The 278,068-nt window shown below is 41.5% G+C and overlaps 17 protein-coding genes across 33 annotated transcripts; 6 read left to right on the top strand and 11 right to left on the bottom strand.

Annotated features, from left to right (window-relative positions):
• The first annotated feature begins 5,838 nt into the window (after positions 1-5,838).
• Positions 5,839-27,053, top strand: ppp1r9ala (protein phosphatase 1 regulatory subunit 9A-like A). Of its 6 annotated transcripts, none has more exons than XM_069702570.1 (21): positions 5,839-6,102; positions 6,565-8,504; positions 15,954-16,086; positions 16,388-16,508; positions 16,618-16,722; positions 17,096-17,231; positions 17,963-18,121; positions 18,226-18,279; positions 18,676-18,905; positions 19,480-19,576; positions 19,664-19,790; positions 19,957-20,108; positions 20,897-21,052; positions 21,538-21,880; positions 21,950-22,007; positions 22,105-22,176; positions 22,533-22,740; positions 23,291-23,335; positions 24,091-24,207; positions 25,180-25,368; positions 25,841-27,053. In XM_069702570.1, the coding sequence occupies exons 2-21, from the start codon at positions 6,750-6,752 to the stop codon at positions 25,997-25,999; spliced, it is 4,416 nt and encodes a 1,471-aa protein (XP_069558671.1). In that variant the 5' UTR covers positions 5,839-6,102; positions 6,565-6,749; the 3' UTR covers positions 26,000-27,053. The 6 variants fall into 6 exon arrangements, with proteins under 6 accessions (XP_069558671.1, XP_069558676.1, XP_069558674.1 ...); XM_069702572.1 differs by lacking the exon at positions 5,839-6,102 and adding an exon at positions 6,110-6,325; XM_069702575.1 differs by lacking the exon at positions 20,897-21,052.
• A 1,246-nt stretch (positions 27,054-28,299) lies between these two features.
• pdk1 (pyruvate dehydrogenase kinase, isozyme 1) lies at positions 28,300-32,299 on the bottom strand. 2 transcript variants are annotated; one of them, XM_069702568.1, is made up of 11 exons: positions 31,918-32,299; positions 31,285-31,426; positions 31,114-31,185; positions 30,828-31,012; positions 30,462-30,557; positions 30,273-30,350; positions 30,039-30,115; positions 29,799-29,897; positions 29,603-29,713; positions 28,647-28,760; positions 28,300-28,561 (listed from the first exon to the last, which is right to left on the bottom strand). In XM_069702568.1, the coding sequence occupies exons 1-11, from the start codon at positions 32,024-32,026 to the stop codon at positions 28,421-28,423; spliced, it is 1,224 nt and encodes a 407-aa protein (XP_069558669.1). In that variant the 5' UTR covers positions 32,027-32,299; the 3' UTR covers positions 28,300-28,420. The 2 variants fall into 2 exon arrangements, with proteins under 2 accessions (XP_069558669.1, XP_069558670.1); XM_069702569.1 differs by having other exon boundaries at positions 32,129-32,298.
• A 102-nt stretch (positions 32,300-32,401) lies between these two features.
• nup62l (nucleoporin 62 like) lies at positions 32,402-35,224 on the top strand. Its single transcript, XM_069702567.1, has 2 exons — positions 32,402-34,704; positions 34,800-35,224. The coding sequence occupies exons 1-2, from the start codon at positions 33,181-33,183 to the stop codon at positions 34,956-34,958; spliced, it is 1,683 nt and encodes a 560-aa protein (XP_069558668.1). The 5' UTR covers positions 32,402-33,180; the 3' UTR covers positions 34,959-35,224.
• A 1,053-nt stretch (positions 35,225-36,277) lies between these two features.
• Positions 36,278-52,806, bottom strand: itga6a (integrin, alpha 6a). Its single transcript, XM_069702561.1, has 26 exons — positions 52,563-52,806; positions 45,281-45,405; positions 45,080-45,159; positions 44,722-44,983; positions 44,440-44,571; positions 43,489-43,702; positions 43,056-43,249; positions 42,874-42,968; positions 42,057-42,184; positions 41,885-41,974; positions 41,738-41,799; positions 41,487-41,656; positions 40,576-40,719; positions 40,364-40,482; positions 39,778-39,940; positions 39,056-39,142; positions 38,877-38,956; positions 38,651-38,728; positions 38,460-38,562; positions 38,176-38,352; positions 37,998-38,093; positions 37,813-37,920; positions 37,633-37,731; positions 37,411-37,536; positions 36,870-36,994; positions 36,278-36,369 (listed from the first exon to the last, which is right to left on the bottom strand). The coding sequence occupies exons 1-25, from the start codon at positions 52,748-52,750 to the stop codon at positions 36,887-36,889; spliced, it is 3,228 nt and encodes a 1,075-aa protein (XP_069558662.1). The 5' UTR covers positions 52,751-52,806; the 3' UTR covers positions 36,278-36,369; positions 36,870-36,886.
• An 11,409-nt stretch (positions 52,807-64,215) lies between these two features.
• dlx2a (distal-less homeobox 2a) lies at positions 64,216-66,496 on the top strand. The gene is made up of 3 exons (XM_069702560.1): positions 64,216-64,701; positions 65,093-65,277; positions 65,419-66,496. Exons 1-3 carry the CDS (start codon positions 64,383-64,385, stop codon positions 65,743-65,745), a joined length of 831 nt encoding a protein of 276 aa, XP_069558661.1. The 5' UTR covers positions 64,216-64,382; the 3' UTR covers positions 65,746-66,496.
• Positions 66,497-70,740: 4,244 nt separating this feature from the next.
• Positions 70,741-74,943, bottom strand: dlx1a (distal-less homeobox 1a). The gene is made up of 4 exons (XM_069702559.1): positions 74,746-74,943; positions 73,164-73,756; positions 72,689-72,888; positions 70,741-72,394 (listed from the first exon to the last, which is right to left on the bottom strand). Exons 2-4 carry the CDS (start codon positions 73,471-73,473, stop codon positions 72,143-72,145), a joined length of 762 nt encoding a protein of 253 aa, XP_069558660.1. The 5' UTR covers positions 73,474-73,756; positions 74,746-74,943; the 3' UTR covers positions 70,741-72,142.
• A 22,411-nt stretch (positions 74,944-97,354) lies between these two features.
• Positions 97,355-109,701, bottom strand: hat1 (histone acetyltransferase 1). Its single transcript, XM_069702558.1, has 11 exons — positions 109,631-109,701; positions 108,448-108,519; positions 108,245-108,320; positions 106,883-107,003; positions 102,434-102,610; positions 102,189-102,310; positions 101,496-101,600; positions 101,005-101,111; positions 100,314-100,465; positions 99,898-100,014; positions 97,355-98,006 (listed from the first exon to the last, which is right to left on the bottom strand). The coding sequence occupies exons 1-11, from the start codon at positions 109,635-109,637 to the stop codon at positions 97,836-97,838; spliced, it is 1,227 nt and encodes a 408-aa protein (XP_069558659.1). The 5' UTR covers positions 109,638-109,701; the 3' UTR covers positions 97,355-97,835.
• A 2,554-nt stretch (positions 109,702-112,255) lies between these two features.
• Positions 112,256-131,168, top strand: LOC138623199 (electrogenic aspartate/glutamate antiporter SLC25A12, mitochondrial-like). The gene is made up of 18 exons (XM_069702563.1): positions 112,256-112,356; positions 112,869-112,922; positions 114,864-115,006; positions 116,225-116,340; positions 116,799-116,938; positions 118,828-118,974; positions 119,179-119,317; positions 120,246-120,339; positions 121,405-121,489; positions 122,809-122,890; positions 124,049-124,207; positions 125,218-125,270; positions 125,461-125,541; positions 128,006-128,146; positions 129,720-129,858; positions 130,142-130,300; positions 130,405-130,495; positions 130,585-131,168. The coding sequence occupies exons 1-18, from the start codon at positions 112,345-112,347 to the stop codon at positions 130,790-130,792; spliced, it is 2,043 nt and encodes a 680-aa protein (XP_069558664.1). The 5' UTR covers positions 112,256-112,344; the 3' UTR covers positions 130,793-131,168.
• A 691-nt stretch (positions 131,169-131,859) lies between these two features.
• On the bottom strand, positions 131,860-151,338 carry dync1i2a (dynein, cytoplasmic 1, intermediate chain 2a). 3 transcript variants are annotated; one of them, XM_069702564.1, is made up of 17 exons: positions 151,262-151,338; positions 149,148-149,262; positions 147,499-147,613; positions 145,919-146,006; positions 144,764-144,853; positions 144,302-144,417; positions 139,338-139,424; positions 138,965-139,127; positions 138,773-138,872; positions 137,842-137,967; positions 136,182-136,328; positions 135,984-136,097; positions 135,343-135,476; positions 134,197-134,341; positions 132,945-133,085; positions 132,289-132,414; positions 131,860-132,012 (listed from the first exon to the last, which is right to left on the bottom strand). In XM_069702564.1, exons 2-17 carry the CDS (start codon positions 149,250-149,252, stop codon positions 131,899-131,901), a joined length of 1,911 nt encoding a protein of 636 aa, XP_069558665.1. In that variant the 5' UTR covers positions 149,253-149,262; positions 151,262-151,338; the 3' UTR covers positions 131,860-131,898. The 3 variants fall into 3 exon arrangements, with proteins under 3 accessions (XP_069558665.1, XP_069558666.1, XP_069558667.1); XM_069702565.1 differs by having other exon boundaries at positions 144,794-144,853; XM_069702566.1 differs by lacking the exon at positions 144,764-144,853.
• A 219-nt stretch (positions 151,339-151,557) lies between these two features.
• On the bottom strand, positions 151,558-154,142 carry cybrd1 (cytochrome b reductase 1). Its single transcript, XM_069702415.1, has 4 exons — positions 153,884-154,142; positions 152,736-152,944; positions 152,240-152,394; positions 151,558-152,139 (listed from the first exon to the last, which is right to left on the bottom strand). The coding sequence occupies exons 1-4, from the start codon at positions 154,074-154,076 to the stop codon at positions 151,857-151,859; spliced, it is 840 nt and encodes a 279-aa protein (XP_069558516.1). The 5' UTR covers positions 154,077-154,142; the 3' UTR covers positions 151,558-151,856.
• Positions 154,143-155,056: 914 nt separating this feature from the next.
• Positions 155,057-160,699, bottom strand: dcaf17 (ddb1 and cul4 associated factor 17). 3 transcript variants are annotated; one of them, XM_069702554.1, is made up of 14 exons: positions 160,206-160,699; positions 160,025-160,128; positions 159,539-159,629; positions 159,310-159,446; positions 159,126-159,204; positions 158,485-158,574; positions 158,291-158,398; positions 157,983-158,085; positions 157,531-157,673; positions 156,302-156,411; positions 156,145-156,229; positions 155,834-155,917; positions 155,475-155,630; positions 155,057-155,387 (listed from the first exon to the last, which is right to left on the bottom strand). In XM_069702554.1, exons 1-14 carry the CDS (start codon positions 160,332-160,334, stop codon positions 155,280-155,282), a joined length of 1,527 nt encoding a protein of 508 aa, XP_069558655.1. In that variant the 5' UTR covers positions 160,335-160,699; the 3' UTR covers positions 155,057-155,279. The 3 variants fall into 3 exon arrangements, with proteins under 3 accessions (XP_069558655.1, XP_069558656.1, XP_069558657.1); XM_069702555.1 differs by having other exon boundaries at positions 156,145-156,184; XM_069702556.1 differs by having other exon boundaries at positions 160,025-160,120; positions 160,206-160,287.
• Positions 160,700-160,974: 275 nt separating this feature from the next.
• On the top strand, positions 160,975-165,445 carry mettl8 (methyltransferase 8, methylcytidine). Its single transcript, XM_069702557.1, has 9 exons — positions 160,975-161,231; positions 161,593-161,684; positions 161,796-162,136; positions 162,251-162,300; positions 162,680-162,740; positions 163,347-163,486; positions 164,167-164,273; positions 164,392-164,457; positions 164,860-165,445. The coding sequence occupies exons 1-9, from the start codon at positions 161,083-161,085 to the stop codon at positions 165,009-165,011; spliced, it is 1,158 nt and encodes a 385-aa protein (XP_069558658.1). The 5' UTR covers positions 160,975-161,082; the 3' UTR covers positions 165,012-165,445.
• A 379-nt stretch (positions 165,446-165,824) lies between these two features.
• tlk1a (tousled-like kinase 1a) lies at positions 165,825-177,675 on the top strand. Its single transcript, XM_069702549.1, is given in 24 exon segments — positions 165,825-166,083; positions 166,085-166,123; positions 166,125-166,161; positions 170,447-170,568; positions 170,700-170,771; positions 171,157-171,195; positions 171,788-171,863; positions 171,961-172,004; positions 172,215-172,310; positions 172,393-172,479; positions 172,589-172,681; positions 172,909-173,019; positions 173,101-173,237; positions 173,716-173,904; positions 174,145-174,211; positions 174,746-174,843; positions 174,983-175,064; positions 175,158-175,249; positions 175,432-175,521; positions 175,615-175,784; positions 175,869-176,004; positions 176,225-176,336; positions 176,425-176,532; positions 176,623-177,675. Coding segments are annotated over 24 exon segments (2,310 nt in total). The 5' UTR covers positions 165,825-166,041; the 3' UTR covers positions 176,794-177,675.
• Positions 177,676-177,815: 140 nt separating this feature from the next.
• LOC138623191 (Golgi reassembly-stacking protein 2-like) lies at positions 177,816-183,071 on the bottom strand. 3 transcript variants are annotated; one of them, XM_069702552.1, is made up of 10 exons: positions 182,895-183,071; positions 181,210-181,290; positions 180,930-181,133; positions 180,764-180,850; positions 180,549-180,679; positions 180,056-180,188; positions 179,843-179,975; positions 179,664-179,747; positions 179,450-179,563; positions 177,816-178,606 (listed from the first exon to the last, which is right to left on the bottom strand). In XM_069702552.1, the coding sequence occupies exons 1-10, from the start codon at positions 182,955-182,957 to the stop codon at positions 178,398-178,400; spliced, it is 1,239 nt and encodes a 412-aa protein (XP_069558653.1). In that variant the 5' UTR covers positions 182,958-183,071; the 3' UTR covers positions 177,816-178,397. The 3 variants fall into 3 exon arrangements, with proteins under 3 accessions (XP_069558653.1, XP_069558654.1, XP_069558652.1); XM_069702553.1 differs by lacking the exon at positions 182,895-183,071 and adding an exon at positions 181,564-182,394; XM_069702551.1 differs by having other exon boundaries at positions 180,549-180,850.
• Positions 183,072-188,138: 5,067 nt separating this feature from the next.
• On the bottom strand, positions 188,139-200,872 carry LOC138623188 (glutamate decarboxylase 1). Of its 5 annotated transcripts, none has more exons than XM_069702544.1 (17): positions 200,564-200,872; positions 199,573-199,745; positions 197,766-197,828; positions 196,521-196,676; positions 195,821-196,063; positions 195,614-195,704; positions 193,114-193,226; positions 192,486-192,601; positions 192,286-192,365; positions 192,150-192,204; positions 191,622-191,738; positions 191,443-191,507; positions 190,849-190,927; positions 190,571-190,720; positions 190,353-190,460; positions 189,986-190,075; positions 188,139-189,784 (listed from the first exon to the last, which is right to left on the bottom strand). In XM_069702544.1, the coding sequence occupies exons 2-17, from the start codon at positions 199,649-199,651 to the stop codon at positions 189,611-189,613; spliced, it is 1,779 nt and encodes a 592-aa protein (XP_069558645.1). In that variant the 5' UTR covers positions 199,652-199,745; positions 200,564-200,872; the 3' UTR covers positions 188,139-189,610. The 5 variants fall into 5 exon arrangements, with proteins under 5 accessions (XP_069558645.1, XP_069558647.1, XP_069558648.1 ...); XM_069702546.1 differs by having other exon boundaries at positions 199,573-199,664; XM_069702547.1 differs by lacking the exon at positions 199,573-199,745.
• Positions 200,873-207,024: 6,152 nt separating this feature from the next.
• On the bottom strand, positions 207,025-212,082 carry sp5a (Sp5 transcription factor a). Its single transcript, XM_069702543.1, has 2 exons — positions 211,750-212,082; positions 207,025-211,442 (listed from the first exon to the last, which is right to left on the bottom strand). Exons 1-2 carry the CDS (start codon positions 211,798-211,800, stop codon positions 210,366-210,368), a joined length of 1,128 nt encoding a protein of 375 aa, XP_069558644.1. The 5' UTR covers positions 211,801-212,082; the 3' UTR covers positions 207,025-210,365.
• A 3,311-nt stretch (positions 212,083-215,393) lies between these two features.
• myo3b (myosin IIIB) lies at positions 215,394-277,746 on the bottom strand. The gene is made up of 36 exons (XM_069702430.1): positions 277,664-277,746; positions 273,967-274,147; positions 271,734-271,868; positions 271,080-271,184; positions 270,732-270,831; positions 270,054-270,130; positions 269,201-269,346; positions 263,032-263,097; positions 259,712-259,867; positions 256,934-257,018; positions 256,713-256,829; positions 255,662-255,766; positions 255,297-255,380; positions 254,980-255,182; positions 254,811-254,909; positions 254,595-254,709; positions 254,387-254,513; positions 253,387-253,597; positions 252,456-252,603; positions 251,163-251,316; positions 250,915-251,003; positions 250,139-250,268; positions 243,021-243,100; positions 242,226-242,246; positions 241,001-241,078; positions 239,598-239,803; positions 237,230-237,341; positions 236,938-237,100; positions 236,328-236,408; positions 234,818-234,914; positions 233,409-233,460; positions 232,392-232,515; positions 222,922-223,022; positions 222,497-222,543; positions 221,928-222,081; positions 215,394-215,514 (listed from the first exon to the last, which is right to left on the bottom strand). The coding sequence occupies exons 1-35, from the start codon at positions 277,744-277,746 to the stop codon at positions 221,949-221,951; spliced, it is 4,011 nt and encodes a 1,336-aa protein (XP_069558531.1). The 3' UTR covers positions 215,394-215,514; positions 221,928-221,948.
• Between the last annotated feature and the right edge of the window lie 322 nt (positions 277,747-278,068).

Here is a 278,068-nt window from a genome sequence, read left to right as displayed (position 1 = left end):
TAGTTTCATTAAGATGTGAGTGATTAGTTTATTTGTGTTTTAATATATCGCTTTAACATCAAAAGTTACTTAGCCATTAATTGAGAAAATATTCTGTGTGACTTTCGAGCTCCCTGTGATCTTCCAATCCGGACCGCTTGCTACTGAGTTTGAATGTTCCTGTTGTAGGTTTTGGTTGTGACCCAATGTTGTTACTCTAATAATTAAAATGTTTGTCCTTTTGATATTAAATACAGTTATATGAACGGTAGAACTGTCTGATAGTAGATCAAGTAAAATTAGGCCTTTTATCCACTATAGAAATTCAGAATGTAATGCTCAGTGATTTGCTCAGTGATTTGCTGTCAACATGTGAGTAAGTGAAGAATGCTGCCACGAATCTTTTTCCAACTCAAGCAGTGAGCAGATCTACAGATAGATTAATGTAGTCATCATGCCTGCAATTAATCCCACGTTCATGAAGACTATAATGTTCAGTTTATGTTCAAACTGTTTTAGAGAAGTGTTATTTTAAACTTGTCATTTTCAAGGCATTGCATGAAGCTGTATTGTGTACATTTGCAAGGTGTTTCTACACTGTATATCAGCATGTTCAGCTTTAATAGAAAATAGTTCATATATTTTAGTATAAACCAATGAAGATTTATGAATGATTTACTTTTGATCTGTTGCAACGATTGCAGCAGTCTCAGTTATATTTAAATTCAATTCTTTGGTTTAATTGAATTTATAAAATAACCGTTTTTAAATAATGCAAAAGTCGCCAAGAGTAGCCCACATATTCTCGCAGCTCTCACCAACTAGTCACTTTGCTTTTGTCACCACCTAAGACCATTTCACTCCCGCATATCACTGCCCTTTAAAACGTGACTGTGAATTTGTTAAAGCCTAAAATATGTGCAAAATAAATATTCCACTGAAGCAATTTCATGATTCCTGACCAATATTAAGAAATACCATCAGATGACATTTTGCAACTTCAAACAAGTCTCAGAATAGAGTAAATTGAACTTGGAACAGGGACCAGTTACACTGATGAAGATAATAATTTTAAAAAAAATCTAAGTTGAGAAGTGATGCATTGCTGCTATAGTGGACACGAAGCAGTTGGCAGCTCCCTGCAGGACCAGGGAATCAGAGCATGTGGCTTCAATAAAGATGCCAGTCAGCACAGTGAGTGACTGGCTGATAGGTCTGCAGGATATACTGTTGCAGAGGGGAGACAGAGGGCCTGGTGGTGATCCGAGCTCATTGGGAATGAACAGTATAAAGGGGCTCAAGCATAAAATGCAGATTACCTGCATATAACCAAGGTTGATTAAATGTCTGCGTTAACTGACTGAATCTTCCTCCTGTGGCACTTTGACAGCTTGTCTTCTATCAAACATTTTTGTAATGGGCCATGAGAAAATGATGCTTTGTACTAAAAGGCAACATAATGAAAGGGTCATTGGTCTCTCGCGGTTACCTTGGCAACAAACTACCACAGAGACAGAAGACACTGGTGCAGCGATGCCGTCTGTGCTGAAGACTGTGAATAAAACCATTTGTGTGCCTCTGTCACCTTTTCTTTTTCAACACTTGATGCTTTGTTACTTCCTACCTGAGTTTTCGGGACGATATTTAAGATATTTCTCTCATTTCTCACATTGATAAACAACACAAAGCATCACAAAACAAAAAATGTAATCAGACGCACTTAACGACAAATTTGATGTCTGTTGTGGCATGTGGAGGACTTGTTGTCCACAGTAACTAAGATGACCAAATAAAAGTCAAATTTGGCCTTTGATTACTTATTTAAATGCTCAGTCATTGCTTATTTTAAAAGTATGGCCCCATTTCTCCAATGAACATACAGTAAGTCTTGAACTGCTGTTGACACTGCTGCTACGTGTGGGATCAACAGGAAGTCGTGAGGTACAGATCTGAAAAGTAACTGGCTGATAAGTCAGTAATGATAGAGGCAGACGTTTTTAACTGCACACAAACCTGCAAAGTGTCACGAAAATCTTGTAATCATTTAGGGGTTTGGTGAAATTTTAACTTCCTGTGCTCTTTTGTGCTTCAAACTTGGTTTGGGTAGTGGACACATAACTTAAATTGTATGCTTAAATGTTATTTTACATTTAGTTTTATTTTATTTTTGTGATATTGGTTAGGTGGGGTACAAGTTATAATTTGCTCTTCATGTTTTTTACTTTTTTTTTTAGACCCATATTTAAATTCAGTTCTTTTATCTGACGCAAGGTGGCAGCATTGTCTCTTTAAATATTAAGATGAGAAAGTCAGGTCACAAAGTGTCATTCCTCATGCAGAGAGAAAAAGGACAAATACCCATCCTTGTCTCGAATATTTTAAGAAAAAGGATTGGGACTTTAAGCAAGGCCTCAGTCTGCCAATCTTGCTGCACACCTGACAATAATTTTTGTTATTTTGATTGTTTTTGATTTGTTTTGGTCTGCGGACCCTAAATGTAGATTGTTTTGTCAGTACACATCTTTTCCGTCAGAATGAGCAGGACTTCCCATCTTAGTCTTGGCCTCTCTTACAATGACTTGCATGGATGCAAGGCTGAGTTCAGGCCAGGGCATGCGCAACACAAAACACACATTCCTGTAAAGCTGCATACCACCAGATCACAGCAGCAGCAGACCAACACATGACAACGAAAAAACACATTTGAGCAACAACAACAACAACAACAAGAGAGAGAGGTGCCAGGTGTAGAGATGATTTTTGTGTTTTTGAGTTATGTCTGGCTGGATGGAGTTTGAAACACTCTCTCAAAGGTTCCACTGGCTCCTCTGACCATATCACCTGTTCCTTTTTCCATTTTCGCTGATCATTTGATGTTGTTTGAGATGTTGCTATAGGGACCACTGGCCCGGCTGCAGCGTGCCATGTTGCCCCAAGCCCACTGGCTGTGTACATATGGCTTTTCCAACCTACTGTTGCTAGGAGATGCAGCTGGAAGCTGAACATGGTAAACACGTGGACACATGCAATCCTTATATGCACACACAGCATCATTTCTGGAAAGACATTTGCTGCAGCTAATATGAACTTTTATGAACTTGTGCATTGAGCAAAAAATTAAAGATTTCGAGACACAGCATTTGTTTTATTTGACACAAGTCTTATGAAAAAGAAGAAGTTAAAAGTCCTCAATCATAGGAAATGAGATTTAAAGCTCTGATCCCATTTTTCATTGCCAGTCTGAGTTTTGTCCATTGGCAGCCAAATGTGAGAGGATTTACATAAAACAAATTTGCAAATAAAAAACACCTTAGAATACCTTTTTGTTCTGCAAAAAACAAGAACTTTAATAACCTACGTGTAAGTGGTAATAAGAAGATATATAAAACATGATATATCAGATAACCATGTCTCAGATGGAATGTGAGGGGAGATAACTCAAGAGGAAATGCCTCAGGACTGGACCTCTTCCAGTGACGTCTCTGAATGTTTTGAGACACCAATTTACAACGATGGGCTAAAATATCCCTAAATGCAACACTATTCTCTTAATATTCTGTAAAGAGACTCTGATAATGGGGGGCACAGAGTAACGCTTTCAATATTTAATGTGACGTACAATTAAAAATGTAAATGGGATTACTCTTTAGGCAACTGAAAAAAATGACCACGCTCACAAAAAAAAGCCTGATTAATAGATCACCATCTGTTTAAGCCTCTTGTTGCAGTCTGGTCCCTGTTAATCAATAATTACTACCATCTTTGCATTTTGTTGCACTATGCTCCTCATATGGTTACTGAAAGCTGTGTGTTTAAAACGTATAAGGATTTGCTCAAACATCACAGTATATGTTGATAGAAAGTAAAAAAAAAGAAAGAAATTATATGAAGTTTTAAATTTGTTTTGAAAAGCTTGGATTTAAAAGCCATCCTGATTCATGATTTTGTAAAAACATTTCAAATCTTCAGTTGCATACAAAGACTATCTTCTCCCACTTGATCCGGCTTCTTATTCCTGGGTCAGTTTGACTGCTGATGATATTTTTGCAATGTAGGTTCTTAGCCACTGAGGAAATCTGACTACGCTCTCATTCAGTATCTTTGTGGCTGAGCTCAAAACACAGAATGTCTTTATTTTGTGTGCGGTGTAAGACTTAGCTTGCACAGTCGTGCTCTCTGGGGAGGGGACCTGATTTTAAACATGAATGGCAAGTAAAAACTACATGTTGGGAAAGTTTTTATCCAACTAGATTGTGTAGTCTGCTGTTCTGTGGAGTAACCTTAACAGCATAATGAATTAGAAATGTAAAATTACAAAATGTCCCAAAACACTAATCACAGCCAGAGCATGTGTAAAAAAATGTAGGATCTCTGCTGGTGACCTACTTTTATTGAGGCCATATAGGCTGCGTATACTCTCACTAGATAAATCTGACTTGTTATATGCAGGAATACTGAAGTACAATCACTGCTCAGACACACGTGACACGTCGGTGACTTCAGAAGTCCCATATCATTTAGATATGCATCACAAAACTAAAACTAACTCTGCTTTGCACCAGCATAAATTTGATTTTTCCATTTTTAATCTTTTAATTTGTGTCTTGTTTTATGCTACATGTCCTGTTTAATGTTTCTGATATATTACAAAAAGTTCTTTGACATGCTTTTATGTCATATATGGCCTAAACTTGCCTTGTTATTGGTCGCACCTTTCATCGCAGCTATGTGTTGCAATGAATTCAGGGTCCCCTGACGAGAGCATACGGTCTTGGGCACCGTACCACAGAATCAGCCTTGCTGATAAGAAACCACATTTCCCTTCAACTAAATTTGATTTATTTGCTTTACATGATTCTTTCATCTGTTCTGAGCGATAGGGCCCTTTCAGGCATTTTATATTGTCATAGGATTAAAAAAACACAAGTCTAACTAACAGTAAAGACTACTTTGCTCCAGTGTAACAGTCAGGCATTACGGTGAGCCAGTTTACACGAAACTGGGACCCTGAAATCAAAGCCATGAAACTAAATTCAGCCAGCATTCACTTTATCATTTACACATGTGCTTTTCCTGAGTGTGATGTCAAAAGGCCCAAAAGTCTGACACCAAAACCCACTGGCCTGGAGCAGCTGGGGGTCTGGGGCCCTGAGGCCTGCTTTGTCCTGTTGGTGGATCCAACCCAAGTCAAATCCACTTCCCACACCTAGTATAGCAGTCGGCCTGCTGGGTGCTCTGGCAATTCACTATTGCAGTTCCAAAGATTTGGCAGACCAAAAATGGACAGATTTAAAGAATAGTCCAAATATAAGAAGAAAGGACAGATATACAAATGTTGTTGTTTTTTTGTTTTTTTTAAAGTGCTCTCTGCATCTTCAGTGTCAGTTCCTTTCACCCCACACCTTTGCTTTATAACATGGTTTTTCAAGACAAGCCAATATAACCATGATGACATCACCTGGCCAGAGAAAGAGAAAACACTTCACACATTTTAGTGGTTCCAACGTGACAAGTAAGCAAAACCTGATAGGTAACAAATGATCATATCAATCACTGATCATATCAGGTGAGACCATTGTATAGAGGAGGGTTGGAAGGAATGGGAGCTTTCTTTGTCCTTTTGCCGCTTCGGTTGCAGATCATGCTCAGTGGAAACGATCCCCAGTGGCGAGTTTTTGTAGTCCAGGTGTGGACTTTGGTGCGTCCGGAGGTTTCGGTGAGCTCCGAGGGGAGGAACGGGTTCGGCTCCTTCCCACACCTTTCTCCCACAACTCCTCGCGTCTCTTGTGCTGTGGAGAAATAGAGGGGAGGGAGAGGAGAAGGAGAGGAGAAGGAGAGGAGCGGTGGGTGGGTTTTACAGTCCAGGAATGTGCGCGCGCTCCCGATCGCCCCGTACTGGTCGGTGGCGGCGCGCCGCGCAAACAGAGTCGTGAGCGCGCAGCCCGCCCGCGGCAGGTCTGGAAGAGCGAAGAGGAGGCAGGAAAAGCGCCGCTGGAGCGGGAATGATGGCGGTGGGCAAGAAGGACGGGACGAGTTTCATTCTTTAAAAACAAAACACAAACCAAACCAAACCGGGACGGAGAGCTATCTGTTCGGCGGCTCACGCGACGCAGCAGCGCGGAGGTGAGCGGCCGCGGACGGTGTTTACCTTCGCGTGGTGTCGCGTGCCGGGACAACATTTGAACGTTTTCAGCGACTCGGACTTGAAGTGGATTGTCGAGGCGGAGACGCTCACGTTTAGGGTTGTTGAACTGTTGGTCCGCTGAAGTTGAACTTTGTTTCGCCGGTTTTAATCTACGGTAGGCGGCACCGACAACACCGACAACGTTTATCCGCTTTAGTTACGGTACAACAGAAGTTCGTGTTTAGTTAAAGTTACTTCCGAGTTGAACATTTTGGGTTTAACGTTAGCATGCAAACGGCTGTGCGCGCTAACTACCCACGTTAACAACGTTAGACGTTACAGCTGGTTTGATTTGTCGGTAGAAAGAGCTCATCATGTGTTAACTATTAACGATTAACTAATCGTTAATAGTTGGTATTAACTGTATTAATGTGTCTTCCGTTGCGTTTCTCTCTCTTCAGATGACTTCGCTGTTTAGTTGAGACCAACTGTCCCAGAAAGCCTCCGCCGGACCGTCCGGTGGCTCCGGTTGCGTAAAGTCGTCGGGGAGGGGGGATAATAATTAATCACCAACCACCGTAACTGTCTCCAAAAAAACAACAACAAACGGCTTTTAGATTTGGGCTGCGTAAATAAACAAGCAAAAATGATCAAAGCAGAAAGCAAAGGAGGCGAGAGGACCCTGAGGAGCGCGTCCCCTCACAGAAACGCGTACAAGTCTGACTTCCACGCCATTAAGTGCTCCTTTGATGGGACAAAATCCGAAGGCGCCTCCAAAACATTTGCAAATGGATCCAGTGACACCCGGGAGGACTCCAGGGGGAGGCCTTTTGGGACCAGAGTGAATAAGATAAAGAACATATTCCTCCAGATGGATGGTCAACAACAGGAGTGCCAAGAGGTGAAAGTGACTTTAAAACCTGATGCGTCCCCACCGAAGATGCAGTTTCCTGTCAGCGCTCAGAGAGGGAACCTCGGCGGTGCTCCGAGCCCCGAATCGCTCAGTTTAGAGAAAACACCCAAGGGGGAAGATGTTGAGATCGACAAAGTGGCTTTGGCAGAGAAGTTTTCGGTGACTAGAAAACTATTTGAAAGAGGCATCAAAGAGCAGCCTGCAGCTGAAAAGCAGTCTCCGAACAGAGTAGTGAATCGTTTGTCCCTCGGAAGTGCCTCCGACGAAGGGAAGAGCACAAGGAGAGTATCGGGATGCTCGGAGGCCTCCGTCAAAACGGAGCAAACCTCCACGGTTAAAAGTCGACCAGATGAGAAGGCTGATGGCGAGAAAAGGCAAATGTCTGGAGTGTCACTGAACGCAGGGCCGACGTCGAAGAGGTTAGAAAATTACATCGTTGAAAATGACTCAACAGGGCACAGCTTACATAAACCTGCTTCTCCTCTGAAAGACACCACAGACTCTTCTACTGTAACTGATGCCACTAACAAAAATAAAGACAACAAACCAGCATCTACGGCGCTTAAACCGGCGTCTCCGGTCACTAACGCGGAATCCAAATCGAATTCTTTGACAACTGATAACGCTCACAAACCGCTCTCTCCGGAGCAAACGACCCCAGTTCACCACGGTTACAAATGCTCCCCATCACCTGGGGATGGATTTAGTAAGACATCTGCTGGTTGGGACGGAGCCGATGTGAAGCAGCCTTCTCCGTCAGCTGGCGGCTCTCAGAACGCCAACAGGGCCAAATACTCTGAAAAAGCAAAGAGTAATGACGGCGTGGTACAAAGCCCCCCCGGGCACAAGCCCCCCGGCCAGACCTCGTCAATGGACTCCAGAGGGGTGAGCGTGGTACGGGCTGAACTCGTAGTAGTACAGAATGAGTCTTCAGAAAGTGAGGACAACGCGGATGAGAGTGTTGAAGACGAGGTGTTCGAGGTGCCGAAGACGCGACGCCCCAAAGACCCGCCGCCGTCAGACCCAAAAAGAACCTTTCCACCAGAAACACGGGACTGTAAGCCTGGACATCAGGCCGTATCCGGAGAGGACACGAAAGAGGCTCAAAGGGCAGCGGAGACTTTGGGTGAAGGCAGAGTCCTGGAATTTAACAAGGAGTTTGGGCTGGAAGAAGAGAGACGGGAAGACGGTGAAGATACTCGAGAGGAAGAGGACGAGGCAGCTGAGGAGGAGGGTGAGCTGGAGGGGCAGGTGGAGCTGGACAGAGCCTCTCCAGTTGTGTACGGTATAGAGAACGCAGCTTTTGTAGATGACAAGGATGTAGACCAGGTCCTCAGGGAGGAGGAAGAGGAGGAGGAAGAAGAAGAGGAAGACGAGGATGATCAAATGTATAAGGAATATGATGTCTGCTACGAGGCCCCGGGTCTATCAGATGAAGATGAGCCTCCCCTAAAGAGGAAAATCCAGTTCTCCATAGATCCCATCATGGTAAGTATTTAATTTTGTTTATATTTGAAGTATGAGGCACCAAAAACATATCGCACAGCACCTTCATTATAAACCACTGACTCAGCACTGGTGTCTGAACAGGGTGTTTCCCTGCAGACAAATTAGCGGAGGCTGAGAATGAATGCTTTTGTCGGCCATATTGACGTCACAGCTGCTGCACCGTATCGTCAGACGAGCTTCAAAAAATCTTAACTATGGTTTATTTAATCCGGGTGATCAGGAAGACGAGCAGTTTGACAACTCCTTTGAGAGTCCGTGAGAAGTTCGGGGACAAGATGTAGTATCGCTGTTTGGGATATTTTGGGAAATGTTGACTTTGCATAAGAGCCGGTGAGAGCGGGGCCACAGCTGAGCTGCAGAGAGCCACATGTGGAACTTTACACTGTACAGTAAGAAATCAGGACCTCGATGGATGAGTGCTTCTGCTCATTAGAGATGTTCCCCTCTGATCAGGAATTATGATTTGGAGACTTTTCACTTCTGCCCAACATGGAAATGGAGAATCTAGGGGATTTAGTCACCCATATGTTTTTTCTTTTTTTTTTTTCCATACTATGGCGAAGTTATTCTATCACCACTGGGGAGTTGAGGTTTTTAGTATCCATTACAGGGTTTCCCCTCTATTATAACACAACTTTTTTCACTGCACTAAAGCCACTATAGCTTCACTATAGGTTTTGTTTTACTAATGTTTGGTGGTAATTATTTTAATGGCAGGCAGTTCCATTTAAAATACATATTGTAATGATTATAGTCCAAAATTAGGTAAAAATGCAAACGTTTTTAGACAAATAACTGCTCTGTGCCGCTACCACAGCGCCTTTAGTAAACTGGGGAAATGCTTTATTAAGTGAAGTGAAAAGCATAAAGGCTTGATCTTTTTATTTTTTATTTTATTTAATCCCTTCATGTGTTTATTATTGAGAGAACTAATATTGCATTAAGGGTAGAATTTTTGTTTTGTTGATCTTTTTTCGACTAGCAGTACTTTGAATAGTAGGCGTAATCTCTTTGGCTATTGCCACACATCCTCGTTGTAAACATAGCCCGTAGGTGTTTAGGGGTGTGGTGGAAGTAGGAGCGATATCTTCCACCACTGATATTCCTCCATCACCATGTCTAATCAACGTTTTTCCAAAAAAACAGGGGAAACAAATCCCCTCCAGTACATACCACAGAGCTCGATGTTTACCCAGGCCTAAAAATGTGTTGTTATCTCAGGGTGTGGATTCCCCCCCACCCCCCTCCCGACCCAGTCATCCTGGCAGGGGGTCCTGGGAGAGGGGACCAGAAGCTGACCTGGAGTGAGGGCGACACAAACAACAGTCGGCCTCGTCTGGCCAAAGTGGACCTCTGACAGATAAACACAGCTTTGTAGTCACATATCACAACAATATGCCAGCTTGTCTCTCTGTGGCCGTTCACGTACTGTTCAGAAGTACTGTGAGAAGACTTTCCGCTGAAGGCTGAGAGCCGTTACAAGGTGGTATTTGTTAAATTGTTGAGAATGTAACAGGTCATATTAGTTTGTATGTTTTAAGAATAGAGACATGGGTGGCTTTTGTTCGCGGTCTTTATGTCACCCGGCTGATGTGAGAGCTCATGTAATGATTTTCAGGGGAAAGTGGAGGATATACAGTTTGTAAAATGGAACAAGTATAAGAAGGTAATTAGCTCAAATGAACTCTCCTTTCTTTTAAATGGACTTTTTATGTAATTGCATGAATGTTTGCACGCTACAACATGCACCAAGATTAAGATTATGGAGTCAAGGTTCGGTGTTTGTTGGACAATTAAGTCTCACAGATGTCCTTCAGATAGCCTTTCTCCCTGTGGCTAACTAAAGCCTCCCGCTAGCACTACTTCATTCTCCACAGTCTGCTGGTCTGAGCTGGCACCGGGATTCAGCACACTTGAGTTGTAGCTGACTCGGAGAGAGGAAGTGCTTTGTGCTTGTGGCTCACAACAGCATCAGGTCCCTACGTAACCTGAGGCCTCTTGACAGAGGAGGTGTCCTATGCGGAAGAAAGGTCCTCTTTGTGAAGGAAAGGAGATGTCCAGTTTCAACATGGATCGACCTTATCAGGGGTGAAAAGAGAAACTGGGACGAAGAGGTGCCTCGAAGGCAGTCGAGCCGATAGTTGAATGTTCATGGTTGCTGAATGCGTTTAATGTACCTGATACTCAGAATGTGCACTATAAGAAAGATTACAGATAGAATAACTGTATGGTGTTTAAATATTTTATACTTTATGGTTTGTATGAATAGTCCCCTGCATACGGTCACACTTTAGTAGGGCATTGAAATGCTGTATTCCCATTGCTGCTGTGTCAGTGAATAAGTTTGTGATACCTTCGGGCTGTAGTACCAATACAAGTCCTGCACCCCTGTTTTAAATCGTATCTCTGGTCTTTGTAATGAAGACGTTATTACCTTTATAACCGCAAATAAATGCAGTCCTGGAAAGTTAGTGTCCAGGAATGTCCCTGTCCGGTAAAAACTTCCAACCTTGATTCATGTGATGTGGAAGAGTAGTAAAAAACAACCAGTCAACCATAACAGAAATATTTTCTTAAACCAGGAGCTGATTCGCAGGATGTACCATCAGCAGTTACACCGCTCTCTCTGTGGTTAAGGATCGTACAGGTCTTTGTAACTGAAACTAGTTCAGCACATCTTTTGTTGTTTGTTTGTAGTGTCCACACGTTCACTGTCCACTTTATTTGCTGTCTCCTCATACACCTGCTGTCAGGTAGAGCTCATTGTAAAGACATTAAAATGGAGACAAAACAAACCAGGAGTGCCATAGATGCCCTGCGGTGTCTCTGCAGTAGCCTTGAAAGGAACGTTTTGCTGAGTCAGAGTTTGTCATTCTGCATATATGCTGTTGGATTTAATTTAAGCAGGGCTCTTCTATTCATATTTTACATGATTGGAGAAAAGCAAAAGGGACACAATACAAAAAAAAAAAAAAAAATGTGGATGCTGCCCTCCAACCCATCCAGTAGTGGTGTGCTTTCCATTTCCTAACTAAGACAGGTCTTTTAGTTAGGAATGTGTCTGACATGGCTCGTTCCTTATCCGAGCAGCAGAGAGGATCTGAATTCCCTCGAACCACCTGGGCTGGTGGGAGACTGTCTGACAACACAGGGCAGAATACTAATGCAGCCCACTCAATGCTGTCCATTAAACCTCTCGGGACGAGTCTTTGGCTGATTGCCTTAAACCGCTTCATTATGTGATTGATTTTTTGATTTTGATTTTTGATTTTATACACTTTATTAATCCCCGAGGGGAAATTTCTTCACTACAGCAGGGGGGCTCTCAGGGGGAGATGCTGCAGCAGGCTGCCACGACCGCGGCGCCAGGTAACCTGACCTGAAGTGCATGTTTTTTTGGATTGCAGACGAACATATTAGCAGATGCTGTGTATTTTCACTGCAAGTTAACAGTAATTGTGTGTTGGCGGTTTTAGCAGCTCTTGCAGGACACAAGTAGTTTTTGTGAGCCATTTATAAACAAACCTGTTCAACCTGTTGACGCTCGCACTCCTTTTGGGAAATTTGATTCCATTATGGCACGCTGTTCTGTTCAGACTCCACCTCTTCCTGCTGTAGGTTTTACATTAACACTTTAAAGTTCAAGGAAAGTAAACATAAAGTTTGTTGTGACAGTTACAGTGAATGTATGTGAAGTCCATTAAGTGTTAATCATTTTAGGAGCATGCATACAGGCAGTATAAGACATATGCTTGCTATCCTGGCATATTTGCTCAGGATTTAAAAACTGGGCCTCATTTCTTTTTTTCCTAATTACGCCGTGATCTCCGCCAGGCCACCACCCCTGCCCCGGCTCACTCTCACAGCATGTTTTGATTTGTTGTCTCTTTGGAGGCCCGCTTACAGTACGAGCTCCCCGATCCAGTGGTCAGCCCTCAATTTTTTTTAATTTTTTTTTTTGCACTGGCAAGAGATTTCTCTGGTTTGCTTTTCCTCGCAGCTGCTGACTCATTTCCCACACTGGTATTCTGTTGAGTGGAGGGGAATGAGAGGGAGGTGGGAAGGCTTTCAGGTTGGGTGTGGGCATTTTGTACATCTGGGCATGTGAGCACACATACAGAGGAAAGACCACGAGAGTTTTGGAAGAAGGATGAAAAGACCACACATCTTGAAGGCTAGTGTTTAGGAAGAAATGAAATATGATGGTGGCATAACAGTCTTCTGATCCAATGATCTTAAGGGAAGAAATAAGCATTAAAAACGCATTAAATACCTTGTTCTGTATAAAGTTGAGGAGGAATTGTTAGTTCTACTCTTCTTTGGTCTCTTGCTTGCTGGAGTCTGTCTGATCAACAGCTGTGTGTTTTCATGTTAGCTGATCATTGTGCCGGGCTCTGTGCTGAACATGAAATGAAACGAGTGTTTAGTCTGAAGACTGGAGACAGTAAGCTGTGTGTGAGGTTGTTTTTGTGAGGGAGAGGCTAATAAAGAGATTGATTTCTGTGTTTCCTGCAAAGAAGACAGTGGTTGAGTGATTAGGTTTCAGCAAAGAACAGAACATTGTTTGAAAAAGGCCTAAGAGTCCATGGCAACGGGGAAGTCAGACATGGGAGATCAGGGGAAGGTAGGGGGGAGAAGCCATGCTGCTCCTCAGCTAATGCCCCGGCACAGCATATATTCTATTAACCTACATTTTCAATCCTTAATTACTAAAGTCTCCATAGTCTAAACTAAAAAGCATCTTTTATCCTTAATGAAATTTCAGCCTGCTCTAGTTCTGTGAATCCATTTCTAACTGTATGAATTAAAAGCTTTGTCGGTCCTATTAATAGAAGTGAGTTCAAGTTTGTTAGTCAAAGACTTGCACTGTTAGTTCAAATACGCAAGGAGGGCAAATATGACTTGAGTCGTGCATATTTACAAAAGGGGGGTGGAGTGCACGGTGTATTGTTTTGGGTTTTGGGGTTCTAGATTTGAAATCTGTGGCAATCAGCTTGTTCCCGTATAAAAAGGAGAAGAATTTGGAACGGAGGACTCACTCGGGTTGACGGACGGTTGAGGCCCCATGAATAGCATTCCTGCCTGAACTACAGAGCTGCAGTAGTGTGCATAATCAACCACGGTCTAATCTTTCCTTCGTTTGGTTTGGGGCACTGCATGAGTGGGGTACCAGAAAAGTGTACTAAATCAATACTTGTACATATTGTTTTCTAGATAACGCAGTACACGTGTAATAGTAATAGTTGTTGTAATTCACACGGACAGATTGAATGGAGATCTTAGTGAGTTATCATGGAAACTTACTATCTGCAAACTTACTATCTGCACTGTTTTGGGCTTCATCCAAAGGGTATATAGTGAGGAGACAGAAAGACAAGAGGAAGATTGCTTGTGGTTGATTTTTCAAGTCTGGACACGCTGCAGGATTTAGATCTCAGTCCGTGTTGCCCAGAGTGGAAATGTTTACTTGATTACATCATAGATCCTCATGGTAGATGTGTCAGTCATTCTCAGTGTAATCTTATGGTTTCAGGCTCTCTTTTTTTTTGGATGTTATTTTAGGTGTGTAGGCCAGGTTATTTGTGGGTTTTTTGTTTTGTAAGACTGTATACAGTTGCATATGTGGCTGAGGAGTTTATTTAGTTGTAATTACAGGCTGATGATTGGTGAGTAATTTCATTTTGCAGTTTAATCACTTCTGATATCCAACATAGAATCTGAGAGACTTGATGTTATAATTAGTCAAGTGGAGCAGAATGGAGCAAATATCACATCACACGTTTATCCATGTATACATCTTGTTAAATAATAATCCAGTATACAGGTCTCTAAGCATTTCATCAGCTAAATTCTCAAAAACAAATCTTAGAAGCTTCTCAAGTCATTCCTCCATTGAATAGTTGTGCTTTAGTAAATAAATGGCTGAACAATCGGCTTTTGTCTCAACCCTCACCACTGACCTTGTTGAGCTTGCGAGCCGGCCTCCTGCTCTCTACTATCTCACTGACCTTCAATGGAATGAATTGCAGAAAACTTCAATACGAATACTTTCATTTTCCAGGTAGTAGGCCTCCTTTTCACTGAAGCTACCATCCCCCAGCCAAACTATTTGCATGCGTATAATGAATTTAGTCAGCGACACCTGTGTGATGCACCTTTTGATGTAGATGCCAGCATCAACAAGACTCCACCCAGATAAAGACTAATAATGACAAAGCAGGGGGGTTATATTACCAACCTACTGGTGGGTTCATCTGCATAATCAGGCATTAGCCCCCGATGGAGTTGGCTAAACTCCAATCTGTTTTTCTTATCAACAACGCTTCACAGATGAAACTACTGAACTGAATTTGCTGGTTTTCCTAATGACATCTGAGGTTTTTGCTGTAGAATATTTGATAAAAATAACTGGCAGAATAATCAATAGCGTAGATGTTTTGTTTACAGCTTCGGTGTGTAATACAGAGTGAACTATGCAGATTGTCATGACTGAGTTCCTGGTCCATTTGATGCCTGACATCGTGATGCTCACTGTAGTTTGACCCCAAGTGTTTTTCCGAGTAGATTATGATTAACATTTCTGCTTGGCTGTATCGGTGGTATTCAAGGTAAATAGCACAGTGTTATGGTATGTAGTAAACCACGAGGCTGGTTATGAGCACTGGGCAGTGACTGTTGACTGAAGGATAAGGGATTAGGTTTTTCTTTGTGTTGCTCAATTTTCTTTTCACTGTGTTGATGTCATCACTTGTCACCTCTACATATTGATCTTTGCTCCATCCACTGCTTAGCTCTCCCCAGCTGTGCCCTACTTTCCATGCTGCTGATGTGTGTGCTTTATAATTGTAACCAGAAAGCAGCCTTTAGGACACATCCAGCACTTTGTAACACCGACTTGCAAAGTTCACAACATCTCAAAACTCGGATTAATTGTCCTGTAAAGTATGTTATTGAATTCCTTTTTCTGCTTCAGTGTCATTTGCATTTACACTTGTTAAAACATGTGAAGATGCAATCTGTACAGTTGGATTAAGGAGCTTTATATCCTCTGTTGACCCTAATTGTGAGGCCAAAGTTTAATGAATAGCAGAGTGAATTTCAATGTCAGTCTTCCAAATCCTCATCAAAGGCTTCAACTGTCCTTCAGCAGCTGTTGAAGTGTGATTCAGTTGCGCACTGGTGCCTTAATTTCCGTAGCAGAGGTCTAAAGTATGAGTGAAATTCTCTCTCTCCATTCAATGTCAGCAAAATCAAGAATGTGTCCTTTTTCATTTTACCCAGATAAAAAAAATAAAATAATAATAATAAGCTGTCTGTGCAAAGATACCACTCAACATAAATGTGCTTGTTGCTTAACTACCTGGTAAGAACATAGAATTGAACAGACATAGTATTGAAGCTATGCACTTGATGTTTTGATCAATGCAGGTTTTCAGTACCTTCTCAAATGAGGAATACGATCGGCGCAATGATGACGTTGACCCAGTTGCAGCATCTGCAGAATATGAGCTGGAGAAGCGGGTGGAGAAGATGGATGTATTCCCTGTGGAGATTGAGAAAGGTGGGTTTAGTAACACTGAAGGTACATTTCTATGAGTATGAATCAACCAGTGAGGAACATTTCATGAAGAGTAAAACATATTTTGCCATATTAAAGTTAACAGTATTAACTTTGCATTTATGTCAGTAAATCATCAATCAAATGATGAATTCTACACATTCATGAAAGTCATTTCACGCATGCCTTTGTGTAATCTTAATGTGCAGAGAGTATCTTGGGCGTGAAGGTGTAGAATTCAACTTGTTTGTGTGCAATTCTTTCAACCTACTTTTTAAAATCTGCATAATTGCTCTGCATCCAGGAGACAATGGGCTCGGTATCAGCATCATCGGCATGGGAGTGGGAGCTGACCAAGGTCTGGAGAAGCTCGGCATTTTTGTGAAAACCATAACAGAGCAAGGAGCTGCTGAGAAGGATGGACGGTGAGTTAAGACGGTTCTGTCTTCAGTCACTCATTATGTCCTGGACACAACCAGACGCCTGGCACACTTGGAAATTGTTTGTAATTCTCACTGTCTTCTGTCTCTCCAGCATTCAGGTGAATGACCAGATAGTAGAGGTGGATGGTATCAGTCTGGTGGGAGTCACCCAACTGTTTGCTGCTACAGTCCTAAAAAACACCAAAGGCACAGTGAGGTCAGTTTTAAGCCCATCACCTGCAAAACAACCTCATTGAAAAGATATTTCGGTAACCAGAATATACCGCTGTTATCTCACAGTGATCAAATAAAACGGGCAGTTCATATAGTTTATTTTTGCAAGTTCAGACTTGTGGAGAGTTGTTTTTTTCTTTTAAGTGAAAGAGGCTGCGCAAAGTATTGTAGCATTTCAACTATTTAGGGTAAGAAAACACCCACATGATGACGTCAGCTCTGAAATGTACTCCAAACTATGCATTTCTGCCTAGTGGGTGAAAAAGACATGAGACCCTGCAGGCTGTTATTTTAAGGCAACATGTGAAATATTACATTATATGATGCACTGACAAACTGAAAAAACACCCCAACAGGTTCCTGATTGGTCGAGAAAAGCCAGGAACACAGAGTGAGGTAGCCCGCCTCATAAGTGAGACACTAGAGCAGGAAAGGAACCACCAGCAGCAGCAGCAACACCTAGATGACCCCTATGAACACTCAACAGAGGAGGTGAGTCAGCTGGTCATCACGTCCTTCAAGGGGTCAGTCATTGCTCAATGCTGTGGTCATGGCATGAAAGGAAAACATGGAAAAGATCAAGACAGTTGTAGGAATAGTGTTGTGCATGAAAATGTATCATCAAGCTGGATATATCAGAGCTTCCAGAAATAAAATAAAAAAAGTCACAGATCAGATACTTGTAATTATGATAATGCTGTTATGACATGAACACAGCAGTAGCCCCTTTGCCACGCCCAGTCCAATCCCACTCAGCTCAACCAGGAAATGAGCAGCTGGCTGTGAGTAAGCCATGTGTCACTATTCTACTGTTCTGGAAAGTCTTCATTTAACCACCATCTGTCCGCCAGAGTTGTGAAATGTTTGCTGTCTGAAGTTCAAGCAGCCACAAGCTGTTGCTTTAGCGATAAAGATAGTGGCCAGAGACCATGTGTAGAATTTACTGAAGCAGACACGGAAGAAAAGTTTTCAGTGAGGGAGAGGACACATCCTGGTGGGTGATAGTCTTGTTATGTTGTTCATGTTAATTCAATTTAATGCAGTGTAGTCAAACTCCTGCAGTCTCTCCTGTGTGTGGTCCAGCCTACCGATGTTTGAATATGATGTATTGATTACCACGTTCCCTCCTCCAGACTGTGGGGAACATTGGGAGCATTGTTGACACATACTGGGCATGTTTCTAGGCATGGTTGGTGTTCACAGTATGTGATGTCATATTTCAGGAGGAGCGGTATGAGGAGGAGGAAGGAGTGGATGAGAGGATTCTGGGGTCTAATTTTTCACCCGGGCGGAACGCAGAGGTGTTTGAGCTGCCTGATTCAGAGGCCTCGTTTATGCCGACCAGCATGGACAGTTCTCAGATGGCCTTCAGGTTCAAAGAGGTATCACTGTTGGGTTGTTTAGAAACTGTTTCAGTATTTTGTTTCGATAGCTAATGAATCAAAAGTTTAAAAAAACAAAAAAATGTTTTTTTTTTTTCCCACAGCTACAGCTGGAGCACAGCCTTGCCACCGCTGAAATAGACCAACTACAGGAAAAGGTATGATGAATATATTCACATAACATACAACAGAAATACAAAGTATAAAACCAACAAATTAAATACATATTAAATATGATATGAACAGCGGTATTGAATTTTGACTCTATTTTTACAGTGACAGTAATTAAGATACTTATTTCAAATGATCTTCAATATCTTTCTCGCAGTCTGTACATTTAAATTAAAAAGCAATGGTACAACTTTGTTTCATCAAACTTGTTTTTGATGCACTTACAGGAGGATGTTGAAGAAAACTGGTCAACACACAGAAAACCTGTGACCTCGTCCTTTAGATTGGCATCTAATACGGGCTGTGTGTCTGTCTGACTGCCGGCCATTCAGCAGCTGAACACATTCATTTTACTAAATTAACATTTCACTATCTCTGTACAGCTACGGACATCAGAGGAGGACCAATCATTATGGGAAGTCAGGGAGTCTGAACTGGAGCAAAAGGTGGACGATAGCAACAACAAGATCCTGAAGTTGGAGAATTACTGGCTGGAGGCCCAGGCTCTGTGTAAGAGTGTGAATGAACAATTAGCAGAGACTCAGGCCCAGTATGAGACCCTGGACAAGAAGTACAATAAGGCCAAGAAACTGCTCAAGGACTACCAGCAGAAGTGAGTTATGCAACACGTCACTGTTGGAGGGGGCAATGCTCAGTTTACACATACAGCCCATTTTAAAACAAAATGTTTTTTATGACAAATTACATTATTTATTACATTCAGTTAGATACCAATATAAAAAAAAAACTAAAGGTTTAATAATTGTTACATCTAAAAAAAAAAAAAAGACACGGTACTATATAACAGAAGATCTTTGTTTTAGGAAAATAGAGCTATTTTGATAGAAGAAATACTCACCAAATCTAACTTGTAACACTCAATAAGTAAATTAGATTACATAAACTGACCGTTTTAACCCAGAAATACATTTATAGAGTTAATATACAGCCTGAGTAAATCACAGCAAGCTTCTCTCCTGTATTTATTGAACGATTTGTGTCAATTTTTTGGAAATATTGTATAAATATATTTTGTTCTACATTCGTGCTTTGATTTAATATTTTGTGATTTTCGAAGGAGAATATCTGCCAGTAGAATTTAGTGGATTAGTGTTTATCACATCAAATTGAACATGTTTACAAGCTAAATGCCTGTTGGAAACCACATTTCCTTGTTTCCTCCCCAGAGAAATAGACTTTGTGAAGAAAGAGGAGGAACTAAAAAAAGTTCTAGATGAAAAAGACAAGTGGTACAAGGAGCAGATGGAGAGTTTACAGAACAGGGTAAGAGTCCAGCTCAGTAAATAAATGCTTGTACACCAACAGACTTGTTAGAAACCCTGAAATGAGTGTTGATTGTTTTGTCCACAGATAGCCGCTCTGGAGTCCACAGGGGCTTCAGTTGTGGAAAGCCAGAGTGGTCAGGACTCTGCTGCAGAGGACCGACTAAGCAGCCAGGACTCAGTCACCAACACACAATCTGTTGACTCACTGATGGGTACGCTGGGATACTAAAACTACTTTGAATTTAAAACGTCATTGTGTAATCTGTAAAACATTCACAAGCACACATCATAAAGTCAAGTGAACCCTCGTCAGTCATTGGCACCGTGGAACGGCGCTTATGACTTATTTGGTGTGAATTTATGTTTTCTCTGCTACAGAACCGGACTGGAGTGAGTTGGTCCCTGAAACTGAGCGCTTGGACACCAGCGCACACCGAGCCAAAGGCCTGCTGGCTCGGAAGGCCAAACGTCAACCTCCGTCTCGGAGCAAACTGAAGGAGAGCCTCGCCGGGGCCTCGCGTCACTCTCAGGTCTGCCAGGAACAACTCATGGTATTTTTTAAAATTGTCCTGATTTACAGCACCAAAAAGATTCTAGTCTTACAATTAGCCACCTGACGCCAGGTAGGTTAGGTTAGGGTAGGTAGTTACTTTATTAATCCCCGAGGGGAATTTTTTTTCGCTACAGCAGCATACAGAAGCAATAAGATAATAATAGAATAATAGAAATGCAATAAAATAGCAGTAAAATAGCAGTAAAAAATATTAAATATAAAATGCACAGTATATACAGTACAGTATATATCTATATATATTATATACAAACAACCAAGAAACACAGTCAACAGTGTTATTGTGATGGGATGGATTTTGCCAGAGGTGAATTATTGTACAGTCTTATTGTGGTCGGCAGGAATGATCTCCTGTATCAGGAATGATCTCCTGTATCAGGAATGATCTCCTGTATCTGGAATGATCTCCTGTATCTGGAATGATCTCCTGTATCAGGAATGATCTCCTGTATCAGGAATGATCTCCTGTATCTGGAATGATCTCCTGGATCAGGAATGATCTCCTGTATCTGGAATGATCTCCTGTATCTGGAATGATCTCCTGTATCTGGAATGATCTCCTGTATCAGGAATGATCTCCTGTATCAGGAATGATCTCCTGTATCTGTCCTTGTGACAGCGGAGCTGGAGGAATCTTTTGGAGAACGTCCTCCGCTGTCCCTGCAGCAGGTGGTGGAGAGGGTGGACAGGATTATCCAATATGGACAATAGTTTGTTCAGCGTCCTCCTCTCCACCACCTTTTCCAGGCTGTCCAGTTTGTAGCCGATGATGGAGCCGGCCTTCTTAACCAGTTTGTTAAGTCTGTTGGTGTCTCTGGCTCCAATGCTGCTCCCCCAGCAGACCACAGCGAAGTACAAAGCACTGGCCACAACAGACTGGTAGAACATCTCCAACATCAGGAGGTAGGAGGTGCAACATGAAGCCTGAAACCCCATCAAGAAGCATTCATGCTCAAACTGCCATTTCAAAGGTGACACAACGCCTCCCATCCAAAGAAGGGCAGCCCACCGTAGAGCTGACCAATCACAGTGAACAAATGTGGATTCTTTGCCGGGATGGCAGCTGGCAGTTATACTGCCGCCCCATTTTCTGGCTACTCTGCCCTCCATGTTCAATGTTAATAAATAATGAAGTCTGTGTGATCTTGAGGCGGTACCTTTCCTAAAAATGCACAATTGTCTCAACATACCTCCACAGGCTGAAAAACAATAGAGAAGATCCTTGAATGTTGTTGTTTTTCTCTAACATTATTATATAATCGTGCACCGGTACAATAAAGCCGAAAACAGCCAATCAGAACTCAGGACCGGAGCTGTCTGTTATATAAATAGCTCTTATCCCCTCTTCCTTGTATTGTCCTCACAAATAATTAGCTTGGTCCCGACAGGAAACTGAAGAGGAGGACGAGCAGGAGGAGCAGGAGGAGCAGGAGGAGCAGGAATCTCCCAGCAAAAGGAGGTCCATGCAGGAGAGCCTGTCCCTCCCAGTGGCTGTGTGCTATCCTGGGAACGGACAGAAAGACGATCCAGGCGAGGCTATAGATGGAGCCAGGAGTAAGGCCGAGCTGTCCAGCAGCCCGTCTTTGTCTCCATCACAGGGAGACAGTGTTGAAAGCAGCGGAAGTCCCTCTTTGTCTCCTCTAAAACACAATTCTTCACCACATTCTCCCTCTGGTTTCATGCGCAATGTGAAGAAGAGGGAGTCCAAAGGCAAGGGCAAAGAGCTGAAAGGTACGTAAGGCCTTCATGTGACGTCTGGGAGACAAATGCTCTGAACTGATAATCCTCATTTCATTCCAGAGGAGGTAAACGAGCCTTCGTCAGCAGGAAAACCTAAAAGACGATTTCCAGACTTTGGGCAAGTATCCGAACTAATCACTATTATTCTGTCCAAGTTCCCTACCTGTTTTTATTTTTGTAAATAACTAAATAAATGCTATTGATGATCAAAACAGCGGCCTCCGGAAATCAGGTGGCAAAGGAAAAAAACATGACAAGGATGCGATGAGAGCGTCTCTGGACAGCAGGTACTTCATGGCTATTATGAGTTCAATATAATTTATAGAAATACAATGATAATTGACATTTCAATGATTTTTGGCCTTGTTTAAAGTTTTTTTTTTCGAGACAGTTGTTGGAGTACAGTATAGTGTTGTTAATATTACTGGATGTCTGACAGCTATGTGGGAACATTCTTACTGGGTTGGTAACGTCACAAAAACTAAACAGCAATATTTACAGAAATCAGTTGCAACTTTCTTTTCACTCCTGATGTCAAACCTTAAACTAGATTGCTTATTTGTTATTAATTATTTTATACAGCATACCTTGTATGAAAGCGAGTTGATGTGTCTTTGTGTATTCCTGTTTGTGTAATGGCCAGAGGGTCAGCAGAGTTACTGGAGGAATCTGGGGGGAACCTGTCTCCTGCAGACTCCATGACCTCCATCCCCACCTGCATGCCCTTCTCCTGGTTCGGAGACAAAGACAGAGACAGAGACAGGGACAGGGAGCCCTCGTCCTCCAGCAGCAGCCTGCCTTACACTGCAAATGAGACCAGCAGTGAGCAAAGCCAGGATCGTAAGAATAAGGTACGAAGCTTCCTGGAAACGTGTGTCAAAATAAATCTGGGATATGCAGAGTGTTTGGAGCCAGAACAGCTTTAATAAGATATCAGTTCTATTGTATGTTAGACAACATAATTAAGATTGAGCTACAACATCAGTGGGTCACAAACTTGATCCCTCTCAGTCTTCCAGCTGTTTACAGCACATGTAATGTGCTGTAAACATTATGAGGCTGGTTTCCTGTTTCTAAAATAAGATACACCTTGCGAAGGCTGCAATAACTGGATCCAAGTGTTTCCATCAGAGACACAGCAGAGAAGGATTTGCTGTCTTTTGGAGGAGTTTGCTAGCAGTGACACATCAAATCCAGCCAGTTAGAAAGCTGGCTGAGTGTCATGCAGGCCGTGGTGGAAGCTGCTGCTGCTGCCATATAGTTTAATGAGTTCAAGACACAAACCAAGAGGAGGAGATTGCTAAGAAAATGCTTTTGGTTCTGTTGCTGTGTGCTTCGTGGTATTTGTTAAGTGCCTTGCTGCCTGAACATACGACTCTGAGTCATGTTTCCCTTAAACAGACAAATCTCTCCTGGTCCTCTTTATTCAGTCGCTCATTAGATCTGGTACAGTATACACATTTTGTTTCACCCTTGATCGTAGATGACACGGTAGAGGATTTACTAACTTACCCACTTCTGGATTTGTCATTTCTCACCTTCGACACATGCTATGAATAATTCCGCGTTTCTCTTTTGGTGGGTATGTGGTAGTGTTTTAGGAAACTACGGTTATGTGTTTCATCAATATTGGGAATGCCTTCTGGTTTGTATAAGAAGAGTCGTGCTGGCTAATTGGAAATTTGACCAGAGATTTGTGTGCAAATTCAACACTGCTCTTTGTAACTAATTTGTTTTGTGACTTTCACACCATGTTGAAATTAAACTGCACGTGAACTTGCCCTTAGCAGGTGCAACGACCTCCAAATTGAACCCACAGTTTGACTTTGAGACGACTTTACATGTAAAAATGATGAAATAACTGGCATCGCCTCCACTCGTGAAAACATTACCCCATACCTGAGTGTGTTTGTGCTCTCATTTAAATTCCTAGCGCTGCTGTTGTAGTTTAGATGTTGTTGGTGGTGAATCAGTCTTCATCAGCTTGGGTTTTGTGCTGCATAGTAGTTTCTGATCATTGCTCATAATCAATGACCTGGATTGCTGCCACTGTGATAAGTTTGAATCATTTATCAGTCCTCACAGAAACAGCTCTTCACCCTCATTCCTGTCATGTTTGTTTATTCTGCCTCGTAGTAAAGAAGTTCTGATTGGTGATGTGTTACTTCAGTAAATTGGTTCCTTGTTTCCACTTGTTCCAGAGTTTTTCAGTCATAGATGATTCTAACGCTGCCAGTCCCAGTACAGACCTCTCTGGGTTAGTCGCTGAACCCAATCTGTCTGGGCGCTCACACACTTTAATCTTCTCTTCCAGCGAGGTGAGTGCTCTCCTTGTTGCACAGTCACAAAAGCTGTGTGGGACGCCTTGATGCAGCTGAAAGGGGACATTCTCAAGCATGCTCTTTGAGCCTTCCCCCTTTCATAGTACAGATTAAACCATGAATGGAGACGGGATATAAGAGATCTGCATGTGTGTGTGTGTGTGTGTGAAAGCTATTTTGTTTTGTGCTACAAGAAGTTTTGCAGCTCAGCTTTTTGTAAGTCTGCTGTGATGTTGACAGTTTTTACTTTTGCCTCTGAAAAACTGTCAAGCAGTGCTTCGTGTGTTTTAGAGCACAGAACGATGTTGACTGCTCAGCTGTTCGCTCAGAGGTTTCACCATCTGGTCTTCTCTCATATTCTCGTCAGTTCTTTTCAGGTGTCTCCGTAAAACACAGGAACACATTGACCTGCATCAGAGATTTTAATTTGTGTTTTTCTGTCATCGCACGTGTGTTTTTTCTAAGTGCTAGCTGAGTGAGTGAGGGCTGGTACTACATGTTCAATACGGTGTTGTTGGCTTTACTGTTTTATAAAGGTTCAGCATGAGCTCCCTACTTCACCTGCTTTACAGCATCTCCCTCACATTTAGAAAGTTCAAATATACTCAGATAAAAGTCTGTATTTCACCACCTGTCACTTAACTGTACGTTGACAACACTGATAAACTCTGTCAGACATTCAGCCCGTTGCATCATACAGCTGATTAACACGGGGGAAGGAATTAACTGCATATCTTTGGACTATGTCTTAAAATGTGTATTTTCATGCACGACACACGAGGAATCATCTTTAGTACAACACGTGACACAAAACAACTGAACACTAAAAGCCAGTTTCAGTATCCTGCACAGATATTTTCAGAAAAAGACATTTGAAATTTAAGAAGAAGTTTAAAAAGAATTTGCTCACTGAAGCACCCGTATGTCTTTTTGTCTAATATGTGTTTGTAATGTCGGTTTTCTTTGCAGACTTTGGATGATGAACCAGTAGCCGCGGGTAAAGAGTATCAGTGGCAGAACCGGCCAGTCTCTGAATGGACCAATCAGCAGGTCTGTCACTGGTTGATGGGCATGAACATGGACCAGTACACACCGGAGTTTACAGCTAAAGGAGTGGACGGCCAGCAGCTCTTGTACTTAGACAGTGACAAGTTGAAGGTAAAAGAACTTATAAATGATGGTTTAATGTGAATTAGCTGTTCAGTGACGTAGTTGGAATGAGTGTTTAAGATATTAAACACTGAGGTGATTACCAGGAAGACATCACCGGTCTGGGGTTGACAGCCTTCACTGCCACCTGGTGGCTAAAAGTGGTTTTGGTTCTGTGATTTTTGTTTCAGCTGAAAGGCATTTTATTAAGGAGAGGAAATATATGACAAGAATTTTAGACTCTACACACTGCTGTAGATTTGTGGCATTTAGTCTTCTGTGTAATAAAATTCATATTTTATGTAACAGCCAATCAAAAGGGAAGTTTTAAACGAGTCTACAATTCTGAAGTTGGAAATTGTTTCTTGATATAATTTTTTCCATCAGAATGAACATTTTATTTTATAATTTGTAGTGTACGGAATATTTCCCCAAAAAATAGCATAGTTCTCCCTTAAATCGCTGGATTTTTTTTTTCCAGGCACTCGGCGTGTCGAGTCAGAGTGATCGTTCAACTATCAAGAAAAAGCTGAAGGAAATGCGAAAGGCTCAGGAGAAGCTGGAGAAGCAGAGGGAGAAAAGAGGGAAGGAGGGTCGACGCAGTGGGAGACCGGCCGTCAACACAGACTCCGTCTGCTGAAGGATCAGCTGTCCTCCAAATTCATGCAGCTCAACGTTATTCACCGTGAAGAACCGACAAACAGCTGTTCTGTGTGACCGGTCCATAATGTTTATGTCACTTTGTTCATGCCAACGTGGACAGAACTCGACTGGCTGGAGAGTTTCTGTGCGGACTGAGTGGTCAGTTGTGATATATGTTCATACTGTAGCCTGTTTCTTTTATTCATCACTTTTTCCCCAAATACTTTATCAAACTTCAGCTTTTAACTGAAAGATGAGGAAAGTTGGGTTTGTGACCAAAAAGATATCTTAAAATTGTTTTTACCACTAAAAGCAAGAAGCTATAATTCTATAAGTCTGTCTCCAGATATTATGCAGTTCTTGCAGATCATGCACACATTTAATTATGGAAGTCAAATGTATACTGCTTTTTTTAGCATTTTATATTTTTGCTAATATGATATGCCTGTTTCCATGTTGAACTCTCTGCAGGAACAGTTACTGTACAGTTCAGATAAAAGCACTATATTTGTCTTTTAAGCTTCAGTGGGCGACAAGGTTTTATGTATAAATACGTTTTATACATGTGCCAATTAACTGCATATCTTTTTTTTTTACTCAAATACCATTGTTAATTTTATACTATCTAAATTTTTCTACTAAGTAGAATAGCCAGGCCGTCGTTCTTGCTGAATGAAAAGCAACAAACAAATGGAGAAGGGGCGAAGCGCTAAATGCTGCTCTGCTGTTTCAGATGTGATGCAACAGATGCTCCATGTAAATACACACAGCATGCAGGTCTGCTACATGGACACCTCACCGGTCCATTAGACGGTAGGACGAGCCTTTGACGAGGACTCGCGTGAGTCTGGAGCGGTGACATGTCCGAATGTGAGGCTGAACTATAAAGAGCCGAACCGAAGTTCTTCCTCTCTTTTTCTGGAGCGTGACTCCGAGATGTTCTGTATCGAATACGACATGTTGGGCTGCAAGGAAATCCTGTTTACTGAACCTTCTAGACCACAGAAACGTTTCTTGGTACACACACCGCCAATAAACTAATTTTCACTTCATGCATCTTGTTTTGATATCGTTGTCTTGTACAGATCATCAGAGCCTCAGTTCCACACAGCTGAGTCAACACCGACCAAAGTAGCTTTAACAGAAACTCTTCATATTTTACATTTATTGAAATGTTCAAATTAGACTTCCGTTTCAGTTTGTAACGGATCATTGATGTATTTTTGAAGTTATTGAGGATGACGGGCGGTCTGAAGCCGAAATAGAAGACGGCGATCGTTTGTAGAAGTTTATTCAGACATTTGCTCCACGTGAGGTTACAGTCTGTAACATTCCTACAGAAGCAATGGTTTCATTTTTAATGCTCTCAGCTTAACTGTCACAGTTCAAACCAAACATGATATTCTGACGTTTCCATCATCACCTCTGTTCACCTGCAAAGAAGCTTTAGACAAAAAGTAATCTGCCAAATACTTAATCTTCACTCACCCTGATCCACTCAGTCAGCTGGAACATGTCAAATCTGAACTACTTATTTAGCTGAATGAGTCCTAATGACACAACCACAGCACTAAAACCAAGACTTCATCATGCTGCTTGAATTTATCATCCAGTAAGAGAGGACGTGACCTAAATATACTGATTCTACCCAGAGACAGCAGAAACGTTCAACAGCTACAAAAATAAAAAGCAACAAAACCCTGTTTTCCCACAAAGTATTAAACTTCACATGAAGCAGAGGACGACAGCAACTGTAACAGTTCAGGTTCAGCAAAATAAAAATAAAAAAAGCTGCTACACATGTGAAATAAAAGCTGTAAACAAGTAGGACAAACTAAAAGATTAAAAACAGGAGTTCTCAGAAAGACGTCTTCCTCTGACTTGAACCGTCTCCAACCACACACTTTGAGAGCTCGGTAGAATTTAAGTTTTTTGTTCTCAAAACATCAAAAAACTGTAATAAAACTGACTGATGCATCAGCTGATTTTTACTTTTCAGAGACTAAACAGTCTTCATGTTTTAGTTGATGTAGAAACAGTGACACAATTAGGCTGTTATCCAGATGTTTATGTATAATTAAATGAAGGCTGAAATGTCTGTTAATGGATATGTTGTTTTAAATCACTGTCTGGTTTTACTCTCGTGTTTTCAGGAAAACTTCCTGTTTATTCGGAGTTCTTTCCGTTGATGGTAAGTGAGAAATATTTGTGTTGTTGTTTTAACTGCTGGTGACTCTGAAATGTTCATCGTAACTGATGTTCCAAATGAAATCGCACTCAAACTTTGTTCTATCAGTCTTTTCTTCTTTAAAACTTTCTGTAAATAGAAATCTGAACAGTTTAAATACTACGACACACTCATTCACTCACATTGAACTTCTCTGGCACACTTTGCTGAAGGAACATTTTCCGTTTGGACCTAGAAACTGCGAAACGTGGTCATGTCCTTTGGCTCTTTGCTCGGGACGCACCAGTCGTCGGCCTCGTGCATGGTCTTGTAGTGTTTCCAGACTGACTTGTTGTACACGGGGAGCCTCTCCACGGACTCCGTGGACAGAGCCTGGAACCGAAACACAGACAAGACGGTTAAAACCGAGTCCCTCGTGCACACGGTCGTCTTTCTGCTCGAGCGGCGCTGCAGTTACCCGGATGTAGATCAGAGCATCGGTTCCATAACCCTCCAGAGAGTACAGCTTCAGGTCCCCTTGGAAGTAGCGAGCGTACAGGCGCGAGATGGGCAGGCCGTACCCGTAACCGGCCTGAGGACGGACAAAGACAAAGACAAAGACTTCATCTCCACACGATCTGAAACAACAGAGCAGTCTGTTGAAGGAAATCCTTCAGCCGTGTGTGTCAGGAAATTACAAAAGAAGAACCTGTGATGATCAGAAGTCTTCAAAGTACTCGTGATGACATAATATCAGTAATTCAGCTTTAATTCAGTAAGGAGACCTTGTCCTGATATTGTTTTATTGTCTACCTGTACGATCATTTCATTCATTTTATTTAGAAGACAGGAAAAATGTGGATTTCAGTCTTTACTGCGACAGCTGGCTTTTCTCTGAGACTTCATTGAATCCAATTCAAATCCAGTGATCATGATTCACGTCACACAAAACTGCACAAATATCAGCAAGAATAAAAAAAATCTGTAATTATTTATTTTGGGTTTTAAACTTTTACAAAAAAGATTTGCAGCCTAAATCAATGTGACCCCGACGTGCAATCCACATGATCGAGTCCTCGATGTGCTGCAGATCTCAGTCAGGTGAGAAGTTGGTTTAAAATGTTGTTTACATGTTGAATGAGCTCATGAATTTAAAACCAAGCACACAAATCACCACAGAAGTTGAGGAAACAATAACAATAACCTGCACAACACACACACACACACACACACACACACACACACTGTGATACTTCAATGATGCTCGACTATTTATTGATGGACACCGACGGACACAATCTCACCAATATCCAAAATCCAACTTCAGTAACGAACAGCTGATCACAAACAGTTTTACATGAAGTGAACTTCACTTCTCGAGTGACACTGGAAGTAAATGAAGTACGATTTGAGTATTTCAGACACGACACTGACCAGAGGAGCAGCTCGAGAGCCGTCGATGCTCGGCTTCGGAGCGGTGGAGTACGTGTAGGTGAACAGTCGGTCGATCTTGCGCAGCGGCACGCCTCCTCCACGATCACACACCTCACAAAGAACAGACCGTAGGAAATTTAAAAAATCACACAACACGTGAAAGCAGCAGGTCAGAGATGCAGCGGTAAACATTCACCTTCACGGTCAGATCCTCGGTTCCCAGAGCGACCTGTGCCTGGACGGGAGGATACTCCAGGGCATCCCCGTATAGCTCCATGGTGGCCCGCATGGCGTTCTGCAGCAAACGGTCATTCAGGAGTTCAACGCAACAACAACAACAACAAAAAGGACAACAAGTTGCAGCAGCTGTTCAGATTCTCTGATAATATGTGAGAAACTTGAATTAAGAACATGTATGAGAAGGTTTTAATCTCACCTTGAAGAGCTCAAACACCATGTGGTACAAGTGAGAAGGAACGTAGACCATGGAGATGGGTTTTCCCTGCTCTTTGACTGTCAGGACAAACACATGAGCACAGCATTTTATTAGCCGTGTTTGAACTCATTTATTAATTCATTAATTATAACATTTACATACAAAAAACAGAAAGTGCGACATAATTAAAAGTGTTTGTGGGTTTTTGTCGGACTAATTTCCAAAACACGTTACCGTTGAATTCCTCCAGAATCAGCTCAGGAGAGTTCATGTAATACCGGTCACAGAGGTTTCTTGCGTTTTCGTAGGCGTCTACAAGAAGTGATTTGTTTGCATTACACAACACGAAGGACTCCTGAACCGCAGCATGGCTTCACACCCCGTCCCATCAAAGGATCCGTGTCCTTAAAACGACCTTCTCACCTTTGATGACGTCGCTGACGCGACAGTTTGGATCGATGCTGCCGATCTGTTTGGGGTGTGCAGGATTCACCTTCACCTTCCCACCGAACAGGAGCGCTGCAGAGAAACACACGAGGACGTCCACAGCAGGACGCGTCGATTATGGGGAAGGAAAACACCTTGAAATAAAGACAACGGTTCCTCCATGACTAAATGTGCGTGCCCCGTCCTGACGGCCGCAACACGTTGAGAAATAACAGTCAGCTGCAGGTTTATTAAAGTGTCGCAATGTGGAAGATAGATTGAAGAAAACAAGCTCGGGTTCAGTTGTCCTGTTAATTCACTGGATTCACTGGCTGAGGACGAACAGACGGTAAATGTGCTCACTGTGCTGGTTGAGCAGCATTCGGATGGATATCCTGCTCATGTAGAAACGATCCAGGAAGTACTGAACGTTCTGGCTGACGACCGGGTCGGTGCCGTACGTCTCCTTGTACTCCACGACTCCCTGAGCCATGGTGGGAATGACGTCGTTGTGGCGGTTTCTGATTTTTATCACGGCATCTGTGAAACTGATTAAAAGTCAGAACAATTACAGCAAACCGTGAAAATAAACTGCGGACATAAAGCAGATGAAATGAGCAACGAATGAAACACGACAAATTAAACTCACTCGTATGTGACCTTTTCATCGTTTGCATTTTTGTCTTTGAACTCAAGAATCTCCTGAAGACTTTGCATGTACCTACACCAGGAAATAAATACAGTCAAATAAATCCTCATCACGTTTGCAGCCGCTGAGAGGAGTGTAATCAAAGCGAGGGAGAGAAGAAAAGGTTCGAACCAGCTCTGGACCAACCGGACCGACGGAGTCCTCAACAAGTTGTCTGGCAACAAGTTGATCTCCTTCATGATGTTTGCCAACCTCACAGGTAGCTCCTGTCTGAGGAAGGAGAAGGAGGTTTTCTCACATGCGTTTTCTGAACCTGCAGGGAGACAATAAACACAGAAACAGCACAACATTATTATTATTATTATTATTATTATGGATATGATGCCACATTACCCAAAACAGACATCTCTGTGTGTGTTTTTTAAATATATATATATATTTTTTTATCAGTAAACAGTTTCTGAATCAAATGTCCTGTGATAAATCATCACATATTGTAATATAAGTCCTGTCCACGTGTGAATATTCCCTGGTGCGATATGTGATCAATCAAACCACCATAAACAACTCAGCCACAGAAAAACAGTGTTATGTGTTGTTGTTGTTGTTGTTGTTGTTGTTGTTTAGCTGATTCAGCCGTAACATCCACCAACAGGAGGGACACCTGTCCCGCTCGGGAGGACGCGGGGATGTCTTCATCCATATAAACGGTGCCAGATGATTACAAAGATATTAAAACGACACAATCTTTGCATTTCTCTCGCGAAGCCCTGCGACAGAAGGAGGTTGTGACGTCACTCTCACCGAAATCCAGAAACTGCTTCATGGAGAGGGGGGAGGGGGAGAATTTGGAGTAGTAGTCGATGTCTTTTCCGATGGACACGCTGCTCCTCAGAAACCTCAGGATCCTCATGTTGACGCGTCCCGCACAGAAAGACTAATTATGAGTGACAGGTGGCATCTACGGCAGCCGCGCAGCCGCAGCTCGGGTTAGCTGCGTCGCTCGCCGGCTAACCTCAGCGGGTCGTGAACACGTCCGTCATCGTGAACACGTCCGTCATGGCCTCCGCTGCGGCTCAATGTTTGTAACGTGTCCTTCGCTTCGGTTCCTCACAGCTGGACGTCCCGGGGCAGAAATGTCAACATTGGACAAATGGGACCGCGCTGCTAGCTAACCCAAAGAGTCACTGCGACGTCAAGAGAGGTAACCGTCACACCCTGTTCGTTTGGTTTTCAAAAACTTTATTGATCCAAATGTATTTATGTCGTTATTCGTGTGTTCAATAATACTTTATTGGTACAAATAACGTTTTTACGTGATAAATACATTTTTTAAAAAAAAAGAAAAGATGAGAGACGAAATAAATGAAAATGGAAAAAGTACATTTTAAGCATATCGATATTTTAACAGAATAAATTTCAAACTTTTAGCTTTGACAGTGAAATGTTCCTTGTTAAGATGTGACTTTAGAAACACAGACTTCCATTTGTATCAAATAACGGATTAAAATAGTGTTATTTTATTGGTGCTTGTTGTTAAACAGTCTGTCGTTTATCATTTGAGATTCTTATCGTTAATGAACGTTGAGCTATTATATCCCCGGTCAGGTCTGTCAGGCTTCAGCCTGGGCCAATCAAATCTTGACTTGGTGCTCTTCGAGAATGTAATTGGGTCTTGGATCTGTCAATCTTACCAAGAAAGGCGGGATTTGTTCTCTGGCAGACAACGCTTGGGTCAAAACAAGTCCTGCGGCCTCGGGTCCTAACTGCCGTCATTTCCTTTAGTCAACCACCGAAATGCCTGCTGGAAGAAGAGTCGCGGAAACGGGCCACGTTTCTTTTAATGGAGGATGTGTTGTTAGTTTCTGATCCCTGTTACGGTCGAAGTGACGTTTAGTAGTTTGGGATTGACGTTTTTTGCCGCTGACGTCTGAAAAGTCCCGGTAAGAGAAAAACGGATGTTCGGTAACTTCCGTTGAACCCGCTCGTGTCCGACCCGCCAAAACACGTCCAGAGACCATTTTGTACTTTGGCTGATTTCGTTTGAGTTTTAACTCGAGAGAGAAAATGAGCGGCGGGTTCAACTTCGGCCAGCCCTCTTCGGGCTTCACCTTCGGAGCCCAGAAGACACCAGCCGGAGCCCCCGGCACCGGGTTTGGGATGGCGACCTCCACACCGGCGGCACCCGCAGGAGGGGGTTTCGCGTTCGGCACCGCAGCCCAGGCCACCCCGACCCCGAACCCGAACCCCACCGGCTCCTTCAGCTTCGGCACCCCGGCTAAGAGCGCTGCAGCCGGCTCGGGCTTCTCCTTCGGGACCCCCACCGGCTCGTTCGGCCTGGGTGCGACCCCTCAGACCGCAGCACCACCGGCCGGGTTGACTTTGGGCTCCGTAGCGGCTCCGGCTCCGGCTCCGGGGTCGGGGTTCACCTTGGGCGGCGGGTTGACCGCCCAGACCACCGCTATGGCCCCTGCAGGAGGGGGCTTCAGCTTTGGAGTTGTCCCTCAAGCTCAACCCCAACAACTCCAACCTGCAGCGGCAGCAGCAGCTCCAGCTGCAGCAGCGACCACAGCATCGGGGGGCCTCTCGTTTGGAGGGTTCAGTTTTGGGTCGACCAAAGGCCAGGTGACCTCCGCCGCAGCTCCTCCTGTTGCCGCCACAGGAGGAGGCTTCAGCTTTGGCACCGGTGCTCCATCCATCCTCGCCCAGGCACCGCCGGCCGCCACCGCCTCAGCCGCACCAGGCCAGGGTGGAGGATTTGGCTTTGGGATCAAACCCTCCTCGACCCCAGCTCCGCCCGCACTGACCCAGACGGCCCCAGTTATAGGCCCGACTCTCTTCGCTTCACCCATCACGTCAGCTGCCGCGATCGCCAGCGCAACCGGCACGGGGTTTACCTTGGGTGCTGCTCCAGCTGCAGCAGTAGCAAGCGTCGCCCCTGCAACTACAACAGCAGCAGCAGCTGGTGGAGGTTTGCCTTTCATGCTGAAACCTCTGGGAGCAGCTACCACCACCTCTGCCTCCGCCTTGACTGCGGCAACTGCAATCGCCCCAACGGGCGTTGCCACAGGCTTTACTCTGGGACTGAAACCTGCATCCACTATGAGCACCACAACATCTGCTACAGCCACAACAATCACCACCACCACAGCTCCTCCGGTGATGACCTACGCCCAGCTAGAGGGTCTCATAAACAAGTGGAGTCTGGAGCTGGAGGACCAAGAGAGACATTTCTTGCAGCAGGCCACTCAGGTGAACGCCTGGGACCGCATGCTGGTGGAGAACGGAGAGAAGATCACATCCCTGCACAAGGAGATGGAGAAGGTGAAGCTGGACCAGCGCAGGCTAAACCAGGAGCTGGACTTCATCCTGTCCCAGCAGAAGGAGCTGGAGGACTTGCTCTGCCCGCTGGAGGAATCTGTGAAAGAGCAAAGCGGAACCATCTACATGCAGAACGCCGACGAGGAACGTGAGAGAACGTACAAGCTGGCTGAGAACGTGGACGCGCAGCTGAAGAGGATGTCGCAGGACCTGAAGGAGATCATCGAGCACCTGAACACATCCAGCGGTCCGGCAGACACCAGCGACCCAGTAAGAGCAGATGTCAGTTTAACACGTTATTGATCATTCAAACTTGAGATTTGCTGCTTTAATTGATTCCTTCTTTCTGTTTCTTCTTCCTTTAGCTTCAGCAGATCTGTAAAATCCTCAACGCCCACATGGACTCGCTCCAGTGGGTCGACCAGAACTCTGTTCTCCTGCAGAGACGAGTGGAGGAAGTGTCCAAACTGTGCGACACCCAGCGCAAGGAGCAGGAGAAAACCTTTCGTTTAACATTTGACTGATTTGCATTGCAACCTGCATGTTGCCATAATGCAACGTTTGTACAGACGGGCGTCTGTTCAGGGGGTCCAGATGGTTTGGATTTGTTTTAATCCCACTTCCTGTTAACCTGTTTCCCCCCTGAGTTGTTTTGAGTTGCAGAAAGATTGATATTTTTTCAATGCAACAGGCTTTATATAAAGTAGTGAAAATGATCAGCTGTTCCCATGTAAATTGTTATTCTTGTTCTAAATAATATGATTCAATAAATCTTTGGAATAAGATTACTGCCATTTCTTTCAGTGGCGATGTTTTTAACCAGAGGTATCTCCCCTGAAACATTCAAATTATATCTCAGCTCCTTTCTAATGTGATGAGTCAGACTATCAAGAGACCAGCGGGTGGAATTAGTTTTCACTTACGTAGAGCTGAAATAATCAACTGTTGACCAAACAGTCAAACATGACTCGTTACAGCTTCTCGGTTGTGAGGATTTCCTGTTTTTCTTTGTCTTCTTCCGAGATCGCAAACTGAATATCTTTTGGATTTCAAAATCAGTCTTTAAGCACTTTTATTAACTTGACAACTCAAAAATGAAGACGGGCACTTTTTATTTAATGACATCTATAAAACATTACATTTCAGTCGCTTCTCACCATCTTCCCTCTGGATTCCTCGCGTGGAACAAAGAGAGTTCCTTCAGTGAGGATCTACAGTGCAGTGGATGCTACCTGAACGTCACAACAGTGAGACGAGGTGAAGAACCGATCAGAGCCGAGCCGAGCTACTCGCCGTTTGGGAACGGTGCCTTTTTGTGACGTGATAAATGTACCTAAATGTCCAAGTAGGAGAGAAGCAGTTTTGTTGTGAAGTTCTGAAACTAGACGCATAAAAGATCCACAAAAACTACTGATTTACATTCATGTTACAGTGAAGCAGCTGCACCTTCCTCGCATAGACTGAAGGGGTTTAGTAGGAAAAACAGTAGTAAACTTTGGCTGCATGAATTTTGTCTTTATCAAAAAAATAAATATAGCGTATGCAGAAGTATTTAAATATATACAACACTTACAAAAACATATTTCATCGTCTATACAGTAAAAATTCAAGGTCTCGAATCCGACTAATTCCTTGAAGTAATTTTTTTGTGTAATTGCTGAGCACTGTGTTCACCAAATTAAAAAACCCAAAGTTCAGTGCGATGGCGGTCTGTCACATGAAGAGAAGCAGGTCGTCTCCACCGGATGAATCATCATCACACACAAACACTCATGAGTAACTTTCATTGTCGATCCAAGTCGTCATCCACTGCTTTCTTTCAAACGGATCGAGTTTGACTTTTCCGTCTTTGTACTCGGGCGTTTCCTTTCTGATCCGCACTGCGTGGTAACGAGGAACGCCGTCTTCTCGTTTGGAGCGTTTGAAGAATCCACACTAGGAGGAGGAGAAACGTGATGCGTTACTAGAGGCTGATCCACGTCAGCGATGTTGGTGAGAAACAACAAGAGGAGGAGGAGAGGTGCAGGAACGTCCAGCATGCTTTGCAGTTTTTAGGACATGTGAAATAGCTGAGCAGTAAAAGAGGACGTCAGGAGAAGCACCTGCAGAGCACTTTAAAAGTTACACAGACAAGGCGGCATGAAGAGGAAATATTAAGTCTGTTGGCGAGAAAAGGCAGAAATTTCTGGGCAAAATTCAGAGACACATGTTGTACAAAGACCTGATTGTTGAGGATACAGTTGGACTCTCACTCACGAGCTCCATTCAATATTTATTTTGCATTAAAAGTATGTTTTCTATGTGAATTGAATGTTTCCAAATGACTTGTCTCATCAGCTCAGTACAATATGTGTCTGATTGAATTTTTCTGCATTACTTGGCTGGAAAGCGAGTTCATTAGTCGCTGCAGGAATCACACGTCATGCTGACTTTACCCCGTTCAGAGTATAAATCAGGCCTCGGCAGAGAGTTTGTCTTTGTCAGAGGGCTGAACGTGGATCTCAGCCTTGAGATACGCAGCATCGTACTCATCTTTAGATGCTCTCTTGAAGAAATCACACTGAGGGAGAGCAAGGGGGGAGGGAGGGGGGAGTTGTTAAAGGCGTCAGACTAAACCAGTCGAGACAGTCGAAAGCTCAAATGATGATGATCCATTTCATTTAGGAGATACTTCATCTGGAGAGTCCAGCGGTGGCACTCAAACATCTGCAGAATAACTGTTAAGGCCTGATGACGTTTTTAATATCAACCCCAGTTTTGATTAAAGTCATCCAGAGTATCTCTGCTTATCTCCGTATATCTTCAATAACATGAAACAAAGAAATGCTGCACATTTTTTACAACCTGAAACAAGAAAATAGAAAACTAGCAAAAAAAGGTTCATAGACGACACCTTTTCTGAAGTTTACTGAAGTTCATGTTCCACCTCCTGTTTTCATCCTCTGCGTTGTTCTGTATGTCATCAGCTGTTCTTACCTTCCAGAGCAGAAACACCAACAAAGCCAGAATCAGGATCCCCACTTGGACCGCCACCAGAATGATCCACCACGGGACTCCCCCGTACTGAGCTACTGCGCTGTCCGGGGACACGGCCACCGTCACCTGCCACCAAACACCAAAGTGAGGATGAACCAAGAGACCAGGTGAGTTCGGATCCAGACAGTAAACAGTTCATAATCCTGTAGCTGATGGACCTACAGTGGTGTCTGGGGTTCTCAGGATCATGTTTCCAGCCTGAGTGTGAAGTACAAGCGAGGCCTTCACAACTAAGTGCAAGGTTGAGAGGGAGGCATAATCCTGTGTAAAAACAAAAACCGTTGTTCAGTTCATCAGAAGGTCCTGAAGGGACATACGGGACAAATGTAAGTAGTTTGTCACCTCGATAAAAGTTGAGTTCCACAGACGAGATCTCAGTTCGACTGCTGTACCGTCCAGTCCCTGCAGGGGGCACTTGAGCACCACACATTTGATGTCCTTCTCACAGGACTAAGAAGCACACAAACTATTATTAGTCACATCTGCACGTTTAGAAGATGCATATGTACATTAAAACAAAGACTCACCAAAACTTTCTTTTTGCCCGGCGGAGAGGCCATTTTGCTGCCGGTTTTTCTTTCTTTTCTCACAATTCCTCGTTTTGTCCGAGACACAGAGGACTCCTGTAAGAACATTTCTTTTCGTCAATGAAGCAGTGAAGGTTTATTTTCATGTCCGACATCTGGAGATGTTAAAGGATCAAACCTGGATGTGTTTGAGAGAGTTGATCTCCGACTCAGGAGAGCAAAGGATGTCCTCCCGTCCTTTAGAGGAGATCTTCACCAGATACAAAAGCCATTTCCCATCTTTGTTATATTTAGGCCACTGAATGTGCAGCGAGGCTCTGACAGACGGCCTCAAAGACTTCCACAAGTTGTTTATCTGAAGATGAAATCAATATTTGGTACAACTCTGCAATTTCACATAAACATTATATGACAGCTACGGTTCGATATCCATGTAACAAACGGTGGGATGAATAGACTGACTCTGAATGTATAGCTGATCAAACTTCCGATCTCGTCTTCCGTCTTCATCGCGCTTTCTCCTTTCACCACACCTCCAAAAGAAACCTGACTAGGATTGGCTTCGCTGATGAAAACAAGCCAGTAAAATCTTTTATTTCACATCCGGCTGGAGGCGCTTTATAGTCCAACTTTTATATAAACGACATACTTACCCACTGACTGATAAAGGCAATTCAATGATCACTTTAGCCTTTACTTTTACCGGGGTGATATTTTCCTGCACACTGGTACTTAAAAAAAAAAAAAAAAAAATACAATAGTACATGTTGATATATATATAAAAATAGAATTACTACACATTGTAGTCAAACAGTATTATCTTACATGTACAGAACAAAACTCAGAGCTGAGCTCATCCTCTGTAGCAACAGGACTTACGTTTGCAGCTGCAGGTCGATCTCAATCCCAGTGGTGTCGAGAGTCATACCCGCAGTGCTCAGGATGATGTAAAAGGTCGTCTAGTGTGAAAAAACAAACAAGGAAAACCGTCTCTGACATGAATTACAATCGCTAAGTGCTAAAGTAAACGTTAGCACGTGACCATGACAGGTCCGTACCTCCGAGTCGCTCTTGAAAGGATTTCCCAGCTCACAGTCTGCTTGAGAGCCGTTCTGATTGGCGACACAGATGATCGGCTTTTCTGTCTGGAAAGAACACATTGGAACATTTTAGAATAATTAAAAAAAACAGAAATCAGAAAATAATTAATGAGTCAGACAGTAATTAGAGTAAAGTTTCTCTGCATTTCTTTTTCATTTTTCAATACATTTTAATTTTTTTTGCCAACCGCACATCACTCGTTAGCATTTATCCTCTGATTGCAGAGTGCACGTTTTCATATTGTACTATGTAATCAATAAAAATGGATTAAGTGCATGCAACAGTTATGACATAATCGGTCAGTCTGTAAATGATCAAAAGAGATGAACCGAAGGAAAACTTTGTTTGATTGGATAAAACAGATGTTGACAAAGTTTTCCTTTGGGTACACGGTTGAAAGAAGGTAATGAATCGCAGGAATCATCAGATCACAAATTGTTTACAATTGTAAAAACACGTCATGATATTCAGTAGTTGGATTACATCGTATCAAGAGACTCCCACCTCCACAACTTTAACTGTGTATTAACATGCTAACTTACTATCAAACATATCGAACTTTATTTAACAAGATAATGTAGAAAATGTCTCCATTTTCCATCCAACAGTTTTTACTGGTGAAGTTTTTTCATGTGTAAACAGAGTGCCAGCAGCGAGTGCAGCTGCACAGCAGACTCACCGTTGTTTGATGTGAGCGGACTCCAGAGTACGACAGGGTATCTGGGAAACTCGCCACCAGCTTCGCCTCGTAAGCATCGTCACCGTTCATGTTGTTCACCGTCACCCGCAAGGCCAAGTCCTTCTTCTCGTAATTCAGCATGAACTCAGGGATGTTGTTCTTGCTGCAGACACACGGTCATAACCAGGAACTTCAGACCGAGCCCAGTACAAAACAACAGGACTGTGATATGTTGTTTCCATTTGATAACAATGTTGTAATAACAATCATTTTATACATAGAGCAGCATTTATTCATATACAGCCTCCCATCTTTGAACTCCGGTATCACACTAAGGTTCTCTGATGTTGCGTGTTGAGTCAACATCCTGTACTCTCGGCATGTCTGAGCTTGTTTTGTGGCTTTGGTTTGATATGAAGGGGTTGATGGAGCAGTTGCGACCACCGTGTCGGTCCACCGTGTGAAGGCCCACAGACCAGAACAGACGTTTGGAAAGGCAGAGCTGAGTGTAGATCCTCGGTGTCACATTACACCTCTTACTCATTATTTACTTTATCTCATTACTGTTTTAAGATCGCACATTAACCTGTTGTTTAGCGAGAAGTACACGTCGAGGTTGTTCTGTTTGTAGTATAAACTGTACTCCATCTTCAGGCTGCTCCGGCAAACATGATCTCTTCCACATCCCTCTTTCACAAAGTTGACCTACAACAACAATAACAACAATATACAAAACAGCATGTCATTAACTTAACATGACTTTTCGTTTTCACCTATAAATGCAGCCTGATTGTTTACCTCAGTGACGTCTTTGCTTGATTCAGAGGAATCCAAGATGGCCTTCAGCTGAGGGAGGCCATTTTTTGTCCTTTGTCGTTTTGTACCAATAATTTCCACAGACATCTCGATGGGAATGCTGCGCATCTTGTCCTTAATGTTGTCCTGCGCAAATCAGAGACAGCCGGGCAAGTTAAAGCAGAATTATTGCCTCTATATGCATTTAATTAGACGTTTGATTCCCAAACTGTGGTGGTTTGAAGGAGGTAACCTAACAAATACATTCCAACAAATTGTCATTTCATTTCATTTTATTACAGATAATAGTTATTACAAATGCACATCACATTAGAATGATGTGAAAATTAGTTGGTAATCATTTAATTATTTGAACTCAGCCATGTGGTGTGACATCACATACGACGTAGCACAAGGCTGACATAACGTTATGTTGATGCCGTCTGAGATTGTTGGTATCTGCAATGGGAAGTGATAGTTTGGAAATTTGGTTTGGTACATAGTGATGCAAGGTTTCTAAAAGTTTGGGAACCTCTACATTATGTATTATCTATGTAGATCTATATAAATATATATTACCAGTGTTGATAACATTACACTTGTATTATTAAAGCTACTATATATTTTCAAAAGTGTATCCTGTGCTATGTACATATACATATGTATTTTAAACATGCTGTATATATATATGTGTGTGTGTGTGTGTGTGTGTGTGTGTGTGTGTGTGTGTGTGTGTGTGTGTGTGTGTGTGTGTGTGTGTGTGTGTGTGTGTGTGTGTGTTTTAATGGCACCGAGATATTTTGAAAGTATTACTCGCTGAATCTGAGTGTATCGCTCAGTGAATTCAGGTGTTGAATAACTGAATCGGTTCCTGGCTGTTGCTCACTGATTTACGTGTGACAGATGTGATTTACCTTCAGTCTGGCTTTTATTTTGACGCACGTTTCTTGGTTTTGGCCACGAAACTCTGCGGTGCCATTGAACTGGTGGTCTGATTCAACCTGGGATTTGTTCAGGAACATCACCCGGGAGGTCAGCCCTTGTTTCCTACGATCTCCATCCGCCTCGACAGAGTAGCTTATAGCTGCAGCACAGAAGTCAAATACATGTAAGAAAGAACAGCTTGACGTTTTTGTTTCTGGAAAATAGATCATTTATTACTTACTTAGTCTTGGGCTGTAAGATGCAAGGTTGGCTTTGTAGGCGAAGCATGCGTCCACAGTGAAGCTTTGGAAAGAAAAAGGATATTTTGAACAAACAGAAAGTTTTGACTGTGACGTCTGTTTAAATATAATAATCTTAGAACACCTACCAGATACTGTTCCCACAGTTTTTAATTGTGAGGTCAATTTCCTGTGGAGATATTTTGACATCTCTCCTAATGCTAATGACAGGCCTTGCCCTGAAAGAAAGGTTGTTAAATGAAATTGTGATAGATATCAGTAGGTTTTACATTTACTTCTAATGTATAAGGGCACATTTACCTGTAAATTAAAACTGTGTCCGACAGAGAGCCGACAGCCAGGTCTGGATAAGAGTTACCGTCCAGATCCATGTTCCCTGCCAGAGAATATCCAAACAATCGAATGTTGTGCTCTTTTCCTGAAAGGATCTGTAATGAAGGACAAACATTTAACAAATAATTAAAACTTAAAGAGAAAATTAATACAAATAACAACATTAAAGTGTTGCTTCTTTTGGATCAGCGACCAAAATGGTGTCAGAAGAAGACCAAATGTATTTAATATTATCAAAGTAGTTCATTGATCATTATAAGTAAAAGCTATTTTGTTTTTGTCCATAGCAAAGTCAAGACAAAGTATTGAACATATTTTTGGCCACTTGGGGCAACAGAAAATAAACTGTGAACTGCAACACTGAGATATTACAAGACTTTAAAAGATGTATTATTGCACTTTCATCTGCACCTCAAACTGAGATAACATAATGATTTAGGAGTTATTTTTTCAGACTTGGAAAGAGCAGCTGTGGTTCAGATGGTAGAGTGTCATTGATGTGTGAATGTGTGTGCAAGTCATGCTCCCCATAACTGGTACTGATCCTGTGTCAAATTTGTGGAGTGCCCCTTTAATAAAGCGACCTTGTCAGCAACAGTTGTTTTTTTACAATTACAAAACTACATTATCATTAATTTGGACTAAAGGTTGCTCGAGAGTCACCAGAGCTGTGGAGACCTGCCGAGTCAGGCAATTATTCTCTGTGGATTATTCAGCACGATTAACTCTTCCTGTTAATATAAAACTACTGATTAGAGCTGCTTGAAACTAAAACAGAACCAACCTGTGCAGGACTGGTTTTGATTCCTTGTGCAGAACCATGATAAATGTAGACTTTTCCTGCACCGGCATCATCATGCGGAGCTCCAATGGCAATATCTGTATGAGAAAAAAAGAGTTTACATTTACACGTCTGCAACTAATAAAGAAAACACAAATGAGGTAAAAAGGTGTCTGTTAAAGCACCTTCATATGAGTCCTGATTGATGTCTCCCGTGTTCTCCACTGCCAGTCCAAACATGGAGTCCTTGGTCCCGTTCAGACGGACTGGGGTGACTCGTTCCCACCGTCCTGCCTTGTTTATGTAGACGTAAACAGCTCCTCCAATGTCTCTGTCCTTCATGTAGAACTGAGGAGCCCCCACAACTATGTCCTGCCATCTAGATCATAGATGGAGCGTAAACATTTATCAGTAACATTAAGATTATAACATCATTTAAAAAGAAAGGCACTGAAAGTAGAACATTGAAGTTATAGAACACCAGAAAAAGATCAAATAAAATGAGTCATACTTGTCATGTGTGTCTTTACTTTTGTCTTCGGACTTAAATGAATTATGCTGAAATGTCTGTTCTCACTGTGATTAAATGATACGTGTGCAGGTGGAAATGTTTCGTACCCGTCGCTATTCAGATCAACTACAGCCACGTCATATCCGAAGGAGGAAGCGAGTCCCGGCCCATGCAGCATGTGTTCCATCAACAGTCTGGTGGAGACTTCGCTCTCTTTCTTCAACAGGACTACAGCTCCACTGTGATTGGCTCTCGGTGCTCCGGCCACCACCGTCAGGCCTCGACTCCTGGTGACGCGGTGCCCCGAATCAAGAGAGAATCCTAAAAGTAGGAGAGATGTTGTAGATATAAACCTTTTATTTATCATTGAACTATTTCTTTTAGCGCCCTTCTCTTCCTGTCGTGAGGTCGTTGCTACTGAATCTCCTATTGTTGGCCGGGGACAGTGCAGACAACCACATGTCTCCACATCATCTGTTCTCATCGGTAACTTTCAGTATCTCAGCTCACTGACACACCTGCAGAAATTCATCTCATGCCCATGCAAATGCCCTGAGCCACCAGTAGGAGGCGCTACTGCTGCAACAAGAACACCAACTTCCCATCCTCAAACTCTGCTCATTCTTTTCATTGCAGTGGTTTCTGAACTTCAGTCTATGTGTAAAATAATTGCATTTGTAGCACTACAGTAGAACCGAAAAACAAAGGTTCAGGGAAATAACATCCTGAACAACATGACCTGCAGGTTTCTTTTCATGAATGTTTCTCAACGTGTTTTAAATCGACAGTTTTCACACTGTTATTGTTAAGTGCAAGAGAGGCTCCAGCATATTTTGTGTTTGAGCGCCCAGTTTTGCTGATTAACATGACTCCACATCTTTTAACGTTCCTTGTGCAATAAAACTTGCTAAACTAAAAAATGGTTTGCACCAAAGCAGTACTGCTGCTTAATAGTTCCCAATTTTCCAGCAGATATTTTTCAATTGTCATGGCAGGAAAAAGAAGAGGTGCAACCGAACAGGACACACAAACGTATCTGTATGTTTTGGACAACTCACCGAGGTAGCTGTTGGCTGGTACGGGCACAAGCTCGGGGTTCAACAGATGCTCATCCCCAACTTCATACGGGCCGTCATCATACACTTCCATCTCCAGCAAAGTATTGTTCTTTTGCTCCACTCGCACAACGCCTGGAGAAGATTGGAGAGAACAAAGCGGTAGATGTTGGTGTGAACGAGAGAAGTTTATTTTCATGTACAGAAAGAAAATCTCGATTGCACCGATAAATAACGTAAGAGCCTTGTGTATTAAGGTTTTGTTGTATATGACTAGATAGTGACCTTTCCAGTTGTAAGCTCCTGGTGCTCCAAACACCACGTAATGGTAATCCTTGGTGAACGTGGCAGCCAGACCCTGCTGGCATGATCCAAACATCTCGTGGCCTCGGGCTCTGCCCTCACAGAAGTTCCAGTTTCCTCCATCCTCATCAGAGGACGAGTCAATGGTTAGGTCCTGACTCAGGACATAACAGCGCCCGGTGATGTCATGAGACTCCTGGGGGGTGTTCACGAACAAGCGCTTCTGATAGCGATGAGCACATGTCTGAAAAAACATAACAGGTAAGTTCATATCTTTATCAGACTGGGAACAGCACAAGAGGACACCAGGAACAACGGTTGAGTAATTAGTTTGACTCACCACAATCTTTCCTCCGGGTCCCTGACTCTGCACAGTCACCCCCATCCACTGGTTCTCTTTGTTCTCCACACGCGGGTTCTCTTTCAAAATTCAGCAACACAAGACAATTATATGAGCGTTACGTTATATAGTTTAAGAAAAAAGAGAATTGGATGGACAGATGGATGGATGGATGGATGGATGGATGGATGGATGTCTCACCTTCATTGTCAAATTCAATGCGCTGACAGTGGTTGGACGGGGTGATGTCACATCTATAAAGGCCTCCTGTGATGTTGGCTGTTTGATTTCCCAAAGCTCTGGCTCTGGGCGCACCGATCAGCAGCCTGAAGACAAATTCAAATATATTTTTTCAGGTTTTATGGAATAAGTAAAGCGTATTGGAATGATCTTTTACCCTCTCCCTGACAGGCTCTGCTGTTCCTCTGAATTATTTTCTACCATTGTTAGAATATCTTTCAACAAGCTCCAGAGCAGCAGCTTGTTGAATTTAGTACATATATGTGAAAACATCGACGGCGACAGTGAAAGCAGGCAATAAAAAAAAGGTGAAATCTTTTTTGTGCAATATATTGCGGCTGCTGTTGGCAGAGGAATCTGATTGTCAAAGCAAAAAAGCAAAGAGTAGAAAAAAGTTTGTATTCATTTATCTATTATGTTTCACTGTAGCTGCACTGCAAGTAGCTCAATATAAAGTATCCGTCAACAACTGTGACTATCTGCAGAAACAGAGAACAATGGCCGCATCCTGGCACATACTACATAACCACAACAACCCCGATTCATTTCCAGCCACGGACAACTTTTGCATGTCACAACTCGTTTCTTCTCACAGTGTTTTCTGTGTGAATCAAAACTGTCACTGTAAAGTAAAGGAAGAATAGCACTTGAGATGAAGGGTTGCTATGTGAGTGCAATCTTTTGGTTTGGTAAATGCACAGTGCTTCGGCCTGCAGCATAAATGAGAGAGGAATGCTGAAAGGCTACAAATTATAAACCCAAAAGGAAAAGTCAGATTCAACCCATTAAAAAAAAAAAATAAAAAAAAAAAAAAAAAAAAAATTCCTTTTTTTTTTTTTTTTTTTTTTTTAAATAACAGAAACAATAACAACATCTGGTTAACTAGAATAAGGTGTCCCAAATCAAAACAACATAATTATTCAGCATACAGTTTTGTCTTAGTTCTGTAGTTAGTGTACACAAATATGAATATATTTTACCATTTTATACAAACAGTAAATGTTACTGATGCCAATGACGTCACTCAAACTGCAGCTTTTGAATCCAGTTAAACTTCACATACACATCAATATTATTAGAATTCAATTTATAAAAACTGTTTTTAATCAACAGCACACTTAAAATGGACCATAAACAAACAAAAAACTGCATAATATAAAACAACAACAAGTTAGCTGTATTCCAAAACCTTTTACACCTGGTCACCTGCTCTCGTTGTCCAATCAGGGAAGGTCTTTGGGATTTGCGCCACTTTGACCCTGGTGACATCAATCTCAACTCATTCAGAGGATTGTGCATGTTCCTCTGAGGATACATACCAACACTGAGGAAAAAGGAACTATTGGGATATTGGGAATGCTCAAAGGAAGCTCCATGTCGATGACTATGCTAATGCCAAAGTCTTATCGCATACTGCACGTTGTGTATTTCACAGGATTAATGATTGATGATTAATCTCTTAAAGAGCAGTTACATTTTGTTATAAGACAGAAACCAGACCACTGCTGCACGTCATGTGCACTAGTGGACTAGTGTCAGAGGGCAAAGGAGCGCTGAAGCAGACCATCTCGCTCGGAGTGTGTTCAATAATGTAGCTCTGCCTACGTTTAGCCTGCTGACCACAGTTTGTAGTTGAGCTCTGTTGCCACATCCTGCTACACAAAGTTTGCAAATCATTTTTTTTAAACAGTGGGTTCCTGTTTTCAGACAGAATTTAACGGTGAAATGAGAACTAATAAATGAAAAAAATAATTTAAAAACAAGACAATGACAAAAAACTAGTTGCACAGCTGCACACCTGGAGTATCATTAGTTTTTAGTATAAGAACTGAGGGGACTGTTACATTTACACTTTAACACACAATTTTGAAATGTGCCATTAATGCTGAGCATTTACAGACTTGATACTGACTCAACACCTAACTTGGACTTCCCAAACAACTCTGCCATCTCTGTAAAGTTATACTATAACCCAGTCTCTGTGAATATGTCATCAGATGACAGGATGTGAGTCACTACAGATCCATTAGCACCAAAACAATGGTTTGACCTCTGACAAACTGCCTAATTGAACACAATAGGACTGAATAATGCCATGTTACTTCAGCCTTTTTTCACATTGAAGTAATACCTAACCATCTCCAGAAAAAAGGTTTTGTCTAATATTAAATTTCCTTTAAGATGATTTTGAAAATACTACAACTAAGAAGCTGTGCGAGCTCACCAGCATCCTGAGAAAGTGAAAGACTTTCTTCAAAGGAGGGAGAGGAAATCCTCTCCACCCTTTTCTCTCCCTCGTGACTGTGCAGTTCCTTCTGTAACCCACCTATTGATCTGTGGAACAACCCTGTGCCTCTTCATTTGTTAAACAAGGACTCTCCTGAGGAGGCCACACTGTAAACCTTCTCCTCAAACAAAGCCCAGTGACATGCAAATACAAACAGGAGTCTTTACAGTTAGCTTCACTTTCACATTTTAGCCCATGAGCAGTCGTTCATCATGTAGAAGGGTGATGCTGAAGATTTACTGCAGAGCTGAACCTGCACAGTAAATGAGTTTATTTTACATTTAGAGCTGTAAAAAAAAATCATTTATTAGTCAATCAAACAGAGAAATGGTATTTTTCACGGAAAAATGCCAAACGTTTGTGGTTTCTGCTTCTCAGATGTCAGGATTTCACTTGATATGTTATTAAAGAGAATATGTTTGGGTTTTGCTGTTATCTTAAATAAAACAATCAATTAATTAATGTTAAAAACAATCATCAGATGAATCAATTGTGGAAATCATTTTTTGTTGCAGCCCCCCAAAAAGAAGTCAGTCAGACAGACATCTTCAGATGACAATAAGAATGCAAGAAGACGGCTTTAGTTTTAAAGAATTACGCAGAGTTAAAGTGTAAGCGAAGTTAATGCACTTATGCATCACTGACAGCTCAAGAGAAGCCAAATCCAAGAGGCCACATGCAGAAAACACCACATTCATGATGAGCTTGTAACACAGGTGATACAGAAATACCTGCAACTTAAGAGCAGAGCAGCTCGGCACGATGACAGTTGTAGAATTTAGCGAGTAACTGAGAACTAACATTGACATTTACATGCAACACATCTGTCAAACGGACACATTAGCTCGTTTTTCATCATGAAAAAAAAGCAAATATTTTAGTATTTCAGCTTATTTTCTGCAGCAGAAATCAATGCGAAGTCAATTAACAGGTATGCTTTGGCATAACATCAGAAGTAAAGAAACATCAAACTTTCCTAGCAAGAGTGAGATTGAACAACATTCTCTCCTTGTACACTCACCAGGTAAAAACAAGTACACACTGCAACTGCTGCAAAGCCTGAAATACAGCTGACTTAATTAATCAGGATGAATAAACTGGCTGGTTTGAGCTCATGGCGGATGTGTCGGTGTTCATATATGTGATGGCCAGTAAGTAGCAAGAAATTGTAGCACAAAAAAAGCTAAAGATATGTTCGAGGTAGCGTGTGAAAGTTTATTCTAGACCATGACAACTGTAGTTTGGCCCCAAAAAATATTTTCTAGACATATTAAGAATTATACTGTGAGTGATTCTGCTATAAAAAAATTTAAAAAAGTAACTAACTGGATTTTTTTTTTTTAGCTTGCATATTAACAGCCTTAATATTCCCGTATCAGTCAGTGTGCAGTGTGAAAGCGCGTCCCATCACCCAGCACGTCTTTCACTGCAGTGTAAATGGGAATGCATAGTGACTGGTGTGGATTTACACAGTGAGCTCACTGGTCTCTGTTAACAGATGTGCTCCAGCACTCCCGCAGCTGTGCACTCAAACCAAGAAGAACTCCCAGGAACTGCTGCAGCTGTTCTAACTGGTTCGGTTTACACATTGAACACTGATTGGTGCTGACCTGTGATTGGATGGATGCACATCACAGAAGGAACCATGAATACTCAGTACAAGTTCACATCAGCTTCAAGTAAAGAGTCAAAGTTTGGAAGAAGTTTTCAGATTCACCCGTGTAACTGTTTATTAACCTTTTTTTCTAGTTTCCTCAAACTCTCCAGACCTCAGCGTGAAGTTTGACTAAAACGTCTCGACTTATTATTCACTGATGCGTTTAATCTATCAGGTTACATGTGCACAGATGGCCGTGTGTGTCCAGTCAAATGGGCGTTTTCTCTGGTTTCATTGCAAAGATGTTAAATCCACGTCATTAACCCAACACATTATTCATGGGGGAGGCATCCAATTACCTTTCTGGAAGATGTCACATTGTGTTCAGTCTCGTGGTGAAACATCGATCTCCTTATTTGTTCCGCTCAACAAAAACCAATATGAAGAAGAAGGTATGACAACACCGTAAACACTGTGAGAAAGCATTGAAACCATTAGAGGACCAGCAGAGTTGCAGAAATGGTTTCATAAATTATAAATAAAACAATCTTCGAGGAGTGGAAAAGATTTGAGCTCAGAAGAGATGAAAACGCTGTCTGGGTTTGACACGAGAGGAGTTTGATCTATCGAGCCACATCTGTTACTCCCCAAGCAGAGTGTTCAGAGAGAAGGCCGGAGTTCCTCTCTTCACGTGTGACTTATAATCAGATAAATGTAAGTGGGCATAGCCAGTGTAGATTTGCAGCTGCCAGCAAACATCATCAAACACATGTTTATACAGAGAACAAGAGCGACAGATGCAGTGTGACACATCGCTGACTGGTGGTTTCATGAGCTCAATGTGTCTCACAGCTTCATGTTAGAAAGAGCTGTTCATTACCGACGGTGCTCTGCTCGGCTTCCACTTGACTCGTCTGGCTGATTATCTCAGGGTCACATGAGGATTTAGAGCTAAGATCACGGCTGAACAGAGGAGGCGGCAGTTTATTCCACACTCTTATATGACAAGAACAAGCAGCGCAATGTGTTCCCATACAGTCATAATTATAAACCACTTAGTTATAAATAGGGCTGTAACTAACAATCTACTTCAATATCAAAATATTGTGTTGATTAATTGATTGATTGATTGATTGATTGTTAGTAGATTTGAAACAAAAAACTAGTCGAGACAGAAATACGGCAGCTATTTTTATAAATCGATTACTTGTTTAGGACACTTTTTTAAGCTAAAATCTTAAACTTTTCTACTTAAGTTTCTTCATAACAAGAATTTGTTGGTATTTTTGGTCTTGGATGATTGAAAATAAGTATTTTTAGGTTTTGGACTACTGATCAGACAAACAATGTAATGGCATCACCTTGGGCTTAACAAATTATAATTTCAGAATAGTTTTTATTTGTTAATAGACCATGATCATCCGTCCCTCCATCATCCTACATACTTTGGACGAAGGTTCACCCTGAACAGGTCGCCAGTCCATCACGGGTCCAGATTTGATTAATCAAGTTATCATTATTAAATAGTAAAATATTGAGTTGGGCCATCTTGAGTACTTAAACCTCAACGTGGCATCTTAAGTATTCATGTTTTGTCTAAACAACACTTTTTGTTCTCAAGAACTAACTTCTGCACGTTCGCAGAAGTTTGTGTTCTATGTTTGACAAAACTGGGCCAGTTTTCTCTTAGAGCAGCAGATAAGGAATGCAAATCTACACTCCCCTCTTACTTTTACTCGGTGAAAACAAACTATCAGGCCAGTGTCACATTTCAAGCCTCTATTTGCCCGACAAATATGACATCAGTGACTCTTTGGTGTCTTTATACTTGTCAAGTCTGACAAACATAGAAGTTATCTTTTCAGCTTGCAGGGTTCTTTGTGTACAGAGAATCCCAAAAAATATTTTGAAAACAGCTTTAAATGTTGCATGGCCACTACATTTACCACACCATGACTTCCTTTAACGCCATAGTCAAAACAGCAGTCAGATAAAATTCCACAAGTGAAGTCTAATCTAAGTCTTCTCTGGGAAGTCTTGTCACTAGGACTTCTCATCTCTGCTCTTTGTTTCTCAACATGCTGCTGCAGCGTCCTGCCAGCACATACTGTACCTCTTGCATGCAGCCTCTCGCCGGGTGCCACTCCCTCTCCTCAACTTATCACAACTCTGTCACTCTTTGTGTGACAGAGGGACCAGGCTACCTTCACTCATGTCTATTCTGTTCCCGGTGGGCAGCACAAACCAGTTAATATATGCATGGTAGTATTGCCAGGAATTCTTGAACCACTGCACTTAAGAAAAATGTAAAAACTGTGACTGGTGTCGGCACATTTTGGCACAGACTTAAAACTTATCTCTACATCTTTAAGCATGCGAATATCTCCCTGAATAATGTCGCAGCATGCCCTGACTGCTCATTCAAGTCACCACTTCTTAGCACTGTTTATAAATCAAACCTCACCAACAAAACTCTGAAAAACAGATTCAGAGTTTTGACAGAGAACCTTAGCGAGCACTGTTTAAATGAATAACACTCATATCCAAATATAACACAGAAATCATCTCTGAGAAAAAGCTGTGAATACAAAAAGGTTTCAACATCAACCACATACCGAGGGCTTATAACTTATATTGAATAGTAAGCTTGTCTGGTTATGTTTGTATCAGTAAATCACATGACATATAAATAATAAATAACAATTTGTTTTGTCTTATCAACAGTTCAATGTCTGAACAATGGAGAAAAGCTGCAAACCATACATACACAACCTACACTAGGGAATTGTTTTTTCTCCTCTCCCCTCTGAGCTGCCGTAGTTTGACCTTATTGGCACATTTGCATGACAGTTAGAACCATTGTTAATGCACTTGTTGTCCTCTGGCATGTTTCCCATTTCATATTCAAATCATCACTGGGGGACAAAAGAAACTGGCGTTTGGAAGATAGTTACAGAAACTTAAATGAACAGTTTGCCAGTGGATGGAAAGAACATTTAGAAGTCGTGGAAAGGCCATAAATCAAAAGGATCTTTTCTGCCAGGTTTAACTTTAGTCAGAGAAAGATCAGACTGAGGAGGTTAAAAAGTTCTGATTGACTTGTGTCTGCTTCTGTCTCAGGCGTCTCAATATAAAGAGAAATTAGAATTTAGTAAAGTAAGACAGGGGTTAATATCTTCTTTATTCAGCACACGCAGGTATTTTTAATGTTGCTCCATGCTGCGGTGATGTCACGTGATGTTATTAATTGTATTAAACCTGTCCCCTCAGATTCACTCCGAACTGAACTGTACATTAAAATCACATATCGACAGAAGCAAACAGATGAGTAGAGATGAGTAGCTGCAGACATAACTCACATGACTTGATCCGGGTTGATTTGTTGGTGCATAGCCAGAGAAAACCCGAACAGACTCCCCGGCTCTCCGTCTTTCCTGATGACATGACTTGTGTCAAGGTTGAAGGCGAAGACCAAAGTTGGCTCCAGAAAATAAATATGAAATAAAAGTGCAGCATGAACAGCAGAGGGTGTTCCCTTAAGCAGCATGGCAGCGCCGTCCGGGTGTGTCCACTAATCCCAAAGTTAAGAGCCTCGGACACCACTGCTCTTCTGCCCTCAGTCAAATGATGACTGGAGCCTGCAGCTCGGTTCTTTAACCACCGGGAACTCAGCAGCTGCTCCACTGCGCCCCCACCGGCCATCAGGACGAACCGCTACAGAGACGACCTGGTATTTGTAAACCACACATTGGCGGTTGTACATGTACATGCAATAGTACCAATACATCAATGTAAAAGTGGGCTACTCCATTACAATCAAAAGTTCTGCACGAAAGGTCCTATTGAAGTAAAAGTCAGATACATACAAAACATAGTGAAAGTTTTAAAGTTTAAGTACTGGTTTGGTTCCTCTAACTGATCTAATGTTAAATATGGCATAATTGGATTATCGATATTGAAGTATGAGTGTATAAGCAGCATGTTAATGTTGCAGCTTCTTCAGGTCGAGCTGGAACTACTTTATATTCAGCTTTATGTACAGAGACACCAAATAAATGTGAGCGGTGGTCAGATGATTACTGAGAGAGGAAAGAAGGAAAAACAAAGTTCTGATCCACAAATCTCTTTTCAGTTTTTGGACTTTTTCTCTAATCTTTGATTTATGCTGAGATGCTGGATCATTTGAACGTTTATTAGCATGAAAGCATGTAAGAAGTTAGTAGAGTTGTTTAACAACTCATAGACGTCTGAAACGTGACTCTGACTCCACACTGAAGTTTGTAAGACATCAGAAGCCAAACAGATTGGAAACTACTGGTTTCATCTTTAACAATGTGTTGTATTTTAAAAGATTTTTTTTTTCTATTTGATCTATTGTGTGAAATCTTCATCTGAAAGGTAACTTCAGCTGTTAGACAGATGTAGTGCAGTATAAAGTACAATATGTCCCCCTGAAACGCAGTGGAGCGGAAATATCAAGTAGCATAAAGTGGGAATACACAAATAAAGTACAAGTACCTCAAAATTGGAAACTACTTGAGTAAATGTAGTAAGTTTCTTTATGCCACTGTGTACATATCTTTTGTGAGATTTATTGACTTGAAACCAGTGAATTATAACCCTCTTCTAACGAAAGGCTGATGGTTTTTCATTCCTCATCTCCCATTTGTTTTAGGATAACAACTCAAATAGACAACACACAAACGTAACAAAGAGGAGCACATCGATGGAGGTTTGTTTTGTTATTTTAGTTGGGCGGATGCAGATAAACAGCAAGTGTTCACGTTAGCTGTACAAATAAACCTCCCAAATTCAGCCTGACAAGGAGATAAGCGGCTGCAGGTCATGAAACAGCCGCAGTCTTTAAAATGCTCTGAATATCAGGATTTATTGTAAAAATCCTGAGGTGTTAAAAACAAAATCCAAACCAACTCAGGGTTCATCTTTGTTCAAAGAAAACTGGGATAAAATATTGATGTGTGCCATCATTAACAACACCTGCTGAGCAGCACGCTCATAAATAGATAATCACTGTCAGCTTGATCGAGTGATCTTCAGTCAAGTCAGAGTTTCACTCTGATTTCATGTCATCTCTCCGCATCTGGTGATGTTCATGTTTAAATGCAGCTTTATAGAGTATCCTCTTCAGAGATGAAATGTGAAGAAATTCCCTCACAAACAGCTGAACCGACTCCACAAAATCCCCCAAAAATTGGCATTTAAGGAGTTTGAAGTTTCTACCCACAAGCGCGACTGATGCGAGCCATTGTGTGTCATCTTCCAAAACCTGCCAGGAACATAAAGCAGCGTCATTGTGTTCACTTCTGCTGGTGTTTGATGGTGTGAAGTTTGAACCAGACTGGGCCACGAGCACACTGCAGCAGCACAACACAATGTGGGCATTGTTGAACAGTGTGTGTTTCTGTATCTATGTGTGTGTGTGTGTGTGTGTGTGTGTGTGTGTGTGTGTGTGTGTGTGTGTGTGTGTGTGTGTGTGTGTGTGTGTGTGTGTGTGTGTGTGTGTGTGTGTGTGTTGACAGGCAGGGGCTGGGTGTGTCTTCGGGGGGGTGGGAGGGGTGCAGCAGGGTCTTAACCACATTCCTAATTGCAGCAAAAGACTTGGGGGGGTTCTGGTGTAAGATATATGTGAAAGGCATCTCTGTTTGCTGTGGGTTTGGTCACAGATGCATCAGATATTAACACATCACAAGCCTCTTCACTGATGTCACTCAGTTTCTTCACAGGTTCTTCGTCATTGGCAGAAAAATAGAAGTCATAATTTCATGCACAAATGTCATTGTTTTGGTCGTAACTCTGCGTGATTAATGAGTTTTTGCTCTTCGAACTCTGTCACATTTTACTTTGAAGTGCTGTGCAGTTTCCTATCGTCCAAATTTTTCATGCTTAATTTCATTACCCAAGTTCCATATCTAATGAACTTCATGTTCAACTTCATGGAGCTTTAAGTATAACTAGCTCCTCTGTAGGTTACATACAGTCAGGATCTGGTTCAAGTAGTTCTCAATATGGACAGTTTGCAGTAATAATAGAAAAATGTGATATGACCTGTGAAACTGGCCTGTTAAAATTATATCCCTCAATAAAGTGTTTAATTCTTCTTTTGTTAATAGTTCATATCTTGATGAGCCAATCAAAACTAATCAAAAGCTTTTGTACGGACAGATAGACATGTTATTTTATGAATATGTAGCATAAGACAATAAGCAGAGTATTTCTGTTCTCCTGAAAACAGATTAAATATAGAGGATTACGTTATTTTATTTGGCTGATTTCAGGCTTACAAGACAACAAGATTTAGGAAAAGAAACCAGAATTACAGTAGCAACTTAAATGACAAATAATACTGAGCAAATAAATCATCCTGACTTTTTAGTCATTCATAGAAACAAAAGAAGACAATTTATAAGTAATAAAATAAAAACAACCATGTTATGTGGTCATCATACGTGCACATATCTGGATTCTGAACAGATATTTAATTTAATGTGATACTGATGATAAATTATCGCTCCACATATATTGTAATTCAGCTTCCTTAAAAACAGCGTGAAGCTCTGCATTGAGAACTGTGATTTACTCCAAAGAAAAACGTTCTTATCGACCTTGTTTTCTGTCATGAAGCAGACGATTCCTTCGTTCCTTCCTCATTTTACATTTTTGCCTTATTGATCCAGGAATCCCGCCCACATCACCCTGAACAGCCGGGATAGGAACAAACTCAAGAACGCCTAAAAAACCAGTGTGCAGTTCTGTTCTATATAAAGTACATGTCCAGTCAGTGACTGAGAGACGGACTAATGTTCAGTTGCTACCTTGGTGTGTGTGTGTGTGTGTGTGTGTGTGTGTGTGTGTGTGTGTGTGTGTGTGTGTGTGTGTGTGTGTGTGTGTGTGTGTGTGTGTGTGTCCCTCTGAGTGTAAAGGTGTGTGTAACTAGCTTTACCTGAGTTCACCCACCCTCAATGAAGCAGCACTTTCATGTCCACCGTAGCCTCGGGTGGTTGCGTAACACGAGCTGTGAGAGGAGGTGAAGCTGCTCGGTCCCATATTGTCTCGGGTCAGAGAGAAACCAGAGACCCGGTGCAGGTGGAACAGGTGGACCCCTGCAGGTGACGAGGCCTTTCTTCACAGATTAGATGTGCTTCTGTATGAACAAAATTGAACTCTCACTTGAGAAAAAGGTCTGTGTGGCCCCACAGTCAAAACACGGGAAAAGATATTAAGTTCCACCAGTCGGTAGAGTAATGAAGCACCTTTCCATAGACATGTTCCACAGGTCTGTCAGAAGTTGGTTAAGTTCAGAATCCTTTTTCTAAAGTTTGTGATGTATGTTTTTGTGATGTATGTGTATGTTTCACATACATCACAAAACCTTTAACCAGACAAACAACAAACATTTAACCAAACAACAAAAACACAACTAAGTAGCTGTAGTTCGATCAGTTTCTGCTCATTTCCCCGCTGAGTGTTTAGTTCATACAGGAAGACTGAAGTCTGAAAATAACCCACCTTCTGAAGAAAAAAGCTTGTTTAAATCTCTTCATCTTGCTGTGAGAATCTACATCTTCTTTTGATGTTAAAAGCCGATATTCATCAAATAAAATATGAGCGAGGAGTCATATGACATGAACTGCATTCTTTTAGCACACAGTTTGAAAACTTGACTCGACTGTTTGACCCACAATCTTTGAGCAGACAAGCTGCAGATGAGCCGGTCTTTAACTTTAAGCTGTGAAGTGAGAGATGATGTACCACACTGATTCCAACACTGGAGCAGATTCTGTGTGTTTGCTTCCAATGACATCGGCCTGCAAGAGAGTAAATATGTCAAAATATTAGTAAAAGCCAAATACTTTCACAAGAGCTACCTCTCAATGAAATAAATCGGCTTTACATATCCAGTATGGTTGAAAGGACAATGAAGTAAAACCTTTGCAAGGATGTTCTTCTGAATATTGTTGAAAGGCTGAACAAAACATTTTTATGAGCTTTTCATTTTAAATCTTTTTATATCACTTGTGAACAGGTTTTATACTCAGAAAGTGTATATCCAGTTATTGTCATGGACAGATTGCACTGATTGTCCTCCTTTTTTGGGGGTTTTAGAGACTCTGAAATTCAAATCCTGATCGGACAGAAGGGCGAGGTCCTTAAGTTTCACAGTACCGAAGTCAACATAACAGACTGGAGGAGGAAACCAAAACCAAAAGTTATCGGAGAGGCAGGGAAGCATTCCCAAAATGCACAGCTGGCGATGGCAATTTGATGGTATGACAAGGCTGTAAACTACAGTGATGACTGCAACGTAATGCAAACAGATGGATGTTGTTTAATAGAGGACATCTGTGATACTTAGATCTAGTTCTACTATATTTGACATTGACACTGGGGCTGTTATTAGTGTTCATAACTGGATTCTGATTTCATTGATTTGTCACCTTTCATTGATTTGCCACCTGGTCCTTGAGTTTCAATATTAAGGCAACATAACAAGGACTTGTGAAGGAAACCAAACCCAGAAGTTTATAAGAGGAAAGATATCATGCCCAAAGTGTGCAGCTGGTGACGGCAATTTGCCAGCTGGCGTGCCAAGAAATTAAATCCTATTAAAGATGACAGTACAACAGTAAAAGGAGTTTGCTGTTTTAAATCGGGAGAAATTTAAACAAACCTGAAATTGATTGCAAATTTGACTGAAATATGAAGGCAAACTTAATACTTTTAAGGGAAATAAAGAGAAAAGTGGGTCAAGTTTGAACCTATGTTAAAGGTGGAATGTCTTTTAAGCCAACGCAATGTTGTAGAGCATTTTTTAACAACGAGGCGATACACAGTGCTTCACTTGAAATATAAAGGGCATTAGGCCAAGAGAAACTAAGGGAATACACAAAGACACATAAAAAGTTTTTTAAAGAGTTAAACATAAGTAAAGAATACGATGGGACAGAGAAGAGAAGTTCGGTGCCTGGATTTTTGGAGCAGACGTCAAATATTCTGGGAGTTTGTTTCAGATATATCGTGAAATCCTGACAACAAACTGTGTCCGTAAGAGAAATGATGATTCAGCAATCTGAAAAGTAAAAGTGAGTGACCATAAATTAAATAACCTTAGCTGCGACTGTATCCACAGATGGGGAGGACAGATCTCTCAGTGTTTTGCGGTGGAGGTGCATGGATGCTGAGTGACAACAGAGGTTGTGTCTGCATCAGTGGATGTGTAAAGCATGGCGTTAAATCATACTGTGAAAGTTGGAGCAGCTGATCCTGGTCCTGTTGTGACAGTGGTGCGTCCTTTGTAAGGAGACCATCCGCAGTAAATCTGCTCCACTCCCCTCGCACAAAGGGACGCATCCATTTATGGTCCCTGAACGGGGGGTGTGCCACTGAATCAACAATGAAGGGAGCGGGACCCCGCAGACCTCTGAATTCTTTCTCAGCCGGGCCGTGCAGATGACACAGGGAATTCTGGGGATTCCTTTGTTTGCCCTGAAAAATGAGAAATCATTTCTGCTTTAGTGCAAAGGACTGCCCTCTGGGATGTACTATCACTGTGTCATGTTGATCATGTTGTACACCAGGCAGTCTTTCTACCTGGGTTTTGGAGCCCAAACATCTTCAGATAATCCGGTTTTCATGAACACAGAAGAACTACAAGGTGTGTACAGTTGTTTTCATATCAGGAAGTGTAATTATTTCATTTCTTTTGTTTCATAAGCAGCAAAGGCTGTGAAAAATGTCCAACCTGCAGTAAATCATGCAATCAATCAAATCTACAGACAAGTGCAGACATCAGGTTAAAGGTTTTTGTTGTACAGCATCAGCTATGGATGCTCTGTATGTTATCTATCTAGTAGAGAATATGCATTATATGAGCGGAGTGCATCTAAGTCAAACATAACAGTGATCTTTAACACGGACTGTCCCAGTGCGGAGCATCAAACATGAACCTTAGCATCTGTTAGGAGCTCAAACTGAACACTTCCTTCCAATTGTTATTGTCTGCCTGTGCTCGTCATTAAAGCCTTTGTTGTTAAAAATAATTATTCTTCAGGGGAAAAGCCGCCATGACTAATTCTTAGGAAACACATGCTCAATCAAGAATAACCCTGCTGAAGGCTTCCAACTCCACTCACATCCGGAGCCATGCAGCACGCTGAACCTTTGAAACACAGAGGTCAAGAAACACTTGGTAGATCAATTCCATGTTTGCAGGACGCACACGTGATGAATGTAAACAGACCCTGCAGAAGTTTTATTTGCCGACTGATTTGGAAACAATGGAAGGACGAATAAACCTCCTGCTGGATTTCATTGGGGTATTTAAACTTTCAGGCCAAAGCTGAAAAGCTTGCAGTAATGTGATTATAGTAAAAAGGTAAGTTTCCAAGGAGATGACTGCTTCCACTGACCCAGCAGGAGTTCAGCTAAGAGAATCTAGTAAAAGCCAAATCACTCTACTGAGGTAGAAACCTGTCTGAGATCCACAAGCAACCGGGCTGCTGCTCCCGTTGACCCAAAGTACAGCACATCAAATATGTTTCACCAGAATCCGGGGAAAACAACTGGAAACTTATTGTTATGTGTTATTCAGTATACTTTCAATGTGTTCAAAATAAGTATATCTTAAATTGTGTTGAAACCGCTCAAGTTGTATCTAACATACTTGATATCATTCTTATGTATTTTTGCATACATCCACTTGCAAACTTTGTTAAAATGCAAGTTAAACACCAATTTAATATTTTCTCTCTCTTCAAAAGTACTAATTAAGAATACACTTTAAAAAATTTAAAAAAATAACACTTAAAGTGACATATTAATATTGGCATTAAAATTGCATTTAAAATGAATTTTCTGTTAGTAAGCACATGCATTTTAAGTTAAATTCAAATTAAAAAGATTTAGTAAAATCACATGATACACTCATTAAAATTGACCTTAAAAAGTAAATTAAACACTACAAGCATTATTGCACTTGTAATGAATATATTAATGTACAGCCAGAGTTTGCTATTAATACAGTAGTCTAAAGTTAGCTATAAATGTGCTTTAACATGATTACAATAAATATATTCAAAGTAAACTTACTTCCATATATTTCAACAGACTTTATGCTATAGTATACTTTAGGGTCATCGGTTGAGGAGGTTAGTCTAATATCTTAGACATCCATCTACTCTCACATTATAGAAAAAGTAAAATCCGAGAAAACGCGACTTTCACACTGAAAAACAATCTTAATAAAAATCAAAATAAATCAAATAAAATCTGGGATGTGAAGAAATTTTCCTGCAAAGATCATCAAAACATCATCATCATTATTATCATTGCATATAATGGATTATACAGAACACAGTAATGAACATCGCTTCTAGTCTATTAGGATTTCAGACTTTCACTAAGTCCTGACATCAGAAGCAATTAGTGTCTAAATAAACAGGTTCATATTTTGTGTAACATCCGTTCCAGAGAGGAAGAGGTTCCCCCTCTGTGTCCTCCTGTGTTGCCAGTTGTATTGTTACGTTGGGTTATTCCATAAACAGTGTAAATATATTCATTTTATATTGATTATACAACTTCTTTTGAGCCCCGTCTTCTGTTATTAATTCTTGAGCCTGAGCTCCGTGTGCTTATGTTACTGAGACGATCCAAGCCTCCGTTTGCCATTTGAGCCTCTGCAACATAAAAAACAAGATAACAGATGCTCAAGATCAATAACTATTCAAAATGTCACGGTTGTTGTCTTTCAAAGCGACTTCCTGTTTTGTGCACTTTGATTCCTCAAGACAAAATGTCAACATCAGCCGGTGTTCCTTCTCCTCACAACCTTTTTAAAGGGAAAACATGGTGCGTAGGCTGAAATCCAAAGTTGATTGACATAGTTAATTATATGGACTGCAAATACCAGATTAACATCTTCAACGGGAGGTTTCAGATACACTTTGTTTCTCCTGTTTGTAAACTTTTGATTAAATATGTTAATTTAATAGTAAGAAATGTTGTAAGTCATGATGCTTAGTCCTACACAAGACACACCAATTGATGTTTTAAAGCTGATTTTGTTTTTTGGTTGTTTTGTTTTTTTTTGTTTTTTTTGCAAAGAGACTTTTCAGAGCAAGTAGAAACAACAACAGCCTTGTATGATGTCTGAATACAGTCATGACGAAGCTCAGGACATGAGGAGTACGAGCATGTTAAATTCTGTGGAATCGAAACCAAACTGGCAAATGTAATGACCATTTTTAGATTGTCTTTAATAATGAGAGGCAACCTGTCAAATTTATCATTGGACCTTGAATACTTTGAATATTTTCTGCTAAAGTTTGAAAGGTATTTGTGTTTGCGTTCCCCTCTCTGGTTTGAAGTGGGTGTGGCTTGATTAGAAAAAGGTGATGTCAATTACTTCCTGAGTTTTTAGGTGTTAACATCTCACAAAAAAATAGCAAAAGAGGTTTTTACTTTAATATTCAATGTGATAAAGAAATACCTAACGTTGGTAGCCAAGTGGCCTTTAAATAATGGATGAGCATTTCAATAACTATCAAACTAAATTATTGTCAGCAAATGAAAATACAAAGAGTAGTGCTTCTATTACATTATAATTTTGTCCCCTTTTCCCATTAGAAAGAAACTAACATGTGACAGTATGAACTGAATGTACACTGCATGTGAAAATGGCCGATGGGTGTAAGGCGGGTCAAGAGAAGCTCCTGTATAGATGGGAACTAGGAATGCATGATAAAAGCAGCTTACATCTGTGTGCGGTCATTTGGCATCATTTCCATGTCACCGAACACCGAGAGGATCCACTACACCAGCTGCTCTGCAACAGTAGGGAAGACATCAAATTTATAATCAACTAACTGGACACGACCTTCGTGAAAAACAGGAATGCTTTAGTTTGATGCAACAACAAAGTGGGCAGAAATAACTGTCAATTTCTAAGGGCGACGAGGCATGGTAGGAACTACCAGACTACCAGACTCATAGTCTGTGCTGTTGTTTTCACACATCCTGTTGGCAAATGCCAACCATGTTGTGAAATTCTTGCTGGCTAGTATTTTTAAAAACCTGATGACTTGACGATTTTTCAGAGGAACTTCCTCCTTTCAATTGACTCGAAAGCTGTTTATTTGTTTCCTCTATATTGCATGGCTTTCACACAGTGAACTGAACAGGCCCCTTTCCCAAAGTCACCTGTACATGATGAGGTTATTGTGAAGTTATTTGTATTTTTTTCAAACCAGAAAACTGTATAGAGAAGATCATTTCTCCCATGACGTCCATTGTAAACTATGAGAATAATTAATGAGTGAAACAGTCTTTTCAGCTCCCACATGACTCCGCTCATTCTGTCTCTGATGGCAGACGGCTGAATGCAGAGACTTTGTTCCACTAATGAGCAGTGACACGCAGCTACATTAGCCTATGGTGGGAGAAGACTGCTTGCATTTCAGGAAAACAATGGGCCGATAGAGTCCTCCCTGGATTGGAGCTGCGGCAGAGCATCCGCTATAAACGCATTAGGCCTCACTGACATATTAGCAGAATGAAGGAAATAACTGCCTGTGCAACATGAAATGGACCATAATGAATAGTGACTGCTTGAAGCTTCCTCACACAAGAACATCTAAGGAGCACTTTACGCACTTCCCTTAAGATTCTGCACAACGTTATACAAAAGATTAGTTTAATTGTCATACAGATTGTCCTTTGATCCATCTGATATTGTATTTTTAAACAAACTATAACCTAAGATGTTACTGCATCTCTATTAATGGTGACAGTGTGCAGATATGGATGGTGTACTGTGTTGTGTGTTATGTATTGTGTTGGATTACTGTTTGTCATGCCAACTGCCCTTTGGGTATGTTCAAATTTCACTCTACTCAACTTTACTCTATTTCATGGGTGCTATTTTAAACAATTAGGATAATATCCCTACAAATTAAAAACTTGGGAGAAAGTAGAGTTCAACATATCTCTCATAAATAGACAGGCTACATATAGTCTAGTCTGACCCACAGAAAAGGCATCGCGACACTTCGCATAATCACCTCATCAGCACATTTAGTGACATTCAGTAAATTGAGCAGCTTTGTCGATGCAAGATGTTAATAAAAGGAACTATGCTGCCATCTAGTGCTGATGAACACAGGCACCTGTACAACTCTGCCATCACATGAACGTCTAAACTCCAGGAGATCAGAAACCCCTCACAGACTGAAGAAATCTAGTTTGGGGACACCATGTGAAGAAGAGTTCTCCACACCGACGTGAAGTGAGTTAGATCATAAATTGGTTCATTTTGTTGTGAACTAAATGCGAACAAAATGAATTATAGAAGGAAAAGGTCTGTAGGTACATTTTCTTACACCTGGGGGCGCTCTAGCTGTCTTCTGAGATCACCAAACCTTTACTCTGAGCGTCATCCAAAGTGTTTGATTTTCAACTCCCCCCTCCGTCTGTGTTCGTGTTTATTTCTGAACACTTTTCTTAGTGCCACTTAATTTTAGGCGCTTTTAAGACCAAAATGTAGAAAGAAAAAAAAATGCACGAAAAGCCCTCCAACAAATCTCGAACAAGGAGCAGAAAAAAAAAACCTGCTTTATTACGAGCATGAAATCCAGAAGATGGAAAACTAATGCTAGCGATAAGTAATTTACTGCACCAGTTTAATGCTTCCTTTTTCTAATGTGTTGTACATGTTACCCATATGTTGAAGTCATTTTTTAAAAATCTCTCCACATGCACAAGGAGATCAAATTCTAAGGACCAGACCTGTTGGGCCTACACGTTTGATCACGGTACCTTTCTCTGATTCTTTTAAGATGCAACCGGGACAGACAGACATGAACAAATAATGGAGGGGGGACGCGATGGGGAGTAGTCAGTCGTGCAGCCCTTACTCATTGGTTGCCTCAGACACAGTAGCTCTCCCTCTCACTCTCTCATAAATGCGCTCCCACCACCGACCGTAGCAGATAATCACAGGCCTGCGACAAGGACGCACCTTCCGCTGATTTTTTTCACAGTTTCCACGGGGATGCGTTTTGATTCACGAAAAGGTGTCATCAGTCCAAGATTTGAGTCGTGTTTTCAGCTTGCATTTTCGCGATTTTTGCGCATAGGTTACGCGTCTACTTCGCTCCAACTCGAAGATGACTGGGGTTTTTGAGAACTTAAACACTGATATGCATTCGAACCAGATTACCTCAAGCAATTACCACAGCTTGCACAAATCGCAGGAGTCCCCGACTCTGCCAGTGTCCACGGCGACGGACAGCAGTTATTACAACAGCCAGCAGCCTGGGCATTGCGCCGGGTCTCCATTTGGCCAACTCGGGTCTTACCAGTACCACGGCAGTGCCACGAACTCTGTGCCATACAACGCAAAGTCATACGACCTTGGTTTCAACTCATCTTATGGTGCATACAGCTCCTACGGCTCCAACTCCTCTCCTACTCCAGCCGAGACAGGTAGGCACGCACTTCAACTGATTTAAACATTCATATGGATGCCATATTTTTTGTTTTTGAACATGAAATTTCTGAGGTCAAGTTAAATAATTTGTTGCACAATATTTGACAGGACAATAATTTTGGTCAAAAATTACAAAACACATTCTTAATTCTCCATTATAATTAATGAATCAATGTCCATGTTTATTTATTCTTAAACGCAGTTTTCAAATATTGACATTGTTGCCTGGCTTCCAACAGGACATCTTTAATCAAGTTATTTTCTTGGTGTACACAAATCTGCCAAACACAAACTGACGGCAGTGCAAATATGCGTAACAGTCTACAACACTGAAAAATCTCAAAATCCTTCATGCATAACGTCAGTTGCATTTAAATATTCCCTCAGAGAAAGAAGAGAGCGAGCCAGAAATCCGGATGGTTAATGGAAAACCAAAGAAGGTCAGGAAACCTCGAACCATTTATTCCAGCTTTCAACTGGCTGCACTTCAACGGAGGTTTCAAAAGACGCAGTATTTGGCTCTACCAGAACGGGCCGAGCTGGCAGCCTCGATGGGCCTTACGCAAACACAGGTGGGTTCATCTAAGACGGGTTTAAACGCTGTCAAATATCCACTTTGTGTCTCATGAAAATAAATTTAAACTGACGAATGAGGTTTTGAGCTAGAAAATATCAGCTAATCATTTTTATGCTTATATCTACTTTTCTTTCAGGTCAAAATATGGTTCCAGAACCGCCGCTCCAAGTTCAAGAAGTTGTGGAAAAGTGGAGAAATCCCCCCAGATCAACATGTTGCTTCCAGCGAATCTCCCCCATGCACGTCTCCGCCAACTACTGCCTGGGACTTTCCACAGACTCAAAGAATGAACAGTGTCAGCTCTAGTTTACCTCAGAGCAGCAGCCCTCCCAACACGACTGCGCCTTCGTCGTTTTTGGCAAACTACTCCTGGTACTCAACCACGAACTCTACGGCGCATCTGCAGCCTGCTCTGGTCCAGCACCACCATAACGCCGCCATAAACGCTGGGACGATATTCTGAAATCAAATTTAAAAAAATTTAAAAAAAAAAAAAGCAAACGAACATCGGGTTTAAATCGGACAATACTGGTGAAAAAAGAAAACAAATGCCAATACCTTCATTTTACAGAACTTGTGTGTGCGCCATGTGAACTTTACGCAAGCATCTAGGAGAGCTGGAGCCAGACAGGTTCATGGATCTTGCCAGTTTTCTCACTGGCAAATGGTACATACAGATTTCTACAGTTATTTTTATATTTATTTATTTTGTTTATGTGAGGGATGAATGAACCACTACTACCCAAAGCAATCACAGCGTGGGCGCAAGCCCACTTTTACGCGGACGTCACTTTTTGCCATTCCTGCAAAATAAAACATTGATCGCAGGACAACCTGTCACAAATGTAGCACAAGTTAACTGTATCGTGCCTTTTTCAATATGACCTCATTTTGTTGTGCGATAAAAAAAAAAAAAAAAAAAAAAAAAAACAAACAGCTTACCTTTATCCATTCCTCGTGTAGTAGATTTGAATATATTGGGGGGTAAGTGTCTGAATCCACGTTTGTAAATATTTTACCACAGCTTTTTGATAACCCTTGTCGCTTTGACTCTTTCTTTTGGCTATTGGTGCAAATCCATTAACCACCGTAAGCTACTGATTGTTCTCCCCTCTGATTTACTTGTATCACATTTAATTGTATTTTTTTGTCTTATTTATTTTAGCAGTGTTCCATATATGGGCAGACGTTATTTAAATAAAATGTTTCTTGTGCATTTGCATCTGGCTGTTTCTGTTTTTTGTGAGAATATGAGTTGGTTTATCTCTTTTTCCAGTGGCCCTCTAACTATGTCTGTATGCCTGCAGGAGGACTATCCTTTTTATTTTAGCCTATTTTATTTACATACATTTAGAGTTTCCTTTTCTTTTCTTTTTTTCAAATAGTATAGAGTTTGTGCTTGTGGTGTGCTCAGCTACAAGTTTTTCTCATGTCAAATGTTTTCAGACAAAGAAAACGTTACTCTCATTTATTTATTTTTGTAATGTTTTCCTAATATCTCTACTGAATTGTACCGGCTATCATAAACAACTAAAGGCTAAATTTACATTTATTAAAACTACTTGCATTTCGATCTAAAAATCCTGAATATCGTTGACCAGACACCTGTAGCACAAGTTGTGTTGCTTAGCAACCAGGTTATCAGCTCCACCAGAACCGGCTGTAAAATTTGGACTTAAAAAGCTCAGCAGACGTTTGTACCATCTCACCTTGATTATGTTTGTAACAGCTAAATAAAGACGTTAGTGTGCTATCACAAGCTTGCTCCCGGTTAAACGTGTCCTATTTCAACCGGTTCCGTTAAGTCGTTGATTATTTAGGAGCAGGAGCTCGTGCAGGCTGGAGCAGAGGCCGCGGGGCGCACGCGGAGCTGAGAGCACAACAGCACGCTCTGGTATGCGCGAGGAGGAGATGAGGGTGAAGATGAGGGTGAAGACGAGGGTGAAGATGAGGGTGAAGATGAGGGTGAAGATGAGGGTGAAGATGAGGGTGAAGATGAGGGTGAAGATGAGGGCGGGCAGCCGAGCACGAGCTCCTCAGACTCGGTGGAGTCACAGCCGTTTTCCTCAGCCAGCCGAACACGAGCAGAAGAGACAGGAAGTGGATCCGGCGCCTGCAGCCGCAGCATCATGGAAACTTCTCTCACATCTCACAAGTGAAAAGTCTCTGATGTCTGAAGACGAGTAGATTTGACCCACATTATTGCCTGTGGGCTACATAGAAAACACAGGCACACGTCCAAACTCTCAATTTACCAGGAAACACAGGCCTGTGTTTTTATTTGATCATATATTAGTTTAATTTAATTGAGACATTTTGTTAGAACTTTGACTCCAACAGATAGATGGAGTGGGACTCGTATCATTCAGCTCTATCACTTACTGCAGCCTTCATTTACTGTCTCTACCACACGCTTCCCTTCAAACGACCACAGGCCATAAAGTGGGAGCGTTTCCTTGTCCATAATTAGGACTGTAGCTTGTCAGCGGTTGCTATATCTGCATGATGGAGCCTCCCCCGTGGGGCTGGCAGTATCAGAGGCCATGCATGCAGCCGATCTGTGCTCTGTGCTGACACAACAACACGCAGGCTACATAACTTGAAATGATCTGACTTCAAATCAATTATCAATAGTGTTGTGCGGAGTTGAAATGCATGCATCATGATAGGTCTGCACTGCATCATGGACTGGAAGAATACCTTATCAGCGCAGATTGCTAGAAAAATGTAAAAAAAACAACAAAAAAAAACCTTTGCTTTTTGCTTTCTGAAAATAAAAATTGATTTCAGGATGTTTGATGCTCACTCTGATTTCAGTCATGGATTAGAGCTGCTGTGGTTGATACTTTTTGCATTTCTCCTGGCAACTTGTAAATGCCATGCCCCCCTATTCTAATTTATACCCTGATCTGTAATTTCATCCACATTTGCTCTGGTTTGAGCATTTTGGCTTTCAAATCTGAAAGCCTGCAATTACTATATAATTCTTCGCAATTTTAGATGTCCTAATATGGGGTGTAATTTTTGCACAAGACAATTTCCCGCTATTTCAAGCATCAACATTGTCAAAGTTGTATGTACATAATAAATGGGAATATCAATGCATAGTTTTTAGCCTAACATCTTGACTCAACGATAATTATATCCGTGTGGAGCCGACGCAGAATTAGCCTGAATTGCATGGTAACTGCTGCTTTAAATTTTTAAAAATTACTCATAATTTCCCCCCAAAGATTACCAAGATCTCGAGTGCACAATGTCATCAGCGTAATGAGGAGTAAACATTTATGCTAATAATCTACATTTTTTCCCCCATCAGCTATAAAGAGGGGAAATAAAGCAGACATTTTCAGTCATTTTCTGAACTCTGCTGCTATAGCTTAGAGACCAACACATGGGACACATTTTGTGGGATTTAAAGCGCTCGGCTTGTGTCTGTGCTGCAGGATGCTGCTGCTGCTGCTCATCATCCTCCATGCTGATTTCTGCAAATCCTGAGAGGCAGCCTGCCTCTACAATTTCAAGCTGAAAGGTAAATGTTTATTTCTTATATTTTAGCGGGACGACTGAATGCATGTGGGGTGATTAAACACAGGAAACAGGCTGAGCCTGATTTATCGCATTTATTAATTTGTAGTCAGATCGTTGAATGTTAATGATGCTTTGATGATATAAGAAAAGAGGAGTTCCTTATGAGAAAATGTAACTTCAGCGTATTTAATGTGCAACCAAGGAGCTTCCTTTGTAGTAAAGTCCTATAGCTTAGAAAGCTGTTCACAGCGAGGAGAGATGTAAGGAAGGGGAGACACAGAAGTTGTTCTTCAGTCGCTGCTCTCGTTACTCTTACATTGTGCCTTTGCTAATTTTGAAACCTCTTCGCATTGACAACTCGGTGATGTACACCTGCAAGCAATTTGTCAGTCTTATACACAGGCTACGTCTAAGGGAACAGTGACGAAAAGGCAGCTCACCTATTTCGCTTTTTTCTCTATTGCAGCAGAAATTTTCTTTCAGAGCACTATCTCTTTTGTCAACGCAGAAAGATCCTCGGTGCGAAAAAAAATTGCTCATAATTACCTCAGAGATAGGAAACTGCATTAGAATAAATAAGGGCGAAATTACTGTAATTATGCTGGGTTTGATGGGCTCAGCTCGTATAATCAAGGGGAGAATACAGCGAAATAACACTGACCCTCTTGGATGTGCAGCTGCGCCTTTCTAGGACTAGGTAGGCAGATTTGTGCTCACCACACTGCAGCACTGCTTTCTTAATGGTATCGAAATATAGCCTACATAGGTCTATTCTCGATGTAAGGCTGTTCACAAAGGACTGGATAGTTCCAAGTTTTGCATTAAAATAACAATGGAGACATGGTGGAAGCAGAGGACGTGATAAAAGGAAGAGACAATCAAAGAGGCCGGAGCATTAAAGAGTAAATGCGCTGCTGCTCATACAGGCTTATAATAAGAATAAGAATAACAACAATAATAATGATCATGATTATAACAACAACAATTATAATAATAATAATAATGATAATAACGCATAGTCCTTAAAACAATAATACATATTAAAGATGAAGAAATGCTCAGTTCTACCTTTTTGGATGTTGACTTCAGTCAGTTTTAAAAGGCTGCTGTGACGACAGCCCACATTTCATCCAATGTGAAATTATAATTACAAAAACATGTATGTATTCATGGAGCTGTAACAGCTGGAGAAGAGTGAATGCAGGTCGTGTTTGACCATTTTGTTTCTTTCTTTTGTTTCTACACAGGAACATACAAACATTAAATAAACACCTTTTATAAACATTTGACCTTTTTTGTTTAATTTAATTTTCTCCCCTTTTTACTTTTATTATTTACATCACTATTTCTCAACACCAGACCAGTGTTATTTATGCTGTTTATGGACATGGAAATTATGTCCACTACTGCTCCCGTAGTTTTTTCATTTAAAATTGTATACAAATTTAATTTAATTAAATTGAAAGAAAACATGTCTGCATCGTACAAACACAAAACGTGTTTTAAAAATATATATCAGACCGTAGCATTTTTTTTTAAAATATATTTTATGTTAACAAAACAAGAAGGCCTTTGAACTTTTCACTTTCACTGATCTCCATGTGATCTGCCCTGCACGTCCCGGCCAGCTCACAGCCTTTCTTTTTTAAATTTATTTTATTTTTTTTTTTTTACAGCACCTGTCTTTTATTGCGCAATTATTCACTTAACACACACAATTGATCTCTCTCATGGTGGAAAATGGGGATCGTCGAAGACAAATAAAAAGGAGATTATCTTTAAGAAAAGATGAAAAGGGGAAGAAGCGGTGCTGTTGAATGAGTCAGGGCCTCCCGCACTGCAGTGCTTAAATCACAACATAAAGGATGCAGCTTCTATCTGGCAGAGTTCAACGTGGTTTCGACCATTTTTTACGGTTTTGTTTTTTGTTTTTTTTTGTTGTATTTTCCCTTTATTGTTTGTATTGTAGCTAACCTTGAGATACGTATAATGTTAAGACACTTTTGTGGAAAGGAGTAAATGAGATGACATTTTCAGATGCATGATCATATTTCTAAATTTTTAGGTCACTGCTGCAGATGTTGCAAAAAACCTCTGCCTGACAACATTTGCAGCACAAACCCATGTGAGCTGAATGCTAAACATGACCATGAAGCTGAACTGCCTTTTGCAGTTCACACAAACGCACTCCCACGGTGTCTGCAGCGTGACACTGCTTTGTGTCAGCTCACATTAAAGCTGCAACCCGCTGAAGTCTTTCTCTTCGCAGAGGAGGGAGGTGGGGTTTGAATCAGACACTGTTCTTGACATAATTTAAATCATATTTTACTGCTTTTGAAACTTTGCACATTATGTACATAAACCTCAGAAAACAGATCAATAAATTAAAGTGATCAATACAAAACTAAATATCTTCTATGTAGACTAAACACATTTGGACGAATACACGAAGCCTAAACCCTGTTTCACAGCGTATCCAGTACAGCACAAAAACCAATCTGTAAAATTATGTACAAAATACAGTGACAAATGAGCTGCTCACCTTCGGGATATTTTTTTTCTGAAGCAGCAAATCGTCAGGCCTTTTACATTTTTCACATAACATCGGGGCACGGCATAGAAAAGCTTTGCTTGCGTTAGTGCAGCATTAACAACACAGTGTTGTTATTTCAAACACGCTTACAAAATTAACACAGACTGACCTTAACAGAAACACTAGTCGGAATAATTTAACTTAAATAACAGACACATATAAACAACATATAGCAACTTGAGGCTTTGCACAGGATCTGTGGTTGAACGTGCTGTGACCGTAAAGGCCTGATACGGAATTTGTCATGAATTATTTGGTTAAAGAAACACTGCTGTGGCCTGATTGGCCTTTAACTGTCAATGAATGCAGACTGATTTTAGGTCATCATCACCTTGGGCCCGACGTCTGGTGTAAACAAACACGTGTTTTCTAATAAACATATAGCCTACAGCTCAACAACAGAACTGTTCACACAAATATGAGTTAAAAAAAAAAAAAATAGGAACTGACATAAAAGTGATTAACAGCAGCCAAAAAAGGATCCTTTGTCTTAGATTTCCGCTGTCACGGACTTGTTGCCCTTGGGCGCATTGTATGCCTTTTCACTCTCTCAGCTTCCTTCTCCTCCATCTTCTCCTGCTTCTTCCTCTTCATCTCTGCATGCCGTCTCCGGTATGAGGAGGCCTCTGTTGCGGCATGCGGCAGCAAACTCCGGGATTGTTGTTGTGCATTATCAATGCTGAGCCGCGCTTGGCGGCTGCGGGGCTTCTCACCATCCTGATACTGAAGTGTCTGTTCACATGAGCTGTGACTGTTGCATAGACTCTTGGTGTGTGGTTGGATACCATGAGGTGTAGCTGGGAATGTAAGATCCGGTTGTGCCAACGGAAGTCTTCACGGTGGTCGGCGAGCTCCACACAGGTGCCACCGAGGGCGAGCCGCTCGAAAGTCCACGGCCGGTGGCCAAAGCGTTGGCGTCAATTGTACCACCGCCTTGCTTCATTAATTTCTTGAACTTGGACCGTTTGTTCTGAAACCAAATTTTTACCTGAAGAGACAAAGGATATAGTTTGGATTAGAGAATGGAAAGTGGTCAGACACCATTTTAAAAGAATTACGCACGTTTTACGCACGATGGTTTCAGGTTTCATCATTAAAATATAACAGCAACCACAATAACAACAACAATAATAATAATAATAATAATAATAATAATAATAATAATAATAATAATGATAATAATAATAATAATAATAATAATAATGATAATGATAATAATAATAATCAAATGGTGTAAAAATGCGTCCTGGTGCTGCTGCGAAGTGAAGCTGTTCATACTTGCCTGTGTCTGAGTGAGACCCAGCGACGCTGCGAGCTCAGCTCTCTCCGGTAAAGCCAAATATTGAGTTTGCTGAAATCTCCTGTTGAGAGCTTGAAGTTGTAAACTCGAGTAAATAGTCCTTGGTTTTCTGATCTTTTTCCCTTTCCCGTTGAAGCGCACCTCTCCTCCTTCGACCACTGTGTTTTTCTCTGTTTCGGGTGCTGAGGGAGACGGAAAAGAGAAGAGGGGAAAAAATGAGGAGGCAGTTGTGGCCAACAGTGCTGCGCAGCAATGAATACTCCAGCGCAAGTTTTACAGGCTGTACTTTCGGTATAATTACCCTTAATTGCATACATTGTTTATAGCGTTACGCAATAAATAATTACCAAGCCTAATTTCACATCTGGGTCGTCTTTTTCATGCAGTGAGGACTGTATCGAGTAGTAAGCCGTGCCAACACAGAAAGTCAATGTTTAAGATGCTGCTGCACACTTACCTGCATCCTCTAATCGAGTCTGTGTGAGTCCCGAGCTGTTTTGGTAAGTCTGTACTGTACTGAGATAAGGAGTGGTGGAATGGCTGCCGACGGAGTTTACGTATGGATAACCCAAAGATCTGGGGAACGATGAGGCTGGACTGTAGCTCTCGTGCTGTGTATGACCTGCAGAATGTAAACAGTGCATGGGATAGTGTCCGTGAGACATGGAGGAAGGCGACATTTGTTGACTCGGCGGTCCAAACTCCATGAAAACGGTTTTTCCTGAGGCAGGGCTGTTAAGACTTTCTGGAATCGTAGTCATTGTCATCTCTTCTGGCGGTTCCCCTTGTCTCGCTTTTGTTGTTTTCCTTCTATGATCTCAGTGAAGGATGGGTCCCAATTTAAGGCGAACAGATTTTTTCTCTTTCCATTCATAAGAAAATGCAGTTTGTGCCTGTGAAAAGTCCCAGGAATGATGCTGTGGACCGAGACAAACTCGCTCAAAGGTTTGAATCTCGGACTCATGAATATTCATCAAAGACTGTCGCTGATTGGTCCACTCTCTCCAAGAGGGAAGCCGATTGGTGACGCTGGGGCTGGGTCCGAAGAACCTGATGAAGTCAAGGAAAACCACAAAACCTCAGATTTCCTTTTGACAAGTCAAGATGCTCTCTATTATTGTTATTATGATTATTGTGTTGTTATTATTTGCAGTACTGCCTAATAGTAGCATACTATTAAAATCCGGATTTTTCTATCCCTCTGACAAAGTTAAATAACATTTCCATCCTCGTTAAAGCTGCTCTTGGCCAGTTTGATTAAAGCTTTTTTGATTAAAGCTCCTAATGCTCCATCAGGAGGAAGGCGTATTAGCATAACACTGGCGTTCAATTTTCATAAGTAGGCTTGTAATTAGTCATGTATTTAACGTGAGGTCTCAGTTACACCTGGCAGCAGTGGGACGGTAAAACAGTTTGCTCTGATGTGAAGTGAGGAGGTTTACTGGCTCAGGTAAAGGCCTGATGATGCCTTACAACATCTAAAAACATGAAGCAGCATCACAGCCATATACAGCCACGATTTGTAATTAACTGCGTGCTCATTATGGGTAATTAAATTAACATACAGTCTGTTGTGATACTTAAAATAGCTGCTAACTTAGAAACGCTTTCATAATGTACCCTATATAATCGTGGGAAAGCTGTTGTTGTTGTCGGGATCATTTCTCCCTCACTACTTTCACAGCGATGGACGCACATAGACCAATTTTCTTTTTGCATTTAAAATGCTTTCCAAACGACTTTCCGCACCTCGTTTTGCAATCAATTAATGGTCCCAACACCGCCAGCTTTGATTATTATGAGTCTAAGTGGACGGGGTGCGGCCAGCCTCCCACAGCCTAACAAAAATAATTATCCATAGACATTTGATTTAATTGAATTGACGACTGACAAAACTGGAGACCATTTTTTGAGCTGAAGATTTAGACCTCCACAGCTCAAAGCTCAAGCTGCCATTGCTTCGGGAGTTTAACCTTGCTGTAAGGCCCATTCAAAAAAAAAGATCTTATTTTCAACAGACGCAATGTTTGTCCACTTACTTAAAAATCACGTGATGGAAACGAAGCTGATAAATCCGCGCCCTCCGGGATCAGAGAGCCTCCGCGGGACGCACTCGATGGATGAAGAAGAAAGTATCCAGCAGCTCTTCATTTTATTAGGCTTCATTTGCAGCCTGCAGCTCTTCTGGTGTCTGTGCAGAGCAGATCCACTGCAGCCTGGCTGCTCCATCCGCAGTCCCTCCATCTCCACCTGAATAACAAATTAAAGGCAGTTAAATTCCGTCACTGTGATTATCAGTGTAATTACATAATTGAACTCCAAACAGAAATAGCAAGTTGCAACATGTGTTATCAAAAAATGCGGGCGCTCACATCACGGCGCGTGTGCCACAATGTGCCACGATGTGCCACGATGTGCCACGATGTGCCACGATGTGCCAGGCGGCTGCAGATGCCTGGATTTAAAGATTTCTGTGAAATATTAGGCTATAACGAAAGCTGGTCCCTTGTCCCCTAAAATAGGCCAATTTGAAGTGATTTCTCTGGAAGAAAAATGCTTCAAGATTTCCTCTATCAACAACGACAATGATAATGGTAGTACAACCAATAATTATCATCTTCCAGAACAGAGGACAGATTTTTATGGGTACTTGGTGGGTGCGACTGATAACTGTCATTATTTTCCCACGATTATAGTATCTACAGACGGCTGTGAGCAAAACCATTAACAGAATAGAGACAGAATTTGCAGAAAAATGTAAAATAATACCAGGAGCATGCTGCTAATAATAGCAATAATATGAGAGCAATAATAATGAGAGATTTCCTTGAGGTACTTTGGAGCTGAAAAGCATTCTGCATAAGTTATATTCATTTTTATTAGCAAAATCAGTCATTTACAAAGGGAGGATTTGCTTACACCCTAAAAGATGAAGTTTTTATTTGGAGTCATTTCTCAAACCATGCTCGGTGTCATGAGGATGAGGCAGACGTGTGATAACATTACCACTTTCATTAATAATTTGACTCCTGCGCTCGCTGGCAGGAGGGCAGCGCAGGCCACAGCCGTCATCCCTCTGCAGCATGGCAGCCGGGCTCTAACTAAGCCACACTAAAAATAAAGTCCTCCATGCATGGATGGAGCGCGGAGGCAGGACTCATTAGGAGTGAGTAGCTCTGTGGCGGAGGGTGTTTTAACACCTGCTGCTCTTCACCTGAGGGTTAGTGCAGAGGTGGAGAGACAGAGAGGGGGGGAGGTGGAGGGGTGGAGGGGTAAACGGGCCAAGATGTCACAGACTTAATTTCAGTCCGGTGATAGAAAGCCCTCCTCAACTGCCACACCAACCCACATTTTAACAGCCACCAAATATGATGTGGACCGCGGTGCATCGGTAAACTGCGTGTCCATGCTGAGAAGACTCAGCTCCCCGCGCGCCCTGCAGCCTCTGCACGTGAGCCGGGATTAATTACTGGAGCTGCAGGGAAATGTGAGCTTATTTTTTCCTGATTTAAAAAGGAACAAAATGGTGTTTTAAAACTTGCACTTGCGTATTGTTTATTATGTACACCTGTCTTTTTTTTCCCCCTCCGCTTTAATTCAATTTCCGGTGATTGTAATCAAAATTTCAGTCATATTTGTCAGATATTTTATATGATGCATGCATCAAATTTCATGCTGCATAAATATCTCAAATAATTCACAATAATAAAAAGCTTATTTCCATGTAGCTCATCCTTCTCACACTTCTCATTATGGACATCATTACCGCCTCACCTCAGCTACAAATCTAAATGTAATTTGGTGAGTGACTTCAAACAGAAATGTCAAACTATATGAAGGTTGTATTTCGTTTTAAAGGCGGCGGATCAAACAAGTGAAATTGCCTTTTGTTCTGCTTCTTCTCTGGCTTTGCTTCTCGCTGACATCCTGTAATTTGAAGCGTCAATGAACGCAAACTAGATTCACTACAATTAACTCGATTCAATATCTATTTTCATGTTCAATGTGGCATCAAAATGTGAATTGATTTTGTTTAGTGAGTTACGTGTAAACAAAAAAATGAATCACATTTTTCTGGGAAACAAGATTGTTGCATTGGTTAATTTATTGTATTATTATGAGGGTTAGGAGGAACGCAGGAGGAAATAGAATTGTGTTAAGTTTTTTTTTTATTATTATTGTTTGTATAAAATGCAGTGGAACAAAAATTTATTTTGGACACTGAAATGCAGATTTACTTCCTGTCAGTTTGACTCACAATAATTGAATGTGTTTAAATAACCTGAATACAGTGAATTTTTGTGTGATAATCTGTTTTAATACCCGATTTTATTGCCTTCCAGTAAAGTCAAAATTTTTTGTACCTAAAATTAAATTGTTATAAGAATACATGGCTTTTAAGGGCACATTTAGTCAATTTTGTCTCTAAGTTTATTCATTTAAATTTATACCGTAATTAAAAATATGTTTGTGTTTCTCATTTGAAAATAACTGAGTTGATAACAACTTGTTGTTAAAGATAGTAAAAAGTAGAATCATTTACTTGTTTATGCAGCAAATATTTTTCTAAAATGTTCTCAGGCAATAAAAATAATAAACTAAGAGATGATGTTTATTTGTATTACGTTAATGGTGATTATTTTGTTTGTTTTTAGGCACTGATGACTCTACAAGCTCCTACATCATCTGCTCAGGATCCAGCAGCCAAAAGTCTTCTGGGACTCCAAACTGCACTTGTTGATCTACGGACGACTGACATTAGAAGTCAGCGTTGAAGCCTGGTGATAAAACAAACAGTCAGAGAAAGCTGAAATAAATCCTATTATAATGTTTTGCACATCTGTTTTCTTGTTTAAATCATTTTTTCTTTCTTCGTGCTCAGAACATTTGCGATAAATCGTACATTGCCAGCATGACACCTCGAACTGCAAAAACGTCTTCTTTGGATGAAAAGGACTTATAATTAACCTGCACGTAATGCCGGCTGCTCATTGCAGAGCTGAAAACTCTCATTTTCAACTCCCTTTTCCATTTCAGTGCTCAGAGCAGCCTTCTCCTCAGAAAGCAGGGGTCACGGTGTGGAAAAGCCCCCAGTGAACTGGTAGAAATGCTGTCCCCATTACAGCAGCAGCAGGGGTCAGGCCATGGCAGCAAGCATCCAACCTGCCCAAAATTGGCTGCAAAATGACCAATTACCTGAGTGAAGGCTGGGGAGAAAGGACTTGGAAAAACATGGCTTTTACTTAATTCAGCTAAACTGTGAAAGAAACCAGTGTCACATTGATGCCTCTTCCTTGCTACATGTTACAGTATCCCACCTGTTAAGTGAAGATCTGTGCTTCAGTGTTAACGAACGAGCAAATGAATTTTACAGATAAGTCAGAAAGTATCACACTCTTAGTTTGTGTAGTGATGCGAGAGATGGATCGCGGGAATAAATCAATATAATTCAGCTAGAAACCGGAGAATTATTTCACCATCACTAAAACAACGATTGATTAAACATCTTTACATAGGTCTTATTGAATTAATTTCCCTGCAAATGGAAAACATGCAAATTCGCCAATTAAGTCATTTGCCCATGGAGAGCTGGGCTGCTTGACGTTCAGCTGCCACTGCGCCTTTAGACTGAAACCCTTTTTAGTTTTTGTTAAGAGTTAAGTCTCCAACAAAGACAGGAAGGAGGTCAGCACTCAGCCAACACCTGAATGCGCCTCTCTTTTTTGTGCTCCCCTTGATCCCCACAGTCTGTGCCTGTCATTAGTCTTAATGATGGAAAATTGTCATGTTGATACAAGTCTTGCTCTCCCCCTCTCTTCTTTGTATAAGTAGAAGGTGGAAGCTCCATTTGTAACAAAGTTCTTTGTGACTAAAAGCCGTGGACATTGCATTTGTGCCGGGGGAGAAAAAAGGCTGTAGATGCTCTTTCCATAGCTGGGATAATTATTCCTACTGTGACCTTAATGATTCGCTCTGTTCATCCTGCATCTCATCCACGCGCCAGGCCCTCAGCAGAGCCCTGTGTCAGGGAATATGAAAAACCCATATAATGAAACCATTTTCGCTGATGGAAAAAAGGGGCTACTGAAGCTGCACTTGCTACAAAGACGGCTCAATTATATGAGTAATTGTGATAATTTTCCCTCCATTCACTGCTTTCTCTGAAAGGTAAAAAAACACAGATGCTGAAAGGGAAATTACTTGGACAATATATAATCTGTGAAATGGTCACAACAGAAAAAAAAAAAAAGATGACTGTAAGAAAGTGTAGGACTATAAATACGTATGTTAATGCAGGGCACATAAATACACCCTCAGAAGCTCACAGACATAAACAAACAGCACTACACCGTGCAAGCTCATGTGAACAGGGAAAAAAAAGAAAGCCACAAATGACCACTGAAAAAAAAAATACAGGATAAAAGTAGATATGCAGCTGCCAGAAAATTAAACCTCCTTCTCCTTCCTATTGACAAATTTCAGCTCCTGAAAATGCACCCCCATAGTTGGCTATCATTTGTTGTTCTGTGACAGGAAAAGGATAATTACCTCTCTCAGAGGCAGGGGGACTGGCATGCCCTTTAGACTTTGCCATGAATGCAGAAGCTTGATAGAAAGCTTGAGGAATAATTTTGTTCTTTGCCTTTCCTTTATGTTCAAGAGCACGTTTTGTTCCGAAGAACTTGGAGATGGCAGTATTGTAGAGTACATTAAACCGTGAGTGTTCCTACTGTAAATATGACATCGCTGTGTCTATCAGCGTCTCCATTCGGGGGGAAAGAAAACTCTGAAATGCATTAAAATTTCAATTTCATCTCGCTGGGATACAGACGAGATAGTGAGATATGCATTACTTTTTCACTTCACAGTGGGTGTTGGATTAAACATTTTTTTAGGTCAGGCAGGGGTATTGCTTTAAATCCAACTTCTGCGGAGACAGAAATTCATTGTATTCTTGGAAGTATCCAACATATGTACGTCTGCATGAAGGCAAATATTAACTCATCACGAGAGTTCAATGCTTCGTTTCTATGAATCTGAAGAAAATATCAGCACTAAAGAGAGATGTTGTTTTTCATCCTTCCCTTCGGCTGACTGATTGATGCCGTTTTATAATGTCCACCACCTCTTCCCCCCCAAAAAGGTGCCGTTTTTTTTTTTTTCCAGATAAATCTCCCACATGTGCGGCCGCTGACCCCTCAGGCCCCGCAATCTGGAATACATCTTTCCAGACAAGCCGAGCAGCATTACAGCCTTGTAGCTCAAATACTTGTATCACACTCAAATGATGAGTCTCTGTCACACACCATGTCATCAGCTTCACCCCAATGCCCCAATAACTTCCGTCACATTGAGCAGCCTTGTGTGTTACGAGGGCCAAGACAGCCAGAGACCCCCTGGCCTTACTTGATTGTGCCTCCTGTAACACGGAGAAGCAGCTTGGTCCCACCACCAGCCTATACTCAGCATCGCTTTTGTGTAACACACACACGCACATGCACATAGCCACAAACTACCAATCTCAATTCAGTGCACCCCACTGTGAACTTCCTGACAGCCTCCAGAAATGTTTTCAAGTTGTCAGATCCCTCCAGTAATAGCCCGGGAGCAGCAACTACAACAAAACAATAATCATATGATCACAAATTTAGGTTATGTAAAGCCTGGAAGAGGCTGTTTGGGCTGCGTCTTTCAGGTTCTTTCATTTGCTGCTTTCACTTTTGTTTTTATGGAAAGCTGATGTAATATTTAAACTGTTTGGTCACCTCAGCACAGAACCAAATTGGTTTCTGAAATCACTCTGCTTGTAGTTCTTTGTCTGGAGCACAGCTGCTGTGATATTTGAGCACAAAAGCATTTCTTACAAACAGGTTTATTTATTCTGACAGCTGTAAGGGACCGTTGGAAAATTATTAGGGAGACGAAGAGAACAGGGGGGGGGGGTGTTGTGTATCTTTTCTTTTTGCTGAAGAGTAATTTGATTGTTTTGGAAGTGTATAGTGTGCAGTCTGTGAACTCTTCTCATTCCAGGATGATATTTTATTCTATTTATTACATTACATCAGGCTACAGCATCATTTACTGTCTTCCATTGTTTTTGCTGCTTTGGAATTTAGTGGTTATGTCAAAGTTTATGGTCTGTTAAAATGTTAAAGTGTAAATAGCAGTTAACCATCTTATATTATTTATGCATGTTTAGTCACTAATGTACAAATGGTATCAACTCAAATGTTATTTTGAGATATCAGAAGGAAGGTGTTGGACTCATTCAGTCAAGAAGGTCTAAATAAAAAATGAATAATGCAGAAGAGCTTGTTTTTAAGACGCAACACATTCGTTTCAGCTCTTCTTCACGTGCCAGTTATTTTTATTCAGCCCCTAATCACAGACAGATGTGCTGCACTGCATAATGAAAAAACACTGCAACAAATTAACACGTCATTATGGTCTTGTTAAAATCATAAAGTCGAACTATTTTTCATGTGCTGTATTTTTATTCTAACTTTACATGCTTCTCTGCTGGGGGCCTCGGGAGGCTGTCACATGTAATTTTGAAGCCCTTTGTGGCAAGTTTGTGATTTTATACAAATAAAACTGACTTGACTTCAGAAAATCCTGCCACCTTTTGGCTGATTAAACCTCTGAAAACGCTTCAGTTAAATCCAAAATCCCTGGTAGTCAAGCCAAAAAAGAAAAAAAGAGCTGTTTTTCTTGGGGACTGTATGAAAGTTGCTGTGGTGGGGATGTGGGGCTGAATTTTATGGTTATTATTTTTCTGTTAAAAGTATGAACCATCATTATGAATATTTTCTTTGAAACTCAGAGAAATACACCTCCCACCCAACAGTTAAAGAAATGTCACCAGCATAGACCAGGAAGAACACGAGATGTGTACTCTAATTAAAACTGGAATGAAATATTAGCGTTTACACAAAGAACTGAAAATTAAACATCAGGAGGAATTAGCAAGTGTTAAAACTGTAAAACAACATGTGATGCACCGTGTTGCTATGGCTATTTTAGTTTCTGAAGAGTAGAGTAAGTTTATATGTCACATTTAATGTTCTGCTTTCAGTTAAAATGCAAAATAAAGTGAAGTTTCACATTTGTTTGTTTCCTCTAAACTGTTAGCTCTGATTTAAGTCAGGAGAATAAATTCTTAACACGAATGTTGTCTTAATATGGTGAAATGCATTAATATGGTGAAATGCATTAATACAGTGAAATGCATTAATACAGTGAAATGCATTAATACGGTGCAGACCAAAAAAAAAATCCAACCTTTTCATTTAAATATTTGATGTATTTGTATTTTTTACATTTTAGACCAAAATAAAATGTAATTCTGGGATGAGACAAAGTTAAAAGACCCCCATCTGTTCAGCAAAAAGGAAAAATACATAACCCCCACCCATTCATGATCCCCTTCAACTGTTGATGTCCGTACTGTCTATTACCCTTACATTTTAGTAATATTCCTTTACCAACAGTGGTGGTATGAAAACTCCAATCATCCACGTGATTCATAGATAAAGGTGTAAATGTAGGGTCTATACTGTTGCCCCGAGTAGCACAGACACTGACCCTCAGACAGAGGTGGTCTGATTTTGTACTTCATAACCAGCAGTCTGATATAAACCAGTCTGACCTACAGCTGTACCTCACACACATTACTAGCCAGGGACAGAGAGCCTCGTCTTCCAATTACACTGCTGCACCACAGCCTGAAGCTCAGCCATCTATGGAGAAAGCAAAGACAAGGCTGTCAGAGACTTTAATAAATGTAGGGAACACTGCATGGGAAAAGTGTTGCTGTCTCAATAGAGTGACACAGACAGGCCAAGGCTGTCAATGGAGCCCCTAATGACAGAGTAAGATAATGACAGACCCCAGTTAGAATCAGCAGGAAGAGGAAGATCAATCTGCAGCCAGAGAGGGAGGGATGGAAGGAGGGGAACAAAACTGTGAGCTCTTTCTTTTCTATTTTCTCAGTTTTAGCTCATCTCATACATATCTTTCTGCTGCAGCTGGCTCGCATCGTGGCGGGGCAGCTCTGCATTAAGCGCACAGCGGATCAATAGCCATTACAACTCCCTCACAGTCTGACACATCGCAGGGCCACAGTTGACATTTCACTCAGGGCTGCATTGATCCCCAGTGCACAATATTCCAGCCCCCAGTTAGTAGCCGAGCCTGGGGTCTGGCTGGAATTGAAAAGCGAGGGAGGGGGTGTAAAACGGCAGAGGGGTGGCTAACCAGCTGCCTGTGCTACAAGTAAACAGCACACCCCTTGATGCATTCCTCATTTTCAATCTACTGGTTTTCCTGCCACTATACTGGCAATCTGAGAGGCTGCATCAGAGGATCAAAGCTTGACCTGTGTGAATCATTTATACATTCACCACCAGTGTATATGTGCGTTTATAAGACAGAAATAACCACACTGACATCGTTGTTGATAGCATCTACTCCTTTTTGCAGACCAGTGGAAAGGGAGAGTGGTGGGGAAAAAAAGAAGCTAAAATAAGCATTTGGGGCAATTAAAAAGTGGGAGTTTCCAAGAAACCCTTCTCAAAATAAACACAAACAGCAGACAACACAAAATTAGGCACAATTTGAGTTAATTTCTTTTTAATTGCCTGCTGAGACCGAAGATGCTATCTCTGTGGTCAATTTGACTGCAACAAAATGCTGAATTCATACTCTTGCAGAGGATGTGTGAGGAAATGTGTCTTCAAGTGTAAATAAACATGATAGATACATAATGTCAGTTTCTATGGTACCAATTCAAGTTATGTGAATGCAACATTAAAGAAGTAAACAGGTATTGATTACACTTTTAAATAGGATACTTTGTAAGTAATGCTGTGCATTTGTTGTGCACAAAAGTTTAAAATTTTTTTTTTTTTATTGCGAGTTCTCAAAGCATTTAAGATAAGTGGGGGAAAAAAAGAAGAGGGGATCTTCTCATAACTCCTCTTCCAGTAAACGGTGCTGCCGGGTTTTATTTCTAAATTGCACTTCTTAATTGAAAGAGATGGTGATTCCAAGATCAAAATGGCTACGAGAGATTAAATACCTGTCAGGTGAAGTGTGACCACACTGCTCATCATAGAGATGATGGAAGGAACATTTCTGTAGAAGAACAAGAGAAAAGTGGGATTTTCCTTTTAGAACAACTTTAATCTTCTTTCTTCTTGTCACTGCATTCGATTCGATGTGTGTGTGTGTGTGTGTGTGTGTGTGTGTGTGTGTGTGTGTGTGTGTGTGTGTGTGTGTGTGTGTGTGTGTGTGTGTGTGTGTGTGTGTGTGTGTGTGTGTGTGAACATGCACCTGCTCAGAAAATATGCATCTACATTCAAACCCTTCACTCTAAACAAATTACACATCTGATACTAAAATGCTTTCTCAGGTGAGCATTATTTTTCTAACACAACATAATTGAGTAAAATGATAGGGATTAATATTATGGATATATATCATAATGTCAATTTACATGGTTTACATGTGAAGGCAGGAATGCATCAGATTACATGTCTAATGCCATAATTCAATTCCTCCCCTGGGCAGATATTTGATTTAATCAATTGTTTCCACCTGTTTCAATGTTTACGATGGCATGAGAGGTCACACGCAGGCATACAAAATGTGTTATGAACATATACAGCAGACAAATTAACGCACACACACATATATATCTACGCATTTTAAACATCTCTGGATGCAGCGACACCAAACAGCAGAGAGACCTGCAGCTCTGAATCAGATCCTCCTCTTTAATTTCTATGTGGTCGGCCCGGTCGCATACAATGCCTGTCGTCACGTAGTCTGGGTTCATTATGTGCTGTGAGAAGGCGGAAAAAAAAAGAAGAAACTGTACATGAAGATGAGAGCAGGTCTGCGGTCACAATGCTCTCATTTAACATGGTGGGCTGAGGGAGGGGAGGGGAGAGGGAGGAGGTGGGAGGGGCGGGGGGGGGATTGGGGAGACGAAACCTTGCCCTCTCTGTCCAATTGTGTGACCCAGGACGGCCCGGCCGAGAGACACCGGAGCCCCGCAGGCAGACAGAGGACTCTCCCCATCAACACTCATATAATACTGCCTTGGCAAAGACTCATAAGTAAGATGAGGCTTTACTCCGAATGCTGCTGGCATGTGTTCAAGAGGCTTATGGATATATGCCAGAGCAGAGGATAGAGTTCATGATTATGATATGCATATTGTTTAAATTGTTGTCTGTCACACAGAATTATACAAATGTGAACTATAATATTTCCCATGATGAGCATAAACTGTATATTTAGAGCCACATTTAGACATTAAGAAGTTAACTGTAGATTTGGAAAAGCCACTTTCCATAAAGTGAACATTTTCTGCAAGCTACATTTCAAATTGTAATTTTTGGCAGAAACCTGAAGGCAGCAGGGTTTTTTTTTTTTTCTGATTCCTGTCTTCTTTGAGCTCCACCTCTTTTGTCCTGCTCCAAAGTCAGTTGTTTGACTGGTCAATTACTATGTTTTTCTCCTTCACAAAGTCAAATAGATGTTTTCTTTGCTCCGTCTTATGTTTGTGTGAATTATTCAGCCTTGGCTTTTTATCAAATAACAATAACTTGAAAAACCCTAATGCAGAAATAGCAATGCAGGGAGAAACTCCAACTCACTTTACATCCTCAGTCTTTCTTGGAAAAAGGAATCATCAAGGCATCAATCTGTCCGACTCAGACATCATTCACCTGTTATTTATGTTTGTATTGTGAATGAGGATACAACACTTGGATATACAGTAGCTGGTGGGATATTGTCAGTGTGTTTTCTATTAAAAGCTTAAAGGTTGAGTTTCTCATTGAGGATGACTGCTAAAAGTCACCCTCTGGACAGTGAAGGCAGCACTCTGCCCTGGCTTCGCTCAGAGGAAACACCTGCAGAGAGCAACACATGTTGATCCGCAGGGAAAACCTCCGTCTATTTTGCACTGACGATCTATTTCCGAGCAAACGGGACATTGACCTTGTTCTGAACATTTGTAGCTCTGGATATTGTTTAAAAGCACCGCGAGGGAAAGGCAAGCAGCAGCAGTGGTTGTTGGCGGTTTCTACGGAGGGCAGCGAGCTCAGGCTTTCGGTGTGCAGCAGCTCGGCTTCTCTGTACTGTGTGAGAAAGTTTTCTCCCTCCATGCAGCCTGGATAAATTAGCCCCAGAGCCAGAGTGTGGACAGCAGCTGGAGTGCAAGAGTCAGCTCTGGCAGTGGTGATAATCAACAGGGAGGATGTGGAGAGAGAAACCCTCAGGGAGGAGGGGGCTGGAGAGGGGGAGGGGGGGTTCCTGTGATCTTACAGGCCCAATCAGAGCCCAAGTGGAGCTGAGGCCTCATGCAGTGTAACAGCACACCATCGCACTGCAGCTCTCAACATCCTGGACACAGAGCAGGTCTCCTCCCTAAACGGCTGCTTAACCCTTTCATAGTGTGTGTGTGTGTGTGTGTGTGTGTGTGTGTGTGTGTGTGTGTGTGTGTGTGTGTGTGTGTGTGTGTGTGTGTGTGCGTGCGTGTGTGTGTGTGTGTCTCCTGGCCCTCATTCGCTCATCACTGCACTAATCAGCCTCACAGACAGCAGCTGCAGGGAGCCCCACTCCTAACCTGGGCTGGAGAGGCTGTTATACTCAGCAAGAGGAGGGCAAATACAGAGCTTAGTGTTCTCAACATGCGACCACAGAGCATCCACATGTCCGTCTGGCTGCTTCATCTATTGTGTCACATTCAGTCATCAGATAAACACTGTCAGCAGACACTGCAGCTCTTTAGAGAGCCACGGTGGAAGAAGTGCTCAGATCGTCTACTTAAGGAAAAGCAGAAATACCATTATGTGACAACAATACGAGGAAAAGTTATGCATTTATGATTCTACTTCTGTAAAGTGCAGAAGTATCTGCAACAAACAAAAAACAAATCTGTAGGAATGTATAATATCTGTGGAAATTTCATATAAAATTTGGATTCGTCAAAAAACTGAAGACAAAATTGGACTTGAATCTGTCGGTCGATAACAAACTCAGCAGCTACAAGAACACTTATATATAGAACAAAGATTTAAAGCTTTAAACAACAAGTAATTATTTACCTTTTTCAACAAAACTAAATGCAGCTGGATTTAATAATGAAGGAGATATTTCTATATCGTCTCTGGTTCAATCTAGACTTTATTATTAATCCCAAAGTGGGGAAATTTAGTAATTTAGTCATTTCGTTCCGACCATCAAACACGACCACAGGAGTGTTTTTTAAAGTAGCGCTCGTAGTAAGGGCATACTTGCACAAAGAAAAACAGATATATTTTATTCCTAAAAGCAAAGTTGTTTAAATGATCAATAATCAGCTAATATTCTATTTGAAGATCATACAGTTTGTTTTTGTGTGTAAAACCTGAACCGGTGGAGTAAAAGTGTAATATTTCTTTGGGAAGTAGAGACAGTACCGCAGGGTGGACACTATAATGTAAACTAAAATTAGGTCAATACTATACTGAAGCGTATTTTTATGCTACGAGTCTCCTTATTGCACAGCTTGAGTGGCTACAGCTCCACAATAAATCAGCGTAGTTTAAATAAAGCCCTGATGAATGTTAAGGGAAAAGAATAAAGTACTGTATTCCCTTAAAGTCCCCACAATGCTGGCAGTTGTGTTTTATCCTCACTAAATCAGACCGCGGGTCAAACCAGCTCAGAGGTTGCACGCGACCAGCGGTTCATCAGCGTGTGCGTGACACTCGGACATGATGGAGGGTGTGGAGGAACGTCCGGACAGGTAGGGTCAGACCCGGGTCTGATTACACAGCTGCTGATCCTCCACAGAAAACCCAGAGACAAACCTTCACCCCGATCCGGCTTCAGTCCTCCAAACCTGCACGCACTGATAAAACAGAGCAAGCTGCCTTGTTGTCCAGCGCACAAAGTTTAGTCCTGAAACAAAGTCAGATTAGAGGTTGTCTCTATCTGGAACAGTTTGTACATGTGTCACCATGTAAAGGCGACAAGAGTTCACGCAAATGAATTACCAGCAGTCAACGTCTCCACAAAGTGTAGTCAAAGAATAATTCGACCAAAGATTTGAGTGATATTGGTAGAGCCGATGCAATCTCCAAAACCCAGCTTGACATGACATGAAGCAACGATTTTTTGTTGTCTGTCAAACATACAGAAAAAAAAAATCAATGCAACTTGACAGCATTACATAAAGAGCCTTTGTGCCTTGATATTTCTTTTCTGCCTGTGTACTTTTGTCTGGGGTGCAGCCAGTCGTTTTGAGGCCCAGGGGGAGCAGAGCTGGCGAGAACAATGTGGGAATCCGAGGAGGCAAACTGCACGTTGTCTTTTCTCTAGTTTCTGCTGCGACTCCAGAAGAGGCGGCATCTTTACAGACCATTTCATAGAGCAACATCATCCATCACAGCAGACGGGTTCGACTGCACCGTGCCCGACTTGACCCCTGAATTCTTCTCAGATGAACCCTTTGAAAAATGAACAGTGTCAGAGATGAGAACACCTTCAAATGTACGATTAAAGAGCAGAATTAAGATCAAATCAATTTGACACGACATTATTTTTGCCCATTTTCGAATACTCGGACTCCCTTTTGATTATTTCCAGTGATACCAAATGCATTTTGTGGCTTCGTAAGGACAATTTTCGTAAATTAAAAGTGATACGTCGTATAAATTGATAAATTGAAATGTAAGTGCACAACTGCATCAAGCACTCATTCAATATAACCAAACTAAGTGCATCCATCTGCACACAATTAACTGGAGCCACAGTGCACATTTACAATTTCATGGGAATATGAGAAACAAGGTTGTTGGGGAAACTGATCGAGCACTTAGTACAGCAGCATCTTTATAATCTGATTATGGCTAAAACCAGTTTAGCGGTGCTCTCTGGCAGAGGTGACGAAGCTACGAGTGCTACTGACTGCCCAGGTGCAGCCAGCCTGCCGGAGGTGGGTGTGCCTCTGTGGGCCTCCAGCACTCCAAGCTTCAACCTGCAGAGCTCAATGCAGCAGCCTCCCACTCTCCCTCTCGCCCACAAGAGGCTCAGCGGTGGCTCAGAGCTGCCCGGGATGGGAGGTGAACAAGTGGGGCTTTGAGGAGCCCTCTGCCAGTCAGACGGAGAGCCCCAGGCCTCCAGCCCTCAGGGGTTAACCTCTCAGACTGCCAAGCAAAATACTGCAAGAGGCTCGCAATTACAGGGACAGTCAAAGGCCACACGCAATTTCCAGAGCTATTTACACAGTTAGAAGCCCCCCCCCCCTCCAGACCTGCCAAGAATAGGCAGAATTAAGATGGCAGAGAGTCGGTAGGTAGTCATTTAAATACCCTTCGGCCTCTTATGGCTGTAATCCAATCACAAAGCAAACAATTTTTAATTAAATAAAAAAAAATCTGTCTGCAGTATATGAACTTTTCAGCATACTACATACAGAGCGCGGGGTGCACTCACAAATGCAGTGAAGATAATAAAGGATAACGCACTTTTGGAACGCTTGAAATGTACCGAGAATATCCCAAAAATGAACTGAAACATTGAAAACAGACAGGAATGTTTGCTTTTAGCCTTAAAAGTCGTAATAAAAACAAATTACTTTATGGGATTCAAAATAAATAAAAACCCAATACGAAAACAATATGGATAAATTATTAATAAAGCAGACCTGCAAACTGATTTTCAACATTTTCAACATCAAAATTCAGTCGACTACAGATCTTCCCAAGATGAGGCTCAGAAACCCAAACGGGCTTCAAGGGGGTAAACAACACGAAAAATAATCAACCTTGTCAGGATTCAGAAAAATCCTTCAAATAAAACAATCTGAGTGATGATTAATTGAACTGGTTGATCATGTTACGTTATTTGGGGTCAAAGGACAAAAAGATTTAGAAATATTCTCATTATGTATTACTCTTATGCATTATAAATAAATTATAGTTATTATTACTACTTTTATATTTCACTAGGTATTACTTGTTGTATTTTCACACTGTTATTGGTAATATTACATATTTGATTGCGCAACATTATTACTATATGGCATTAAAGCAGTACTGTTATTACACTGACTACTATTTCACTGCATTCTGTCACTTTGGTTTTACAGCAACTTATTGGCTCCCATCCAGAGTTTAAAGCTACCTCATAAATGAAAGCTTCCTACTTTACTATAAAGATGTATACTTAATATTAGGATAATGGCAATAAAGTTTAATTTAATTTTGAAAAGTTAAGGGACGCCACTTCTCTTTAGCCAGGATCTTTAAGAAACAGATACCACAGTGAAATGGCAAATCTTTTATGAGTAACAGATTGTCTATTGTCTCACGGTCTATATTTTCACATCAGCCACGTCTCCTCTCTTGATAATGTTGAGGTCAAAGCTTGTCGTTTCTTTTATTGCTTCATAGTTTCCCGTTAGCATCCGAGTACTGGTCCGAGTACATTCGACAGTGTGCCCAGTAATGTGCCTTGGTCAGTGTATGATGAGGTTGTGCAGTGAGTCCATATAATAAACAGTTGTACCTCCTGGCGGGTCGGTGCAGGAACCCCCTCCGCCCCCACCCTCCCAGGGGGCCCCAGCAGCCTCTAACCTGCACAGCTGTTCTCCAGGTCTAAAGCCTCTCCAGAGCCCGGCAGTTCCTCCTGCTTTGGGGACCGCCCGCCCGGGGGCCACAGAGCTCTAATAATAACAACATCCAACATGCAGGCCCGGGGTCAGACGCAAACCATGACCCTCCCCATCACAGCACCAGAACCTGGACAGGAGCCAGGACACAGAGCTGCAGCCTGGGAGAGCAGGGTGAGCGGAGGTGAAGGGCGGGTCTGTGGGTGGCTGGACATTTCAGGTCTCCTTTCACTTCCTGCTTAATGCACCACCAATCTGGGGGGTGGAGGAAGGTTTGCAGAGTGGGCCAGAGGCAGGAACAGTTCTTTGGATATGGATAGATTAGAGCTGGAGGCGATAAGATTTAAAAACATGGAGACTAAATAATGAAGGATACATGTTTTAACTGAAGAGTGTCATGTGTCTGCCAACTGGGAGAAACTAGTAAGGCAAAAGCATTTGACTTCTCAGCATTTGTTTTGATGTGGCTCACCCACACAGGCAGCACTGAGCTGCAAAAATGCAGTTCAGGCATCTAAGTGGAGCTTCTGGGAGATCCTGAGCTTTACTGGATTTTGCACTTGAGTTTGTAAATGAAGTAAATTGTAAATTGTTTATCCATATTCCAAATTAAAAGAAATCTTAGTCACAAACTGTAACTTACACCAAAGAAATTCACGTTCTTCTTGTACGAAAACTGAACAAACAAATTCCTGCTCTGAATAACAATCCTGAGTTTGTTATGTTGGAGCGTTCAAACACAGAACTCCACCCCGGCCGGGTCCAACGGGTCGGCCAGCGGTGCACTCACGGTTTCTCACACACCCCGTCCGAGGGGGAATACTTGGCCCTAATTAGCACCGAGCATCTGGCAAATGTCAGTGTGTCTCTGTGTGCAGCATTCCTATTTACTTAGTAAGCTTGAGTTCAGCTGGAAAAAACACACAGAAAGCTTTGCAGCGTTTCAGACGAGGCCCTGGGAGTGTTTCGGTGTATTGTGAGTGACATACAGTATGTGTAATGTAAGAACGGTATTCTTATTGCTCACTGATTCTTGTGTCCAGTTCAGGTTCACGGAGCTTCCTCATAGCGCTGAAGGGAACATACACGCCCACCAACATATAAATTACTGCTTGTGTAGTAAAACATATTCTTCATGTGGACTTGTTTTAATTCTCCAGAGTGGACCTGGCTACCGATTTAGATTTCACTCATTCTTAAAGGTTTTTCAAACCATTGTTGTCCACATGAATTAGTTCAACTCACTATGAAACACTTAACGTTCCCTGTTTGTTTTCCTCTCGGTGAATCATATCTCAGTCACATGTTGTGTTCTTGGAAGCAGATGACAGATAGTATCACAAGAATAAGCATAAAACGACACAAAATCTGACTGGAAAAATGTTCCCATAGCGTGCAGCTTCCACTGCTGTTATTCTACAAAGCCAATATTCCCTTTTCCCTGAGTTCTGACATAAACTAACCACTGATAAAGTTGAAAGTCTTCCAACACGTAAACACTCAGGTGAAATTTAGTCCCCTGTGGAAACAACAAAGATGCGTTCGCAGCACTTCAGCCCGCTCACTGTGAAGCTACAGTACAGAAGACAAGCAGAGTTCAGTCCGGTCCTCCTGATCTCAGCGCTGATCTCCGACCTGACGTGATTACACAGAGGCTTCCTGTCTCCTCGGCCCGATACCATCTCAGCCTGACTCCTCGCTCCCCTCCCGGGCAGCTCGGTCCCAACCTCAGATAGCAACAATTACACCCTAATGGGACAGTTTAAATTAGAAACCTACATCTAGCAAAGCACATGTTCATCCAGCTCCACAGCACGGCTCATTTAAGAGAGTAATACTCTACCAGGCCCTGCAGTACAAGAAGAAATAGCAGCTTAGTCAAGGAGGCCATTCATGTGCAGATCAAAACATAAAACCCACTGGTTAATGTGGATTTTTTTTCTTACAGAAATACCTTCACAATTAAGTCCTCCATGCTGTGCAGAACACCAGCACATGAATGTTTCCTGTTCCTCCATCTAATAATTACTCGCAACTATTTTTTTATATTTAAAACACACTGAAAATTAATCGTCCACGGATATTCAACAAACAGCCCAACTTCCTGCGAGATGTTGTTATGTCATATTGTAGTGCTGCACATGGAGTCAATGAAAACCAAATGCCACAGCAGGTTCCAGTCAGTGGGATTATATTTAAAAGGCGTAAGGTCATTTGCATTTGTTCAAAGTCAATTAAAACAGCACAACAGAACGAGAGGAGGATAAAAACAGCGTAATAAATGAGGCCTTTCAATGAGCTGCATCATCTTTATCTGGTGTTAAAAAGAAGGGAAAGATTATTTCTGCAAACATGCATCACTTGTGACAAAAATAACAAGCCTTGTCATGCAGCTGTTGACTCGCTGTCAATCACGATAACAAAATCCAGTGCTTTATGTACACTAACTGATCTATTTTCATGTCATCTGAATAGAACTCCAGCTTAAAGCATGCTCCATCTGAGGAACACCATGATCCCAATTCATTTAGCCGACAGATGTAATCACAACCACGAGCTCTGGACGTACACAGATGGAAATCAATTACCATGAATATTGAAAAAAAACAAAAATAAAACAGTGGCATGTTCATTCCCAGGACTGATTAATTTCACGCACATCTGCCATTTGTTCTAAATCATAATGAGCACTCATGTTTGTAGCAGAGATTAAATATTCTTCTGTTAAAACTCAGACCTGTTAAACTCTTGCTGCTCATTTATACTCACTGACACTGAAGGTGATTCACTGAAACAAACACTCTTTAAATCTGCACGGCGTGATGAATCATGTCATGTTTATGGAGAGGGGAACCAGCAGACTGGACTCAAGGGACTTCTGCTACTAAACTATCAACAGCACCACTTTCATCACATCCTTCACTGGAGCAAATTACCATATCTGCAGCATGATCTGAAAGCAGACCAAGGAACCACAATCTGCGCTTTCTGACGCACAATTAAAAGATGTCAAACTCGGTTTCTTTTACACTGTTTTGGTTCTGGCTGTCAACACATCAAACATTATCTTAAAGAGGACTCATTTAGCAAAGAAAAGAGACCGGGCCAGGTTCAGTGACGGTGGCGAGGGGGCTCGGTAGCGTGGGGGTATGCGGGTGACCAAGGAGCACAAAAGGAATGGATACGTGATAAGAAAAGCAGCGGTGGTAGAGGAGGGGGTGGAGGGGCTCCAACTTTCCTGTCCAGCTCTCTCCTGGGAACCTGGGGGCTAAGACGCTGGAGCTCCTCCACACAGGTATCATATTCAGCAGGTCCTTCAGTGCGACTGGGCTCCGGTCCAAACCCCCTGACTGTCTGCCTCGGTGGAGAGATGTGGAGGCGCCATACGGTAACAGTAGCACGAAGGCCAGCAGGTGAAACCAAATATTCAAGTCAAGCTTGAGACTGTTGTTGTCATTTCACAGAAGAATTGCCATTAAGCCTTTCTGCCTCCTTTAATGCAGGTTACATGCAATTATTCGCATGATTAAACATGCTCAAACATGACGGGGAAAAGCAGAGACGCAGCCTTAATGCATGTTCCTCTCTTTTTTTTTTTATCTTGTGAAATATGAAAAGTGAGGAGAGACTGAATCCCCCGAGAGTTTCAGACATAAATCAACCTCCCACATCTCCACTCTGACACAGACCGGCTGTATCCCCCCTCACAATAGCGCAGCGACCGAGGGCCCACTGCTGGATCCAGTGTAATAGCTTTGTCTCCGGCAGAAAGTGCACTGCCTTCTTCAGATTTCAATTCACTGCACCTGAGTGGCTGATCGAGCGCAGAGGGCGAACAAGCTGAAATACACATGTTGAATATCGCACTTCTTGGCCCGGACATACAGTAGCTTTGGTTTCTATATGAACTTCAAATGCCTTTAAAAAAATAAACCTGAAACCTTAAATACTAAAAGAGTTATAAAAAATAGATTTTATGATCAAGGCACGCATGATGCTACAGCTTTGTAATCTGTCCTCTTTTGTCTAATTCAGGTTAGATTGACACTAAAGGGAAAATTCTTGTTCTTTTTTCTTTTAAACTTGCTGATTGTTGAAGAGTTCATGACGTTGACCTCTTGAAACCTGTCAGAAAAGTGTTAGCAGCATTGTTGATTTCACTCCACCATTATATAAGTCAATCTGCACATCATTTTACTGATTAATCAATTGAATAGTCTATAAAAGAAACCAGAAAATAGATAAATATATCCACCAGTTTCCCAGTCAACATCGTAAAATGCTTTTTTTTTTTATCCGAACTCACAATCCAACATGAAACAAATATAAAATGATCTTTAATGTAAAGCAGCAACCAGAACCTGTTTGACATCTCACACGAAAAATCTAAACAACTCATTATAAGTTGCTGATTAATTTTCTCTTAACGGACTAATTGATAAATCAACTGTTTTAAATTCCATTCAGAAGGGAATAATCCATAGTGATTATAAAGATATACAACAATCATGGGAGGACGGCAAAGTTAATTCTGAGGGTTGTTAGAAATAACACTACATTTATATACTTGATGAAACATTTTGTTTTCTTGCTGAGAATTCACAAGAAGAGAATACCACTCTCATGTATGAGTCAGCTACCACAAAGTGTATAAACAGGGAGAAACAGCGAGCCCAGCTCTGTCTAAAGACAGAAAGAAAACAGCAACTCACCAAGCGGCACCTGTTCAGGTCACTGATGAACACGCGGTCGGGTGTCCTGGAGGAGACTCCGCTGGCCGCAGCACAACTTCTCCAACTCTGCAAGGAAGTCAAAAATGTCAAACTCCTCTTTTAACTAGATAAGTGCAAGTGGACATGAGGGCCCGGGACAGACTCAATGTGTGAATGTGTGTGTGGGGGATAATTAAGCTTCTGTAAACTCAGCTGTGTAGTCTGAAAGAGGCTTTGACAGCTTTCTGACGACAGCACCGGGGCCTGCAGCTCCGCCAGACGAGCCACAGAGGTTTGCTGCCCTCGTCCATCACATCTGTGAAAACTGCAGTAGGTGCATCAACGTGCTGCATGGAAGCTTGAGGATGGCTGCCTGTGGAATTAATGAGGCTGCATATGAACCGGTGTGCCCACTGAACAATAACGCCACTTCCCGCTAGCAGGTCAGTCGGCTGAGCTTGTGCAGCGCAATGCAAAATGTGCACTCACAGCAGAAAAAGCAGAGAAAACTACAGTGAGATGAGGCCCCTCGTGGCCATGAGTGGATTCAATCAGTCTGAATTAGAGATGTGAAGGGTTCCAAGGTTTTGTCTTGTTTCAAGTGGAGAGGGGGAAAAATTGAAAATTGACCTGGCAGCCTTCATTTAGTGACAATGTGCTAAAGTATTATAAAGTATGATGGGTATTCATCACAGTGATCTGCACAAGCGGGGGCAATACAGTGGCACAAAGGTTTTCAATTGAAAAGCATAATACTCATTAGTACCAACACTCAGCATCAGCACCAATCAGAAGTTGCATTTTCTGCAGAGGGTAAAATTACACCCCTTACATGGATAAAATAGACCCAACACATACTGGAAAATGAATTAATCAGGCCAATTGTCATTTATATGGTATTATACAAGGAAACATTTAAAATTGTATGAGTATCAATTGTCTATATTATATACCTTTATATTAATTTTAATACCAAGCTGCTTTCAGGGAACCTTTTCAGTAATGAACGGTTAAAGTCCCCACATGCCCAAAAATTACAATTCCACATCCTTATTCAGCTTAAGAGTGTGACATCAGGGTGGATATGAAAATAACCACAAATGCTGAAGAAAATACACCCTACTATTTTGTGTCAGAGCTAAAAATAGCAGTAAGTGCAATAAAACTGCAACCAAGAAGAATAGAGCAATAAACTGAAGACAATTAATTATTTGAGGAACTGAAAATAAAAAAATGTCTCACTGATAAAGTGCATTTCTGAAAACATTTACAGTGAAGGAACAGTTCAATGCAGAAATTATCCTTATATGTTGATCTCTAATACTCAAACTAGATCCGCATCAGCTCGATTAGAAAAAAGGATGCAAGAGTTCCAATATATTCATTATAAACCTGTATATAAATACATATCTATACTATTTGTGGGACCTGGAATTAATTAATTAATGAAGAGGTTTAATTCAATTAATGAAAGAGGTGCTGGAAAACACTGGATAAAACATCGTCTACCAGAATCCCCACAAACGTCTCGTCCCATCAGAGGGGAGTGAAGCCGAGGCTGGCCGGCAGTAACAGGTGTTTTTTTTTTGCAGCATCCAGGCTCATGTAACACAATTAGAAAAAAAACAACATAAAGCCCTGAACGGCCTGGCGTGTAGAAAGGGTGATAATGTTCAAACTAAAGCAGCAGCAGTACAAATGAATACATGAACACAAAATTGTATAAAGGCGTTTAGGTGCGCTGCACAAAAACTAAAAGAGTGAACATAAAATTAAGGGGTGTCGAGTTAGAAGAATTACAAAACTTCTATGGCTCACAACAAACCCGTTAAAAGATTATTATCCACAAGGAGCATTAGCATCACGGTGCCAGGTTTCTGGCTTCATTAATTTGTTGACAACACGCATCTGTAGGCTGAGATGCTTTGGGAGTTACTGTGAAGCCGGATGGGCTGAAAAGTTTTACCGCAAACAAGAAACCTTCCTTGTTTTCTTAAGATAAGAAGATAAATGACTCATTATCACAAAGAATGAATAAATAGTCTTGTTGGGACTATTTATAGGAATGGATTGGTAAGATTCTTTTCAAAACTATCCTTTATTATTCTACAGAATTGTTGATATGAAACACGTTTGGATTTTTTGAATACTGTACAATGTCACATTGAAATTTAAAAAAATAAACTATAAACTACAAACCTAAGTGACAAAAACAAATGCTCAGTTGTTTGGTTTTATTTTGTCTCAACAATAAGAATCACAACATTTGAACAATATACAAAACCATTTTTTATTTTCAGTATGAAGTGCTTCAAAACACACACGAGGGAACTGTATTGACAAAAGATCTTTACAAAATGTCTGATGGAGAAGAAGCAGGGTTTCTCCGCAGGATCGAAGACCTCTGATCACCTGTGAAATATTACATGTTATTTAATCTCACACAATGTGATTAAACACGTGGGACAAACAGGAAGTCTCACCCTCCGGTTGAACGTCACCTCTTCTACTGTATCATCATCATCATCATCATCAGCCGGGAAACAGACAGGCCAATTCAGCTCGTCACCAGCAACTACACATCTGTAACACTCTTCAATTAAAGCAGTGATTTTGTTGCATCAAGAGAATCATCTTGGCTGCAGCAAAAGTCTGTGGTGATGTGGGCTTTGTACAGATAGGGCAGAGCACCTGTATGTTGAGTGGGGGTGTGGGGGGGCTCCAGGCCAGCAGTATCTCAGTCACATCAGGCCTGCGTCGCTAGCCTCTCGATGATTCTCCTGTAGTCTTCCACAACCAGCTGATAACTCTTCTCCAGCTCCTCATGCTGCGTCTGAGTGTCCATCTGACCCATGTGGGACACCAGCTCCTCCGGCCGAAGGCACTTCCTCATCTTCGTCAGCTCCCTCTGATTCTTCTGCGCAGCGTGAACGGCAAACAAACAAACAAACAAACAAAAAAACACATCAGTGAGGTGTTCAGTTTGTGATCTTGACCTTCAAAGCCATACAAACGTTTTCATTACGAATATGTTGTGGTGAGCTGTTTTTCATCATTTATATTCAGGTAATATTCATAATAAGGAATTTGTATTCATACATACAGTTCATAGTATTTCTGGAGTGAATAATAATCATTCCTGAGGGGTTTGTTCTTCATGTATTTCTTCTTCAGCTGTGTACTCGGGGTCAAATAAATCAAAACACTGTAAAACGTACCCTCGTCTATAACTTCCTCTGTACTCTTACATCAAGAGGCCATTTTTCGTGTTCGACATGTAGCTTAGTTGCAAATGAAGACAACAAGGTTTTGTTTTGATGCGTGAGGATTAAGACCAGTGGTGACGAACACAGCACAGCCCGCAGCTCCTCCGGCCACCAACTACGTTAATGTACACGTCAAATGCCGCGTCAGCAGAACAATAGATTTTGTAGCTGCTTCCCAAAGACAGAATTTCTTTACATCCAGATAAAAAGTGGTTAATTTTTCTTTTAAGAGATCCTCCTGCATGATTCATCATGCAAGAAGATCAAAGACTCAAATAAAAAAAGACATATTATGCAACATTAACATCTGCAACAGGTAACCTAGCTGTTACCTACTATCAATCTATAGACTAACAATAAAGCCCATATTTATGATCCATACAGCCGGTAATGACGCCGACGGCTGCAAGTTTCTGGACATGGATGGACAAAGTACATATTCGAAGTCCAGAGCAATCTGTTGTGTTAAAAACCTGCACGCACATGCATGCAGACATGGTCACGGGGGAATTGGGGCTACGAGCAGAAATGTATAAACCCCCTCACATTCACAGAGCAGCGGCCGCCGCCATTCAACTAACGACATGCTAAATCTCCTCAGGGGAGGAAAATCGCTCTGCATCTGGCCACCAGATCTTTCGTTGCCACTCTCCCAAAGAATTCCTCCTTCCCACTTCACCACATAGGTCTTTTCTATGTCAGACTCGGCCTCTTTTTTTTTTTGAGACATGTGGTTAATCTGCTGACAGCAAATTCTCTAATGGATGGTATGCAAAGTCTCAGTGAGCAGCTTCAACATAAAATGTCACAAGCAAACAGGATGTAGAGAGTTATTCTGGGGCACAGACCTACACAGTATTTCCCACAGTCAAGTCGGAGACACAGAACCAGAGACAGTTATGATATTCTGTTCGCTGAGCTTAAGTCTGTTACACTAAATCTCAAAGAAACTCATCCAGAGAAACACGAGAAAACATCAAAAGATTTTTTTTGAGAAAACCAGTTTTTTTTTTTTTTTTTTTAAAGCACTGAACTCTGAATAGTAGCAGCTTTTTGACAAAGTGCTTTAAACACACTCTCATGAAAATTATTTCTCCCAAAGAAATGCAAATCCTGACAAATGACATGTGCCTGAATAGAAAAACGCTCCGGCAGCAGCAGAACCAGAGGCGCCTGGTGCGCCCTATTGTGGCTGGAACAATACAGCACCAGTAATCTATAAATTTTCACACGATTGAAGATCAATTTTTCGGCTGTTTTAAAAGGTAACATAATAAACAGTTACAATACGGGGTTGTAAGCCGATCAGGTGTATGCCGAACACGGGCCATTTTCCTCCCTACAATGAACAGCTATAATGTTATGCTAACAAAAGGTGGGAGACTGAACATTGGGTTCTTGTTTGACAGCAGCAGAGACGAGATGACGTTCAGATTCATTTGAATACACGAGGGAATCACTCAGCATGTCATTCTGCATTGACCCACTCCACGCTGACATGTAAAGTACTCTACGGGGAAGTCGTGATGACAATAACCTCACCCTGTACGGTCCAAATAGCCTCTTCTTCACCTCTAAACGGTACTCTCTCGCTTTGTCTTCATCGCTCATGTCCGTCGCTCGCAGACGTAAGATTTCGTACACTCGCCTCGCATGTTTCTGCAGAGAAAAAACATTTAGATTCAATAACAATTAGTTGTTTTTTTTAAGTAAACCACTAACGGGTATCTAACAGGCTTCAATGAACAACGACTAAAGATGAAAAACAATTCACATCACAGGTTGTAAACTATGATAAGCATCTGAATGAACCAACATAGAATCAAATAGTATTCATGGGGAAGCCACCTTGGGTTGTATGAAACCGTGTGATGGACCTTTTCCACTATTTTCTGACAGTTTATAGACAAATCGATGCATTAAGGAAAGCAATCATTGTTTGCATGCTCATGCAGCACCTTGTTGATTTTCAGCTTGTCCTGAGCCTCTCTGATCATGTCCGCTGAGAAGCCGAGGTGCAGCTTGTCTGCAGCGAAGGCTGGCAGACCTTGGCAGAGCTTCACCAGCACATAGTCTCTCAGCTTCACGTAGTTCTCAGAGGGATCTTCAGCTGGAAACACACACAACAATTCAATTAAAGTGTTGATCTCATGGTTTTCTAATTGTTTCTACTTGATACACATTGTGTGGTTAAATCCATGTTCCTTCCATGTATTTTTTTTGTGTTAAAAAACCAGAAACATATTTCTAACTTTAAAACACTTTCAACAAGTGACTTACACAATAAACAACGATGGAGAAATATTACTGAATGCTGGAGGAACTGTTAGCAACAACCTTCTCTCTATTCACTGCTTCATCTTAAAGTTCTTTCTTGAAAAGGTTTTCACTCTGAAAGGAAAAAGCTGGGATGCCTCTTTAGTATTCATCCTCCGTCTCCATGCAAAGCATCTTTTTCGATCCAACTAGTTTCAATAGAGCACATTCTGGTATACAAGCCAGCCCTCCAAATTAACTCACCGTCTGGATCCACCAACTGCAGAGACAAATCATTTAAACTGTCCGTGGGAGACGCCTGAATCTCAGATTAAATGTTTATTTCACCTTCTTCAAGACAGTAAATGGCATTTCTTACAAAGAGATGGTCACCTGTGATGTCTTGCACTTTGGGCAGGCTGCAATAAAATCTGTGCACTGCCTCGAGAAGTTGAGCTCCATGACCCTCTCCTTGGAACGGAGGCAGGATCAGCATTTGGCTGTTTAGTTAAAGGTCAGACATATACGCAAACACAAAACCAACAAAGAGACAGGTTTGTTCAGAATTAGTCACAAAACACAGTTATGTGGTGTCACAGTTGTTTTTCTCAGCAGGAAGAGAAATTCTTTGATTGAAAGCAGGAAATAATAGATTGTTACACTAATCCATCAATGCAACAAATCAAATCACATCAAAAGCTTATCTATAAAGTTGTTTTCAGATACAAATCACCCTGGGTTGGTGCTGAAACAAAATCCGGTTGAATGGTTGGCTATATAAGCCAGTAATTTGGGCTCTTTGGGAAGAGGATAAAGAAATGTATAATTTTCCACTCCTTTTTCATACAAAAGAATGGGAAGGCACGTGCTGCCCCAGCAATTACCTTACACGTGGTCGGGTTTTGTCTGGATACACGTAGTAATTATAAACTGTCATGTAGCCAACAGTTGCGTAGAGAGTCTCCCCATCTTTATTGTACTTTTCAAATCTGCAGATAAAACACAAAGGCAAACAGGTCAATTACAGGCACACTCCCATGCAGTGTCCATTTTAGCCTCTCTGTTCTCGTGCCCACCCCTTAAACTCCCCCCCCACCCCCACACTCCTCCCCCCGCACCAGCATGTTAGAGCAGCCAGGGCCCGATTGGTACACCTGCTACAACCTGAATACATTATGCACTTAATTGGAGTACTGCAACTTAGAGGAGGAGAAGGGGTTGGAGGAGGGACTGAGCTCCTCAAAATCACTTCAGTCCATTTTCCCCATTGTCACTATTAATAGGTGCCAGGGTAAAGAAAACACTGGCAGAGGCTCTTTTTACTGTTAAAGACATTGTTCAGTGTTTCAAAAGACAACAGTATTCAATTCAGCTCTTGCCCCTGAAAAATCTGAAAAGGGCTTTTGGCACAAAGGAAGCTCTTGCCTGATCAGCAATTCTCCAATGGGGGGAAATATAATCAAACTGGCCTGGTAATTGGTCACAAGCGCCTCAAAGGGGGGCTTTGTTTTTCAATGACACAATAAAGGCTTTAGGGTAGGGCTGGGGGGTTGATGTCAATTAAGGAGGGCACTCACACAAGAAAGAAGTCCCAACGATCGTCGTCTGCGTCGATGAAGCTGGCCGTCTCTATGAACCACATGAGGAAGGTCTGCAGGCGCTCGTGGTACTCTTGGAATCCCGGGCAGGTAACGTCCGCCTGAGCCGCACGCAACCAACACAAGTGGGCTACGTTTAAACCTGCTATTATTTTCTATGCAAGACTAGACACCATAAATAATTAAAACGACACTTAAACTGATGTTAAAATGTACGTTTGCACCTTGTGAATCTGGTAGGTGAGCTCCCCTGCCTCCTCGTTGTGGACCGTGTACGTGTGCAGCAGGCTGCCGAAGGGCTTGAAGTTGGCCTCCTTCTCTAGCAGAGAGATGAAGTCATCGGTGTTGCAGGTGAATCCAGCAGGAATGATTTCCCGGATCTTCCCTTCAACGTCGTCAGGCTGGATTAACACAAAAATAAAAGACAATCTAGTAAATGTTTGTAAGATTCTCCACAATTTATAGCCAGTGAAGCATTTTTAAACAAATTTCAAATTGACTCTGTGTAACGTTTTGGAAGAAAAAGCCCCAAATAACCTGTAATATAAAAGTGGAAGCATACATGTTTTGTGCCAATGAAAAGAAAACCATTAGGTAATTAAAACTGTCAGCTGAGCAGAGACCGCAGCAGCACCCCTCCCGCCCCCCTCCCCCTTCCCGGTGAAAAGGCCACTTAAATCAGTACATTTACTACTTATGTTAAACCATGAATATGTGATGAAGTTGCCACAATAAAACGCATTTCTGCTTCTCACTGGGAAATAAAATCTTATGAATTGATCTCAACTTAACAAACCTTTGGGCATCCATAATAGAGGCCTCTCCTCTAATCCTGCCAAGTGAACCCAATCAAATAAATTTGCCCCTGCGTTTTCAAAGAGCCTGCGAGACAAAGGCGCCCTACCTCTTGGACTTTTTACTCAGTGCAACGTGTGGTTAGTTCAGCTGTAATGTTTGCATTGTATCCATTTCCACGAGGATTGACATGAGAACACTTTGCTAAGCAGCCCTTTCACACCATTTACATGTGTGATGGGCATTATTTCGGCACAGAGACCCTCGCTGCTCGGCATTGAAAACTGGGAAATGAAGAAGGTCTGAGCAAAATGCACTACAAAAGGCTAATACAACATACTGCTAATTCCCCCCTTTCAGACATCAGCTAATATCTAACTGGAAGTAATGCACCTGCAGCTGAATGCCTCTTAACCATTGTAATTGTTCGGCCACATTTCTGGGGAACGAGGACCACACTTAAAAGGCCATGGACAAACAAGTCCCTTTGTCCTGGGCACTCTCCTACATACTAGACACTAAATTGCACAGCCTTCCAGAATAGATGCCTTAGTTTGGCATGAATATAACTTAACAATGTTCCTTCTGAGCAGTTTGTTAATGCCTTTGATTTCTAACAACAAGTAAAAATGGAGTACAAACTATCTAATTTGTTGTGTTGGTATTGTTTCATCGGTTTAATCTCCTCCAGAGACGATGCCACACTCTAAATTTGCAGTCATTTTACCGTTTCCAATCATTGCTTAAACTTTGAAAGTGAAAACATTACACATCCACATAGGTTGAGCATCTAATACAAACATGTATGCGACCGTTTGCTCCCGTTTACAGGCCACGTGCACAAAAGGTCTGGCGCCGAGTCGGCGTTTAGTTCAGAAGGGTGATTTTTGGCTGATTTAAAGCGGAGAAGGTGAGTTTTGATCAAAGTCTTGTATCGACGAGGCAGCTGCATCAACTCCATCTCTGCCTCCCCTCGTCTCTCTCCTCTCACCAGCTGCAGCCCGACCGTCCGCTCGCACTCAGACACAAACACTCTTCAGATGCAGCCTGAACTCTGCTGCTCCCGTCGCTCTTTGCTGCTGCACCAGCTGCACTCAAACCCTTAACAAGGTGAGCACACTCAGGGGTCAACGGCACAAACCACCACCACGTTTCAGATTGAATATCAGCTTCCAACTATGTTTCCCCCCCAAAAAGTGTAATGGCTCTCTGTACGTTTAGAAACAGTGAATTGGTGGCTTCTTTTTTATTTCCCCCCCAAAGCTGCAGAGATGAAAGAAACCGTCGCTGTTGTGTGGGGTTACTTCTAATTTGAGCGCATCCACAGAAACACCAAACCCTGATGTGTTTAGAAGTTACACCAGTGCTCCCACTGCCACCAGTTGAAGGCCTCATTCTCCAGTAGGGGAGCCCCACGCTGTTTCCACACAGGACAGACGCCCCACAGTTAAATCCTTTGACCTCAGTAGGGGCCCAGGCTAATTCTAGTATTCGTTCTTCATGTTTTCTGTATTGACAGCTTCGGGAAATATTCAAAGCTGCCAGTGGCCTTTTGTGAAGTCTCAGAGAGGGAAAAACCAGGACAAGCATTTCACTTCACTGTCCACTTTTGTCCAAATAAATAACTGAGTTTGGCAATTAAAAAAAAGGCAGGAAGGTTTTACATATCAAGCAGTGCTACTTTCAGAAGAACATTAAAACTGTCAAGTCATTAACTAAGTAATAAGGTAATAAATCCAGTAATTAGTACATAAAATGAGTGTCTCCTTTTAAAAAATTTAAAAAAAAAAACTCCAGAGATCAGGCAGGTTTACACATATTCAGCATCAAAGACCTTGATTGTCAATAACTTGAGCAATAATTCACTCCTGGAAATACATGTACGATATATCCAACCGGGTCACATTACTGCCCCCGCTGATTCAATCACACAAAGCTTCAAAAATCAATGTCTCATGTTAGACCCCACACACAAAACCATTTAAAACCTTTCTCTTCCAACAGGGAGGAGTCGGATTAGTGAGCTGGCACAGGGGACCATGGTGGGATAAGATTCAGTCTGACAAAACAGGACATTTCTTCCAGGAATAATGTCACCCCCGAGAAAGGCTTTGAGGTCCCCCAGTTAGTGAAGAAACAGGAAAAGAGCACCTTAGGTTGACGTACTCCCCTTAAGGAGTAATTGATAGCAGAACTATGGCGACACAACGCTCAGTACAGCTGCCTTTGTTCGTCTATCAAAGTTACAGCTTGATTTGCTCACCTTTAGAATAATGACATCTTTTGTGACATACTTTGATATGTTGTCGAGTTGTTTTCTGTGTTTCGACAAATAAACTAAAACCCCGTTTCATTTTCCCTTTTGCGTCACCTACTGTTAGTTCAAAAAAACACAAATAATGTGTGACACTGGTTATTAAATCTAACATTTTCAAAACTGCTAGCGAAATACAGCAAATGTGTTTTTCTTCAGGTTACCAACATGCATCACTGTTGCTTTTAAACAGTTTTCCCTCGGAGCATTTTCTACTATTTTACAATGCTGAATCACAGTGGAGCCGAGTTAGTTTCCATGACACCAAGCAGACTTGATAATGACCAAGTAAAGGGATCTTTATATCAAATAAATATCTATTCAGCCTTTCCCCACTGATATGAATGTGGTGGAGAAAAAAATCCGAAACGCCTCTCGGTATATTGCAACGAAACAGCACCACAGACAACAAGACCTCATAACCTTCACAATGGTAGGATTTAGATAGTTATTATTATTAGATTTCATTAGTTCAAGTGAGGTGTACCAAATAAAACCGGTTTTCTTCTGGATTTCCCTTAAAGTCACTGCTTTCCTCTTTACCCACTACTTTCATAAACCTTCTGATCCCTGTTGCAGAGAAGCATCCCGATACCACGAGGCTCCGACTTTGGTCCAGAAGTTTAGGTGTGAAAAAGATTTTAAATGCCAAGAGATTTAACTTGACTTGATACCCGAGAGCATAAAAACCTCAGAGGACTTCACCTGGTGGCCCAAAATTATATATAAAAAAAACACCCAACAACTGCAGAATGTAGTTTTGTCTGCCAAACTGTAGTGAATAATTAATAATATAACCAGGTTGTGCAGGACATCTCAACAACCCGATGCACACCAGCTGCTGACACTATGACAAAAAATGTAATGTATAAGAAATAAATCTGTGTTTTATTTCTAAAATAATTTGATTATGCAGATAAAAGAGTAGCTCAGTAATTTCCCCTCTTCATATCCAGGATATGGTGTATTTATGTGACAGCTCCTGCTTTTAGGTATAAAAAAAAAAAACTTTTGTTCTTTCTGTAAAATATTTAAGATCATTATCAATGTTTTCGTTTGTGTGTGTGTGTGTGTAGAATTTGTACGAAAAACAATACAATATATAGTTTGGTGTTTTTATATAAATGATCCTACAGCTTTAGAGGAGTTTTGGCAATTAGACTGTTTTAATTTTTATACCGGCACTGATGAATGGGTAAAAATATGCATTTTAACTTGCAAGAATCATCAACCCAAAAACTTGGAAGACAGAGGTGAAAGTTTCTTGATTCAAGAGCATTTAAAATTCATTACCAACTTCAAAATCCACCCGTACATGTTCATTTTACATATTAACCCTTCTTGCAACTTAATGAAGCAGTTTTTGGAAAGAAAGACATTTAAGCGGGAGGCAAAGTGCTGATAAACAATCAGCACAACATACAGCAGTTTCAGCTTTCTGATCACAATGGAGGAAGAAAGTTGACACAAGTATCGTAAGCAGTAATCCTGCACCAACTCCAATAGTCACGTTGAAGGGGGCAACAATTTCTAAATTAAAACAATACAGAGATGCATGTCTTACCTCGACACAGTCAAACGTCTCAGTGACTTTTGAGGAATATTTCACTTTGAGGAGGGTGCTCACGTTTCCAGCAGTGTAGAAGAGCTGGATCTGAAGGCCTTTGTATCCAAACGCGACCTCACTAGACAAAAAAAAAAATTTTTGAAATAATTAAAAACCTTTTCAAGGGCAGTGACATGCAAAACAAACCAATACAATCACGGTTTTATGTAGTGTGCAGGTTAAATTCATATCGGAGGGAAAATAACAAGCATCTGATTACTCCTATTATTAAATATACACCTGGAATGAGTAATACATGTTTACTGTAGGTCACTTATTTCACTGTGTTGCATTGTTTCTTTCATCATTATATCACAAGCAATTTATGACAAAAAAGATCAATCATTATGCAACCGTGTGTGATTAAGGTTTACTAGCAATTACGCTTGCTGAAATAATTAATGCCCCAATTACAGAGTTCCCTTTGAGCTGATTGCAGCAAGTGCAGAAATAACCAATCTGAGTTTGGACTAATTTGGAAATGAATTTAAAGCATAACGACATGCTACTGTAAGCCTACACAGACACAGGTGTCACCGCCAACGATGTAGTCTTGCTTCGGTTCAGCGCCTCTTCTGTGAAACACATTAGAGTATAATACAACTCCTTAACAGCTTTGATAGAGGCGACAGTAACGTGCAAGATTAATTACTGTTAAAGTTCACATGTTCTGTTCCTCTCTGTGTATCTGATGCTGAAAACTTTACTTTTTGCTGTCTGTCAGGAAAAACTGTGAGATAGAATCTAATCGTGGGAGCAAACGAGTCTGTCAAAGATGATATTGTAAGTACACAACGTACTCAAAATGCTCAACACGGTATATTTATGGACTGTGTATGAAACACTAGAGCGCTTTTAATTTGAAACAGATAAATGAATTCACGACATCAGTCCAATGATGTCACTTCGGTCAGAGACAGACAGGCTGTTTTATTCTGAATGAATCAAAGGATCAAACAGACGCCAGGTTGGCTTCAAAGGTTACAGATACAACAGCAAAGTTTTCTCAAATTGGTTGAAAACATTTTCTGTAACAAGATACGGAAAATCAGGTGGCCAGATGCTCAAGAATCTATTGAGGCTTTTATTGATTTCAACTATTTCATATTGTTTGGCTTTAATTTCATACATCTAAAAAAAACATTAACTAACTGCAGTTTTCTGCGCATGTTAAAATTAACTGCAGATCAACTTCCAAAGAATCTACAATTATGCAGCACTTCAAAATGTACCGGTAGAGACTACATTTATTTCTCTGCATGATGTGGTATCTATATAATTTTAACAAAGTGAATAGTAACGATGACAACAAATACTCACTCGTCTCCGAATATTTGGTGGCTGTACTCGGGGTGGAAAGTGGTGCCATCATCTTCAACATCTTCTGGAAAGCGGACTGACAGTGAAAGAAGACCAGGTTCAATTAATTAGAACAAAGTACCACAAAATACACATGATTATACATATATCATATCATTATATCCATTTACGAGGCATACAAAATAAAATAAACTTAACAGTACCCAGTTTTAAGGATATAGCTTCATTGGTGTCACACTTGTACTCAGCCAGCTTCTTCTCCATGGTGTTCACTCCTGAGGAAACAAAGCTTCAGTCAGTTTTAATTGTTTATTTGAAACACAAATGTCCACATCTACTGGTCCCAGCTCCTCCAACGTGAAGGTTTCATGGCTTTCTTTTGTCACACATGAATATCTGAATTTTGGCTCATTGATCAGACAAAATAAGACACGTGACAAGTTTCCTTGATCTTTGTTGGAAATGATTCACTTATTTTCTGACATTTTATAAACAAAGAAAGTGCATAAATATAAAACAGATTAATCTGTGATGGAAACAGAGAGTTCAGCTGATTGGTTTTAAACTGACATTTGACTTTGTGTCAATCAATCCGAGATAATCTCAATCTGTCTAATGTCAACATCCTGTTATTACCAGCACGAGCGTCACTGAAGGACCAGACTAAGACACGTGGTCATCCTGCAGGTACACAAGACACGTGGTCATCCTGCAGGTACACAAGACACGTGGTCAGCCTGCAGGTACACAAGACACGTGGTCATCCTGCAGGTACACAAGACACGTGGTCATCCTGCAGGTACACAAGACACGTGGTCATCCTGCAGGTACACAAGACACGTGGTCATCCTGCAGGTACACAAGACACGTGGTCATCCTGCAGGTACACAAGACACGTGGTCATCCTGCAGGTACACAAGACACGTGGTCATCCTGCAGGTACACAAGACACGTGGTCATCCTGCAGGTACACAAGACACGTGGTCATCCTGCAGGTCCACCTGAGGCAGGTGTTTCCTTAAAGGGACCAAACATCACGTCAGCTGTTAGCACAGGAAACGACGCCATTCGTAAAAGCCATCACAGCGGACTGAACCGTGTTACATCCGCGTCTCTCCGTTCGTTCTCAGCACACATTCAGCTTGAATCAGCTGTTTGAATCAGCTGCCTGAATCAGCTGTTTGAATCAGCTGAGACACGCTGCGCGTGATGACAGCCTGCTAGCATGCTGCTAGCGCTAGCACTCAGGCCCGCTGCTAGCTGGCGCCTCTTTGTTGTGACCGGCTCGCGCCCCGGCGGGTTTGAAGCGCCGCCGTCCGTCTGCGGGTGAATAAGAACCACAAACAACACGAAGGAACGAAAGCGACGAAACGTTTTGCATCTTACCCGCCATTTCTGCACACTGTTGTGTTGTGCGCGAGCTGCTGTCCCAAAAGACCCGCGGAATAAGAAAGACTTCCGGGTTACGTATTTCCGTGGAAACCGGAAGTACTATTTTAACGGCTCGTGTTGATCACCGTTATAATTTACATTTAACACAAATAAAAACATCTTGATGTGGAAATCAAGTTTCTGAAAACGCAGTATGGTAAGTTGAACACTAAATGAAGCGCTTATCTCTGCACTGAAATGGGTTACAAACGATTTAATATTCACAATTAAATAATTAGGAAGATTTTTGGCTAAATGACATAAAGCTGAAATAATTAATGTGATCTGTTATGTCTTCCAGAGCAACAGACCGTAAATCGGTTGGCTCAGTATATTGCGCAGTAATAGTAGTTATATCGTTGTTAAATGTGCAGTAGGTATAGTAAACTATAGTTGGAGTGATTTGGTCACTAACAGAGTTTATTATTTATTCTTGGTTGGTCACAATTCTTCAAGAGGTCCTTAAAATGTTCATGAATATTTTATACTCTGAGAAAAGGCAGACTGGCAGATTTTATTTATACTCCAATATTGATATTGGTGTAATAATCAAAAATCCACTTAATTTTCTTAAACTGTTCAAGCCAGTAATAGTTGTTCTATATTATGTCCAAACAACAGATAATCCTTAATCCTGGGGAAATACCGAGATCATGGAAAGGTTTATGATATGGGGAAAAGTATTGTGAAGATAGAGTTTAGTTTGTGATGTAAAGTAGAGAATTTAAAATGTAAAAACTTGTGCTGTTATTTTTCATTTTTATTGTATTGTGCTTCCTTGATGGCAGTAAAGAATACAACACCCAGTTAATGTCAATTATTGCTGATCCAGGACATGTGTTGTGTTAAATTTTTGTATTTATTTCCTTCCTCAGACCATCAAAAAATAAAATAAAATATGAGAGGAAGTCATACCACATCCGATCTTGATTTGGACAACTCAGTGAGAATGAAAAAAGTGGTTGGTTATAGACTACAATGATATCTCAATAAAATAAAGAGAAATGTTCTGTCTGGTGGTGAATACCCCTCTACAGGGTGATGCTGTGTTATCATCCCAGCCTCAGCTATTCTGTCCTCCAGGTGCACCAATGAATGACCTGCCCAGTCATGTTTAAGCCGCTGTAATTTTACCTCTACTACACTATCAGCGCTAGATTATCCCTTTCCTGAACAATACCATACTTTTTACAATCCTTAGGGAACAAATTGTGACTGCATGGAGGCAATACATGCTGCTCGATCTCTGAACTTCAAACTACAGTTGTTTGGAAAAAAAAATCTTTTTGGGAAGATCCCACAATGGAGGAAAATGTAGTTTTACAGTTTTTGGTTAAATCTCTAAATTTAACTGTGTCTAGGTGGGCTTGTAGGGTTGGTGGTTTAATCTCTGGCAGGTCTTTGAGCAAGACACTGAACCCCACATTTTAACCAGTGCCACATGAATGCTATATTTTATAATGAGGGCTGAACACAGGGGAAAATTACACATTCACATCCAACATTCACACGAGTGAACAGTGTGTAAGTTGGTGAATGTGCAGCACAGTTAAATGTTTTTACTTCCACATATTTAGTAAGAATTACATCTAAATTTAAAACTAAGAGATTTATTTCCAGCACAATAATCCTTAAATAATCCTGAATCCCCTGACACCCAAATAATGCCACAAACTATAATAAAAGGCAGTTTTTCCTGCTTATTATCATACATTTCTGTTACAAATTCAGTTTTTTTTCCACCTGTTGCTCTTGTGGGAACTGTTGAATTGTTGGGTTTCTCTTTTTAATGTTGTAAAGTTACGTGGTAAGGATTTTACTACGTTAAGTGCCCTGAGAGGACTTCTGCTGTGATTTGGCGTTATGTGAATACAATAAAATAGAACTGAATTATTTGAGAGATATAACAAACCCAATTACTTTAGAAAAGTGTTTGAAACAGAAGAAAAAAAGTAGGTAAATTAGTTTTAGCGACTGCTATCTCACGAGCTACCTGTGAGTACAGTCATAGCTGTTTGTTATTATGGTTTTTTTTTTTTAATTGTACATTAATCTGGAATCATAATATTACTACAGCCTCTATAAAATTCAGATCTTAACTCGAGTTAAACCAAATATACTAAATGCATTGTAGGGCAGCAGCTTAGCTTCAACTCATTGTTATTTTTTTCTATTTTCTGTTATTCCATGTGCTGGAAAATACATTTGAAGACATCCCTGTGGACTCTGTGGCAAATTGGACATCTTATAAGTGATATTTATGAATTGAAAAAAAAAAGGATATATTAATTAGTAATGAAAATACTCCTTCTATTTGTAGCTTTTTACTCGTAAACCTATTTATTATTATTATTTTTTTTACCACAGTCTGTTTCCACATGACTTCAGCAGCATGTCGTGCATCCAGAGCCGGATCGTGTTTATTGGCCACAGCAGAGCAGCGTGTCCTCGTTTGACCCAAACAGACAGGAAACGCTGCACCGCGTCTGCCGACCAGGTCTCTCTGTCCGGTGCACCGGCGGCTCCTCGGCTGCCCCGCAGACACAAACCGGACAATACTTGGCTAAATATGGTGTAAGTGTCTCAGACCTCTGGTGTCCTGTCATGCCAGCTGCCCTGCTGATGCCCAGCGCCTGCGCTAGTCCGCTGCAGCTGACGTCACATCCAGCATGGCGGTCAAGGTGACTCCGTCAATATTTCTTATCAGATATTATTAATTTTTAAAGGCACTAAAGCAGTAAGGGCTTTGCGCTGTCGGATGCGGAGGACAGCGTGTCTGCGCGGACGCATGGCTTTTCAGCTCCTGTCTAAGACACAGCGGAGCCCCACATTGTTTTATTTCTGCATCTTTAAATAGGCGCATCTCTCCCGGCCTCGCAGAGACAACTAATCTCTGTCCTCTGTTGCTTTTGTGTATCTGAGAGATTTTGGTTTGAGGCGGTTTTGTTTTGCAGCGTGAAAGGACCGCAGCAGGATTATTTCCTCAGGCAGCGTGTTGTGGTTGCTGGGATCGATCCTGCTGAGCCGACTGCGTAAAGAAAAGAACAAAAAATCAAAGCTTAACAGTGACAGACTGAAGTTCAGCTTTATTGATGGGACAGTTATCTGCTGAAGCTCAAACTGTAGGCATCATCATGATATTCTGACTCTTTTGAATTTTTTTTCATAGCAAATTCCACCCTGTGTGTTGTAGGTGCAAGCAACACAAAGAGCAGACCCCCATGACTTGAGGACTATTTTTCTGAAGGTAAGGCACAGAAACCACGAACATTTGGAGCATTCACCTCCATGAAAACACACAAACACATACAGAAAGTGTGTCTAAAATGTCTGCTAGCATGTCGGTGAGGAGTTTGTGCGGTGTCCACTGGGATACTAAAGGTCACTCAAATGCTTTGACTAATTTTGGATCTGCTTCAACAGAGAATCTCTCTTCACTTTGACATTGTGTGTGTGTTGTGTTGGTTTCGATCTTCAGCGTGTCAGAGACACAGATCCCCGGCACCAGAGAGGGTCTGTTTACCCATCAGGTCCCGTTTGGACTATAAACTTGCTCCGTGTTTGAATTGCAAGTCGCCTTATGTCTCTCCACTCCTCTATGACAGGGCTGCTTAATTTCTGATGCATATTCAGGTACAAGAGTTAATTGCTGGAAGCTCAGCCTGACTGCCGGTGTAATTTGATTAAGAACTACTCGAAGCCTACTGTGAGGGTGAATGAATACACAATCATGTGATGGAGAAATGTGGCAATAAATTGCTCGGAATTAATATTTTCACTTAAAACATTAATTCAGCAGAGTGCATTGAATTGTAGCCCTGAAAACACTTGGCGTGGAGATCTCCTCCCACACTCTTGCTCTGCTCCCCTCATGCTCTCTCTTTCTGAGCTTGGCTGTCACCCATGAGTGTGGCCTTTTCTCTTGCCAGTTCATGTGGCGCTTGTGTTTCCAGAGCGATCCGGGTTCCAGCTTGAAACCCAACCCGGCTCTAAAAATGACCTTACGTCTTAAAGACCGACTGAAGTCTCGGGTTCAGCTCGGCAGCGCTGCGTCGCTCGTTCTGCTGCGGTCAAGTGGAGTGAAACACATTTGCAACACAGGTTGAAGCTGTTGATTTGTTGTTGTTGTGTTCTGTGTATTTTATCAATTCAAATTAAATTTGATTTGATGATGAATATCATGAGACAATAGAGATTTTTATATTGACGTGTCCTATTAAGACATTTCAATCAGTGAGGAGGACTGTGTGTGTGTAACTGTGTGTGTGTGTGTGTGTGTGTGTGTGTGTGTGTGTGTGTGTGTGTGTGTGTGTGTGTGTGTGTGTGTGTGTGTGTGTGTGTGTGTGTGTGTGTGTGTGTGTGTGTGTAACTGTGTGTAACTGTGTGTGTGTGTGTGTAACTGTGTGTGTGTGTGTGTGTGTGTGTGTGTGTGTGTGTGTAACTGTGTGTGTGTGTAACTGTGTGTGTGTGTGTGTGTGTGTGTGTGTGTGTGTGTGTGTGTGTGTGTGTGTGTGTGTGTGTGTGTGTGTGTGTGTGTATGTGTGTGTGTGTAACTGTGTGTAACTGTGTGTGTGTGTGTGTGTGTGTGTGTGTGTGTGTGTGTGTAACTGTGTGTAACTGTGTGTAACTGTGTGTGTGTGTGTGTGTGAACAGGGAGTTACTGAAAAAGTAGCATAGATAAATAGAAGCGAACTGTTCTCCTGATATGAAAACACATTGATTGCAGCTGTTTATTAAATAACATGAAGAACATATTTGTTCCATTGTCGGGCACCGCGTGCATCATTACAGTATTATGTTGCTTTTTAATAGGAGTTGTTGGTGTCTTTTATTTGAGAATGAGATGGTTGTGTGTCTTGTTGGGAAAAGTACTGCCAGTCCCTTCTCTATGAAGTGAAAAGATGACAGTGATTTCCGAGAGGCTGTTGCTTTTCAACACTGTCGGTCATTATGGGATGCAGCAAAGCATTGCGTACATTTTAAATACTGTGTAGGGCCAGAAAATGGAGATTCATATATGCTGGTATAAAAAGCAGAACACCTTATTGTCACAAAGAAAAGAAAGCGAGGGAGCTCCACATCATCGTCCTCGTCTTTGTAATCGCACAATAGAATTTCTACCTTACAGATCCTCAATCTAAATCCACACGTCGATCACATTGTGTGCCTGCCTGTATGTCCTTTGTAGTACGGCAGTGTGGTGGAGGATGGCGAGCGTTACATGACCCCCGGGGACTTTGTGCAGAGTTACCTGGGTCTGCACGCACAGCCTCAACACAATACCAAAACTGTGGAGCTGATCGCTGGAGTGGCCGACACCACCAAAGATGGGTGAGTCACCGCAGCCGGGGGATTAAAGTGTGTGCGGTGGAAATCCTCTGTTTCAGTACACGTACATTCATTATTACACCTATTTTTCCAAGCAACCAATAGTTTGTTGGAATTTGTTTAAAAAGACTTTTAACTGACAGACGTTCAAAACAATCCTTTAGTCACTTTTATGAGGCTTTTATGTGTTAAATGTGAGTGTGTAATTATATCAGCGCTTTATCTGTTGATATGTTACTGCACTGACATCATGAAGGAAAATTCCTGTACATTTGTTGCACTAATAGACACATAATCTTAAAGGGCACCCTTGACTTCCACTCATTTACAACCGGCTAAATTGAGCTGTCATGGGTAGTAATGACAAAGCAAACCATTGGTTCTTCAGTTCATTATTTTAATTAAGGCAACTTTTACGTTCAGTTCTTCTAATGTGTGTATAATCATGTCGCTCTCTGGTGCCCTGCATCCTGCACTCTGTTTAAAACGTCACTTCTGCAGTTTCACTGAAGCAGTACGACACCAACAACACACGCCAAAGAGGCCGTTAATGATTGATCCCAGCGACGTTTGCAGAGTAAATAGCTGTTGTTATTTTACACCAATGGCTGATCCTCTGATAAAATGAGCCAAATATAAAGTATCACAGCTGCACATACTGTATATTCTCCTTTAATTACAATGTAAAAACGTAGTTTGATTTTTACAGGAACAAACAACAAATATTCCCCTCAAGTCCTCAGATGTTCAGATTCCCTTTTTTTTTTCTGATCACTTTTGGGACTTCTAGTTACGATCTTGTCATTGTTTTCTTAAAGGTTGTGGTAACAACAACAACAACAATAATAATAATAATACAAGTATAATTTGTAATATAAGAATGGAGGTACTTTAAGTGCTTTGAAAAAAAAAAAGAATTTGACATCTACAACTTGCATCATAACTGACAGTGTGATTAAAAGCTCCAGAACAGCTGTCAAACGGCTATCGAGGTCAAGTTATTTTATCAACTGCTGTTTCAACGGTCAAGAAAGGACTGTGAAGCTCAGCTGAAACACTGGACTCTGCTTACTGACCTCTACACGAGTCAGTGTCCTTCTCATCCTAGGGGGTTCGTTCCTCGGGTAAATTAACTGTAATTTTTCAGTAATTTTGTCAAAGAAACTTGTATCTTCTGTCCTGATTTCCCCTTTTTTTTTCTCTCTCTCTCTGTCCAAACAGATTGATCTCTTTCCAGGAGTTTCTGGCCTTTGAATCAGTGCTGTGTGCCCCGGATGCCTTGTTCATAGTTGCCTTTCAGTTGTTTGACAAGACCGGCACAGGGGACATCTCATTTGGTATGTACATGGTAGTTAATGTCAGCACACTGGTGTGGGGGTGTGGGGGTGTACTCTGTACTCTGTGCACCACTATGGGCGAGCTGTTTGAAACATCACATCATCACATCCCATCTGACACAAAGAGAAATAAACCCAGTATGTCATAAACCAGGAGAGTCTCAGAAGGAAGCTGCTGCTCTTCTCTTTCTGTGCAGTGGGCCTCCGTAAAGGAAGTCAGAGCAGTGGTTTGACAAAAAAAAAAGTTCTGGAAGGACTCACTACCCTCAAAGTGTAAAAGGAGTACGGGGCTATCAAACAGCTTCTTCAACTTCGCCATTCAAACTGGCTCTTTGCTGCAGGCTCTTTAACAAGGTTTTTTCTGCAAATGGGATGAAGAGGCAGACGGACATTACAGCTGCATGGGTCATGTTTCTGCTCCTGTTGTTTGTTATTACTCACTCGTGTCACTCTTCCAGAGAATGTACGCGACATCTTCAGCCAGACGACAGTTCATCACCATATTCCCTTCAACTGGGAGTGCGAGTTCATCCGGCTTCACTTCGGCCATGAAAGAAAGAAGCACCTCAGCTACGCAGAGTTCACTCAGTTCCTGCAGGTACACATTTCATCTCTCAGTTTTATTTTAGGAGTCTGATGAGCTGGAAGATTCACAGACAAGCATCCAGCCAGAATTTACAATTCAAGGAATTTTAGGAATGAGCATATTTGTCACATCTGTACAGTAAATATTAAACCATCATCAGCGACTGTTAGCTTAGCATAAAACCAGCCGGCCTGTCTCTGTCCAAAGGTGAAGGAATCCACCTACCAGCCCGTCTAACGTCACAGATTAACATGTTATATCTTGTTTATTCAACCCATGCAGAAACCAAAGACTAAAAATGACAGCTTGTAGTCTCACAGTCACAAACTGAGCATTGCATATTATTTACACTGCGTGGAGCCAGGAAGTATTCCCGAACATCCCCCTGTTTCAAACTGCAAGTCTTTATACATTTCACAGCTAAGTGGCAGCTGACTACTTAGTGAATGAAAGCGGTGATTGGTGAAGGTTTTTTTTATTTTTTTTTATCTAAATGTGACAATTTAGTATTTTTTGCTTTTAAACAGCAGACAAACCGTTTTGCACTGAAATGCATCATGATACGCTGTAAAGCATGTTGACAGCCCAGCGAAGGTGTTTTTCTCTTTCTTTTTTCAACACGTTAGAAAGCATGTGCATCAATAAATGCGGCGCCGTTGATCCTGCGGTGAGGCATTTTTATCCCGCCGAGGAACAAATGGAAATGACGTAAAGCGAACTACAAGCCGTACATGATCTCTTTGAGTCATTGACAGGGAGGGCAGTCGCACCTTTAGTGTTTCATCTCTCCAGCCGTACCGCTGGTTTGCGGTAGCCCAGCGTGCCATTGAGATGCTTAACCTTGTTGTTGTTTTTCTTTATTGGTCACTGCCTGTATCTCACTGAGACTCCTGAGCTGTTGGAGCGGCGGCGGCGGCGGTGCGATGGGGGAACCCGGTTGGGAGTCGAGGGCTGCGGTCTCAGGCAGAAGCTGGGTGGTCCAAGAGTTATGCAGGCTGCTCTCCGTCACCACTCCAGTGTGGGCTCCCTCAGAGCACTTTGTGGTTTATCATACTTGACTAGTGCTTCCCACCGCTACACCAAAGACCCGTGTGTGTGCAAGATTTCATTTACATCCATCATTTTTATTGTCTTATTTTTCTGTCATGTCCAGGCACGTTTCATTTCCTCTGAGTATCACTTCAAATACAAAACAAGCACCAGTCTGTGTAGATTAAATTGTTTGTAATGCGAAGTCTTTCCTCTTCCACGTGGTGTTGTTGCAGTATTTGACTGGACTTCAGTGAATCCAGACAAGGGATTGCTTTTCTAAGTCTGAAAAGTAGAATGTTTGCGAGGTGATGAGGAAGTATCATCACTGGTTTTCATCAATATAATCAGCCAACATTGTAAGATTTAATCCTCAGCAACAACCCACTGATTAGGTTATCAGAACCAGAGTGTAGGGATGAAGGAACAGCTCAGTGAAGCGGTGACGTGGCTCCACAATCCTCTGACTATAGGCGATGAGCTTTGACAGCAGTCACTGACCCGGGGTCAGCCTCCCCCTGCATCCCCTTCTGATTGCATGGTTGTCGTATTGAATCATCTTGTTTGCGCGCACACCTGCCGGCCATCTCAGCAGCCGCTCGGCTTCGCTCGGCTCTGGGATCAGACTGCTCAGGACATGGTTTACATTAGTCTCCGGAGAAACACTGGTGATTACAAAAGCCAGTGTCTGACACTGTCACATCTGATGACTTTCACATCTGTCTTAGCACAGATATCATTATACTTTCTTCCTCCAAAGTTCTGTTTCACCGCGGACCCGTAAAGCGAAGCTCCTCATTGCAGGAAACGCACTCTTTGCTTCTTTTGTCAGCTGACAGCTCGACTTTCTCTCCGTGTGTGCGTTGCTGCAGGAGCTGCAGTCGGAGCATGCCCGCCAGGCGTTTGCACAAAAAGACAAGAGCAAAAGTGGCACCATCACCGCTTTGGACTTCAGCGACATCATGGCCACCATCAGACACCACATGCTGACTCCGTTTGTGGAGGAGAATCTGGTTTCAGTGAGTTGTGGAAAACATCCAACATCAGTTGTCACATTTTTAAAGAAGGACAGAAGAGTCTGCAGTTAGCGTGGAAATATAGGTGTTACTAATTTATATTTTTAAAGAAGCAGTTATCAGGTGGAGCAAGAATTCAAAGACTAACATGACGCATCCGTAGTCCTCCTGTCCGAAGGGAATGACAGACTCTGGATGTTTCCGCAGGCTGCAGGAGGCAGCACCTCCCACATGGTGAGCTTCTCCTACTTCAATGCCTTCAACGCCCTCCTCAACAACATGGAGCTGATCCGCAAGATTTACAGCACCCTGGCTGGCACACACAGAGACACCCTCGTTACCAAAGGTACTCCTGAAATAATCACGTGTGCATTTTATATGTGACATGAAATGCAGCTGTTCCATCATATTTGAACTTTCTTGACAGCGTGAACACACAGGGAACATTTACTGTAGCACTAAATTACGAAGGTAAATGAACATTTTTAATCTGGTAATCAGATCACCCCCCTACATGTGTACCTGAGTAACTGATAGTCGTACTGTCAGTCACATCTGCCCCTAATTGTGTTTCCCATCCAGATGCAAACTTTAGACTTTCTTTTTATGGTATTCCTTCATGTAGGAAAGGCTTTGGGCAAATAGTATTTGCAAATAATAGTTGTTACCAAACATGTCAAATATCATCACATTTAAAGCAAACACACATGTCAGCTGTCAGTCACAGAAAACTATATCAAGATCAGCGAAGCAGGCTCGTAACCAACGGCTGAAATCCTTGAATCTGACAGGAAGTTTTCTGCGGGAGAAGCGAATAACTAACTCGTTTCCCTCCTTCAACAACTACCATTAGGTTTCCTTTAAGAAACACCACCTGATGGAAATGGAGCTTCTCAGCGGGCAGCAGTAAAGAACTGAATACAAGGCACATATAAAAGAGAGAAGCAGGGCGCTGCTGAGAGGATGCATGTTCAGTTAGCGCTGCTCGGGGGGAAGGAGGTAAAGCACATACAGAACTGGATTCATGGTTTTAAAGACGTTTCTGTAACCTCTCTAAACATCCTGTTTAGCAGCAAACATCCACACTAAAACATTAACTCCAAAACCAACATGGAGCAGTATTTGCAAATACTATATACTACAAGCCCCCTGTAGAAAGTACCTGACGTGTTTAACCTCTCACCTTCCTGTTTGACTTTGATGCACTGAGGCTGTAAATGACTGCGATTCTGTTTGCGTGACTTTATTTCCTTTTTTTGTGTGTTGGATCGTAGAAGAGTTCGTTCATGCTGCAAATAAGTTTGGTCAAATCACTCCAATGGAGATTGACATCCTGTACCAGCTTGTTGGTCTCCACTCTCACTCTGGGTAAGATCCTGAAATCATCTGCTGTAGTGCTGTGGAGTCTGTCTGTTGAACGCACACATATACTGGACAATAGCATCAGTAGATTTATGTATGTGCATGTAGAGAGAAGCTGAAGAAACCTTTTAAAAGTGCTGCTGTGGCTCTTTCATGTCATTTATAACATTTTCCACAATTTCTTAACCAGTGAATCATTATTGATTTTCAGTGTTTTACAGAGAATGGCATTAAAAAAAAGGCACAAACAGGAGTTGAAATAAGATGTCCTAATATGTTTTTCTGCCATATGAAGTAATAATAGTGAAACATTACTTCTTACAGCCTTGAATATAAGCAATTGGAGTGAATATGACTGAAGATTTGTAAACTGTCATGTAATTTAGGTTCCCCGCAGAGGAATCTTTTTCACTTTATTTATTTTATTTATTTATTTTTTTCAAATTGACAAAATCATACAGTGTTAGTGTTGGAAAAGGACATCATACGCATAGAAGAAGAACCAAAATCCACCAGAAATGAAAGTTTACTTGACTACGTGTCCACTTTAGTCGATGCAGGTCGGTTCTGCTGCTCTTCCTCGTCCACTCAGTGTATTCAGAACATTTACACACACGGTCTTTCTCTTTATTTTAATTCCTCTATGATTGGATAAATATGTTACAGGTCTGCTTATTGGCTGTAAAGATTGTGTTATTGCTCATTCTGTTTAACAACAGTGGCTCCACTGGCTGATTTACAAGACAAACATAAAACATGGATATGGACTTTATGATGCGTCGGGCCAGCGGGGAATATCTGCGTCTCAAACATTTCGTAACAAAACACTTTCATTTGCTTGTTGGGCCACGGGCGCTCACCCAGCTGTTTGTCTGTTGTTTATACAAGCTGGAATTAAAGTTGCAGTAACTAAGTTATATGGCAGTAAAAGGTCTGTGGAAAATCTTACATCACTGGCTGCTGCTCACAGTAGATGCAGGACTCTCTTGTCTTTTCCTGGCCTAACTCCCCTCCCTCCTCCCTCTCCTCCCTCCTCCTCCCCCTCCCCCTCCCCCGGTGTTGTGTGTTAAGGCGGCTGAACCACGCAGACATCGAAAGGATAGCCCCGCTGGAGGAAGGAGCCATGCCGTACCACCTAGCAGAGAGCCAGAGACAGGTAGCCTGAGTGACTCCTCTAATACACTCCACATCCTCCTGCCTTTCATCAAAGCCTTTTCCCGTCTCCCTTCGACTTCCTTCTCAGAAAGGAGCCAAAAAGCGAGAATCCTCAGTCACTGAATTAGTGGAGTGCCCGTGTTTTTCTTCCCCTGTGAAGTGCATTTCTTAAACTCCCAGATAAAAGTACACCAATTACAGTCATAGAAGAGGAATGGATTGTTGCGTTGCACCTCTCCATGAAAGGCTCGGCCCATTTTATTCAGTATAGCTGCACGTACACATCTGAGGTGCTAATAAGAGGCTTTTATCAGTGTGGGGCTGCAGAAGTTTTAGGAGCCTTTAGCGAAGTCTGCTAATGGCTGGAGGGGAGTGGGAGTCAAGGTGGATGTGGGAGAACAAAATAGTTCCTGCATCCTCCGGATAACACGGCTCTGCATCAGAGCTGTTCAGGCCACTCATGCTCCTGGGACTCCTGCTCAGAGGTCTGGAATCTGATTCCTTTGGGGGGGATGCTGCAATTCTCCAGCCTGCCCTTTAGTGGAAGTAGGCTAATTGTTTAAACCCTTTGATCAGGACCTCGATCTCGTTAGCGATGCAGCCCTCGGTGGAAGCATCTGGGAAGAGGAACAGAGCGATCTGCCCTGCTCCCTTCTCATCTGGTTTGGGAGAAGTTACTCACGCACACACACACACGCACACACACACGCACACACACACACACACACACACACACACACACACACACACACACACACACACACACACACACACACACACACACACACACACACACACACACACACACACACACACACACACTTTGACCAGCTACTCGGCCTCTGTAATATTCATGTCGATTCTTATCTGGACATGGAAAAGGGTTGTGGGGCTAATCTGTTCCACTGCACCACAGTGAAAACAACAAGGCTCTGCTTTCAACATCAAACACCAATCCAGAGATCAAGTGGATAAGAGAGAAATTCGACTTTGTTGTACAAATAAAACAAGACCTTTCGCTTTTAGCCTCCCATATGTAGCATGTGAGCAAAACTGGGCTCCAGGTTCACACAGTCGTTTACTGTATCCAGAGCCGGTCTGTCTGACATTTAATAGCAGCTGTTGATGAATCAGACGTTATATGACATGTCTACATTCCATCGTCTTCCTCCGTCGTTCAGTAACTCCATAGCTTTTTCCTTTCCACGATGTATCTGGTTCACCATAGTTTAATAGCCGGCCGATTCATGGTTAGTGTTCTGATCTGCCCTGTCTTTCTCCAGATTCATTTGACCGCCGGTGTCTTTTTCTCCCATACAGCGCGCTCATGAAACGTCTCGGCCCATCTGGCTCCAGGCTGCAGAGTCTGGCTACAGGTTTGCTCTGGGCTCAATCGCTGGAGGTGAGTGACATGTCTGCGGCGGAGCCCCCGGCCCGCCCGAGGGGTAACCTTAGCCGGCCGGCTGGCGCGCTGAGGCCCAGGGGCCGGCCATTGTGCTGCGGGGAGGAGGGCTGTGATGTGAGGCTCCGGCATTGTGCTGCCGTGCCACCGGTGGCTCCAGGCTGTCGTTGGAGTCGGAGCTTTGGAATGACACAAATCTTCCGGAACCGCTTTCTCTGGAATCTCCCTCTCTAATTACACAAGAGGGAACTGATACAAGGAACCTCTGACATAACTGCCCCACAGACAGGAACACACTCGGACCGTGTGTGTGTGTGTGTGTGTGTGTGTGTGTGTGTGTGTGTGTGTGTGTGTGTGTGTGTGTGTGTGTGTGTGTGTGTGTGTGTGTGCGCGTGCGCGTGCGCGTGCGCGCTCTCTCCCCAAGAAACTTATCAGTCGTCATTCAGCAGTGGCCAATTCAGGCCGGGTCAGAGAAGGAGATGTATCACGAGACGTACGGTGAAGCCGCCGTGTCTCTGGAGCGAGAATGAGCTGTTTCTCACCCTCTTTGCTGAGCGAGCTGTTTGCATGTTTGAGAGAAGACTCATTACAGCAACCTTTGATGTCAGACAAGACACGGCACGTCCAGCAGAGAGCAGCTCGGTTCAGCACTGCTTCTCCAAAACACGTCTTGTATAATAATTTTCCCAAAGTCGCCAGAGCTTAAAACCTGTCTTTTAAAAGTTGAGATTCTATTGTAGAGTTTAAATAATCAGCTGATCAGCAAAAATGGATTTAAAAAAAAAAAAAAAAAAAAATTGTTGTTTTTTTTTTATAGTCATTGATTGTTGAAGTAGTTTTTCAGTTTTCCAGTTTTAGTTTGTCAAGGTTAGAATTTGTTCTTTTCTTCGTCATACGTGCAAACTCATCATTTTTTTTTTTTTTACTGCTGGTTGGAAAAAAAACAAGGATTTTTTTTAAGATGCCACCCTGCGCAGCCCAAATCCTCACAGTTTTAAGTATCCGAGTAGTGTCCAAAAAAACTATAATTGGTCATAAATGAGCATTTACGTGATGTGGAACATGTTGCTCAGGTGCTCAAAATGATGGCAAAACATTTTTATTTTGGAAAAATCCAACAACGATTTGAATCAGGGGTATTTGTTGTGTGTTTTGCAGCCACCGGCGCCACGGCCGTGTACCCCATCGACCTGGTGAAGACACGCATGCAGAACCAGCGCTCCACAGGCTCCTTAGTAGGAGAGCTGATGTACAAGAACAGCTTCGACTGCGCAAAGAAGGTGCTCCGTTACGAGGGCTTCTCTGGATTTTACAGAGGTAATCCTTTACAGATTCTTGTTTTTCGGCCTGTAAAAAGGACATAAAACCTGTGTGCAGGCCAACATGTGGGTCTCGTGTAAAACAAACCATCTAACAGGAAAGCATCAGGATTTGCTAAAGTGTGCTAATATCAGGAGCATGGTTTCCTAATTGATACCAGAAACCTTTGGCCTCCCTGTTCAGCAGTGAATAGAGCAACACCCAGGGGTCACGTTTGCATTATCTCAGTACCTGGGAGAGTTCCCTGAGGAGAAGGACCAGCAGTGTTCATGTAGCAGCAGCGTCTGATCTGCCTTTTGGCCGAGTGGTGATAATGGTGCTGAAGGCTTGTGATATACAACACTTCTACCCTCGGGCTCTTCATACGAAGGAAGTCAAGACTGCCATCTACTGCTACCTCCACCACTGCAGCGCTTTGTTGCTCTGATCTGCTTCCCTCTGCACCCCCTCCCCCCCACCACACACACCTCCCCACCACCCTCCTTCTCTCTTGCACATGATAAGAGGGTGATTGACTCAGAGACAGACACGCTCGGCTGTTTTCTGGCTGCATACCAGCAGCAGTCACTCAGCAGCTCCTTCAGAAGTTTATCTGGCTTGATGAAGGACAGACGGTGAAACAGTATGGCAGTTATCACCACTGTAGCACCCAGCCTCCCCCCTCCATCTTGTCCGTGACCACACAGCTCTCTCTGTTCCCCACCAACACTGGGATCAAGCCTCAACAATGCTGATCCCATACGCAGCGGCAGTGTCATATTTTTTGGACTTTTGTTCAATTTTCAATGGGACCTTTGTGTTGTGGTGCATCAGATGTATCAGCCACCATCTGTAAATATTTATGGGTTTGTTTTACGCTCACAAGAACCCTGCAGCTTATATTGTTCCAGCTGCCAGTGGATGTATTCATTCAGCAAAGATAAAAAATGTGCATTCATTTCCAGCCAGACTTTGTCCCTCTCTCTCTGTCAGGTATTCTAATGGTGTCTATGAATAATATTTTGCAGGTCTCCTCCCGCAGCTCATTGGCGTTGCTCCGGAGAAAGCTATCAAACTCACGGCAAGTCATTCCACTGTGGAGCTTAGAGTGTTCAAAAAGTTGTTCCGAATGACTCGCGGTGGATGAAAAACATGCAAAGCGCACTGAAGAAAGACACTTTTCACAATCAAGATGTGACTGCAACCACAAGTTAACATTAATGCCTGCTATCAAGATGGGGATTGTGTCTCATTTCCCTTTTTTCTTTCAGATGAATGATTTTGTCAGAGACAAGTTCACCACAGAAGATGGTTCCATCCCTCTTCCTGCTGAGATTCTCGCCGGAGGATGTGTAAGCATTACTTTGGTGATCCTTTAAATTCAGTCCGTAGATGAACTCAAAACCAGGTGGAGGAACACCTGAACAGAAAGCAGAGGACACATCATTTAATGGAGGGAAATATTTATAATTATTCTCTACATTTTGTTGTATTTTGTATGCATCAATGTTTATTAGAAAGTACCTACAGGGATAGATATCTATTCAACATTATATGCCGTTCAAGATGAGGTATTCATGTTCTTTAATTTCAAGTTCAAGTATTAAAACACCCTGGATTAAGTTCATACTTGGTATTATAAGCAAAGTGGATCTAAAGTTAGAAACTACAGTAAAGTATTAATAAGGCAGATGTAATAGTATTATATATTTTATCATTGGATCATTATTACGGATGCATTCTGAGGGAGTAACAGTTCACTGTTGGGTACTTTATAACAATACATGATACTCATAATCAGAATATTATTTGTCAGGTGCCTTTAAGTACAATATTCCCCTTTGAAAAACACAAGTAATATAGTTTTCACCAGAGACTGACATATATTGGAGTTTTGAGGTTATTAAACACAAAGTTATGTAATGGAGGAAGAATGTTTTAGTATTTTACAGTTTAACAACAAACTTTATTGTCCAAAATGCATTCAATGCACTGAAACAATAAACATTACATTTCATTTATCTGACGCTTTTATCCAAAGCGACTTACAATAAGATCATTTCAACCGTGAGGGGACAAAAACCAGAACAACAAGAATCAAGGAAATACAATTTATTCAAGAAAGACAAACTACAAAGTTGTGTCAGTAAGTTCCATTTTAAGCTACTAAAGTTGTACTGTTCAAGGTGAAGTCTGAAGAGGTGTGTTTTTAGTTTGCGGCGCAAATGTAATGATTATGAATAACCATAAATACACAGAAGATAACAATCTCTAAATGACCTCTTTCTGCACGATGTAAAGAGAAGTTGACGCCGATACAGAAATGTCTGTGACAGGCCAAAGATGGTCAGGCTCCACTTTTCACTTCAAAACATACGAGCCAGAGCGGCAGGTGAACCCAACCGAACATTTCACAGCACTTGGACCTTTGGGAATTGTTCATTTAAAATTTTGGAAAATTATAACATTTTTGGTGTTTTGATTCATTGTAGTAATTTTTTTTATTATATTTAATCTGACTCCTTTTATTAGCATATTTCCATCCGTAAAAATGACCTATTTATAAAGATCATGTGGGAGTTTTGGATTATTCAGCCTGTAATGTCAGCTCATCATCGGCTTCCTCAAATACAAACGTTAACTGCAGATCCTGAATTCATTCCGGCTAATTTACAACCCTGCAGCATTTTGTCAGCGCAACATTGGATTAAAGATATAATTCCTTCACTCTGCCTCCTCACTGGCTGAGTTGAAATGAAACAGGCGGGCAGAGGACGCCGGTTGGGCTCAGAGGAGCGAGGTCTGCGGGGTCGTGACCCCTGTCAGGGTGTAATTGGAGGAAGAGGCCCTGGAGGGTCCTGGATGAAGCGGGGTCTCGCTCAGTGTGATTGAGTTTGACAACGCGGTACATACCTGAGGCGTGGTCAGCGTACAGGTCCCCGTACAGGACAACCAGGATGTTAACTAAGAATATTTTCCATCCAACGGCTTTCCTAAATTGTTCTGACGGCTTCACGTGAATTGTCCCACATCCTCGTGCTGTTTCATGAAAGTTTAAAGTCTGGCTAATCTGATAACGTGTTAAATTATTGCCCCACCAGAGGAGAGGACCGGAGAAGATAAAAGAGAGGGGACGAGCGCATCAATCTTCAGAGCGGCGGATATTCCCCCTCCACTCTGAAAATGACGAGGGCTTTTTTTAGACCTTTGCTCGGATGTTTACAGATAAGACCCCTGCCCTGAGTGTCACCAGCAGCCATCCTGGGGCCTGATTAGATTTGGGGAGGGTGATAAATGTGCCTGAGTCAGAGGGTGCTGTACCTTTAGGGCATCGCTTCCCTGAACCCCGAGCCGCCCGGGTGATTCAGCGCTCTCCCCTGGGAACAGGGGGTGAATTGGGGAAGTGTGCAGAGCGAGGCCAGGCTAGGCCGCTCACCCTGCCACAGGGGGGGCCTCAGGGGAGGCGAGGGGGCAGAGGGCCGGTGCCAGGGTCAGAGCCTCCCAACCATGAGCCAGGACTTCTCCTGCTCTACCGTGACCCCAGTTGTTCTTCTATCAATGCCTGCTTTTTCTTCCTCCTGTCAAGGCCACTCCGACAACATCCCGTCAGTACGAGGAAAAAAAAAGTTTCTTTTGTGCTGAAGTTTACTGTGATGATTTTATAATTCCCTCAAGGAAGAAATGCTTACACATCATTACCATTTTCACCCAGAGTTCATCCCTCAGATGATGGATCAGAAAATCCACTTAGAAAGCTCCATCTGTGCGTATAAACCACTCGTCAGCTGTTTGTTTGTTTTCTGTTGCGTCCTGCAGGCTGGAGGTTCCCAGGTGATCTTCACCAATCCTCTGGAGATTGTTAAGATCCGTCTGCAGGTGGCTGGAGAGATCACTACAGGGCCCCGGGTCAGTGCCCTGAATGTTGTGAGAGACCTGGGCTTCTTTGGCCTCTACAAGGTAGGTCAACACCTCTGCAGCACCATGACGTCTGCAGCATCCACGTCCGCTTCCTGTCATACAAGGGCAGTGAAAGGCGCTGATGTTCCTCCAACACGATACCAACACCGTGCTGCTCTTTATTGATTGTTCACTTTACTGTTTGTACTTTTACAAGCTTACAAGTGTTAAAAGATATTAGTTATTGGCTATTATCTAATAATCTACCAGTTATTTTGTATTATTAATTGTTTGATCAATAAAATGCCAAAAGAAGTCATAAAAATGTCCAAGCTGGCATTTTAAAACGTCTTATTTTGTCAGATCAACAGTCCAAAACCTAAAAAGAATGAATCAATTATTTCATAAAGAAAACAGCAAATCTTCACAGTCAACACACATTACATTTTTAATTATTAGACCATTAAAAGAGTTTCCAGTTTATCGGTTAACTCACTGATGACCACAAGTTAGCAGCACTCAGTTGCACACAAATATTCTCAAAGCGAAATTATACTTAAAAAAGCACAGACATCATATTATTGACTTAATATTAAAGATTAAATAAAAAGAAAGGTCCATTTTCATGTTGTAACTGGTGAAGGTGGAGCTTGTTTTAACTGTATTACGTACAGTATTTTTCTGTATATTATATAAATGAATGCGGTGGAGTAAAAGGTGTCATACTTTGTCTTAAATGTTGTGAAACTGAAGAATAAAGTAACATAAAATGTAAATTCCCAAGTAAAATGTACTTTACTGACCACTTCTGTATATTAACAGGATTTTTCTTTATCCCTGAGATGATGCACAGATGACACACTGCTGCATTCGCACAAACGGTTGTATGTGTACGTAGTCTTAATAGGGATCAGAAACGGAAATTTGAAGATCAAACATTGCTTTGTTGAGTGTTTGCAATTTTCCAAAACAGAGTTCAACATGCAAAAGTAACTACTGCCAACAACCAACAGCAAATTAGTGCAGGATTAGTCTTTGCTACTGCTCCGCTCCAGATCCTTGTGGCTTTCCTTACAGCTGCAGTCATGTGTTCATACTCTATATTTTAATGAGTGGCAGACACTGTGTGGTTTGTTAAAACAAAAAAAGCTGACTTCCTCCTGTTGGAAGAAGCCAGCGCACTGTGGTCCATGTTGGTGGTGTGTGTGTGTGTGTGTGTGTGTGTGTGTGTGTGTGTGTGTGTGTGTGTGTGTGTGTGTGTGTGTGTGTGTGTGTGTGTGTGTGTGTGTGTGTGTGTGTGTGTGTGTGTGTGTGTGTGTGTGTGTGTGTGTGTGTGTGTGTGTGTGTGTGTGTGTGTGTGTGTGTGTGTGTGTGTGTGTGTGTGTGTGTGTGTGTGTGTGTGCGTGTGTGTGTGTGTGTGTGATGGATTTCTCTCTGGAGGCCCTGTGCTGCAGCTCTGCCTGAGGCTCTTCGGCTCCATCATCATCATCACTAAAGCCCCCTGTAGGTTGAATAAATCAGCTCCCAGGCCACTTAATCCCTAAAACAAACCTGCTCAGCCGCTGTCTCTGTTCGTTCATCAGCCCCGTTAGGATGCAAATATTTTACAAAATGGTCCTTGTTTTTGTGTTAGGGAGCCAAAGCCTGCTTCCTGCGTGACATCCCCTTCTCCGCCATCTACTTCCCCGTTTATGCCCACACCAAGGCGAAGCTGGCGGATGAGGAGGGAAGGCTAGGGGCTCTGCAGCTGCTCACCGCCGGAGCTATCGCAGGTAACAAACATCTGGAAAACTCCGAGCGGCACCACGTTGTGTTTTTATAAAGGGTCGTACCACATTTTGTGCTCCAAAAAATGGATTTTGGTTTCCTGTTTGCGTTTTCTCCATCCGCTGAGTCTCTCAATAGCCCGAGCGTATACGCAGCGCCTCGGTCACATCACACCGTGAAGGTATCGCCATTTCAAGCCCTGCGTGAGGCTGCGGTGGGGGTATCAGAATGTGACTGCCTCTGTGCATAGCGAAACAGCTTCATTATGTGGTTTTGTTCAAAAACAAGGTGTGCCCGCGGCTTCGCTGGTGACTCCTGCTGATGTCATCAAGACCAGGCTGCAGGTGGCGGCCCGAGCCGGCCAGACGACGTACAATGGAGTCATCGACTGCTTCGGGAAGATCCTGAAGGAGGAAGGTTTCAGGGCGTTTTGGAAGGGTGCAGCAGGTAATGAGCACCTCGCAACAAAAGTGCCTTCATGACTGGAAATGAAACTCACTATGTCTAAAAGCCGGCTGCAGTTTTGTGAAGTTGCAACTTTCTCCTCTTAGCTCGTGTCTTCAGATCCTCACCGCAGTTTGGTGTGACCCTGGTGACCTACGAACTGTTACAGAGATGGTTCTACGTTGACTTTGGGGGACAGTAAGCACTTTAACCACGTTTTGAAACGAGAATGAAACGCTCTTTAACATCACGAAGTGCATTTTGTCCTAATCCGACTTTCTCCCCAGTCGTCCCGCCGGCTCCGAGCCGACTCCCGCACCCAGGATGGAGGACTTGCCCTCTGTGACCGCGGACCACGTGGGTGGCTACCGTCTGGCTGCTGCAACCTTTGCCGGAGTCGAGAGCAAGTTCGGTCTGCACCTGCCAAAGTTCAAGCCTTCCTTAGAGGCAACAATCAAATCAGCGGCGTCGGAAACGGAGCCTCAGGCTTCATAAACCGTCACGTGTCGTGACTGCGAGCGCTGCATGCTCCTCCTTCACTCAACCACCGTTCAATTCAACGCATTTGAGCGGTCGTCTTCTTCGAATGCTGCACGAGTATGGCTTTACTACATTTTCTTTGCATAGCTTGCACAATTTTATCGTACATATTGTACTTCTCAACCGAGAGACATTATGGCATCGCAAAAGATTGTTACGGCATTTTCCTGGTGTGCGATAGCTTTGGGGTGCATGTGCCAAGTTACACGTAAGAGACACGAGGATGTACAGATATTTTCAAAGTATTTATTTTGAAATCATGACCAGGGGACTTGGGAAATAATTTAAATGTATTTATTGTATTTTATTGAAATAAATCATTCAAACCGTTTGCTTCTACTGTGAAAGGTACATTCTCAGTTTTGACACCAAGCTTTGAGGAAAAAAATCTCTATTCAGATCCCTTCAATATACAAGACAGATTAAGAAATCACTGAGCAGTTACAGCATACATCATCGTCCTCTTCAACGATCTCAGATCCAACTTGAGCTGCGCTGATTAAGTGGAAACTCGTACAGTAGAAAAGAATGTTTACGTTATCAAGTCTGAAGGACCAGAGATGACAACACGGGCTACACCTCCGACTCGGTACATCCCTGGATGTTTACAGACGTGATTGCTTCACTAGACCTTTGGTGGAAATGGAGAACAGCTCTGACTGGTTTTCATTAATGTGTGGAGTGGAGCACCTATTTGGCTTGAAAGATTGAACTCAAAATTAAGGCTGTCGTTAACATGATGTGAAGACGGATTTTACAATCAAGATTAAAACTAAACTTTAAGGCATCCGGTTGAAGAAAGAACGAGTGTTTTTGTGATTATGGCTTAATGTTAGTGTCTGAGGTTGATAGCCCCGTCGCTCGTGTTACTCTGAGGAAGACTGACGGCGGTCCGGCTAACCGAGAAGGAAGTTGTCGAAGTAAGAGGAAATCAAACCACGTCCATACCTCTTTCAGATAAAAACCTGTTTCTTTTTCCCTCAGTCATGTTGTCATCACATCTTTTCCTTCTGTCAAAGCACATCACTGGTCCCTTTAACATGGCGTCCATGGAGATGAGCTCATGCAGCCAGACGCTGAGCCGCCAGCTCCTCCGCATCGTCCCTGTTCTCGTTGATCTCTGCCAGCGTGCGAACAAACCGGGTCCACTCGTCGTTTCGTGGAACGGCGATTTGCTGTGGGGGAGGGAGGGGGGGGTGGAGGGGGGCACAGCAGAGGCCTGTTGACAAAGGCTAAATAACAGACTAAAACCAAAACCACACAAGGGTTTTAGTTATATCCTTCACACGCTCCCAAAGAACCGAACGTGCTGTACAATTATTCGCTCATGAGTAAAGTACATATTATAGCTTCTGTGAGGCTGAACAAACAAAAGGAGTGATTATTGTTATTATGATTATATAATAATAAAAAGTTAAAAAAAAAAAAAAAGTCACGTCACGACGACTCACCTCTCCAACGTCATACACAAGAACTCGTCCATCAGAGTCTCCCACAGCGATGTCTCTGCCAGAGTTGGCCCATCGGACCCTGTTGAGGGCTGGATTACCCTCCACGGTGACGCTGGCAGTGGGAACCTACAACAGCAGTGGAATCACAATCACAGGAGCACCAACACGCTCTGCAACCTTTACTGGCTCAACATGTCGTCTGGAGTTTGCATGTTCTCTTCGTCTGTCTCTGTGATGGACTGGCCACCTGTCCACGGTGAACCGCGCCTTATCCCTAAAGTCAGCTGGGAGAGGCTCCGGCTCCCCCGTGACCCTGTTCAGGATAAAAGTGGCTCTAGATAATGGATCTAAGGATTTCTATAAGAAGATCATTTTTGGAATATAAATGCCAAAAACCATCTAATTATAGTATAACATCTCTCTTAAGCCTCTTTCTGGAGCTCCACCAAGAACAGGCTGTGATGTCACAAACTTACAGAAGTGCAAACAGCACAGTTGTTGAATACAGTGTGCATTTCTGCGTGGACTGATGATTCACAGTATTTATATCGAAGCTAGAGCTGCTTTCTAATCAAAACAGAAATGCAAATAAAGGACCTTTAAAATGGAATATTAAATAGTAAAATCTGCGAGTGCCTTCAGTGGGAATGTTCTACCTCGGTGTCGTTGTTGAGGTTCCACAGGTCCAGATGACCCACTCCGTCCACACAAGCAAACAGAGCCGGGTGAGTTGGAGACCACATGACATCATAGACGTAATCAGAGTTATCTTCAAATGAGTACAGCGGCTTATTGTTCTGCAGGAGGGAAAAGGAAGAAAAACACAATTTGAATCACCTCATTTAATACAATTTTCAGTTGTTGCTGTTTAGGTCTCCATCTACACGTCTAACTCAGTGACATTCACAGTGCTGCTGAACTGTTAGTTTATACAGAGAGGTGTTTCTGTTTTTGAGCCAACCACCACTCATAAATTGGATGAAAAAATTAAGTCAGCATAATGTAATACAAATCCACAGCACCGCAAACTGCAGCCTCCAAGACGACCGCGAAATTTAATCAACACCTCTGAAACTTCCAACAAAAACGGAACAAGCTTCATGAAGGACTGGACTCAATTAAACTGCATTCGTTTCAGACAGGTGTTCCTAATGAATTGGCAACCGAGTGTATGTATCTATTTATTCAAAAGATATTACCATGTAGTATTAGTCTGGCTCCACAGCCCTGTTTGAATTAACGGACCGATCAGTGACCAGTGGACCAATCAGTGACCAGTGGACCGATCAGTGACCGGTAGACCGATCAGTGACCGGTGGACCGATCAGTGACCGGTAGACCGATCAGTGACCAGTGGACCGATCAGTGACCAGTGGACCGATCAGTGACCAGTAGACCGATCAGTGACCGGTGGACCGATCAGTGACCAGTAGACCAATCAGTGACCAGTAGACCGATCAGTGACCAGTGGACCGATCAGTGACCAGTGGACCAATCAGTGACCGGTCAGTGGCGGTTTGTTAATACGGGGCGCCGCCTCCCCAACGTCGAGACAAAAAATACCACTTTAACATGTAAAACATAAATTGATTATATAATCAGTTTGCTGCTAAACTGCAGCTGGTAGTCTCTCAGCACCTGTAAGCTTTCAATAAAAACTGTTTACAAATTGTATTTAGTTTATTTCAGTGTAAATAAATCTAGCGTGAATGCAAGTCCTGCAGAGATGTGCGCTCGGACACGCCCTCTTATTGGCAGCCAAACAACTGACCTTTACGGGGCCTCAGAGACACAAAACACACAGCGGGAGGAAACTTCCCAGAACACAGATGACTCTTTTTCAACCAAATAAATTGAGTCCCAGAGGTTTTCTGAGCTGTAAAACGCATCGTAGAGCTCATCGGTTACCTTGGTGCTCCACAGCTTGACGGTCCAGTCGAAGGAAGAGGTAACAAACAGGTGGGAGAAGTCCAGCGGCCCCGCAGCTGTGTGGCAGTGGATCCCTGTGATGGGGCCGTGGTGGCCCTCAAACATCTCACTAATGCCCGCTTTGCTGTGGAGCACACAGGTGAAGAATATGGGAGTAAGTGAAAACATAGTGACACATCAAATTGAGCAGGACAAATTAAATTTGTAAAAGCAGCAGATGTGGAGTAACGATCTTCAGTTGGAAAGTTTCAAGACGCATTTTAGCGCACTGCAGAAACCAACAACAGAAACGTGAAGGTTAGCGCTGCCGTTCAGATCCACTTAGGCATGAAAGGAAGCAACAGGCACAGACGGACCTCCGCTGGACGTGTTCACAGTAATCATTTACTTATATCATGTAATTACCAGCAGGGTGGCAAAAGTGCCTGCATCCCTTCAACCACATGTTGCAGAGCTGTTATCCAACTGAGGCTCTGATAATTAACGTAGAGGTAAATACTCAGCGTGAGTGATGCTTATGCATTATTAACTGCGATGAGAGTATCATACCATTTTAAATGAGGTGGAAAATTATTCCCCCAATTAGAGGTGATTCTGCTGCGCAAACCCGAACAGCTATCCTGTCTCTGCGGTCTCTGAGCTTACTAAAGGACATTTAGGATGAGGCTGATGCCCTGCTCGCTGGCAGCTCTGATTTAAGCCACATTTCTCTGCTGAGGACCATCCAGCACGAGAGCAGCCCCATGCTCTAAAATGAGAACATCGTGGGATGAACTGCCGTTTTAATTCTCCCTGGGACGACCGACTGTAAACAAACTCCCTCACTGAGAAAAATATTAAAAAAAAGAACAGGGAAAGAATGATTTGTTTCCCCTGCATGTGTGCCCTGTTTATGTTGAACGACCTTTACAAACACAACTGACAAGCGGAAAAGAAAAACAGGATAACTGGGCAGGAGTGAAACCTCAAACAGCAAGAGCTCAAGTGTTGGATTTGCGTTGCACTGGGAAGTGAGCGAGTTATATTTATTTGACTCTTGGTCTTAGGTGGGCCGAACAAGTCGCCTCAGTTTCCTGCCGGTGTTCGGGGGGGGACGCGGGGGACTGCGGTTGCTTATGGACGCACCTTCCATGACGACACGACATGTAGACGGAGCCGTCCTCGCTGCCCACCACGAAATTGTTGACATCTCCGAGAGGGAAAGACATGGAGGTGACAGCTACAGCTTTGGACTGCTTGAACACCAGCTCCATGCTGTCCTGTGGAGGGGAACATGGAACAACATCCTTAACAAGCTCCCTGCTCAGGCTTTATGTTAACACACACTCTGCCAAGCACAACCTATAAAAATCACTTGACAGTTTATTAATGCATAATCTAAATTCAACTAGCACTTTATAAAAAATCTGAGTTTGACATTGAGGTCTTGGCAGCACAGATGAAATGACACAGCTAGCAAAAATAATTTCCTTCAAAATGAGAAATGAGCTGTAGAAAAAAAACTATGGGTAAAGTCAGGAAATACCAAACTGGAATGCAAAAACAAAGGAGTCCAGCCAAAATGTCTGACATTTAGCATGAATGTGAGGGACAGGAAGTGTGTGCAACGTGAAAGTGAAAAGACAGGAAGACAAAATTTAATGAATAAGCTCCCCTCTTTAAAATATAAAGTGTTAATATTAATTCATGGGTAGTACTTTAGAAGTAATTCAGAAATATTGCTCTGTATATATTACTGTATATATATATATATATATGTATGTTACCTGCGGCTGAGAGAGCATGTCCAAACTCCAGGAGCATATCTTGCCATCAGTGGAGATGCTAATGAGGTTGTGGGCGTTCTGGGTGCCGACCACATTCACACAATATACTGGATGCTGCAAAGACAATGAAGATGAAAGTTTAATCTTCTGCTGAATTTAAATGAAGCGTAAGCCCGCATTGTCTGATGTGTACTGTACCGTATGTGCTGCTGCTGACAGGGGAGTCCTCTGCACGGGAGTCCTCTTGTTGCTCCTGTTGTCCCACAGTACGATCTGCCCTGAATATGTTCCCCCCACCACCACGTTCGGGTGGAACTTGGCAAATGCTGCCGACATAACAGCAGACTGTCAGAACAAAAGGAAGAAATGTAAGAAAGGACACGCAATAAAACAAATAAAAGTACACGTTCACAGTGGGTCAGCTGTACTCTTTAATCATGTTACACGTAATGTCGTGAGGTCGGCTTCATGACGATGTTTAGTGGCGTTAGTCCAGCCGGTCGGTTTCATAGGAATAAACTCGTCACGTCTTCGCAGTTAACCACTCAACCCAAAACTAACTCGGATCAGATGTTTCCAATCTGTGACACCAGATGAGCAGTGTTTCCATGGTAACAATCCGTGACACATTCGCTGACCACTGTTTCCATGGTAACACTGAAGGACACCTGCTGATCTCCGCTTCCATGGTAAAAATCAGTGACACTGACTGACCAGTGTTGCCAAGGTAACAAACAGTGACACCTGTTGACTAATGGCACCAAAACACTCAAAAAAAAGAAGAAGAGGAAAATATGGCTCATAGTTGGTGATTTGATGACAAAGGGGTTTCTAAAAACCGTAGTAACCTGTTGGAAATATACAGAAAATGTGTCCTAATTTACCAAGTCAGAGACAAATCACATATCTGACCTGATAGTTTGTTATAGATAAAGTCTATTTTTGTGAAAACAGTCCTATATTAAAGATGTCTATCTTGAAGACGGACACTCAATAATAATAATAATGTAAAATCTACATGTAAGAACAGATAAATACTTAATATATCTATGTAGTTAACCACCGTCAAATCTGTGGGGCTAAATGGCTGCGATATACTGCAGTTTTATATTGGCAACACCTGAAATTAAAGCCCTGTCCTTACACGTCCTGTCTTTTCCAAAACACATCGTTCATATCGTGAGCCTCGGTTCTGTAACAAAAACGAACCTCGTCGCTGGCCAAAAGGATTTGTATATATTCTTGAATTATGACGTATGCGGCGTAGCTGCACTCACTGCTTCACCTAACACTTTACTGAACAAAATTGTGCCACATGAATGAGGAAGATCTATTTTTGACTCAACTTGGAGGCACAAAGAAAACTGCATTAACACTTCTGTTCAGTTTTATTCATCTGAGCAACACGGCTGCAACTACATCCGCTCTGGAGGCAACGACATGTGGTTCTACTCAACTTGTCTTGCTGAAGGAGCCTCAGGGCAAGCATTGTAATAGGGCTGGGCAGAGCGGAGGAGCTCAACTGCTCTCCCAGCTAGCTTGTCTGAACACTGGGCCCTTGTTTAGATGCACATGATAACCAGTTCGGCCCCACACACTAAATCCTGCTGCAGTGCTCGGATTCCATTCAGCTCCTGCACCACAGGTCGTCTCTGGCGCCTCACCAACATGTGTTTGTGGATAGATGTGGTGGAGGTGGATGCCAGCACAGTGAACTCACAACATGGGGGGGGGCTGGAAAGAGGGTGAGCAAACGGGATGGTTTCTGGTGTTCCCCGCTTGTCGTGGCAGAAGCCATCCGTGTGTGTGAAAGAGGGAAAGAGGGAGTTGAAGAGCAAAGAGACGTTGCGTTTGGTACCTGGCAGTGGAAGACGTACTCCGGCGTGGCTTTCTTGTACTTCATGTTCCACACCAAAGCCACGCCGTCTGGCTCGTGAGGAGCATCCTCATTGTTGTTGTATGAGGCAACCAGGAGTTCAGGATACTGGTGGCAGAAAAAAAAATCAGCCAGAATGAATGTCAGGGGGAGGCAGACATGCCCCCCAGGCTCGGCTCCATGTGGAAAAGCCTGCCCTGTGTGGTGCTGCCGAATGCCTTCAAGAATGAGTAACCCTTTCCTCCCAGATTTATGGCTCGTTGAAGTCGCCCTACCCCCCTAAGAACTGCTAAATTACCTTTTTATAACTTTAACTAAACTCTACAGTTCTGCAGGGGCTCAGACGAACACATTAGTATACTTAGCAGCTCAACGAGGATCTCTTAAAATACAAACACACCCAAGTTTATGTTAAGAACAAAGACTACAGAAACATTATCCAGATGTAAACAAACCATTAACCTCCACTGCAGCCAATACCCGAATCTCAGATTTAAACTTTTTAAATACATAATTTGAAATCACAAGTGTGTGGCTATTGCTCTAGGCAGCAAAATACAGTGAACAAAGAGTTGGTGTTCAATCACTGTCACAAGTCATTGCAGAATTATGCATTAAATAACCTCAGACACCAGAGGAAACAAATCATTACGGCCTCCAACTAAGTGACAATTTGTATGGGACATAACTTACTTTTCCTGAGGGAGTTTTGGCTCAGAGTAAATACTGTCAAACTCAAGCGATGTAATCATAAAGCATTATGGGCTGTTGAAATTTAAGTTGTTTCAACAGACAATTAGAAACAATTATGCTCATATTACTTCCATTCAGGGTTTAGGATTAACAAGTGAATTCTTAATGCTCCGAGAGATGTGTTAAAATGTTGGTTTCATAATGACAGCGTTGCAATGACCTGCGGTGACCAGTCCATGCAGGTGACAACACGGTGTTTGGACCAGCGCTCATCCATGAACTGCCTGTTAAGTGAGAGCTTTGCTCCAGCCTGAATTTCACTGGGGGAAAAAAAACAAAACACAAATCAATAAAAAGCACTTCTTCAAAAGCCAATTACAAGTTTTAAAAACACTATCTGTCCAATTATTACCCCTCCTTCTCCTCCAGGTCGCGACCACTGTAGTCAAAGAAGAGGTCCACATGCTCGGACAGAGCTCGCTCAATAATGCGAGTGCTGTGGTCGAAAAAATTCACAAACTCCTCAGAGTGCAGGATCTGGAGTTTTTCCTCCTCAGTCAGCTCGTGGGGGGGTGCTTTATGGAGAAACACAAACACACTGCATGGTAGTGAAGATCCCTCCAGCTCATGGCCATTATGATATGCCCTCTTTTACAGGGATAGAAACCTCTTTGTACTCTGTAACAACTATTATACGGGATATTTAATTGTACAAATTTCTAGAAGAACTTAAGTGGCTCAATTTCAGAAGAGTATCTCAATTATCATCCCTGTTAGTAATGTACCTTCCTCCTCCTCGTTCTGGTCCAGTTTCTCGGTTTGAGTCTCAACTACTGGTTGCGGTGGAGTAATTTCTTCTTCCTCTTCTTCTTCTGTGGATCAAAAAGCGAACTCTATTAAACAGAAAATACACTGCGCTGGTCTGTAGAAACCATATCTGTGAATAAAGATATTCCTGCGTAAGAAATTGTAAATGGCTTTCTTCATGACTTGTCTGAATTCCAAATGTAAACAGGGAAAAAAAATGAAATCTGAAGTAACGACTTTTACAAAAGGAAAGATAATGCTTCCATACAGGCGTTTAATACCTTTTAGTCACTACATTTTCCACCTTCATTATTTTCTTCTTTCAATAAAAGTTTCTCTCTGTGATTATGGGAGCAACTATAGACTGATTTTGTGTCTCTGCTTCGCGTTTGTTTGGTTTGTTCGCACAATGTCGCCTTTCAAAAAGAGCCCGCTCCTCTAAAGCAGGGAAGTTTGTCACTTGTATTAAAAGGGACACAGCGCAGCGGGTGTCTTGTTGTCATAGGGACCCCTGTCTTCCCCAACTGTTAATGAGACTCTAGCCATTCAATAGAGAGCTGAGCTGTCAGTGTAGCAGTTTCCTCTGTGTCCCAGTAGCAGGTTGCCCCCTCTGAACCACGGGGCCACGGGGCCGCGGGGCCGCGGGGCAGCGGGTGAGGAGCAGCTGCCCGACCCGTCACATTGGACCGGCCAGATGACGGCATGGTGCAAAAGCAGATGGAGATGCTGCGATTGTCTTGTGCTCTTCAGAGGTGGCATGGGGATGGCACAGAGGTTTTACGCCTGGCTGGCCCGAGACAAGCTTCTCCCTGAACGGCAAGCCTGTGCAATTACCGTCCTAGCAGGAGGTCTTGCAACTCCTATTCAACCTCGGAGAATGTACAACAAAATACAGGCCACACCAGCTGGCAAACTGCACACCGGCTCTACCTCTAAGAAGAAGAACACACTTTTTCAAAACACATCTCCTAGAGACCGTATATAGCCGGTGCTTTCAATGTAAAAAATAAGAGCAAAAGCAGAACAAAACAGATTCACGGGAAAAGGGGAAATACTCAGCTGGTTCCTACAGGCGTTTATCTTGGTATGAGTCCTACAGTTAATCTAAGATGACAGCACCGAATGCCAGAATTCTCTTCCTACCGAGATAATCTAAATGATAATGTCATCTGTCACTTTGTCCATAAAGTGATTTATCCCCTTTCTGAGACGGAGGTTTGGGGACGAAGGTTATTGGGTGCACTGATGAGTTTACAGAACTGGGTTGATGACACAAGCCATTTCAATGTGCAGCCATACTCTGCAACCAACAGGAGAAGGTTAAAATCTTTCCTTTCAAGGGCCTCAATCAGGCTTAAAGGAAAACAGTAATCACTGTCTTTCAGCTAGTCCCGGCCGTGCTCGTCAGCCCTTTCCCTAGTGAGGCAGCCAGAGCAATCAACCTGCCAGGCATTAGGAGCGGATAGACAATCTGAAAATAAAGGGTATAATGCACCTGCCAGCCAAAATGGCCATTTGGAGAAAAGCTAGTGATCCTGGTGACCCCGCTGGAGATGTGAAGGGGGGCGATAGCAAGGGTGGGTGGGTTGCATTTAACAGAATTCACCCGGATCACCGACGTCCCATACACTGACACCTCCTCTCAAAGCCGGCCCAATTATGGCTTTTGTACCACTTAAGAAATAAAAGCTTTTTGGGGGGGTATGGGGGGGAGCGGACAGGAGGGGGAGGGGAGAGTAATCACGAGTCTTGGTCAGTGCACAATATGTTAATGCAAACATGGCATGTGGCCAGTGATGAACTATAAAACTGAGTGACCTTTGCTCTCTGTTGCAGGTGTCTTCCACTTTCTACATGTCCAGACAGAACAAGGGTCCGATTTCAGCCAAGTACAAAAGTGTTTTCTCTGCCATATAAAGAACAATAATGAAACCACAGTCAACAAATATCTACCAATACACACACGATGTGCAGTTTTTTTGTTTCCTGGAATAGAGCACTTCTGACACCAGCAGACAAAATGAAAAATTGTTTGCAGTTTTGTGTAGTCGTGGAGGAAAACTGAAAAATCTTCTTATAGGAGATTAAGAAAAAAAAGTAGATCATAAAGGTGCAAAGTCAGAATCTATACTCTGAGAAAAAAAAGAATAAACAGAATTTTCTGTTGGAAATGATTAGCTACGGTATGACAGAGGGATGCAACAGATATTTAACAGTACTAATCATCAAGTGCATAAAAGCTGACTACAATTACAAGTGGCACTTGAAACAAGAAGGCCATTAAGAGCTTTTGTGATTAAAAGTTTTGACCTGCCTCTGTATTCAGAGTGATTAAAACAATCACATTCAATTAAATATTAGATTTACTACGCGGCTCGACATACTTGTACTTCTGACGAGGCTTTTTGAAACGCTATACTAGACCCACCACCCCTCCAGCCCCCCCAAACTCCAACAATATCTTACTCCATAATTACAGCCTCTTGTTGAGGAGTGCATACTGATGCTGCCTGTTACCTACTACTACAGCCTGGGAATACTGTAGCGTTGCAGTCACCAGTCTGTTTGGATTAAATCAATGAACGGATGGAAAACTGAATTACAGTGAAGTTTTAGGTGCTTAAAGCGAAGGTGATGATGCTTTAAAAAGAACGCTGTGGCGAGTTTTTAATCCATCAGTGAACTAACCTAAATCAAATCAATATCTGCACCCTTTGATTTTAAAACACTCCCAATGATCTTGAACATTTTTTCAAGGTACTTGGCAGGTAATTTGTTCCAAGCATCTTTGAGAACTTGCCACAGTTCTTCCGTGGATTTAGTCCGTTTAAGTATCTTCGGTCTCTTCATGTAATCCTAGACTGACTCAATGAGGTTTAGATCAGGGCTGTTTGCTCCATGCTCTTCATATGATGGAGGATACAGCAGTTCTTGATGCATGTCTGGGGTTGTTGTCATTCTGCAGAATGAGATTGGGACCAATCAGATGTCTCCCTGATGATGCTGCACAGTAGATGAGAATCTAAACATCTAATGCCACTAAAATGTTTGCACAGTGCTGTCTGTGTCTGTAGTTTCATAGTTACAGTCGTGGATAACTTATGATGGAGGCATTTAAATATCGAGCTGTGACTGAGGATTAGGACAGGGTCATATTGTGTCATTTACAATTATATTGTTATAATCTTTAATGATAAATAAAATTCCCTATCGTGATATTACGCTTTAGCAGGACTGTTTACGCAGAGCTATGGTGTGACGTACATTATGTGCGTAACTTACGTCCAGCAACAACAACCATGGTTGACAGCGGTTGCCCAGTGGAGGAGTGTGGAAGTGATTTGGTGACAGAAGATCAGATGTTCACCAAACCACAGCAACAACTATATGAAGGCACTTGCATGTATTTGAAAGTATTAATAATTGTTTTTAAACAATACTGTCCCCATTACCAACTAATGATGTAAAAATGTAAGAAATGCCTCTCCTTGATCGTTCAGAGGATTTTCGTGGCGTCATAAGGCAGGTGATGTTAAAATCGTACATCTTTTCCGGCTGTTTCCGAGATGTCGGTGCCACCACTGTGGGAACCCTGAGTCTGCAGTAGCCGGGGCACGGCAGCCGCTCCCTCTGATGCCACCGCCTGCTGACCTTGAGAGTGCTGCGCCGTTGCCTCCTTTTGACAACATGATAAATCGCTCAATCAGAAACGAGGCCTGACGCCACCCCACACATCAAAAATGCGCCGAGGGGAGCAAGCTGGGAAGGGGATGCCGTCTCATCGAGTGCCAGAAGTGATGGTGTGAAAATGCACAATGTCACTGAGTGTGTTTTGTTATGTGCCTGTTCGGTGAAGGGAGAAGACAGGGAAGCGAGGGAGTTGATGAAATGATTACATAGTGGCGGAGAGGGGAAGGGGGCCCCGTGTTGAACAGCTGGCAGAAAGCATCGTTGTTTAACACACTTTTACAATGCCCAGTAGAGTCCAGAGCAAAGCGCCATGAGGATGCTCTTCATCCTTCACTAGTTCTGCTTGTAGTTTTCCACAAAATCACACAATTTTATCCAACTCGCGCCGCACGTCACCCCAGGATTTTCTACACATCACCTGATCAGACAACAACCACCAATCAGCACGCTGTTTAAAATCCTAAGCAGGCTTTCAAGGATGCTTTAAAATATGTGTTAGCTGGTGCAAATAAATTGAAAAAAAAAAAGAGAGAAAAAGACAGACTCGTTCAGTAGCTGAAAATGGAGGTACAAAACAAAAATCCTAATCAGGATTTTAGTCAAGCGAATTATTCACCATCTGTCATCACAAACATCAAACAAGAACAAGCAGCAGGACCAAAAATATTACATTTTTATGGAACATGTGTTCAACATGTGGATTTTTGTGCAAACCCAAATATTCTTTGTCCAACCACATGAAAGCTTCAGCGCAGCAATTACATACATATCGACACGCTCGGGAAGCTGCGAGCAGTCGTATGCACGCCGCTTCATATCTTCCTTTCCAATCTCATTTCTCCTTCCTGTCACTGGTTTTCTCATCCGGCTCATTAATTATACCAAAGTGGAGTTGGTTGTGAGGTTCAGAGGAGCAGAGCTTGTCAGAATATAATCTCTGCCCTGGCTTTTTCTGTTTCCTGGGCCTCATTTTTTCTTTACTTTCATCTCAGTGCTCGGTCAAATCAAACCTTTTCCACTTATTGTTCACTTCCGGTTTCCCACTTGTGCTCTCATTCAACCCACTTTACAACCTTGTCATAAATAATTCTCTATAAGCAGTGTCTCCTTCATGCAGCGAAAGAAATAACACATTTTTGTGGACAATAACATTTTGTAAAAGCTCTCCGTTCACCCACATATTCAAGCACAGCTCTGCACATTTTTTTGTCTGCGTTTTTCAAGGTTAAACTGTACAGCATTGGTGAGTCACCTTCTTTCGACTGGGTCAGGACAGGTGTCTGGGTCTCTTTTGTGTAGGACACAGTTTCACGTGGTGGGAAGTCCACTTGTGTGACTTTGGCCATTCCCAGTTTTGGAGTTCCACGCCTAAAAGCACAGAACAACTCAAAACTTTGCACAACATCACAACAAAACAGTAATAATCGTTACAAACAAAACAGTCCTACAGTTGTGACCTTTCTCAGCTCATTTTATAACTGTTTTCACCACCTTGCAAGTGAAATATTGTGCTGATCAAAAGTAAGTAAATTAGTCTTTCATGGAATAGCTAAGACTTTAAATTAGTTTAACTACCAATGTGAATTCATTAAAAAGGTTTTGTCTGACCGTTTTTGCATGCACGACTTCACTGTTTGCCAGGACTGCATTAACTGAATAATGATTTTGACAGACAAAGCAAATCATGCCATAGATTGAGAGAAGGGAAAATGACCAGGAAAGGAGAGAAGAGAGTGTCCAGTACCCCAGCTCAGAATCAGAGTGAAGTTGAAGAGTGGACGGGTCAGAGTCCCAATGCAGAGTCCTGATTAGTGTCACAGCAACAAGGCGGCATTAGTGAGAGAGACAGGCAAGCACAAATGAGGAGAGGAAATCAAGTTAGCATTATGGCACACAACATGCTGATTGGATCCTAGGTCACAAATTAATACAATTTGCATATTATAAAAGCACACTTGAAATAGGATCTTTTTTCTAAATATTTTTTTCTTTTCAAATTAAGCTTGAATCCGCTTACGCAAAACCCAGAGATGGAGGAATGTATCTGCTTAAAATGCATGGACACACAGGCCCTCCGAGTGGGATGACACAGGGTCTAATGTGCTGCCTGCGGGGATGATACAGCCCGAACTGTGTCACACCAAAGCTCTGAGTGTTGTGTAGACAGAGAGGGGGGAGAGAGCCAGAACCCTCAGGGAGAAAACATGACCTCCATGTGTGTAGGAAATGGCCATGCTGGTGAGGGAAATGAGTCAACACGTAGGGGGAACAGCTCACTGGGCCTGATGGGACACTGGGGGAGCTTGAATTTCAGCCCAGGGAAGGGGCTCTAATTAGGGGTTAAGAAGTCCCCCAGGCGTCACAGCAGCCCGCTGTTTTATTGTTAATTTAGGATCGTTCTAATTCAACGGCACACAAATGAAATAAACAGGCCCTCAGTTGGTATAAATTTGTCATCATTCACTATAATAGGGTAAAGCTTGGTAAAAACTTTTAGCTCAGTTGCTCTTAATAGAGTCATGCTTTACATGTATTCATAACATTTGTTTTCAGTTTGAAAGCAACAGCAAAGCATATCAAAGCAAAAAAGACAAGCAAGCTTGAGGCAGTTTTCAAAATGCTTCACAACTAATTTTCTGTACAACACATGCAATTTATGTTGTGACGATGACACTGGAAACGTATTCTTTCCAGCATAAGCCGAACTGTTCAAAAGCACAACAAATTGCTTTCTGAAAAAAAACAAAAAACATTTTGCTTTAGGTAGAACAAGTCTTATATTCTTCCCAAGCGGAGAAGTTTGCCTTGTTTCCAGACTTGTAAAGTACTGTACTGTGATTGGAAGATGTTGTGATGAGTGAGTGTGTACCTGGGTCCCACGGCTCCATCAGAGTCCTGGCTACCAGCCTCACTAGGCGTGCCCGCCGATTTGGCAGTTGGAGACATGGGAGGAGGGACTGCAGACAGACACAGAAAATACACATCTGTTACAATCTAAAGATGCTGAGCTGTTCACAATCGTACAGTACGAATGCATCCGTACGTCGATGTTTCTGATGTTGGTAAAACACCATCGAGTACTGAAAGTAGATTTCCTGGTAGATACGATGTTAGTGAGTATGTTGTAATGTGAATAAAACCTTGATATCAGTAGCAAAGAAAGCAAAATGCACAAATCAATCTGTTAATAATAAACCTAAAGTGAGGCAAGCCATACTGATAAAGAGGCATTCATTACAAAATTATTGAAATTTAACTTTCATTAAATTCACATTCAAACAATAATAAGTTCAACAGACAAGAAACTAAAACAATTGTATTAACACAGCTATGATGTTTTTTAATATACTCTTTGGGTTTGACTGGGACCTATGATACAGATTCTTGTATGGATCTCTTCTGCCACCTGCTGTTAGCGATGTGACAGTGCTCTCAAAATCACCTCTGGGTGGACTCAACATAAATGCAGTAGACTGTCCAACATCATTATTTCACAAATATATATTTGTTATAACCGCTTCCTCCTCAGGACAGCCAGACATTTTTGTGAAATGTATTATTACTTAAAGTGAGACTTTTTACATAAAAGCTTCTCAGCAAAGTGCTGAGAATAAATTCTTTCCCTTTCTCCTGCCACCTTTTGGTTTTTATCTTTAAGGCAATTTAGGTGACAAATCTCTTGGTGGGAGCCTCTAAAAAAACGGTGTATGTATAACACACAGGAAGACAGTGATCTCAAAGGATTGTAACAAAATTAGTAGATTAAAATGCTAATATTCATCTTTAGTATTAGGTCATTTCCATCAACAAGTGATGAAAAATATAAAAAGGAATTTATTTTTTCACATATGATAATTCTAATTTAGGAGAGAAAATAAGTAAGTAATTGGACCAGTACAATAACAATTTTACAAAAAGTCTATTTAATATTTGGCTGACCGGATGTTACCACAGCCTTCATCATTTCCTGCTTGTTTGCGAGTCTTTTCTTCTGAGCTATTTGCCTTCATCCTAATCTTTAACGAATCAAAACACATGATCGGCTGAACTAAGGTCAAATGGTCCAGTAAGCCAGTAAATAACAATCCACTGTTTGGGCATAAGAATCTATGTGTTAGATCATTATCCTACTGGTATGTTCTGCTTACACAGAATAATAAGAGCAATGATTCCTACCCTGTTCACCCAGTATACATATGAACATCCTCAAACTCAAATCAAAACACTAATAAAAATGTAACTGTCTGAATACAAACACTGAAATGTATGTGAGATATAACGGGAAATGAGCTACTCGAACCATTTTGTTTCTCAACAACATAAAAAAAGACAAATTAAAATCTAAGTCCAGGAAACCTGATGTCTTTTTTCTCATTGGTATAGAATTTCAAAAGCGTATAAAGCAGTAGCTGCTATGTTCAATCCGCCAGCAGGTAATAAGAAACATACCAGCAGCAACGTCTGAGGTTATTCCCACACTCTGGAGAAGAGCCTCAGTTTCACGTCTTTTTTTCTCCAGGTCAGAGTCATCCTGGTGAAGCGCAGCATCTTTCAGTTGGTCTGCCTGGAAATGCAGCAACGCACCACACATTAATGCAATCTCCAGATACCAGATTTACATTGCTGTCATCTCAGACAATGATGTGTGCAGAATTTACCCTTTCTAGCTCTGAGAGACAGATTCTCGTGTAAATGACCTATTCACAAACTAATCACTTGTGTTATTTGCACTACTTGCACTTCATGCAAGAAAGCCACTATTATCACAGAAAAGTAAAAGTGTAGCGAGAAGAATCTGATCGTCAGTAACACCAGCAAGTTAATAGAAAATTGATGGATGGAAAAAGAAGACACCTCTGAACAAAGGACAACTTTGTGTGCCTCCATCTCAAGGCACTTCAGTAAAACACTTTACAATAAAAACTTGACAACATTTAGAGAGAAACCCAACAAGCCTCACGGACATTATAGCTGGAAGGAAAAGCTCCCTTTTAACAGGAAGAGACCTTCGACAGAATCATAAAGATCTGCCACGACCAGTTGGCCTGAGGGGAGAGCAGAGGAGGAAAAGAACAGGATAGAGGGGGCGAACACATCTGTGCATTTTTCTCAACAAAGGAAAAAACAACAACAACAACACAGCAGGAAGAGGGAGAATCTTCAGAAGGAAATGATACAGTGAATATAATATTAATGACATGCACCACCTGCAGCACTGGGCGTGAAAATACGTGAAAAACCAATCTCAGACTGTCGAGTAAATAAATGTCTGTTTAATCACCATCTGTTGCCAAGTGAAGTAACACAATGGTAACTGAGACAAAAGCCATTGCGTTTAAAGTATTACAAACTGAACGCTCCACTTAGTGCCAATCAGCTGTGAAAAACAATGAATAAAGAATATTTTCCTTTGCTAACTTTATTTCACCATTCGACATCAATGTAAAATATATCGTCGCCACAAAAACAGCACCAATCTGAAATCCATGACAGACTTATTATTAAATGCACTGCAGCTTATTCTGACATAAATATGTCAACTTCCTCAGAGGAACCTGGCATCTTTTTTCAAAAGATATAAGGTTCCTGAGTATTTTGATGATGAGTATTTTATCTTGCAATAAAACCAACAGATAAAACTTTCTGGGGATCTATTAGCATTCGACTCTCTGACAGCAACGAGCGGCTGCCACCAAGTCGTTATGGAATCTGGACTGACAAAACCAAGTGTAAGGAAGAGAAATTATATATATTTAATTGTATCGTGATATGAGATTAGATACCGTCTTAGATTTTGGATATCATAATATCCTGATATGACATAAGTGTTGTCTTTTCCTGGTTTAAAGAGGCTGCATCGTAGTAAAGTGATCATTTTCTGAATTTATAAAACTGTTCAGCTTTAATTTGCTTTCACCCAATTCATCATTATATCCACATTACTGTGATTATCCATTAATAATCTCTGTGTAAATACAGTCATCCCTGCAATACTGTTGCTATAGCAATATTGGGCTACTTGGACAAAAGATAATGTGACATATTATTTTGATCATACCATCATATCTTTTGCAACTAGTTTCAAAAGTTGACCGTACCGTCTTCTTGCGCTCCTCCTCCTTCCTCTTCTTCTCCTCTCTTATTTGTGCCAGGCGCTGCTTCTTCCTTTCCAGCTCCGCTTTCAGCTCACTCTTCTCAGACATGATGCCACAGCTGTACGCAAACAACACATTCCTGGTTACCATCACTTCCAACAAATAAAAGAATAAACTGGAGAAGCTTGTATTTCTATGATAAAAACAAATAAAAATAAAAAACTAGTTTATGTGAAGGTTTCGACTGAAGTGTGTTAAAAAGAAAATACAAAAACAAGCAGATCCCAGTGGTGGATGTTCATAACGCCTCCTGTCAGACCTCCAGACAGCTGATGCTCTCAGCAGTGAGGACGACCAGCTGACTGCATCCACCTCAGATGCCTCAGATATATCTCAGATATATCTCAGATATACCTCAGATATCTCAGATATACCTCAGATATACCTCAGATATCTCAGATACCTCAGATATACCTCAGATATACCTCAGATATACCTCAGATATCTCAGATACCTCAGATACCTCAGATATACCTCAGATATACCTCAGATACCTCAGATATACCTCAGATATACCTCAGATATCTCAGATACCTCAGATATACCTCAGATACCTCAGATATACCTCAGATACCTCAGATATCTCAGATATACCTCAGATATCTCAGATACCTCAGATATACCTCAGATACCTCAGATATCTCAGATATACCTCAGATATACCTCAGATATCTCAGATATACCTCAGATACCTCAGATATACCTCAGATATACCTCAGATATACCTCAGATATCTCAGATACCTCAGATATACCTCAGATACCTCAGATATACCTCAGATATCTGATATATCTCAGATATACCTCAGATATACCTCAGATACCTCAGATATATCTCAGATACCTCAGATACTTCAGATATATCTCAGATACCTCAGATATATCTCAGATATACCTCAGATACTTCAGATATATCTCAGATACCTCAGATACTTCAGATATATCTCAGATACCTCAGATATATCTCAGATATACCTCAGATACTTCAGATATATCTCAGATATACCTCAGATACTTCAGATATACCTCAGATACCTCAGATATATCTCAGATATACCTCAGATACTTCAGATATATCTCAGATATACCTCAGATACTTCAGATATACCTCAGATATCTGATATATCTCAGATACCTCAGATATACCTCAGATACCTCAGATATATCTCAGATACCTCAGATATATCTCAGATATCTCAGATACCTCAGATATCTGATATATCTCAGATATCTCAGATACCTCAGATATATCTCAGATACCTCAGATATACCTCAGATATCTGATCTCAGATATCTCAGATATACCTCAGATATCTCAGATCTCACCGTTCAACGGAGCATTAAACGGTGAGTTCCGTCTTCATTCCAGCTCGGTGAGCTGAGTATCTTTGGTGTTTGGTGGCGGACACGCCGGTTACCGGACAGCCCCACCCGGTTACCGGACAGCCCCACCCGGTTACCGGACAGCCTCACCCGGTTACCGGACAGCCCCACCCGGTTACCGGACAGCCTCACCCGGTTACCGGACAGCCCCACCCGGTTACCGGACAGCCCCACCCTATAGCTGCTCCAGCCGTTCCCACCCGGTGAACTCGGTACTCGGTACCGTTATCTATCCGTCACGTGTCTGTCTCCCTCGTTCGTTTTGTTTTCACGTCACGTGATGCTTCATTTTAGTTTCATGAAAACTACGTTAGCATGCTGCTGCTAACGTTAGCCTTCCTTGTGTTACTAGCCGCGGAGCTATCTTACCCAGCTTTGTTGCACAACATAAAAACGAGTCAATACTTTCACCACCTGCGAGTTAATATCATTTATTCAATGAAGTCGCGTTTTTATGTTTTTTTTAGGTGATTTAAAACGCGGCCGAAGACCCAACCTGCTCCCAACGACTGGAATGGCTGCTAGCAGCTAGCTCACGGCAGCTAACGGAACTGTCACGCGCTTCAAACTGTTTATCACACCGAGAAAATAAAAACTACAGACTATAAACACGAGATAAATGTTACAGGTGCTGGATACAGCGGGTATCACCACACTGATGAGAAGTGAACGAACCTTAAGGCAGGTTTTCAACCGGACACCGAAGGCCCAACACCGACGCAGCCAAAACAATCGGGCTTGCCAACCCAACTACGGAAGCCGGGAACAGACAAACACACAAACCGCGTAATTTCGCTTTGACGTGGCTGTTTGCGGTCATCTGAGGCCGAGCAGATGTTTAACGTGGTGAATCCTCAACAACCACAAACTGATGGTCGTGGGCACATTGAACGTGTTCAAGTTAATGAACATTTTTACTCCTCAGCAGAATATTGTTCTTCTATGTTTCTACACATACAAGGACCACAAGATGAGAGTCAACAAACATTTATTATGAAAAATACTGTCGGTGAAAAAGTCACAATACAAAGAATTTATAAAGTATAAAACATCTATCATGGTTATTTTATACAGTGCATGTCAACAAAGCCTATTCCCCACATCATCACATCCTTATTTACATGCTCTTACAATAATAAATGTTCTAAATAACAAGCTCTGAATAAAATATTTTAAAGATGCAAGAGAGAAAGTTATGAATAGAAGATCAGCAGGAATTTATATACATTCAACGCTGGAGAAGGAACCAGCTCCAACTCAGATACTTTCTTTAATTAGTAGCCTGGTCATCCAATTTGTTATTTCTCCTCCTAACATCCCCAGCGGCCTCAGCATCAGTTCCATCCGACAACTGAGACAAGCTCGGCCCAACTTTGGTGTTGTCCTCACCTCCCCCGTTGGTATGCAGGGAATGCAAGATCTGGTCACTGGGACGTTTCCAAGAGGTTCGAGTGGCAATCCAAAGGATGAGAGCTCCAAAAACCACCAGGAGGACTCCCAGGACATTCACGAAAATCGCCTCGGGGGGAGAGTCCTTATACTTAGGGTTGCTCCTTCATCATGTACAAAAAAAAAGGAGAAACAGCATTTATATTGTAATGATCCTATTTTGAAAAATACTCTAAGCATTTATTTCACTTTTTAAATACTTACAGGCCAAAAATGAGTTTCTCTGTGATGCCCATCAGTGCCACGGCTATTATACTGCCGAAGAGTAAAAGACCACCGTAGACATGGAAGGGCATGAATGCTGCTCTCCAGGATACGGGTGTAAATGGGATCAAATACATGCCAACTCCGAGAACAAGCTGCTCATTGAAGGAGAGGAAAAAAAGAAAAAAGAAGAAGCTTGTCAGATACTCTACTTGTCAACCTTGTTGTGCACAATGACAAAGCTTTTTTTTAAACGATCGGATGAATAAGAGGTTAGAAATCTCAATATAACATGGTAAAGACATACTGCCCTATTTGTATTAAACCAGTCCATAGCTCCATAAAAGACAGATTACTTAAACTGGTAATGGTCTGAATACACTGAAACAATAAAATTGTTAAAATTCTGTACCATCTGTCAGTTGTAGTAATATCAGCAATGCATCAAAAAACAAAAAGCCTTGTTTTATTTTCATAGCCAACAGAGTGTGACTACCTGTAGAGCGAACAGGAGGACTGCTGTCAGGCCCAGCCAGCTGTGCAGACTGTACATGTTGGGGATGTTGGCAGCATTGTGGAAGTCAAAAACTGCCACCATAGCTATGACAGCAAAGATGAAGGCTGTTAAGTTCAAGCCTGCGTGGATGAACTTCATCATGAGCTTGCTGCACTGCCAGGTCCAGGGGAGCCTGTAGACAACGATGGCTGCAAGAGAGGGTCATTCACTGTAGTTAACCTTCAGGTCTTCTTCATGCATAATTATACACTTGACAACATGTACTTTAAATAGTGGACTCATCTGCCACCGCATGTATGACACACACACAAACTAGTGGGGGGACATGAGTGATGTTACCAGCAGATCTGGTGCTGCGGAGGGTGTTTGAGTGCAGTAAACTGTTTATCAGCCAGTCTGAGATTACAAGAGCTTTGTGACACGGCGTGTTATCCTGCTGAAAGCAGCTATCAGGAGATGGTACCCTGTGGTGGTCAGCAGATAGTCAGCTGGCACTAAGGGGACCAAAGTGTGCCAAGAAAACATCCCCCACATCATTGTACCACCCCTGTGAGGCTGAACTCTTAATACAACACAAGATAGAGTCACGCTTTCATGTTGTTTACATCAAACTAGGACCAGACCATCTGAAAGTCGCAGCACAAATTAAAACTTATCAGATCAGGAAACATTTTCACAATTTTTCTTTCCTCACATTTTGGTGAAATATCAGAAGATCCTCTTTACCAGGTAAAGAGTTTCTGCCACGAGATTGGCTGATTAGATACTTTCTTTAAGGAGAAGTTGAAGAAGTGTTGCCTAATAACTAATAACGTGTATGGTGAGTTTATAATTTACATTTTAGGTCAGTAAACCATGAAACAAATACATGTCATATGTGAAGTTTATGATTGAGAGGAATTTGCTGGTGTTGGTGTTATATAATGTGTTTGTGCCTGAAATGTACGGTCTTACTTGATAGTGCCATTAATTAAGAAATGTAACTTTAACACCCCCCCCCCCCCAATATCCTTGAAAAAGCGAGAAGTCGCGTTTAGCAACAATTTCCTCTTTTTATTTACAGTTTTTAAATCTCGCAACATAAAGTTTGCAGATCATATTTCTTATAAAGTGCGAAGTCTTCTCACCGATCCCCTGCAGGAAAATGAAGCCGGTGACTATTAACACCGGATGCCAGTTGAACTCAGCCAGCCCTCCGTCCCAGGCTAAACCTTCCTTGAAGTAGAGAGCCCATCTTAGCACGAATATGATGGAAACGAACCCGGCGGCGGCGGCGGCAGACAGGGCGACCAGGAACGGCTTCAGGTTCTCCATCGCCATTAGTGTCAGCAAAGTCTGGGCGACTTGACTGAAGCAGCTGTTTTTCTCAAATACAACAATTTCAAGTGGTTTGGAGGGCGGACTGCGGTCACGTGACCCCCGAGCTCAGCCAGTGTTTGGAGGAAAGACGTTTTGTAACGTGGTGGTTACAGAAGAGTCTGGGACTAGTTTCAACAAAAGTTATTTTCGTTTTTTATGTCCTGCGTCATTCCCTGACTTCTATTAAACACATTTACACGTGCTTTCTTCTTTGTAAAGTCTTTCACAATAAGAGCTTCGTGGGAATCAGGCATGGAGGTTAATAGTTTTTGTAGAAACTTGAATGGTCATCTGCAGTATGTGGAGCTGTTATACTTGCAGGTTTTTTTTTTTTTAATATATATATATTTTAACCACCCCATTTATATCAGTGAAGGTAGGCTAAATAAAAGATAGAAGGGGGAGATAATCTCCAGTATTTTGTGTGGTAATATCGTATCCGGGGGTAGAATGTAAATAACAACATGTACTAAAGTATATCAGTACTTAAGTACTCGCGACTTCACTAAAATACGAAATTTTTCGCTGTTATCGTCCGTTTTCTTTTACTACATCTTCTTTAATCAGATCTTTTTACTTGTTGCTGTGATGTTTGTTGTTTTTTATAGTTTATACTTGTTAAAAAAAAGGGCTCCTGTTACTGTTACTTCCTGAGTGCAATAAAAGGTTATATACAACAATTTCCGATCACCATGGTAACTGATGCTTCAAATTTAACCAGGTTAAATTAGCAGCATCAGTTACCATGGTGATCTAGCCAGTTTAAAAGAGAGCCACCTTTGTGACACTGACAACCCTTTAGTCTCAACATACATCCCTCAACCGGGTAACAGAAGCAAACGACCACATGACCGTCTCTGATTCTGACTCAAAACAACTTTGAAATCTCTCATTGTTTGATTTGTATAAAGAAAGAGAAGTAGGTAGAAATGCAGAGCAACTTGTGAAAATATAACATTTTAATTTTACAAAGTTTAAAAAAAGGTACATAGATCTGACAGTTTCACATTGTAGAAACTTGGATGGATTTGATAAAAAAAAAACTTCAGGAATAAAGTCGTATGAGTAACAAGAGTAACAAATACAAATTTAAACTAACATTTACACAATATTTCTTTTCGTCATTAAAGGCTTCGCAGCAGCTTTGATTCAGTTTTGAACCGCTTATTTTCTGGTGGGTTTAAGCTTGTAAACATGGCAGCAGAAGTTGGTTTTCTTTTGTTCAATATGAACAATTGTGTCTTTGTCAAAGAACAACTCGTGTCGATAAGTCTGGAACAAAACACAAGAGCACCCATCAATCCGCGTCCTGACTATTCGGCCTTATGCTTGTATAACATATCATATCCTGTTACCCACCTCGTCCCAAGGTTCAACCAGCTCTATCGTCCGCTCTAGCTTCCCACTCTGGTTGTCGCGCAGTCGAATGTGAGCTTTTCCTTCTCCCTCCTCGCCGTTAGTAATCACGACTGCCAAAAGGTCCAGCTCATCTTCAAATTCCACCATTCGGAAAGTCTGCGTAGTCAAAAGGTTGCTGTCAATTTCTGTCATCACAGAAAACGTGCAGTTCTATGTATGTATGTGTAGCTTCTATAGGGTTTGCTTCTTGGCTTCCAGAGAGAGCAGCAAATATTTACATTATAATCAACATACACCATGTTTGTCTAAACAATTTCTTCTCAAGCAAAACAGTTATAAAATGGTATTTCTGTTGGTACCTCTCGACACGGGTCATCATCCAGCTGATGAAATATTCTCTTCACTGTGCGTCCTGATGATGTGACAGTAACTTGGGAGGGAGGCTGCAGCAGATGGAAAGCAAAAACATTATATTTTTAAAGATTTTTTAATTATAGACCATATGTAGAGTGAGGAGATGATCACCTTTGTTTTAGTTAGGCTCAGCTATTACACCAATGCCATAGTGAGGGTGTGATACTTACACAAGGCTCATTCATGATTATGGTAAATTTATGTATTCAGTGTAGCACATAATATTGATCTTAAACAATTAACCTTTACAACTTACATTGTTTTGCTGAGTTGACATTGAGAAATCCTCAACTACCCTTGAAGGCAAAGCACCGTTCAGTTCACCGAGGATTTTTAGGACACTAAAAGAAAATGATATTGTTGTCTTACAGTCTTCATTTAAATGTAATGTAAATGTTGACGGGAGCACTCACTTTATGGTGGTCGGTCCAACATGGATGATTCTTCCCGAGTCGTCAGGATGGAAGAAGATCCCTTCACTCTCTAGAGAGCAGCAGTCCATGTTTTGTATTCCATCAATGGCCTAATTTCACAAAAATTAAGAAAGCATGTGACCTTAATAACTACGCATTATTAATTAAATCGTAAATTGTACACAAATCATGACCACATAAGACTTTCAAGGTTTCCTCTTGCAGTTTTAAAATAATTCAAAAAGGAAACAGAAGCAAGCATCTTTCAATCTAATGGCAAACGGTGTTTAAAAGGGAACACTTGACTGAAGCTGTGACACACACACACACACACACACACACACACACACACACACACACACACACACACACAGACAGACAGACACACACAGACAGACAGACAGACAGACAGACAGACAGACAGACAGACAGACAGACAGACAGAGACACACACACACACACACACACACACACACACACACACACACACAGACAGACAGACAGACAGACACACACACACACACACACACACACACACACACACCTTTCTGTCATCGGACAGGTGGTGTCACCCATTAACATCCACTTCATGCTGTAATTGGCCAGCTGTGTGGAGGTGACAGAGGAGTCACTTTCTAACTCTCATTTCATTTCCTACAGAACTATTAGTTACAGCCAACATTTCACTCCCCTTCCACAGTGACCATTCAGAATGACTTTAAAAACATTTGATATCCGGCGTGGTTGGACAGCACGTCTTAAAAACAAGTTCAGCGAGACCAAAGTCAGACTCCACCCAAAATCAACTCTTCCACAACAGCTTAACGGGACTGTAGACCAAAGGTCATTGTGAAACATGCTGCTTCCAGTAAAGCTTTAGGATGAGTAATGGTGCTTTTTTTAAGATACTTTTTTTTTTATTATTATGAAGAACAAATTTAAGCAGTGTCATCAATAAAACAAAGCCCGTGTTACAGGTGAAGCTAAAATCAGCACAAACTTAGTTTTGTGGGGTTTTGAAAAGTGACTACAGCTTTGCTCCGTCCAGCAGAAAACAAAGACTGTCAAAACATTCACGGCCCTTCCTTCCTCGACACTTTCAACAGGTTGTGACCAACTGGGTCAGGTAGGTCTATCACGCAACACGGCTGTTAATGTATTGTAGTCAAATTATACGTTACATATCAATCAGATATTATATATAGCTGAAGAAGATTCCTTGAATATACCAGAGCGCTGTCCTTGAGTGAACAGATGTGGTGAGTCCCTTTGTGGTTTCTATGTGGTGGTGTGTAGATGTAATGCCATGGGTAGCCTCCAATCTGGACACCGTTATTAGAGCAGGACAGCTCGAAAAGCACCGCAGGGAAACCTGTGCAAAAGAAAAAACATTTGGCTTACTTTGTTTTGAAAAACATTATTGCTCATATGGGCTCAGTGGGTTTAATAAAACCTTTAACACTAAGGCTACTTTTCCTCTGCATGGTATGGATCAACTGGACTTGCTTTAGGATACCAGGCCATTGGCGACTGGTTGTCATAGCGATGTAGCGTGAAAATACTGTGGCGTCACCTTATCGCTGATGAAAACCCAAAAAAGGCCAGTGGAGTCCAGTCAAGTTGAGTCATACAAATTGGTGGAAAAGCAGCTACAGATTATAGTGGTTAAAAACAGACCCACCTGTGATCTGAATATTTGCTGGAATACCAAACGGAACATCTCCCACTGTTCTGCCTCCAAGAAGTGAACTCTGCTCTCCAAGTGTCAACTTCTCCGTCATGTACTGAAAAAAAAGACGATATTTATCAGATACACAAAGATGTAACCAGTGAGATGAGACTGACGGATAAATAAACTCAACGTGTAAATATTCGCTTCTCATTACATTCAACAATTGTATTTTTGATGCAATTTAAAAAGATGATGAAGTAAAATATTCAGCATTCAATATAGCACAGGATCATTTTTCAAAACAAACACATGCGTACCCTCTGGACGATGTGCTCAAGGCTGTACAGCTTTACAGACTTGTTACTGTAAGACACCGCAAGGACACCTTGAGACAGAACAACATCGGTGACGCCATTACCAAATACCTGAAAGGAAAAGAGTCATAGTTTAATAACATACGACTTCCAGAGGAACATTTGAACGAATTTAAACGACAAACAAATCTTAATACCTTTTTGCTAATCTCCAAAATGCCCACAATTTGCAAAGGGAAAACATGGAAAATGGCCAAGTGCATCACTGTATTCTGAGCGATACCAGCCTGAGGAATAAAAAGAGCAACGGGTGAAAGTCTTTAATCACTTCTCCACATCAGAGATCATATCATGGGACTAGTAGTAAAATGTATCATCAGTTTAGATCAATCCTTTATTAAGCAGAAATGCAAACGTTCCCTACTTCTAACTGCTGTAATGTGAAGCTTCGGTGCTACTTCTGATTTTCTTATTACTGTTAACTGGATGTGTTCGGGTTTAGGACTGTTGGTGGGATAAAACAAACAATCATCTTGAACTCTGAGAAACTATGAGCTGCATTTTTCACTACTTTGTGACATCTTGAGGATTAAAGAATTAATCAATGCATCTAAAATGTTTTATAAAGCTTAACTGATAATGCAAATGTCAGGTTTGATAAGCAATAGGTCAATTCACTGAGTAATGACAAGATATATTCATTTAAAAATCTAAATTCATGAACTGAATTTACAGCAAGATGCTGTATATTATATATTATTATAATATTATACTTTATAAGCTGCACTGTCTCTCTTCAGTGAGGCAGAAATGTTAAAGATAAATGACTTCACATTACCTGTCTCGTTAAAGGTGTTTCTCTGTTTTGTACAGACTTAACATAGAAAGTCTCTTGAGAAACATCCCAAGCAAGATATCTGCAAGACATTAACAAGCTGTGAGCTTTAAAAGTTAATGAAAGAAACAAATACTGAGAATCAAATAATGAACCTCCACTCAAAGGACACCAGCCTCAAACATACCTGAACCTATAGCTTGCAGAGAGGTAAACCTTCTGCAGCACTTTCCCCGTGTCAGCTGAAAGGCGATACAGCCAGTTATTGGCTGTCAAAGCCAAGAGGCTGGTTTTATGATCAGAGGGAGACGATAAAGTTTTGTCCTGAAAATTAAAAAATTAAAAAATAAAAGGTAGATGAAACAACAGTCTGTCACTGGGTTGGTAAATTCTTTTCATGGAAAGTTCAGACTTACTAGAGGGCTCAGACACAGCAAGGCATCTTCGATCTTCTCCTGCTTGGACCTCTTCGGCAGTTTGTACAAACTTTGAGGCTCAGCGTGAACACTGGAAATTTTAATTAAAGATGTATTTATTTCTGTCTCGGAGTATAAACACGCGTCATGAGGTCGGTGTGTTATTTATCTGCAGTCTTACAAACTCAGCTGCTTCTTTAAAACCAGCATCAGTTTAGAAAAATAATAAAATACAGTGTAATGGATTTCAAAAGTCTGTTTCATGATCCTACTGTTTGGTGCAATATAAAAAGAGTTACCATACGTTACTTCTTTTTTATTTATCTGAATGCTGCGCACATATTCTCTCGTTTCCACAATCAAGAAGATTCTCTTTATTTGGTGGATAAAAATGTTGAGTGACATCGACAGGAACCACATTTAATGCATGAAGGTGTGTTTGTACATGTGCTTGAAACCGAAAACAACTCAACTCCTCCGACTCACCAGCTGTAGCAGCTCTGGTAGTTTTCGAAGTATATTTTGCCATTCTCGTACATTATTGTGGATTTTGAGGTTTTGCTCCAAACTTTAGTGAAACTCCTGTTTTCCTTAGAAAGAGACAATAACAGTGAGTACAGTACAAGGCTGTCTGAGCGCAGAGCCGCCTCCCGGGACGTGTCCCTACCTGGAGCAGGACCCCCCGGAGGATGCTCATGCCGTGTCTGAGGAGGGTCCCGGCGTCCCGGATGCCTCTGCTCCGGCGGCTCAGCAGCTCCGCGGCGTTCACGCTGCTCTTCCTCCGGTACAGCGCCATCAGCAGGCGGTGCTTTTCCTTTTCCACGGGATAAACAAGCGCCGGAGCCAGGTCAGGACGGAGGACGCGGTGGTTCCGGTCGTTCAACCTTAAAACTGTTTGGCGAGCTTCATGTTTCTGAGACTTCCGGAAGTTCCGGCTAGCGCCAGTTAGCGATGCTAAGCTAATGAACCTGAATATGTCGCGAACGACTTTACTCGAAAGTTGTGTTCCTTCGGGTTCGTGAGCTTGAGGAGTTGTCCTGAAACAGCTGCGTGTAGTCGCCAGTCACAGAGTGAAGTTAGTGGACATTAATGTCGCATTTTAATCAGTATTGTGACGTTAGTTAGCCGCTAGCGCTAGCACCCCGTTCCGCTGTTTTTCGGTTCGTCTTCTTCTACTGATAAGAACCCGCTGGTGTCCAGCTGGACCCTCTAGCGCCCCCTTCGACCAAACACCGCACAGCTTCTTATAGCGGATACGTCCCTTTTTTAGTTTCTGTTTTACCTCCCTGTGAGTAGGTAACGATTTAAAAAAATATTTTAGGTCATATTCCCTGAGTGGCTAATTTACTTTGTATTTTCGGACACTTCTGAAATGGTTTTGAAATACATTTAAAGTTTGGCTGCTCACTCCGAGTTTGTAATGTTCTTCAAACCGTTAATATTAGATTTGGGAGATAACTTCTCTCATGAGTCGTATTAGCTCATTGGTGCTCTGTCAAACATCGCTCTATCTAAACAGCTCTTCCTGCACTTTTACAGAGTAAATGCATAAACTGCAGATCTTTTCTGTGGCCAAACTGGCTGCAGTTGTCATCAGATTAGTGAGACCGAAGAGCACCGGAGGAAGACCTTCAGCTCCGCTGGGTTCACGACTTCTCACAAATCCTGATGACATCTTTAAGCACAACATGTGGTGGGTGATGTAATGGGAATAAAACGTGTTAAATGTTGGTTTATTGTGGATCAACATCTCATGGAGTCAGCTTTCTTTCATTTGTCCCCCATCTGTATGTTTTACATCTGGAAGGAGATCACAAGATTTCAGTGGTGTGATAACTTTTATCAACATTAAAATTAAATTGGGTGACAGTTACGTCTTTTCACTAACTCTGAAACAAAATGTGGATTTACACTTACGCTCTCTAATACTTTAAACATATTGTAGATGTACTGAAAAATGTGAAGGTGGCAGCTAATTTAGAAAGAAAGCGTGTGAGTCACTAGAGTTTAATGGATGTTTTAACATTCAACATTTATAATGCTTTTTCTGTTAGGGATCATGTAGAGTGGACGGAGGAGGACAAAGAAAACGCTCGGCAGAGGGCAGAAGAAAATTCCAGAGCACAGCTTCCTTTCAATGAACAAGGCAAGAATTCATTCCCGCAAAATAATTAAACATATTATATTATATTATATTTATTTGGGATTTCATGGAAACTAAATGTAAAAAAAATCTTCCTGAATTTCCGCCACGCAGGTACATTTGATACAGAAGCTTCCCAATACTGGGACACGTTTTACGAGAAGCACCAAGATAAGTTCTTCAAAGATCGCCGGTGGCTGTTTTTCGAATTCCCAGAACTGCTTCCTTCAGGAGCAAAAGACCGAGACACGAAGGGTCATCAGCAAGCACCAATCCCTCCAAGTAGGGCATCCAGCACGGACACACAGACGGGACACCGTCACCGCTGTGATCCCCGTTTCAGAGATACCTTTCATCGTCAGGAGTCCCGTCAAGAACCAGCACCAGAAGAAAATGACGTTAACGCAGAGAGCTCTACTTTTCCTGGACAGCATGCGTCTTTCAGGATCTTGGAGGTTTTCTGAACTTCGTTTCTTTTCCAATATACACTGTTTTATATGGATTATTACACAATATTATACAGATAACTGTACTGACAAATTTGCCTTTGCCTTTTCTTCTCTTCACAGGTTGGATGTGGGGTTGGAAACAGTGTATTTCCAATTGTTAATAACATCACGTAAGTACTTAAAAAAAAATTGTATTCTTATTTTCTTAATTTATTAAAAGACATTTTATGGTTATCATTTTCTGATTTGTTGACTGAGTGGAGAGCATATGTGTAGCACACAGTGGGAATTTCTCCCTTTTATACTCTTTAATACTTTTCATTCTCTTTTTTTCTGCAAATATTCTTCTATTGCTCTCAAGGCTTCAGCGCATATTTATAATGACAAAGGACAAGAAACTACAGTATACGACCAGTTCATCTTAGTCTTTAAAAATTAGAGACGCTTTTCAAGATATGGATTGAGAAACAAATCCTCAGTGTTTTCTTAACACTTGTGCTTCTTATATGATGATTTCAGGGTTGTTTTGTTGGTTGTTCTATTTCACAGAGAATCAGATGCATTTTTATACTGTTGCGACTTCTCCCCACGAGCTATTCAGCTGGTTAAGGTACGCATTTGGTTGCTATGTAAATATAAAGCACATATTGTATAATAATAATACTTAAAAACAACTTAAGCTTAATAAAATCATTGTCAAACATACAATGATGTGTTTGTAAAATTATATTGTACTAAGCCTTTGCAAACAAAATCTTTATCCATTATACAACTTCATTTATTTAATTTAACTTTTGATATTTAATGGAAATCAAGTTTGTATTATATAATGAACTTGCATGACTGAGAAAACCTTATTTATTACATGACGATTACATGATTTATGACTATAATAGATGTTTTAAATGTGAATACTGTATTTTTACATTTCAACCTGAAAGTGAGTGTGAAATTATTCTTTACATTAATTCCTTACAAGCAACTGCTTATGTAAGGAGTGCAAAGGGCATTTCACAGTGGAATAGTTAAGACATTAAAATTATTATGCGATTAGGGAGAAAAGATAATTACGTTTAGTTAGTGCCTGAGAAATGTCAAAATAATTGGAAACTGTTAGAATAATTACTGAATGAGTTTAAATAAAAATTATATTCGTCATTCCACTTTGTATTTAAATGATGTTGTGAATAAAGCCTGATGTATTTTCTTCTTATAGGACCACGCAGACTACGATGGCTCCGTGTGTCATGCCTTTGTCCACGACATTTGTGAGGAGACGGCCTCCTTTCCCTTCCCTCCTCAGAGCCTGGACGTTATTCTGGCAGTATTTGTGCTGTCCTCCATTCATCCTGATCGGTAGGGGAAGGTTAGAGCACAAAGATGGGAGAGCCTGGTGTCATTACCACCTGCCGGCCCCCTCGCCCCCCCTCCCCTTCCCCTTCCCCCTCCACAACCTCTACTACCCTCACAAACCCACCTTCACATTCCCCAGGCTTCGTCTGAATGACATTAAAAACCAAAATATAAATTGAATGCATACTGTAATGTCCAATAGAGTGCAATATAATAACTAGGGCTACAAATAATTATTATTTTCATAATCAATTAATCTGTTGATTATTTTTTCAAATAATCGTTTAGCTGTTTGGTCTTTAAAATGTCATAAAATGGGTGATGAGTAGTCCACAACAAAATATATTCAGTTTATCATCATGGAGGACTAAAGGAACCAGAAAATATTCACATTTAAGAAGCTGGAATCAAACAATTTTATTCAAAATGATTGATCGATTATTAAAACAGTTGGTCAATAATGTCCTGTTGAACAACTAATCGACTAATCATTGCAGCTCTAATATTAGCTATACAGGGGTTTGCTAGACATTAGAAGTATACAAAAATGTCAGCGATGGTAATATGTACATTTTAATTATTTTGCCATATGGCCTACATTTTGTTTGTGATTGCTTGGATCTTCATTAGCTGCAAACCTACCATCCAACATTATTTAACCATTAGTTGAATTTCATTGACAGAATGCAAGGAGTTGTGAATCGACTGTGTGCACACCTGAAACCTGGAGGGACATTCCTCTTCCGTGATTATGGGAGATACGACTTCTCACAGCTCAGGTTTAAGAAGGGTGAGTCTCCAAATCCCGTCGTTACAGCAACTTTCACTCTCTATACATCCGGTGTGTGTATGCGCTATGAAATACCTCTTTAAAATGTTAATCTAAACATTAAATCTTTTCTAACCAGGACGATGCTTATCAGAGAATTTCTACATCCGTGGAGATGGAACCTGCGTTTATTTTTTCACCAAAGGTATTCCCTCTTATTTAAAGATCGGCACTTTATTCTCTGCATGGAGTTAGTACTCGTCATCGCTCGCATCAAACCGTAGCTCCAGAACTAGACAGGACACTGTGGTCAATTTGGAGGTTACCATTATGATCTCCATGTTGAGATTTATATTCTATTAATAATGTTAATAAACAATTAATAACTGAAAACTGCTAACAATCTGAAAGGGTCAAAACACGTGTAATATAAAGAGCAACTTCACAGTAAGACTGATTAAAAATCCAAATAATTACAGCCAATGTGAGACTTTATCTTCGGTGTCGCTATTTTTCAGGGCGAGGAGGAACCTGGACTTATGACCGCAATATTCTTTAAAACTGGCAATAACTCTGGTTGCTGATACATTTTTTTTTTTTTTTACAGAGGACATTCATGATTTATTTTCCAAAGCTGGACTGGAAGAAATTCAGAATCTAGAGGACAGACGACTGCAAGTGAACCGAGGAAAGAGAGTTGCAATGCACCGGGTGTGGATGCAGAGCAAGTACAGGAAGTCGTGTCCACCTTCATCTTAACACTCCAACGTGCACAACTTTATATGAAAATGACTTCTTCTTTTTTTTTTTTACTTTACTACTCACTCATTCAGTCCTGATAAAAAAATAAAATAATTGGGGGTTATGTGCACAGCAACAAAACTCAGTTCACTTTTGAAACCTATTGTCAACAGAGCTTTGGTGTTGTTTGGTTTTACATCTCACTGTATTCATATTCAGAAATGAGAAGATTGACTATATTCAAATTGTTTTGTCTTAGGTCCACCATGCGTCAGGCTTTAAAATGTAAATCTCTGACTGAAATTAAAAATGACTGCCCTTTATTTTCCTGAAGTTATGTAATTATGAAAAATAAAATTATGTAACTAAACTTTTGACGTAGTATCACATTTTAACTTGTTAAGTCAAAAGTATGATGTTCATTTTTTTTGTAATACACATCTCTAAATCTGTGTCTGAGTCTAGTAAATCAATTATGTCAAATAATTTCATATACTGTCTAAAACTGTGAGCAGAGTCAAAACGATCACCTTTATATTGATCATGTTTAAATTGTTTTTCTTTAAGGGGAAATGTGTGTCCATAACTTTTTAATGTACTGAAAACTCACCGGATTATGAAAACATCGGGGAACATCTTAAATTTCTACTATCGGTCAAAGTATTTGCTCTCGAAATATGACTTGCGCGGCTCATCGTGTCGTGAATACTAATTAAAAAATAAATAAATAAAAAAAAAGTTGTTTAACGTTGCCATGACGACGAGAAAGCAATGTATCGCCCTCGCGATAAGAATGTTGCGCACGAGGCGTGACGTTTCATCGGAAGCACTTGAAGACGGAGCCTGACCCGGAGCTGAGGTGCGCGAGGAGGTTTGTGCCCTCAAACAAAACAACCACAAAAAACACGATTTAGACATTTTCCACTTCGGTGGCAGTCGGCGCGCCGGTCGCAGGAACAACTCCGCTCCGCCGCCCGGGTTCGTTGCTCGGTGTGCGGTGAGAGACGAGCCGCGAGCGCCGCAGCACCGACACACGAAAAGTAGCTTGATGAGTATCCAAAGTAGTGGAAGTTTGGAGGGGCCGCCATCTTTGGTCCCAGCGCTCCACGTCCCCAGCACCGACCGTGTTTTCAGCAGCGGACCGCGGCGGTGGTGAAGGCCCGGGAAGGTACCTGGAGCGGTCGAGACGCGGGTGTCTTTGATACTTGTTTGGTTTGGGGGCATTTTGTGCAAAACTAAAGGGAATTGTGTTAAAATGACCGAACAAAAATAAATTAAAAAAAAAAAAAAATCTCGGTGGTGAAAACCTGCTGGTTAGCTAACGGTACGGAACCGCGTCGGCTCCGAAGTCCAGTGAGCCCGTTTGGTTAGCTGGTAGCCGGGGAGACACAGGCCGGTGTCCCTGTCCACCGGGCCGGTGTCCCTGTCCACCGGGCCGGTGCTCCTGTCCACCGGGCCGGTGCTCCTGTCCACCGGGCCGGTGCTCCTGTCCACCGGGCCGGTGCTCCTGTCCACCGGGCCGGTGCTCCTGTCCACCGGGCCGGGAGCAGCAACCTGGAGACTAATACGAGCACGATGGCGATCAAAAAAAAAAAAAAAAAACCTTTGCGAGAGCAGAAACGTCTCCGCTGCTGTCGCGGGGGACATCCTCCATTTAACGGGCTGCCGTTACCGGAGCCAACAGCCGCCCGGTGACCGTTAAACGTGGAGATGAATCGGTTAATGCAGCTGCAGAAATCAAACAGTTTCTACCGGACAACGTGTATTTCTCTGGACTGGAGACGTGTCGATGTGCACCGCAGCCATCCTTTGTTTCCTGACTTGTTTACATGTCTTCACGTGTATTTGTCGTCATCATGGTGTAATATCTTCTGTTAACGGGCTGCTTGTGTCTTCAATGCATCTGTGTGTGTTTCTAAAGATCTCCCTTTCGCTATAGCTGCTGAGGATGTGAGGATCTAAGGATGTGAGGATCTAAGGATGTGAGGATGTGAGGATCTAAGGATGTGAGGATCTGAGGATGTGAGGATCTAAGGATGTGAGGATGTGAGGATCTAAGGATGTGAGGATGTGAGGATCTAAGGATGTGAGGATCTAAGGATGTGAGGATCTAAGGATGTGAGGATGTGAGGATCTAAGGATGTGAGGATGTAAGGATGTAAGGATCTAAGGATGTGAGGATCTAAGGATGTGAGGATGTGAGGATCTAAGGATGTGAGGATCTAAGGATGTGAGGATGTGAGGATCTAAGGATGTGAGGATGTAAGGATGTAAGGATGTGAGGATGTAAGGATCTAAGGATCTAAGGATGTGAGGATGTAAGGATGTGAGGATCTAAGGATGTGAGGATGTAAGGATGTGAGGATGTAAGGATGTGAGGATGTAAGGATGTAAGGATGTGAGGATGTAAGGATCTAAGGATCTAAGGATGTGAGATGTGTGGTCGCCTTGTGTGACCTCTTTACTCCAAGTTAGGATCACTACGTGTTTGGTGAAGATGACCCACAAACCTGCAGGGACACATGGGATGCTGCAGGCTCACCAAGATATATAACTTAGTGTTATCATGCTTCACTGGATAACTAATGATGGAGGACTTCACTCAGCTTTGGACATCGATGGAGCTTCTCTGTCTTTTGTATTATCAGTGTTTCACACACTGAAAGAGTAATGGCTGCCTACATCAGTAGGACACTTGTAAATATTGAACCCTGCCACTCTATTCTCTGTGCATTTCTTTTTGTTTTTGGTTTAAGTTGCCGGTGACTGAATGAATGAACTCCGGTGGAGGAAGTCCACCCAGCCCACCCAGAGACTTTTCTTTTTGTAAGACTTTGTAAGTGTCTGTCATAAACAGCTGGTCACTCTGCTGAGCAGCATGGAGTTAAAATGACATCCACAGCCAGAGCTGTAAGGGTTCAACCGCTTCCTCCTGCAGGGGCTTGGATATAGATAATAGTTGTGCACAGAGGCCTTCATGTTTGAAACAAAAGGAAATCTGAGAAGCAGCTCATGTGTATTTATGACATAAAGCTGGCATAAATACTCTGAGTGAAATGTAGATATGGTTATGGATCATTCTCAGCCAGACTAAAATTGGACTCAAAAGCAGCAATAGAAAAGGTTTTAAAGCTACTGATTGTCACAAAGTTAATGGTCTTTATAGGTATTATTATCAAAGTTAAATGAAGCTGGTTGATCACCTGTAACAACTGCTTTTAGAAGATCTTGCAGTGATGCTTATGTTGAAATTATAATTAACAACAACGAACATACCGTGTAGTCATTTAGTCTCTGCATGAGTTTCAGTAGCTAATCAAGCTGTAGTGAGGTGACAGGTGAAACTTGTGGCATTCATATAAATAGTTTGGAAATAAAGCAGATGTGTAACAGGCCTACAAATGTACTGCTGTGTAGAGAAATAAAGTAGTGTTTATGATTAATGACGGGGGGGGGGGGCAAACATTCTTTGTGAGCTGCTTTTTGCTCTCAAATTGGTGCAAACATCATGTCACAGTAAACAGGCCGCGGTGCTGTAAATTACTTCAGCAAAATAGATTGAAAGTCAAAGTCCCATCTTCAGAAATGTGACAAGCATACTTGGTTGTTTCTTAGGAAGAGGAGACAGACTGGATGCTTTATTGTTGGTAAGATTTGTCCTATTAGGACACAAATGTCTTGAAGCACCGGAGGACAGTGATTGTTTGTGACTTTTAGGAGTTGTCAGTAAAACAGTTGGTAAACTGTAGTTTACTTTGTCACACTTGTGAGGATTTGACCGCTTCTTCTCATAATAATTTATGATGTAAAGCTCTTATCTTTTGAGTCAATTTTGTGTTTCTGATAATCAAAGTTCAGTTAGACAAGTGCTGACTGTGACTTACATTTGTTTTGCCCGTGTGGTGAACTGCCGCTTCATATCCATGTCCAAAGTGTAAATGGTCATCAAAAGTGTCAGTGAATGTGGCTTTTTACGACTTGTTAAGGTTATTAATGAATACACATAAGGAGTAAGACATTTCTAAACTTAATTTAATATTTGTCCACAACATAACCATGGTGGTTATTTTCTCTTTATAGTGTATAGTTGGTTGCCTGGAACCTGGTATGATATTAGGCTTGTTATGTTGATTTGTTAATAGTTTTTTAACTCTAAGGTATAAATATATTTTGTCCACAACATTAATTCTATATTAAAAAGGATTTTAACAAATGGCAGCATGCTTTTTGTTTTTGACACTTACTTGCACATCTGTGTTGTGCCTATCTTCAAAATGGTCCTTAGTCAGTATTACTTGGCAGGTCTGCTGTACTCGATCTATTACAACTTAATGGCAGACAATATTTTTGCAGTGGATGATGTTATAGATTACTGTTTGTTTTGCGATTAATACAAATACTTTTTTCTCTGCTGGACAACACAACTCTGGGTCTAAATTAAGTCCATTTCTAGGATGACTGCTTTTAAATATGAAATGATGTCTGCGTTTTATTTTTAAATTGCATTCGTTAAGTAGGGAAATTGACATTAGATCAATTTATGGTGGGCTTTTAAGTCAACCACATTCTGATTACAACTATTGTTCCCCTCAATATAGAAGTTTTATTATTTCTTCATCTGTTACTTCTGTGTTTCTTCTCTTTTGCACAGCTGAGATGTGTTCATGTCCCTTACGATCAGCTGGAGTTGTGCATTTTGGAAGTGTTGTTTTATAACATACACAATTTCCAATCTGCCCTTTTCAAACTACTACAGTGCAGTTAATTGTTGGACGAGCTACATAGGCAGCTGTAATAGTTGATAAGCAGGTGGCTTTAAAGAGTAATAATGTTTGCCTATATTTATTGCACATTTATAATCTTTGACTACATGCAGGCTTTATTTCTAGCTGCCATGATTATTAACATATCAGAGTTTTTCAAAGTGTAATGTTTTTTTGTTTTTTTTGTTTTATTTTTAAATGGATTTTTAAAATCCCTACCTGTTATAACCATGGTTGCAGTGCCAAGACTCCATTCCCCTTTCAAAATGGTTGTCTCATTAAAGCCCAGGTTTAGTCTGCAGCCCACGGAGCTCCTGTATCAATCCCACAGGGAGCTTTTATTCAGCATTGCCTGGCAGTTGAAACATTGCTCATGGACTCTCATGATAATTATGTTTGTGCCACATTAAAGCCTATTACCTCTAAACCTGTCCCTTGAATTAGATTAATAGTTATATAGTGAACCCTGTCTTATACCAGGGAATTGGCATCAATTTAGTCTTGGCCTATATTCTGGTCTAGACCAAAATACTATCACCTGTCAGGATTTAGGCGAAGTCACATTAATCATAACTCTGCTATTAAATTCACTGCTGCTGTGTCCTCTGCTCTAGAATGGGCATTCAAAAGCTTCGTTGAAGTGGATCCTTGAATAACAGACGCACTGTGACTTGTTGCTAATCCTCTCAGGCACCATGGAGGAGCTGCACAGCCTGGACCCCCGGAGACAGGAGCTGCTGGAGGCACGTTTCATGGGCGGGGTCAGCGGCAGCACAGGGGGGAGCACGGGCAGCACAAGTGGGGGAACCAAAGTGAGTCCGTATTTAGCAATGTCACTTACACCAATCTTTCAATGTTATAAATAGTTGAAATATGAAGGATTTCTTGCAGTTTTATACATAGTTATTTATTATCTGAACATTGTTTTGTTCGTGTCTTTCAGGGATTGACCAATAATGAATGTTCAAATCACAGTTTTGGAAGTCTAGGATCCTCAAGTGACAAGGAGTCAGAGGTACAGCTCCAAACCTGTCGGCACTGACTACATTTACATGGACCAGACCTGTCATCCTTGACTTTTCCAATAAACATAGTATACTGCATATTGTTTTTATCCATTTTGCTTGCAAAGCTTTTCCAGCCAACTTCTTTCTTACTGTGGAACAGAACCCAGTTAATTAGTGGCAATGACCCGAGGTTTGACTTACTCCTCAACTCAGAAGCAAACCTGCTCATTAGGAACCTGGGTTGTTGTATGTGTTCGAAAAAAATCATGTAAAGTCTGTCAATGTGCTGTTAGAGACTGTTATGAAGTACTGACGTAACAGATATTTTATCACCATCTTGCAAACAGAATCTGGTGTTTACCTCCACATGGTCTTTCCTTTCTCTTTTAACAGGGGTCTGATGTGAAAAGGGGAAGTTCTCCTGCTTATTCGGTGGGTATATAATCAGATCTGAAAAATGAATAGTTATCCCGTAACAACTATTACTATTTGGATTTTTGTCTGTGGTTAACATCGCTCCACCCTGCAGTTTGCGGTGATCCCTCAAGGGCAAGTCATGATGTGAAACAAACAAAATGTCATATTCAAACAAAAAATAAAAAGGCTTGTGCGAGAACTCTTTCTGAGGTGAAAATATTATTTTGAAAGTTATTGACAATTAAAGGCAGCAAAACATTTGATTTACAAATCATTACATTTAAATACTGCCCCCCTTTACAAGGCAGTTGTTTTTAAATTCTTCAGAATATGAGTTTATTGTTCCAAAACTAATTGTAGACATATCGAGACTTTTGATTAGATTCTGATGATTTCAGATCACCAATGTCGGGTAGTTGCTGAAAAAATACATCTGATTTGTAACTTCAATCAAAACTAAATCTGTAAAATCACCCATATTAACTCTGCCAAGATATAGATCATGATTATTTATTGATTAGCACATAGGAGCAAAATAGATGCCACTATATAGATGACATAGCAGCAGCCCAAGTCTTGATGTTATGAAATATAATTTCTCTTTCAGACCCCGGAGAAGAAACAGTCTGAAACAACCAGAGGCAGAAAAAGGAAACCTGAGATCCAGTCAGAAAGCAGCCAAGGTTCGTGTCTTTTTGTTAAACTGGATATATTTTTGACTTTTGTTTATTTCAGTATTCGGTGAATCACAACACTGTTTTCCTCCTTTTCTCTTGACAGGAAAATCAATTGTGCGAGGACCCAAAATAAGTGATTATTTTGATGTAAGTTTGAGTTTGGTATCAGATGTTGCTCATTAAAAGGAAGTGCTGAGTGAATAATGTTTGCTTTATTAGTCTTTGTTAAACATCGGAGGCGTCATTTATTTCCTTCGTCTAAGATAACAGCACTACTGTGAAAGTAAAGAGACCACTGGCAGGTGTGCTGTTGCCAGATGTTAGGCAGCGATGTCACTTGTCCTCTCTGTCCTAAAGTTCCAGGGAGGAAATGGGTCCAGTCCTGTGAGAGGTCTCCCACCAGTGATTCGTTCGCCCCAGAACTCACATTCCCACTCTGCTCAGGGCGCTGCTGTAAGTTACACCAAAACTTGGAGTCAGAATCTCCATCTGCTGTCGACCTGTCCTAAAAGAAATGACGTCTCTTCCGTTGCAGGTTCGACAAAATAGCTCATCTCCTACTAGTCTGTCTTTTGGGGACCACATGACGCATCCAAAGCAACTAGCAGTCAAATTTGTTCAGGTGAGGGGGAGGACGGTTGGACACCAAAGGCTTCTTGTAATCGTTCTGAAACATGATTGAGATTCCTGAGCAACTTTTGAACAACATGTTTTGCTGTTTTCTGCTCCAGACTGACCTTACAGTGTTGAAACTGGCTGCCCTTGAAAGCACTAAGAATCTAGACCTTGAGAAGAAGGAGGGAAGAATAGATGACTTGCTACGGGTGAGAAGAAAACCTTTCTGTTTGCTACCTTAAAGGAAGGCCTGACGAGACTGTGATATTACTGTCGTGCAAAAGTAGATCATTTTTTATAGTAAATAAAAAAACGATTTTTATTTGTGACCTTCCAACATTGTACAAATATTTTCAAGATGTTTAATATTTTGGTGGATTGGAAATACGAGGTAATGTGTATGACTGCGGATATAATCTTTGTTTCTGCTTAATAGGCAAACTGTGATCTCAGGAGACAGATAGATGAACAACAAAAATTACTTGAAAAATTCAAGGAACGCTTGAATAAATGCATCACCATGAGCAAGAAGCTGCTTATAGAAAAGGTAAAGGTGTTTTTAGTCTGTACCCTTTATGATCAACTTTTATGTGCATATGCAAACCTTGTATTGTATGTTGTTCTTCAGAGCACCCAGGAGAAGCAGGCGTGTCGGGAGAAGAGCATGCAGGACAGACTACGTTTGGGCCATTTCACTACCGTGAGACACGGGGCCTCATTCACAGAGCAGTGGACAGATGGCTACGCCTTCCAAAACCTAGTCAAGTGAGAACCTTTATGATTGTTTTTGTGCCATAAATCTATTGATAATTTTCCTTAATTCAAACTTAATTTATTTTAACAGTGGCACTCCTTATTTCAGGAGTACCCTGTTAGCGGTTGTACAGCTCAGGCTTCTTTTTCTTGGCCAACTCTGACACCTCATGACTCTGAGAAAGATGGATTTGATCCTTATGTTTTCAAAACGGATTTATATTTGTTTATTTATCATTATTATTGTCGTATCATTGTACACCGAGAAATACAGGATAACGGAATGACAGGTACCCAAAAAGATTTGCAGACTTTATTGAAATATTTCAAATATTAGATTCAACTTGAAAAATTCTAATTTGGGTGCAGCCCTAAAAGAAACTGTCCAGCTTTGATAATAGTTGTAGATATTTATTTTGAGTCACGAATATAAATGTGAAAAAAAAAAAATCTATATACGTGTACGTTCTGATTCCATGTCCATCGGCAGACAGCAAGAGTGGATAAATCAACAGAGAGAGGATATTGAGAGGCAGAGAAAACTCCTAGCCAAGAGGAAACCCTCAACCTCCAGCAACTCCCAGGCACCAACCACAAACTCAGAGCCAAAGCAACGCAAAACCAAGGCAGTGAATGGAGCAGAAAGCGATCCTTTTCTAAAACCCAGCCTACCTCAGCTGTAAGTACAAGACTTTGTATGTTATTAATGCACCAGTAGTTCCCTCGGCCAAGACACCGTTTAAAACTCTGTTGTTTTTGGCCTTATGCTCTTGTATCTTCACCAGTTGTAAAACAACTATTAACAGCCAAAGGCAGCATAATATTAAATTTAAAGTAGTAATCTGTGCAAAAACATAGAGACTGTTAATTCAAGCAAATGCTACAATTTTTCTTCCAACGTTTCTCTCATTCTGAAAAGGCTGACACTAGCAGAGTACCATGAACAGGAAGAGATCTTCAAACTGCGACTTGGACATCTGAAGAAGGTTTGTTAAATACTGAAGCTGGTAAACAGAAGCAGCAATAATTTAATAGAACATTTTATCACTCATCCAGTGTTTTTATGTACAGTACAGTCACAAGGCATTACGTATTAACTCCTTCATAAGTTAATCATTTTATCCAGAAGCCACAATATAATAATAAAGCCTTTTTTTCTTTTCTTTTTTCCACAGCTTAGAATTTGTAAAGTTAATGTCAGTAATTTTTTGAATGGAGAAAATCTTCTATGTGAGAACAATTGAACATATTCAGGCTTTTCTTGTGCCCTGAATGAAACAACTGTTCCTTCTGTATGAATCAGCTAATGGGCAGAGTGAGCCTGTAATTGGTTGATTAATTCATTGTTGTCTTGATGAATAAGCATCAGAGGAAGCCCTTGACAGACTGTACCAAGTCAGCCCTGAATATTTAATTCAGGACTAGTAATCTGTGTTCTAGTGGGTTTGGATGAACTCCTCTACTTGTCGTCAGGAATCTGAACTTCCTTCTGTTCGTTGGTGTGTTTGAATCATTTATAGGAAGAAGCTGAGATCCAGGCAGAGCTGGAGCGTCTGGAGAGAGTGCGCAACCTTCACATTCGGGAGCTGAAGAGAATAAATAATGAAGACAGCTCCCAGTGAGTCGTCAGCAATTTCCTTGACAGATACTGTGTTGGAGCATGATGATGTGCACACGAGGCCAGTAGCCTCAACCATAGTAGTAATATTAAATAGTAAAACCTGTCATTGGCACATTTGTATATTTTTCATTTCAAGATTTAAAGATCACCCAACGCTGAATGAACGATATCTGCTCCTGTATCTTCTGGGGAGAGGCGGCTTCAGTGAAGTTTACAAGGTAAGCTATGAAGTCTTGACGCTATAATTTACAACACAAAAACAACTCTGATTTGAGTGTCAGTATAAGCCGACCTTTTGTGTTGTTGTTCAGGCGTTTGACTTGATTGAACAACGATATGCTGCTGTGAAGATCCACCAACTTAACAAGAACTGGAGAGAAGAGAAGAAGGAGAACTATCACAAGTATGTTGACCCACGTGGAAATATGTAACCTCACCTGCAACATGTAGTTATGGATTTGGATTGTTGTGGCATTCTTACAAAACCTATCCCAGTGTCCTCAATGCTCGGCTATCAGTGCAGAATACAGCACCTTCCTCCTCTGGTTAGTAGTATAAACATCTTCATGAAACACCTTTCCACAGGCATGCATGTCGAGAATACAGAATACACAAGGAGCTGGTCCATCCCCGGATTGTGAAACTTTACGACTACTTCTCACTGGACACAGACACGTTAGTGACTTCATGTTTTCCAGCTCCTTTCAGTGGGTTTCTGTTCCATGTGGGCTGTAATTCTTAATAATAAGCCTTTTATCCATTCGATAGGTTTTGCACCGTTATGGAGTATTGCGAGGGCAATGATTTGGATTTCTACTTGAAGCAGCATAAGCTAATGTCTGAGAAGGAGGCACGATCCATAGTCATGCAGATCGTCAATGCACTAAAATACCTGAATGAAATCAAACCCCCCATCATCCATTATGACCTTAAACCAGGTAAACGTTCCTTCCTTCTGGACAACTGATGCATGAATACATTAACATGGTTTTAGTGCTGACTTCATGTTCTTTGATTACAAGGTAATATCTTGTTGGTGGACGGCACGGCCTGTGGGGAAATCAAAATCACTGACTTTGGTCTCTCCAAAATCATGGATGATGACAACTATGGCGTTGATGGGATGGACCTGACATCACAGGGTGCAGGGACCTATTGGTGAGAAACAATCTTCCTCTTATACGTGCATCACATATATAAGCATCTGTAGTCGTGGAGGAAGTATTCACATCATTTAAATTTGTAAAGGTAGCAATACGTATAGTATGTCACTCAGAACTGCTGTTAAAGTATAGTACGAGTACCTTGAAGTACCTCTACTTTCAACCACTGGTTGTTTATGTGTAAACTTCTTTTTTCTTTGTAATTCTCATTTCAGGTACTTGCCTCCTGAATGTTTTGTGGTCGGTAAAGAACCTCCAAAGATCTCCAATAAGGTGGATGTGTGGTCAGTGGGTGTCATCTTTTTCCAGTGTCTGTATGGAAGAAAGGTGAGGAGCACAATAGATTTTTATTAAAAAAAAATTTTTTGAATGTTTTGTATCATTGCTGATGATAAAGGACTCTCCTCTTTCTCAGCCTTTCGGACACAATCAGTCACAGCAGGACATCCTGCAGGAGAACACCATACTCAAAGCTACCGATGTTCAGTTTCCTGTAAAGCCTGTTTCAAGTAATGAAGCAAAGGTAGGAGGTTTTCAAAATGCCACGTATTATCAAGGAAAACTCCATCTTCAAACTAATTGTTTATTTTAAAAATGGTTCCTCTCCCTTCAGGCCTTCATAAGGCGGTGCTTGGCATACAGGAAGGAGGACCGGATCGACGTTCACCAGCTGGGAAGTGACCCCTACTTGCTCCCTCACATGCGAAGATCGAGCTCCTCTGGAAATCTGCAGATGAGTGCTGCTGGCTCAGGACCAGCTTCCTCCAGTATCATCTCATATTGACAGTTTTGAACCGAGACGGAAAGGAAAACTGACAACTGAAGTTGCGCCTGCAGAGCTCCTCAGAGGCTTGGGCTGGCGAGAGGAGCGACAGAAGGAGCAGGACACAGGTGGGGAGATCTCACCTGGCCTCCTCTGACCTGTGCCAGGCTTCTACTTGTTTACCAGGGCTTGATCAACAGAGGGACGGTGAAGGGAAGTTTTAAAGGACATGGGTAAATGGATCTTCTCGATGGTCCGACAAAAGCACTGAAACTGACTGCGTACCTTGAAGAAAATGTGACTGGACGCTCTGTTCAGATGTTGCAGATGGATAAAGCCTTAAAGGGCCGAAGGGAGACTTGGCAGCCCGCCGTTTAGACTAAATAACATGGTCCTGCCAGGGTGCAAATGATTCAGCTGCTAGAAGTTAATTTACTGTGAGGAGAGAAATGTCATTAAGTAGAACTACAAAGATTTCACTATTGATTTGGATAAATGTTTTGTTTTTCACAAATGTTAGGCTTTAATTTGACTTCTTAGCCATGAGAATGTAACGTGTAGCATACAAGTGGCATCTAGTGTCATGTAGGTTGGGGCAGATTACTTATGTTTAATGCACAAAGTAACCAAATGTAGAAAAATTACAATGTATAAAACCCTATGCAGGAATATTAATTAACAGATAAATTGGAAACTGTATATGCTGTACAGGTGAATTTTCAAATTTTGAGCTGCAGCAGGAAGATGTTCAAAGAGTTAAATTTTCCCAGTGTAAAACTAGTTTCCTGAAGTGGTTTCATTTTGCTGCTTCGTTGCTCTTACTTTTTCAAGGGCTGTATGTTCCACTTCGGGTACAAATTGTACAGTTCTGCTAAGAGTGAATAATAAATGCCAGGAAACTTTTTTTCTCCCACTGAATGGTATTATAGATCACATCCTGATAAATCCCTTTTTACATTATAGGGTACAGTCTGAGATTATACTGGCACCTTCTGGCCTTTTTTTGGTACTACCAAGGATACGAGAAAAACCAGAGGCTGACGTAAAGAAAATACATCAGTTTAATTCAAGGTAATGATATCTCACTGTGCAAATTATGTTTTTCACAAAACCCTTTCATAATGGTCACAACGCTGCAGCAAACCTGCTTTTCAAAAGGGAAAACCTCCAGTAGTACAAGTTCCAGCTCCACCTTCCCCTCATCACCTCAAATTTAAACCCCATAAAGATGCAAAGATATCAGTAACTCATTTTCCACATTAAACAACTTTGTTTTAGCAAAGTTATCACACGTAATACTGAGTTGTCAAATCATTTTCAAGTTGTTCTGCGACGGTGTAAGTTTGAACTCTCTAAAAGTATTTAATTCTTATTTTCCCCTTCGCTGAACATCAACAAACTGCTCCGAAGACGGCGGACTGTATTTCTTTTAACAAACCCTTTGCAGGACAATCTGGGTTTTGCTGCATATGACGAGGCCAGCAGTGAAGCTGCAGGATCTCCTCCGAGCTCGTACAATCATAACGATGTGTGTCGGAGCAATTTGACGGCTGAGTGGAGCAGCCGATGGACTGCTTCTATCCTGTAAGGCCTCGAGAGCAAGCTGCCATCCTCAGTGCTCTCTGCTAAGATGAGTCCACAGACATCGTGATCTTTATCGATCCAGAGGTGGTCACTGATGAAGGCTTGGGGGTCTTTGAACTGTTCATTTGGACCGTGGAGGAGGGAGGTGCCGTGTCCGGTGTAACGGCCAGCGCTCTGTTAGCACCGCCCGGAGGAAGCGTTGCAGCGGGGACGACAGCCGGCAGGTTGAGAGGAGGAAGTGGTGGAAGACCTGCAGAGTACAACAGAAAATCTTCCATTCAACAGCATTTTAAGCTTTTACAATCCCTTCATTGAACTGGCTAAATATATTTAGTATTTTTATTACTAGATATTTTTGTTGATTGTACTTTAAATTGGAATCTTTTTAACCACAAATTCCTGAACACTACATTATTTTCTTTTTGACTTCGAGAAGATCACCAGTTCAAGTTTTAGACAACAGTCATGTGATCAGATGAGCATTGAAACGGCTTGCTTGGTGTAATCATTGTTTTTAGGAGCCCTGAAGAGATCCTTTCTAATTCTTTACAAAGGTAAGTTATGTTTGTGTGCAAGAAGGTAGTCTGAAATGAATCTGGAGTCATCGTCCCTCCACTGCAGCTCAATAAGGAAACCCCGGAAGGAATGTTGGACAAATGGCTTTATAGTTGAAGGATTTCTTTGTAATTTGTATAAAGGCTCATTTACACTTGTGGACTTTTTTGCACAGACAGAAGACTGTGGATTTTGTCTTGTTTACTCTGGATTTTCATCATGAAAGGATTTATCTTCAGGGCCACTAAGAAAAGGAGGAACAAGTCAAACCTGTTTCAGCCTTCTGATGGACGACTAGTTTTAATGATCAGGAGTACCGGTTGTCACTGTTGTGTTCCTAAAGCGAAGCTCTGTGACAGGAGTACATCAGGCTTCGGCTAAACAGAGAACACTTTGCAGTGCCATTAATTCAACCTTGGTTTTCAGCTTTTCCTGTGATTTGTGGACTCTTAAAAAACAAACAAAAAAACCCACCAGATTTAATCCGTTATGATAATTACAATTGAACCAAAACACAGTCCAGAGAACAAAACCCTACCTGCATATTGTAATCCAACTCCAGGAGGTAACACGTGACCCACATCAGGTAAGGTGACATTTAGAGTTGGCAAATTAGGAATGGGTGGAAGACCTCCAAAGAGGGGCATCAGACCTGGACCACAGAAATGAAGGCAGTGTGACGTGTAGCAGACTTACAATCATACAAACCATCACAGCGGAGGAGCTACAGGCTCCAACGACATTTGACCAACCTGGTGGTGTTGGAGCAGGACTGACCGTCAGTGCAACGCTCTGTGAGGCAGCTCCTTGGTTCGGCAGCGGGACGGTAGGAGCGCCTGAAAAACATAACTGTTCCTGTTAAATCACACGTGAACAGACATATTTAGGAACCTATATGGGACCTTTTAAACAGTCGGGGATGACGGTGTACCTGTTTGCAGATGGCTCAGGACATCGGTCGGGTTCGAGCTGACCGACGAGCTGGCGAGAGACCGCTCTAATCCAGTCGAAGCAGAAGACGAGACAACAACAGGAACAGTTGGAACGACGGCAGACAGATGGACCTGGGAAAGAAAATCACTTCTCAGCCGGATGACATCGAAATAAAGCGAGATGCAATTATTTCTTGAAGATGCTGCGTTACCTCTGTGAAGCCATCTTTAGGTGAAGGCGCTGGTTCACCAGGAGTCCGTGCAGGGAAACTAATCTTCTTGCCTTCTGCAAATGGCAACGTAGGAATCCTGTGCAGGTATCCGTAGCCAATCCCACATCCCAGACTGAGACAGAAACACAGCAAACCTGAGGAGAACTACGTGATGCGAGAAGCTGATGGCTCGGAAACAAATCCTCCATGTCGGTGACTTCTGTTCTGAACTTCTATCATTCTCAACCAATATATCAAAATAACACAAAACCTACAAACCAAATGGTTGTAAATGTCACAATTTCATAAGGCTTTATTGTTAATATTGTGGTATGTTTGATTGATTTTTAATTGATCTATTAGGTTAGCACCTTTAACATTGTGCTTTTATAACGCTGTGCGTACAGTCAAACAAATAATATCAAATAAACACAACCTTTTTCAGGCAACAGGAGCCCAGCTGGGTCGATCATTCTCTGGAACAATGTCCTACCTGCCTTCTCCCCCCCAGTCAGAGTTGGGCGTGATGACCACCTCGCGGCAGTTGTCTGTGTCCGTGTTGTAAACGTACAGCTTCAGCTCCTTCTCTTCGTGGGTTTCAACGAGGGAGATCAGGTCTTCGCTCTGTTGTAAGAGGACAGATACACACCAGGTCAGCCCGTTGCCGGTTTGATTTTCAACGTTTCTACCGATCTGTGAAGCAGGTACCTCGTTCATGACGGTGTCGGCTCCGATGATGTAGTCGGTGTGAGCCCTCAAACCAGCCAGGGCTGCAGGAGAGTTTGGCTCTACTTCCTGGACTCAAAACAACGTGTATAAAACATGTCACGAGAACACCTCAAAAATATAGTTCCAGTCAGACCGCCACACTCACCAAGACGTGCCAAACATTTTCATTGGCTCCTTCGAAGCTGCAGAAGCGGATGCTGACCCCCAGGAGTCCCTGGCCGCCCCACATGCTGCTGGGTGTGACGGCCGTCTCCCTCACAGCCAGCGACTTGCTGCTGTACAACAGCATCTTGATCGGCCGCTCCACGTTCATCTTCAGCAGCTCTTTCAGGGTGTCGTTGTCCTTATTCTATTACAATACATTTCAATAATTCATCATCATACTTAAGACCTGCAGGAACATGTTTTATGAACAGGAAACTTACCAGTCTAGTGTCACAAATTGAGATGATAAAATCAAAGAATGGCTCCAGTCCTGCACGGTGACCGGGGGAATTCTCTTGCACCTGCAAAACGTTTGCATCATAAGGTGGTCAGATGGTAATCAGCTCAGGAGCTACGAAATATTACCAGAAAAACCAAAGCAAGAAGGTAAGGAACGAACACTAAGTGATTTGAGGGAATGCCAACATCTGCCACGGTGAGGATTAGATTAAATGCTGCAGCTTTAATAAAGATCACATTAAAAACCAAAAGATATTAGGCAGAGTGTAGATAGATGAGAATGAATCCATCCAAGGAGGAAAAATAGAAGTTGTCAGTGACAAAATGTGGTTTACCTCTATTCTAGTATAATGTCTCTTGTGAGGTTACAACATCCAGGATTAGTATGACGGAAATGAACCGTAAACATCCAGACAATCCATCATAAGTGGAACTGAATCATCCTGCTTATGCAACAGAAAGTAAACAAACATATATACATCGATCGGCCACAACATTAAAACAAACAACCGTGACGCGTTAGATATCACACAACAGCTCGGCAAAAACATCATCCCAATCTAACAAGAACTGTGATGTTCAGTTGTTATTCAGTTTTGATTGAGAGACATGTTAATATATTGAAATGGCTTCAATATATTATATTATATATTAAATTATATAGTTAATATGTTGAAATGTTCATTTTAGAGACTAATACGTGTTGCTGGGTTACACTGAGGTGCTCCTCATGTTTTATCAACCCAGTTCATTTAAATAGGAGTTTATCATCAGTGAGAACTAAAGGAACCAGAAAATATTTAGCTTTTTGTTTTATCAGAAATGACTGAAAAAGATTTATTGATTATGAAAATAGTTTGTGATTATTTTTCAGCCATTCAGCTAATCAAGTATTTGAATAATCATTGAAGATTTACATTAATCAAAACAAACTATTTGCACATTTCAAGTTTGGCTTTTAAGAGGTTTGATTGATATTTTCAACTATTTAAAATATTTTTTTTACTATTTATGATTAATTTAAAAATATTTAGCAAATTAATAATTTGCACATTAATCAATAATGAAAGTAGGGATGAGAAATAGAAACATAAAGCGGAGATTTCATCCCCCTTTTTATTTTTGAATCACAGCATGTTCTGAAGAGAGGCACACACCCATCATCATCATCATCATCACCATCATCATCATCACCATCATCATCACCATCATCATCATCATAAGTCCCAGTAGTTGCCACACCGGTTTTTCTGCATCAAGCAGCCGGTAGTTTTATCCTGAGAAGCCAAAGAGCTGAGATATGGGCTCCTAATGTTAACAGCTGCATGTTCACATGTGAATAACCTGGTGACGAACAGAAGAGTTCCTGCTCCACATTCAGAAGTGGAAACAGGATGCTGAGCAGCTTCCGATCACAGCTGCAGGTTTCCTTCATAAGCACTGACAGCTAGCTGACAGGTCAACCTGCTCTGCAGCTGACATATCTGCGGATGTGACTCCTCTTCAGGGTCCTTATCAAATGTCCTCAACTGCATGACGACATAAATGTAAATATTGAACAGGCTGCTCCTGAGGAGAGAAGTCCTGTTAGCTGCAGCCTGCAGGAAGCCTCTGCAGCTAACAGGAGGTCACAGTCACCGCGCCTCGACAGCAGAGCTGCTCTTACCCGCAGGACGTGGTAGCCTTCAGTCCCCCCACCCGGCACCTCGACGCTCGGAGAGCCCCCCATGTTTCCCTGGAAGTAGGAGTCAGGGTGGGAAACCTGTTGTGGTTAGCAGGCGGCTCTGCGCCAGATCAGGAGGTTGCTGTGGTTCCTGGTTCGCAGCGCTTCCGCTGTGGTGCAACCCTCCCTGCCAGCTGTTTGATGACAGCATCGGTGCCTCATTAAATCAAACCAATATTCATCCCCAGTTATAACGGACGTGGAGGTTTTGAACTCGAGCACGGATGGATTACTTGATGAGCCAGTGAGAAAACATTTACAAATAAAATACTTGCAGGGATTTCAAGATGTGTCCTGCTTGTGTAACAAATATAAAGTTGGCCTTGATTTTAGGTTGACTTCATGGATTGATTGCTGAACAGCCCAAAATGAGAGAGAGCCTTTGGATCAAAACCTCCTTCTGAAGGGACTGTAAACGTCTTCTTCTGGGAAGTCAATCAAATAACTGGAGACACAAAACAACCACAAACAGACAACTGCACAATGACATACAAATGATTGGAGACATCAAATGACATAAACAGACACAAAATGAATTCAAAGACACAAAACAACCACAGAGAGACGGAAAGTGTTCGTGGTTGAAAGAGAAAAGGACTCCTACAAAAACCCCAGATATATTTTAAAAGTTGTTTCCTATTCAGATCCCAGAGTCTTCGGTATAATCACGCAGGAGCAGAAACGAGAGCCGGTGAGACGTGAAGGAATAAAATAGTCTCTGATCAAACAGTGATAATAAGGGATATTATCAGCACCTTAAAGAACACGAGCTCAAGGAGTAGATTCATGTCTGTGTAAGTTGATGATATCTCTAATGCTGCAGCTCTTATCAAATAATTTGAAATAAATTTGCTCAGCATTGAGATTCTCCTCATCAATCATCAGTTATCCTGTCAGTCTCCGCTCACCTTGATTCTGTCTGCAGGCTGCGTGTGATGATACTTTAAGCTTAAAATGCTCTCTGATTCCAGACAGGAGATAAAGTCCTGTTGTGATCTGTCCTGACGAGAACATTTCATTCTTGACATTTTGCTCAGAGCCGACATTGTAACTTAGATTATTAAAGAATAAAGATTTTGTTGCAATTATTGTTTTTCATTTGTTCAAAACACGCAAATGATGAACATGGAAAAGAAAGGCAGTACTTATTAATTTGATTGTTGATTAGAAAAATCTAAAAACATTTCCCACAATCACGATGTACAACATCACAGACGGATGTAGACGTTTAATTCTGCTTTAATACTCAAGCCAAACAATAAGCCACTTATACTTATTGTTATGGTGTTGAAGGTCACTTGATTCTCTCTTCTATTGTTATGTAAAAATAGCCATATATATACAGAGATATGTCTTTTTTTTAAATTTATCATGGTCAGTGATATCAACAGTATACTATTTATTTCTTAGGCCATTCACCGTTCTTAACAGTTCTTCACACCCATTATTTACAACCAGCTACAAATACACCTAACATGGTGACTCTTGCTCTTTCGAGAAGCAGATAAATATACTCTGTATTTCAGCAGCAGCTTGCTGACGCCTTAAAACTGTGCGATCACTGTTCTGGATAGCTGTCTCAGATTTATACTTCTTCAGTGCTCCAAGAGATTTACAGCTGAAGCTGCCAAGAAGTGCACTGTCCTTTTGTTCAGGGATTTTTACGGCAGATATCCAGTCTGAGATGGAGGGAGACAATAACACACCCTCTCTCTCTCACTCTCTCTCTCCCTCACACACACACACACACACACACACACACACACACACACACACACACACACACACACACACACACACACACACACACACACACACACACACACACACACACACACACACACACACACACACACACACACACTTTGAAGCGGTGTAACGAAGTGAAGGCCAGCCAAAATGTCCTCACTTCGATGGTCTGAAACTAAATCTTGGCCTCTTAAAGACAGTTACAAGTACATACACACTGCATTTCTACACAGTAAGCAAGTATCATAAGCTGTTTCTTTCTGCCACTTGCTTAATGCTGTACATCTGTGAGATGCCCGTTTTTGCAGCGTGAAAGAAAGGTCTGTCCAACAAATGCATGCTCTCTGCTGAAACACTGCAGTCTGGTGTGCTGGGAAGGAAAGATAAAATGCAAAGTGAATTAGAAAAGTCTGTATTAAGACGACAGCGCAGCAGAGCCAAAGCGCAGGTAGTTATCATGTCATTAATGTGGTTGTTCATCATTTTATTTTCAGCAACATCAGACATGTTTCCTGTCCTGTTTTTTCACTTCAGAGCATTCGATTCCAGTCGTGTGCTGTGAGCTTGTTTAGATCATTTAGCATGCGTGATTGCAGTCAGTACGTGCAGACTCACTAACTGCTCCTCGGTTCCTGCTTATTCCTTTAGAAAATGTCCAACAGAGACATTTACTAGCAGCCTTTCAACTTTAACAGGCGCCAGATTAGGTTTACACTCCCCAGCCATGGACACAAGTTACAGTCTCTGGACTATTAATCTCCTGCTTGAAATTTACTTTCTGCCAAGATTAATCAAGTTGTGGGCACGTAGTCAATAAGAGGAGGCTATTTAGATACGTGTAAGCCATTATAATTACTTTAGGAGTCAGAGACCTTAAAGTGTTATAATTAATTCTGTTATCACAGTTTTGTTAAGCACGGCTGCAGTTTGCTTGAATTGAGGAACAACATGGACAGATCGTAGTGACACGAACACCTCTGGAAGGACAAGGGTTTGTAATTATTGTCTTTTACAGTGAACAAAAGTGAAAATGTGATTATTGTTGATAATATTGTCATGAGGTAACAAATAAAAAAAGAAGCAATTGTTAGTAGCCTAATGGGAAAAGCTGCATGTGTGTATGAGTGGTGAGTGGAGAAGAAAGGGGGAAGGGCTGGCAAGCAGCCTGCAGTCAATATCATCATCATCATTTCATTAGACTTGTTTCACACAATGGGAACGTCAGTATCTATTAGGAAGCTAATGTGGCAGTGATTCCCAGGGGCGGGGATATATTTGGCACATCGGGAAACCACTGACAAGATTCATAGATATATAAGAGAGAGGAGCAACACAGCTGAGTATGGGTGGATGGCTGAGCGGCCTATTGTGTGTGTGAGAGGAAAACCTTCACATCAAAACCTCCAAATACTCAACTAAACCAGGAAAAGTACGAGTAAGACCTAATAAATACCACTGCTGTTTGTTTCAGTTGCAGTGATGTAATGAATGCTGAACTCTCTCTCCCTGTGTGTGTGTGTGTGTGTGTGTGTGTGTGTGTGTGTGTGTGTGTGTGTGTGTGTGTGTGTGTGTGTGTGTGTGTGTGTGTGTGTGTGTGTGTGTGTGTGTGTGTGTGTGTGTGTGTGTGTGTGTGTGTGTGTGAAGAGATTATTGCAGGGACAGACATTAAGCGTTTCAGTCTGGTGTTTAGAGTTTTCTTCTTCTTTTTTTTTTTTTAAATTATGCTTATGATTAAAATTGATGAAGATGTTAATATTGGATTCAATTGACCAACACCTTTAAATACTAAATAAGTTTATAATTTAAATCAGCTCTAAACCTGCACTTTGCATAAAAAATGTTTACCATTATAAACATTACCAATATAATCAATCTGATGAAATTATTGATGAAATGCATTACACTGAATAATTTGACTTATATGAGCTGATTGATCCGGTAATTATGGAACATTCGTTAATGTCCAGAGTTACTGGACTGTGACACTATAGGACTCGAGAACTGGTCTCATTTACATTTAATCATTATAATATTCTCCAGCAGCTGCTTCCAAAACGTTATTATGTTTTGCACATTTAGTCTTCGACGACCGTCTATAAACCAACAAACAAACAAAATCTCCCTGCAGATGTGGCAAGAAATCAAAGGTTATTATTTCTTTTTGCCCGTTAAGAGAGGTTATCCCTTTAATTCTCTCAGGTTCCCTGTAACTTTACAAAGCTGCCACTGACACCAGGTCCGTAATGACCGCAGCACTGAAGCATGAAACAAAGAAACAGCGTCTGCCCGGTGGAGGAAGGGTGGAGAGTCAGACCTGATATAGCTCTGTCGAAATAAAACACAGCCAAGCAAAGCCTCGAAATAGGCTCCTCGGGAAAAAAAATGTTAAGAGATCACAGTCTGGTGCTTTTTATGACAAAAGTGTGAGTAATGAGAGAAGTGAAGGGATTGGCAGGAGGTACTCACGAAATCTCAGCTGGGAGATGATCGGCCAATAAAAAAGTCCCTCCGGGGTGATTAATCTGATCAATGGTTGCTGACGGCTAAGTGGATTGAAAAGACGTTCCAGAAGACACATTTTTTTTAAAATAGAATACATTTACCCAAGCTTACCAATCACTGCGAGATTTGCAGACAATGTCCAAGATGAATGCCATCATATTGAGATGATCGTCTCTACGTATTGAACTTATTTACATGTATTTGTCGAATGGTGGAATATCAGCAGAGATGATCGCCCACTTTGATGTGTTTCAACCCGTCTTTGTCTGTGAATGATGACCAGCGAGGGAGAAATGTTGTGTTTGGGTTCCTGGAGGACACTGACCCTCTTTACCAAATCAAAAAGAAACTCAGCATAATTTTACAAGCTTGATGCTTCAAAACATTTCACAATTTTACGAGAATTGCTGATGATATGACTCTGAACTGATGACATCCCTCAGAAGTCCACTCCAGGAAATGAGCCCAGATGTGTCCCCTCCCAACTCAATAATAATGTGCCTAGTCTTTTTTAGTTTGTTCATAAGAGCTCTAACCTTTCTGTCTTTTAACTGACTCCAACGTAACAACACAAAACAAAACACGTGATACATTTCTTTATCCGTCAATGACTTTTGGCAAACAAAAGGAATATATTAACAATGCTTTGGTTCATTTCTGTATTGTGTTGCCTTCAATGTGAAAGCCTGCTTTGTGGCAAAGGTAAGGACTGAAACTTCATTAGGCTGTTATATGGTTAAAACCACTAATAATAATATTAATAATATTAAACAGGGGAGTCTATGGAGGCCCAAAGAGAGAGGACGTAAATCTAAAGTCAACTAAAAGCAAAGGTTAAAATAAGTCCTCTCCACCATGTTTTAATGTCACTATTGTTGGACACACATTCATTTGTTCAAAAGTCTTTTTAACAAACTGCAAATAAAAGTTCCCCACTGATGTTCAACAGCTCATGTCTTTATTAGTGTTGTGGATACACCAGTAATACTCTGCAAATGATTTGTTAAAGTGCCTACACTGAATACAACAAGGGACGTTTCATCCCGCTAATTCAGGAATGTACAATTTTTTAATAAATCTTATTACAGTAGCAAACAGTGTGCATTTCATTGTTCAAGCAAAATGCTTTATGATAAATAATCCCAGTTTCTCGCATAATGTTTCTCACTGTAAAAGTGTGCCTGTAGCGAGTGCGTTAGGACAAACAACATTTTGCATATTATAGTTTTACTCCACTTGACACATCATAAGACAGACAATCATATGTCCCCAGAATAAAAGCTGCCCCATGATCAAGGTTTAGCGTTGTGCTTTTTATCATTAACGGAACAGCAGCAGCCGCACTGCCAGTCAAGCCTCCCACATAAAGCCAACATTCAATCAGTGAATCACAATGACATTGCACAGTTACACCACAGAGATTGCACTAAAGTTAAAGGCAGTAAATGAAGTACTCTTATATAAACATCTGAATCCATCCATAAGGGAGAATAAGGGCCGTGTACATCTTCGTAAATGTAATTCAACCCTTCTTTGGTTCACAAATACACAAAAAGATGTAAATGTTATTCAAAACATTGCGATATAATACAGCAGAGTTTCCAAACAGGAAGGACGATACATTACAAATGGAACTGAATAGCGGATAACCTATTCACAAAATAATCTCTCAATATAAATAAAGGGATTTATCTATCACATACTAGAACTGTATGGTCGATTTACATATAGAATTTTCTCACTGTAAAACTAGGACACATTTGGCACAAAGGCAATGTAACAATACTATACAACAATCTACACAAAAATCTCTAAAATCACAGCAATCATGTACAGTACTTCTTACAATGACTGTGTTATATATTCCCACCTATTTAACATTAAAGGGAAATAACAGCTACAACGTTGTGGCGCATCTGGCTTGACAATTGCCATATATAATATAATTATTACCACATATATATATTAATATGTCAAAGCTATTAGGTTCCCTACACTGTGTTTTTGTTACTTGTGAAAAAAATATTTGGATTTCATTCTGTTTTCAGTACTAATGTGATATTTTTCATTGCTGCTATGTACAGAATAATCAAGTCCAGGTATTCTTGTTATTGCATACTTCCATGAAAAGAAGCCCACAACTCGTCACATTAACAGGTTTCTTTCCACTTCACATATGTGTTAGCAAGAATACCCCTCTGCCTTTTTACTCAGATAAACTGGTATGCAAATATTTTCAATATACGTTGCTAAAGAAAGAAAAGACAGTAACACACAAGGCATATTATAATTTTTTTGTGCTTTGCCAGAAAAGACCTGTAAGCAAAAATCTCAATGTCTTTATGAGACAAAGGGGACATGACGCCAAGCTGGGGGCTCTCCAGAGGTGAAAAAAACAAAACAACCTTTTACAAGTCGTGTCCCAGTCGCTCGATCTCCTCGATGAGGAAGTCGATGTCTGACCTGGTAGCGGCGGAGTTGGAGATGACCATGCGGAAGAAGTTGACCTTGTCTCCTTGTGGCTGGTAACCCACCATCGTCGTCCCCGACTCCATCATCATAGCCTTGATCTTCGGGGCCACCTGTTGCAAAAAATGGAGAGAATTACCAACCAAAACTTTACTTTAACTCTATACGTGCCAAATAAAAGCATATGAACAATTCTGCTTTACTTTACTGTAAGAATCTTTAAATCTAAGCAGGAAAACACCGTCAGTATAAATCAACTCCACAGAGCAGGGGAACCAGACATGAAGCCTAAAAGCAGGTTGATGAGTCATTACCTTGTGTAACCTCTCCCGCCTCTCCTCACCGTCAGGCAAGATGCGCAGGCTCAGTGGGATGTACCAAAAGCACACGTTAGTGTGCTGCGGCTGATAAGAGAGAACGGGAACAACATTTGTAATGAGCGCTGATAAAAAATAAAAAACACCTTCTGTAATTTCACTGTTTCTTGTCAACATGTCAGCCACGCAAAATGAGCCGATCAATCCTAAAACCCAGTTAGATATGTAACACGGTATTATTCATCACCAGTGAAAGCAGTACATTTAGTTTTCTTTTGTGGCCGCGGCTGATTATCTTGAGTTTGCACTGCAGTGAATATCTGAATGTTTATTTGAAAGTAGCCTGTGGGAATAATCAACTCACCTCCCCGTTGAACACCATCTCATAGCCCTCTCTGGTTTTTATTTTATCGTAGAGGTACGCTGACAGATCCAAGCACTTATCAATATGGTGCTCAAATCCTTCTGTTCCCTTTAAGGTAGAAAAACCAGAGCTGTTACATATCTATTACATATATTGTATACGTGGCAGCATAGCCGGTAGCAGCGGTGAGTATCATAAGGCTTTAGATAAATGCACACCTTTGCCTTCCACATGAGCCAGAACTTGAAGATATCAACATGCCGTCCACACTGGATGGCCTTGTCTCCGGTGTCGTATGTAACATCGTACTGTTTGTCTGGCTGGAAGAGGTAGCCGGCACACATGGAGTTGCAGCCTTGTAATAATCCCTGCAATGGAAACAGTTGTGATGAGCGATAAACAGGCCGGTTGTGGAGAAAATTGTTTGTCTGTGTATGCATTTGTGCTTGTTTGTGTACTTTTGTGTGGAGCAGCAGAGTGAAAAACACACACTCACCTTCTCTCTGACCAGAATAGCAGAGCACTGCAGAGGCACTCCCATCATCTTATGAGGGTTCCAGGTGACTGAGTTGGCCCTGTGCAGAAATTGAAACAGTAAACACAGCTCTGTGTGTGTGTGTGTGTGTGTGTGTGTGTGTGTGTGTGTGTGTGTGTGTGTGTGTGTGTGTGTGTGTGTGTGTGTGTGTGTGTGTGTGTGTGTGTGTGTGTGTGTGTGTGTGTGTTTCTAAGAAGACGTTGATTCTCCCAAGATCTGATTTGATTGAAATCCCTCTTCTTGAGGTTTCCTCAATCGTTTTCCACGGTAGATCATTTTTTGGGGAAAGTTTATTCTCGTGCAAATTGACTGTAAACCACAAACCTGTGATTTGTGATCATCATACTGTTTATGCTTTTTTTTTTTTTTTTTTTTTTTTTTTTTATGTTACTGCCTTACATTATACTGGAATGAAATTGTTTACACAGGCTAGGCCTCTCTGAAGACTGAACTGAACTTCGTTTGAATTTGATGCCGTAACAAAACAAAAAAATCCAAGTAAAAAACAAGTTGTTGTTATTATCTTTAACATGATCCTGTATCTGGTTGTTTTACCTCTCGACTCCATTCAGCTTGTGCCTGTGTTTCCTGGACATCAGCAAGCCTCCTCCCCACGCACCCTGCAGACGACACAACATAGTCTTAAAACTAAAGACACTGATGTGGATCATTATAAAACTGATATGTACAGCTGGTGTTAATTGTTATATTGAAGATGATCAATATTCTCTTACATCCACGTGAAGCCACATGTTGTACTTTTCACAGATGTCTGCGATTTCATTGATGGGATCGAAGGCTCCGTAGACGGTGGTGCCAGCGGTGGCGTTCACAAACATCGGAACGTATCCCTGCAGACCAAAAACACAAAAAAAGACAATTGTGGGTTGAATTCGAGTTGTTATGTTCTTTTTCTCCTTGTGATTGAGGACATCAAAGCTGTGGGCTAAAACACACTTCTCAAATGATGCACTCTCCCCATCTACACCCGTTGTTGGGGCAAAATTGGTTCCTCATTTCTTGTGGTCTGAACAGCCCTTTGCCTTTGAAGCATTCAGGAGACACTTCAGACCAGGGCAGCGTCACATGTGAACAGACAGAAGCTTTAACCTTATTGAAACAGCCCCGCGGCTCCGGCACACTGTTTCCTTGTACAAGTAAACTCCACAGCTCATATGAGTGTTTATCATTGTATGAAGTGACTAATAGAAGGAAATGAATAAGTCAGAGGTGACGTCTGAGTCATTGCTGCTGACATTCACCTTTTGCTTGGCCTGTATTACTTTGGCTTCCAAATCAGCAGGAATGACCCTCCCTCTGGGGAAAAAAGAAGACATAAGTCATCCAGATTTATGATTTTACCAGGCTGTGTGCATGTAGGTTAAATACAAAGCAAACCTCTCATCTGTGTTCAGAAGGATCAGGTTCTCTGTTCCAAAGCCCAGAGCTGCACTCGCTTTCTTGATGGAGTAGTGGCTCTGCAGGAATTAGTCAGTTTAGTTCATTTCAGGCCGGAGTCACGTGCACACTTAAGGTACTGATATAAATCTGCTGGTTCGGTGTGATGACAGCGATCAGTAACACGGCGTTGGACTAACATGCTCGGACGTGAAGAGGATCAGTCTGGGTGCAGCTGCCATGCCTTTGGTCTTGACTTCAGGGAAGAACTTGTATCTGGCAATCATCACACTGTACATGTTGGAAATAGCTCCTCCTGTCGAATCCAACAGTGGCAGAAAGTAAGCGCTGCATTTAATTACACATTCAAGGTACTTTATTGCTTCTTCTTCACCACATTTCAGATGCAACAAAGGTATCTTGTAATCTATGACCTTCATTTGGCAGCCTTAGTCATTTTGCAGATTTATTTGACTAATACAAAATCTTATCAACAAATATGATGCTTCATTATGGATAAAACCACCCAGCAGTACAAACTGTACAGTAGTTGAAATGAACCCCACTTTTACTGGCTGCATCAATAATTGTGATCCAAATTCGTGGTATATTGTTTTTCTGAAATGAGTCACTTTGCACGATGACGGCTTTATTATACTGATTCCTATAGCATGTAAAAGAATTGTATACAGTATGGTGCAAGTAAAAGATCTGAATATAAGGAGTTATGTGTAATACCATGAGTTTGACATGTTTGCATAAGAACAGATATCCAACCAGTTACTGAGCTGCCCCATGATGGAATTAGATCTCTGGTTGTGCTTTTACCTGGAGAAAATATCCCGTCGCCCTCGCCGTCCGGCCAGCCGATGATCTCTTTCATCTTTTTCAGTGTCAGCTGCTCCATTAACACGAAAACAGGAGCAATCTCGTAGGTAAACCTGCAACAAACAATAAAAACCCATTTGACTATGTAATAAAAGCCAAGCCAACCCCCTCTTATACAGCACAGTCTTTACTTCATATTTTGTAGTGTTTTATATGGATAATAATACACTATACTAATCAGCTCTGCAGTTTACGTTCTCTATGCAGCTTTCATTCAAGTTAAACTCCCTTTCACCCAAAGCTTACCACCAGCCATTCCTCTACTCTAATTGTAGAGCAGGGGCACGAAGAGCATGTTTTTTTCCCCATAAAATTAGTGAGACATGTGAAGTTAGTCGAATATGGATATTTGAAATGTAAACAATGTACTTTTAAAGGATCATTGTGGATTTTGCAGAATTGGTAAGAATGGCCCGCTGTCATATTCTCTAAATAAAGTTGTTGAAGGTGCTTTGAATTTCTTCTATATTTTATCCCCTCAGAGTTGATCATGATATTGATATTCCACATCAAAGTACATTAAAAACCCTCCGCCTCAGAGAACAGTCAATTTGAAAGTACAGCACAGGCAAAGTCATCCATCTTCTCCTGACCAATATTCTTCTAATTACAGAAGTATCCGTCCATTCATGCACAGAAAGTAAATTAATCAGCGGAACATTAAAGTATGTCGCCGTATATGTGCCTTACAGCATCTTCAGCATATACAGTAATGCAGAGCGGGAAAAATAAACAAGTCAGATGCCACTTCACAGATGTCGCACATTAATTTCATTGCATTCATTCATGCAGATAAGGCTGACTCACTCTGATAATGTAAGACCTGGATGTCTATTAGTGTCAGTCAATATCTGCCAGGGGTAATTAGATGTTGATGGAGTAATTAATAAAGGTAAATGAGAATTTAAGCAACCTCCACCCTCTGGTTCAAGTCATCTGCGGTGATGTCGCCAATAACACACGAGGTAACGGTGTTTTTTTAAAGACAGGATTTGAGCTGATGAACCAGCAGGAGGGAACACGTCTCTGAAACTAATGTTCAATGACTGGTAGTGTCATAAGTTTGATAACTGGGAGGCTCGTAATCAAAGTTAATGTGAAACCTCGGTCTCCACATCAGTTACAATCTCAAAAGACCAACTTACTCCTCAGATGATCTGAAGGAGGGGCTCTATTAAAGGTCAGAAAATGATTTACTCCTCATGGATGAATTAGAATCCATTAAGATCATCGGCATTGCTTTTCCAAAAGGTAAATTACTACATGAATCAATGAGTCAAAAGAAGTTTTACAACCTGGCAATTCGTAATTTGTTCTCATGACTGGATTACAACCAATCTGTAGACATTGGTAAATAATTTAATAAAGACATCAGAACAAATAATCCCCCAAATGGACTTTTTTAGAGAGTGGTATTGAATTTGTTTTACAGTTTTTTTTTACTCGTTTTTATGCAGATTTATAAGCACAATGGAAATATGTTCTTGTGTATGTGAATGCCTGAAGCCTTGGCCAGCGTGGACTCCACCGGACTACAGCGCCCTGCGACCTTCTACACAATAAATGTATTTTCATATAGTGATTTAAATATGAAGCTGCATGTTGTATTTACAAATCAAGGAGAAAGGTTTATAATGATCAAATTCCCCAAAACATGTGACCCAACTATTGGTCAAGTTCTTTTCTGTTTCACCTTTAGATGAGTTCACCTCGGCGGTCGTCCCAAATGGTCCCAGAAGGGAATCAAACCTCGGACGTTAGGTTTGCATCTCGGACAGCAGGACATTGTGGCCAAGTGTTATCTCCTCTATCATATGCAGAGCTACCTATTAATGAGGTACACCACTACAACAGATGCAATCACATACAACATCTTTGCAATATATGTTTTGTTCAATCCTATTTGCGCACATTAGGGGACAGAATAATATATATTTCAACTTTCACAAAGTAAGGATTTATTTCAATGGAAACCTGAACTGAATGCTGCTCACATTATGTCCAGATGGTGTGAAGAGAAAAGACTCTTTTTGCCCTCCTGGCATTGTTATATCACAGGAACGAGCATTACATGAAACAAAGACAACATGTGAACTGTGAATGCTAATCAATATGCAATTTAGTTTGCCTGCAGGGCTGAATTATGTGACCACAGTCTTAGCACAGGCCAACATTGACAGTACTGCGGGGAGGGGGAGGGGGGGGAGGGGGCAGCTCTACAAATGTCTTCCTTTGTCGACCATTTATTTTCTTGCTTGATTGACAACCTATTAGAGCATGCTGGGTATTTCTGGACCAAAGACTGTAATTACTGTATGTTGAAAGCCTCCTCATTGAAAAATAATGAGTACTAAAAGCTTTAAAACAAGCAGAATAAAATGAACCTAAAGACTTCCAAACTGCATCTAATCCTGGTTGCTTTCATCCCAACAGTACTCACATGTTAGTGTTGGCTGTGGAGGTGAGCCACTCTCCCGCCAACCCCACGATGTCCAACCCCGTGGACAGCTGGTTAAAGAACCTGGGGTGACCTAAGAGTGAGACAACGGAGCAACACGATCCTCAGAAACCAACGCATCATTTGAGAATGTGAGCGAGTAGCTGATCTAATGAGAGCAATCGATCAGAGGACCTTCAGGCCTCGTACCTGTTCTCACTCCATATTTCAGGGTGTCCCTGCAGTCCACCAGGATCTGCTCCAGAGACTCAGGCTGGTCCGAGAGCTCCAGGTTGAAGCCCTCCATGCCCTCCAGCAGCTGGTGGGGGTGGTGGAAGTCCAGGACCTTGGTGGATCTGTCAAAGGTCTTCCTGACGTAGTTAGTGAGGATTTCCACCACCTCCAGCAGGAACTGCATGGTCTGCTCTTCCCCGTTCTTTGCAGGCAACAGGTCTACAAAACAAACAAAAATGTCCATTTTTTTTCTTTTTGTCTCTTCTGGTTTATCTTTTCTGGTGAATCTAAAGAGTGAGTCCTGAGTTTTTACATGTTTTACTATTTATTGTTGAATTTTTTTTCTGGTGACCTTTAGGTTCCCCAGCTGGTTAATTATTTATTTTTGATTATTCCATTTTTTTAAGCAAGCAAATAATATTCACCACCAAACACAATAAGGATAGTTTAAAAATGTGTCATTATACCCACTGTTGCAGAATTATTTTTGCATTAACTTGGATTAATAATACATTTATTTGCTTCTGTTTATTTATTTATTTGTGTACTTCTTATAATCCAGATGACATTTTCCATACATTTTTGTATTTCCGGAATTGTATGCCCTAATTTGGTTTGAAATACATCAGGCTTAACTTGAAGTGTTCCATGTAATGAATGTGTTTGTGAAGCCTACCTCTGGCGAACAGGTTGGAGAAGTCGGTCTCTGTCCTCCTGAACTGCGCCTCTCCTCCCATGTTTTCGCAGGACAGCAGGTTCTTGGCTGTGCGCTCCTTCAAGGAACTCACAATCCTGCTCCTTTCCGCCATGCTGTTGTTCTTCTGTAAGAATCCTATGCGATTACCAGAAGAGGAGGATTCCTGAGGATGATTACACTTCCCATACAGACCTGCAGCTTTTCATCCACCCACTAACACGTGTCCTCTCCCATTTCCATCCTCTCTCTTGCTCTCCAGACGTGCAACCTGTACTTTCTCTGTCTTTTTTCCCCCCCAGGAGAAGAACGGTCCCGTCCTGCCCTATTTATGGGCGGAGGGCTCCGCGGGAGGTTGAGCCCGGTGACATCAGCACCAAACTCCCACCAAGCACTAACAAATCGCTGTCGTGTAGCGGCTGTAAATTCTTATTAAAGCTCCTCCGACATTGCGCACTTCAGTGGGCAGGAAAGAGCTCAAGTGGCCGATGACAACAGCCTGAAGGCACATCTGAGGAGGCCGCTGATAATAGATATGAATTTATCAATAAAGGCTGTTCAGGGAAATACAGCTCGATTTTACAGAAATCTCATCTTAAATTGTGCAAAAGCAACTTTTGGGATAAAAACAACAACAACAACAACAACATTGTTTTCCCTTTGATACCAATCCCACATAGGCCTAAATAAATATTTGCTTTGGTGTTTCTTTCTTTATGTTTTTCAGATTTGTTGTTCAGCGTAATTAAATAGCTTTAATGAAACCAGCAGAACGTGTCGGTCAAAAATACCAGAAAATGGTAGTGCGCACTGGTGCGTGACATTCACCATTATGGGATGTCAGACCGTCCTTGGTTAGTTAGCATGAGACTGAAATAGACTCGCAATCGGCAAATCCATCCTGCATAATTCCCCCTTTAATTCAATCAGCTTCAACTCGGGGAAAATGGATGCTTTTGTTAGTTGATTGGTTGAATTATCAGATGTGATGGTAATTTAATAAGATAAATAATGTTGGTTAATCTTTTGTTTTTGATGTTATTTTAAAATCTCATTCGTCCAGAAATCCGCGTTGTTTCCCAGAGAGCCGCGGGGAGAAGGATGGAGGCCAGGAAGCCTTACGGTCATGTGTGTGGACACTTAAACGACAGACTCGATCTCTTTCTATGGCAATTCATATCCTGCATAATTAAAAAAAAATATTAAAACATTAAAATGCGAACTTACCACATATTTTCATTCCCAATTTTCGAGTGCATCCATGAGCAACTCCACACCATGCATCATAGCCTGGCATTTTTCAAAAAGAAATATATATTAGACAGGGCCGTACAAAAGCCGAAATTCTTTTTTTTTTTTTTTTTTTACCTTGAAAAATTCAACATGACAATAAATGGAGAGACGTTTGAGGTCGAGTGATGTAGCATGCTGAAACATAAAACGTGTCATGGGATTATTTTAATATTTCTCTGGGGCCCCTGGATCTGGATAAGCCTGTTTCCACTGCGTGTCACCGTTTATGACCTATAGGCAAGGATTTCAAATTAATTAGCCGTCTGAATCCACGCCAGCATAAAGATCTAATTGAGTGAAAAGATGCTGGTTGAAATGCGAGCATCAGTAGACGTGAGCCGGCTGGCCAGTGACAGATAGAGAACTACTGCGTTATCAAGGGCTCCCAGCCAGAGAGGGGATGGGGCACCTTGGATGGGAGGCAAAGGCGAAATCCTCAAAAAACAGCAATTTAGGAGGGGGGAGGGGGGGGGGCAGGGAGGCTGGGAGTGGGAGGACAGGAGGAGGAGGTGGAGGAGGTAGTTGTGATCGGTCCCAATCCCACATTGCAATTTAACCCTGCTTTGGATCATTAGATAAATCACTGCCCTCACTGCTCACCTCACTGGATGCACTTGAACAGATTTATTTTTTTTCTCCAAGCCAGCGGAAATGAGATGAGAAACAAAGAAACAACTCAGAAAACAGAACAGAAGGAAGAAAAGCAAAGGGAAAAGAGCAGGTGTGCTCACAAATAGGATTCAGACCAGACAATGGACTACAAATACAGACGTGCAGCTATTAGGCTATATCTATACAGGCAAACCAGGTGATGCATGGGCCTATTATGATGTAATCACTGCCATTCATCAGTTGACAGTGCAAAGCCATTCAAATAGGTTTTTAAAACCAAACAGAGTGAGAAGAAATATTAATACATGTGCTGTCTATCGTATTTTATTAAATTGATCAAATGCAAAAACACCAAATATCTGTATTTTTTGTTTGTCTACACCTGTTACATGATTTTAGACCTCTATTCATTGGGAGAATAAGGCTTATTTTATCTACCAGCTGACAAAGAAAAGACTGGTATAGCTCAGTGGTCTCCACAGTGCCCCTTCTCACAATGCTTAAATGTGCCATCAGGGGCAATTGAATATGGCTGAATTAACAGCCACTTCAGTTTTTCCATGCAGGCACTTTATTCTACCAGAGCACATTTAGCCAAAGCAATGAAGAAAATAATGAAAAACATGTTAAAATACGGATGCATTAGGCCTATACCACACAAGCATAATAATAATAATAATAATAATAATAATAATAATAATAATAATAACTATAACACTAACAATAATAATAATAACAATAATAATAATAACAATAATAATAATAATAATACTAATACTAATTTATCTTCTAATAATATGTCTCCCTTTTTGCCTTTGTGGTCCGGTGGTGCAGCCTCTGGCTTGTTTTCCAGGCTAATTGCCCTCAGTGTGATGTTAGCAGAGGACATTATAGTTTGACAGCAGCATCCGTCTGTCCCGGAGACGCCGGGAGGTCCGTGAATGAATGAATGAATGAATGCAGCGGTGATTTGTGGCGAAGGAAGCCTCTCAAATGGCAGCGGATTTCTCTCTCACTCTCTCACTCACTCACTCACTCACTTCTCTCTCCCTCGATGAAAATGATTCACGGCGTCGCCCACAAAGTAAATAGCACACGTGAAATAGCATTTGATCTGTGATGGACCTACTTGAGCCCGGTGGCTGTAAATTTGTCGAGTTGGGCTCCGGTTCGCCGCCAGAGGAGGAGGAGGGTGCAGACGCCGCCATCACTCCCGAGACCCTGTGCCAAAGTCTTCACCTCAAAAAGCCTGGTCACTTTTTTTTCTCCCTCTCTCTATTCTCCCCCAAATCTCTCGTTATGCTATCCAAGATGAAAATCAGGGAAACAGAAAAAGAAACCCCAGGAATGTACAGCTCGTGCCTCTTGCTCTTTAGCAGTAAAAGAGATGCTCAACTTGGCGACAGACCTGTAGACGACAAGGACACAGTCTGTCTCACAAGTTGAAATTTAAATTCTCAGCACAAGGCAGAAAAAAAAAAGAAAAAAATTCTGAATCACAAGTTCAGTCATAACCATTTAACCATTTAACTCCCTCTGACAGGAGCACATTATTCCATCCTCGTCTGGATGCTGCTCAGGATGGATGATGGTTAACAGCCGCCACAGCTTCATGTTTGTCAGCCTGATAGTAAATAGCATGTCCTTTGATTGATCTATACAGCTAAGGCTCTGAAAACCACAGCTGCCAAATCATCCAGATCATAAGGCCATAAGCAAAATAATGCAAATAAAAGCATATAAAAAGCATTTACATTTGTGACTCTCTTAAATGAATGACACGTCCTCAGTAATCAGGCTTCGGGTCCTCTGACTTGACTGTTCAAGGTGATTATTGCACTGATGACTGAAGCAGGTTAAAGTCACTCACACAAATCTCTTTCTCCCAAACCACAAACCAGCTAAAGACTAAACCAGTTTCTTTTTCTCTTGCAGAACAATTAAACCTGTTCAACATACAACACATCCAATTTATAGGCAAACAACAGGCCACTTAAACATATTTCCCAGGCAGTAGCATACACCTTATAAAACACCTGTTAGAGCATCTCCAATAACGATAACAAAGACTTTATTTAGTTTTGACCTGTTAAAGCCTGAAAATGAATGAAGCAACTCACCGTGGCTGTGTGTATCCAGGTGAACAGGTGCAGTCCCAAAAAACGAAGTGAATTTATTACCAAATTAAATCCTCAAGGAGAGACTGCTGCGCTCTTTAGTAGACTCCAACAAGACGGAGGGAACAAATCTGACCTGAGCTTCAATTCTCCGCGAGATCCCAAACAAGGTGACCTTGCTTTTGTTGAAGTAGGTTTGATTTGCTGACATTTAAAGCAAGCCTTGTCTGTGTTTTGTCATTGCACACGAATGAGTCCCGGAAGGTCCAGTTCTAGCTCCACCGGTGCTGCATGTCTGGGGAGCAGACTCGTCTGCAGGTTCATCCTCAATGGCGCCGCTTCGGCCCCTAAAGTGAGACTTTTTGGAAGTGTTGGTTGTCTTCGGATCTCTGGAGCTCTGCTTTGAATCCTGGTCACGAACATGGACTTGAAGTTTGATGCTATGATGAGCAACACATTACGTGAGGAGGGATCAGGATGGAAGAGGGGAGGAGGGGGGCAGCGCTGGTTTTGTTCTTGTGGAAAAAAACAAGAGGACAACACTGAAAGCGCCCAAAATCACGATCCTAAACACTCCTTCAATTGTTGTTATTTATTTATTTCACCGCCTCAAATATCATGATTTAGCTATTTTATCATTTTGAACAAAGATTGAAAACAAACGCTTCCAAATAGCCCTCATGTATGTAGAATAAACCTGACACAAACATCTTATTTTTGCACTTTCTGTGCAGACAGATTGGTGTTAAGTGAAGATGTAACCTACGACATCATGACAAGCTGCAAGGACGAAAAAACGAAATCCACAAGGTGGCAGTGAGAAACCAAGAATGACTCCTGCAGGAGCTGATGACAAGTGGGCCATTCCAGAAATACTTCATGAATCTAATTATAAACCGACTCATTAATCTGGAACACGTCACCATCATACATGAGGGCAGGAACATGATCCATGATAGGACACAGCCAATCACCAGCAAAGATCACCCAGTCAGCAGTTACAATAGATTTGGTTATCCATGTTCTGGTGGATCATCTTGAAACTGTGCTTCTCCATAAACACTGTCTGAGATTGTTGTTCCATTACATTCACAGGTTTTTGTCTTTAAAGGCTGCCGTCCAGTGTTGGCCCCCTTTGTCCCCCGATAGTTCCTCCCTGTACGGCCCCCCAGGACTGTTGTGTGTCAGTACATTTTTTGGAATATGATCAAGCATTTATTTATTGAGGATTATAAAGGATTATGTGAGTGTAATAGAATCAACTAAAATAATGAGGACTGGATTTTGAAAGAAGACTGGACCGGGTAAAAATGCTCGTGTGTCTTCATTGAAAGCATTATTGGCCACTGTAATTGTTCATCCTGTCCTGGCCCTGAAGTATTTTCTTCCTAAAGTGCTTTCCCATGTAATTAATGAGCCAAATTCAAAGTGCTTATTTTGCGCAAAATTAAATTTGAAGTTCTGAAGCTCATGTTGTATTTGAGCTCTCTGAATTAGTCTTTTCTGTACCCTCTTTGTTAACATCCATAAACTGCAGCTCAGCAGGGAAACACAAAAAGGAGAGTTTGTACCAAAAGAGGTGGAACTTAAAAGACAGCAATAACTGTATTCAATTTATGTGGGAATGAGAATATTATATTAAGATAGACCTAAAAAAAAAAAATTTAAAATTTTTTTAAAATTTTTTTTTTTAGGTTCAAGTCTTTTCAGTTTATAATCTGCAAACAACCAAATAACCACAGATGCATTTAGTAAACTGGATTTTGCTTGCTTTCTTCACTTTGTAGAAGTTCCAGCCTACAATCAATACTCATCACAACAACTGCATTTATTTCCACCATATATCTATTGAACCCTTATCCACTGCCATGAGGTCTTTGTTATAAGGCTGCTAGTGGAAATAACACACAAGGACATTTTCTGATGGTTGTCTCTAAAGGGATTAAAACACAACAGAAGATGTGGAGACTAAAGGGAATGGGACTGGGGGGGGATTTCTACCAGGAGCTTTCTGAAACTGTCCACAAGAGGGAGCATAATCCAAATGTAGAGGGTGAGAAAGGGGAGAGAGGGGAGAGAAGGGAGAGAGGGCAGCTGTCAAGGAGATCGACTATTTCTGTATCTGTGCTTGTGACAGTGATTATTTTCACTGCAGTCTACAGCCAAAGATTTCATTGAAGTTGTGTGAAATGGCAGAAGTGTGTAAGAAATAAAGAACCTCTTTGAGAAAACAAGCCGTGTCTGTTCCAGTTGTTTCAATGTGAGATTTGCAGCCTACTATGAATTTCCTTTTGTTAACATCTTTCTTTGATTCAAGACCCAGACGGGCAAAAATCTGACTTGATATTCAATAAACTCTACCAGGTCATTACAGTGGAAAATCAAGTTCAATCATCCAAAACGTCCTGAGAAATGTACATGGCAGAGATTACCAGGAATTATTCACCATCACTAAAACACTATGTGTGAAAAGTTGCATCTAAAGACACCTATTCTAAAACTCAGCCTCCAGTGAACAGACACCTGCTGAGAGATGAACCACGTTGGCGTTTGACTCTTAACCCGGAGCTCAGTGCTGAGGATTAAGGATAAAACGCTGCACTGTGAAAATCTCCGTTTGATCTTATTAAAGCAGATGAAACTATGATAGCATCAGCAGCAACCATCAATGTTTTAGGGCCGTAGCCGGAATTTGAGAAAATCCTGGCTCTCCCATTTTTATCTCATTTTCACAAACCAAAAATAAAGTTTAAAAAAATGCAGTGTGTAAGATTTAAGTCTCGTCTTGTAATACCTCTTTGTACATTAAGAGGCGATGGTGAGTCACTGAAACGTCCACAGTCTGTCCCACTGACCGGATATAAAAGTGGACGTAGCGTCCAGGTCTGAAGAATCCCCCGCTCACTCCTACAGGCTTAAAGTTCATGTTATAGCTTGCTGGTCTTTGTCTTTAGGAAGGCCGTAGTAGCAAGAAAACAGCTATAGCAAAACCATGCAGCTATGTCATTTGAAATGTAGTTTGGTGTGATGTGTGTTGACATCAGATGAACTAAAGATCTGCTTTCAATTGTCAAAACAAGGTCAGTACTTCTGGCTGTCCGTCCGTCCGTCCGTTCATTCATTTTCTGACGCGCATCCGAGGTTGGGTGACCATGGCAACCGTGTTAGCCTAGACGTCCCTGTCCACAGCAAGTCACTTCCAGGACACAGAAGACATACAGTATATTCTCTTAAGTGTGTTCTGGGGTTAGCCCAGGGTCTGTCCCCCGCCACCCGACAGAGGACACTCACTGGAGACGCTTTTAGTGGCGCTCAGCTCCCTCTTCACCAAAACAGTTTGGACACCACACCCATCTTCCTCTCAATCTCCAACATCACTTATGAACAAGACCCAGAGACACTTGGACTCCTTCACTTTGAGCCAGAACTAAAGTGACTTCATCTCGGTCTGATGCAGCCAACAGAACCACATCGTCTGCAAACAGCAGAAAAGCAATTCTAAGGTTCCCTCCATCCAGCTGCACCTTGAATCCTGTCCATGAACAAGACAAACAGGACTGGGGACAAGGGACAACCCTCGAGACATGTCTTCTTCTTCCCTCTGGATGTACAAGAAACTCTTGCGGAGGAGGAAGTTCAAGATCTTATGGACAGAAGTCTCTGTCAGGAGTTTCCAGTTCCCACTCACTATACATTTGACCAGGTCTGCCCCCCCCCCCCCCCCCAGCTGTTTCGTCATCTTTCCGTGCTTCATTGAGAAGTTAAGGTAATCAGCTGATGGTGACAATGATATTTAACATAGTCATGAGAATGGTATTGATCTCCTCATTTAACTTTTAGCAGAAAACTGATGATTTTAATGTCATTGTGGAGAGAATGACTCAGGTCCAGTTCAGGCTAGTATAATACATGAATGAATTCAGCTCTCTTTTTTAAAGACAAGAAGATTCCTTTTTCATGCTCAAAGAGGTTCAAGGACAGATCATAAACACGGTTACAGCTTTACAGCTTCGGAGACAAAGATATGTTCACAGAGAGTTGCTGGCTTAAGTAGATCCACTATTTTGTATCATAAGTGTTCACTGAGCAGCTACATAAATGCTTATCTGCATCTCAACATATTTATGTGCTGAATAAAGGAAAATCAGTTATAAAAAAAAAAAATCAACATGTTTTAATTACATCTAATCACTGTGTACTGATGTATAAAACATGGAACCAGCATGAGACTGACTGTCTGACCTCCAACACATAATTCTCTGTTCAAGAGTCACCATTTTAATCAGAACCAGCATGAAATTTCCTCTTTATCACAACACTTTTATATGTCTAGAACAAGTCAAAGTTAGAATCCAATTTTACAATTTTTCATGGTTTAAAAAAACCCAAAACCGTTTCTCCTTAAGAGCCAATTAACACTGACAAAAGTAGAATCCTTTAATTTTCTCATAAAAATGTAAATGACTCAAAATGTCTGGTTACAATCAGAGAAATGATTGAACGATGGAAAATAAATGTTCGTCTCCATCAAAATGTAAAGCAATGACTGTCTGAGGTAAAAAAAACAACAGGATTATATTTATTTTCTGCTGTTTTGCTTTGCAAATAGTAAGAGATGCAGTACGAGGTCGTCCTGATTACACAACAATGAGGTTTATTGTCTTCGACTGAGTGAGTCTGTTGTGTTGCTATAACCATGGAGGTAGTTTAGACAGGTCTCTTGTGAGTCATGAAAATCACTATCACCTTCTTACAGCTACAGACACTGAAAGCTCGACTGCAAAAGCACAGAACAGCTGAGTTTGAGTTTCTTATGAGGTGCATTTCAAAGAGTGTCTACTGGATGAGTCTGCACTTACAGATGCCAGAAAGCATCTTTCCAATTATTCATATGAAGTTAGCAGAGGAGGGGATTCATTATGGAAACTATGAAAAGCTTTGCTGATTCTAAATGTTTTTCTAAGTTCAGTTCAAAGATTTGTAGTCATTGACTAGTTCATTCATTTTTATCTGAGTAAGTTATTGCATAATTGTTTGAATCCATTTTCGGACTTGCAGCCGAAGGTGAATGTTTTATTGTTCTGTACACTGAGCAACAAAATAAGATTTCTACAAAAATATGACATTACTTCCTGAAATATCAGCAGTATTACAATATTTATCTTTGACTTCCAACACTGTTACAAATCATTGCTGAAAAATAAATCAGTTTTATCATGTGACACTACGATCGGTCCGGTTCAGTAAAACCTCTAAAACCTGAGGGAAAGATCCTAGTTTGGCTTAAAATGACTTGGTTAAGGTTTGTTGCCGTGGTAACAGCAGTAAACACATTACCTTCAGAGGCTTTGAGGGCAAAGAAGCCCTGAAAAGAGAAGAAAGATGTTTTAGCTTCAGCTCACAGATTCACTATCTGTCCTGCGTCCAGACAAACCTGCTTCTTCTACGTGCTGAACTAAATGTAGCATCAGCTGTTTCAGGTATTTGTGTCGTCCACTGAAAGCAGCACAACTGTTGACATCAGGGATTTTATTTAATCCGCTGCTCGTCATGTATTTTATTTTGAACAATCTCTGCAGACCAAGTGAAGTTGGATCACATATAATGGAGGGAACTGAACTCACCTGACGGCAGAGACTATTTTTGATATTTAAATGTAATATTAAACTTCTTAACTTTTCCTTCAGCATTCACCTAATGTCACTATTAATGCTGCAGTCACAGTAGCATCGCTCCACATGTAGACGCACGTAAAAGCACAACATAATCACTGAAATGTACAAAGTGTTTACATGCTGCTTTATAATATATCATAAACAGATAGTGAACAACTGATACGAGTTGTATGTACAGTTAATGAATTGATAACCAGTCATCATATTGATATGTTATGAAGCTTTTGCTAACTGCTTATAGACTTCTTTCAAAAACTAATTTGAATCCGTTTACACTTGAAATTAAAAGTCACAAACGTGTGAGAAAGAGCAGCTGCAGGTGGATTCAGAATCACTTCTGGAGCTGCATCCTTCATCTGGTCTGTGAAGCAGTAACGGAGAGTTAGAAAGTACTTGTATGTGAATACTTGTAAACATAATGAGAAACATAAACAATTACAAATATTATCAAGAAATGTACAAAAATAAATCATGTGTTCATATAAATTAGGGAGCCACATCATATGATTAATATTATGTCTTACATTCAGTAATCAATTATTCCTTATATTTAAACACTAAATAAAAAATGTACCCAATTCAGGTCAACACTGGGAGGAGGGGGGGGGGGGCTCTACACGGCACCTGTGTGTTGTTTTGACCTGCTGTTAATGGCATTTTATTCTATATTTTGATCCATTGTTTAGCCAAATTAGTATTATAACACTAATACTATTAGACACAGTTGGCTTCTGCTTTAAAACCTCCACAAATGTGCTGTTTGTTGTACAAAATGAGAATCAAACTACAAATAATGCACAATTTATTAACAAGTAGAAGAACATGAAGAGCTACAGAAGATAGCAAACATGCCTTATTTAATTTTGTGTAAATAATATATATAAAAAACAACATAACAACAGGTCAAAACAACCTCTCGCCTCAGGTGATCTATTCAAATGAAGGGTTTACTGTTGTTTGTGTACTGCCTATAAATACTCTGGAAGGGGGTTGAAAAAAGTGTTCCCCGGAGGGAACGACATACAGAATAAGATAATGGAAATGAGCATTTAATCTACGATTATGCTAATGATAATAATGCTAATGATGTTTCTCTTTCAATCACAGTGAAGGTTAAAAAAAAAAATGGAGTAACATTTGGTCAGGCGTTTGACATATGAAGTTCTTAAAATCTTTTTCTGAGTTTTGAAAAATACATTTAATCCACATCACATAATGTGTTCGCTATGAACAGTTACGCATTATGGCCTCCAACAGAGTTCTCAAATATTCTCTGTATCCTGGACAATGGAGCCAAATCGCAGCCTTTGTGAGGAGCCAGTCTGGCTGCATTCAACACATCCATCCATAGGCTTCCTTTTATAATAGGATCAGAAAACGTGGATAAAGACTTTACAGTTCAAATGGTCACATCTCATCCTATACTGTAGTTTCCCCCGTATATTCCATATTCTCTTCTGTGATGAATATGATATGTTCATTTCATGCAAATTATGGGGAAGACTGGATGTAAGTAACATTTCAGGTTAGTGCAGAATAATATGTCAAAAAGTGGTCCAAATAATGATAAATACAACATCAAAATTAATCTGATGATTCTGAACATCTCAATCTGTATTTATGGATCAAATACAATTATTTCATTCTGATTATCAATGAAGACTTTTTGATGAAAATTTGAATCTGTGTTTTTCATTTGATCGTTATTAAAAAAAACAACATATTGGCCTGATTCCCTGCAACACACATTATTGTTCTGAACAAATCTTAACACAACACCAGCAACATGATATCTTAGTTTATTCACATGGATAAGTTACAGTAGATAAATAAATGTAATGAATGTGGGGCATTTACCTGAGGCTAGTTTTAAACTGTCCGTGCTTCGTCAGTTTAGGAACGGTGACACGTTCAATCCTTGAAATCTGGCGCTGAAACAATGTTTGTGTTTGGATGAAGAATCGCATTTTAAAGTCAACAGATGAAACTATTTGTGATAAATAAAGGATAAATAAGTAAACTTAAGTCATTTTTAAACAGGAAAAAAAAATTGCAGCTTTACCCAAGAACCATAAAACAAAACCAACACTGGTGGAAAAAAGGAGAACTACGAAGTGACTTCGACATCGGCTCAGTTATGAACATGTTGGGATTAAAAATGATGGAAAAAGAATCGTAGAAAACAAGAATGGATATTTACTGTAATGCTTTACATTTAGATTCATATTTATCTGCTCTGATGAGCCACTGCAATTTACAAGAGGGGGCGCTGTTGAGGCAAAAAACTACTGCTCCAAACTCTCCTGAATGGCAGCCTCCTTCCTTTCACACTGATCCCACATCAGACAGAACAGCAGTGATCCTCTGCATCCGTTACCGGTCACTGACCGGATGCTTGGATCTCTCACCAGTCAGCTCGCTTCAAGTTTCTCACTTTCACTTTGTGTTCATTAACTTCACGGAAGGAAGAAACTCAAGGTTAAAAAAAATCTGGGATTTTTCTTTTTTATGTCAAGACTTTTGACACTTTAAATCACCAATGAGAAAGAAAATGAGAGTGGAGGAGGTCAACATGAAATACTTTATAACTGATCACAAAGTTGTAGCGCACTGAAATGCCTTTGAGCAAGGCACTGCCCTGGTGGAGCAGTGGCGAATATGACAAACGTGATTATGTTTTCATTCTGAAAATAATCAACACCGTCACTGTTGATTGGTCAAAACAGCTGAAAGTGAACCGTCACCGGCCGTCTGTGAAAGATCTGACAAACTCAGCCACAAGAAATCTGCTGCACATCCTGAACGTCACTGTTGGAACCAGAATCCGGTGATGATCCAGAGTTCCTGTTAACGGGACTCATCTCGGCCCAGAGACCAGATCACCTGTCAGAGGGCACCAACACAGTACAGCATGTTTACAGCCGATTCTAATGACAGGAACAAATAAACAGAAACTATAAAAAAAAAAACATTCTTGAATACGTGTGATATTTTCCAAACATGTACGAGTTCAATTTATTTATTCCTGGTTTTTTTTTTGTACCTTCATCTATGAAAGGATAAAACTTTCATACTGAAATACAAAGTATGGAGTTGAATTAAATGAAGGTTTCACTAACGTGTTTGAAGCGCTCAGGTCGGCATCTGATGGAGGAATCGCTTCTACGTTTTGTCGGGTTTTACTCAGTTGGCGACCAAAATTTCAGCCCTCGCACAGTTCAACGCTGTGGTGGACATTTTTACATTTCCAAATACACCCCCCACCAATTCAACGTCCGTCACCTCGCTGCTTGGATTTTGTTAAAGGTTACACAAAACAAGAGCAACAAAAAAGGATTTTAAGAAGAGCTTTTCATTTCCAGAGTAGAAAAAACAATAAACATGTTGTACTTCAGTAAAATTGCTTCTTTTTGACCTTCACCAACAGCCGGAAATGAAAAATGAACTGAAATCAGTTGATTTTCATTTTCACTCTAAAAAAAAAAAAAAAAAAAAAAATCATTAGAAATTTTTAACTGGATTTTTACTGCTGTAAAACTTTGACAACAGCAACAGTTCACAAAGCACACGCACATCATTCCAGGTAAATCCACCTCCTCACACATTTAAAGCCTGGCTGCCTCATCACTCATAAAACTGAGGGACATTAAATGAATTCTTCTGAGATGAGGAAAATGTTATAACTTTTATTCTCACACAGTATTTGGGTCATATCAACAACAGCAGATCTTTTCAAGAGCATGCTTTAAAAACACCCCACATGGAGCAAAAACAGACACTTTCATTCAACAAAAGCTATTAAGTTATCATTTACAGGGGAGTGAAATCTTCCACCGAAGACAATGATCAAAACACAAGTTGAAAACTTGTCTTCCTGGGTATGATATAGACAGTGAATTCAAACTCATGAGCTCGAACTTCTCCGTGGTCCCAAATTAACTTATGAAACTTTATATATATACAAAAATGTGCTACACACCAGCAATGTTCGAAACTATGGTTTAAGGATGTAAGAAGTCAACCAGCAGAATGAACAGATTCCCTCTAAAGATGCAGCTCACTGTGAACTAATGATGGACTGACTGTATTGCACTATTTTCACGTCTACTGTTTGGAATGACTAGAAGGTGTTACAACATGTTCCTCGTGTCCTCTCTTTTCACGTGATCAAGTGTCTTGTCGTGGCACTTGCTTTTTTTGTTCTGGTGAGTTTTGACGTGTTTTGCTAAGTGGTCACTCCTCATGAACCTCTTGCAGCAGTCCGGGCAAACAAAGCGCTTCTCCCCAGTGTGAGTCCTCAGGTGTCTCTGCAGCTCGTCCGACCTGGTGAAACTCTTCCCGCAGAACAGCCAGTTGCACACAAACGGCCGCTCCCCAGAGTGCCACCTCAGGTGCGCTTTAAGGTGCGAAGTTTTCCCATAAACTTTCCCGCAACCCGGTATGTGACAAATGTGCTGCTTCTTCTTGCCAGGCTCGTCGCTGGAGGTGGACGACTGGCAGTTCGGACACCTGCACCTCCTGCAGCGCCGCGCAGTCGCGAGCGGAGACTTCGTGTGCAGCAGAGCGGCGATTTGCGTCTGGTATTGCGCAAAGTCCGTATGTCCCAGAACCAAGCCCCTCTGCAGCTGGAAGCGGTGCGGACCGAGGGGGGAAGAGTGGCTCACATGGTTCCCCTGCTGCAGGCTCCACCACGGAATATCCTCTCCAGGGTTTGGGGACAACTGTCTCTGCTGCTGGTGCACAAGGCCGGAGTGTCCCGTCACGAAACTTGGTATTGCGGCCGGGATGGGAGTTGGGGCCGCGTAGCTGACGGCGGGGACGTAGGTGGGGGGGCAGGTGGACTGCAGAGACTGCATGGAGCAAGGCAACATCTTCACCGGAGAGAAGTCATAGGGGTACGAGGGGTCTGCCGGAGGGGTGAGGGGCAGTTCGTGGTGGGAGCTGAAGGAGCTCTGGATGTGCGCAGACAGCTGGGGCTTGGAAGATAGTCCGAAAGTGGAGGTGGCGGCCAGGCTGCTCTGAGGGGCTCCCTCGTTAGTCCACGGGTGAAACAAACGCGAAGGGGAGCCCAGAGTGGGGTCGTAGGGGACCTGGAGGAAATCTGCCGGGTTCGATCCGTGGTGATGCCCGATCCGGTTACAAGTGGCAGCCAGGAGAGCCAGCGGAGAGTGCTTACAGTTCTCTGGAGAGGAGTTGGGAGTGCGATCCTGGGTGATCGAGACACATGTTCCACATCACTATTCAACACAATGAGGAGGGAACACACAAATACTTTCCTAGTAAACCCCGACGAAGTGCTTTGCTTGAATTTAATCCTCTAAATCTACTTCAATATCTACACAAGTTGGCGGCATGTTGCAGAATAAGACACGAACACTCAAACATTTAGGCTCATTAAAGTGAGACGATCAAAGTTCACCGACTTTTATCTCCGTTAAGTAAAATAAAGACTCCAAACGGAGAGTTCGCAACTTATGAAAGTGGTCAAAGTGAAGAGAAAACTTGGGCACCAACCTGGAGAAAAGCATGCAGTGTTTCATTCCGCAGTACAGCCACTGCTGCCATCGTGGACGTCCTCCTCGCGACGCGAACACATGCAAATAAAAAGCTGGAGTTTAGATCAATGTGGGCATTCGCGCGCAAATATGTTGTCGAGCAGGTCTTCTTCACTCTCCAGTGCTTCCTCTCTCCGATATATCCTTGGTCTATCTGAAGAGTGAGGGATCACTTCTTAGAATTTGATAAGGACTTTGGTGGGCCGCCAGCCAGTCAGAAATAAGATTTATTACTTTGAAGTTTGCCGCTGCCCAATCATCAAAGAATAGCGGCTCTTTGAGAGGGGAAAGCAAATCCTTTGAATCCACAAAGCTCCTATGGTGTGTTTGTTGGTCTGGATAAAGGAGCTGATTATTAGGGGGGTTGGGAAGGGAGGAGATAAAGGCGGGACAATTAATGAAGTAATCACTATGTGGGAAATGTATATACACAAATAATTGGATTTTCTTGATCAAAGACCCCCACGCCGCCTGGAGACCCCGGTATTGGATGCTGTAGTCATCTGATCCTCTTTTTGTAATTAAGGATTTGTAGCCGAACCCTATGTGACAATGTGACATTGTTATCTCTGGAGATCTCCAAGAGCGCTGCCTTCACTGTTTGATGGAGGAAAGAGACCAAATCAAGTGACTCAACACGAAGTTCTCATCTCTGCACAATCTCTTTTACATTTCTAATTTGAATTAAAAATGTCTTTGTTCCGTCTTTGAACTACAACACTGGCATTAAACACTTAATTATGCCCTCTCTGAATTATTTAAATACTTCTTTCTCCTTCACTCATTTCAATCAGTTGTTTTATCAGGACCTCACGTCATTTTTTTTTTTTTTTTACATTTTTTTTTCCTTTTTGTTGAGCATCAAAATTGACACTCAGACAAACTAAGAGCCTGAAGAAAAACTCCCAGCAGACAAATGTTTTTTAAACATGTCACATAAGGGAAACTTCTCTTTTAAATCATGTGACAAAAGCAGCACTTGAAACGTGGATGTCTCAATTTCACCGTTTTCTTGTCATGTCAGTGTGTCTGAGCGGGAATCCAGAGGAAAAGGCTCAATCTGATGCACCGCTGCATCCAAATAAAACACTTCATATGAGCAAACTGTAGCACGAAGGCTAAACCCAGATGTCCTGCATAATGTTTTGGGGTTTCAGAACATTTAATGAAGGCAAAAGTATGCAGTTTTCATAAGATAACATCCAAAACTTTTGTGGCGGAGCTGGAAAAAAATGGAAGTTGTAGTTCAACTCTCTGATCTTTATCTGGCTTCCCTGCAGAAACAATCACTGTCCTCTCAACTAGTTTGGAGCGGCAGATTTTGAATTAGATCTGTTCCTTTGAAGGGATTAATGTTCCCAGTCCTCTCCCACGGCTTTACACACAGTCATGAGGGAAAGGGGGAGTCCTGCTGGGCTGCTCTGGAGCCATGTTAAACTACATCACTGGCTACAGGACTGGTGTAGTCACACTGTTGACTGATTTTTTTTCTTTTTAAAGTGGTGATTAACCTTGTTTACATCGAGTTATGGCAGCGGTGGCTGATTTTGCTTGTAAAAATGGAGTAAACAGGAAGGTCACTGCTTTGGATCCTGAGCCACATCATATTAAATCTATCCTCGACACAAAGAACACGTCGACTTTTGTAGCAGCTCTTTTAGAAGTTATTATATTATATTATATCAGGCATTATTAAAACATATTATCTATCAATGAAGACACTTTGCTGATAAGCATGTATTCACTTTGAGTTTGACACAAGGGGGCAAAGACACGTGACTAAACAATTACTGGAAAACCAAAAGGTTTATGGATCAACGTTGAGACATTAATACGACGTTTTGGGTTGTTAGATCGCTGCAGTATGTCGTTTTCACAAAAGTGCAGTTGAATTCAAAAAGACGTGTCTCATGATGATCGAAGATAAACACCAACAAACTAGATTTTTCACAAGTTTACAACATCAAAGTTGTTCGTATGGATTGCAGCTGCTGAATAAAAGGTTTATAAGGCATTTATGAAGCTGTTACAGCTTCATAAAGGACGCCTCATTACAAAGTGGTACCACAATACCTGACCCGTGCTGAGTTTCACTGTGAATTGTACTTTATTGGTGTCGAAGCATTCACTTCTTACATTCTGAGAACAAAGATTTTGACACAAAGGAGCTGAAAGTGAATGAAAAAAGAATTATAAAACGTCATAAACCTTCTGAAGCAGTAAACATCTTTACAGTCTACCCTGTAAAGTTTGTATTTGCTGTCAGTTGTTTTTTTTGCTTTCAGGTTTAAATGTCAGATAAATGTCAGCTGTTGTAATCTGCTCGCTTATGTCAAACCAGACGACTGTTAAAGTAAAGTGGGAATCCACCTAAAAACAAAATGAAGATTTTTCTGTGATCCTCGTATGCAGCACTGATTTATGGACATTAAAACAGCGCATTATTAATTCTGATTCAGGGTGGATTTTCACATAAATCAGCTTTACATGCGAGCTGTCATGTTATGCAAGGCAAATTTCAGCCATATGTGACAACTGCATGAATTTTGCGAGCCATCAGCATTAACAAATTATTGATATCTCCCTTTGAGATGCTCGGTTCAGCCATAAATGCGTTTTTTTTTTTTTTTTTACATTTTAATGCATCTCAATAGGACTCCAGCTGGGGGATGGATTTGGCTGAGCAGGACTTTGATATAGTTTGTAAGAAATTCATGACTGTGTGCTTGACACAATGTCCAGTCCCGGAGGTAATTTACTTGCTCCAAACCTCTACCATCTCACAGCCATGCATCAAGCTTCACAGGGTCACCTCGGCAGTGGTTCGGGTAAAAGAAAATTTTCTTGCAGCATTTGATGGGAAAATGAACTTGGAGGAAACCCCAGTGCAATAGTTTCCTGCCTGTACATTCAAGGTTTCGAACATGGAGTCGGTCAGCAGCCGCCGTGTATTTCATTTTGTCCTTTAAAGCATAAAGCAGAGTTGATCAACAGAAATACTGTTTAAGAGGAGCAGACATGTTTGAAGCTGCATCCACAGATCATCTAAAAGAAAGACGCAGACTTGTGATTGTGACAGAAAACTAAACTCCCACAGGTGTTAGATCTAAGAGGCAGAAAACTGAAGCGGCTTTTTATAATCTAACAATAAAATTCAAAGAGAACAACAAAGAGAATCAATGCATCTTCACATTATATTTCTATTTTGATCAGAATTTTAGTTTCAGACAAAATGAACCACCTTGTGGAAGTTCAACAGCTGATTGTAATTCATGTAAACGTTACTTGATGTAAAAAAGAGCTTGTTTTTGTTATATATTGTTATATATATGTAAATTACAGCAGGTGTTGAAACTAAGAGTGCTTAATTATATCCACATTTCGTGTCTTTTCTCAAGGCGGACGTATAGATATTAATAAATCTAGACTGGGATAAAAAAAAATATATCAAAGAATGAGCCCGTGACCTTCAAAATAACATCTGTGTGGCGGCTAAAAGGTAGAAATATTTACCATAATCGTTCAGGTTTTGTATACAATGTGAAAATATGTCACTAGTAATGAGTAGAAATAAAAATACAATAATAATCAAAGCTCTGTGGTTTAAAGACATTTATTTGACTCATATAAAACAGCAGTTTACTCGAAATAAATATAAATTTACAAGAGATGTCAAGTGTGTAGATGAGATGTTTTGGTCCAGTTCAAAGGTGAAGAAGGCAATCTGCAGGAGAGAGAAAAACTAGAATGACATTTTCATGATGCAGTAAAATACTCAGTTTTGCATTAATATCATTTTAGTAGAATGATTTACACCTTATTCTATTGACCCACAAAGGATGTGGGAAAGTGTAAGTGTGAACGATCTTGACATTTTGAGGTAACTGACAAGGAGAAGTGTGGGTTTGACAGTCGCTGAGCAACACCACAACCCCAGACCTTTTGAACTTTCCCTATTCTCTGGACAGTTGGAGAGAAAACAGGTTCCACATCTGTCTCATACAAGAGATATGAGAGACTCGGGGGCGGGTGGGGTGAGGAGGTGCATGTGTGAGAGTGAGTTTGAGTGTGTGGGAGAGACAGAGGGGGAGAGAGGGAGAGATGCTCGAGGCTACTGGGTACTTGAGCCGCTATAATGGTGTCTCGTATGAGAAAACATCTGTGAATTTCCTCAGTGATCTACAACAAAGTATAACTCAGAGCAGTCACTCAGCAGACCTTTGAAGTTGCTGTCTGACAGAAAGCTGCCATTGTTCGCAGCCCCCAACACACAGAAACTCAAACTTTGGTCTCACTAATTTTCCCTGCAACGCGATACAACTCTTTTTTCCCCCTCCGTCTCGTTCTCCCTCCTTCCGAGCCTATGAAGCCGGGGATCTCTGCATATTCAAGAGCAAACAGCAAAGCCTTGGCAAAGGGCCGGGTTGGCCCGGGGTCACGTAAGGCGGGACGGGTCATTCTACCTTTGCTCAGCCCACCCTGGATGTGTTAATCCAGCCTTAAAGAGGAAAACTCTCCTCCTCGGTGATAATGTACAGAGTTACAGCCTGCAGTGCTCTCCCAGGAAACATTTCAATAAATAGACATCGTCTCCAATCATCAAACTGAGATGCCCCAGACAAAACAATCCGCAAATATTTAAGTGCCATTAGCTTCCAAGGGCAACTCATTTACATTTCCTGCACTTACGTTTTTAAATATTTGTTTATATATAAGTAGATTAGCCGTGTTGGAAATGCTTGTGTTGAGTTGTTTGAGAGTGCTTGAGAATAAGAGCTGCTACACGCTTCTTGGAGCGTTTTGCATTAGCTGATGTGGAGCAATGGGGCATTGGCATAACTGTGGGAAATTTTGAATATTTTTTTATCAATGGATGCTTAAACCGTACACAACAAATTGTTACCTCAGTCAGTGCCTTCAAAAGACCAAAACAGGAGGAAACTAGAAGGGTTGTGGGAGAGCACGGAGCTCCGCCACAGGCAACTGTCCATTCTTCTGTGATATGCAAATCTGCAACAGCAGTCACAACATATGTCTGGATATGTTTCCAAAACTATCTGAATGATGTCAAAGTATGGACGTGTCTATCTGAACGCTCCCGTCTCAGGTGTTGTACCGGTGCCCCTTTATGAAACTACTTTCCACAAGTGTGCGATAATAACTGCTTACTGTATCAGGTTTCAGTAAGTACATGTGAATCCCGGAGGACTACTAGTACCCGCAAATGCAGATTGAGATTTGGAGTCATCATGTATCGGGGATGGCCTATGTTTTGTCACTATTTGACTTTACTACCATCTACTGTATGAGAGTTGTATTGCCATTATTAGGCAAAAATGTAGCGTCTTGCAATGTTAATGAAAAAGAATAATAATTTGTGAACCCACCCCGTGATTCGAACACGCTCCAAAATGTAATGGATTCCTCCGTAGCCCACGCTACACACTTCCACCAAGTTTCATTAGAATTGAAGTTTCTAAAGAGCAGCGTTTATGTGATTTAATGTCATCGTGGTGTTTTCCCTTTGCCTTCAATTGGGTTTTTGGAAGAAAGAAAAAAAAAAAACAATAGTGGAAAAATTTGTTTTGGTAAATCTGAAGATGACATTGTTGGGTTCTTTAATAAACAAAGAGATTGACCTTTTTCTTAAAACGAATGTAAAAAATATTTAAAATACTGCAAAAAAAGCTATATTTAAATTAAGTAAAGTGTTTGTTAAAGTTCAACTTTTCTCACATGTAAAGACAGACTAATATAAGACCTACTGGACGGAGTTTAAAACAATTACATTGGATAGTGTTTTAGTTTGACCTCAATCTAAAGGTCGTGTGGTTGAACACCAGGTGACCGTTCCACTTCCTCCTGCCAGTGGCAGAAAAGACAAGCTTTCTGTTATGCACCCCAAACTAAAACAAGGCCGTGGTAATTCTCACACTGTTACCAGTCCAGCGTTTATTCAATGGCAGCTGGTCGCACCATCTGGGAAAGCAATGCCGGGGCAAAACAAAACAGGTTACACCTTTGGCCATGCCAAGTCTGCTAGTGCCCCGCTCCGTCTACAAACCGAGAGAGGCTAATCATAATTTCACGCTCTGATTTGTCAAATCCCATTCCAGCACCGGAGGCACCAAGAAAACTTTTAAGTCAATAAATTTCATGGCATACAGGATAACAGCTTTTCCATATTGTTTCTATTGTTCTATGTAAGCCTTTCATAGCTTCATCCTTCTTTACAGCAGGAGGAAACTGAATGGTTCCTTTTTTTCTTCTCTTTTGCAAGTGAAAAGGGAGGCTGTAATTTTGACCAGAACATTTGGCCACTTCTAAGATTAGCAGCCTGGAACAGACTCCCATCCCCGCGTGCACACATTTTATATTCATGCAAATTGTTTTAACAACAAAACAGTGGATAGAGTGCCCTCAACAAACTGCAGGTGAGAGGAAGCTGAAACAAAAGCCACTGTAACCCTAATGGCATCCCTTGTCATTAAGAGAGCTTTGATGTATGTACTCAACAGACTCTTTTATCTCATTCTTCCTCTACGCCTCCTATTCTCTGCCCAGCTCAACCAGTTTCTTTACTAATGCCGTCTTTAGGGAATGTTTCTCGGAGCCCTCGACATACGTCGGGTTGACAATCATGCCGTTCTCTTCAATCATTAGCCAGCAAACTGCATCACAATGCTGAGTTTGTAGCTATTTTAGGTGTTTGCTCATCTCCTGTAATTGAAGTTTGTCAAGACAAAAAAACAATATGAAACCAGACATGGCATTAATTCTTTACTTACACAAACAAACTATGGCATGCAATCATAATATCATATTATATATTTTCCTGTGCTAAAAATCTGACACATCTGGGTATCAAAAACACGTAAACTGCATTAAAACAGTATTTGAAAAAGCTGCACATGAAATGCTGCATTGAAACTCTCCCTTTGAACTCAAAGGATATAGAAACAGGACAATGTTGGCCTAATCGTGCTCTCTCTTTGAAGTGAGACATCACTATTAGGTGAAAAGGTAAGTATGCTTCTTTAGAAAATAAAAGCTTTTCATCATTTGTTAAGGCTGCAGCTCGAACGATTTTCATAGAGGTGATTTAAAACTTTGGATAACAGCGTTTGGGGCTGCCTTGGATGGAGCTTTAATGAAAGTGCAGTGCATGAAGCAAATAGCTAAAATGGCAAGAATAACACGAGCAGTAACGTTAGCCACATTAAAGGAATCCTCTCCCGCACTCCAGATGTTGTCAGATTTAATGAGGGAAAACAAGAAGGAGCTGGATTTACAAAAAAACGTATAAAAGAAAACACAGGTGTCGGGACTCCAACTCTGACTTGACACTGCGTCTGTCCCTCAGCGAGGAGTCCAAGCAAACAGACGCTTCGGTTCATGAGGTCAGAGCATCTCTCCTTTAAATGACGGCAGGATTTCATAACATTTGCCTTTTGCAACGCATAATCAGCTATCCAAGGCAATTAGGTACACACCTCTGCTCACCTCCTCTCATATGCTAAAGCAGGCAATCAGCCAGGGAGTTAATTTGGCAGAGAAAAACAGGGGAAGAAACACCCACTCTGGCACCATTTGTCACCACAGTCCAACCTTGTTATTCAAACTAGAGAGCCTATTTGAAATTCCTCTCTGTGGTAAAACAGGGCCAAAATAATCAAGGGAGCATGATCACACTTAATTGATTCAGTGTACTTTTAAGATGCACTACAGGGTGCTGGGGTGACCTATTTCAGACTGCTCTTCAGAGGAACCAACGATCCCAGCAAGGGAGTAATGCACAACGAGGATTTTAATTATTGCAGGATCTGTGGCTACGACCGGAGGTGAAATGCTTCTGAACTAACTGTGACACCACATTATAACACTGCCAGTGGTCTGGGCTTTTACTCTTTGAATTTCTGGAGACTTAAATATGACGATGAACTGAAAAGACCAGTATTTTCTTGATTGATTAAGTTTAATTATACATTATTTTATCATTTTAGTTGTCCATGTGCCTTTTACTCCACTATATTTATTTACAAGATGCAGTTAATAGAAACAAAACTGATAACGATCTTTTAAAATAAAATGCTTTGTTATAGATGAACTGCCAACAATCTATAAAAATGAAAATACCTTCAGCTCAATCAACAGCACCTTTAAATAATACTTACACATGAATAATAATCAAATAATATAAAATGACTGGTGCCATATTCGGTTTCAAAATCTGTATTTTGAGTACAAATTCCTGCTAGTACTTTATAATGTAGGACTCTTCCATGTGATGCAGTACGTTTACTTTGTGGTATCTCTTTTAATTTGGTAAATGACCTGAATACTTTTTCTAACGTGTAGAGTTGGTTTGACTTCAAGGAGATGTGTGACGAGATGTGTAACTTTTCAAACTATCCAAAGTAACCACATTAGCTCTACAAGCCCTGTGGCTGTTCAAAAATAACAAATGGCACAGTTATGGTTAGAAAATTACAGGGTTAAAACCACAGAGCTGTCAAGTGACAAAACCCATGGAGTCAAAACCATTTTAAATTTCACTGGAACAAGATTTAACAATATTCAAAGTCATCAGACCTTACAGATCACCTGATGAAAAGGGAGAAATAAAACATATAACCAGTGGTGTTTGGGTGATGAGTCAGTCCTCAGTGTTTCAACCTGAGTCTGACCCTCACAGCACTGAGCACTTGGATTTGATGAACACTTTGGGCCTCTTCAAACCCACCAGGATTCCTGTGAATCTGAACCTAAGTGAAGCCGGTCTCGCTATCAAGGCAGAGCTCTAATGTTTTCCCCGCTGAGTATAAGGAGGATGAGATCCTCAGTCGTACCACCCTACTCTTCCTATTAAGATCAAAATCTCTTCTCAGGCCCTCGGGTGTCAACAAAGGGAGATGCAGTAAATGATATGCAAATTGAAATGAAAAAAAAAAAAAGCTCCACAAATCAACTCGCCAGCCCTGCATTTCCGACACTTCACATCTTAAAAGAAAATTCCTGTATTTAGGGTGAAATTCAAAGTGAGGTCTAGCTCTGCCTCTGTGAAGCTATATGTGGTGATTCCAGCGCTCAGACAGCACAAAGCCCCTCTAACTACAGGCAACTCGCTGAGGGAGAACTCATCGAAAGAGTTCTGGGTTTCACAAGGATTTGTCTCTGGATCCGTCGTAGACAACAGACATAATGCTCGAAAATAGGGAGATGTTCCTACGTCAGGTTAACACCACCGAGTGTGGAAGCACGCTGCCTGCAGAATGAGGCTCTCCTTATTGTAAATGTGGAGCAGTGCTGAAGTGATGACTCAATCAGTCCATTAAAGAAAAACAACAGAAATAAGTCAAAGAAAATTTCAATGAGAAAATCATTTATCAAGTTAAAGCATGAAACGTGCTGGTTAAAGCTTTAAAACAACAGCACTTTTCTTCAGTTGATATCATTGCATATTGAATTTTTCTTTTGAATGTAGATCAGACAGTTTCATTTCATATTTGGCATTATTTTTAACATGTCAGACTGAAGAATCAATCAATAAAACAGTTAACAGACGATGAGAAGGATCATTAATTGCATCTCCGTGGAGTTTAAACATCTCACACATTATTACAGATTTAAGTGAATGCTGTGTTTTTATTGTGACTTAGCAAAAATGTTTTAATTAATGAGCTCGCCTCTCCCAATACACCACATGATGGTGCGTTCTTTCTGTTATGTCTATTGTCATTAATTAATTTATGGATGCAGCATCTGTACCAGTTTGTCAGCTAAATAATAGCTGCACATTTAGTGCAGGATTTCAGCCTCTATATAAAAAGCGACAAACACCAAAATAATACTACAAAGTGAGAAGCAACTCCTCTTGCAAAATCCGGCATATCTAACTATTATTAAACAATTAAAAAAAAAAAGAGAAAAATGGTACAATATTGACAGAAAACCATTTTAAAACGGTTACTGATGATAAGTATATTGTTCCTGTAAACATTTTCTGAAGACTTTGCATTAAAAGATGAGGGTCGCTTATTCTGCACCACTGCTACTTGCTCCACACTCCAAAGCACATCCAACACGGAGGATGTTCTTTGGAGTGTCTGTCTAACGTGTCTGATGCGTCTGTCTTACCGGCTGACATGGATGTAAGGCTCAGCTCTGACTGACGAGAGGCCCGGTAGAAAGGGTGGGAGAGGGGGCGGTCGCGTACTCTTCCTCGGGGATTGACTCCACAGTTGACAGTAATTTGTAGTACTCATCTTCTCCATCCAGCACTTTGACTTGACTGTGATGTGAGAGAAGACAAGAAAGTAGTGAGAAGTTCCTGTGATACCGAACAGTGACACAGTTCTCATGATGGGAACAGCCAGACGTTTAGATTAAAAACAATATTTGCAAATGCAGCGATGAGGCGTTTATTTTTTATTTTTTACCATACTCATCTAAAGCAGGATGTCATTTATAGCACAAATACAAGTCCGACCTTCAACAATTAAAATTAGCATGCTGACAAAGGCCTCGTATGTAACCCCCCCCCTCCTCCTCCTCCTCCAGTGACGTAGAGCATCTCTTCATAAAAAGCCTGTTATTTTCAGCTCTCCATTTACATTATAAGAAAACAACTCCATTTCTGGATTCTCCTATTCCACAAAGGGCCTGCTCTGTTTAGAGTTGCTGTAAGTAGGAAAGCAGTTATTTACCCAAGTTTTCTCGGCTTCCTCTTGCTCCCCTGGTAATCCAGAGTTCTCTGAGGAAAGGGCCAAGAGCACACAGTCAAAAGATGAGCAGAGAGTCATTAATTTTTAATTCAAAGTGATTTTGTGTTGAATGCGAGCAGATGCTGATAATATCAGAAGTCACAGCATAATTTTTTTCTGATCAAAGGGCTCAAGTGAGTCTGATGAAGCATGCATCTTGCTCAGCTTTGATAAACCACATCAATTATTCACCGTGAAGGCAGACATCCTGACATGAAAGCAACAGATAAAGAGCATAAGCACATGTTCAAGACAAGAGGCAGAGAAGCGTGGGGGTGGGGCTCCAGGGTCTGGCACAGGTAGGTTTAATTGTATTATCATGTGGAACCAAAGTCAGACAAAGGCCTTTATCGGCACTTTGAACTCACATTTAGCTGGTTGTAGTACAGGCTGTCTTCAGGGCTGTTGAGCAGCTTGGGCTGCTGGCCCCGCCGGCGAGGAGTTCTCTGCTGCAGCTTCATCACTGGACCTGCAACAGAGGAAAAACGAGGGCAGTGATCCAAGCGGGCAAAACAACAACAAGCACCAACACGATACTGACGATGACGACAGCAGCAGTAAACAGATTCTGCCCTCGACGTTTGAAATCTGCAACCTTGTGTGACAGAGAAGTCACAGAAACTTTCTAAATGTACTTAAGTGAGATTATGTAATTCCACCGATGAGATGACTCAATAACAGCTTAATATTACATAAATCCAAACATATACACCACGTCGAATTATATCTCCCCTCACAGGTGCACAGCAGTCGGCGTTTAAATTGGACAAACTGCCGGGATGGAAGCAGACACGAGGTGAAACGGTGCAGTCGGGACTAATCATGTTTCTACAACCAGTCAGACAAACCTAAGAGACAGAAAGATAATTATCAGATCTGATTTTTAACTTCACATTCGTCACAACTGAGAACCAACACAGTCACAGAAGTTACAATACACAGCAACTCGACCCGGAAAATGACTGTTTTTTTTGTCACTTCCTTGTTTCACAGACACCACGGACTCACATTAATGTGACGAAAGATGCGACTATCGTTTGCTGACAGTCCTGGATAATCTTATTCTGCACTGATGACACAAAAAGTGGGTCAATATTAAAAAGTGCAGATAATCTCATTGATTTTCAGCACGCTGTCCGTTGTGTGATTGTAACATGGAAATTGAATATTTGGGGTCTAAAGCCCTGAGAGAATTTCAATAACTGTCTTTATTAGATGAGACATCTTAATATATTTAGTTTGTGATGAAGAAAGTTATTTATTTTAATGCATTTAACGTTTATCTCAGTGAGTCACACATTGCTGGATGGTATCTTGTAAATGCAGCAGTAGTCAGTGGAGGCTTGTTTAAATGAGCCTTGTTTCGTCGTTGTCTTTCAGAAGATGAAGTTTTGTTTTCTGGATTACATGAGGACAGTACGGCGTCACACATTCTTGGTGTGATGTTCATTATTTGCTGTTACACATGATCAGGGTAAAGCGGACATTTCTAATGTCTGCAACTGAAAAATGTCACCGTAGTAATGACAGAGGTATACATTCTCTACAGAGTCAAATTCAGCCCAACTCTGTTAAAAAATAGCTTCTTTTTTGTTGTTGTTGTTGTTGTTGTTTATTATAAAGATAACTGAAAGGGAAACAGCTGGCCTGGTTTTGTCCAAAGCCTCTGAAGCTAACAAATTAACAAACTGGGCTAACAAGCGGCAGGTTAGCTTTAGCATGCAGACATGAACGCGTTATAAATGTTCTCCCTAAAATCTCACAAAGAAAGTGTATCATTTTCCAAAAATGTCAAAGTGCTCCTTTAAAAATGCCAGTTTCCATAAAGCATCAGCATTAGCCTGCTTCTCAGACCTTTAGCTGATGGAAGTGAATGGAAGTTAATCTGTGCTGTTTTTACCGGACTGTCCCTTTAAAGTGAAGAGACGTCCACTTTACTGGGAAACCAAAAACCCATTTCCACCACGCACACTTGAACAAGAGCCTGACCGACTCTACGGGACGCCACGCAGATTTACACACTTCCGACTCAAACCAGCGAAACAAACAAACGTTCTGTTAAACAGCGAAACGTCGTTTGTACGTTCAGATTTTCCAGGAAGACTTCTCCACTTCTTCTGCTTCTCCTCCAGCTGATGACTGAATCTTTGGCAGTGTCGGCTTGTTTTTCCTGATTGTTGAAAACAGTGTGTGCCGAAGAATGAATTATTCATCGCACCACAGAAAGTGAAAGCTTATTGACGACTTACCAAAGATAATGAGCTGTGTGATAACGTGGTTATTCAAACACAAGACAATTATGAGGGCTTACTACGTTCTTCCACCGCCGCTCACCCCGGCTTTCAAAATTCATAGGTTACAAAAGTGTGTTTTAAACCTCAGACACCTCAACAAGGAAGCATCTATATTTAATGTCTGATAACGTTTCATCTTCTTTGCCCGCATTTCAGGTGAGACAGGACATTTCTTCATCATCTCTTGCTACCTCTGCTTCTCTACCTTGACTAAAGCTGCATTTGCTTTTTCCATCTGAACACTACTTTGTACTCACTTTGAACAGACCTCATCACATCTCAATCCTCCACATCAAAGAGCAGGGTCTCCCGCCACCCCTTCAATCTTTTCTCGGTTTTCTTGATGTTATTCAAACCAGCACCGGTTTACTAAAGTCACACTTTGTAAATTCCCGGAAAGTTCCTGTCAGTTCTGAGATATTAGTGAACTTTTACCGTGAATCTTATCTTCCTATGCCTCAGAGGTGCCAACTGTCCACTGTGTGAATCCTTAGTACCTCTGAGTATTTAAGGATATTTGCAGAAATCTTCTGTACTGAGGGGAAAAAAAATTGTATTTCCTCTGAAAATGATCTTGTTTTAGTTGCATCGTAATCACTTGGGTTAAAATCGTGCATTGACATTAATTGTACATTATGTGGGTGCTTAGATTTTGAAACCTGAAAGAGCTCCTGCATCTACATGACATGCTGTCACGAAGAGAAAACAAATCATCACAAATAAAATGGTTGCACCTTACATCTTAGTTAAACAACGTCTGTATGTAGGACATTGTTCTGCTAATGATGCAGAAACGGTTTTGATAAACAAATGTTTTATTCCCCTGAAATTGCATCAAAGCACTCAATCACAAATAATGAATCCCAACATCCTTGAACAGAAATTCAAAATGAAATCATTTCGTACAATAGACTGCACAGTGTGTTTGTGTTTGTGTTGTTTCTTTTAGGTACCAGCAAGTCTACAAATATTAGAAAAAAAAAAAATGCACCGACTCTTACCTGCATTGGATGCAAGCATGGCAATATCTGAGTCCTTCTGTGCTTCAGACGGGAGATGCCTGACGATTTATAGATTTAATGTTACAATCTTAATCTTAACTAATGTCTTTAAAACGTGCAGCAAGTTCAATTTAAACCCAATGACCAGCTCTAATGACAACTGTCGCCAGTAAGTTTACTCAGCTGCAGCTAATTAACATTCATTCTAAGAGTTGGCCAAACAGCAAAAATAAATCTCAGCTGCTGCCAGATTAACAGGCTCTCTGCACACATCAGTTTAAAATGGCTTTACGGAAGAAGAAGAAGAAGAAGAAGAAGAAGAAGAAGAAGAAGAAGAAGAAGAAGAAGAAGAAGAAGAAGAAGAAGAAGAAGAAGAAGAAGAAGAAGAAGAGCAGCACTGCCTTCAGAGAATCATGTTCAGGTCAAGATGAAGGGTGAGCCCTTCATTTTTCAGCTAGCGTAATCATCAGGTAAAATATTAATTGGTTTCATACTAAATACCTGAAAATGTCATTCCCATTATGTTCTCGCTGCACTTTCAATTTAGTGATTATTAACTCAGAGTTAATAAGAGTTTGTTCGTTTGTCAGCAAGATTAATGAAAAACTAGGGGTCTGATTTTCATGAAACTTCGTCAAAGGGAGTAACATGGCCCGAGGAAGAACCGTTCAGTTTGGGAACGGATCTGAAACATGGGGCAGGGAATTAGTTTTCACTTTCACGAATATTACGAGACAGGACACTTGGCCTACGAGATGCCATAAACCTATTCATCTAGCAGACGGTAGGAAAGTGGTGACAAAACAACACTCTAGAAACACGATGTTACAATCCACATTGACAGGTAGCGGTGATCCTCTGGCACACTCATGCAGCTGCTCAAACTGAAGACAACAAGCAGTTGTTACGGAGCACCGGAGATGCACCAGGAAATAAATTCTGCCCTGCAGTTATTGAGTGGGACGGGACCGCCTGCAGCCCGCTATCATGTTCACCCCGAATAACAGGCACACAGAGAGGGCAGCGAAACACTTCATGGATTGTTTTGGCGGCCCAAACAGGAATTGGCTTCATCCCGGAGGAGCAGTCGGGAACAGAGGAAAGCTGAAACAAGTGAATCACTGCCACAACAGTGAATGCACCCAGACATGATGTTTGCCTAAACTTTCTAAGGTGGTGAATTTACCACTACAGATCTGGTGAGAGGTTCAGTCTCAGAATTTATCCATTCTGACCTGCAGCGATTAGAGCGTGTAGAAGATCAGAGGATGGGTCAGGCCTCCCATCTCTGTGCCTCTGTTTGGGAAATCACTGTCATTTGATCCAGGCCAGCCCCAGAGGAATGCTGCTCCTACAGATATATTACAAGCAGGGAGGCTGCCAAACTGGCTTCTGGCAGCTTGGACATGGGCAGCTAGAGCTGGGAAGGGGTCAGACAGTGGCTCGCACCGGGGGTTTGCTAAATGATGGTGGGATATCTCTGCTGTTTGGGGTGGGGAGGAATATTGGTCAACTGGGAATACAGAGGCAGTGCATTTCACACAATATTGATTTCTCCCTATCAAAAGAGAGCCAAGCAGAGTTTGCTGCTCTCGGTGAGAGACTTACATATTGTACATGTTTGCTTCTCGAGATAAAACGGGCAGGAATTCTTTTTTGAGATAGGTGCTTCTTTCATTTTCAAAGAGTAGCAGATGAGTCGTATTACAGCTCTAAATACCACTTTGAAATCCCTTGAAAACCAGAATGCTCCTCAGAAACAACATAAAAGAGCTGCTAAAAGGGATTTTTAGTGGAATAAATTAGAGATGTATCGATTTAATTCCCAAATCACGCGCCGCAATCACCTGACTTTTCCCAGACCACAGAGAACCACTTGGGCTTTGTTTATTCAGATGGAGGGAGCAGAGGCACCAAAAGGCATGGATTATAAGGAAAAATCATCAGCAGGGGCCTTTGATGTCTAAATGAGGCATGTGCAACCCAGACCCCTCTCTACCTCACAACTGCCTCTTCACACACACATAAACCCACACATGCACACAAACATGTGTGCACACGCCCACGCACACACACACACACACACACACACACACACACACACACACACACACACACACACACACACACACACACACACACACACACAGACATTATTCCTCAGCGGCAAACAAAGACCCTAAACAGATATCTTCAGTTGAAGACGATTTCCAGAACTTTTTAGGGAGCCTAAGATTTATTACCGAATTCATCATTTTGGACTCATGTGCTTTAAATTAGAAGACAAACTCATCAAGTCCTGCAGATAATGTTGAAAAAAGGGGAAGTTCCTGCATCTGTTTTCACTAATGCAAGCAGAGGATGTTGTTACTTAAAAGCAATTTTTCACACTGAAATCAATCATCTCCGCTGACAGCAAATTTGGAAGTTTGACTCCTGAAGAAATGGAGGTGAAATCTCTGAACTTTGTGGAAGTCAATCTTTTTTCTTAACAGTCTTAATAGATGTAATTTCTAACTGTGACCTGGCAGGGCAAGTAAACAGTAAGTAGTGAGGAGGGAAACGTGAATGACAAGAAAAGCAAGTTGAAAATATTTTTTTCTCTCCTGATCACTTGAATCCAAAGTAATTTTATTCAATAAAATATGATTAGTTATATTAAACTTTTCATCAACAACAATAAAAAACTAATAAGGTTTTTTGTTTGAAAAAACTTTGTTAAAGTGACTCAATCTACATGTGCAAAATTACAGAGAACTCCAAGTATAATTTTCCACCTTGATTTTATGTCTGAAGAGATTATTCTGTTGGAATTGTGATGATGAGTAGTTTGGAAGTACATCCTGTTAACTACTCCCACTGACATTAAGAGGATTACGTAGGTAGCGTCAGACAGAGGCAACTCCTTCCGTTAAGTTGAGTCTTTCCTATCCCTTCCAAATCTCTGCTGCCGCTACGTCGAGCCTGTAATTTGCCTAAAACTGAAGGCATCCGGTTGAGACGCGGCGATATGTGGAGACAGACTGATAAATCAAAAGGCTGAGAGACAGCGAGAGGGAGGGAGTGTATTTGTCTGGAGAACATGGAGAGGGTGGATCATTTGTCTGGCAGATGTATGTTGATGCTGCTGCTTTGGTGGTGGAGGTGGTGAAGGAGGTTTGTGGAGGAGGGTTGTGGAGCAGCACCTGGTGGCTGCGAACCTTGTGGGAGGACAAGTGGGAAGATGTTTAAGAGCAGAAGGAGGGAGCGAGAGGAGAGGAAAGTGAGATGTACTTGAGGGTGGGATGACCTCAGTGTGGGTAAAAACTGTGCACACATTCCCATTGAGCTCTTCCAGCTGCAGCTATAAAGCACAGAAAGAGCTCGGAGCGACAAACAAAATCAATTCTTATTGACTGTACCATGTTATGCACTGAGGGGACATAACTATAACCACTGAGACCACACTATTTGAGCTATTTTCCTCTTTCTTCTCATCATTTCATCCTTTCAAACCACCAGGTTAACTATCTTCTAAGGCACAGAGGTAATTGGGCTGTGTGTTGTGGCTCCACTTTATCGCTGTCTCTCTCTTGACATGTATGTTTACCACAACTATAATCTTCAAAAAGCCTGTTAACATAAGTAGCTCAGCTTTCATAAACCATAAAGTCAGCTCTGACTGATCCTCGGCACCATCCTGTTTACCACGCTGAGGAGCATAAGCAGCGCTCTGATCATATCTGCTACTTGCTAGCAAAGGCTTTCTTTCTGCACACGTCTCAGTGACTCATTTCCAAACATGTTGTATTAATATTCAGGCTCGGCAGACAGGTGACGAGAGGTGCCATCGACTTGAATGTGCGGCTTACATGAATACACTGTGCACGAGGAACTTTTCCACTGACAAAACATGGAGAATCAAAGGTTGGTGTTGCAGACAACCGAGAGCGCCTGAAGTACAAAGTGCTTAAATGCGCTCTTCCCACCATAAACCATAAAATACAACACCGTGGGTATTTGGCTCAAGAGTGAAGACGGCCGCCTTGGCTGGTGTCAGATATTCAGTGAAACACATCTATTTAAATCCTTTCTCTAACCGGACTGCTTTGTTTCATATTTGAAAAAAGCATTTCACTTCACAACAGGCTTTGTTAAATCATGTAGAAAAGACCCAACGTCCGTCGGACACCTTGAGAGGTTCCAGGTCGCACCCTGCTGTTTGGGCCTTAATGGGAGCAGGGTGCAGAGTGTGTGCGAGTGTCTGGAGGGGTGGAGTAATTCAATTTCCACAGCTAATTTTCTCTTTTTCTCCACTAGTGTCCTGAAACACTCCAGGTTGAGCTTCAGCCTGAGAGAACCGACGCGATCACCAGAGGCGACAGCAGGATGAGACACAGGAAGGAGCCTGGTCTCCAAACATCTGGCAGGGCAAGGCTTCCACGACTCGCTCAACCTCGGGATGAAAAAAAAAAAAAGCCCCCTCAGATCTGCGGGGATCAAAGTGTGCCCTGGGTGCCTGAGCCACCGTGGCCTCCCTCAACATATTCAAATGGAGTTTCCTGAAAGATGTCGGAGCCACAAGCAGACCTTGGAACATAAAGGAGGCAGGAAAAGGAGCGACGATGAATACCTGAAAATCTCCACACAAAATATCTAAAGAGTTAGTGAAGGCTTTTTTTGTTGTTGTTTTGGTCAGGAAATTTAAATAGAACTAAGCTGTCAGGTATGAAATGTTTTTCATGTGCTCAAGGCTAATTTAGTCAGTGGAGACTGGAGAGACCTTTCAGTTTACTGAATAAGAAAAAGCAGTCTAATAAGGTTATACTTGGTGAAATTACTGATGCCAATGACACTATAACAAGGCTGTGTTAGCGTAGAGGTTCCCAACCTGAGGATCTGGACCCGCCAAGGGGTCTCCGACATAAACCCGAGGGGTCAAAAGAGCAAAAAAAAAAATTCTCCATCAGTATCTGGAAGATGAATTGTGATATTTCTTCATTCCAGGGCGGCAACCTGCTTTTGTTTTTCTTGTTTACAAAGGGACACATTTCAAGAATAAATTATTGAAACAAGTCAATTTCTTTTGGAGACAGATTGAAATTTTCTTTAATTCTAGATTGACATTATTTCAGGATGTAAATTGTTAATAATTATAATCACAGGATAATAAATGCACCGATTAAAAAGATGATAAAAACATTGTTTATTAAATTATGTTTATTTCCTTTAACTTTTTTTGATTTGATAGATTTGTCTGTTTTTCATGTCATCTTTAAAAAACAGAATAGTTTCACCTTATGTCTCTAAAAGTCCCTTAAACTAAACAATCTGTGTCAGAGAACAGCTCGTAACTCGTGTCCACAATAAGGCTATAAATAGGATATTCAAGTGGATATGATTTGAAGGAGTCACAAGCCAAAACAGTTGGGATTGAGAGCATTAGATGACACGGTACAAAGAGAAGCACTGTGCTGGTTCATGGTTCAAAGGCATCAATAGAAATAGATTTCTGATGCTATATAACAATGAAATGTGTTTATGGATTGAACAAATGATAAACTAAGTGCAAAGAAATGTGATTTTTAAAAATGAAACAAAGCATCTTACACCCTCATCTTCGGTTTCAAACGGCAACGAAAGAACAAAAGGAAGAAAGTTATTTAAAACTTTGTGTCGACTGAGTGGGGGCTCCAGTGATGCAGGACGAAACGCACATTTGAGAAAGATGGCGTCGCTCCACCATTCGCTGCAATGCTTCCCTCCATAATCACCCTGACATTATAAACTCATCAAACACTGCCTCCCTTCAGCAGCCGTGATGCCTGGGAGCGGGGGTCACCTGTATGCAGCATTACCGAATTAGCCGCTATCTAACCCAGACCTGCTGTGGCGTGCTGACACTAATCCCGGGCCCGCTGGAGAGCCCCGTCTATGTTACATTATCATGTCTAATCCCCGTAATCTCTCAGCCGCACCGCTAAACGCTATTCCACCTCCGTCTCTTACCTCATACCCCTCTAATAACATTAATGAAGGGCCAGGCCCCATTACCAAGGCTACCCTAGTGGTGGGCTGGGCGACGGCCGTAATCGGAGGCCCCCTGCACAGCCACCCACTCAGCCTTCCAGGCAGCAGGAATTAATGTAATTCATCGCCTAGGGCAAAAAGCAAACCAAACATATGTTCAACAAATCAGGGTTTGTGTATTTTCTTGTCACCGTTACTGTGCAGGTCTATTAGAGTCACTGATGAGATCCTTAGTGAAGGGCCTGCCATGCGGGAGAATGAACGCTTTGAAGTGCTCATGCCACTTTGAAAGCCCCCCCACTTGCCATGAGACGTTTTACGATGAGCTGACCCGGGTTATTAAAATACCACAGAAATGATCACCCATAATGCCTCTCTCTTTTGCTGTCAACAAAGAATGGCAGCAGAGGATTGGCTGGGATGAAAGGTTGAAAGGGGTCCCGTATTAAAAATGGCACTTTATCCATTAAAGCGGGATTTCTGCTGTCTCTTTGTGTAATTACCTGCAACCGCCAGCTCTGTGCTCGGGCTTACCTTGTTTACACTGCATGTCTCGCAGTCTAGCTGTCTCCCTGCAAGGCTTCGTTACACTGTCTTCTGCTCTGCCTTTGTCTCTCTTGATGTCTTTCACTTGTCTGTCTCGGCTGTCAGGGCCAACCTTGAAAGAGGAGGCGTAAACACACCCAGAAGAGCAATGTCAATGAAAGCACAGGATGAATAGATACACGTTAAAGCAAGCCCTGTAATGTGTTTTTTCAATTTAGTAATGTAGATGTTGTATTCATTTATTTACAATTTACATTTTGGCACTCATATAACTCAAACCCATTAATGTGCTTTGCAATGTTAATCAAATGCTAATGCAATTGCATATCCCCCTTTACTAGCCCTACCTCCCAGCAAACAGCACCACACTGACTTAATTGTGAGGGTAAAAAACACCACATACAGACTTCCTCTCATATTTAATTTTATCTTTGAATAAAAGAGCTATAGGAAAGTATTAATCTGCTTAACATTTCTAAGTACATCCTCCAAAGGATTTTGCTTTTTTAATCTTACATATGCTCAGCAGAGTTACTGGCAAAAACTGTACATTTTCCTCATTTCATCCTTTCAACATCAAATGGTGAGCAGCAAAAATTGGATCAGACTTCAAAGACTGTGATGTGCTCCAAGTCACGGAGTGGCTCTTCTATTTCACATATTGAATCCGAGCAGGATATCAAAGTGCTACCAAAGAACCTCAGGTCTTTACTAAAAAAGGGGTCTAACATCTGTAGAAAGAGGAGCGCAAAGACAAATCACCTCAGGGAAGAGCGAGCATTTATTCTCAGCCGTGAATTTCCAGCCTTTTGATTCTCTCGTTCCTGTACCACCCTGTCTTCTCCACTGAGATGGAGGTTGGAGCAAGAGAACTCTTTTGTCTCAAGGACTCAAAAAATTCCCAAAGAATAATCTGGGTTAAAGCTGCTTTGTGGAGGAGCAGCATTTCACATACACGGCTAAAGTAAGGCACAAGAAAATGCTCATTGATATTCTGTTACTTACATTTCCTTTATGTATGTAATCTGCATGTGCCTCTTTGCTCTTTGGGTTATAGCTGTGAAAGTAAGAAGCCTTTGTGAAAACGATCATCATAAAACTGCACAATCAATCTTCATATTAAACAGCAATCTGCACGATCTGTATTTTTTTCTATTTGTTCAATAGTTAAAACATCATGATTGTGGAATTTGCAGAGCAGAAGACAGCAATATGTTTCTGTGCATGATCACCCACGTTGCATTATTTAAAAAACAAACACCAAAAAGACAACATGTGCACACACAATGCTGCATGCCAGTCGCAGTCATGCTTCCAGCCTAGAAAAACAAGATCTCATCCAGTTTGGACGTAGTGATGCAACTGGAGGCTCTGCTGTTTGGATGCAAACACAGAATTGATGCGTGGCAGAGAGGAGGGATATCAAAAGGGATAAGAACAGCATGTAGGTGAGAACATAGATCTTACAGGAGGAAAAATGGGCCAGATCATGTCAAAATAAATATATGTGGAGAGATTCCAACACTGATTAAACAGAATTGTTAAGTGGAGGTTTGAAGTTTTTCTCACCAAGGAATATGATTGTAAACATGGAGAGAAAAATCCCCGATGAGGCACTGCTCAGTTTGAGTATACAACCAGCATAACATTTTCAGATGTGTAAATCTAGTATTTTGGAGATGGAGTCTGGAGAGAAATGCACAACGTTGACCAAAAGACACCAAAGATTTGAACGAGATTTATGGTTTGAGAAGTTCACCGAGATGCTACGCAACTCTACACACCTGTGTTTATTGTTACAGTCATTTTCCTGCTTTCTTACTGTAAAAATCTACTCATCCAAAATCATAAAACAATACTTGGGTGTGTAATATCTGATATTTGTGAGCTGTGGTGCAGAGTGAAGCTAAACATGGAGCCCATCGACACCTCGTACCGCTGCTCAGTCGGTGGCTGCCCTCCTGCTTAGCACATACTTTCTTAATGACTGGCCTGCCCATATGCTGAATAAACATAAAGTCCTCCGCTCGTACATCTGGAGACCAGCGCAGCGCCCAGCCCTATTTGTGGTCAGACAAGTGTGCTATCTTGGTGGAAAGTTATTTATTACGTTTATAAAAGTGAAAGAAGTGGTGCACAAGGAGGAGCTTTCTCCTTTGGGTTAAACAGCAGTACATTATAGGGTGAAAGGAGCCCATCCAGCAAGGATAAAGAGGACTGACAGGTATGTGAGACCTGCAAGGCATTTCTAATGGAGGTCCTGTTTTCAGTCACATCCTAATACTTTTGTCTGCACCACAAGAAACAAAAGAAAGTACAAAAAAAAAAAAAAGTATAAATAAATCAAACAGCAGGAAAATATGCCATCAATGAGAGAGAGCAGACCCTGAAGGACAAAGGATGTCAAAGCTCACCCTGTCTGCTCCTCCTTGGTGGTCTTTCCTCCAGCCTCAGGGTGACATCTGTGCCTCTGGGTTCCACGGTCCCGACGCACCCGATGGCCCCTGTAAGCTGCACAGGATATGAAAGTCAGACGGTCGGAAAAGCCTTTTCTTCCCGCTGTCATCAGTCTAAACAAGATGATCAGACAGTTATCCAATGTAACACCATTTACAACATACTCGTCAAAACCACCAAACAGTTCTGTATTGCATTTGCTGGAGGAGGTGAAATGAGTTGAGCATGCACATAAGGAGTGTAGTGCAGCAGTGGGGAAACATCGTGTGATTATTGAGACGTGCTAAACTCAGACGGACGGTAAACCGAGCCCGCTGACTTACTCTGTCAACGGGCTTTGTGTTTTTCTGGTAAATTATATGCACAGGAAAGGAAAGCTCAAGTACATTGTTGAGCAATGGTTCTATTTTGCATGGTCTAATCTGATCGATGGTGAGCATGTGCCTCAGGCCCCGCTGAGATCTGAGACGCCACCAGGCTCATACATTTGAAAGGCATCTGTTTATTTTCAGAATGCAAATGCAGCCCACCTCAAAGGCTATAAGCTGCAGAGAACACACAATGTGAATGTGCTGGAGTGCTCCGCCGGGGGGGCTGAGGCCCCCACTTATGTCAGGTTCAGGTTCTCCCCCCTGTGAACCCCGGCGGCCACACACAAACACGCTTCTCCCAAAAAAGAAAAAGAAAGACAGCGGGGACAGAGAGGCTTCCCTCACACCAGAACCATGTTTACCCATTCTGCAGCTTTATTTACGAGGGTTTAATGGAGGACATTTACACAAGGTGCGCAGGCGACTGAGATGCTTCATGTGCCAGATGAGGGCAGCCCTTAGGAGAGCCAGGGGAAACAATGCCAAATCTCCTCCCCCTGCCCTCCTCTCTCCTGCCCCTTTTGGCACCCTCCCTTGTCCTCCAGTGAGAGGCTCCAAGGAGGGGTGGTGGGGGTGGGGGGCCGGGAAGGTTAATGTGCCCACTTTGATCTTCGTCAAGGCACACTGAGTAAGAATTAATTTACATTTCAGATGAAAAGGTTGACAGTATAAAAAGGCATCTTGTTTCTGGTATGTGAGAGCTGTGTAATAGGCCAGGAATTTGAGAGAGGAAGTCGTGAGGAAACAGAAGGGATAAGCCCCTCTCTTGCCTTTACTGGGAAAGAGATGAAAGGAAAAAAGGATCTCAGTATGCACTGTTCTTCTGAAACATGGGGACCAAATGCTGCCCAAACTTTCAAAAGCTTTTCTGTATGCATTATTAATTAATTATTACTATTTTGTAGGCCACTCATTGAGATCAAAAAGGTGTTTCACAAAGACGTAAGGTCTCCGGGCCTTTATCCCTTTTCCTTTTGAAAATGTTCGCAATGAAATAGCGCGAATTTCCACCGGACACAGGACTACATGAGAAAACCCAGAAGTTCTCAGTTGAATATATGATGAACTTCAGAGGAAAATATAAACATTTCTTTACCTGACTGGATGCGAAGAGCGGCCCCTTCCCGCTCCTTTTTTATTTCCTTGAGGTTTTGGCGAGCAACATAGCCCCTCCAGGCTAGAGAAAGAGAAAAGAGACAGTGTGTGTGTGTGTGTGTGTGTGTGTGTGTGTGTGTGTGTGTGTGTGTGTGTGTGTGTGTGTGTGTGTGTGTGTGTGTGTGTGTGTGTGTGTGTGTGTGTGTGTGTGTGTGTGTGTGTGTGTGTGTGTGTGTGTGCAGGAGATTGCTGACCTACCTCTGTGAAACAAAATAGACTGCACATACTACACAAGATCCCACTTCAAAACACGGCTAAAGCAGGTGGCAGAGGGACGGATCCCTTTGAACTCTCAGGTCTTATTGTGTGCTGTGAAGCATTGCTCTTAACCCTCATGGGTCAAGCTGTGGTTATCAAACTCATCTCTTTTATGAAGACTCACAGGCACATAATAGATTAGAGGTCATTAAGAAACTGCGACTCAGATTCTCATCAAATTTGCACCCGTTTTATCATCATGTGATAAAAGAACTCATCCTTCATTTGTATAGTTTCGACTAAAGTTTCAATCATTTCTTTCCTTGTTTACTGTTTAATTGCCACTGAAATACCTGATTGGATGATGATGGCTCCACGGCTTCTCTTCTCCTTCTCTTTTCGGTAACGTCGGGCCCCCAGCCAGCCTTTAGTGTAAGCCTGCATCACCACCACCCGAGCAATCACTTCCCGCAGCAGCAGGTTCAGCTGCTCCACGTGGTAGTACTTCAGAAACACCTGACAGGACATTCAATCCTACTTAGAACACCCTAAACCTGCTTTTTTTGGTCCATTATGCACCTCATGATGCCCTACATATGCACATGTCTTGGTTACTTCCTCTTTTCAGTGCTGTGCTCGCGCTACCTTTGTCTTCCCTAGCACCCAGTCCTTGAGTTTGGCCCGCTCCAGAATGGCAACAGCGTTCTCTTTGCTGGTCTCAGGCATCTGGTGAGCCCGAAATGCAAGGTAGTAATATCTGAGAGACAAAAAGGAAAACAAGCAATAATTAAATCTATAGTAGTTGAAGTGTTTAAAGAACAGAGGTCGTGGGCAGCTGATATCGTGTAATCAACAAAATACAGTAAAATTAAACGTTTTTTCAAATTGTGGTAAAAAAAAAAAAAAAAATGGTGAAAAGAAAAATAGAAGAGAACTGTTGCCAGATATTTAGCACACATGTTTTATGATTAGCAGAAATGGAGATGGTCTGTAAAAGCAAAATGTAATGGAAACAGACTTTGAGAATAAATCACATTGTACATGAAGCATGTAACTGAAACTGAAGCTCTGACGAATGTGAGAATGGGACTGATATTCTCATCTAACACAAACTAATTTTGTGTTAATGTAGTGAAAATCATGAACAATAATCAATAATCCAAAAGTAATTTGGGTATATTTGGTTTAGATTTCTTAATTCTAGAAGTCCAGTGGATTATTTAACAAGTACAAACATGTTGCTCCTACTTAGAAACTGACAAGTAATTCACCAATTACTTGTTCAAGAGAACAGCCTGAACAACACTGGATTTTTGGGGCTCATTTCATATCAGCGCATTTCAACCAACGTATCTGCAGACAACGCTGCATCAGTGACAGGTCAGAGCCAGTGTCTCGGGTTGACCCTTGAACAGACTAAAGATATTAACACCTTATTGCACACAACCACTCGAGGGATCGTTAGGAGCCTCACGGCTTGAAGATAAGCTGCTCAGAAAAATGAGTGTGACTGAGACATGAGTCTTCAACAGAGGCCCATTGTTGGAGCTCTTTTCAATGAACCACCGTCTCTTATTTCAGCGGCCACCGAAGACGGCCATCAGCTCGGGCCTATCAGTGCGCATCAGCTTCGCTGCCGTTTGTTGCTCACAATGTCTGGATCCATCTGCTGATCTCCTTGTTATAGTTTATAAAATACCAGCATAGGACAGAGTGGCCCTGACTGTTTGCTCAGGGACATCAAGGCTCCAGAACTACCGGTTCATCTCTCGTGTTCTGGCGTTGGTCAAAAAGAAGAAGAACAACAAGAAGAAAAACTTCTTTGAACTCCCCTCCCCGCCTCAGTCTACAGCCTTTCATTCTAATTCCTGTTGATACCTGTTATTTCTTTGATGGTAAATACAAAGCACTGCAACATCAGACGAGCCTTTGATATGAGAGCACAAATTTAAATCAGTTTTCACTAAAGGTGCAGTTTAGCCATTCGGGTCTGTCTGTACGACTTCTGCCTGGCTCAGGTGGGATGATATGGATTCAGTAGTGAGGTTAAAATGGAATAACAGTCTCCTGTTCACACAGCCACATTTCATGCACAGGCGCTGCGGAGACAACAAAAAAAAACAAAATCCATCATGCGAGGTCATGTATGATCTCCTGGTAATCACTCTTTAATACTGGGAGCAAAAGTAGGACATGCAAGGAAGAACCATGTGGTCATTCAAAGTTTTGTTTCACCAAAATTAAGCACATATTTTTTAAAGCTTCCCTTAAGCTGTGAAACTAACCAGCCATCTCAAAGTTTTTCTTCCTACAGGCCACAAGCCCGAGTTAATTAAATTTCATATCATCTTAAAGTCTCCACATTAGAAGTGGCTGGAATATTTTTTCAAAGGAACACTGATCAAACATACATTTTCTGAGATTTTCCCACAGACTTGTCTAAATATGTGTGTTTTTTTTTCTTTAAAATGACTGAGACTCTTTAGGTATATACTTTTAGATTTGGGGTTGGACATTTGAACAAGAGAGTGTAGTGTTTAGTAACAGATATCAGATCCTGTCCCATATTTTAAAAAACCAAAACAACACCCTTACGTAAAGCCCCCCTAATGATGAAACTTGTATTAATTGTGTTTAATGTAATACCAATGGGACAAGGAGGCTGCATTTGAGCTTTTCCAGGTCACTGAGTTTAAGAACAAACTCTTTATGAATAGTAAAAGAAATCTATTAAAATGCATCACCCTTTATAATCACAGTTCCTCCCTGTTTGAATTTTATCCATATTTTACAGACAGTATCCACCCAGTTAAAAGAGCTGTAGGATTTAGTCTTGCACTATCACTAATGACTGCCAATTAGTCAGCCTCTTGCTCTGCTCAACTTGTACCACTATCTAATTAAAGAACCAGTGTTTTTGTGTGATGGGGAGCATGGCTCACTTGTTCTGTGCCATCTCTGGGGTTGTGTCAGCACACTGCAGAGTGGAGGCCTGTCTCGACACCACCCTTACCTGTTGACAAACTCCTCAAACAGGATGCGGTGGGAGTAGCCTTGGCGGCGGATGTTCACCGTCTCCAGGATGCCCGTGTAGCGCAGCTGCACCATCACCCTCTCCTTGAAGAAGCGCAGCGCCTGCCTGTCATCATTGGGTTTGATGCAGCGCACAAAATGTGGCTGGCCCACCACCATCTTAGACAGCAGGTCCATCAGGGAGTACTGCAGAGACACAGTGAGACAGCGGTGGGCAGAGGCGAGACAAGAACACCAGAGAGCAGTTATCACATGAAGTCCTATTATTAATGTCCGGTGGTGGAAGTTGAAGTGTTATCATTTGCACTTCAAAGAGCATCCAAGTTTTTCCTGGTTGTCTGATAAAGGAGCCCAACCTGAATCATCACTGACGGTATTAATTAGTCCCAACGGGATCGGAAGGAGTTTTTATATAACAGATATAAATAATGAGATTATTGAAAAAATGATCAAAGTAAGAATAAAGCAGATTAATGCTGCATCATTTGTTAACTTTTTGTCACTTGCAGAACAATTTGTAAACACTACATGTTTCTTATAAAGTTGTACTTGTTCTCTACACACCCAGTGGATACAGTGCAGAGCAACATAAACATTCATTTGGACAATATTCATTCACTTTTATCTCCATTTTGTTCCCAACCAACCCCCGAGAAAAATATCTGGCTCTTTAACAGGTAAAAGCTTCACTGTGTTTGTCAGCCAGCCCAGTGAGGACCACCGGCTAATGCAGTTATTGGGAAATGTGGTGACTTTCATTAACAGTAAATTAATACAGAAACCACAGCAAACCAGATTTCATCAACATTTTATGATCAGTAAGTGAAATTTTTTTTACTGTTAGAAGGAGCAAAAGCAGTGAGCATGATGCTTTTATACTGAAGGAATTATTGATCTAAAATTGTTTGATTATGCTGTTTTTATTATTCATGTTATCATATTAAAGACATAAAATAGAATTATTATTAATTCATTTCTAAAAGGAATTATTTACACGGTAAATATGATTTCTGTTGTTTCCAGTGGTTGAGCACCACTGTGAGTTTTAGTTACTTTCAAACTGTCTCTGGTCCTGCATGAATTCTTGAACGATTTTAAATCTTGTTATCAGGTGCTATTGATAGAAGTTTATGAAAGTTGTATGAACTACAAAGAAGATAAATATTCCATGAATTTCATTGCGTGTGCTGCCAAATGTAAAAAGCTGCTCAAAAGTCACAACCCTTCCCAAGAATCGTTCTTACATCGAGCGTGTGTTCAGAGAACGTCCACGCCTTTCTACAAAACAGTGTGAACAGTTCATTTCATGTCAGAAAGCGATGCGTTCGTTAACCGGAGAAAATGTTTGCCAAGTTGTTAACAACATGAAATAAAAACACCTACGCGGAAATAGGAGGCCACAGTCTGTCTCCTCATGTTGGTGGTTTCTTCTGGGTGACGCATCATCTCCATGGTGTCCACCTGAACACAAACACTCACACTGAACACACTGCGCTGCAGAGCAGGCCGGACTCGGCCCGGGAGCATCACTGCACGATGCAGCGCATTCAAATGAGATGCTGTTTATTGGCAACATGGCGTCGTCAGTGGGCTCTGAAGAGATAAAGGTAATATTACAGCAGGTCTCCTTCCTCTAAATGGGCCGGTTAGGAATATACAGCTGTACTAACTGTGCCGTCTGTATAACACGGCCTCATAAACACTTAAAGCTAACAATCTAGAGAATAATTCTGCACTGCTGTGGGGCATGGGAAAATTGCAGAGCATTGTGAGTAATGAGAGCAGCCGTCACCGAGCAGACAGTCATCCTGATGACGGCGGATTAACGAGGACACAATATAAGATTTCTAATGGTCTTCGCAGTTCATGGCTTCATCAAAATTAATGACGCAATAGATATTTTATGGTAAGTCTGTGAAGCAAAGTGCATATCTTAAGACTTTATTTCATCCTCACAGAGAGAAAGAAAGGTACGTCAAACGTTACATGAACAGAGGAGCGGGACGCTCTGACACTTTGCTATTCTGAAAGCAGATCATACAGAAGTACGAGCGGTTATCTGGGACTCACTACCACTATTCTAACAACCGCCTCGCCACTTTAATCTGGTCGTACTGATAACTTTTTACAAGTGTCAGTTTCTGTCAACTTTTCTCCAACTCTGATTGAGAACATGACGGCATGCATATTACATCAGTCACGCCGAGTTGTTATTAAGAAGTCCTTTCTTATTCAAGAATAACTGAGTAGGTGCTTAGTGGAAGTTCTTCAAAGTAGAACTGTTTTTCTGCTGTTATTTTTCTCACTGTTGGCCTGTGTCTATAATCTAAAAGACACATCGCAGAGGATTTGTTTACATTAATAACACAGACTTGTGTCTGTGTGAAAAAATAGTTCAAAAGAGATGATTTACATTTTCAAGAAGCCAGACTGTGATTGATGTTAGAGGAGTGAGGCTGCACACGATTCCAAGTTAGTGAAGCAGAGTTTGAAGTTACAATGTAGGAGTACAATGATGTTCAGTTCATTTCAATGAAATGTGTTTTTTCAAAGACTGTTTGCAGTTTGGAACAAGTTTGTGATTTAGAGGTGGAACATTCGGACTCACCTTCAAGAGGTATTTGGGAGACTGAGTACAGCACATGCCGGTGAATAACATGGAAACAAAGGAAGAGAGAAGTGCATAGACAAGAAGTAAAGAAGCTGAAATTCATCTTCAAGTGGCTTTCCACTGTGAATAATGATGTCATGTTATTTTTTTTTCTAGATCCAGACCTTGTACGAAATAATTCAACAATTGATTGATATTTTCAGTTCTATTAAGAAATTAAATCTCAGAGAAAGTAGATCGCATTTGTTTCACCAAATGCGTCCAGAAGAAAGAAAGCTGAGAGCCGGAGCTTTTGAGAAACTTTTTTGGCAACTGATGCTGTTGATATTTGGTGTCGTTGTGTAAGTCAGCAGTAAAAAGCTCTCAAATAAACTCCACAAAAACCTCAGTGTGAGCATAATTAATTGACATTATTGGACACAATAAACAATCATAGTTTCCTACTGAAGCATTTTGATGCACTTCATTTGAGCTGACTTGGGAAAAGCTACATAAAATAAACCTTCAAATGTAAAATACTTTACTGCCTGTTAACTACAAAACAACAATAGTCAAACCTGTGAGAAACTGGTTTTATGTTGAAGACACTAAATGCCAGATGGCGATGCTGCATCACCACAAGCAAGACAGAAAACATAACAGGGTACTCAATTAATGTGGCTATGCTTCACAGCACAGTTTTGTTTTTTGTTTTTTTACTGGGTGTCTTATGGTGCCATGCCTGTGAGCAACACATAAAAAGCATTATGGTCTTGCACGTGATAAATTGTGCTACAGGAGCCTGAGTCTCACCTTGGTGCGTCCTGAACTGAGCTGCGGTGGCAGAGATCGGGATGCAGCAGTGACCCGAGCCCTGGACGTCGCCAGGTTTCCTGTTCAACATAAAACCAAAGCCAAAAGACGTTAAGAAGTACTGACATCATAACTTATTTAAAGCTTGCAGAGGGTTTGAACTTCTGTATGTGATACAGAAAGGAAATGATTATTGAGAGTGAACTATCAAACATCGAGTTGCAGTAAACACGTTGGGGGTAATGTTCTTTTTTAACATCCAAGAAAAAAAGAAAACTAAGTGAACAACTGCATGTTAGTGTTCATACAGCAGCACAGCATAAGAGGCAGTTCAATAGGAGCCTGAGCAGAATCTGAGCTGAATCCCATGGACTCAGGAGTACAGCTGCATGCACAGCAGTCCAACAGCCCCACACACCGCAGAAAGGATATGAACATAGCATATGCAAGACAGTCTGAACATTTCAAAGTTTCTGCACAAGATGTCCAAATGTTTTCTCTGGCTATATCTTCAGAGGCTAAACTGTGATTAATAGCAGTGAAAGAAGCCTTTGAAGCAGGATTGGTGACATCAAAGTCCTAATCCATGGGTGGCAGGATTTTTATAATGAGTGGGAAGTATCTTAACACATTTCAAAGGGTTTACTCCATGAATAAACAATAGCTGCACAGATGTGCCACACACACCTTTAGAAAAATACGTCTGCAGACACAGGAGGCAGCATTACCGAAGCAGCCGTGTACGGCAAGGAGGAAAACCTTTGTAAGTTTTTTAAGATAAAGCTGAAGTGACAGGCCAACAATTGTTCTAGATTTTCCACCGCACACAGCCGAACTTCTAAAATGCAAATGTGCAGTCGGCTTCCGCAATATAATTTCAAGACTCACGTCAGTTGTTGAGGACATCGTCTGACAGCGAGCCAAAAAACTTAAACACTGGATCAGCGCCTGCCTTTTCTCAAAGGACTCTGCCCTATCAAATGTCTGTTAGAGGCTTCGACCAAACACCGGAGAGATCAAAATTAATTTATGATGGATTATTAATTACCGGCCAGATCCCTTCTAACTTTAGACAAAGAACGTCCTATTTGTGCCAAAGGTTTCGCAGTGAGCAAAAGCAATGGGGGGGGGGGGGGTCTCGTGGGACAACACACACACACACACACACACACACACACACACACACACACACACACACACACACACACACACACACACACACACACACACACACACACACACACACACACACACACTCTGCTGTAGTCAAAACAACCCAAAACATATGATGCGAGCACACTTCAAAAGAGTCTTTTAAGCTAGTAGTGATGATGCTTTTAGCATTTGACAGTTATCTGTTAATGTTATTTATTTATCTGTTCATTTATTCAGTTATTAACAAATTTTTGGGCGTTTGGCAAACAAACAAAATTCCAGACACTGTCATATTAAAATATGCCCTTTTATATTTGCTGTAAGTGTGTTTGGAAGAGTAACCACAGGTTCAGAACTAGAAGCTAAAAATAGAAGAAAGGAAAGTGTACAATATGATAAGATGGAAATGTGAGCAGTTAATTGCTCATTATGAACACATGTTTGTGAGAGGGCCTTGTGTTTAGGATACTGGGAACAGATTTTACAACCTCAAACGGCCCTGCGGCACATCTACACAAAAAAACACACAAAAAAAGTATGATTTTTGAGAACAGGGGCTGTTAAACTGTGTCGGGTATATTACCAGCACACAGGCAGGAAGGGCCCTGCTCCAATTAGCCCAGAGTAAAGCTGGATGGATTAATTGGAGTGGGTCTTGTGCAAATGAAGTGCGCTCTCTCCTCTCCCCATTAGTGCTGCTGGGCCAGATCATCTGAGCACATTTGTCATGATGAATTAGCGGCTGCGAGTGGAACGGGCTCGTGGAGTGTCACTGTGCTTTCACGCCTCTCACTTCCATGACACCATCAAGAGGAGATGAAGGGGCTGCGCCACGATGAGAGAAACTATGACAGTTGTACCTAAGCCTTGCAAATGGACACTCACGGCTTTCTTCACGTATTCCTTGGCGGGTCGCATTAATTCATTCTTCTGCCGGGTTTCATATCCCCTCCTGACTAGATGATTAGAGCATGGGTTAATAGTCAGTATCCTCAAAGATTTCTGCCTCCCGAGACATGAAACCAGGGGAACACCTGTGATGTCCGGCCTGAAAGAAGACCTTCTAATTTAGATACAGAGGAGAACTTGACTAATGATGTGTATAATAATTATTCAAACACAGGGACGAACAAGAAAAAGGAAGATTTTCTTTCTTTTGAAGTGGATTCAGTTGAAGAAAAGACTACATGTGTTTTTAGTTACAGCTGGAGACAGCTCTTACTTTTGTCAGTGGTCTGAAAATAAAATGAAATGAAAAAGAAAAGAACTTTTGATATAAAAGCCTGATAATTAAAAGAGGAGGCAGGTGAGGGGAGTTTTTCCCATCAGGTCTTTCAGTCTTGTGAAACAGGTGGAGGAGCGTCCCACTGGTCGTTTCTGCTTCACGCATGTTGCTCTTGGCATGGACTTCCAGGACAAACACAGAGAGAGGCAGAGCGGTGTGTGGGGGGTGGGGGGAGGTGTGGGGGGAGGGTTGCAGAAAGAGAAGAAAAAAAAAAACCTTCCTTGGCATCTGTGCGTTCACTTTGAAAATTAAGCCCAGCAAGAATCCTGTAGGAGAAAAAAAAGCTCAAGCTGGCAGTTGTATTGGGGTTCTATTGACAAGAATAGTCAATGTGCTTGGGATTAAAAAGCAATCCCGCGTTCAATATGACACCTCCCTACACGCTTTTATGAGTGCCAGTGTGCGCCTTGTACTTCAGAAGCTGTGGATCGAGCTGTCGACACGGGGGACAATCAAAGTTGTAAGAGAGAGCAGCCTTCCCGAGCTGAGTGAGCAGCAGCTTGCTGGATATCTCTGCCACTCTCCCGCTCTCTTTTTGAAAACATGTGATCTAGAAACTCAACTCAGCAACCAAGCAAATTAGATTAAAGCACCCATAACCCCCCGCCACCCTCCATAACCACCACCGTTTATGCCTAGAGATGGCTCCGGGGGCTGTTGATTTAAATGCCATCCACTACTGTCAAAGCAGATCAATCATAAAAAGCATGGTGTAATTGGCTTTTAGTGACACAACACAGTGTTGCATTTATCAAAGGATGTTGTACCATGTGACTTAGGAGAACCGGCTTCTTGCTATTGATGTGTGGGGCCTTCAAAAATCCCACTGCTGACTCAAAACATTCTCCAATACCACGATAAGGGCAGAAATTGAACAAAAGTATTACTTGGCGAGTGTCTCTGGGTAGAGAGAGTGTGCGGAAAGTCGAGTGAAAGACTGGCATCTGCCCACTGGGATGAAAAAGGGCTTCTGCTGGGAGAGAACAAAGAGTCCGATGTGTCACATCGCTGGGAGAAGCCTGTCATGTCGACGCAGGAGGATCTCCTAACATGAAGGGAAACGGAGGGCGATGCAGAGGATGGGAGAACTGCAACTGGGACTTCATGTGAAGATGGAAAACCAATACGTAAATTGGTCGACACATGAATGTCTTGGACTCAGTAAAATATCGTGATATGAGTTTGCTTCAGTCACTATAGTTGTAAAACATGAACTGAAACTCTGCATGCCAGAAATCTTCTCGCTGACAAATGTGAGACTTGAGATTGTGTTAAAGCTGATTTGGTGATTTAGAGTTGTAAGGTGGTGCATCCTAAAAGCTAAGTGTATATTTTGTACTAAAATACTAATCTGCAAAGCAACTAGGGATTCTAAAAAGTGTTGTTTAAATGTAGTTGAGTCAAAAGTACAATGATTTTACCTGTGAAATGTTATGAAATGAAAGTAGAATCAAATCTAAATAGATAGATAGATAGATAGATAGATAGATGGATAGATGGATGGATGGATGGATGGATGGATGGATGGATGGATGGATGGATGGATGGATGGATGGATGGATGGATGGATGGATGGATGGATGGATGGATGGATGGATGGATGGATGGATGGATGGATGGATGGATGGATGGATGGATGGATGGATGGATGGATGGATGGATGGATGGATGGATGGATGGATGGATGGATGGATGGATGGATGGATGGATGGATGGATGGATGGATGGATGGATGGATGGATGGATGGATGGATAGATAGATAGATAGATAGATAGATAGATAGATAGATAGATAGATAGATAGATAGATAGATAGATAGATAGATAGATAGATAGATAGATAGATAGATAGATAGATAGATAGATAGATAGATAGAAATATACCTTATTATTCCCTCAGAGGGACATTTTTATTAATTTTATTTTTCAAGTAAAGAACAAGTACCTCAAATATCAAATTGAAGTACAGTAGTTTTCACCCACTGACACTGTATGGTTTCAGGAATATTTTTGACAACACGGATTGTACCAAGAGCAGAAAGACATCAACACAAACAAGCTGAGGGAGAATCTTGAGCCCTGTAACATTTCTTTTCCAAGGCGATGGTGGTAAGATGTGAGAAATACTGCGTTCGGTGAAAATGTCTTCTTCTCCATAGATGCACACAATCATAAATCTTACTATTACGTACATAAATTTTGCCACTGCTTAAGTTTAATTACATGAATTTTTCAAAAGCTGGCTTGTTTACTAATAATTCAAAATGGCAGCAAATTAAATCCATGCAGGTCTCGCTCATTGCAGTTATTTTTCAGGATACTATGGAATAATTTATAGTGTTAAAGCCCTGAAAGATAAGTGGTGTTTATAAATGAAAAAAGACAAATAGAGCAAATGTACACTTTTACACTTTTACTCTCCACTATCTGTGAACTAGTTGTAGGAGGCACATCTTTTCATTTTCATTGTGCTTTGACAAAGAACTGGCAGTGTGTCTGTGCACATGTGCTGTGGTACAATCAGCAGGACCAGGCAGCCCTGAGGCCACACACACACACACACACACACACACACACACACACACACACACACACACACACACACACACACACACACACACACACACACACACACACACACACACACACACACACACCGAGCCATACTGCGACCGCCGGCTGCCCAGGCCCTGGAAGGCCCTAGTGAGCCCAGCCAATTCAAACACTGTGATCCCCCTGATCTGGGAAAGGCCCTGGCTCTGAGGAATTTGTCCATGCAAATACATCCCATTTCCTCTGACAAAACACCACCACATGTCCAAGCTTCAAGGACCCACATTCTGCAAGGCTCAAGTGGCCCCGCTATTCAACGCCTGGGAGATTTTTACTTTCTGGGGCCTTCGCGCTTCCCTGCTGCTCTCCAAACATGAACTGCATCGATACTCCAGACCATTACATCGTGTGACATGAAAATCTAGTCTCCAAAAAAATTCCATAAATGATGCACTCTTTATGAAGCACAGGGATATTATCTGATTCAGAGGGAATGTTTTTGTGTCACAGCAGTTTGACTTGTGGTCCAGCAGAAGCTTTAACATCCACCGCGTGTGTGTGTGTAGTTTGATGGAAGTAGAATAATGGCGTTTGGATGTCACAGTTTAAGGCTGCAGGTCTACGAGGGTGTCCCCTAGTGGTGACACTGTGAGGAGACGACCCAGAGTGTGAAACCACCCTGGTGTGAAACAGATTTTCATCAGATCCCCCAGATAATGGTAATTTCACAGATAACAGTGAATCTATAATGTGAAGTAAAATGCAAATTAAATCCCCCCACAAATTTTACCCTGAAGAATAGATTTATAATTTTCTTATGCATTACTGTATCTCACTTTAAACAGTGCTCCATCTTTTCCAGAATGATAAGCCCGAGCTGAGTGCTTCTTAGCTTTTATCTAATGAGATGATCACAAACTGCAATAAGAAAATTGGACCTCCAACTCCAAAGAAACGAGTTGACTGTGAGCATACTGCAGACACACTGCCTCTAAATGAACATGCCAAACAATCTATACACTTACTGCGAGCTTTGGTAAAGCCTTTTAGGATAAAAATGCACAACACAGTGACAATTTCTTTCTCTGATAAAGCCTCACATTAACTTGATCCACCAGTCTGAATGGCAGGACGGACAAAAACGCAGTGGAACAAAAGGAAATAAAGAAGCTTTTAGACCTCACTGACACTATGTCAGCAGCAGTAAACATTACTGCACATCTTAGTTTCCATTCAGTGCCTTTGTGCGCTGAAATGAAGTGTTCGCTGAATTTGTTTTTATAGAGTGTACTCCTCTGAAGCCGTTAATTGCAGAAAGGAAGTGACTGAAGACTCCCTTGTGCACAACCTGCAATTGAAGTTTACAGACACATCACACAGATTTTTAAGTCTCAGCTAAGGAGCCTTTTGTGAATTGAAGCACCCTTTTAATGCCACTGCGAGTGAAAGCAGGCATTTACAGGTCCCTAAAAAGGAAGTGAATCACATAATGTGGCTTAGCTGAAATAAAGTAGGAAGTGGGAATCTGATAATTCAAGACATCTATTAGCATTTCAGCTAAGTCAAGTGACCAGGAGGCCTCAGCTACGGCTAATGACAAGCATATTACTCTACCTTCATTTAGCCAACAGAGAAGAGGTGGGAAGAGTTGCTTTTGTGTTCCCTAAATACTGTTTCTTCATCCCCTGGGTATTTAGAAACCTTATCATAAAAATATCCCACTGCACCCACAATCTGCAGATAGCATTCAGCAGTAGGAAACCAAGAGGGACAGCTTAGTGAAAATAAAAACAGAGCGCCGTGCAGAGAGCTGAGCCTCTCAAGAGATAATGGAGACTGCAGATTTATACGAGCACGGCACACATGGGCTTGAAATGAAGGGACCAGTGGATGCCTGGGAGCCGCGTCTTTAAGAAACCCACTTACCTGAACATTTATGGAAGCAGTAGACAGCATCACAATTCACTGAGTAATACAGTCGTGGAACTGTTAACAATAGTTTGTCTCAAAGGAAACTTTCCATTTTCATTGTGATTATAATAGCAGAATAAAGGTCCTGTTCATAGAGATTTTCTGAATTGTTATATATATATATTTTTTTGGTGAGGCCTGTATTATATCATACCTGTTTTAGTTAAAGGGCTGGAAAACAGCTGCTGCAAAAGTTTGTCCTCTGATGTTCTCAACACCACGACGATGTCTGCAGGAAGAGTGTCTCTGTTCTTCTCCAAAACCCCGTTCACGTTGTACATTACCTGTCGAGTAGGACAGAAGAAATACACATGAACGGTGTAAAATACTGACGGCTGAGTTCAATTCAGCTGCTTCAGTTTCAGTCCCTGGTATGTGTGTGTGCTGTCTGTCTCATCGTCATGGTAACTGGGACACAGAACACAGTCCTTATCAATGTTATTATTAACACCTGTTTTTCTTTAATGACAAGGTAAGTCTGTCACTCTCCTGTTAAAAAGGCCTTTGAATTCAATTATTACACCAACAAAATCAGATCACACATAAGAAACCAAAATTTGAATGACAAATCTTGTAAAATTTTAATTACTAGATGATCATATTGTCCCTGACAAGTAATTATTGCCCAGACTAATGTTAAATATTTAACTTAATTTAAATATGCATTTCTTCACACTATCTATACAAAGCGATTGGCCTTCAAACATATGGGTTAAAATCATTGCACCACCGAAATACAGTTACGGATGTGCCTTTCAAATAATGTAATTAAACAGCAAGTTGTAATAATAGTTGAACTTTTTTTCCATAACAAATTGACTGAAGTGTTTTTAAAGTCTGAACTAATGCTAAAACACTGTTAAATCGACATGCTCGTCACACCAGCAGGTAGGTTATTTGAAGCACAGATCCGAAGAGTTGTTTTAATACCTGTCCAGCATAATGCTGAATTCCAAAACAAAGCTCCACACGTTTAGGTATCCAGAAATACTTGCAGCGCAAGTTGTCCTCAAATTTATCTGAAAACAAGATAAAAGATTAAAAAAACCAAGACATTAAAAGTTACTGCGTGCCTGTCTGCAGCTCCATTGACTGGTCTCTGACCTCTAATGGAATTCATTTTTCATGATTTTTATGTTTGATGTCTGTGCATGTTGCAGGTGTCGTTCCAGTCTTACCCACTAGGGTCTGTTCAGTGGCCTGAGGGAAGCGGCTCTCTTCGTCCAGCAGGGACAGCAGACCCATGGGCTTCTGCAGGAACATGTCCAGGATGGGCCTGTTGTCCTCGTACTCCACCAGGCTGGCATCCACTCCCTCGCTCTGGTATTCCATCTAATTAGAGCCAGTGAATGTAGAAAAATCTAGTTAATAGTTTCTCTAAATGACCCAATTAAACAATCTGGGCTGAATATGATTTGTGCATGGATGGGGAAAAAGAGTTTCTAATCAACAAAATCAAACAGTTGCAGCTGGCTGTGTGTCTGTGGCTGAAGTTTACAGCATAATAGAGTCTTTTACTGAATGCATAAAACAGATCAGCTCCAAATGAACAAATAGAGCCTCTTACTTATTCATAATTTATTTCAATGTGCAAATAACCCAGAGTCATATCACAATATTGCATCTATTTAATTTTAGATCAAAAAGTAGTTTTAAATATATATTTTACTAATAAAGTGGAACCAATGGATCTAAACCATCCTCATGTTTAAGTCATTAACTCAGAATAATCGGCTTCTGTGTACAGCAACACTGAAGACATCCACACCAAATAGAAACCCCTATTCCACTGAGCAGCAGCCCTACATCAGGGGAGAAACTTTTCCACAAGCTTAAGGCCTTATTTCAAATGATCACTGCTGTAATTACTGTGAAAAAGGTAAACGTAGATTCCAATATCAGTTCTTGTCCTGAAGAGTGCTAAACATGTAAATGTAAATGAGGGAGAGGAGGTTATTACCAGTGCGTAAAATACGGCCTCAATAAATGATCTAGTTTGTATTTTCTAGCGTGTTCTTCTACGCATTAGGTAAGGAATGCATTTTAAAGTAAAGCCGACTGAGGTTACTTCTAATAAAATGTTATTGTCTTGTAATTCCTTTTAAAAAGAGTGTTGTAAAGTTAATGCAAACTAAAATCCATTATGCCAAAATGGTCCTTGATTAATGTCTATTCATTTCCATAAAGAAAAAAATAAAGACTTCACACACTTCAGGGTAAACAGCTTCATTAAATCAATTAAGAGAGTAATTTGATGGTGCACAACAGTATCAACAATCCTTTACTTATCACAGCCTGACTACAAGCACAATGATCATGTTGAGAGCATCTCAGCCCCGTCTTTTAAAGGGAATTTGTTTTGTTGATGCTTTCACCCCAAACACATTACATATATTCTTCAGCGTGGCGTATTAGTGGAAGATTATTAATAATCTCTTCCACTATAAAAAAAAAAAAAAAAAGAAACTCACCTGTTCGAGAGCAAATATGTGCTGGTTGAAATAAAACTGGATCTGCTCGTTTGCGATGTTAATGCACAATTGTTCAAATGAGTTCTTCTTGAAGTTTTCAAATCCAAAGATGTCCAGGATTCCCACATTCATGCTGCTCTCTGCGGCACTTCAAAAGGAAAAAAGGGGGACAAACAAACTTATTCTTCTATGTAACGGAACAAGCAAATCCCAAGCAGCCGTATTAATTGATAAAACTTTAATGATAATCCAAGTTCAACCCAAATACAGAGTCTGGGCTGGACGGCTGATAAACATCAGCTCTCCAACAGTCAGAGCTTCTTAAGTGGTTTTTATTTCAGTCACTATTGATTTAACCTCAAGTCATTTCCAATATCTGCACAAACAATACACACTCGACAACACAGCACGAAGACTTAACATCCTGCATTGTATATTCAGAGCTGGGAGCTGCTTTCATGATCAGTCATTACCCACTGCATGTAGAGGTCACCTTTAGCCTGTGCTACCACGTTATTAATGGCAATAAGGAAACAGCAAAGATGAGTGGAATACAGACAGGAACTCGGGCTTTCGTTCATCTCTAAGAGACGACTCCTTGACAGTCAACGCTCATATTTATGAAGGAATTCTTTTGGATCAATGAAAAGCCTCTTTGCAGTCTCTCTGAAGTCTTTTTAATCATCTGAACATTATTTTCTCTGCACGCAACTCCGTATAAAAAATTTATTAAAACTTTTCTTTGCTCTCCTTTTGCTTGTCTTGTGCTTGCCCATTGATATTCTCCTCTGCATGTTTGCATCTACCTCCACAGACTTCCATAAAGGTCATCAGAGCTTTGCAGAAACTCTGCGTGATCATCCGAGACAAGACGAAGAGAGAGAAGTGAAACGGACGTCCACACGGATGCTCATCACGAGCACACACTCACCAGATATTCATGTCAGGCTGCAGCAGCGAGTTGATGCGGTTGACTATCCAGCTGAAGAGGCGTCCGTACAAAGCCTTGGACATGGCGTCTCGGACGTCGGCGGCTTTGTCCACGGTGTTGGTGCGGATGATGGTCTCGCCCCTGGTGACCACACACTGAGAGGTCAGAGCCTCCTGGAGCTCCTCGGGGCCGATGCTGAGGAGACACGCCGCTGAGGAAAAAAAGAAGAGAGTCCATCAGTTTGAAAATCAAGAGCTCATCTCATCATTAGCATCAGAAGAAGCCCAAACGTTCCATCACTGCGGATGTCTTTGCTTCTTTGCAAGTGGTTCTGTGCGTTTAGAAATATCATGATTTCACCTGCTTGCAGGATTTTTTTTTCCATCTTTTTTCTTTGTAGCAACATATGATTGATTGTATATTTTGGGTGTCATATGTATAAAACTCTTTTACAAAAGACATCCACTAAAAATCTGCTGTCACAAAAGAACACAACGCACACTCGTGAACATATTTCTATGTTGTCTCTCACTCTGAAGATAAAATGGGCCCCAAAACCCACCACATCTTTGAACACAAATCAGGTCATAAAATCCTCCTAAATGATGAGGATTAAAACATGAAAAAAATATGGTTATTTTCAATCTCACCAAAATTATATTACAGTATTTATTTCATAAATCTATATAAATATTTATTCTGTAAGGAGATGATTAAACGTCTCTGATTCTTTGACTTAAATAAGACTACCTATACACCTCACACGTCGTAGTTTTTAAATTATAAAGATTATTAGATTAAAAATTATCTGCAATATGAGTCAATTGTTTGTTTTTATGGCACTTAAATGTATGTTTTTATGAATACCTGACATCTAAAATGCAGAATTACATCTATCTAATGCAGCAACATGAGTGAGGCCAGCGGTAACAATGAAGTATCGTATCCTATTTCTCTCCATTACACTACACATCATCTACAATAATATCATGTGTCTCACCGTTCTCTAAGGCCTCTGAGTTCGGCACTTCACTCTTATCTGTCTGATGTTGGGATGTAATGGCAGCAAATTCAATATTGCCGGTGTTCAAAATGGCTGAAAGGATTCTGTAAACAGAGTTGACTTCCTAAAATAAAAAAGAGATAAAAAATACATTATTATAGCACTCAGTGAATCTGTGTGCATATTTGATTTGAGTGTTTCGTACCTCTTCTGTAAAGCCGATGTTTCGGAAACACTCCTGAATTGCATCAAACTGCTCCTTATAGAGTTTGCTTGAGACAATGTCTTGCATCACTTTGCAGTGCAGACTGTCGATGTACCTGCAGACGCACATTATGACTGTCAATGTGAGTTTCACTGATAGGGAGTGAGGAACGGCACGATCACCCCGAACATGTCAAAGTCAAACTGCAGCACAAACCTGGGAGGCGTCCCGTCCGGCAGTCTGTAAGTCTTCAGCTCGTCTTGGTGGTAAAGACCGGCGTAAATGTAATAAAATATGTGGAAGTTTTTCTCCCCCCTGAAAGAAAACAGACAGCGTTCAGAAGAACGACACAAATCCAGTGAGACTGAACGAAAGTGTCACTTACGTGGCCTGTTTGATGACCCTGGACTTCTCCAGCAGGTATTCTGATATCTTGGCTCCGATGACGGCACCAGTCGATGTGAACTTCATCTCCAGGTATTTGCCGAAGCGGCTGGAGTTGTCATTGATGGCTGTGCAGGCGTTTCCGAAGGCCTCGACGAGAGGGTTGACCTGCAAGATCTTCTCACGGAGACTCCGATTGTTTGCCTGAAAGCAACGACATGTTTCTTTGACAAACTCTGGTATATTTTAGAGTTAATGAAGAAGTCAGCAGAAAAATGAACAAATTCAACAATAAGAAAATGACTGATGCTACCTCACCTTTCCCAAGAAGGTAAGATGTTGAACAATCAGATGAGCACTTTCTGTTTTCCCCGCACCGCTCTCCCCACTGATGATGATGCACTAAAACAAAAGGAAATAAATCATAAAGCAAGAAATATTAACATTATATGAGATGCATTTATCGATTATTTACAGGTAAAACTCTAGAATAAAATCTCCTTTTCAAGAGAGACCCGGCTGCTTCGCTTTGGTCCCAAAGTCCCACAGAGAACAAGATTCAGGAACATCCCAAACATTTTAAAAACATTTATTGTTTACAATAATTTCCCTTATAATTTTATCAGCGTTACAAACACACAGTAGGATGTTTCCACTAAATACACAATGTTTCTGCAGAATACCTGGTCTTTGCTGAACGTCACCATGCCTTGGTAGGCAGCGTCTGCAGTGGCAAAGATGTGTGGAGGGTTGTCGGCTCTCTTCACGCCGTGATACAGCTTAGAGAACTAAGAGGAGACACGAGCAAACACGGCGCTGAATTTTACCAAAAATATCTGGAGTTACTGAAAAGAGACGGTTGGTTTCAAGTAATCGTCACCCAGAATATATTTTGTGCTCTTTGCTTTGAAAATTGTAAATGGTCGCACATTTTTATCTACAAAGCGCTTTACGGTGTTTACCACTCGGACACACACACACACACACACACACACACACACACACACACACACACACACACACACACACACACACACACACACACACACACACACACACACACACACACACACACACACACACACACACCAATGGGAACAGAGCTGCCATGCAACATGCTGGCCATTGTTCAGGAGCAACGTGAGGTGCAGTGTATTGCCTAAGGACACTTCGGCATGCGAGCAGGAGGAACCCGGGATCGTATCGTTAACCTTTTGATTAGTGGGCAACACGAACTACCGTCTGACCCGCAGCCGCCCCCAAGACAACATTTACTGCAGTTTACAAAAGGACAACTGACAGTATGTGTTTTAAACCTTTATTATTCATCATTAAAACAGTACAAGGTCACACAAGTGTTAAACCCCCGGTCCGTTTGTAATTGAAGTAGTCGCTGCGGGACTTTGCGAGGTTTAATTTGCCCAAGTGGGAAATTCCTAATTCTCCAGAAGTCCTGTGCTATGCTTGTCCACTGTGCTTTGGACACTATGCTTGTCCACTGTGCTTTGGACACTATGCTTGTCCACTGTGCTTTGGACGGGAACAACAACCTTCAACTTCTGAGAGACCCACTCAAACCATAAATGTCTGTGTTGGTCATCACAGCCGTATGCAGAATTCATGATTTGGCCTTAAGGAAGAAGCGGAGACGTGACTGATGGCACTCGTTCATTATTTCCATTGTGATTGTGAAACAGCTGAACATTTGTTTTTTGTGACCAGTGTGTTACCAACCTGGGGAGAGTAGATGCTGAGATTCTGGAAAGGATTGAGAGCGATAAGGATGTCACCAACGTAAGTGTACACCTGCAACTCATCGTACCTCTTATGGAGATGGCTGATTATTTTCTCCTGCAGGAAATAAAAGAAATGAAAATGAAATGTAAAAGACAAAAGACCACACACACACAGATTTGCCGATCAATGCACGATGAGATAAACACATTAAATCTTACCTCATCTAAGAACTCCAGGTTTACCAGATCGTCGTCAGGACAGCGCTCTATTATGAGGGTTTTACGAGTATTGATCCGCTCGTGCCTGTATGAAGTCAAGGACATGATATTGCCTCTGAAAGCTGTAAAGTGACCACCAAATGAGAAACAGTATGACTGAATGTGAGACCCAGTCACTTCCAGGGTTTGTGTGAAGCCCTTTAAGCTCTCCCAGGGGACACATCTCCCATTATCACAGGCTGTGATTGCACTTCATCTGTGTTTTGACCCATCACTCTCCAATGAGCCCCAGTGGGCAGAGGTCAACACGTAGCCAGCTGGCCCTGCAACGTCCTCAGGGGACATCACAGAGTGTGAGACAGAGTGAGACAGAGCTGGAGCTGAGTGGCTACGGTGTATAGCTCATGTGCAGCCTGTCATTCTCTGACTGTATTTCCCCACATCCCCTGTCGGTCTCTCCTGCACCTTTCAAATAAAGGCGAAAATGTCAAAACAAATTCCTGAAACAAAAAAAAAAAGCCTGCGAGTGCCTGGATGTGACTGAATCTGGATGCACTACACAATTTAATGCACCGTAGAGTGGACAGACATTTTTATGAAATTTAAAGCATAAGGTGTTTGTCTATTTTTCTCACTGTCATTAACTCCCACAAAAAGACTGAAACAAACAATTAACTTGTCATAGTTTTGTCTGTGTAGCTAAAGCTTAACATTGATTATTCATTCCTTATTCCAATATTAAAACATCAATACGCCACACAGTAACGCATCAGGCCGATGAACATGGTCACTGTGGTATATTTAGAGTCAGTCCCACATACTGTCCTGATGCCATTCATTCTCACCAGGTAGCACCAGCTAGCAATTAGCAAGCCAGCAATTTAAACTAGTCTTACTAAATTGCGTTGCACCACTAAAGGCTTTTATAAACTGTAAATGTGTTGCAAGGAAAAAATGATGGCACGTTCCAATCAAAAGGTAATCACATGCAAACAAGACGTCACTATAGCATCAGAAATATCTCTATAACTGCCAAACAAACATTTTAAAAGCTCATAGTACTCAGTACATAGTACATGTACTCAGCTGACAGTATATTGTAAATGTTCAGGTATTACTTCATTTAGTCAATGAATAGATATTCTAACTTCACTGTTCCAATGTGCTATTTTTGAAAAATACAACTGAAAATCTTTCTAGGTTGCATCAATATTAAACAGCATTTCAGTGAAGTGTCAGGTCAGATATGTCGACTAGATTTCAGATTCCATTTTTGATCATCGCTCTAAACGGCTCATAACAAAACGAGCTAAAGTTAGCGTTGAGATTTTGTGAGTTTGGTTGCTAAGCAACACTTACACATGATCTCAATATTTTGGTAACAATTCATCTCTCGCATGGACTCAGTTTGTGCTGCAAACCACTTTTAATGCTGGCTAAACTCCTTTTTTTCAGGGTGAGCAAACTGGTTTGAGATGAAAGTCCACAGAGAGAGTTTAGAAAATAGTGGAGGGTGACGTAGATGTTGTTGGTTTGGGCCTTTTAAATGGAAATCAAGTCACAGAAAAGGCATCCAAACATTTCTGGTAACTTTTTAATCCTCAAAGCAGCAATAATATAAAATCCTATATTTTACCAAAGATGTGTCCATATTCTATTATAATTAATAATCAAGTATAAGAATCTAAATATTCAAGCTTCAGGTTAGGAGTGTGTCTTCCTCCGCATTAATTCAGTATTCTGAATATAGTGTAAATGCAACAGCACAGGAACATGCTCAGTATGTGGTCCCTATGAAGCGAACCCTCGTCATCATGTCCCTTTGGAGAAGGACTTCAGACCTCTGTCGTCTAATTCTCGCCTGCTTTGAAGTAACGCGCACTATTCCACCTACGGCAGCTACTTTTAAGTTCTCTATGTCTTTATTCTTATCTGGAGTCATTGTTTGCTGATCTGTGGCATGAGAGTCTAAACCAGGCGAGCCAAGTTCTCGCCCTACAAGCTCCTAATCCCATTATCCACTTTCACTGTGGACAGGAATTCGGGATCAGGCTCAGGCACCGGCTCTGCACACTCTCGGGAGTAAACAGAGCTGGCACGACATCAAGACTCTCCGTCAAGGGCAGGTTCAGCAAACTCCTTTATAATGAAGATTAGGCATTGCCAAAGTCAGTATTTCTCCAGTAAACAGGAGACTTTCTGCTCTGTCGTTTGCTGCCATGACAGAGTCTCCTGAAGTATTCACAATACAGAGGAAACTTTCCTGAAATCTCTCCATCTGTGTACACTCTCAGCATCTATACAAAACACAAGGAACTGTATCGCAGTTGCTAGTGTAATCTGTAAAGAAAATAACCCTGGTTATTTAATTTATAGTTGCAATATCAACTATTATCAGGAGTAAATCTATATATTTATTTTTTCCATCAGTGGTTTAATTGGGCCGAGAAGCTCCGTCAGACGGTTAGCACATCCACTGGCCTAAATGGGATTATTAATCTAAGGTTAGTCAGCACAATCGCTCCTTCTAAATTAGTTACACTCCCCTTACTTCTCTTTAATCACACACTGTAATGTCCATTACTGCGGCTCATCCTCATGTCTCTGCTTGGCTGTAAAAAGATGAGGCCCTGCCCCCTACTGGACGGACAAAATATCACCACTCTATCGATCTGAAATAGAGATCTCCAACACCCAAATGAAGCAATACGATTCATCATCAGAGTATATTATTTCCTCTGCAAGGCCAATGCTAGAAGTCAATTTTAAAAGACTTACTTGGTTTTGGTTTTGCAGCCTACTTCTTGCTGCTCCCCGATGAGAGCTGCTAACTGCTGACGGAGTGCCACGTCTTTGCCGTGGGCCTGCTTGATGAAGGGGTGCTCCAGGAGGTGGGTCACAGATGGACGCGCCTCAAAATCCTTTATCAGACACCTTACGAACACAAAATATCACAAAGTTACCTTGTTTCCAAAACTGTCAGTGGAAAAACCAAAAACGAGGACACCTTCAGACCTTTGAATGATCATTTAAGAAGTGAATTAAAAGCTAACTCTAATCACCTGAACATTGTAGACGACTGATTTGTCTGGATCAGCTCTGAGTGACACTCACACCAGCAGGGAGCTCCTCGCCAGGGTTTTTAAGTCTGGGTCAGTAGTCTGTCGTCCTCTGTCTGAGCACCACATGGTCACTATCACCATGGCCCCGAGTCCACAAAGCCCTGCTATGGCACAGCAGTACGCCCTATCTGTGATGTGCAGTGTTTGCCAGCAGGTGATGCCACCCTGTGATACGGCCACCTCAGCTGGTGATGTCAGTAGGATGGTGATACAAATGCTCTCCTAATATTGACTCTTCAGACTGAACGAACAGGAGAGCACGCTCGGCTTTCACTTCTGACGGTTCAGATATATCGTGAGACGAAACCTGTTCAATTAAAAGACTTGAAACCACTACCTGACTTCAAGGATGCATCCGTCAACAATCCATATTTGTTCTGTTCATTTACTTGTTCAGCTAAAGACTTAAAGCCTCTGAATGTGTGCGAGCACGACAACACCAACAATTTACAGGCAGAGGCAAGATAGGAGAAAACCACTAATCTAGTTCCTACCACCTAATCAGCACTGAAATTCTGTTTCTTTTATCAGTTTGTTCGGCTGTGAAAGTTAATTCCATGAATTCATTAGCGTCAGGACATTAAGCAGAGGTTGCTGCTATTAGCAGGGCTGTGCTGCTGGGATGCTGAACGGCAGGGCCACTTTGTCACAGAAGTCAGCTCTTTGGCTGCCCAAGTGCAGACGCTGCTGATGGATTTATTATCCTGAAGCCCCCCCGCCCCTGTTTTTCCGACACGCACATACACAGGCCTGACGGGGCTGAAAAGGCTTCACAAACAGCCTGCGAAGCTTGATAACATTGTCCAGTCTCCCCACATTGAACCCTGGTGGGCTTTGTTTGAAGAGATTAACTTTGATATGATATCACACAATCCATTAACCCAGATTACAGAGCTGCAATCCAAAAAGGATCCAGCGACAACCACTGCAACGACACTGTAAAAACTATAACAACCATCTCGCCACCACGGGTTGGTTGGATGGCAAATATGCCTCAACTCCATCCGGACCGATCTATAAGCAAAGTGACACAAAAGAAGCCAACAGGCCATCGAGGCAGATCGTCTGTTTGTTTATTTCAATTACTCCTTTTCGGCCGATGCAAACAGCCAGAAACCATTTCTGCACAAATAACTCTCCACACAAATTACATTTTATTTTCTCATTATGGTTCAGGCTCACACACCTCTGTGCAGTAGATATTAAGGTTGTATATTCTGGGCAACCATTACAGGCCACCCCTGACATTATTAGCTTTGCACAGTGGAGGAAATGACAAGTTATCGGGGCCTCAGATAGCACTGATAACTCAGGTGAATTAGTTTGTTCCTCTGTGGCAGATTTACACAAATGAAAAGTCCACGAATAGAAAGACGAGTGTTGATAAAATCTGGCAATAAAATATCAATTTCAGTTCCCTCCATGTTCACGTGCACGTTCCTGCATGCTGACCATGTGATAATGACTAACGTTCAGTTTAGTCTGATTAAACAGCTTTATTTAAATATTTAGGAATTCATTCTGGACAAATACGACATAAAGTTGAAATGACTTGAGTCACTCATTATAACCCTCAGACAGTAAAGCAACCTGAACCAACCTGAACCAACCTGAACCAACCTGAACCAACCTGAATCAACCTGAACCAACCTGAATCAACCTGAACCAACCTGAATCAACCTGAACCAACCTGAACCAACCTGAATCAACCTGAAGCAACCTGAACCAACCTGAACCAACCTGAACCAACCTGAATCAACCTGAACCAACCTGAACCAACCTGAACCAACCTGAATCAACCTGAACCAACCTGAACCAACCTGAACCAACCTGAACCAACCTGAAGCAACCTGAACCAACCTGAATCAACCTGAATCAACCTGAATCAACCTGAACCAACCTGAATCAACCTGAACCAACCTGAATCAACCTGAACCAACCTGAACCAACCTGAACCAACCTGAACCAACCTGAATCAACCTGAACCAACCTGAACCAACCTGAACCAACCTGAACCAACCTGAATCAACCTGAATCAACCTGAACCAACCTGAACCAACCTGAACCAACCTGAACCAACCTGAACCAACCTGAATCAACCTGAACCAACCTGAACCAACCTGAACCAACCGGAGCCACCGACAAAGTGTCAATCATTGCGCTGCAGACACAAATATTTTATTCTTAAATTGAGCCCGATGGATCAGCTGATAATATCAATACTCATCACAAATGTTGGCACAAAAATATATTTCAATGCAGCCAAAAAAATTTTATTTACAGCTTGATTTTTGGGATAATAAGTTAAATATGTCCATTTGTGGTTCATTATTTCCCAGCGACATTCACAGTTTAAATATCATTCTGTCTCTGCGACATGTTAACAGACTATTATCAAGTCTATTTATATTAAGTTCATGTTCAAATATAACATTTTTCTCAAATTAGAATTAGAAGAATTAGCCTCAATTTGAGCAAACAGCATATTTTGTTCATTTTTAAAGAGAATATCAGTAAATGAAAGCCCAGAAATTAAACTGTTATTTTGGCATGTGCATGAGATCGGGAACAACTACGTCAGTACCGTGTGACCTCCCCGTTAGACCAATACCACAGCTTCAAATGCTTTTAGTAGCTAGCTATTCCTTTTTCTTTTTGGGATTTATGAATTTCCCTCTTTTAAGTTGTGGAATATTTTTAGGATGTCTTGTACGTAGAGATCAACACACAGAGCCGCTCCAAAAGCTCCAGCATATGTCTCCAGGTTGAGGTCTGCTCTGGATCATTGTCCCGTGGAGGAGGCCAACCTCGTTTCACTTTCACTTTCATTTCCAGAATTTGCTGATGGTCGCTGAATGAAGTGTTTTTGTCTACTGTGTGCTTTCACAACCCTTTCTGGAAAAGAATTGCTTTAACACAATGTCTTCAGACTGAAGGCAGACAAAGGCTGACAGGTTGAAGTTAGAGGAGACTTACTGGGCGATGAAATGGCAGAAACTTCTGCACCACTGTTCTGGGTTTCGTAATGTGGGAGACGGATTTCTGAAACAAAACAAGAACAACAAAATTCAGCAAATGAGACTTTTATTCAGATTTCATGATCCCTGCTGTAACTCGGACAGACTTTGAGCACGTCTCCTGAGTTAGTTACTTGACAAATGCTAGCTGGCAAGCAGAGCGTGACCATCAGACTCCTGTGAGAGTTTTCGGCGCGAGGACGAGCTGGTCGGGGTCCAGGTCTGTGGCAGCCCAGAAAAAGTGACAAATGATAACAGCTCCTCCGCTGGCTGGCAGCAAGCATCTGCCATGGGGAGCCAAAAGTTATGGGAGCTACTTATACCTCTGTCAGCAGCATTTACGGAGTCCATCTATAATGAGGCTAACACTTTTCAAGTGCCCACGATGACAGGAGGCAGGTCTGTGTGAGGAGCCGAGGCCGGGCAGGGCCCGAGTACCGTCGTCTTCACAAGGAGCTGTCGGCCTGACAGCTGGAGGCTGAAGCTTCTGTCACCGTCGGGCCAACAGTCACACACCTGGTCCAGGCATCTATTAACGGGGGGAGTAGCTCACGCCTGTTGTTTCACAAAAGCTGTCAGACAAGTGGAATAGGAAATCTCAAGACTAAACTTGTGTGTGTGTGTGTGTGTGTGTGTGTGTGTGTGTGTGTGTGTGTGTGTGTGTGTGTGTGTGTGTGTGTGTGTGTGTGTGTGTGTGTGTGTGTGTGTGTGTGTGTGTGTGTGTGTGTGTGTGTGTGTGTGTTGGGGGGGTGATTTGAATAAAAAAAAATAAAAGTTTATGCAAACAAACTAGAGGTCGATGCAGAAACACTAAACGGCTTCATATTGAACATCTTCTTTTTTTTTTTTAGATAAAAATGGGGGCATTTTAGGGTACAAAATCTGTCATTCTCCACAGCTCTAACTTAGTCAAGTCTTTGATAAGAATTCAGACAGGCAATCCTTTCCAAAGTGCAGATCAAAGCCAGTAACTGACTGCCTCAATGCAACCTCTAATATGAGCCTGAAGACACATTCTCGCCTTGATGTTGTACCACACTGCTTATACATTACAAAGTCAATATAGCAGCACACTGCTGATAACACTGTCAAGTGTGCTCATTGTGCTTTGCAAATTCAGGCCGGGTTGTTTTTTTTTCTTGCAGTGTTTGTGAGAGTGCTGGCTCATATTGTAAACACAAATGGCTTATTCAAATTTAGGTCCAGGCAGTGCTTGTACTGTCAGTGTGGATTGAGGCAAAAATCAGAGAGGTGTCAACAGCTCTTGACAGCTGCAACTAAGCCACGAAAAAGACAAAAATCAGGCCATTGCAATGTTTGAATATGATGCTTGATATGCATAATTTATAATTCCTCCATTTATTATAGGATGTAAAACACTGTTATTTTTCATTCAAGCAATCCATCAAGTAGCACTTAATTCAACATTGCCATAGCTCACTTAAGAAATGCTTCAAACCTCTGCACACACCCCTGCACTTCTACACATCAAACAAACATTGGGAAGAGTGCATATCTTTATAAGCATCATCATTACAGAAATATAAATCTAGTACTTTGCCAGACAAAGTGTGGTCTGTGACAAAGTGGCCGGCCTTTCACCAAAACCTGTACGTGCAGTTTGAAAACAAGAAGTAAACAGTGACGTCCTTCAAATTTCACAAATCAACCAAAACGGCATTTAAGATTTATAATTACCAGAACAAGATTTATGTATTTTCTTTCTTTAAAGACGTAGTGTAGAGGGCTCTGGTTTCCTAAAACAGAAGGACAGTTGCCTTCATTTACAGTAAGCTTCACAGAGAATGAGTACACGGGCCAAGATAAAGACTTATCCAGCGAATGGACCACACACTTACAATTCCAGCTCATCCATCACGGTAGCCACAGCACCGGCACTTCTTTGAGCATACATGCATGAACACAGAGAACTACTGCGACATTTATCATGTCCTTGGCGGCTACATTGCCAAAGCTGCAGTCCATGACACCACAGAGAGAGCAGTGAGATAACTGCATCAAAGGTGGCGATATTAAAGCCTTTACTCATGATTGGAAAGTCATCCAAGCAGCCAGTGATCTCCTGTCGGAGGTCAAGACTGTCTGATAATGGGAAGTCTGGGGCATTAGGGTTTATGGTTACTTCACTCCATCCAAATACACTTTTTTTTAGATGGATAAAATGTCAAAGTAGAAAATAAGAAGGTGATTTGACTTCCTGTAAATGACGGCAGGTTTTCACAGTAACAATAAGCAGTTTGATGAGAGAAGCGTTAGTCGGGTGCACAGTTTTCAAAATCAGCATTATTTATGGAATTCTGCTGCGACAGAACAATCTGACAGCTTTTTAATTGTGATCAACCAGAAGTGAATATTGAGCTAAGCTGGCGGCGCGGATGTAGAGATGGTAACGTCTGTCTGTCTGCTGGTCGACCCTGAACTCTGGTCCACACACAAATATCTCACAACCAACTGGATGGATGGGCATGACATTTCGGACAGATGTCTGTAGAGCCTAGTTGATGTGTCCCACTGACTCTGGTGATCTCCTCATCTTCAAATGACGTCTTCAATTTCTCTGAATTGACTAAATACTTACGAAACAAGCGACCTTCCCTTTAGCCTCAGCTCGGCTTTATGATTTACTACTAATCTACATACTACTAAACATCACTGCAATGTTTAATATGTCAGCATGTTAGCACCAACATGAAGCCAACGTGGAAATGCCAAAAACTGCAATTTCTCCAGTGGCCACTTGAGGCTGACCCCCATGTGACAATGACCAACTCTACAGAAAAATAAACATGTATACTGGTAGAGAAATGGTTTTGGTCTGGATAGCGTATTTACCAGTAACAAACAATTGTACAATTCTGTATTTGACCCATGTATTTTGTATTGAAGCTTAAAATTACACATCATTTAGAGCAGGACTGCTCTGAGTGACGGACTGATGCTGTTCCAGTTGGTTTCATGTCTAAGCCATTAGTCCGCCCCACACACACACACACACACACACACACACACACACACACACACACACACACACACACACACACACACACACACACACACACACGCACACACACACACACACACACAGAGACTCTCCACAGTGCTGCTTTCAGAAATCAGGCTTTATTGAGCCGGCCTCAGCTCCTCCCACGCACCACCTCGGAGACCAGTTTTGGATTAGCTGGAGAGGTAGGCGGAGTCAGGCACTACCAGGATGGTGACGGTTGGAGCCACGCACAATTAGCTTCAGAATCACTCTTCAGGAAACCTACGGGATGGGTGACGTCCCGGAGGCTACGTCCACCTTTTATACGCAGCCTATGGTTAGCACAGGGACATTAGCATTTAGCTTCAAGCCTAAATACAGCCTCACAAATACAGCTGCTAAAATGTCTGGAGACTTTTTTAGACCTATTTTTTTCACTATCACTCTTTGAGCAAGAATCTAAAAAAATATGTTAAACAAATGTGCAGTTATTCTTCTGTGAATTTCACATCAAATTTGACACATAAAAAAAGCCATATTTCACCTCTTTAAAGACTTGATTCTGTGTCAGAAACACCAGAAATAGTGTTAATATTCCTCTTCCTTGGCTGTTCTGCTCCACTGACAATACCTCTGGGTCTTTTTCCATGAGAACCGTCTCAGCAGCACACTAGTCTGGATTTCTCTCCCTCCGCCTCATGTTTTCATTCGCCTTTGTTGCCTCTGACAAGCCATCATTTACTTCATCTTCTATCTCGCTTGTTCTGGTCTGTGCTCCGACGCGCTGTTTAAAACGTGGCTCATATCGACGGGGATCTGGACCAATACACACAACCTTGGACGTCTTTGCTCGCTGCCTCGATCCTTGACATGCTGTAGTTTGACTTTACATGGACACCGAGGGGCCGAACAGCACAGAGAACACTGGCTCAAGCAATTAACCTTTCCGCATATTAAATATCAAAGACCATCTTTGTCTTGAGTATCTGTAATTAATTTCGCAGCTGATGATTTTACAACTTTGCCCTCTGACATGCTCCATTACCTTCAGTCATGGTCACCGTGAACATCACACATCTGTCATACGCACTGTAACACACTCAATTACTTTTCATTATGAAGAACAGGTGATGGTGGGAAAAAAAATAAAACTAAAAAAAATCACAAACACCTTTGATTCAATTTAAGAAAAACAACAACAACGATCCACCTGAGATTTAAACACGTGCATGAATCAACAGAACGTCACAACTCATCAAGCATCCGATGTTTCTGAAACACAAACGGACCACGTGCCAAGGTGACCCTAATTCACGGAGCCCATCAACGTCCCGTCTGACAGGTATCAGAGCTTCTCTTATCGTTTATAGCCTGCCGGGACGAGAATCCTTTCCACTTGTGCAGATTTCCCGCAGCACAACCAAAACAGCGGCATCATGGCTATCTGCTGCTGCCCCAGGTGTCAAAGCGGTGATAGCGCTGGGTGTTTATTTGGCCCTCCCCAGGAGCCATTAAATCCTCAGCCTGACTCGGGAGAATGTCCAGCAACAGCAACACGTATAAAACAGCGTGCGACGTGTTTCAGAGAGGAAGACTGATGAAATGGATGATACAGACAAGATTAACTACACGACAGTGAAACCTTTAGCCTGGAAACACATTACTGTGTGCAACTGTAAAATATCAAAATGATGAAAATGCTTATTGCATGTTTTAGTGCTTACACGGGTTTAATAAAACACGTGGCACCCAAGGTCAGTACGTGAGGAAACGCTCCTGTGGTAATGGTTTGTGACGTTTCAAATTGCAAGGAAAAATCTCCAACTCTGCTGTCATCAGGACCTACGAGGATAAATCTCTCCGATTTCATCATGAATCACCTGCGCCGCCACCGACGACACAAAGGTGGAACAAATTTCCTTATTTAGAGAGTAATTCATACGGGATTCAAAAAAGAGTGGTTTTTCGTCGTGGTTTTGTCGGCCGTGCTGCAGCGACAGGGTAAAATATATTTGATATAAATGACGTGTTAACGGAATCATTTCATGGTTCAACGCATTCACTGTGATTTCTACCACGACCGCTAAACCTCTAAAGTCCCCATTCACACCCAAAAGGCCAAAATATATATTTTGATTGGAACAGAGAGGGAGCGATGTCGGTTAAAGACGAATGTCCAACGCTATCAGCATCCTTGTTAAACACAAAGTCAAAGAGTTTCAGAAATCTGGAGGAATGAAATAGAGTTGAACATTGACGAGGCCAATGCGAATGTCCCCTTTGATTACAGCTGCTGTTTCAAAAGGAAACTCGGTCACAACTTGACTGAAACCGCTCATTCACTTCCAGATTGCTTTTTGACATTTTCCCTAAAAAACAAAACCCCAAAGCAACATCTACTCAAAAAGCAGGCGATGTGTTTTAATGTGAATGCCTGGGAACATTTTTACCATCAGCAATACATTCTCTTATAATTATTTTACATTCTGGTTCAAATCCAGCTGATGAAATGCTGCGTTAGCTCCCATAATTCCTGCTACGTGAGGCACGCTGCTCTGTCTTGGCAGGGAGGAGATAATATTGTGACGGGGAGGAGGTGACAGCCTCATCTCAATGTGAATGGAGCTAATCACCAATGCAAATTGCAATCAGAAGGGCATATCTCTACCTAACTGAGAGATAATTACACGATTGTGCTGATAACAAAAGGTCAACCGCGTGTAGCCACTAAGCTCTCAAATGATCATCAGACACACACTGTTTCCAGCAGTGAATATTTTTACAGATTGAATCACGGCAGTAATTTTAAGGCCAAACACCTCTGCGTTTTTTGATGATGAAGATTTGAAACACTGATTATTCAGCAGATGCTGCCTCTCAGATAGGCAAGATGAAAAATGCAGCAACGACAAGAAGCATGAATCAAACCACAACAATCCAGTTTGCTTTTTTTAGTTTCTAAATTTCAAGTCCTAATAAAGAATAGATCCAACTGTGGTGAGAGCCATTGTCATTTTTCCTTTTAAATTCAGTTTGCCATTGTCCTCCTAAAAGGGGGGAAGGAAGTGCTTTGAGTGTGGGCTGCCTAAAGCAGTGTGGTGTTAGCGCCCTCTACTGGACTCACCGTGGGATCTTGAAGAGGGCTTTGACTGGATGCATCTCGGCCAGCGGGGGATCTCCGTCCGCCAGCTCGATGGCTGTGATGCCAAGAGACCACACATCACAGCGGGCGTCATACGAGTAGTCGTACTGCTGTTCACAGGCTATGACCTGGTAACACAAGACAACAGGGAGCATCCTGAACACCTCATTTAGACCGTGATCGAGTCCTACGATCCATTTTTACTCAAAGCAGGTGAGGAAATCTACCAGAGGGGTGAGATCAATCCATTTTTTATAGTGGAAGAATCTACATAAAAACTGTACAATATTCTGAGGAACTGACTAATAATTTAAAGAACATTATATTTTAAAGGATCATAAAGCTGAATGTTCATTCTTTGTTATCACACTCTCTTACTTGCAGCCCAAAATCTGGCAGAGTTACAGCCGTGTATATTCACGGCTCATTTAAACACCGAAAGCCAGTTCAGTTCAGGAGCTGCTGATATGATCTTCTCTTTTCCACAGTCAATAATTGTAACTGACGCTACATTTTACAGCTGAGTTTATTCTAATTGCCTTTGAGGTCCCTCCCGACCAGCCCAATCACCGCACCTCATTTCTGCCAAAGAGTAAGCCGAGGGGCCGCGGACTCCCAGCTATTAACCTTGAGGCGACCTCAAGAGCTGCACCCGTGGAGGGGAATACACAATGACACAGAGGAGAGAGTCACGCTGAAATAACGGAGGCGCTTTCTCTCCGTGTAACACATATCAGACTTTGCTCATTTAAAATCAATTATAGTACAGTAAAACACGTGTGCATGTTTTACTGCTAACATCAACAGAGATTAAGATGTGTGAGTGAACTCTGACCTCAGGCGCCATCCAAAACGGCGTCCCGACCGATGTGTTCCTCCGCAGTCGTGCACTGGTCAGCTGAGCGGAAACACCTGAACAACATTTTAATATATTCAAGTCCAAAGCAAATAAGATTCAGATCTCACTGTAGTTTGTTTATCAGTGTGAATTTCCAAAGAGTAAAAGTAGGATTTATAGCAGACACTAAATGTTTGAATTAATCAATAAATCTTGGCATATAATTTAGTGTGGCAACCTGCCAAGCAGTAATAATAATGGGCTATAATCATTTCAAATTATGTAGGACAGATTTTTATCAGCATGAGTCCACTTCATCTCCATGACACAGAGGACATAAACATGCCTGGGGGTGACTCAAAGTCATTTGCCATAGCAGCTTTCTTTTAATATGCATAGGATCAAATAATGCAATTTAAATGAGCAATAATAGCCTTGGGTTAAGGCTACGGTCCATGAAATAAAAAGATGTTATGGTGAGAAAAGGAATAAAGTGTGGAGCACAAGAAATGAATTATCCTGCGTTTGTGTTTGCCTTCACAAACAATGTCGCAGGGATGTTGCTGCTGACACTTCCCAAAGATCAGTCACATGGCAAATATAACTAATTTCACAACAATGCAGTGCAGAGAAAGGATTGGATTGGGCTACGTGTCCGCTCTGAACGATCGTTACCAAAATCAACCAGTTTGACTCCTCCTTCGGTTGTCAGGAGGATGTTGTTGCCTTTGACGTCGCGATGGATAATCCGGTTGTTGTGCAAATGCTGGAGACCCTTTTAAAATAGAGGACAGACAACAGAAGGTGCCGAGCATGAATCACAGTTATTAGTCATTAGTATAAATTAGAATAAGATGCATTAAAAGTGGAGCAGTACAAACTGTATAAAAGAAGTGTTCAGACAGACACATTCATAAACCGCCTGCCATAATTCCTCTGCTGAAAATAAATCCCCAGCATGCTCTGCATGTTTGCATCCCACCTTCTCTCAAACATTAGCAGCTTTGCAGAAGGCAGCCTTACCAAGAGGGCACTGCATAAGATGTACGAGATAACGGGCTCCTGCAGACGCTGGCCTCGCATGAGCAGGCTTTTGATGAGTTCTGTGACAGAGCCGCCGTTGCACAGCTGGGAGGGAGACAGAGAAACTCCAGTGATCACTCACAACTCCAGATTATGATTCATTGGGAGAGCTACCGCACACACACACCAGTTAGAGAGCAACGCAGCATCATACGGCAGCACGATAGCATCAACATTCAGGTGGGTGGGTTGTCATTGCAAACTGAGGCCTATTTCAATACAAACAAAGTTTGAAACCTCTTTTTTTGGATCATATACAGAAACATGCAGCATTTGGAGGACAGGAACAGTTCAAGGTACCATGTGAACAAATACAGTTATCTTTACTTTCAGGGTTTCCCACCAAAACAACATTGTGTGTCTTCCAGGTTTAATATCATGTTTGTTTCTTTTTCATTTTCTTCCTGAATATTTTAAAGCTCGTCTTGTTCACATCACCATACAAAGGCTAGCATCGCTGACACATCAGTCTTCTCGTCTTTCAATATAGAAGTTATATACAACGGAAGGTTATAAGACCTGCAACTAGGAAACAAATGAAGAGCACTCCTGCATTTATACCAATGAAGGAAATATACATTATGAAGAGCTCACCTCAAGTACCAGCCAGAGTTGTCCACCGGAAAGTTTGTCTGACTTGTAAAACATGCCGTAGAACTTCACCACGTTGGGATGGTTGGACAAGGACCTCAAAATGTTGTACTCTGCCTCAATCTCCTCATCCACATCCTTTAAACAGCACCAGCAAACAAACACAGTTCAAACACAGCAATGCAAGAGATGAAACAATAGAGTGACACATAATGAACGCTACATTTATGCTTAAACATTTTTAGGTTGTGTTTCAATTTCACTGGCAGCAGAAAACCAGGTAGCAACTATAATTAGAAACCTAAAGATAGGATTATAAACTCAGTAGCAAAAGGAAGCGACGGGCTGCTGTGCTCGACTATTTCTGGAAGCACTTTTCTATCAAAGTAAATCTCAGCGGGAGGGAAGATCAACAGTCAGAGACGCAGAATTTCTCTTCCTGGATGTCTGAGTGATCGTGTCAGCGGTCTAATCAGGGAGAAGGATGGGAGAGGAGGCAGCTTCATCTTCATGGCCATCAGGGGAACATCGTGGTGGATAGCGCTGCCAGGGTGGGGATTGCTCCACTGACACAATCAGAGGCACGCCTCAGACCAACTCACTCCCACAATATGCTGCCAATGCAAAGTCTATAGTGTCCTTATCGCACAGATAAATGAATGGATATACAGCGAGGACACAGCCAGCGCAGCAGCTACACTTCCTGGCAAGAGTGTGTTATAGACTTAACATGGCAGGAAATAAATGAAATGGGGAGACATTGATATATATATCACGGGAGCAAGTACAAGTACAACTGCATCAAGACGGAAAGGAGGAAAAAGTACTGGCAACTTACTCTGTTTGAATGGCTTGAATGCTGAGACAAGTCACAGAGTTACAAAGAAAAACACAATGGTTTTAGTCTTCGCTTTCTTCTTCTGTCATGAGAAAACTGTCAGAAATAAATGGTTGTTGGTTCTCCTTCACTAACACCAACAATAAAAAGGCACAGTGGGGAGTCCCACCATGTCAGATCAGTGTTTGAACCACAAAACCTGGAACTACCTATTCAATTTATTACATTTTAAGGCCTTGCATTCATTTTATTTTCATATAACCTTTATTTCTACAAGGTAGCCGTCGAAGCTAAAACAATCAGTCCCAAAGAGACCTGAAAATAATAAACATTGAAGAAGGTACAGGCTCATTAGATCAGTAATTCACAATTACAGTGATAAAAAATGTTTTAACTTTCAGGTGACTTCTCAGGTGATGCTAACAGATCAGCTGTTTTTACTTATATCTTATACCTTCCTGTGGCATAAAGCAAAAGCACGAGATGAACCGGTATGACAATAACACACCGCGAGTTAAAACAGTGGTGCCAAACCTAGGGGTCGGGACCCTCCAAAGGGACACGACATAAATCCTAGTGTTGAATAAACAATTTGCAAGACAGTGAAGCAGAAAACAGAGTTGTACTAATGTTGTACTAATGTTGTACTAATGTACTAATGTACTAATGTTGTACTAATGTACTAATGTTGTACTAATGTTGTACTAATGTACTAATGTTGTACTAATGTACTAATGTTGTACTAATGTACTAATGTTGTACTAATGTTGTACTAATGTTGTACTAATGTACTAATGTTGTACTAATGTTGTACTAATGTTGTACTAATGTACTAATGTTGTACTAATGTACTAATGTTGTACTAATGTTGTACTAATGTACTAATGTTGTACTAATGTACTAATGTTGTACTAATGTTGTACTAATGTACTAATGTTGTACTAATGTACTAATGTTGTACTAATGTTGTACTAATGTACTAATGTTGTACTAATGTACTAATATACTAATGTACTAATGTTGTACTAATGTACTAATGTTGTACTAATGTTGTACTAATGTTGTACTAATGTACTAATGTTGTACTAATGTTGTACTAATGTACTAATATACTAATGTACTAATGTTGTACTAATGTACTAATGTTGTACTAATGTTGTACTAATACACGGCAGCTTTGAGGCTTTAACATGCTGCTTATGATAACGCCGCTAACGCAAGGTATGTTTACTGTGTTCACCATGCTAACAGTTACTAAACACTAAAAGTACTTTTCTTTTCCATAAACCAGCCGTGGCTGGTTCTCAATCATCCACCGTGTCAACTCTTCTAACACAACAAGTAGCAACAGGAGTTTTTAAACTCTGTAAAAAGTTCCCCAGTAAACACTGGACTTACATTTATTGGATCCAACACTTTGACTGCTGCCTGACTGCCGTCCTTTTTGTTGGTCACTCTGTAGACTTTGCCATACGTTCCTTTACCGATGGTCTCCACTATGTCCCAGTTCCCCGAGGGATCGCCCAGGTTCTCCAGGCCGATCATGCTGGGCTTGTAGGGGTACAGTCCATACAGGGAGCTGCTGGAGGATAAACACAATCCCTGATCAACAATGTTGTGTCAGACCAACATAAAATCAAAAGCAATTAAATGAAAACAAATAGGAATGTTAATCCCTTTCTAATGCGTAATACTTTGTCCCGCAAAGAGAAAGCTTGTTGTAAATAACCGAGTCAGACCTGTACACTGAGATAGGAAGGCAGACAAACACCATGTCTGCCATCTACCATCGCAGACAAGCGGCTAATTAAAATGTATAAACCTGCGTAGGTGTAGCACACAGAGCGTTTGTTCCCAGAGGCCTTTTCCTTCAGCTCAGTGGAACGACCAGATCCACCAGGGGAGCCACTTAACAGCTTTAAAGCAGGAAATCCAAGCAAAAACAAATCCGACAGCTGCAGGTGGAGATGACCATCCTCTACTTACATGGCAAGTGTTATATTCTTCTGACTCATCAGGACTGACAAAAATGACAACTAAAGAGTCTCTGGTAATCATAATATACCCACACCTATTGCTTCCTCCGGAGGACAGAGCCACTGAATTAGCCCTCTGCACAGGGACCTTGTCACTGGCCACTAACAGCAATCTTCTAAAGATCAATTGGATTGGTCAGAGATTAACTGGAAGAGCGTTGTCCTGAATGAACAGAGAACCGGCGCCACACCTCCAAACTAACAGTCTAATCACATGATTATTCTGTAAAGTGTTATATAAGGTGATTTACCTGTCTTCATCTTATGACACAGTTATAAGGACTAGTGATCAACAGGGATGGAAAAGGTCAGACACAAATCATCCTTGTAGTCAACGTGTGACGATTCTCTGACAAAACAAAACATATAAGAGCAACGATGCAAAGCATTAAGTGTCAAAACAGCTGAAACAAAATAACATGATGGATTGGAAATGACGCTGCCATGTTGGGACACATGCTTCCTATTTTTAGAAAATGACACATATTGCAGATAAATGTAATGGAGAAGGATGTTTGTTTACGATCTCACAGCTGCTCCTCTCGTCGTAAACCTGTTATGCATCACAGAGGTCGTGTGACCCGGAGAGAGGGAAGGGGAAGGTTTTACTTCTTCTTTTTTTGAGGAGATCAGTAAATTGATGGCAAAAGCGTTGACTGATGTTTAACCTTCAGGAGCCGCAGCACACACGAGGAGAGATTCATGAGCGGTCGTGCATGTAGCGTGAGCAACGGCATGCGGGTGGATATTAGATGGATATAACACTGTTCTGTGGAGACGCTCAAATATGCAGCACCGATACAACTCATCCTTCACTGTGTCCTTGAAGGAGAAGAACAGAGTCACCTTTTACAATTGAGCATTTTTATGTCAAACATTTAAATACAAATTGAAATAAATCCCGAGGAGCCGTTTCCTCTTCACTCTAATAATACATCGTTGATTTCTCGGAGGTTAATCTTCATCTTAAACTGTCTGTGAATAACGCGTCACACGGCCGTTCACTCGACGTCTTTTACTGTCACTCTGTTTTGTAACGTCACCTGTTGCCGGGACGTCTTCACCGACATTTATAACACGGCTCGTATTCTTCGACAGCAGCTCTCTGATGACCGGCAGGAAAAACATCAAGATTTTCCTGTGATTTCTATATAATAACATAATAAAAGGGCAGATGTGTGGCTGCAGACCACATGCGGCTGATATCTAATCATCTAATGTACAAACATCTCAGTGGATAATTGTTTGTTATTTATTGCACAACTATCTGTGAAAAACCTTTAAAAAAAAAAAAAAAGCACACGGTACCAAAACAAAAGTACAACTACAAACACACTTCAACATCAGATCAGTCAAACACTATTTTAGGTTATAACAGCACTCGTGAAAAAAGCGTTCACTTCCTAGCAGCAATCTGCAACTATCATATAAATAACTCACATGGTAATTCACTCACAGGCATCAACTCATTATTCATCCAAGATCAATAAAGCTCGAGTCACAAAGCAACAAGTCATTCGTACCTGTTTTTGTGAAAGTGTTTGTCGCTGCCTCACCAAAAAGCTCCCGACTAATTCATGCCAATCTGTAGGGATTAATAATTTACGAGTAATCTGCAACCTGATCTGCGGCTGTGTTAAATATTCAGGTGGCAGATGTGGCCACTCATAATGGTGCCTGATATGAAGCATCTCAGGTGGCACGCAGGTAACCAGGAAGTTCATCCCGGTGTCTCGGTCACATGACATAATGTTCTTTACACATTAAGCTGCTGCTACGACGCTTCACATGATTGCAGTCAGACAACGTTTGATGCTGCAGTCTTTGTAAGATAAAAACAGGATAAGAAGCATCTCCAGAGCTTCTGTTTTTTCGTGTCTGCTATGTTATAATATAATAATTCCCATAATACAAGGTTACAGTGAGCATACGAGACGACAAATATGCAGGTATTTCTATTGTTTAGTCTCATTGTCTCAGAGTTATTACTGAGCCTGTATCTGTCTTTCACAACAATACATTATTCCACCTGAAAACACAACACTGCATGTTGCTGTTGCCATGAGTTCAAATCTCCGGGGATCTAATAAAGCAGTAGTTTCCAGACATTTTTAGCGTGTTCTGCTTTAAACCTGAAGAAAACAACAAAATCTCTCAGATATTATTCTCCTCACAAACGCATACATTGGTAACATTTTTAACAATACTTGGCAAACGACAACTGGCTGCAGTCGTAACAACAGAATCCAAGTTGACCGTTTGTAAAAAGATGATCAATAACATGGACAGTTTGGTTTTTTAATGCATGTTTCTAATGGTTTTTGTTGCGAAAATTAAAGTTTGAATGCACAGAGACTCTCCTGTTATAGCAGGTTCTCTTCTGTGGAGCTCACCGTGTTGCAGTGACATGAATCCACGGGAGCCCAGAAGGGACAAACCGAACACTGGCTTCAGAAACGGCCGTCCACGTTATTATGGCTCAGAACATGCAACTCACCACTGAGGCCCACTAGACCGTCCACACAGCCCCTTTAATGGGTTACAGGTCAGGAAAAGGTTGGAATCCACTGAACTAAAACAGGAATACAGACTTACTGTTTTAACACATTTTCTTGCATTTAATTTTAAGGACATGTTTGGTAATCGGACTGTTAGCAGCATTGTTGGCACCACAGTACTCTCGTTTAGATGGTGTTACACAATAAATCCGATTAGTGCAGATTTAGTTCCCCTTCATATTTTTGTGCTGCGGTCTGTGCACCTTCCTCCCCGTTTGGAAAACAGCGTTTTGATATAACTGACAGCACAAAAATAAGCAGACGTCGACCAGAGATTTCAATAACAGCAAAACAATATGACACGATATGAAAGGTGGCCTCATCAATTGGCTCGTTGTTTAAATAGATTTTTGTCTCACCGTCGTAAAGCTAAGAAAATACTTAACAGTCCTGTTTAAAGGGACAGGAGACATGCAGGAGTGCAGCTTAAGAACAGGACACCACTGATCCGCGATGGCAACGCTCAGGTTACCCTTTGTTTACCAAACTGCGTCAGCATACCTGAAAAAAAGATGTTGTATCTGATGTTCAAAATGCTGCTCAGCGCTCTGACACGGAGAAATAGTGTAAAAAATATCCAACATTATCAAAATACATGTATAAATCTGGTGAAATGCTGCTTATTTTTTTGTAATAAAAACCCTCCCTGCTCCTCCTTTGCTGGTGAGGTACTTAATGCAGACTCTAAGTAAAGGTTCGAGGAGGTAACAGCTGTAGATGAAGCGACCAGCAGCAGAAACACTGCAAAGTGAAACTGAGTAATCTAATTTTCTGCTTCCATCAAACACACACAATCCCCCCTCTCTGGTAAAGCCTTATGGGAACTCCACATGGTAAACCCGTTGGTAAATCTGTGGAGAGGAAAAAAAAAAGAAAAAAAAACTATAATCCCTTTTAAGGGGATGT

Source organism: Brachyistius frenatus, unplaced genomic scaffold (assembly GCF_029030835.1).
Source record: "Brachyistius frenatus isolate BFR_SWC_R1_liver_20210118 unplaced genomic scaffold, ASM2903083v1 Contig_42, whole genome shotgun sequence".
NCBI classification, from domain to species: Eukaryota; Metazoa; Chordata; class Actinopteri; family Embiotocidae; genus Brachyistius; species Brachyistius frenatus.
This window is presented reverse-complemented; position numbering and strand designations above follow the sequence as displayed.

Excerpts from the sequence above, each read along its gene's own strand:
- dlx2a (XM_069702560.1), top strand. The coding sequence starts at position 64,383 with ATGACTGGGGTTTTTGAGAACTTAAACACTGATATGCATTCGAACCAG. Across the intron at positions 64,702-65,092 it reads TCCTACTCCAGCCGAGACAG|AGAAAGAAGAGAGCGAGCCA; the intron begins GTAGGCACGCAC and ends ATATTCCCTCAG. Across the intron at positions 65,278-65,418 it reads TGGGCCTTACGCAAACACAG|GTCAAAATATGGTTCCAGAA; the intron begins GTGGGTTCATCT and ends CTTTTCTTTCAG.
- dcaf17 (XM_069702554.1), bottom strand. The coding sequence starts at position 160,334 with ATGGCGCTGTACCGGAGGAAGAGCAGCGTGAACGCCGCGGAGCTGCTG. Across the intron at positions 160,129-160,205 it reads TCCGGGGGGTCCTGCTCCAG|GAAAACAGGAGTTTCACTAA; the intron begins GTAGGGACACGT and ends TCTCTTTCTAAG. Across the intron at positions 156,412-157,530 it reads CACTCAAGGACAGCGCTCTG|GCCATTGATGGAATACAAAA; the intron begins GTATATTCAAGG and ends TTGTGAAATTAG.
- sp5a (XM_069702543.1), bottom strand. The coding sequence starts at position 211,800 with ATGGCAGCAGTGGCTGTACTGCGGAATGAAACACTGCATGCTTTTCTC. Across the intron at positions 211,443-211,749 it reads CACTGCATGCTTTTCTCCAG|GATCGCACTCCCAACTCCTC; the intron begins GTTGGTGCCCAA and ends TCGATCACCCAG.
- cybrd1 (XM_069702415.1), bottom strand. The coding sequence starts at position 154,076 with ATGGCGATGGAGAACCTGAAGCCGTTCCTGGTCGCCCTGTCTGCCGCC. Across the intron at positions 152,945-153,883 it reads CATTTTCCTGCAGGGGATCG|CCATCGTTGTCTACAGGCTC; the intron begins GTGAGAAGACTT and ends CCTCTCTTGCAG. Across the intron at positions 152,140-152,239 it reads GAGAAACTCATTTTTGGCCT|GAGCAACCCTAAGTATAAGG; the intron begins GTAAGTATTTAA and ends TACATGATGAAG.
- LOC138623199 (XM_069702563.1), top strand. Across the intron at positions 121,490-122,808 it reads TAGCAGAGAGCCAGAGACAG|CGCGCTCATGAAACGTCTCG; the intron begins GTAGCCTGAGTG and ends TCTCCCATACAG. Across the intron at positions 122,891-124,048 it reads TCTGGGCTCAATCGCTGGAG|CCACCGGCGCCACGGCCGTG; the intron begins GTGAGTGACATG and ends TGTGTTTTGCAG.
- hat1 (XM_069702558.1), bottom strand. Across the intron at positions 108,321-108,447 it reads AGCTATATCCTTAAAACTGG|TCCGCTTTCCAGAAGATGTT; the intron begins GTACTGTTAAGT and ends TTTCACTGTCAG. Across the intron at positions 102,311-102,433 it reads TCACCTACCAGATTCACAAG|GCGGACGTTACCTGCCCGGG; the intron begins GTGCAAACGTAC and ends CGTGCGGCTCAG.
- LOC138623191 (XM_069702551.1), bottom strand. The coding sequence starts at position 182,957 with ATGGGGGGCTCTCCGAGCGTCGAGGTGCCGGGTGGGGGGACTGAAGGC. Across the intron at positions 181,134-181,209 it reads CAATTTGTGACACTAGACTG|AATAAGGACAACGACACCCT; the intron begins GTAAGTTTCCTG and ends GTATTGTAATAG. Across the intron at positions 179,976-180,055 it reads CTAAAGATGGCTTCACAGAG|GTCCATCTGTCTGCCGTCGT; the intron begins GTAACGCAGCAT and ends TTTCTTTCCCAG.
- mettl8 (XM_069702557.1), top strand. The coding sequence starts at position 161,083 with ATGCATAAACTGCAGATCTTTTCTGTGGCCAAACTGGCTGCAGTTGTC. Across the intron at positions 161,232-161,592 it reads ATCTTTAAGCACAACATGTG|GGATCATGTAGAGTGGACGG; the intron begins GTGGGTGATGTA and ends TTTTTCTGTTAG. Across the intron at positions 164,458-164,859 it reads CGTTTATTTTTTCACCAAAG|AGGACATTCATGATTTATTT; the intron begins GTATTCCCTCTT and ends TTTTTTTTACAG.
- itga6a (XM_069702561.1), bottom strand. The coding sequence starts at position 52,750 with ATGCTGCTTAAGGGAACACCCTCTGCTGTTCATGCTGCACTTTTATTT. Across the intron at positions 40,720-41,486 it reads AAATAAAAGCCAGACTGAAG|GACAACATTAAGGACAAGAT; the intron begins GTAAATCACATC and ends TGATTTGCGCAG. Across the intron at positions 38,563-38,650 it reads TTGCCTTTATCAGTCAGTGG|CGAAGCCAATCCTAGTCAGG; the intron begins GTAAGTATGTCG and ends TGTTTTCATCAG.
- nup62l (XM_069702567.1), top strand. The coding sequence starts at position 33,181 with ATGAGCGGCGGGTTCAACTTCGGCCAGCCCTCTTCGGGCTTCACCTTC. Across the intron at positions 34,705-34,799 it reads CGGCAGACACCAGCGACCCA|CTTCAGCAGATCTGTAAAAT; the intron begins GTAAGAGCAGAT and ends TTCTTCCTTTAG.
- pdk1 (XM_069702568.1), bottom strand. The coding sequence starts at position 32,026 with ATGAGGATCCTGAGGTTTCTGAGGAGCAGCGTGTCCATCGGAAAAGAC. Across the intron at positions 30,116-30,272 it reads GATTCTGGAGGAATTCAACG|TCAAAGAGCAGGGAAAACCC; the intron begins GTAACGTGTTTT and ends TTGTCCTGACAG. Across the intron at positions 28,761-29,602 it reads GCTCTCGAGCTGCTCCTCTG|GCCGGTTACGGGTACGGCCT; the intron begins GTCAGTGTCGTG and ends GTCCGTCCTCAG.
- dlx1a (XM_069702559.1), bottom strand. The coding sequence starts at position 73,473 with ATGACAATGACTACGATTCCAGAAAGTCTTAACAGCCCTGCCTCAGGA. Across the intron at positions 72,889-73,163 it reads GACTCGATTAGAGGATGCAG|CACCCGAAACAGAGAAAAAC; the intron begins GTAAGTGTGCAG and ends CGTCTCCCTCAG. Across the intron at positions 72,395-72,688 it reads TGGGTCTCACTCAGACACAG|GTAAAAATTTGGTTTCAGAA; the intron begins GCAAGTATGAAC and ends TTGTCTCTTCAG.
- LOC138623188 (XM_069702544.1), bottom strand. The coding sequence starts at position 199,651 with ATGGCGGCGTCTGCACCCTCCTCCTCCTCTGGCGGCGAACCGGAGCCC. Across the intron at positions 192,366-192,485 it reads TCCTCTTCACGTCCGAGCAT|AGCCACTACTCCATCAAGAA; the intron begins GTTAGTCCAACG and ends TAATTCCTGCAG. Across the intron at positions 190,928-191,442 it reads AAGCTGAATGGAGTCGAGAG|GGCCAACTCAGTCACCTGGA; the intron begins GTAAAACAACCA and ends ATTTCTGCACAG.
- dync1i2a (XM_069702564.1), bottom strand. The coding sequence starts at position 149,252 with ATGTCTGAGAAGAGTGAGCTGAAAGCGGAGCTGGAAAGGAAGAAGCAG. Across the intron at positions 138,873-138,964 it reads GACCTGGAGGAGAAGGAGGG|TGAAATTCAGGCTGGAGCAA; the intron begins GTAATAATTGGA and ends TTTTTCCCCCAG. Across the intron at positions 133,086-134,196 it reads TCAAGCTGTGGAGCACCAAG|AACAATAAGCCGCTGTACTC; the intron begins GTAACCGATGAG and ends TCCCTCCTGCAG.
- ppp1r9ala (XM_069702570.1), top strand. The coding sequence starts at position 6,750 with ATGATCAAAGCAGAAAGCAAAGGAGGCGAGAGGACCCTGAGGAGCGCG. Across the intron at positions 18,906-19,479 it reads CTCAAGGACTACCAGCAGAA|AGAAATAGACTTTGTGAAGA; the intron begins GTGAGTTATGCA and ends TTTCCTCCCCAG. Across the intron at positions 20,109-20,896 it reads GGGCCTCGCGTCACTCTCAG|GCTGTCCAGTTTGTAGCCGA; the intron begins GTCTGCCAGGAA and ends CACCTTTTCCAG.
- myo3b (XM_069702430.1), bottom strand. The coding sequence starts at position 277,746 with ATGTTGGATATTTTTTACACTATTTCTCCGTGTCAGAGCGCTGAGCAG. Across the intron at positions 251,317-252,455 it reads ACATATTTGCTCTCGAACAG|ATGGAATACCAGAGCGAGGG; the intron begins GTGAGTTTCTTT and ends GGCTCTAATTAG. Across the intron at positions 223,023-232,391 it reads AGACATGCAGTGTAAACAAG|GTCCAGTGATGAAGCTGCAG; the intron begins GTAAGCCCGAGC and ends CCTCTGTTGCAG.